Source organism: Tamandua tetradactyla, chromosome 17 (assembly GCF_023851605.1).
Source record: "Tamandua tetradactyla isolate mTamTet1 chromosome 17, mTamTet1.pri, whole genome shotgun sequence".
Taxonomy (NCBI): domain Eukaryota; kingdom Metazoa; phylum Chordata; class Mammalia; order Pilosa; family Myrmecophagidae; genus Tamandua; species Tamandua tetradactyla.
Window position 1 is genome coordinate 8,928,667 of NC_135343.1, and position 288,358 is coordinate 9,217,024.

The following is a 288,358-nucleotide window of genomic DNA, read 5'->3' on the forward strand; positions in this document are numbered from 1 at the left end:
ATGGTGTACCATTTTGCATTCCCATTCTCTAGCCATTTCATCCTAGAATTTTCAGAGTTAGAAGGCTAATCAGCTAGTTCTGGCACTTTCTAAACTCCTGTTACTAGGAAGCCAGTCCAGGAGCAGGAGCTACAGGGGGCCACATTTCCCCAGCGTACACGGATGGGCACCGTCTGCTCCTAGAGGGTAGATCAGCATTTTGCAGCCTTAGGAGCACAATTTGGGAAACGCTGATCTAGCTCAAACCCCTCACCGAGCTGTTGAAGAAAGAGGAGGGAGCTTCCCCCCAGGTGGCTCTGCTCGCCCAGCCTCCCTCCCTGCCGCTCCTGCTGCTTCTGGGTGCTCCCCAGCCCCTCCCACCAGCCCCCACCCCAGGTGTGGGGTGAGGTGGACCCATGAGCTTAGATGAGATACTCATGTGGGAATCGAAATGGGGTCAAGGTGTGTGTGAGGTGCAGTGTGTGGCGGGCTGGGGTGACTTGGCTTTTTCTCTGGGCATTGAGACCAAGCCGACTCCTGAAATCAGAGCATCCGAGAATCCTTGAAGAAAGGAAGCCTTTCCCCTTCCCTCCCCTCGCTGCCCCCCCCCCCAGCAAGGAATGGCAGATCTTGGGGGACTTGGGAACTAAGAATCCTCCACTTCCAGTCCATCCTGCACCCAGCTTGTGGGACTCTAACCGCCTGGAGCCCGGGAGCTCGCCTCTGGGCCAGGGGCTGTCCTGGCCGAGTCCCTGCTACACCCCTTCCGGGTAGGTGCCCACAGGACAGGGGAAGGTGGCAAAACAAGAGCAGAAGCAAGGGGAAGCTGGCGGGCGGCCTGGCAGAATAAGGCTGCTTTGCTCCCTTCCTGGCCCGGAGTTCCAGCTGCCCTTGATTATTCGGTGTGCCATGGACCAAACGGACCTCCACGCGGTGGTGGCGAGAACTGCACCCTAGGGAAACCTAGCCTGGCGCCTCGTTCCCACCAAGTGTCCAGCTCGTGTCCCCACCGTCCAATAGAGGAAAGCCGTTCTTATGCACGCTCTCCCTGGGAAATCTCCCACTTCTAGGAAGCTAGTTTCTCTGGCAACGGGGAAGGGGGTCCCTGCTGCCCCCCATCTTCCTCAGCTCATCAAAGCCCACCTTGTTCCTAGACCCTCCCCCTCGGCTCCAACCCTTTACTTTCAGGTTCTTGCCCAGAAGTTTCCTGGAACCCTGAATCGCCAGGACCAAATTTTTATAGCAAGAAAAACCATCCAAACCTGCAACTTTTAAGTAGCAAATAAATAAAGTGATCCAGGCTCCAAATAACCCTAGCAGGGCCCCTGCTCCCCACCATAGCCCTGTGAATCTCACAATAAGTAATTGTTTTAGAATGTTTTAACGAGTCTCCAAACATCCTACGTAATATCAGCCTGCATTTCAGTCCTCTTGACAGGCTCTAGTAAATAACGTGAGTTGACAGGAATAAAACAGCTTGCTCCGAAGTAATTGAGTGGAATTAGAAAGAACAGACAAGAAAGAGAAATGGACGCTTGGGGCAGAAGGACGTTTTTTGTTAGGAATGCCCTGGGGGATTTCGTGGGATGTGGTCCCGCTGACTAATCACCAGTATAGAAAGTTTACAGTCTCTCCACCATGCCAACATCTTTAATAACTTGAAAAGCATGTGAAGTGGCTGTTAATTTCAAAGACAGCTATATGAAGCTTTTATTGAGTGTGGCGCAGAGCATGCAGTCGGCAGCCCGCGAGATAATGAACCTTTCAAATGGGGCTTTCAAAAACCAGTTGTATTTTTTGCTTGAGCCCAAAGAACACCTTACTTCTGTTATTTTAAGGCAGAAAAACATGCAGGCAGTAGGAGTAGCATCCTACCCAGAGGAGCCATTCTCTGTATTGAGGGCGTCTTCAGTGCTGCTGCAGAGCCGTGAATATTCAGATTGATCGAGCTTCCCTATTGTCCTGAGACGTCCTGTGCGGGTTAGGAGGGCAGAGTGGCAAGGAAGGGGTTAAACGGGGTGGGCACCATCTAGTGGACCCGCGGGCACTGGTGCCTCCGGGGCCTTCTCTCCCTGCCCTGGGCTGGCAAACCTGAGAAGAGGTAGGGGCTGCTCATACCCCAAAGCCTCGGAGAGCGGCGCTGTGGCCAAACCAGGGATCCATCGGGGTCTTGGGCTTAGAAGACCCGAGAGCAGCTTTCTGGGGGGTGCCTTGGGGGGCAAGGAACACAACAGGCACAGACGGCCTTCGGGTCTACAACCCTCTTGGGATGGCCTCTTCTTACCTGCCGATGCTGCACGGCAGGCGTGGAGCAGGCTGGTGGCCGGCCTGGCAGCTCTGACCCAGTAGGGAACCAGCCCTCAGCCCCAGGCAGCGGCCCAGGATTTGACTTTTAACGTTTTCTTCTCTCTGTCTCTCTCTCTCTGTCTCTCAGAGTGTGTCCATAAATGAGACTGATAGAGAGAGATGTGCCCAACCCACTTTGAAAATCTCCTGTCGCTTACTCACCCCATCATCCTTGTGTTTACCACTTATCAAGTGCTGTGTAAAGAGCTGGGGACACATGTGAGCAGGATAAACTGTCCCCACCCACTCCGAACACAGAGCCCAGCCCACCCCCCACCCCCACCCCACCCCCGCCGACCAGGTGGCCATGGCCTGGGACCCTGTGGGTTGCCCAGGCAGGTGCCATCCCTGCAGGGGACCCACCAGTCGCCAGCCTCTGCTCCCCTCCCCTCCACCCCTGGGGGGCTCTGTGGACACAGCAGTGGCTTCGGCCACGGGGCTGCCAGGACTGAGACTCGAATCCTACTGGCCGAGAAGGACACCTCAAGACAAAACACACAAAGCCACCCCAAGCAGGTCTTCTCTCTGAGCCAGTCCTATGAACAAAGGAAACCATGTAAACAAAGAGATTAAAGGAAAATGAATTATTTCCTGCCTCAGCCCTGGCAACAGGCACCGTCTCTTGCTACCTAATTCAGCCTTGCTGTTAGCAACAGGGTTCTGGCCACACACTGATGATTTTTTCCCCCCTTTTTTACAAGACACGTTTCTGCCCTAAATAGGCTATGGGGCATTCAGCAGTTTCCAGAGCTTTATTCTGCAAAATGCATCAAATGTTAGCTCTCCCTGAAGTGTCACTGCTTGAAGTGCAGGAAAACCCCTTCTAGAAGCTTTTGGAGTCTGGTGAGCCCTGGTGCAAAGCTCACAGCCTGTGGGCTCCGGCAGATATGGCGCTGGGGGCTGCAATGCTGGGGGACGGTGATGTGCAGCCCACGTTGTTTTGGATTCTCGCCTATCCAGGATGGAGAAGGAACCCAGAGAGGACCCTTGTTTTGAGAAAAGAGGGAACTGCTCCTTCTAAAGCTGTCAGGAACCAAGGTGGTCTCTCTGGTGGGGAGGGGGTCACGTGCTTTGCCAAAGAAAGGAAGATTTTAATGCACTTTTGAAATTATTACAGTCTTTAATTTTTAGTGATCCCCATGCCCAGCAGTGTTTTGGAAGCACCTGGGGTACATATTTTTAAAGACAGTTGGTTGTTCTCCATTCCTCAGCCTCCACCCTGGAAATTGTCATGGGTGAGCTCCAGGGATCTGACAACCTTGCTAGTGCTTTGTGTGCAGCCTCTAGAAATGAAGGAACAGTGAAGGCGGTCACCAGAGGCTGCCTGTGGGACGGGGACAGTGGAAGGAGCTGGGACTGGGATGGTGTAGAGAAGCTCTTGTCTTTCCTGGGAAAGGTGACCTTGGGCTTTTCCCTATGGCAGTAGAGCGGGAAGTTCCCAAATCAGAGTCCAAAGCACCAGGTTAAGGAGGCTGGTTTGCTGACTCGCCAGCCCAGGCATGTGGGCCAGTACCCTCCCAGCAGCCCCTGGCGGTGTGGCGGGCAGAAGGTGACTGGGAAGTTCCAGGGTGTGACAAATACTGTCCCCAGAGAGCAGCCGCCACGCTGCCCCCAGAGCCCGGGGGTCACACTGAGCCGGGGCAGAGGTGGGCGAATCTGAGGTTAGCCAGAGTCTCCAAAGAGTCACCTCCATCTGTGCTCATGCCACACCTACCACACTGGTCAGTCTGTCCCTTTCCAGGTGTCCTGTGCTTGCTGCCCACAGCCCCTTGAGCTGGTAGTCAGGGCTCGCCCAAGCCCGGGTGCCAATGAGCCGATCCACAGCCACTCCCTTGGGAGTATAGCGCACCTGGGAGAAGGGCTGATGGTGTTCTGACCAGTTTGGAGTTTCTGACACCTAATTTCCTCTAAAAGCATTTGGATTCGATGGATCGTCTCAGCAAGTAAGAACCTGCGTCCTGATGCACGGCTCCACTTGTCAACAGGGAGAGAAGTAGCTCCGGAGTTAGAGTTCAGGGTTTGCCAATTTAAAGTGTAAAACAGTTCAGTGGCCACTCAGAGTATCTCTTCCACCAACAGGGGCCAAGGATGTGTGCAATGGAGAGGTGGCCACTGTGCCCCACTGCCTGGGTGGGTTAGCTGGGGGCCTGGGGTCTGCACCAACCTCTGGCGGGATCAGATATTCGGGGCAGCCTGGGATTATGCTGTGCCAGGCCCCCAATAAGCATTTACTGAGCCCCTGCCACTGGCAGGAACTCTTCCAGACACTTTGTCTTGCAAGTTGACTCTTTAAAAGGACAGGGACATACGGACGGCCTGCAGCCCTGTGACTGACCCTGCCCCAGCCTCATCCACCTCACCATCTCTGGCATTTATCAGACTCTGTGCAGGAAATGTGGTGACAGTGTTTTCTGGAGGATTCAGATGATGCCCTGTTGGGCACATCTTCCCTCCTACCCTTGCCTCTGGAAAGTTCCATCTTTCCAGCAGATGGCCTAGGATTACTAGTCAGGAGGTCATGTCACTATTGGTCTTACATTTTCACGTTGTGAACACAAGTTAATCCTAGAAGTGAGGGTTAGGTATATGAAAGGCCCTTTTCTTCTTACCCTAAGCTACAGTTGCAGGGACCATTTCATCAGAAGGATCGTCTGACCTTCTGGCCTTCATGAACTGATCATCTGAGCTTCATGGACAACCAGTTTGGAGCCCCGAGTGTCACCACTTACGCTCTTTATGTCCTCAGCATGTCCTAGACCGAGCAAGGCTCTGAAAGGAGAAATGCTGAGGTTGCGTCCACTGAGCCAGTAGAGGAAATGCTTCCACCTTCTTCATCCTGTCAAGTGGGCCTCTCCTTCAACCTGCGGCTGCAGCACTGGAAGGTATCCAGGAGTGAGGCGGCCTCCTCCCAAGTTCTCCCAAGTTCTCAGACTGGAGAGCCTGGCTCAGACCACTTGTCACCCTCTCAGTCTGAGCTGGAAGCCCAGACCCTCCCAGGGAAGCAAAGCTGCAATTTTACACTTCATTCGTTCATCCATTCATTCAGCTAATATGTATTGAGCTGAGCGTAGATGCCAGGCACCCCTTCTGGAGCCCACCTGGTGGTCTGACAGACACTGAGGTACTAAGCACGAAGGGGAAGGCACAATCAAGAAGAGACGGGCAGGTGGGTCAGACCCTGGGACATCAGGTGGCAGGTCAAGGGTGAAGGAAAGCATTTAAGTGGTATCCTGGGAACCCACAGGGTGACAACAGGGCCTGGGGTGGAAGCTGAGACCTCAGAGCTCCTGGGGTCTGTGGTCAGAGCAACCCTGAACACTGGTCCTCAGGCTGCTGAACCCTCAAGCCCAGCGCCACCCCGCTGGCCACCTCTTCTGGACTGGAAGGGCCGAACCCAGACTAGGGACAGACATTTTTCCTGGCAGGAGCTCTAAATGCTTAGAACCTTGTTTTCAGTCTCTGAGGTCAGCAGGGAACCTTAGCGTTAGGGTCCTGCCCTATAGGTTTTCTCTCTGTGAGTTGGGTGAGTGTTCTTCCCATAAGTACGTGGGCGAGCCCAGGAGGAGGGGGAGCGGGGCAGCAGAGGAGCCCCGGAGCCCCCTCCTCTGCAAAACGGCACACAGGATTCCTGCGGGTCGACACCCTGCTTTAAGCACACGGTGAGAAAATGCACCCTACCTTGAGCACCATTTCTTCCTGGGCCTGGCAGAGAGCCTCTCATCAAAAATGCGTGTCTATCGCTGGGTTAAAGGAAGACAAAATGAGAGCCTTCGGATTTCCTAAGCCTTGCGGCCTCCCACTTCATTGATTCTCAGGGAGAGGGCTTTTTTTTTTCTTTTTCCCTTTTTTTTTAAATCAATCACAGGGTTGTTTATAAGGCAGATTAAGCATAGCCTAAATCTTTTAAATCATCTAGCACTCAACAGTCTGGTACCGAATTTGTTGAAGTGAAAAGACCCTGACCTGATTATGACATTCAATTGATGAATCACTCTGATCTGAAAAGGATGCAAGAAAAGCAGCAGAAAAATCAGTCTCCAGGAGCTGCCTGGCTTTGATCTTGGGGAAAGCGGATACGAGCGCAGCAGCTATTCCTAGATCTTGAGTGGCCCATTCAAACCGGTGACTGTGATTTCCCCATAGATACAAACAAAATAATGTGGTGCTGAGCTCTAAACAGCTGTCTTTTCAGAGAAAATCCAGTTGGGAAAGGGGAAGATTGTTGCACCAGCCTAGAGACAGATATCTATAAATATTATATTCTCAAAGGCGGGGAGGCGTCAACAGGAACAAATTACTCTCACCTTAAATCAGAGGGTGGGAAGGGGGCAGCTGCAAATCAGCACAAATTAGGACAAATGCACCTTCACTGAGAGCATTTCCTTATGCTGCCTGAGAAATGTGACCCACCAGGCTGCAGGCAGCTACCTCCTCTGAAGCCAGGGCCTCTACTTGCATGGGTGGTTGAGTCAATTTGCTTGGAGATCCAGCCCCTAAACCAATTCTTTCATTAACCCCCTGGGTACTTGTCTTATATTTCTAGGCAGGCAGTTGAAGCTTGGCTGTGGTTTTATTTTATACCTTTTGGCTACTACATGTAAAGGCAGCAACAGTGAAGTATTGAGTGCACCAGCATTTATGGGAGGGCACGCAGGGACTGGGGGTGACAGAATGAGAGCAGCCACAGCTCCCACTTTCCCCCGGACAATCCTGATTTATGCCTGTCGTTCAAGGGTCCCATCTACTTTGCATTTGCCCCTGTCCAAAGTTTCCCAGTTTGCGTGATGAATTATACAGTCACTCGAAGGGAAAACATTTCCCCAGCCCTGAGCATGATTTGAGCAAATTTATGCGCACAGGGGCCTTTTGTTGGGGCTGAAGGACAAGTCTGTGCTTAGGTGAATGGAAGACAGAGGAGAGAGGCCCAGAAAAGATCTGTACCTTTTCTCCCCCCAGGTACCATGAACTGAGCCCTGGAATGGGTGAATGAGAAGCTGAAGGGGTTCCACTAATGAGGGGCTTTGTGAGATTTGTGGGAGAAGGGCGGTCTCCCCATGTCTGCGCTGAACACAGAAGCAGCATCTGACAGAGACCACGGAGGCTTGGGGTCGAGCAGCTGGGAAGCAGGTTCTCTCATGGGCCCGCGCACCTGCCCTTGCCAGAATCAGCAACAGGACATAAACGCTTATTGTTGAGCACACTCAAGGCAGCCCCATAAGACTCCCGGAGATCCCTGAAGGAGCACTGAGCATAGTGCCAGGGTCTTGCAATCATGCAGGCAAGGGCCAAGAGCCATTGAAATGCAGGCGCTCCTTTACCAGGCTTCATCTATGACATGCAATTGGTGAGAGCTGACAACATTTGGCTTGTAAGTAAGATAAACACTTTGGTAAGATGTGGCTCAAGTGCTGTCGTCACTTTCCAGCTAGAGGCCACCCAGCTTCTGGACAGATAGCACTTTGATACAGGCCCTCCCTTTCTAGAACCTTCTCTGGGGGTACATTTCTCCCCTACCAGACTGCAAGCTATCCTAGGACAGGAAATTCATCTTTGTCCCCCTTACAGAACTTAACCACCTTTTGTTTAGAGGGCGCTCAAACAATATTGGTTGAATTAATGAATGAAGGATAATGAAACACAGTGAACCTAATTCTCCAGCTTGGCAAAAGTCAGAGCAACTTTAAGGCTGAAGGTGCCAAGGAAATGGACTAATTCATAAAACATCCCCCTTCATATCCCCTTGTTTTAGTTTGCTAGCTGCCGGGAATGTGATATAACAGAAACAGAACAACTTTTAAAAGGGGGAATTTATTAAGTTGCACATTTACAGTTCTAAGTCCATGAAATTGTCCAAATTAAGCAAGTCTATAGAAATGTCCAATGTAAGGCATTCAGGGAAAGATACCTTGGTTCAAGAAGGCTGATGATGTTCAGAGTTTTTCTCTCAACTGGAAAGGCACATGGAAAGCACAGCGACGTCTGCTAGCTTTCTCTCCAGGCTTCTTGGTTCATGAAGCTCCCCTAGTGGCATATTCCTTCTTCATCTCCAAAGGTCCCTGGCTGTGTGGGCTCTGGCTCGCATGGATCTCATGGCTCTGTTGTTTCTCTTTTAAAGGATTCCAGTAAACTAATCAAGACCCACCTGGAATGAGTGGAGCCGCATCACCATCTAATCAGAAAGTTAATACCCACAATTGTGTCACAGCTCCATGGAGACAATCTAATCAAAAGATTCCAACCTACATTACTGAATAGGGATTAAAACAAATGGTTTCTCCTCCAGGATCGGATTAGGATTAAACCATGGCTTCTCTAGGGTGCATAATCCTTTCAAACCAGCATACCCCTTAAATCCAGGAAATACTGGTGACCTCAGTAGTTGCCAAGGACTGTGGTCTAAACAAGTAAGTCCCCATACCATGATGTTTTCTGCGGTAGACTCACTTTATTATGAAATGAGGTTCTGAGAACGTAGGATGCCTGGGAGAGTGTCCAACTTGAACAGCTTTTGACTTGGGTTGAAGGACGTTTTTGAGGCTTAGGTCAGCAGCCTGCTCCTCGAGACCTCTTGGGCCAGAGACCAATGACGCTGGTCTTTGTCTTTCCATGTGGGGTCTGCATAGCTTCCGGGGGGATTGAACCCTCACTAATGACACGTTCTTGGCTTTTTAATCACATGTTCTCGGCACAGATGGTGTTTATCTTCCCAGGAGGTGACTCACTTCTTGCCAGGATACTTTCTGGTATTAAATATCCTTATCGAGTTTAAATCCACTGGGGGCCTGGGAGAGTTAGATAGTATTAAAAGAATCTCTTTCCAACTTAGATTGGACATGTCTATATACTTGTTTTAATTTGGACAATTTCAAAGCCTGTAAACTAGCAACTTAGTACATTCCCCTTTTTAAAAGCCAAAAAAAAAAAAAAAAAATTTTCTTTCCCCTTTCTGGGAGCTGTGTAGATTTTGCCCTTTCCTTATATGGGATCCACTTGTCTACAGAGCAAGACTTGGTGGGGCTTCCCCACTTGGCTATGTACAACCACATTCATGCAGGGCTGGATCTGCGCTGTTAGCTAAGTTTAAATCTTAACTCTTCTACTTAACTAGTGATGTTACGATGTTAAGGTCTTGAGCTAAATACTTCTTCACTCTTTGGTCTCAGCTTTATTATAAAAATGAGAGCAAGATTCTCATCTCATGGCATTGCTGAGAAAATGAAATGAGGTCATTGCACTAAGAAAGCATGTAACAAATATTTTTGAATGGATAAATGACCAAAACAACAATAGAAATGTTTTTAAAAATCCATTTTTTTTTTTAATTACATGGGCAGGCACAGGGAATCGAACCTGGGTCCTCTGGCATCACAGGCAACCATTCCTGCCTGCTAAGCCACCGTTGCCCACCCTCCATTTTAAATAGTAAGAATTATTTGCTTACCTCTTCCTGTGTGCCAGGAACTAAGTTCTTTTTTTTAATTATTTATTTATTTATTTTATATACATGGGCAGGCACAGGGAACCGAACCCGGGTCCTCTGGCATTCCAGGCAAGCGTTCTTGCCTGCTGAGCCACTGTGGCCTGCCCTGTTCTAAGTTCTTGAAGACATTTCACCTAGTGGTTAGGTGAAGGGGTTGAGATATCAACCCACATCTTGTGGGCATCCAAGACCATGCTCTTGACTTCTGTTTGCACTGCCTCTTCCATCCTTGTAATGAACACCTTTGCCACTGGAGACTTCCTTGGAAAGAATGCCCAGGTTCATTCACTGTTGCTCTATTTAGTCTATGGTCACTACTGTTTAATGACATAATGAATTTCACAGGAAAAATATTCCTATGACATCTATTAACAGGAGCAAAGATTTTGGTTTCCCTACTGAATAAGCAATGCCAACTCATCTACTACCTGTCATTCTGCACAGAGACTACATTAGGCTCATGCCTTAGAAATAATCTCATTAAGAACCAATTGTTGTTCCACTACCATTTTTTCTGGTTGTGGAACTTATTGACTTGACTCCCTGCCTTGAACAAATAGTGGTCCTCCCTCACCAGTCAATGGAAAGGGTGGACAACTTACAAGGTCTCACTTTGGGCTCGGGCACAGGTTTCTTGGGGTTCTCATGGTTTCTGATGACTTTGGACTCATCCTCTGTTGGTGTAAAAGAGCGCAAAGTGTTTACTCAGAACAAAAGATAGAGGTTGTATCTTGTAATAATCAAGATAGGCGCTGTCATTTATTATGAGGTCACTATGTTCCAGAAACCATGAGACGTGCCACATACATCGTTAGAGTCAGGGTAGGCTAGGTTATACTACTGTAGCAGCCAACCCCTAAGTCTTTGTAGCTAATAATAAGTTTATCTCTTGGTTTTGTTACATGTTCGCTGCAAATCATTTGGGGGCTCTGATCAGTATTTCTTCACAGACTGACCTGGAGTGACAGAGCTCTCCACTATCTATTACATTCTTGGCTGCCATGACAAGATGAAAGAACACAGTAGCGTCTTGTCCGGCCTTTTATATGCTTCTGTATAGAAGCAACTCCAATACCTCTGCACATGTTTCACTGGCCAAAGTAAGTCACATGGCTAAACCCAACCCTAAAGGGCCAGGAAGTGCAATCTCACCATGTGCCCAGAAGGAGGAAGATAAGAATTTTTAGTGACCAGCTGCAGTGACCACTGCACTTATACTAGCTCTGCTAAACCTCACAGCAGCTCAGGTTTGTGACCTTCCCCATTCTGCAGATGGGGAAACTAAGAACAGGAGAGGCTAAGCAACTTCCCCAAGGTCATGTAGCTAACGAGTAGAGGGTCAAGGGTTAGAACTCAGGTGTCTGAAACACAGGAGCGATCTTCTAAAGGACCCTAGACCATAAAGGGCACTGGCCTCCTGGCTTCCTTTTTCTCTACCACTCTGAACTCTCCTGCCTCATGGATTCTCTTTCTCTATTTTCTTAGGCCCAAGTCACAGCTGAAATGAACAACTCCCAGATCCCTTTCCAGTGTCTTGGTACCATTTAAGCTTGTATGACCAGCTCGGCCTTTATGGCAGCGTGCAGTCAGGCCAGCTGTAGTGAGACAGCGCAAGATAAGTGGGTCCCTGAGCTGGGTGGTACCTTGTGGAGGTATCTCAAGCTCCCTCATCCCAATGGACTTGCCCATTGTCTACAAACCCCATGACCTGACGTGCAACCCAGAGTGCCTTGACTGTTGAGACCTTGACCAGATATTTCTATTCGTGTTGTCCTATTTCAAAGAGAAAGAAAGAGTACGGACAGATGAGTTTAAAAATGCATAGATAAAAACAACTAAATAATAGGGGGAGGGTGGTGCAATGGTGGCTTGGTGGCAGAGTTCTCTCCTGCCATACTGGAGACCCAGGTACGATTTCCGGTGCCTGCCCATGCCAAAAGAAAAAAAATAACAACAACAACAATAATCATGATAGGGGGAGAAGGGGTAAAATAAATTGGGTAGATTGAAATACTGGTGGCCAAAGAGAGGGAGGGGTAAGGGGTATGGGATGTATGAGTTTTTTCTTTTTATTTCTTTTCCTGGAATGATGCAGATGTTCTAAAAAATGATCATCGTGATGAATACACAATTACGTGTTGATATTGTGAACCATTGATTGTATACCATGTATGGAATGTATGTGTGTGAAGATTTGTCAATAAAAATATTTTAAAAGAAAGAAAGAAAGGAAAAGAGACAGTGGAGCGCAGGCCTGGCAGGCAGGACAGGATACACTTGAACTTGAATGCAGCTGTAAATGGGGATTAGGCCAAAGTGTGGGTTTAGTATCCCCAGAGTCTGAAATTGCACAGAATCCCACAGTTAGAATTCTGGCATACATTATCACAAAGTCTCCCTGAACTTTCTTAACTTTGCCATCTTGAGCTTTTAAAGAAAACACTAATTGCATGCTTTGAAATCCAGAAAAGGAAAGGGGGTGGGGGAATGCGGAGGCCAGCCACTCCTGCCCGTGCTTAAGCCTCTGCTGGCACTGGCTCTGGGGGCAAGGTCGCCTCTGTGCACTCGCAGCCGGGAAGTACCACCCTGGTTTATTTTCAGAGATGGAAACGCAAGCAACAATTATGTCCTGTCACAGCAAATTAAAGCCCAGGCTCACCCATCTCGGGAGCAGGCAGAGCACAATCAGGGGCAGCAAAGGACTGTAATGAAAGGCCAGGCCAGTGCATTTCCTTTAAAGGCGTGAGCCACTCACGAAGCACACAAAATAAACAGAGACATAAAAGTCCATGGAAAAGGCCCGCAAGTGAGAGCGTGAGTCTGCGCCAAGATCAGAGTGTTTTCATTCTGCAGGGGCTCCAGGCGCACAGCAGCAGAAAGGGCTCAGAGGAAAATGAGTTTGGGTCTGTGTTTAGGGTAATGTGGAAGTGATTGTGTGTGACATGCAGGAGGATGGGGATGAGTGCCCCTCCTGGCACACACACACACACACACACACACACACACTCATCCCTGTAGCTCCAAGAGAATACCCACTTCTCCTCGCACCTGTCAGAATGTCCACCCCAGGCCTGAGCCCTGCCTGCCAACCCCTGGACAGGGCAGCCGGGCCCCAGTGGCTGGGGCTTCTGGTCGACATGCCCTCTTCTCTCTGGTATCATCACCAACAGCCTTGCCAGGGGCTTAACCCAAACTCACCTCTTACAGGAAGTCCCCCAGGACAGGTGCTCCTGCTCCAACACCCTCCCCTCCCAGCTTCTTTTTGTAGTTGTTTCTGCTACTTCGTGTAGGTTGAGATTAGTGGTTGGTTAGGTTTGTTGGGAGTTCATCTGGGCCCTTTTATGGTATAAGATCTGCAGGACAGAGAGATATTTATTTTTCTTTATGTTTTTGCTACACGCTTAACTTTTAAAAACTGTTTTCACATTCACCATCTGATTTTGGCTTTGGTATCACCAGGGGGGTTAGGTGGCCAGGGGAAATCATTCCATATGACAGATGGGAACTTGTCGGCGAGGTGGCTTCGGCTTAGGCCATTTTCTCATCTCTCTAAGCCCCATTTCTCTCGTCTGTAAAGTAGGGCTAAGTATTTATTTGAGTGGGTTAATTTAAGGATTAAATGAAATAAAACAGGTAACGTACTTATCTCACAGAGAGTAAGTGCTCATTGGAATTGTCATTATTTCAGTGAAGAAACCTGGACTTGGTGAGGTTAGTAACAAGGGGCTGCAATGTGCAGAGGGAAAAGCAAAGGGTGTGGAGGCAGCCGATTCTAGTTTTATGAGCTGTGTGACTTTGGACAAATCGCTTTGCCTCTCTGTGCCTTGGTTTCCTCATCTCTTAAGTGGGAATAATAACACTTCATATCACGCATGTCATAGGGGATTGGGAGGTTTAATTTAAAAGGACTCTGAAAGCATAGTGTAAATTGTGATATGCCTTAAGAACGCTAATTCAATTAACTTGTCTGAATTCATTTAGTAGATCTAGGTCTGAGACAATGAAGAAAGAAAGGAGTCCTAGAATCTGTGCTACAGAATCGATCACCCATATTGCAAAATATGTTCCGCAGGTGGCCTTGGGGCCCACATTATTACTCTCACTTTACTCAAGGACCAGCAGCTGAGCGTGGGAGCGATTTACCAACATAGTCCCCTTGGCCGCTGGATTAATTTCCCTGACACCTGTGTCCTTTTCAGTTTGCAAGGAAACTGTGGTCTGATTGCCCTGTGGGAAATCTCCTCGCCTTCTCTGCTGTCCACGGGCAAGTTCAGCCTAGAAACCCCTAAGTGCCCTGAGAATTGTTCTCGGCCTTCCCTCCTCCCAGAGGAGTGGTCTACTTTGGACTTCCCACGTTGGCTGTGACGTTCTCCAGAGACTGTCTCAGCCCCCTCAGCCCCCGGCCCCTCTGAGGAGTTCACATTGACCCAGAGAGGTTTGGGGCTGAGGTAACGGGTCCAGCCCACGCTGAGATATCTGGTGTCCGTCCTCCCTGCTGCGCTCCCCTCTTCTCTAAGCGTTATTTGCTCCCGAATGGTGCCAGGCTCTCTGGGAAGGTGAGGAGACGATGGTGAGGGGCATGGACCCTCTGCACACGGCCCAAGCCAAGGGGAGGCCAGGACTCGGGGGCTGGGTCCCGGGCCTGACTGCGGACTCTCAGCCTGATGCTGGGAATAGCCCCAGGTTCCTGAGTCAGACACAATTGTCTGGCCTGTCACTGATCATAAAACTGAGGTGGAAGTTAACGAGACTCTGAGCCTGGATGAAGACTTCGCCATCTGAATTTATCCAGTGAGTTGCCCATGTCTGAGGACGAGGCTTTAGAGCATCCACGTGGAGACTTCGCCACCGTTAGAGGAGGCGGGTGCCACAAGTTCCCTTCATACCTGGTGTGCCGGGCTGCTGTGACAAGCACCACACAGCGCGTGGCATGCTCTTAACAGGGTTTTGTTGGCTCACGTGTTCGGGAGCTACATGTCCAAAATCAGGGAGACAGCAAAGCGATGCTCCTCCCCAGCGTCCGTAGCACTCTGCAGATGCTGGGCTCCCACAGTCCCTAGGCCCCGTGGCCTGCATCTCTGCCTCCCTCCCATCACGTGGCCGCTTCTCTCTCCTTGGTCTGCCCTTCCCGTTTCTGCTGATCTCCTCCTCTCTAGATGCTTCTGCAGCTCCTCTCTTAATAAGGCTCTAGTTCAGCCTGGCCACACCTTAACTAGACATAACATCTTCAAAAGAGTCCTATTTACATGTGAACTCAACCCACAGGAGTGCTAATTAAGGTTAAGAACATGACTTTGTTGGGTTACCTAATTCACTCTGCCACAATACTCAGTTTCAGGGTCTACATGGCAGGTGAACCCTTTCTGAGTGTCTTACCGTTGTCACCATATCAGTTACCTGTGGCTACACAACAATCCATCCCCAAACTTGGTGGTTTAAGAAACCACCACATCTTTGTCCAGGATTCCGTGACCTGGCCAGACTCAGCCGGGCGGTTCTTCTGTCGGTCTCACCTGGGGTGTGAACGCTGCAGGCTGGGGGTGGCGGAAGGTCCCACTATCCTCATGGAGATGGTGGAGTTACTGGGAGGACTGGGGCTTGCTTTCCACATGGTCACTCGTCCGTAAGGAGCCCGGCCTGGGGTCCCTCTCACGGCAACTCGAGCGCAGCAAGAGGGTGAGAGAAAAGTCTCCAAGGCTGCAAGAGACCAAGAAGAAGATGCTGTGTAATGTCACCTCTCCCACATTCCACTGATCAAACCAAGTCCCAGGGAATTCAAGGGGAAGGAGAACAGACTCCCCCTTTTATGGGAAGGCAGGACAGATTCACGTTGCAAGAAGCATGCACCTCGGAATAGGGGAAATTGCTGGGGCCATCCTTATAATCCATCACAGTCGACGTATAAATTATTTCTCTCCGCCTTTGGAGTAGCTGCCGTCAGTAATAAGGGCAGATGGAGGTCCCCAAATCTGCCTTTCTTTGGCCGAATGAGCCTGGACCAATCACTGAAGTGGGGGTAGAGAATGAATATCTATGAGATGCCAATTGTGTTGAAGCACTGTACACACATAAGCCTATTTAATTCTCAAAATAACTATGTCCTTTAAATGTTCTGTATTTGGTCGAAGAAAAGCACATGTTAAACATTCACTTCAAGAATATGTGTTGTTCATATATTGTAAACAGCACTGAATTTTAAACTTGAATGAGGTTAAAAGGGGAAATTTTAGGTTGTATATTTGATGCTAGAATGCAATTAAAAAAACAACATAGGACTGTACAACACAAACAGTGAACCCTAATGTAAATGATGGACTATAGTAATAGTACAATTAAAACAATATTCTTACATCAATTGTAACAAATGTACCACACTAATACATGGTATTAATAATTGGGGTGTATATGGGGCCTCTGTATTTTCTGCATGATTTTTCTGTAAGCCTACAATTTCTCTAATAAAAAAGAAATAACCCTTTAAAAATAAAAATAAAAAAAAATAACTGTGTCTTACTATCTTCATTTAATTAATATAAAGATGATGTTCCAGGACAGTTACTAACTCAAGTTCACTCAGCTATAAGGGATGGAGCTGCAAGCTTCCTCACCTGTAAAATGGGGCTCATGAAATTTACCACCAGCATAATCAGGAGGATGGAATGAAATACTGTACTTGGAACTGCTTGGGTCACCAAAAGCCCTGCACAAGTGTGAGCTGTAGCTATCATTGAACCAGGCCGACTTTTGTAGAGGGGATTTGTCCAGGCAGCCGCCAGAGCCATCGGAGCCAGGCGCCAACTGCGTGTCTCTCAGCTGCTGTTTACTTTGGCTGCAGACCAAACCCTTCTCCTAGTGTCTTTGGCCGTGATGGGCAAGAAAGAAAACCCTCTGGGCCAGGCTGGCAAGCTGGGACATGCCACAGGTGAGGACGCAAGTCTTCCAAGGCATATCTCCACGAGGGAGGGAGGAACCGAAGCAGGGTCCCAGTGGCCTTGCAGTGTCCCAGACGCCTTGGCATGCAGGTATTGGGGCGGAGGAAAGGCGTGCTTTTAAGTCAACCCAAAGTCGCATACACGTCCTTCAATTGCTCTGTGCTTACTTTTCTCCAACTCTTCTTTTCACTAACTCTTATCCCAATTCTTTCCCAATGATCTCTTTCCCATCTTTAAATCCATGTACCCAGTGTTTTCTCTCCCTCCTTGTCTCTGCCGCAGCCCGCATTCTCCCAGGGGCCAGGAGGCAGGGCTGTCTTCTCCTATCTCCTCCTTGTACATCTACCATCGCTCCCAGGCAAAACCTCTTCCTCTTCTGTGATCACGCTATTTCCCTACACCGCGATTCCTCTGGGTTAGCTTGTCGATGTCATCCACCCATCTCCCATCACTTACCACCAACAGTCATTGAGAACCCTGGCATGTCCCTCGCCAAGTTCTCCTTCCCTGCCTGCCATCACCAAGGACAACTCCAATAGCCATCCGGCACCACAGGCTCAGCATAAAGTTCCCTAACTTCTATAACCTCACCGCCTCCACTCACACACCATTACAGCTGGGTACAAGTAGTTAAAGACAAGACATAGGAAAGAGGAGTTAGAGATGCCGGGTAGCTCTAGGTGGAAGAACCAAACCTGTAGGGAAATGTTAAAGGAGGCAGATTTCAGCTGTTAGTCAGGAGGGGCCTCCTGGCAAGCCATCCATGGATTAGAGGGGCCATCTTGCAAGTTGGTTGGCACCAGTCACTGAAAAAGCCTGATACAGGTGACGAAAGAAGCTGCTTTTTGACGAGGATGCCAAGTCTGCAGAGTAGAGGAAGAATAGTCTCTTCAGCAAATGGCACTGGGAAAACTGGACACCCATTTGCAAAATAATGTCATTGTTCTAGTTTGCTAGCTGCCTGAATGCAATATACCAGAAACAGAACAGTTTTTAAAAAGGGGAATTTAATGAGTTGCTAGTTTACAGTTCTAAGGCAGAGATAATGTCCCAATTGAAACAAGTCCAATCAAAGGTATCCAGGGAAAGATACCTTGGTTCAAGAAGGCCAATGAAGTTCAGGGTCTCTCTCTCATCCGAGAGGGCACATAGTGAACGCAGTCACGGTTTCTCTCTCATCTGGAAGGGCATATGCCAAGCACAGCATCATCTGCTAGCTTTCTCTCCTGGCTTCCTATTTCATGAGGCTCCCCGGGAGGCATCTTCCTTCTTCATCTCCAAAGCACCAGCTGATAGATTCTCTGCTTAATGGTGCTGCAGCATTCTCTGCTCTCTCTGAATCTCCTTCATTCTCCAAAATGTTTCCTCTTTTATAGGACTCCAGAAACTTATCAAGACCCACCCAAATGGGTGGAGACATGTCGTCACCTAATCCACTTTAACAACCACTCTTGATTAAATCACATCAATCAGGGAGATGATCTGATTACAGTTTCAAACATACAGTATTGAATAGGGATTATTCTACCTTTATGAAATGGGATTTTGATTGAAACATGGCTTTTCTAGGGTCCATATATACTTTCAAACCAGCACAGCCATATGCAAAAGTTAACTCAAAACAAATCAAAGACCTAAATCAAAGAACCAAAACTATAAAACCCCTAGAAGCAAACATAGGTGAGCATCTTCAGGATTTTTGTTAGGCAGGGGTTTCTTAGATTTTACACTAAAGCTATGAGCAAAGAAAGAAAAACAGGTAAATGGGACCTCATCAAAATTCATTTTTTTTGTATTATGAAAGTATAAAGACAATTTGCAGAATGGGAGAAAATATTCAGAAACCATGTATCCGATAATCATTTAATATCCAGGCTATATGAAGAAATCCTACAGCTCAAAGACAAACAACCCAATTATAAAATGGGCAAAAGACTTTAATGGACATTTCTCTAAAGAAGATAGGCAAATGGCAGTAAACACAGAAAAAGATGCTCAACGTCATTAGCCATCAAGGAAATGCAAGGCAAAACCATGACATACCATTTCACACCTTCACACCCACTAGAGTGGCACTATATATTTTTTTAATGGAAAATAACAAATACGGAGAGGAAATGGAGAAATAGGAACACTTGGTCACTGTTGGTGGGAATCATAAAATGGTGCAGCCATTTGACAGTGGCGATTCCTCAGAAAGCTAAGTACAGAATTACCACATGACCCAGCAATCCCATATCTGGGCATATACCCAAAAGAATCGAAGGCAGGGACTCGAAGAGATATCTGCACACCAATGTTTATAGCAGCCCATTAGCCCACCCACAGATGAATAGATAAACAAAATGTGATATGGACATAAGGTGGAAGATTTTTCAGCCATCAAAAAGATGAGGTTCTGATACGTGCAAGAACATGGTTGAACCTTGAAGACAACGTGTCGAGTGATAGAAGCCAGACAGAAAAGGACAAATACTGTACGATCCCACCGATATAAAACAATTACTATATGCAAATTCATAGAGTCAGAAACTAGAATACAGATTACCAGGAGCCAGCGTGGGGGGAGGGAATGGGGAGTGAGTGCTGAGCTGGTTCACTGTTTCTGACTGGGTGATGGGAAGGTTTTGGGAATGGATGTGGTGGTAGCACAACAAGGCCAATACAATCAGCACCACTGAGTTGTATATTTGAATGTGGCTAAAAGGGACATTTTAAGTTGTACATATACCACCAGAATAAAAATTAAAATAGAAACCCATAGAACCACACAACACAAACAGCGAACGCTAATGTAAACCAAGGCCCATCAATAGTATAATTGTAATATTGTTTTATCGATTGCATCAAAAGTACCACACTAAATGCAAAATGTTAATAGGGAAAACTGGGGGAGAGGGGAGCATGGGAATTCTGTAATTGCTGAATGATTTTTCTGTAAGCCTACAACTTCTCTAATAAAAAACTAGCAATATATCCATGTTATTTAGAGTTAAATACTGAGTATTAGTCATCTGAATTGAGATCCATTACCTCTGAAAAAGGGAAAAAGAAGGTGAGGGGAACTGATAATTTTCTGAGCAAATCTGGTAGAATAGGTTGACTCAGTAAATTACAGTGTGTATTCACTTTGATAAAAATGCAAACAAAAAATTATTAAATAGTTTAGATGATTCTGCCTGCCATTCCACCTAAAAGGGGCACATCCAGGAGTGAAGTGAGACCAGAGATTCAGTTTTGCTTTCCCTTCCATTCCCACAGGCCTCTCATATTGGGATTTTCAAAGATGATATTGACAATGCTTGATTTCACCCTACATGTTGACTTAGGAACCTAAGTCTGCTTAATATATGTCTATTATATATGAGAAGGGCTTCCTGTCCTCAGTTTAAGGCTGTTCTATATGACAGCCAATTCCTTCCAACTCCAAGGTGCAGCATATACATAACCAAACCAACCGGAGTTACACAAATACATAGCCAAGGACCTGTGGAGATGCTGAGTGATTGGAGTAACTGAAGTCAAAGAGGGGTCCAGGAAGACTTCCTGGAGGAGGCAACCTGCAGTAACGCCATGCTTCATTCTGTGTACCATTAGCCTTATTGCTGCATTAAGTTAAAGGATGCCTGAACTGATGCTTTTTAATGTTTTCCTTTTTTCCATGAAGTTGAGTGGACAAAGCTACAGCTGAAGGAATTGATGCTTTCAACTCTCAGAATAGAGATACTATGTAATAGGAGAAGTATGTGACCCCTGTCTCGCCGAAATACCTCATAATAAAGAAGAATTCCAACAGCATCAGCCAAAATGCCAAATTGCAAGCAGCAAGTGGATAATTAATAGCCCTCAGGTTGTTTGATTTTCTTGGCTACCTCTTTCACTCATTTCTGCCAGTCTCACTGTCCCCAACCAGTGGAACTGCCACCTGGGGGGAGGGGGGTCTTCCTGGCAAGATAGAAGCAAACAGGAGATGAAGGGGAATATGCGACTTGAAGCAGTAGGCAGTTCTTTGGCAAAACAAATGTTTGCGATAACCTCATTCTCAGCTTTAACATATCTTGTGCCAAATTGCAAAATGCCAAGTGGAAGACAAGCACTAGCCTTCTCAAGGGCCTAGTCCAAGACTTCTTGGAAGTCAAGGGCTTCTCCAAGAGTCCTCATAAACTCCACCCAAACACAATTGCTCTCATCATCACCACCAGACTGCTCAGCGCCCCTCCCCAGGCCTGCAGGGGTGCTTGGGTTTCCTGTAGGCTGTGATCCAAGCTTCAAAGGACTCGCCAAAGAGCTGGCGTGCAGGGTGCTGACTTAGAATGCCCCTTCTTTAATTTAGACACCCCCATAAAATGGCAATTTTTGCATGAACAACATGAGAATCCAAAACATGATTTGGACTAAGCTTTGTTATGATGAGTGGCGCTCTTTGGGGAGGAATTTCAACAAGGCTACTGTTGAGGTGGGGAGACACTACGCATTCAAGTTACTAACATCTATCATGTTTTAAGGAAGAAAATATACCCAGTGAGGTATTACATTGGTAAGTTAGTTTGGATCTTCTGGGAAGCAGACACTGAGATGGTCATGGGGGTGTTAAGAGATTTATTGGGGGGTAACTCTCTGTGAAAAATAAAGGGAGAAGCAGCAGCACTGGGCAGAGAAAGTCTTAGATTATGATGCTGATCTGATTGATACTTGAAAGAAAGTGCAGGAGAAGCGAGGAGAGTGTCAGACTGCAGTCCAGATCCGACAAAACCTTAGCCCAACCCAATGAAGCTCTGAAACAAAGATTGCGCATCAGAGGCGCCTTGCATTGGACAGAAATGGCCAGGCCATATGGATCCCACCATGCTCAGTCATTGTCTGGGAGCGATAGAACAGGTTGAAATCAGCTTCAGTCTGGTGAGGGGAATCTGAGGCATAATAGGTGGAGGTTGACAGCTAACTGCATTTCACAGAGCTCAATATCAAATTCTTTCTTAAAGGAAGTTCTGAGCTGTATATCTCCATGACTGTCACAATGTGTACGACCATAAAGTAATAAGATGTAAAGGCACTCTATTCCTGCATTAAGCCAAGATTTAGTTTCTGTGGAGAGAGTATTGCAAAACATTGTCAAGAAGAGAATATCCTGAGCTGATTGAAATTTCACAATTTCACATTATGAACTAATTAATTTTTAATTCATCATCAATAACTGTTTATTGCTTTCTGTCATGCACCAGGCACTGTTCTTGGTATCTACCCAGGAGGAACTCACAAAAATAGAATCGAATACTCAAAACCACATATAATAAGGATAAATGGAAATGGTGTGAATTATTGCAAAAGGTCAGTGGAGGGTGAGACAAAAATAGGAAACAGTTTAGTCATTTGCTTCATCTTTGGAAAGGGGCCCTGCCAATCTACTTCAAACTATGCCATTTTAATATGATGTTGCTCAGGTTGCTTCCCAAATGGATGGGAATAGGGTGGTCACGTGGTTACAAGTAACCAGCTCTAGAGCAGAAAGTTCTCTGTCGAGGAGGAGGTCAAGGTCTCAGTTACTAAATTTAGACCACACTGGGATCCAGACCAATCCATTTTTAGAAGATGAAGCACCTCATCCCACACCAACAATGCAACTCAATTCCAGGGGCTCAGAAAGCCAAGCTTATTTTAGACACAGGCATGGAATGCCCATGGGCTCTTAGACAATTTTGCCACCTCACAAGGCTAGGAGATTATTTTGTCCCATTGGGATCCCTTTGGGACAAAAGAGTTCACAAGTTCAACCACCTTTGATGTGCATTCTTATCGGCACTGTGCATTATGGAAATGGAATGATATAAAAAACATGACCCCTGCTCTCAGGGAGCAGATAGTACTAGATCTGGAAAAAACAAACCACTAGTTCTCATGGAGTCTCCTTGGTTCCAAGACTGTGTCTGGGCTTGTCTGATAGCTTTGATCATGGTGATCTCAGGTGTGAGTCTACTTGTTGCCTGGGCCTTGGCTACCACCTGAACCCTACTGTCTCCAGACCACCTAATGTTCAATCTATGGCTTTGCCATTACACTTATCCCCATAGACTTCACACTGCAGGAACTTGACCCTGCCTGAAGCCATCATACCCACATGACTTGAGATCTGGAACACCCCATTATCCTGACAGGCATAGCCTGGGATCAACAGTTGTCCTTGGGCAATCCATATCAGTGGCCAATTATCTGTAGTAGCTCAAGAATCAGCGACGTTCTCTGAAGACCAGATATGCATGTCTTGACATGTTTCTATAACAAAAGGGAAAAATAGATTAACCCTATGTGAATTAATACAAAATGAACTTCCAACTGCAGAATGACTTGCATCTTAATGCAGAAAAAATACACGAAAACATATGATGTTTTATTCCTGAAGCTTGCCCTTTGTTTCTCTCTGCTTGAGTGGGGTAATTGAAATTCTGTTGTTCTCTTTATTCATTTTCTTTTTAACCAAGGCCTTTATATTTTGGCTACAAACCACCCCGTTGGTAAGAGAGGCTCTATTATGAACCACAGGCTCTGTCAAAAGTCAACCTCACATTCTTTTTCTAATTGTTGCCCCCTGACAGCTTGAGGAAAATAGTTTTGTTTTAATAGTGAAGTCAGAGGCATAAATCTCCAGAGATTAAGGCCCTATCAGCAATCCAGCATGCTCACATCATTGTGAGGACTCCTTCAAGTTCACTTTCTGGGAAGAAGTGGGGGATGGGGAGGGGCGGATTCCTTCCAAGAAATTCCAATTCTGGAGGAGAGCAGTGCCTCCGCCAGCCCCCAGCTCCATGCTGACCAGTGCTCTGGGATCATAATTTACAATCCAAACTGAAGCTTTTTTCCTTTACACTCCCTTTAAATCCCATCGTGTCAATTCCTTCTCCTCCCCTTCCCTGGCTTCTCTGTTTAGTTATTAGTGTGCTTTTAACCTACAGTCCACAGTGATGGGGAGACATAGTGTGGGCTTGAAGTTAGAAAGAGCCAGGCTCAAATCCTTCCTCCGCTGTTTGCTAGCTGGGTCACCTCTGTCTTGTCTCTCAGCCTTTGTTTCTACAGCTGTGACACAAGAATAATAACTTCTCAGGCTATCAAGAGAACCAAATGGCATATATATATATATATATATATATATATATATATATATATACACACACACACATATATAGAAAGTGTGTGGTACACACTATATAGAATCAAAATGATGCTTATGTATTCAATTTGCTTTTTAACAGGTAATGCCTGCACTAAGAAGCATCATATACTGTGTCTCTTCCTCCATCAAATATTTGACACATTTTTGATTTGGTGATGAAGAGTTATTGACTCCTGCTTTCCAGGTTCAGCCTTCCAATCTTGCTTCCCTGCACCCCAGCCCAACTTACACCATCTTAAGATCTGTCAAGAAATTTACCTGTGTCTGCCTATTGACTGTAGGGGATAAGAATCACCCCCTTCTTTTCCTCTCCCCCTCCCCACTTCCTCAAAGAGCACCCCGAATGTGGGCAGTGAGTTCAACGAGTCTTCAAGGAAGGCGCGTGTCTTGTTCTCAGATTTGTACTCATTCAAAGAGAGAAAGTCAAGCAACGTGGGCCAGGTCTGGCTCTCTCTCTCTCCCTTACACTGGACAGAAGGTGAGACCTCACACCCAGACCCTCGGAGTGTGTCCAAGAGGCTGTGCCCTTTCTTCCTAACTGTCCTTGCTTCCTCCTGCCTTCCTCCCAGACTTGGCTTTTCACCTCTTTGAACCCTTGGTGGCTCTACTTTCCGCATTTCCTCCAGGGAGTTCCTTCCATCCGACGGGAATGACTCGGCTCCAGGCTCTAAGGCCCCTCCGGTGACGGGCAGCATTGGCTGTGCCATGCATTCTCAGAAGCATTTGGCTCTGGCTTTCCTCCCCAGCCAGGGTCCTGCAGGCTCCTAGGAAGGAAGGGAGAAGTGTGGTTCTGGTCTCATGGGTGAGGAAAAGGTGAGGGGGCTTCCACTCTGTGTCAAGATTTATTCCCCTAAATTTCTGAAATTCATCACACCTCGCTAATGGGATTAGTTTTCCTGCAAAGACTCACAGCTGGGCTCCATGACCCTTCTAGTAACATAACATGACTCCTCTACGCGAGAACCTAAAGCCCTGAACTGATTGTGCTGTCATAGAGGTTTCCCTTATTAGGTGAATATACATAGTGCCGTGTTCAGATGGTTTCTCCTTAAATACTAGATTTTCCCCACAGCTTCAGAGGTACAGGGAGGTATCAAGGGATTAAAAAAAAAAAAGAAAGCCTCAGTTTACCCTGCTATACTTATGCTCAACAAACCTAACTGACTACATTGTCTAAGGCAGCTAAATCGCAGCCCTGCCAGAAAGGAACATGGAGGTGAAGTTTCACGTTAGAGGACAGGGAAGAATGCTGCTAATTAATATTCTATAATTCCATGTGTCTAACAAAGAATTTCATGTATCTAACAAGAGTGCTTTATTACAATGGGATACCGGGCTGTTGAATGCAGTATTGTCTTGTCACTAATGGTTCCATATGGCGCTGTAGTTTTTCGTTTTTTACTCCTTGGCAACAGTCTTTATGGGCAGGGACTGTGTCTTCTTTCTTTTGTACCCCTTTGGGTCACTTCCCTTCAAAATACATTTTTTTAATTAAAAAAAATTTTATTAGAGAAGTTATGGGTTTACAGAACAATCATGCATAAAATAAAGGATTCCCCTACCCCACCCCACCACCAACACTTGCGCTGCTGCAGAAAATTTGTTACAACTGATAGCTCTTTTTCGTAATTCTACTGTTTTTTAACAGTAGGTATAGTTGTTACAATTGACGAAAGATTATTAAAGTAATATTATTAACTATTGTTCATGGTTTACATAGGGGTATGTTTTCCCTATATTCCCAATCTATTATTTTTTTCATGCATATCTTTATTTTATTACTTATCTACCCATACACTGAATAAAGGGGGTTTTAGTCACAAGGTTTTTACAGCACATGGTCACAAGATAAAAGCTATATAGTTATACAATCATTATCAAAGACCAAGGCTAGTAGATTACAGTTCAACAAAACAGTTCAATAGGTATTTCCTTCTGACTATCCTAATACACTAGAAACCACAATATCTAAATAACGAGTTAGCAGTCATAATGATCAAAAAGGCGTTTTTTGAGAGCCTCCTACGCACCAGTGGATTGGAGCAGCATCTCTGAGGGCCACGTGACTGCCAAGCCCAAGGCCACTTTGTGCACAACACCTATAGCTTACCTGTCTTAGGTACACACAGCTCCACCACCCTGACTGCAGCTGCTTGGACCAGGACTCAGCACTAACCCCAAAGACTATAGGTTGGTCAGTGCCATATAAGTTGGTTTAGTGAGAGCGTTTTGCACCAAAAATGAATTCCACACAGGGTGGTGATGAACCAAAAGACCAGCTTCTTTCTTTAGGGGGATTTGAACAGCAGTTATAGAATCAGGTAATTGGTGGCAACTGGGTAAAGGGAAGTTGAGTCACTAAAATGGACTCAGATTTCTCAGGGAACAGCACTGCTGCTACTATTGAACCACTGACACTGCAGCCTGGTGACCCAAACCAGGACGCTTGCTAAAGGAGTCACCACGAGGCCTAGCAGGGCAGCTGTGGGTCCGGTTTGCCTTTTTCCTTCCTTTCCCAAGTATCGGTAGGACAAATACTCTTTAAAGGAGTTAATTGGAAGGTGTTTCTGTTTCTCGCATCCTGAAAGAAGCGAACTGACCCTATATACTCAGTGCTGGGAGATAAGGGTGAGCTCACAGCCTCTATTCAGAGAGATGGACTCCCAGGTAAAAATATCAGTAAGTGGAATGTATGAGTTTTCTATCGCTGCTGTAACAAATTTCTACAGACTTGATGTCTTAAACCAACCCCAATTTCTTCTCTTACAATTCTGAAGGCCAGAAGTCCCAAATCAGCTTCACTGGGAAAAAATCAAGGTGGCAACAGGCCAGCTCCTTCTGGAGTCTCTAGGGAAGAATCTGTTTTCATACTTTCTCTAGTTTCTGGAGGCCACCTGCATTCCTTGGCTTGTGAGCTCTTCCTCCCATCACGCCAAATTCCCTTCCATCATCACGTCTACTTCCAGCTGACTCTGACTACATGTGCCTCTCTCTCTTATTAGGCCCCTTGGGATTATGCACCTGGATAATCCAGTCAACTTCTCATCTCAAAGTCTTTCACTGGATCCCGTAAGTGAGTCCCTTTTTGCCCTATAAAGCAACACTCAGGGGCATTAGGACATGGACATCTTGGGTGGACTGTGGTTCTGTCTACCACACGGAACAAGTACAGGGAAGGATGCAATGTGGGAGGTGGGGGGCTGTGAGGGGCCATGTAAGGGGCAGCAGGACCAGGGCGGGGGAGGTCAAAGATACAGTAAGGCTCTCAACAAGTTCCCCATCTCTCTAGTTCATTCACCCACTCAGGATTTCAGGAGAGAAATGAGTGTCAAGACCCTGTCAAACCTGTAACTCAGGCTGCCAAAGCCCTGCTCCCCCATCCCCTCCCCTGCCCCCCCCCCCCATTCCATCCAGGCACATTGAGTTTACAACTTTCCCAAAAGGATGCTTAGAAATGGCCTCCCAGTCCCACTTCCTCCAAACAAGGGAGTGCGAGGCTACACGTTAGCAGTTGTGAAGGGAAGTAGGACTGCTGGTTGCTCAGAAATGATAGAGGTTGAGACAGGCAGAGGCACAGGTGCTATAGATTTGCAAACACCCAGGTGTGGGGCCCCTGTCTAGGGGTGAAGGGCTGTGGGTTTGATTTGAGTTATGTCAGAGGAAAACTATGTGACATTTATTTCCCAGATTTAGAAGAGATATTTGGAATAGAATAACTAGATAGTCATTAAAATTATTCCAGACACTGCGAAAGAATGGACACAGATGGTTCTGTTGGGAAGAGAGGCTTCATTCGCAGCAGGATGGGGAGGTTAACTAATAAGTAAGGGTGTTTGTAAACAAGATGCTCGGAAGAGGTGTGTAGTCCTTATTATCAGATATTGTCCTGATACAAAAATATTCTCTCGGTGCTTATGGAGAAAGTTTATTTTCCTTGTTATGCATCACTTATTCATTGAAAAATAAAAGTGTGTGTGTGTGTTCCCAACCAAAAATCAGAAGCAGGGACTCTGTTACCCAGGCTTCAGGGCTTAGGTACAGGGTTTCAGTGCCATGATGAATGGATGGCTGCATGGAGGCGTGGAAGACTCTGTCCTGCCTGCAGCTGCTAGCTCTGAACCTGAAGCCAGACAGAAGAAGCACTGAATTCACCGGAGTGGGAGAAGCCCCATTAAAAACCTCTGCAGTTCTGTTTTTTTTTTCTGCAGCCACTTTTTTTTTTGGCATGGCCAGTCTCTGGGAATCGAACCCGGGTGTCTGGCATGGCAGGTGAGGATTCTGCCGCTGAGCCACCGGTGCACCGCCCTGCAGCTACTTTTGATTTCTCTCTGCTGGTGTATTTGTTTTCTCCTGAGCCCTATTGCGGCAAGGCCATCTGTGACTTCTGCTTGGGGTGTTGGGAAGGTGGTTATCTTTCCCTTTCACACAGTAACTGAGTGTCATGCTGCCCTTCAGTGGCCTTCTCTATCTCTCTGCATCAATGTTAAGTGTATCTTGAAACTCACTGTGGAAGTCACATGGGCTGGTTTCACTGCGTTGCCCCACAAGACAGTACCTGGATTCTATTAGAAAAAGGTAGCTGACTTGAATGACTCAAAAGAAGCTGGTTCCTGAATAATGTTTAGCAATTTTTATTTATTTTGTACTTATTTTTTAAGCAGGCAGAAGACGTATTAGGTACACATCTGAGAGAACAGGTGGGCGCTCCTGTAACGGTAGAGGTGAACAAGGCAAGAGGCCGACAGTCTTTTATTTTGATAGCAATTCCTGCCTGAAGGGTATGTGGTAACAAAGTTGGCCTGTACAGTCCTCTCTTGGTTCTCCTCATTTTCTCTGGCTCAGCCCACCTGTCCAGCTTTTTGCCTCTGGCCTCACTTCCCATCGCAGTCTGTCCCAAAGCCAAATCCCGCGTCTCGTGGCTGCCCTCTTGCTCCAGGCAGGGTCACATCTCCTGTGACTTCGCTCACATCGCCCTCTCTCCGTATCTCCCCTTTATCCTCCTTCTTCCCCGTCAATCCTTGGAGGCTCATCTCCAAGAGATCCTCCCCTGGGAAGCTGTCACCAGCCATCCTCCCCACTCACCACCCTTAGCTGAGAAGTCCCTCCTGACATACTTCCACGATGATACTTCAGTGCCCCGACTGATTCGCGTCTGCTCTCCCGTCCAGGCTGTGAGCTCCTTGGAGGCAGGATCTTACCTTCTTTTCCCCAGGCACAGTGTCTGGAATGCAGCAGTGCCGGTTTGTTGAATGAAGTTCTCTCTGGCCCCTTTCTCCCCGCCTCCAAGTCATCTTCAGCTCCAATCCCTCCTTCTTCAGGTCTGGCTCTCTAGTCACCTCTGGCTCTCTAGTCACAGAGCGCCTCCCTCACTAGGGCACGTGTAGGGATCTGTTTAGATTAGAGAATTGATGGGGAAGCGCCTATGCAGTTTCAAGCTGAAATGAGAGAATTTGGCAACCCGGTCACTGCTGCTCCCTCCTCCTTAACTCACCTCAGCAAATAAAGTTAGCATGGCTGTTAACGGGCAGCCAACAGGGGTGCACGTCGCCTCATCTTCCATGTTCTTGATTAAGGAAAGTTCAGTAGAAAAGAACATGGTCTGCTTTTAAGCACATTTCTTTATCTTTTTTTAAGGGTAGAGAGCTCTTTTTGCAGGCTTAGCGTCATTGGAGGTGCAGTATAATTAACCCGAAAGTCCATAATCAGACATTGTATCTTCAAATAAATTCACACGGAGAAAGAAGGGTCTCTTGCCAAGGGATGAGTCTGAAGAAGTTCCACAGGGGAGATGAAAAGTAGAAAGCTCTGCCATGAACAAGGGCCAAACAGGGGCTGTGTGGCAATACTATAAAAAGGCCAAGCACATGAGTAGAGCGGCTCTATTGAATCTTACAGAAGCATCTTTCTAAGTTAACCATTTTGAAATACATTCAAATGTGAAGTAAAATATTCCAGGGTGGAAACTCTTATCTCTGAGAAGATTCTCCTTCTCTACAGTATACAGATTCTGGGCAGGCGCCTGGAGCTTTGGGTCCAAGGCAATGGACACGTACCACAGCAGCCACATGTATTCTGGACATCAAAGGGACATCAGTAGTCGCAGCCTGTTCCCCTCATTTCCAAAGACTTCAGAAGGACACTGGCACAGTGGAAAAAGGGCAGTCACACGGTGCTTCTGGCAGGCATACCAAGTAGATTTAGATGAGAAGCCACAGCAGTCTGACCTATAAAGACCTGAATTGTTATTTCCTGGCTCACTCTTATGTTCTCAGCTTAGGGTAGCAGTCACAGCCTGGAATAGGCATTCACCATTTGTGGAATCTCTCGAACCCCCCTCATTATCTTCTTTTTAAAAAAAAAACCGTTTTTATTGAGTTATAGTTCACCATGCATTTGACCTCTTTAAAGAATACAATTCAATGGGTTTTAATATTGTCATAGAGTTGTGCAACTTTCATCACAATTGATTTTAGAACATTTTCACCTTAAAAGGAGACCCCACTCATCTTAGCGCTTCCCTGTGGCCTCCACCCCAGCAAAAACAAAAATACAAACCATTCCTCTCAGCCTAGGCAATCATCAATCTTTTTGCCTGTATAGATTTTCCAATTCTGGACATTTCTCATAAATGGAATCATGCAATAGTTGTCCCTTTGTATCTGGCTTTTTTTCATTTAGCATCATGTTTGCAAGTTTCATCCATAATATAGCATCTATCAGAGCTTCAATCCCTTTTATGGCTGGGTAAGATTCCATTGTATGGATAGATCACACTTTATTTACCCATTCATTTGAATTGCTTCCACTTTTGGCTGTTGTGAATAATACTGCTATGAATATTCATGTACAAATTTTTGTGTGGATCCATGCTGTCATTTCTCTTGGGTATACACTTAAGAATGGACTTGCTGGGTCATACGGTAACTTTATGCCTAATCTTTTGAGGAACTGACAGACTTTTTTCCAAAGTGGCTACATCATATTACATTCCTACCAACAATGTATGACCATTCCAGTCTCTCCACATTCTCTCCGACACTTGATATTATTTGTCTTTTTAAAATTATAGCCATACTAGTGGGTAAGAAGTAGTATCTTACTGTGGTTTTGATTTGCATTTCCCTGATGGCTAACGATGTTAAGCATCTTTTCATGCATTCGTTGACCATCCGTATATCTTCTTTGGAATATTATCTATTCAGGACTTTTGCTTATTTTCAATTTTGTGGTTTGTCTTGTTGTTGTTCTTTGTGTATTCTATGTACAAGTCTCCTGTGATTTGTAAATATGATTTTTGATTATATGATTTGAAAATTGTTCTCCCTCTCTGTGGGTTGTCTTTTCACTTTCTAGATGCTATCCTTTGAAGCATAAAAATTTTTGTTTGATGATGACCACCTGTTTTAGTTGGTTAAAAGCTGCCAGAATGCAATATGGCAATGGCTTTTTGAAAAGGAAATTTATTCTTACAAGTTTATAGTTCTAAGACTATAGACAAATGTCCAAACTAAGGCATCCAGACAAAGATACCTTGATTCAAGAAAGGCCAAGGTCTGTCACATGGGGAGGCACATGGCTGGCACCTGCTGGTCTTTATTCCTGTTTCCATTGCTATCCGCTTCTCATGCCAGCTCTCTAAGCATCAGCGGGCCTTCACTCAGCTCTTCCAAGACATAACTCTGGGCTCTGGCTTGCTGAGCGTCTCTTGGGAAGGCACATGGTGACATCTGCTGGACTCTGCATCTCCAAATGTCTGTGTCTAGCCGTCTGCTCTCTCTGTCGGCACTCCAAGCATCTCCAGATGTCTGTGTCTATGTTGCTTCTGAAGTAAGTGTGTCATCTCCAAAATATCTCCCCTTTCAAAGGACTCCAGTAAATTAATCAAGACATACCTTGAATGGGCGGAATAACCACCCCCGGTTACCTTTTGGGAATATTCCTTATTATGAGTTGCACCTTCCCAAGGTAAAAGCTGGAAATCTGGTGCAACCAGACTCCCTTGCAATTCGGGTGGCCTGGATTCCACTGGTCAAAAGCTGGAAATCTGGCGCAACCAGACTCCCTTGCAATTCGGGCGGCCTGGATTCCACTGGTCAGACCCATCTACCTAAGCGATGGATTTGGAAATGAACACCTGGGAGACCTGGCTGCATACAGAGGAACTGAAATGGTGGAGAAAGCATATGAATCTTCAGGATTAGCACTTACAGGGATGCTGGGATCCAACCCAATTTTGTCACTTATGAAAGTAGCGGCAGCAAAGACTATTTGCCCAAGAAGCCCCCACGGTAGGATCAGGCATTGTTCCTGCATACCTCAGAGCCCATGCCTTGACCCTCCTGGAGTTTCTGTGATATACCTGACAACATTTCTCTTTCCTGCTTACACTAGCAGAGTAGATTCTGCTATTGGTCACTGAGAACCCTGACCAATAGACAGCCAGGTCTATGAGAAGAAAGGAATTCAGAGATTTCAGAAACTACAGGCCTAACTCCTTTAGCAAGAGCAAGCTGCTTTTAACTTTATAAAATGACAAAACACTTCCCCATAATTTACAGGTCATTAAACAATCCCTGATTTCTTATAATTCTCAAGAAAAACTCAAAATAGCCTGGTAAATACTTCTGACCAGCATGCTTTTCCCTGATAGTAGGTTTACACAAGTGGGATGGGTGTGACCAGTTTACCCACACACCTGGCTCGCTCTTTTTGTGGTCAGGGGCTGAGTTTGCAGGGTGGATGAGCTCATGGGCTGGAACAGAACAAGGCGCTGGCCACACGGGGACCAGTCATGAGCTCTGGTCTTATTGGTTTTGTGCTTAAGATGCCCTACGATAATCAGAAAATGCAAAGAAAAGTGGGAAGAAAGGAAGCAAACAAAACACAGAGAGGAAATTCTTCCCTACCTCTGCAGGAGAACGAACAACAGACCAGGGAAAAGGAAAGGCTAAAACCTAAAGCAGACAATGATGGTGATTAAATGCACAAATACAAGAAAGTTTATACATGAGGGAGAACAAATGAATGCCAACATCACAAGGTGTATGGAAAAAATACAATCAATCCAAACTCGAGTCTATAGTGAGCTGTAACATTGTAATATGCTTCCATTAATTGTAACAAAGGCAATATACCAAAGTTGAATGTCAATAATAGGGGGAGATAAGGGAGGGGTATGGGATTCTTGCTGTTTCTCCTTTTTATTCTTTTATTCCTCATTTTTCCTCCTTCTTTCTTTGTGGAAGAAATGGAAATATTCTCATATAGGTTGTAGTGGTGAATGCATAACTATGTGATTATACCAGGAGCCATTCATTGTTTACTTAGGATGGATTGCATGGTTTGTAAATAAAGCTGTTTAAAAATAAACAGAAAGCTACAAGTGATAGAGAAAATGTGGAGAGAGAGAGAGAGGTACCTATTCACTGTTGCTAGGGAAGTAGATGGTGCAGCCCCTCTGGAGGGCAGTGTGGTGGTTCCACAGAAGGCTAAGTATAAGTATATGATGTTGCAACCCCATTATTAGGTATAGAATTAGAAGAACTGAAAGCAGGACACAAAGGGACATTTGCACACTGGTGTTTATGGTGGCAGTTTTCATGATTTGTTATGGATGGAAGTGGCCTATATGTACAATTGACTGATGAACGGAAGGACGAACTATGCTGCAAACATACAGTGGAAGATTGAGTAGCTGTAAGAAGGAATGAAATTGTGAGGAATGCAACTAGGCGAATGAACCCTTAGGACATTATGTTGAGTGAAATAAGCCAGAAATGAAAAGACAAATATTTTAAGGCCTCACTAATAAAGACTAACTATAATGTGCAAACTCCGAGAATTGAATTTAAAAGCATAGGTTATCGGGCAGGCCACAGTGGCTCAGCAGGCAAGAATACTCGCCTGCCATGCCAGAGGACCCGGGTTCGATTCCCGGTGCCTGCCCATGTAAAAAAAAGTAAAAAAAAAAAAAAAGAAATGATCATGACAATGGATATACAACTATGTAATGAAATAAAAGAATGTTCATATTAAAAGCATAGGTTATCAAGGGATAGAATATGGGCAGAGATTGGGCAATCAATAATTAAGGAGTACAGAAGGTTCAATAAGACTTGTTGAAAAGGTTCCTAGACAGTAAGCTCTTAAAACAGCCACATCTATTCCTGAGTTTTAACATTTCTAATTATGAGAAGCTGAGCTTTTTGTGTATAACCTGGTCATTCCCTGGAACTTCAGGTATTTGTGTGATACTTGAGACTCAGAGATAGAGTTCTGCAGCTCTGAAAGTCAGCATTACCCCATACAGCAACTGTTAAAGAAGGTGAAAAAGTGACCAGACCTCAATTAGAGATATGAATGAAGCTGATCTCATTAAGACTAAGGTAAATCAGAATACGGGGTAAAGGATGATATTACCTGTATTTTAAAACTTCAACTCCTGTGTGAGTCCAAAAGAGATATCTATTTGGTACAAAATTTATATTTTCTGTAGCACACTATCTAATTTAACCTGTAGGGCCAGTTTATTCAAACAACATAACTACATACGATCTTGAATAAGGAATAAGATTTTGTTATTTTGTACAGGTTAATGCAATAATCCAATACATACCAGAGTAATTTGGGCAGAAAACTAAAAAAAAAATTTGCAAAGTCCCCTTGAGGGATTGGGGGAAAATGTGGAAATATTAAACTTCCCCACCTGGGGCAGATCTGATATCCTCTAAAAGGGATTCTGTTTAATAAGCCAAGCCCTTGATGTTAGGACTTTCCTTTATGAGATGTATTCCTGAAGTTCTAAGAAGCAGCTAAGCCTTCTGATAATCATGGCTAAGATTTACCCCCCAGAAAACTGCTTTTGTTGCTCAGATGTGGTCTCTCTCTCTCTAAGCCAACTCTGCATATAAACTCACTGCACTCCCCCCTCCATGGGACATGACTCCCAGGGGTGTAAATCTCCCTGGCACTGTGGGACAGAAATCCTGGGGACGAACATCACCCTGGCATCATGGGACTGAGAAAGCCTTCTTGACAAAAGGGGGGGGAAATGTAACAGAATAAAGTTTCAGTGGCTAAGAGATTTCAAATAGAGTTGAAAAGATCATTCTGGAGGTTATTCTTATGCAATATAGAGATATTTCTTTTTAGTTCCTAGTGTAATAGAATAGCTAGAAGGAAATACCTGAAACTGTTGAACTGTAATCCAGAGGCCTTGATTCTTGATGATGATTGTGTCACTACGTAACTTTTATGGTGTGACTGTGTGATTGTGAAAACCTTGTGTCTGACACTACCTTTATATAAGCAAATAAGTAAAAAAAAATAAAGACAAATAAATAATAAGGGGATGTTTCAGGTGTTCCTTTTCATTTTTTATTTTTGGGGTAATGAAAAAGTTAAAAAATTCATTGTGGTGATGAATGCACAATTATATGAGATGCTGTAGGCCATTGATTCTATTGTTTGGATGATTGTATGGTGTATGAATATATCTAAATGCATGAAAGAAAAGAAAACGATATATAAACTTGACCCAAAAGATTGTCTTCCTAAAAATTTCTTTTTAATTTAAATTAAAAAATTTAATTTTTTAATTAAAATTTTTTTTGAATGAATAGCTATAATGGTTCCTTAAGAAGTTGCTAGAGGGCGGGCCACGGTGGCTCTGCAGGCAGAGTTCTCGCCTGCCACACCGGAGACCCGGGTTCGATTCCCAGTGCCTGTCCATGCAAAAAAAAAAAAAAAAAAAAGAAGTTGCTAGGCCAATACCAAGTAGAATCGAGGATGAGAGTCTCTGTCTCCCTGGTTTAAGGCCCCTTCTGGATCCTTCAGCTGGGTCTCATGAAGTGCTAAGCAGAGCTCTGAGAGCCATGTCTCAGCCTTGCTCCGCTCCTCCAAATTCACCAATAATTGCCAAACACTCCTTTGATTCAATTAATTGGATCTTAAGGGAAGACACACTAATGTATGATAAAAAGTTAAAAAAGCAGGACTGGAAGGAAATTAAGAAAGTTGGTCTTTATTTTTCCAAACTCAAGGTCACCAATCTTACTCCAAACTTTAAATCTTTACAAGATCAAAGTCCTGCCAGTGGATGGAGCATATCAAACCATAGAGAAACGTTAGTTTTGGCAAAATGAGCAAAGCGAAGTGGGAAGAAAAGAAGCAAACAAAATACAGAAAGGAAATTCCACCTTGACTCTACTCACAGAAGTGTCGTTAAAAAACAACAATAACCCAGCGGTCTTGTTACATCATCAAAAAAATAATTAAAAGAAAAATATTCAGAATGGGCGACCTCTGCAACCTCTGCTCTTTTCAACACTCATTCTGAGGCTGAAAAGTTTTAGGAAATTTAATCTCTTTGGGAATTTATCAGAAGAGCCAAAGCCGTGCTCACAGTATCTGGGATTGCCATGGCTGGTTGTCTCTTTTAAGTTAAGAAAAACACTCCCTCTGCATAAGTGTGGATAATGCCAGTTGGACAAACCCCATTCCTGAAACACAGCAATTCATTACTATGGCCTTTTAACAAGGGAACCAGTTCCAACACTCCAGCAAAAGAGTAAATAAGTCATTCACCTGTATTAACCTAACAAAAACAACAAAAAATGTACGTCGAATCCTTCCCAACAGTTGTTGATTCCAAAGGCTTTAGAAATAAAACCACATAGGGGACTAAACAATAACATCTTTGCCACTTGCAAAGTTGAATGGAGTTTAAGAGCTCTTCTTTCCTTCATGCACGTGTGCCCGGCAATTTTTTTTTTAAATTTTCATTGATAAAACCAAACGACATACAAACATGAACATTCTTAGTATATGAACATTCCATACTTGGTGTGCAATCAATGGCTCACGACATCCCCACACGGTTATATATTCATCACCATGAATACCTCTTAGAATATTTGCATCACTCCAGAAAAAGAAAAAAGAAGAAACTCACACATACCGCATCCCCCACCCCTCCCTCCCATCCATCACTAGCAGTTCCCTCTACCCAATTGATTTTAACATTTGTCCCCCCTATTATTTATTCATCTCTAATCCATACTTCTCACTCATCTGTTCACACTGTAGATGAAAGGAGCATCAGACACAAGGTTTTCACAATCACACAGTCACATTGTGAAAGCCCTATCTTTATACAATCATCTTAAAGAAACATGCATACCTGGCAATTTTAAACATATGGGCATAGAGTAGAAAACCTCTACCTTCTCCCAGCTCAAATATATGTGGCCTCAAGAAGCTAGAATGCCAGGTAACGTGGGTTGTATAGTTCTTTCTGTTGGTGGAACTGATGTGAATAGGATGAATAATGGAAATTATGTTTCATGGTAAAAGCTCCAAAAATCTGCCCTCTGCAGCCAGTTTAAACCCAACTGCAGCATTTGGCCTGCACACAAAGAAAGAATTAAATCCAACTGCAACCTTTATTTAGGTACACCTGAATTTATGGCCCATTTCTCCACTTGTGCCATGCTCCATGGAACAGATCTGAGTATGCTTCCTTTTCATTGAGAGCAACTCAACTGCAGGCCACAAAATCAATAGGAGCCCTGTATTCAGCGAGGCTGCCAAGCGAGAGAACAAGGTGAGAAATGGTTCCTAAGTTATTAAAGGGAAATAGAGTAACACACACATACCCACCCATATGCAAGCGATGGAACCCACTTCCAGATAGGCTGCCAGAGAAGCTTATTATTAGCCAAAATAGCACAGAAACTGATTAGTTGTCATGAACATGATAAAGATGACTCCTGCAAATGGTGAGGGATGAGCAAGATGAGCGAGGTCTGAGGGTATCATTGTGGACAGCCATTCCCATCCCTGGCTGAGATTTGAGTGACTCGGCGAGCCATTCATGAATACAGACATTGACATATCTTTTTGTCCTCTGAGGAGGGGTAAGGAAAGAGTTGAAAATCAAACCTGCAAGAGGGGAAAGAAAGATTCCTGTGCCACGGGCACTGTGTCCTCAGCCATCAGTACTTCCCTGTCGTGACAAGTGTTCTGCAGCAGCCCTGGACTGAGCTGGGCTCGTGCAGGCGTTTGGGTTCCTGGACCCCTAATGGGAAGAGCTGGTATCTCTTGAAGAAGCTTAAGCTGGACTGATACTGGACTTCTGGTTACTACCAGAAAGGGGGTTTTCTGGCATTTCACTCTAAGGACTGAGGAAAACAAGCTACTTCAGTGAAAAACCTGTCTCATAATGTGTTCCAAAACTGGAAATCAACTGAATGTTAGCAGGCAAATGGATAGACTAATTGTAGTGAATCCATGCCATGGAATATTACTCAGCAATATAAAAGGAATGAATGATAATGATAAATGCAACAGCATGAATAAATCTCAAAATAATTATACTGAGTAAAAGAAGCCAGCCCCAAAGAGATTGCACTGTACGATTCCATTCATATAAGACTCTAGAAAATGCAAACCAACCTCTAATGGCAGAAAGGCAGGTCAGTGGCTGGCTAGGGATGGAGCTGTGGGGCAGGGATGGGTAAGAGAAAGAGTTAACAGAAGAAAATTTTGGAGGTGATGGATATTGATCATGGAGATAATTTCATGGGTTTATACATATGTCAAAACTTAACAAATTGTACATGTTGAATATGCATAGTCCAATGTACATCAACACTGCAATAAAGCTGCAAAAAATAGATAATACAGACAAGGTACTTTGCACTGTGGTTGGCACAGTTCTGTGATCAGTAAACAGGAGATATTTTATCATTTTCACACTTGGCCCCACTCTCACTGTATTAGTTAGGGTTCTCTAGAGAAACAGAATCCACAGGAAACACTTGAAATACAAAGTTTATAAAAGTGTCTCATGTAACCGTGGGGATGCAGAGTCCAAAATCTGCAGGGCAGGCTGTGAAGGCGACAATTCCGATGGAGGGTCTGGACGAACTCCACAGGAGAGGCTTGCTGGCCAAAGCAGGAAGAGAGCCTGTCTCTTCTGAATCCTCCTTAAAAGGCTTCCCGTGATTAGATTAAGCATTGCTCAGAGAAGACACTCCCTTTTGGCTGATTACAAATGGAATCAGCTGAGGAAGCAGCTGACGTGATCATGATTTAATTCTATGAAATGTCCTCATCACAACAGACAGGCCAGCACTTGCCCAACCAGACAAACAGGTACCACCACCTGGCCAAGTTGACACATGAACCTGACCATGACACTCACCCACTTTAATAATAACAGAAGCTACAAACATGGAAATTCTGTGATGTATCCAAATGGACTCCTTCTAAAGGCTGAGGGAAACTCATTGGGCAACAGAATGAGAGCCAGTAGGGAAGGAGACTCAGAAATTCATTTGGGATCCCCTTCCACACAACAGACACTTCCTGGAAAGCCTGTTGTAATGTCAGTATTATTGAAAAAGAATCTGTGAACTATATTTCTGATAATGCCTGTGAGTCTGAGAGCATGTGTGGGCTTGTTCTCTTGCCTTGTCTAGACTGAAGAATTGGTTCAGACCAGTCGTGTCTGCTCCTCTCACCAGAAAGAGCCTCTTGGTCTCCTGGAGGTTGTGGATGCCCAGCCCTCCCAGAGGGGCCTCCTGCTGTGTCCCTGCCCTGGGCTCTGGGCTGGGTTAGGACTGGGATTAGCCCGCGGGTCCACCCTCGCCCACAGCCTCAGGTCATCTCTGCTGAGTTCCACAAGCGTTTCTTTCAGCGGAATCGCCCTCCTCACCCTCAAATGTTCAAACCTTCACTCTCCCCTGGCCATCCTGTCCTTCCTCAACTGTGAAGCAGGTGTCCACCCTGGGGTGAGTTTGAGGGGCCCCAGGGAGACAGGCCTCCTTGACCTGACCGATTTCCCCACTGCATCCCCAAATCTTGAGCCATGATCTTTATTAAAAATCATTATTTTTTTAAAGACACAAACATGCCTTGGAGGGCTAAATCATGAGTAAATTCTTTTCGTTCTTTTTTCTTTTTTCAGAGAGGAGAGAAAAGAGAAGAATGATGCTCGAGATCAGATGGTGAAGATAAAACACGGAGAAGGAGAGATCCTTCTGGGAGATAAATCTCACTCACTTCCCGCTGCCTTTGTGTCCCCCTCAAGGGGCCAGTATTAATAGTCTTTGCCTTTGTGTCAGCAAAACGCAGGGAAGATGTCTCAGCCTGCTCTGCTCTCACACTTTTTAAATAAATCGTGAATGGCCTGGCTAAAAAGGGAAATTCGAGCTGCTGTTTTAATCAGGTGAAAGCTAATTTGACACATCACTGATTTGGCATTTTCTGATTTGCTTGGCCTCTGAATTCAGCCTCTCGATTACCGGGCAAACAAAGTTTGGTTTTTCTGTTTTTCTTTGTTTTCTAAATCTGCGTCTGCCTTGCAATCACCCAGGAGCTGTCATGTTTGAGTTGTCTCCTACAGAAGAGTCACACAACTGATAAGCGGGGGTTGGCTGTCCACACAGGAGCCCAAAGGGTCCCAGAGCCCTGGGCTGAGCTCGGAGGGTCAGGGCAGCCCCGGCATGGCCCCCCACTGGCCCCACGCCCCTGCAGGCCGGGCTGCCGTGGTGGGGCCCCTGCCCGCCCCCCTCCTAGGCGACCCGGCCATCCGTGCACCCTCAGGACCCTCGGTATGGGGCATCTGCTGCCCTCGGGGAGTAACGCACCCTGGAAATGTCAGAAGAGGCCAAAGGCCAGGGAAGGAAGAGTGTCCAGGGGAGTTGACCCCAGGCTGATCTGGGCCCAGCGGGAAAGTCTGCAAACCCTGGGTTTATTCCACACTCCTTGAGCAGCTATTGTGTGAGGAACACTGTCATACACCCTGGGGAAACGGCAAGGGACAAGAAAGAAGGGCTTCGAGGGTGGTGGGAGATAGAGACGTGACCAACCCGACGATCAGATGCCCACCAGGCGGTCTCCCCACCGTGGCACCCCCTCTCCCCCCAGAGGCAGCCCCGCACCCCCCACCCCAGCCTGCGGCTTCGCTTTCTGACCCGGCGTGGGATCTCATCTCTGTTCTTTGAGAGCCAAGTCCATGTGCCGGCCAAAGCCCTTTCTTTCTCCCACCCTCATTCCTTCAGTGACTTAAAACCACTTGTTGACAGAAGAAGAGAAATCTGCTGACTGGGCACTCACAGATTCTGTGATCTTTTGGCAAGGATGTTTGCTTTTAAAAGAGGGCACTAGAAAACCTTGGGTCTGATGCTCCTTTTATCCAGGATATGGACAGATAAGTTAAAAAAAAAAAATCAGGAGAATAAATAAATAAATAATGGGGAGGGGGTAAAGGGTAAAAAGTTGGGTAGATGGAAATGCTAGTGATCAATGAGAGGGAGGGGTAAGAGGTACGGGATGTATGGATGTTTTCTTTTTTCTCTCTTTCTCTGGAGTGATGCAAATGTTCTAAAAATGATCATGGTGATGAACACACAACTACGTGATACTGTGAGCCATTGATTGTGCCCCAGGTGTGGATTGTACGTGTGTGAAGATTTCTCAATAAAAATATATTTAGGGCAGTACGACAGTGACTCAGTGGTAGAATTCTCACATGCTGTGCCAGAGACCTGGGTTCGATTCTTGGAACCTGTCCATGCCAAATATATATATATCTATATTTAAAAATATATTTAAAAAGAAACAACATAAAACAGGGCACCAGGAGAACAATACCTTATGCCAAGGTGCCAATGGCAGAATTTCTGCCACAGGGACAGAATGGTAAAGGAGACAGTTCAATCTCCTTTTAATATTTTAATATTCCCTTCTAGGTATATTATCTTAATGTCACAAGAACCAGATGTAACAGTTATTAACATGGTATAGAGAGCATATAAAACTCAGAGAGCTCGAGTGTTTTGTACAAGATCACATAGCCAGGAAATAAGCAAAAGTGAAACACAGACCCAGGCTGTCTGACCCCAAAACAGTGTCTCTCCACTGTACCACCAGCACTTCCCTTAGCAATTCCTTTGTGTCAGTCTCCAGGCCATCAGCTGGTTTGAATTAGGGCTGGCCATGGTCTCTAATGGGATAACAACGTTTATGGGGTTTCCCATAACTCAAACAGGTATCTTGGGAATTGCTTTTAGTTTTCCTAGATGATGTGTTGAAAGCATTTGCCTCTGAACCTAGCTATGTAGGTTACTGAGGTGGTGGGAATGGGACAGGCTAGTGGCTTATGGAATCACACCAACGTCCTGAGTCCTTGGGCATTTGCTAAGGGGGTGGCCCGTCCTTCCAGCCCCTTCCGGGAGCAGAGAGATCAGCCTCGGTGGCTGTGACTTGCTCCTACTGGTCCAGCAGCACGGGGAAAATGCTGCCTGTCTGGGGGCCTTGGCCCAGCCCTGGCAATTAAAAGGGATTTCATATCATTAGTGACTTCCTTTTACAGTGCGTCAGCCTGAAATGGCTTGGCAGCTGAGATGGCAACGGGGACTCCCCCCTTAACAGTGATTTCACGGGGAGAGACGGAAAACACCCCATCCTAAAATCAGCCGTGGAACGGCTGTATTTGCTGCTTGAATTTGTGGCTCTGACTCAACCAACAGCAAGCTGAGATGGTGGAAAACACCCATCGCGGCAGTCAGCTGGCAACCAGATGGCAAGTTGGATTTAACTTTTCATGCTAGATCTGATGGATAAACTGGTTGAATCTGGATGCCTAACTTGGTCCACATTACCAGAAGGCTCTGTTATGGAGGCTGAGCCAGAGATAGTGGGACAAGCTAAATAAGTCCTAAATGGTCCCAGTGAAAAATGTGTGTGTGTGTGTGTGTGTGCGCGCACATGTCTATGTGTTATACATATAGCGTATAACAAATACTTATTTTTTACTCAATGTTTGTTGTCTTGCAAAGAGGAGGGAAAATATAATTATATTAGCCTTTAGGAAGTTGCATCTTGAGACCAGGACATGAAGTTCAGATGCTGTTTCTAGGAGAATTGAGCATTGCTTCATAAGAATTAAGGCCAGAAAATATATGAGTTGAAAACAATTGCTCTTGCGGTGGAAGGGTAGCTCTGTGGTAGAATTCCTGCCTGCAATGCGGGAGACCCGGGTTCAATTCATGGACCTTGCATGAATACCACCCCCACCCCACCCCGCCAAATAAAAAGCCTCCTTTTTATCTGTCTATTGAAGTATGTATACTGAAAAGCAAAAAGTATGAACTAATGGAAAAGGTTCAGTCCTCTCAATTAGGGCACAAACCCCTTCCCCCTCTGGCTTTTAGCATCATTATCTGAAATATAAGGGACTGGATTAAATGACTTTTAACATCCTTTCCAGCTGTGGCAGTCTATGATTTTATAAATATCTACAAATAAAATAATATTTCAAATGTTATAAAAAAGAAGAAAACAATAGTTTCCAAGGCCATTTTAATGCTGCATTCCTTTAAGAGACAAGAAGAGAGCGAGTGGTCCTGTGACTGACAATATCTCCCCGTTGATAACTAAGGTGCTGTCCACAGCTTATGCTGCATGTGTCAAAATTCAGACATTGCCATACACTGAATTCATAAGTTCTGCTTCAGACTTACTGCTTGAATTCATTTCAGTAGGCAGAGTTCACTCCATCTCTACCCACCTCTGCTTTCTTATCAGGTAGAAATTGAAGGATAGAAGGGAAAGTGGTTTGGCATAGTATTTTTTCCTTGCTGTGCCTGGAGCCAGTGTGCCAAGCAGCCTCTAAGACACCCCAATGACCCCTCACCCCCTGCTCCTGGAATTCACACCCTTGGGTAGTTTCCTCTTCTTGAGTGTTGGCTGAACTTATGGACTTACTTCTAATGAATAGAATATGGAAAAGAGATGGGAGGCCCCTCCTGAGATTAGATCATGAAAAGACTGTGGCTCCCACCACCTCGGGCATGTGCTGTCTCTCCCCCCATCTGGGGGAGACCAGCTGCCACGTCCTGATGCAGGCCCGTGGGGAGGGGCTGAGGTCTGCCAATAACTACATACATGAGCCTGGAAGTGGATTCCCTCCTCCTTCCTTCCCCTCTCTAGACTTCAGATTAGACCGCAGCTCTGCTGGTTAAGACTCAGCCTATGAGAAACCTAGAGCCAGGGACACCCTGTTAAGCCATGTCCAGAGTCCCAGTTGCCACAGTGTGAGATAAGTGTCTGATATTTTAAACAGCTGAGTTTGGAGGGCAATTTGTTACATACTCCTGACAGTAATGGATAACGAGGTGGTTCTCCCAGTAACCACTGATGACCCAGGTGGTTGCAGGGCTCCGTAGCCAGCATGCTCAAGCCATAAATGAATCCTGATTTTGAGGAGGGGATTTTCTAACTTTAACTGGTGTAATCACCATCCATGGTTCACTGTGCATACAGGGGACCCCATTGGAAGATGCATTTCTACCACTGGCTGGGATGGTTTAGAGACAGTCCTGCCCCTGCCCGATGTGCTTTCAAACGCACTTAGGCCAGGGCTCCTCCCCAGACTTACAGAAATAAAACCTCTAGGGCTGGGACCTGGATCCTTATTTTTAGAATGTTTCCCTGGTAATTTGCTGGGCAGTTCAGTGTGGACACTGCTGGAATAAATGACCTTTCCAGACCACCTTCCAGTTTGAGTTTTCCTCATTCTCTGGGTTAAGAGTGCTGCCCAACTAGAGCAAGTGACACAGTTTGGAAACTTGGTCCCAGCAATGAGGTTAGCGTGGAGAGGATTGTAACTGTGGGGCCAGCAACTGCAGGACAGAGAGTTGAGCAATAGCCCAAGGCTTACTTGCATTCTTTAGTCTAATCAAAGTAGTAATGGACTCTAGCCTAATATCATGACGGTTTATTTGATAATAATTTAAATGCTCAATAATATGCTGCAGAAAGCACGGTGAGGAGAGGGGGACGTTGGGATGAGAGTGAGAAGGACCGGATCCAGATGCTGGCTCCTCCAGGAGCTGTGTGACCATGGGCAAGTTAACTAATTTCTCTGAACAGTTGTATTTGAATGGGTTTACAGGCATGTTTTTACATAACTTGAATCAGATTATAATAGAAGGTTTTTATCCTGCTTTTTCTCTTAACGTTACACTCTGAACACTTTGAAACCGTTCTTCAAAACGTCATTCTTAGGGGCTCCATAATATTCAATTATGTAGTTGTATCATAACCATTTCCCTGTAGTTAACTATTTAGGTTATATCCATGTTTTTGCCATTCTAAAGGAAATTGAGAGAAACATTTTTACATATGAAATTTGTCCACATTCCTTATTACTTCCTTAGAAAGGAACACCAGAAATGAAATTTCTTGGTCCAGATGTCTGACTACTTTTAAAGGTCTTGATATATATTGCAAATTGCTTTTCAGAAAGACTTAAGCAATGTAAATTTCCACCAGCAGCAAGATAATACCCATTTCAATGCAACCTCGCCGGTGTAAGGCATACTCTTATTTTTAATCTTACTAATTTATTTAATAATCCATATATATCTATTAGTTTGGTAGTCAAAATATGCCTTCTTGTGATTGTAGCGTGTCATTCTTATAATACTAGCAAGAACTAGCACTGAGACTCTCTCTTCACTGGTAGTACGAGAATAATAATCCCTGCCCACATCATAGGGTTTTTAGGAATAGCTATGAAATGAAGGTTTGAATACCTTTTTTAAATTCAATTACGCGGCATCTTTATATAACTCTCATGGTCTTAATTTGGTTGATACTTCTTTTACATGTAGAAAAGTCAGTCTCATGGGAGTGTGGGGTTAAAGGCAAATTCCCTTAGTTCTTCATTCCGTAATTTCCACATGATGAAATCAATGCTCAGTAGCATTAAGAGCTGTAATGAAAGAATATTAAAAAATGACAGATGGACCCAGGCAGTCTGCATGGCTGTCTCCGTGGAAGGGAGGGTAAGGGGCTCTCAACCTGCCTTGGCAATGGTAAGTGTTGAAGGTAGGTTGACTTGGCCAGTTGTATGCCTGTTTGGGACCCCCACTATTCAAGAGTAGCTTTCCATAGCCCCTTCCCTGTCCTTTGCAAGCCATGTTCCTGGATCACTGCTCAACTGCAGGTCACAGCAGCAGTGTCAACGCTCATAAAGGGAAGACCAAGATACTGCCCCTTTTGACATACCCCAGAATTGCTCTGCCCACGTGTGGAAGCTGTTTGATTTCAACACACATAAACGATGGTAGGCAACGAGAGGAAAACAGAACTTCTAGAGTTTCTACATTAAATAGATGACTTATATGTTATTAATCATTCAACTTGATTCTCTCACTTACTTGGAGGAAAAAATTCAAGAATTAAAAATTATCATGATAAAGGCCTAAAAACATTGGGAGAATTGTTCAGCAAATTCAATATGAGCATTCAAGATGACAAATAACATATGGATTTCAAAGGAAAAATTTGGTGGATTTAAAATATGATCAACGTTCAGTCAGACTACAGCTTTACCGTCTGAACCTTCTCTTTTTCCACGAACTCTGTCCTTTGTGTCTGGAGACTGCAGTGGAGCGGAAGTAGTGAGGGTAGAGACTGTTCTTTCTTATTTATAATAAAAAAATAAAAAAGGTACTTGGGGACCACTTGTACTAGTGCCTATAAACCCAGAGCAAAAAAAAAAAAAAAAAAAAACTGCCTTCGTAGCTCTAAACAGATGATTCTTTTTTCTCCAAATTTATAAAAAGAACTTTAAAGGCATTTTGTGTACATAATTACGCAGTCTATGCTTTAATTCAATGGGGGTTTTGGCTGAGTTTGGACTGCAAAATTAGACTTTTTGGGTTCAATTTTCTTTGGTATACGTTTCCCAGATATTACTTCATTTTATTTACACAATCTCATGGTCTCTCTATAAACTCCCTTCTTTATAATCGTCTTCTGAAACTCCACACAATAAATTGTGGTCACAGACATTAGATCAGCTTTCTAATCTCTTTCAATGACAGAGCCGCCATCTTGTCCTAAAGGGGAGCTCAGTTATTAGAGCCTTCTTCCTCGTGACCAGAGCTGTATATGCAGCCCCTTGGAGGTGGGTGTCTCTCCAATACTTAGCAAGTGCTTGCCAGGGGCATCTGTATCAGTACTCCCCCCACTCCCCTACCCGGAGTCTGTAGAATAGGAGAAACTTTCACGGTTTACCTGAGAGCAAAGTTTCCCCAACTCAGGTTTGGTTTGGGATGGTCATGACCATAGCAAACAGAGAGCACAATCAGAAGAATCTTGCCACAGAGAAAAAGTCCCTAAGGAATTCACCAGTTTGGACCTTTCCAAAGGTCCATTTCTGACCTTCATGCTCCACATATGTTCTGCTGGTTCGAAAGGATAATGCACCCTAGAAAAGCCATGGTTTAATCCTGATCCCATCATGTGGAGGCAACTATTGCTCTTAATCCCTATCCAATAAAGTAGGTTGGAAACTTGATTAGGTTATCTCCACGGAGATGTGATTCACCCAATTGTGGGTAAGAAACTTTGAATAGAGGGAGATGTGACTCCACCCATTCTAGCTGGGTCTCGATTAGTTTACTGGAATCCTTTAAAAGAGGAAGCATTTTGGAAAAGACTTGAGATTCCGAGAGAACAGAATGACGAAGGAGCTACGAGAACCACAGAGCCCACGTAGCCAGAGACCTTTGGAGAGGAAGAAGGAAAATGTCTCCGGGGGAGCTTCATGAACCAAGAAGCCTGGAGAGAAAGCTAGCATACGTCACCATGTTTGCCACATGCCTTTCCAGTTGAGAGAGAATCCCTGAACATCATGGGCCTTTCATGAGTGAAGCTAACCTCTTATTGGTGCCTTAACTTGGACATTTTTATAGACTTGAGTATTTGGGACATTTTCATGGCCTTAGAACTGTAAACTAGCAACTTAATAAATTCCCCCTTTTAAGAGCCCTTGCATTTATGGTGTATTGCATTCTAGCAGCTAGCAAACTAGAACATCTGGCAATGCCAAATTACTAGAGGAGGATGAACACAAGGAAGGGCCCATGTGCAGCACCTGGCACCCTCCTTTCTGCAAGTTCTCTGGCCAGTACAGGGCTTGTAACATTGCTTTCTCTCACTTTGTTATTAGAAATATTGCTATCATATTAAGTAACAATAATAACTAATATTAACGGGACCTCACAAAATACCAGACACTGAGCAAAGTACTTTATATGTGTTATCATATTTAATCCTCCCAATCATAGCTAGATGCCATCATTATCCCACTTCACTATCCCACATCATAGGCTAGGAGTCTGGGTCAGAGAGGTTATATTTAGGTACAGCCAAAATTCAAATGCAGACCGTCAGACCTCAGAATTCATGCCCTCTGCACCGTGAATGCTACAATTGGTAGAAACTAAGTGTTCCGGGCAAAGGTGTTAAGTGGTCACAAGATCTAAGCTCAGTTTTTCTCACTTCCTGTCAGAGAGTGAAGAAAAAAGGCATGTGACCTGAAGGGAGCTGTGCCGCAGACAGTTGGGTCAGTGCTTTTTGTCTAACCTTTCAGAGCAACATCAAGCATCAAAAGTTTTCCATTTCTAAGGCTGTGACTGGGCTGGGCAGACAAAATAGAAAGAAGTAAAACTACAATATTTCTTTTCCTCCTTCTCCCAGAGAAAGCGTTGCATGGAAAACTGAGATACAGATCATCCAAGGTGAGAATCAACAAGCTTGATGCCCAAGATTAAAGATCAGAGGGCACGGAACAATCGCTGGAAGTCTCTAGAGAGGTTTCACAGAAATCGCCCAAAGGCCCATCTTTTTTCCATGAAGGCAGATAGGACTTAGTCGCTCAGCCCCTTGCAGCCAGATTCTTCATCTGCTGCTATGATCGTTCAGAGTGCTCCCTGCTAAGACTACATCCTGAGCTCAAATTAAGCACCCTGGGAAGCACAAACAATGTTTAGACCATCAGAAATAAAGGCAGGAGCAGAAAATTCTATCATCTCATGGCTTCAGTGGATTTAATTGCTTTATAGAGTTGACTGATCAGCAAGGCTCCTCCAGGCACTAGCCTCTCCCTCTGACTTTCACAGCTTATAATTCAGTTCACTTCTCCTTCTGACAATTTATCTCACACACTCATAATGACTCTTCAGAAAGCCATCTCTCATTTGCAATGTCTTTCTCACTCTACCCCATCTAAGAGTGGATCCGATTACTTCACAGATCCTATTACTTCAATAATTCAAAGTCGGGGGCTCTCACACGTTACTTGGGAAGAGCAGGGATGGACCTAAATCCCGTGGCTTTGAATGTCATTAGGACCCTCCCCATGTGCTCCTCTTTTTTCTGAACACCAGTTTCATTCTCTCCTACTGCAGGCTTGTGGCAAACTTGGCTGTTGATGGTTCCCCACCGCACGTGGCATAGCAATGCCAGCAGAGATGGAGCAACCCTATTTCCCCAGGTCCTGCTTGAAGAATCCTGGAGATTGGGTTGACGATTACTACAGAGCTGACCAACCTGGCCAGGGGGCAGCACCCATGACACACATGGCCACTGGGGAGCAAACCCTGTGCACTGGGCCCACTCCCAGTCCCAGAGACTGAACAACTCTTCCACTCAGTGGATGTGTCTCCAGAGTCTAGTGGAGTGTGTCTGGTATCGCCTGAAACTCTTTGCCCTTTTTTGGGTAGAAGTCCCCCCTAAAAAGTCTCTTGGAAGAGCAAAAAGGCAGCCTACGTCTTGGGAGAAAATATTTGGAAACCACATATCTGAGATATATTCAGAATATATGAAGAAATCTTACAGCTCAACAATAAAAAGGCAACTCAATTTAAAAATGGGCAAAAGAGTTGAACAGACATTTTTTCAAAGAGGAAATACAAATGGCTAAAAGCACATGAAAAGATGCTCAACATCACTAGCTATTAGGGAAATGCAAATCCAAACCATAACGAGATATCATTTCACACCTACTAGAATGGCCGCTATTAACAAATAGGAATCTACACATGTTGGAGAAGGTGTGGGAAATAGGAGCACTCATCCACTGCTGGTGGGAATGTAAAATGATGCAGCTGCTGTGGAAGAGAGTTTGGCGGTTCCTCGAGAAGCTTCCCTGACCATCATGTCTTTCCCACCCAGTTCTACTCACTACACCCAACATCCCAAGAGCGAGGAACTTACGATAGAGCTGACTGGGCACTTGGCTCAGCTGCTGTGGCCATTGGAGCCTTGCTTTCCTTTTTAAGAAACGGAAATGTCAGTCAGACTTATAGAGGGCCTCTGAGCTCTAAAACTTCAGAGTCTTCAAAAGACATGAGGTATTTATATTGATGGCTTCTTAGAGGACACTCCCATTTTGGAATTGTGCTTTACAGGGATTCGCAGCAAAATAGAACCATTGCTCCTGAGAGTAGGAAGGGAGATTGGAGACCAGGAAGTGCAGCATCCTCTCCACAGTTCCTTTAAGGGGTCCCCTCTGTACAGACCCCCTGGGATGGCCATCCCCCTCCCCCCTTCCATCTAGGAAGGCTGGCAGATGGCGGCTCATGGAGAACATGGCTTTGGAGAAAACATTTGAGTGGCTTTCCATTTGTATTGTTTAAGGTCCCAGCACATAAACCTCCAACAGTCACACGTTTCCAAAACCAGTCCAATTTAGAGGCATTTCAAAGCGGCTCCTGCAGGGACCCCCTCTCCTGACTCCTGCTCTTCAGTTTTTCAGGAAGCTTCGCTGGGAGGCTGAGCCCCGCTGAGACCGAGTCTCCCGGGCGTGCTGCGTTCCGCTGGCGGTGACGTGTGTCCCCAGCCTTCGCCCACTGCCAGGATGGAGGTGGCACATGTTGGGTTCCTAGGCATGGTCTGAGCTGGTCACCCATGTTAAGGAATTTTATTTCCCACTACAACCCTGGGAAGATGGCCTTCCTCTGAGCAAAGGGACTGACGCATGGAGGCTAAGCAGCTGGCGCAAGGTAAGCTCACAGCTTAGCTTCCTCAGGCCACAGTGACCAAGTGCCACCGAGGCGGGGGCATAAAATAACAGGAGCGGATTCCCTGGCAGTTCTGGAGGCCAGAAGGGTGGCATTCCCTCCGAGGGCTGGGGGGAGACTCAGTGCTTTCCCTCCTCCAGCGGCAGGCCTCGGGTGATGGCTGTGCTACCACCCTCTCTGCCTCCTTCTCTCTGAATCTGGGTCTTGTCTTCTTCCATCTCCTTCAGGGACTCTGGTCATTGGATTTCAGGGCCTCCTTAAATCTGGGATGGTCTCATCTCAGGAACCTTAAAGCAATCGCTTCTGCAAAGACCCCTTTTCCCAAATGAGGTCACACTCACGGGTCCCAGGGGTTAAGGTGTGGACACAACTTTTGAGCGGCCACCAGGGAGCCTGAGCAGCTGGATTCCGCCAGGTCAGCCCGAGGGCCCGGCCTGGTCACCACAACCCTGCACTCCCCACACGCTTAGTTGTCACTGGGTTCAGGAAAATGCCTGCTGAATGCCCCGGACTTCCCACAGCTCCTCCCAGCGCTGAAGTGCTCATTCCTCTGTGCTGAGAACCCAGCGTCCACACCACCCAGTGCGGGGGAAGGAAGACAGCAGGTTGGATTACTTTGTAATAAGGACTGACTTCAACTTGAATATTAAAAATATATATATATAAGTGCAAGTCTAAAACCTCATTGCTTCAAAACCACAGTTGACAAAACCACTACTGGTGAAGAATGACTCTACATGCAGTGAAAAATCTGACATAACAAGGTAATCATCCCAAATAAAGGGGTCAGGGTGCAGGGTGGAGGTGGGCGAGTTCCACCACGGCTCCTTTCCGATGAGGGAAAACAGATTTTTAAATGAAGTCTGCAACTGAAGTGCAGAAAACGTAAAGCTGTGAACAATCAATATTGCCATTTAAAGGCTGCACTTTATTTCTTCAGAGGTAAAGTGATGAGTCCAGGCAAAGCGCTCACTCTTTCAGATACGATTTGAAAACAGCCACAAAATAAACCTCTGACGAGATTTGAGGACAGACACACTGCCAGTGCCTGGAGTGCCCATTCAGAATAATAAAAAGAAAGTAAACAATGCCAAAGGCCAGACTAACAAAAGGAAAATGCTCACTTTGTTTGTTCTTGTCAAATAGGAAATAGGTTATCTTCCTGTCAAATAGATTATTTTTCATAGAAGAAAAATTGGGCATTTTTTCTGTAGTCCAAATTGCCGCTGCGCGCTCATCTCTTCTCTCTGGTGAAGCTCGGTGCCTCGCAGGGCAGTTATGAAATCACTTACATTGGTGAACGTCCCAAGATGGTTTTCAACTTCAAGCCAACGAGAGCCTCCAGGCGGCTTCTGAAAGCCTCTTCCCCTCTGAGTCTGTCCCCTCGGGCTCCTCCTCACACGGGGTGACAGTGCCTTGGAGCGTCTTCATGGGAGAGCTGAGCCCTCTAGAAGAATCTTCTGGCCTTCAGCTCTTCAAATAGCCAAGAGTGTGGCATGCAGCAGAGGGATAATAGAAGACGATGCATAATGTCATCTATTACGACAATGCATCATGAGAAAATCCTTTGGATGGGGCATTTCGTACAAGAGGTGCTCATTTGGTCAGACACCCAGCATTGCCCATGGACGAGCAAGAAGCTCAACCAGTCGATGAAGGAACAAGGAATGGGCAAGTGGCAAGCTGGATGTTAGTTCTTACGTAAGGGAGACTTGACTGTGTTAATAAGCATGTAGTGATTAACAGACTAGCCCCGGAACGTTACCAGCTGTGCTGTAGCCTGCTGATTAACGCTGTCCCTGGGGCTCCTGCTATAAGGAGGACCTTCTGATAACTTACTTCTTTGGATGGAGTCCAAGAGGCACACGTGCCCTGTGGAATTCCACCCTGTAACCGGACATGCTTCAGAGAGATTCCAGAGCAGTGATGAAATTACTTATTTAGGCAGAAGGTTATCTGCTCATCCTCCTCCAGACCTCTTCCAGCCTAGGGAAGAACACCTTATTAACATCAGATGACAAGTCTGGTTCCCCTTATTAGAATGAGCTTTTCATGTCATACGTACTCCAGAGGACCTAAAATGCCATTTCTCTTGGCCTCCACTTAGGAAAGAAGGCACCATAACCTGGCACGGATGTTGGGATAGCTGAAGCCTGTTGCTATTCATGGAAGCTCTCTGGGAAACATCCAAAAAGCTAGCTCTTGCAATAAATTCTGAAATTCTGGTGGCCACTCCTGGGTAGAAACATATGGACTACAAACGGTTTGATTATTATGATTTCAAAAAAAGGCTAATGTATTATAATGGGGGTGGTAAATAGGTGGGACAGTGTGGGCAGGGAGAGAATTTGCAGTACTTTCTTTATGTGAAGAAGCAGCTAGGGAAATATGACATTTTAAAGGGAACTGATGGGATTTATTTAAGGTCAACAGAATTCTCTTTCTCCCCTCCATGTTCTCAGCTAGTTAAGAAATGATTAAGGCAAAGGGAAATAAAAATTTCATCTCTGTTTCTGAGAATGGCTAAGAGGTGCTACAGCTTTAGGTCCGTAAGCCACGTGAGCTAGCCCTGTGCCCTAGAATCAGGAAGGATTACACACACACACGTGTGGGCACGTCCAGAAAACCTAAGCCTCCCCAGTGAGGGACCCGACAGGACGTCATAGGGCAGAGCAGAAGGAAAGCTTTCCGGGGGGGAGGTGGCTCCTAACAGAAGTGGGGGGCCAGGGGTGGGGGTGGCAAGCCTTGGCTGCACAGATCCAATTCCCTCCCCTTAAGTCACCATCAGGTAACTCACTGGGCCTCCACGGGCACTTTGGGGTGAGGTAAGAAGTCGAGGGGAGTTGGGGAAAATCCATGCTCTTGGAAACCAGAGGCGAGGCAGAAAGTGTTCACATTCCATGGTTAAATGTATCTTTTTGAAAGATAAACTCCCATCCATGTAAGTATATGTGGCCAGAATGAGTTCCTAATTCTGTTCCTTTTGGTATCTGTCCAATGGAGACTTGTGGTGTGCGGAGAATTGTCACCAAGGCGGGAGTTCTCGTAGGTCCAGAGCTTCATCTACTCTTAGAGGCGTCTATGATTTGTACCAATTGCCATAAGCTACTATCCAAACAATCAGCTCGAATCTGCTATTGATTCCTATAATGAAGGCAGCCCCAGATCCGAGTTTGATTTATTTGGAATCTGACATTTTTCATCATGCTTTGTACCCTGTCAGCACATGCAAAATCACCTGGGAGAGCTTTTAAAAACTGCTGATGCCCAGGCCCCTCCTCAGACCAAGTAGATTCCAAACCCTGGGAGTGAGCCTGGGCATGGAGAGTTTTAAAAAGTTTTCCAGATGACTCATATATGCAGCCAGGATCGGGAGTCACTGACGCCGATGATTTCCTGTTGTCAGTATTGATAAACCACTGCTGCTGGGGTTGGCAGAATTCTGAAGCAGGCAGTGTAGAATGGTGGTTGAAGCTATTTCCTCTGGAGTCAAACTTTCTGGGCTTGAATCCTGAAGCCCCTCCTCAATAAGTGGTGATTAAGTTACCTAACTTTTTTTCAGTCTCACCAGGACTAATGCCATCCACACCAAGACCTCTAATCAGATGCACATCCCTGTGCTGTCTTGGTCTCCAGCATTTATGACAGCCACCCCAGAAGGATTCCCTTTGTTTGGCCCATCTCCCCCTTTATTTTGGTCCCAAATGGCAATGGCACCTAGCTTTGCCCCACTGACATTTGGGATATACCCTCCTACCAGGGGGTCCCCAGGTGCTCCAACTCTTGAGCAATCGAAATAGAAGGTGCCATCCTAAAGTCAGGGAGCTGCTTTTCCCCTGGGCTGATCTTGTTGAAAAAATGCAGCTCCACAGATCCCTTTCACTCAGTGCCCCATGATATAAACTTTTCTTTTGGCTTGTTCATAATGCTCACGTGATGAATTAGTTGGATTTTTAGACTCTTACATGCTTAGTTGTTGGTCCATGTCACAGCTATCTAGCCTGCAAGAACCATGTCTTCCTGCCCTTATCTTCAGAAAGTTGCACACTGGTACTTAATTATAAACAGTTCTTGATAATGGGAATGATTATGGTCTTGGAAGAATTCTGTTTCGATAACCCAGAACTCTTAATCTCAGTCTTACAGCTGAAAGGGACTGTAGAAAGCCAACTTCCTCTCTTCAGCTGAGCAGTCCAGGTCTCCGAGCTGATAGGCAACGTGCCGAGGGCCACACAAGTGCAGAAGTGAGGCCCCAGCCTGCTGCTTCTCACGCCAGGTCCCCGTTCCTTTCCACATCATCGTAGCACCTTTCTGAATGACTCTAGACTAACTCTCTCTCTTTTCTAAATGAACATCATTCCATTTTCTCTATCTGCCCCTAATTCTCCCAAATCCATGGAGAATGGACATGGAAGAAAGATCTGAATATAAATTTTTGGCTTCTGTGTTTGGATGACTTTAAAGGATTAGTCGTATTGCTCTCCGGCTTGTTCTTTTGTCATCTTGAAGAGGAAAACAATCACGAACCTTTGAACCAGCAGCAAGTTGGTACTTTCTGCCACACTCCTACATGGCAGGGACACCAACTGCAGCCCATGGGCAGCGATTCCACCTCCCTCCTGCCTGGAATGGAGCCCAAGCCAAGGCAAGCAGACCTGCAAAGGGGGTGACCCGTCAGCTCAGGCAGCCAAGGCACGACCTGTCGTCACTGTCATTGGCTTTTAAACCCAGAGTCCTTCACTGTCTGCCTCGAGGGTTTCAGCTGTTAACATTCTCCTCACAAAGGAGGTCCTCACAGACTCCAGCCACGGAAGCCCTCCTGTCAGGGTTCCAGGAAACCAGGCTGAAAATGGGCAGAACAAGAGTCTGTCCAAAGACCAAACAGGATGGAGGTTCCCACTGGTTGGAAATCTATCTGTGTGTTCCACAGACTTGCAGAACAAAGACCTACACATGGTTATTTTGGCAAGCACAGGAAGGTTTAGATTATCCTTTCCACCCCGTGAAAGTGGCCACCTAAGATGTGAGTGCTGAAGGAACATCTGTTTTAGCACTAACGGAGCGTTGGCAGGGGCCTCACCGTGGTCTTCACTGCACAGACACAGGCATAGCCATGGAGGGCTGCAGCTGTCAGATGCACACATAGTTAGAGGTTTTGCCTCTCTTTTCATCTTGGGCTTCCAAAGTGGCACCAGGCATCGAGTGTGCTCTGATGGGCTCCGTGGTCTTCAGCTCCCACCAGCAGCTCTGAAGTATTCTACAAGGCCACATCTTGCCTTCCCAAGGCATTATTTTTTCTAAGATGGAATTTGGGGGAATGTCAAAATCAAAATATCCAGCAATGGCCTTTGCAAGTCTTTCACGCATTGGGTGCCTGAAGCGCTGGAATTGGATCAGGGGATGTGTGCTGTGTGCAGGACAACTTTCCACATCTGGAGCACAGGTGTGGGGGTTGACTCTTACATACCAGATGTAGATAGAGGTAAGCACTAAGAGGAAGGTAAATCCAGCACATTCACCATTGTTCCGCGGAAATGAGGCTAGCCTTCAATGTACAGGTCAATGTCCAACCTTATTTGGAGATCGACTTTAGCTACAATCAAACAGTTGAACACATGAAGAAAGATGAGATTTTGTAATTCATTGTTGAGAGGCAATATGTCATAATGCTTTGGAGCTTAGATTCAGGAATCAGAGACACCTGAGGTCAAATGACAGTTCTGTTTCTTGTTGCCTCTGAGACTTTGGGAAAGTAGCACAATTTGCCCAACCTTCAGTTTCTTCACTGACAAAATAGAGATAATTATAGTTCCTACCTCAGGACACTGTTGTGTCTGAGTAAGAAGGAGAACACTTGTGAAAAAAAATTAAATGTCCCAGGACCAGTCACATGGTAGCAGCACAATTCACAGGTTACTCTCAAACCTATCAACAGTTAGAAGCACAGACTCATCTCTGCAAGACCCCTTCCTAAACAGCTCCAGCAACAGAGAACTTACTCAATCTAGAGCCACCCGTTCTGTCTTTGCCCATTTCCCACTCTTAGAATATCCTTATCTTGAACCAAAATCTCACTCCCCTATATTCCAGTCATTGATTTTTATCTGCCTTTTGAAGCCATAATGGGAAAACTGAATCTCTTTCCATAATGGTAGTTTTGGCCACATTGCACAGCTCTAAGGGGCCCCCTTCACACTGTAATCTGTACAAATGGTACCCCGTGGTGACAGCCCTGACAGGAGAAACAAACAGGCAGGTGGAGGTAGGGGGAAGGTTGTAGAGACCCAGCCATATTCCTTTCCATGAAAATCCTCAGTGAACTGAGGATCACACTTTTGCCCTACCCTCTCAAGGCAAAGCCATCACAACTCTATCATGGTTTCTTCCTAGGACATGACTTCACATCCATTACCCTTGGACCATGCTCCTCTTAAAATGAGGTCCAGAACCAAACCAACCTTCCAGGTGTGTAGATCAGAACTTGACATCCTTTGTTTTCCTGAACACCATTCTTGGGTGGCCACTTTGATACCAGGCCATTTCAGTCCTGAACCCCTATAGTAATCACATCCTGGACAATGGCTTAGGCCTTTAATAAACTATTGTCCCGCAGCACCTTTTCACTTGTCTTGACTTACTACTTACACTTTGTATTATTTTATTTCATAGATCTTTGTGTCTTTTCATACTGCCTATATCGAGTTTACTGAGATACATCTGTGCTTTGAACATTTTAATGACTCTTGGTAAGTCGAGCTTAGTGTTTAAGTCAATAAAAATGTGTCTGATTTGAATATGTCAGCAGAACCAAAGCAAGGGGACAGTATTTACTAAAATTTAACATGGCCACTGCGGCAATGCAATAAATCTATTCTACATGCACAGCATTCCCAAGGGAAAGTATCCTTGAAGAAGTGGAGGTAAGATATTGTTTGGTTAATGAATCAAAATTCCCTATAGTACATGCATGATGCTTATGAGAGTCCTTGGTAATAATTCTTCACGCATGGTTTTCTCTCTCACATGTTTTATATGCACAGACTGTCCAAGCCGTGCTCTGTGGAGCCCATGGGGTTCCACAGGGATGTCTCAGGGATGTGTGGGAGAAGCAGAAAGAGGGCGGGGCCCCTGTCAGACCTGATTCCACCCAGAGCTGCTGGCTTCAGCTGTTGTTCATTCTGGAATTTCCTTTAATATTTTCTTTGGGGGATAAAGAAAGTTGGAAAACCATTAGCTAAGCCACTCGTGGACAACTCAATGTGGTGGGGAGTATTGTCACTTCCATGCTTCTCATATAATGGATTTCTAGATGAAGTGGATTTGAAAAAAGGTCGAAATCAGGTTTTTAATTCCGAATGTTGGCATTCTGGGTTTAAAACTCTCAACAGCCCTAGTCTAAAGGGAAAGTCAATCACACTCTCCCCATCTGGACAGGGCACCCGCTAAGAAGCCTGGCAGGCCAGCTGGACATGGGAAAGGACACCTGGAGGAACCCTGGATGGGGCATGACAAAGGCCGTCCGAGGGGCAGCTCAGGCTTGTGGTTTGCTTCAGAGGTTTTGGGAAAGTTCCTTGAGAATCCCAATCCTCATCTTCTGTTTTCACGGTGGGAGAGAAGGGTACCTGTTCTACTTTCTGAAAAAGATCCATGGTGTTTTTCTTAGAGATCAAAGTCAGATATCTGAAAATGGATCATCTACCTTCCCGGGTTCCTAGTCTTCTCTGGAAAAATTTGGGAAATGGAAAGAGCAGGGTGAGCAGACATATTTTCTTTCTCTGCCCCTCAGTCAGATTCCTGGAGATCCACAATGGGGGAAACCGAAATAGAGCACTGTGGCATCTACCTTCAGGCCTCTGATGACAGTTTGTGGTGTCAGGTCTCCTCTAAGATTCATATTTTAATAAGCATTTGGGGGGGCTCACCCCAAACTTCGCATCATTTCTGGGTGCTGTACATATTAGGAGTATCGTAACTCTTGCTTTCATGCTACAAATATAGATGACAGAATTTCCTCCACATTTGCTTAAAACATGAGCATTTCTGCTCCTGATTTGAAAATGAAAATCTGTTGGGAGTGCACTGGTTTTGCATGACTTCCAGAACAAAAAGACCACTGTCTCGGTGGCTTAAAACAGTTTAATGTCCCACAGTCCTTGGAGCTTGAGGCCCAAATTCAAGGTGTCACTAGGGCCAGACTGCCTCTAAAACCTACAGGGGTGAAGCCCTCCTCGCCTCTTCTGGCTTCTGGTGTTCTCCAGTGATTCTTGGTATTCCTTTGCTTGTTCCACATGGGATTAAGACCCCACCCTACTTCAGTGTGTCCTCACCTGAACTCATTCCACCTGTCACTACCCTGTTTCCAAATAAGATGACATTCTGAGGTCCTGAGGGTTAGTGTGTCAACATATATTTTTGGAGGTCACAGTTCAGCCCAAAAAATTATCAGAGATAATATTAAGTAAATAATAAAAAAAAAGTAAGCGTGTTTTTCATAAGAGGCAAAATAAAAGCATTTAATTTTTAGCACTAGTTACTCTGTTATTTCATTCTGCTGGTCCATCTGCAAAATGGAGAGAATAATATTTTTTGCAGATGGTATTTGGGTGGATTAAATGAACACGGATAAAATAATTAGGAGGAATCTGGAATAAAAATGGAAAAGATAATAGCAATAATCACTAGCATTTGGAAAAGATGGACAAGTCAAAGCCTGGCATGTTATGAAAAGTGGAGTGAGGAGCGCCCCAAGAGGTGAAAGTGTCTGTGCACTAGAAAGGGGCATCTCTTCGTGACTTTCCTCCATCGCGCTTGCGGAGTGGCAGGGGAGAATCTGGAAAATAAGTTCAATGTAAAAAAAAGAAAATTACTAAAATGTGCCATAGAAATGTACAACACAGTGAAACCTAGTGTGAACTTTGGCTACAGTTGATAGTATGGTTATAGTAATAGTGTTTCATCAATTGTAAAAAAAAAAGGCCCCACATTAATGCAAAGTGTTAGTAACAGTGAAAACTGCATGAATTCTATGCAGGATTTTTCTATAAACCTGTATCTTTTCTAATAAACAAAAAATTACATAAATGCAGCAAAAAAAGAAAATCATTGAAATATTATGAAATAAATTCATTTTTCTTTTCTTCCAGTGTTACCAATAAAATCGTCTTGTGACCAATATCAATGTACAAACTTTCTTCCTAATCTATATTAGCAACAATTTATGTATCAGGAAGAAGGAACTGTTTTTTTTAAAGGAACTTCTTTGAAAGTAACTTCAGTTAAGAAATTTATCACCGACTTCCGGAAAAGATGGCGGCTTAGTAAGACGCGCGGGTCTTAGTTCCTCCTCCAGAAAAGCAACTAAAGAAACAGAAACAACACGAAACAGCTCCCGGAGTCACGACAGAGACCAAAAAGACAGCGTACCCCATTCTGGAACGGCTGAACGGGCAGGGAGAATCTGCTGCGGTGAGATACCCGAGGGGCGCACGTTTTCCTGGCCGGGGCGGCTGGCGACTGGGGTCCCCTCCACGCACGTGGCTCCCCAGTCTGACTGGGAACGTTGGATAGCGGGGCCCTCCCGTCATGCTTGGCGTCTCGGGCCAGCTGGGCAATTTGGACCGGCACTCCCCCAAGCCGCGGCGGCCAGCGACCCCCGCCTCCATGCACGGTATCCCGGGCCGACTGCCCCGCAGACAAACGACTGCCACGAGCGCCACCTACTGGGCAGGAAAAGAAAAACAGAGCCCAGAGATTCCACAGGAAAACCTTTCAACCAGCTGGGTCCCACACCCAGGGAAATCTGATCAAATGCCCAGACACCAGCAGAAAATAATGGATGACGCTCGGAAAATTGAAGATATGGCCCAGTCAAAGGAACAAACCAATTCAAATGAGATACAGGAGCTGAGACAACTAATGCTGAATATACGAACAGAAATGGAAAACCTCTTCAAAAACCAAATCAATAAATTGAGGGAGGACATGAAGAAGACATGGGCTGAACAAAAAGAAGAAATAGAAAATCTGAAAAAACAAATCACAGAACTTAAGGGAGTGAAGGACAAAGAAGAAAAAATGGAAAAAACAATGGATACCTACAATGGTAGATCTAAAGAGACAGAAGCTACAATTAGTGAACTGGAGGATGGAACATCTGAATTCCAAAAAGAAACAGAAACTCTAGGGAAAAGAATGGAAAAACTTGAGCAGGGAATCAGGGAACTGAATGACAATATGAAGCGCACAAATATACGTGTTGTGGGTGTCCCAGAAGGAGAAGAGAAGGGAAAAGGAGGAGAAAAACTAATGGAAGAAATTATCACTGAAAATTTCCCAACTCTTATGAAAGACCTAAATATACAGATCCAAGAAGTGCAGCGCACCCCAAAGAGATTAGACCCAAATAGGCATTCTCCAAGACACTTACTAGTTAGAATGTCAGAGGTCAAAGAGAAAGAGAGGATCTTGAAAGCAGCAAGAGAAAAACAATCTGTCACATACAAGGGAAACCCAATAAGACTATGTGTAGATTTCTCAGCAGAAACCATGGAAGCTAGAAGACAGTGGGATGATATATTTAAATTACTAAAAGAGAAAAACTGCCAACCAAGACTCCTATATCCAGCAAAATTGTCCTTCAAAAATGAAGGAGAAATTAAAACATTTATAGACAAAAAGTCACTGAGAGAATTTGTGACCAAGAGACCAGCTCTGCAAGAAATACTAAAGGGAGCACTAGAGTCAGATATGAAAAGACAGAAGAGAGAGGTATGGAGTAAAGTGTAGAAAGAAGGAAAATCAGATATGATATATATAATACAAAAGCCAAAATGGTAGAGGAAAATATTATCCAAATAGCAATAACACTAAAAGTTAATGGACTGAATTTCCCAATCAAAAGACATAGAATGGCAGAATGGATTACGACCCAGCAATACCACTGCTAGGTATCTACTCAAAGGACTTAAGGGCAAAGACACAAACGGACATTTGCACACCAATGTTTATAGCAGCATTATCTACAATTGCAAAGAGATGGAAACAGCCAAAATGTCCATCAACAGACGAGTGGCTAAACAAACTGTGGCGTATACCTACGATGGAATACTGTGCAGCTTTAAGACAGACTAAACTTATGAAGCATGTAATAACATGGATGGACCTAGAGAACATTATGCTGAGTGAGTCTAGCCCAAAACTAAAGGACAAATACTGTATAGTCCCACTGATGTGAACCAACATTCGAGAATCAGCTTGGAATATATCATTGGTAACAGAGACCAGCAGGAGTTAGAAACAGGGTAAGATAATGGGTAATTGGAGCTGAAGGAATACAGACTGTGCAACAGGACTAGATACAAAAACTCAAAAATGGACAACACAATAATACCTAAGTGTAATGTAACTAGGTTGGAACACTGAATGAAGCTGCACCTGAAATATGGTTTTTTGTTTGTTTGTTTGTGTGTTTGTATCTTTTGTTTTTGTTTTTTTCTTTTTCCTTTTTATATATATATATTTTTATTAGTATTATTATTTTAATTCTCTTCTCTATATTAACATTCTATATCTTTTTCTGCTGTTTTGCTAGTTCTTTTCCTAAATCGATGCAAATGTACTAAGAAATGATGATCATACATCTATGTGATGATACTAAGAATTACTGAGTGCATGTGTAGAATGGAATGATTTCTAAATGTTGTGTTAATTTCTTTTCTTTTTTTTGATTAATAAAAAAATTAAAAAAAAAAGAAATTTATCACCTTGTTCTGAAGTATTTCACCCAATTTGATATTTTTAATTACATTTAAGAGAACTCACAAGCACTGAGTGCTTGCCATCTGCAGTGCCATGACACATAAAAATAGGGTTAACATACAATAGTTTTCAGTTCAATTGACCTCTTTATTTCTCTGCTAATAATCTCTGCTAAGTGCCCCGCCTACAGGGCTGGCAGGCAAGGACAAAAACTTTGCATTCATAGGAATCTTTAGATGCAAAATAGTCTCTTGAAGTTTGAAAAGATTCTCTATGGCAACCTAAGTATTTCTGGGGAACATGGTTAATCTTTCAGGCTCTCCACCTGTCCCCAGCAAGACAGCATTTAGCTATAGGAGGAAACGCCTGTGTCCTCACGGTGATGGGGAAAGGGGCTCACAGGTGCGTTTCTGACCCAATGTGATTGGCTAGGTCTGTACCATGGACACCTGGTCGACGTCCACAGCTAATGCCCAGGGCTGATGACACCCGTGGTCTGTTCTCTGCTGGCTCCAGCCCCTGGTTCCATCAGATGGCCTGGTCTGGGGAACTGGCTTAGGACCCTCTAACTGCTGCTTCTCTCCTGCAGCGCGTTCACTGGTCTGTGGACAACTAATTAGGTATCCTCAGCTTCCTGGCCCCATGGGGCCATGGCCTTCCCCTCTGATCCCACACCTGGAAGTGGTCCACTCCGTAGTCATTGTGTGGGGGCCTCTCTCTCCATGGGGCAGCTTCACTGGGACTGGCACAATCTCCTCTAGACCCCGAGAAACCTAGGAACTCCCACATGACCTTTCTTTTTGGAGAAAATTTTTATGCCCTATCCCAGATCATTGGGCCACCACTTTGCCTTTTCCAATCCACACCCAAGAGATGCCATGACTGATGTAGTTACTTTTTAGGAGGGCTTGGCATTTTCTCAGTCTCTGCGCAGGGAAAGCTCTCTGCTCTGGGATTTGCTCAAAGTTATTTTACTTCTTAGAACCCTTCTTGGAGTTTCAGTTTCCCTTCCTGCCATGGGGATTCTCCCGCAGAATCCCCTTCTCCTTCCTGGAGCAGCATCCACTCTTTTCCTTCCCCAGGGTCATAACGATGGCAAGAAATGCATCAAAGGAAAACACATCAGGGGTTGTTCTTTAAAAAAATTATTCTTCTGCTCTTCACACTTACTTATTTAATCCCTGCAGCAGTTCCAAAGGGTACTTATTTGTATCCCCGTTTGTAAATAATAAAACTGAGGTTCAGGGGGATTATATCGCTTTTCCAGGTGACTGAACCAGGATCGACTCCAAATCCTGCTCCATCTCACCACGTGTAATACCACATGTCACACCACGTGTCACACCAAGTGTCACAGTGTCTACCAAGTGTGACCAAGGGGCACACACTGCTGAGCGGGCTTTCTCTGGCAAGAAGTTGCTGTCCCTCCTGCATACAATGGGTACTTCCCTCCGATTCCCACCCTCGAGGGCAACTGGGGGGACAGCTCGATGCAGGAGAGAAGAGTTCAGGGCTTTTTGAGGTGCCTGATCAAGAAGTCACTTACTACAGAATGAACACATCAGCACTCCAAAGTAGCTTCTCCATGGAAACAAGCGAGATGCTCATTCATTGTCACCCGCTCCACTCCCTTCTGTCAAGCCAGGGACTGCGGGGCAGTTGCGCATTTAGGACAAATAGAAGGTGGCTGAAGAGCCTTTTTAGGGCACCTCCAAACATCTGGCTGGAGCCCAGAAGACATTCTTCTTCGTTCATGAGGATTCTCTCCCACACGGTTCTGCAGAGGAGAACGAAATTCTTCGCATCCTGCGATAGATATTTATCTTCTAAATCACGCCCCTAACAGCAGGATGGAGGTCAGGGGCTAAGTCACCCACCCACTGACGGCTCCGCGAGGGGTTCCGGGACACGTGGCTCAGCCTGGCGCCCGCCACCAAACCTGGCGGGCTCCAGGACACGTGGTTCCAGGACACGTGGTTCAGCCTGGCGCCCGCCACCAAACGCTCAGGTGTGCGGTGGAAGGAAAACATCTCCACCAGCTGATTCCCGATTCCCGGGGTTTGTCAGGGTCTCGGAGCCAGATGGCAATAAGTGGGTGCAGGGATGGGAGGGAGCGCTCAGAGGGGCTGGGAGGAAGTTGTGCGTGGGGTGAGGAGCGTGCAGCGGTTTGCTTGACCTGGGTGCAGGTAGATGCGGCCCAGGAGCGATCCACCGCTCATCCAGAGGCAGGAAGGAAGGCGCCTTTCCCCTTCCCCCAGGCCTGCAGGCCCCTTCTAGATGCTCCCAAATCTTCCCCATCTCGCAGGCTACTCCTTTAACTTTGCACTCCCTTCTTCCCACACTGAAAGGAAGAAGCAGGCAGCACAAGGAGATAGGATCTTCCTCTCTTTCTAACTCAGACCTTTCCTCTCCAGCCAGATAAATCCTTTCTTTCTTCCTCTTAACCAGCCAGGTAATGAGCAGATGGGGTCCCCGCCCTACATGTGCTGCACCCAGGCAGGAAGCGCTCCAGGTACCCCCACTGCGAGCTGACTGCGCTCCCTCCCCCTGGCCGCTTAATCCAAGCACCACACCCTGGAGGGCCTCTTGGGGGAGGCATCTGCAGGCCGAGGTGGAAAATGCTGCTGCCCTGAGTTAGCTGAGTAGTTGTCAAAATGATGGCGATAACTGCAGCTCGGTGGCCTTCTGCTCAGTAGACCCCATGCACTTGGAGGTATCATCCTAGGAAACTCACTGCCGTTCTCTTAAAATTTTCTATTAACTGGAAGATTTGGTATTTCACCAACCTCTTATTTTTCCACATGATTATTACACTTGAAAAAAAAATGAAAGGTGTCCCTGATTCTCAAGTTAGGGAGAGAGAGAGAGAGAGAGAGAGAGAGAGTGTGTGTGTGTGTGTGCGTGTGTGTGTGTGTGTGTGTGTGAGGGTTTTGTGGCCTTTCCTTCAGGGGAACCCAGGTGGGAAAGCTGGGGGTGGCACTGGAAGCAGGCAGGCGGGTTCATGTCAGGGGGCGGCAGGAAGGAAGCAGGATGCCGCTCTGAGGGGCACGTGTCCATGCCTTGGGCAATGCCCGCTCACCCCGGCGTGGCTGAGCAATGACAGAGGGCTGCGCTGGGGTCTCAGGCCTGGGACTCATTCCCCGGGGGCCTTCCGCAAGCTTCGGCCCCACTTTGTAAGGCCGGGAATGGCCCGTCCCCAACGTCAAAAGGAACCAGACATCTCCCCAGCAGAGTGTGTGGCCTTGGGCAAATCATTTAACATCTTCTGACTCAGGTTCTCAACTAAAATGGAAATACTGAGGCCTACCCAGCCTCACAGGGCATCGTGAGGATCCAAAGTGATGGATGGGGCGGTCCAGGGTGGAACTCAGCAGGCAGAGTGGTCGCCTGCCGTGCCGGAGACCTGGGCTCAATTCCCAGGGTCTGCTCATGCAAAACAAAAAGATAAAGAAAAAAGTGATGAATGGGGGGCGGTGCTTTTTAAATTCAAAGGCATATTTATAAAGTGAAGGGGTTGGACAGGTGGTGGCAGAGGTTGTTTCTGGTGAAGATGCATTCAGGTTTTACGATGCTGCAGCTGTATTTATGGGAGAGCAGAGCCCACTTCCTCGCAAGCCAGCAGCAGTCCCCACCACCCCATGTGCCTACTCTGGGTTTCCTGCAGCTTTAGGTTGAGGGGCAGCGCCCCAGGGATCCTACCTCAACAGGCATCATTATCTTATTTCTCTTCTGATCGGAATCTGGCCAGAGAACACAAGATTTCTCTTTCAATCTGGCAGTCGTTTTCTACTTCAGTCTGAAGTCACTAATACAAAGTCAAGTTCAGGGGACTGAAATCCTAAGAAAAAGATTCCCTGATTGTCTGGGAGAAATAGGTTCATAGTTAGGGTGGGTGTGTCAAGACCCCTGTGGCTTTCTCTTTTTTTAAGATAAGTTAAACCAAAGGTGGGTCATGTTGATCTAAGAATTAACTACAACTGTACTTTATGGGCGGTTTCAGGTGCCCTGTGTGAATTTGGTAATTCCCCCACTCCTGTTTCTTTAGGGTTAGGTGGAGTGGGGGTGGGCTGTGTTTTCCAGTTATTGCTTTAAATTAATCATAGCTCATCCTGTCCAAATACAGGACTGTGTGCACAGGTGGACAGGCTATTCATCTTCAGGCATTTAAATCCTGGACTGCTTTTGCAAATTGGTATAGATAGGCTACCAAGCTGCAAAAATATAAGGATCACCTCCCATGAGCCCTTTCATTCAGCTTCTAAAAGGTTATAAAAATAGCAGGAAAAAAAGGCATTCGGTGTTGAAACTACATTCTGTCTTTTTTTTTTAAGTGGCTCATTTGGGGGATGTGAATATATAAGTTTAATATTGAATTTAATTCATAACGTGACTCAAACTTGTTGACATTTTAGAAAGCCCTAATTCCATTGCTTTTTAACTCTGTTTTTCCTGAATAAGTCACTTCACTTCTCTGAACTGCAGCTCAGGTTCCTCATCTAAAAATGTGGGTGGGATACAAGCCTATACTATATAACTTTTTTAAAAGATTTATTTTAAGGTGCCAAAGTTTTCTCTCTTACTCTATCTTATGAGCTATCTGAGGACAAGGAGTCCCTTTTATTTCTTGTGGTCACTAGTATAAAACCTTGCAGGTGGTAGATGTTTGGCATGTATTTATTGGATATAATGGAATAGAACAAAGTTCATTGTAAGTGGTACTAACTTAGAACAGTTCCTACCGGGTTGATTTCTCAGCAGAAGCATTAACAATCATCCTTATTCCACAGAGGAAGGAATAGAAGCTCCGGGAGGGAAGCCTTGTGTGCTCAGCAGTGGGTGGTGGAGCTGAAACTAGAATCCAGCCTCCCAATTCTCAGCCCAGTTTCCATCACATACAACAGCCTTTCTTGTTTATTTTGGGGAAAAATTTAAAAAAAGAAAAAGATCGCATGATATATAAACGGATATATACATATGTAAATGCATATGTGTGTATGTGTGTAATTTTAACTTCGCTCTGAATTATCAGAGTCCCGAACCAGTGAAGCCAGAATTGCATTTAAATTTTCAATTAATTGGGAGTAAGCATCATCTCGACATGCAGAGAATGAAGTCTCTGCATCCTCAGTACATTTGAACACAGTGAATCAAGCACTGGGGAGTGACGAGGAATCTTGCTGTTCGGTGGGGGGTGGTCTGGGGAGGCCTCTTTGCTAGGGTGACATTTAAGTAGAGAGACCTGAAGGCGGGAGGAGGAAGCCTTGTGGGTGTCTGGAGGCAGCGCGATGAAGGGCACCGGAGGCCAAGGCCCACAGGGGGCTGCGCTCAGGCCTGCGTGGCTGCAGCGGAGGGAGGGATCCGGAGGGAGGGATCCGAAAGTAGGAAGCGATAAGCTCAGACACGTCCGCGTTACATGTCTGGGCATGTGGCACCTCGGCAAGGACTTATTATTTTACCTAAATGCGGTGAAAATCCTCGGAGAACTGGAAAAAGAGGACAGTGATCTGATATACGTTCTAGAATGATCGCTGATGCCTCCATGGAGAATCAGCTGCGGGGGAGCAAGTCTGTGGGGAGCAGCCCTTCCAAGACCACGTGAAGGATGACGGTGATTTGAGCTGGTTCAGGGGAACTGGAGGTGGCAAGATGTTGTCAGATGTAGGGTGGCTTAAGAAGGCAAAAACTAATGGAATTTGCTGACAGATTGGAAGCGGGTTGAGAGCTGAGAGAGAGTCAAGGACTACTCCAAGGTTTTTGGTCTAAGCAACGAATAGAAAGGAGCCCCCCGTAAGTGAAATGGGGAGCATCGAAGGAAAAACATATTAGGATGGGGGTGGGAATGGAGAGTGTGTGTTTGGAAATGTGACGGAGATCTGCATCAGATATGCAAGTGGAGATGTCAAGTGGACCACCGGATGAAAAGTTCAGGAGAAAAGTCAGGCCACCTGAATGTGGAAATTGTCAATGGAGAGATGGTATTTAAAAACCACAGGACTGAGCAGTCTGAGCTGCCGCTGTCAGCCCGGACCCGGGCCTATGTCTGTGCTCCTGCCCCACCTGGGTCAGGTCCTAAAGGCAAGGGGGCTCCACAGGAACCTGAATTTACCTGCAGCTGCCAGGAAGCTTTACCTCACAGGCTGCAAGATGGTTTGCAGAGGCTGCGCGTGTTCCAAGAACTGCACGCACGTCCGCAACCTGCTCGACACAGGTCAGCTCGTGGAAGCTGGGTGGAACAGTATGGCAAGCGCTCAGAATGACATCCAGAGAGATGTAAACTGCTGTGGGTTTCAAGTTTTAACCCAAACGACACCTGTATGGCTGGCTGTGCTGAAAGGGGTCACTCATGCTTAAACGCTGGGCTCTGATGCTAGAATATGCTGGAGAGGTTTGGGGATGTGTTGGCAGCATTGGCCTCTTCTTCACTTTTGCAGAGCTCCTGGGCATTTGGCTGAGCTACAAATAGAGGACCCAGAAAGGTCCTTGCACTAATCCTAATGCATTCCTTTGCAAAAACAAGGGAAATCCTTCATATTCTGAACTTGTTCAGTTTCTCTAACTGCAAGTTAAGCTACTTTGCCCATTTAAGGAAATAGTATCAGGGAAATTACATTATTGACAGTAGAATTATATATTTCTACTTCTATTTTTCTCTGTTTTTGCTTTTCCATTGCTAATGTTGGGACTTGTGGTCTCTTCTGAACGTCAGCAGTGCCTGTAACCTCTCGTGGACCCAGGGTCTGCTCTGCATAGCACTACTGCCTGGCTCACAACGTGAATCTAAATATGCATCTCACTGAAATAATTGTATATACAACTCACTGGAATAATTGTATATAGCACTGTCCTGTGTTGATAGTTCCTGCTGGGAAGAGTTGAGGTTTATTAAAGCCAGAGTATATGGGATTCTACTATGTTCAAGTCAGTATGGGAAATCCAAGCTCCCATTTTCTGTTTTTGTTTTTTTGTCTTTTTTATGAAAGATTTTTTGCAGGGAAAATTGTCGCTGTCAAGTGCTAATTTAGCTCTAGTACTCTTTTAGGGTTAGATTAATGCATTCTAGAAACAGCTAGATCTTAGGACAGTGTTAGTTCAGTTTTGAACTTTTACAGGCGAGTGCAAAGGACAAGTGGTCACATGAAATGTTTTAATGCATAAACATTTACCTTAAGTGTTCAAACTTGAGTGAATTTGAATAAGAATAATTCAGTGAGTATATCTATACCATCTATCCATTTATGATCATTTGAAGTCTGAAAGACTTCATTTTTAAACAAGTTACTATTAATGTGTTGGCCAGTGTAGCAAAAGGATATTTGTCTGAAATATCTTTTTCATGAAATTTCTCAGTATTGTAACAGCAACTTGTCAAATCCAAACATATTTGAAATTGAAAGTAGTATAATTTAAAATTGAAATAGTATTCTAGTTCTGTATATTATATTTTAAAACTTAGAGGATGGGAAAATTAAATAAATTGAAATTTAAAAAAGGCAACCCATGGGACTGTGTGAGATTAACTAGGAAGAGGTGTGGATAGAGAAGAGTTCCCAGGACTGAGCCCTGGAGCATTGTAGTTGTTAGAGGTCAGGTAGATGAGGAGGAACCTTATAAAGCAAAGAACACTGAGATCATCAGTAAGCTAGGAAGGAGAACCAAGAGAAACTGGCGAATGGGTTTTAAGTGAAGAAATTGTTTTTCAAAAAAGAAGGAGTGATCAACATGTCAAATGCTGAGGAATGAGATAAAGGCATTGGACTCGGCAGCCTGAGGGTTCTCAGTAAATTTGGGAAAAGCTGTTTTGGCAAAGTGGTGGGGATGAGAGCCTGATGGGAAGGTTTTAAGACAGAGCAGGAAGAGGGGAAGAGGTGATAACTCTTGGTTGGAGGCTCTTTTTTTTAGTTCAAAGAAGAGCCACAAAATGGCTGAAAGCTGGAGGTGCACGTGGAATCAAGGGCAGTGTCTGACTGATGGTGGGAAGGACACCAAGACGGAGAAAGTGATGCAGGAGAAAGAGAAGAATGGCTGGAGCCATGTCCTTGAGTCAGTGAGCAGGAATCCACTGAACCTGTGGTGGGTTTGCCCCCAGACAGTTCATTTCATTGTAACCACGGGGCAGACCAAGTGTGGATGTATAGCTATGATTGAGCTAAATTTCTGTTAGCTCCTATTTTCTCAATGTGATAAGGAGACCAGTCATCAGCTGTGAGGGAGGGTGGGGTGAACTGTTGAGGAGAGAAGAGAATTATGAAATAATTGCCAAGGAGAATAATGGCCAAGAGAAATGAAGTAAGACCACTGGCCACCTTGCACACTGCCTGGCAAAGTCAGGCTCCATAAATTTTCCCTGGATGAGCAACACCGAAGAACATAAGGAAGGAGCCAACTGAGGATTCAAATCCCAATGAAGTGCATAATTCAGCCCATCATATTTGGATCCATATTCAATCAGGCATGTTTGGCCATTTTCCTGCAGTTTCACTGAAAGAAACTATAAAAAGTGTGATTTAAGCATCTTTCCTGGCAACCCAGAAGAGGGCTCCAACCTTTGCCAAATGATAGAATTACAGACTTTCTCCTTGAAAAGCTCCTTTCCCAAATAGAAATTTTTATTGTCACATTTCATTTCCCAGTATAGTACTGTTCTCCTTTTTTGATGCCTTTATAGTACCTTTGTATTCCTTACAGGTTTTAAAACATCAGTTTCCCAGCATCCATCATTTGTATGGCTCCTTTTCCTATTTTCCATGCAATTTTTCCCTCTTACATTTCTCCTAGGAATTGCTCATTAATTTCATAAATTTACAAACTTTTACTATTCCATAAAGACTTTTGCTCTATTCCCAAGAAGTATCTAGTCAGAGAAATAAAATATATGAACCAAAAGGCTTAGCGTTCTTTTCAGCTCATTCATCTACATTAGGCAAGGTCTCCTGAGGCTTTTGCTGCATTCTAAATTGATGAATCACCTGATTGTAGAGAATTTCAATGATTTTTTTTTTGGTAATGTTTTTGATTTTCGGCCAAGAGGGCCTTTTTCTAAAGCTTCAGGACTCACAACTTTGACCCAAGAATAATCTTCTAGGGACCTATTCCCAGGTTCTGCTTTTCCTTATTCTTCTTTAAAGAACATATCTCAATTTACAATTAAATTTCTTAATTGTAAAATAAGAAAACCATCTTGGAATGAATCCAAACCTAGGACTTAATACTTTGGCAAAGATCTATGATATAGGCAGCAGCCAGAATCTGTACTTCTTTGGATAGCTATAGATAGATAGTGATTTTTATCTTTTTTGAAACTTATCAGTAAAACAGAGAAGGACAGAAAATAATAAAATACACACCATTGCTTCTTTTGCCTCACTCTTTCTTTCTGGGTTCAATTTCCTTCTTCCTAAAATATATCCCTTAGTAGTTCTTTCAGCAATACTCTATGAATAGTAAATTCTCAGTTTTTTTTCAAATAATCTATATATTTTTACTTTCTATTTAGGTAAAATAGATGTCTCCTAAGATATCTTATTTTTTCCCTCCATGGTTTTAATGTTTATTTTATTTTTGTCTATTTATTTCTCTGTTAATTCTGAATAATTTCCTCAGGCAGATCTTCTAGTTTGTTGATTCCCTCTTTATCTGAATCTATTCTGCTGTAATATTTGTTCATTAAGATTTTAATATTAACGGTTTTCTTTTACTTCAGTGTTGTGCTTTTCTTATCCTTCTGATTCTTCTTTTATATCCTCAATTATTTGAATATATTAATTTAGAGTCTCTATCCAACTGTTCTCTAATCTGAAGGATTTGGACTTCAAATTCTCCAATTAACTGGCTTTTGTGGCTGTCACTTATGATAGTTTTTATGTTTTTACCTCCTGTGCTTTGGAGCTTTTTGCTTCATCCTTAATGGGGCCATCCTTAGTGGGGACTGTTTTCTGTGAGGATCCCTGCAGTCTTGATTGTGGGAACACTCCTCTAGAGCAGCTTTTCATTGGCTTCTGCAGGTGCACCATTCTTATGTCTAGCTCTGGTTTTTAGTCCCTGGACCATGGGAAAGGTACATATTTGGACCTCAAATTTGCCTGGAGTTTGGGCCTAGAGTTTCCATTTTCCAAGGTATTTTTATTCACTCAGAGCCCAGGCAGAGTTAGATGAACTTCCTTATGCTTTCCCTAGGCCTCTAGGCAGAATATTTTCACTGGAGTCATTTGAAAGCCAGGCTTTATGCATGGCTTCTTGTGCAGGCTCAAGACAGTACCTGATCAACTTCTGCCCCTCTCCTCAGTGGAAGCAGTATCAACACATAAGTTTGCTTTCCTAGTTTGACTGTTCTCTTGAGTTGAAACAGACATTAGAGAACTTCCACAAACTTCCATTGCACATCTTGCATCTACCCACCTATCAGCAACTGTCCCCTGCTTTCCTTCCTATTACTATGGATGAATTGCCCGTGCTCTTAAAAACAATCCCTCCACTTGTGCACTAACTCCCTATCCATTTCATGTGTTCAAAGAAATCACTCCAGTAATTCTCCTCTCTCTTCCACTAATTTTCTTCTTTTTCCTGGACTACTCCTATCAACATGTGTTTTAGTTTGAATGCGATATGCAGAAATGGGATGGCTTTTAAAAGGGGGAAATTATTAAGTTGCAAGTTTACAGCTTTAAGGCTGGGAAAATGTCCAAATTAAGACAAGGTTATGAAAATATCTATACTAAGACATCCAGAGAAAGATAACTTGATTCAAGAAGGCTGATGATGTTCAAGGTTTCTCTCTCAGCTGGAAAGGCACATGGTTATGTCCAATACTTTCCTCTCCAGAAGTTGTCAACTGCTTCCCCAGGTCTCTGTCCATTCTGTTGGCTCTGTCAGTTCTGGTGACTCTAAAGCTTTTTCCAAAAGGGTTCCCTCTTAAAGGACTCCAGTAAGCAGCCCCACCTAGAACGGGTGGAGACACATCTCCATGGAAAATATCTAATCAAAAGTTACCACCCACAATTGGGTGGATCACATCTCCATGGAAATGATCAAAAAGCTCCCACCCAGCAATACTGAATGAGGATTAAAGGACATGGCTTTTCTGAAGTGTACAATAGCTTCAAATAAGCACAACATGTAAAATTGCTGTTATTTCTCCTATCTTAAAAAATTCTACCTTCTCATCCAGCTTGTGTCCCACTTCTGTTTTCTGCTTTACAGAAAAGCCTCAGTTTCAACTTCCAATTCCTCTCTTCCATTTTTTCTTAAATTCATTTCAATCAAGCCTTTGTCCTCACCACTGCACCATATCTGCTCTTTTCAAGGTCCCTGATAACGTCCACATTGTTAATTCAATTCTTAATCATCATCTTACTTGATCTAGTAACATAACTTGATATCTGTGCTTGTTTGAAAGGATGTATGGACCCTAGAAAAGCCATGTTTCAATCAAAATCCCATTTCATAAAGGTAGAATAATTCCTATTCAATACTGTATGTTTAAAACTGTAATCAGGTCATCTCCCTGGATGATGTGATTTAGTCAAGAGTGGTTGTTAAACTGGATTAGGTGATGACATGTCTCCACCCATTTGGGTGGGTCTTGATTGGTTTAGTGGAGTCCTATAACAGAGGAAACATTTTGGAGAATGGGAGATTCAGAGACAGCAGAGAAGAACAACACAGCCATGAGAAGCAAAGAGCCCACAAGCCATGACCCTTGGAGATAAAGAAGGAAAGTGCCTCCCAGGGAGCTTCATGAAACAGGAAGCCAGGAGAGAAAGCTAGCAGATGATGCCTTGCTCGCCATGTGCCCTTCCAGCCGAGAGAGAAACTGTGACTGCATTCGCCATATGCCTTCTCACTTGAGAGAGAAACCCTGAACTTCTTCAGCGTTCTTGAACCAAGACATCATTCCCTGGATACCTTTGACTGGACATTTCTATAGACTTGCTTTAATTGGAACCTTAGCTTGGCCTTAGAACTGTAAACTAGCAACTTATTAAATTCCCCTTTTTAAAATCTATTCTGTTTCTAGTATATTGCATTCTGGCAGCTAGCAAACTAGAACAATATAGGAGATCATTCCTTTCTCCTGGAAACTCTTTCATCACTTGGCTTTCAAGACTCTACATTCTCCTTGTTTTCCTTCTTCCTCTTCAGCCAGTTCTGTCTCTTTTGCTGGTTTCTCCTTTTCTCCCAAGACTCTTAACATTAGTGTACCCTAGAGTTCAGTCCTTGGATATTTTCCCTTTTCTGTCTATACTCAGTTCATCAGTGATCCCCTCCAGTCTCAAGACTGCTGATGCCATAGAGAGGTTGATGGCTCCCACATGTCTACCTCTAGCATGTGCCTTTCTCCTGAATTCCAAATTCAAATGTAAAACTGTCTAAATGCTATCTAAATATGATAAAGCTGGTTGTCTACGAAACATGTCAAGCCTATTTTGTCCCACGCTGGCCTCCTCATCTTTCCTGCCAGTCATACTCTACCTTCAATCTTCTCATCTCAGTTAATGGCGGCTCAGTCCATCTGGTTGTTTAGACAAAAGCCTTGGAGTCAACGTTTACTTAATTCTCTCCCCTTTGGATAAGAAGGCAAAGCTCTGGAATCACCTTTTGTAGAAAGCATTCTGTTCCACTAAAATGAACAGAAGTGTATGAGCACAGAGACTAAGAGAGCATATATTCTGTTGGGGGAGGGGAGGGCAAGAGAAGCAATAAGTATAATAAAATGGAATGTGCCATATGAGAGGTTGAAATGTTTTACGAGTTGAAAGGAGCGAAAGCAAATACTCAGAGATAGATAATCTGGGTAAGCATCTAGGCAGAAGAGGCTTTTAAGATGTTCCTGAAGGATGGCAATGATTTGAATAGTTAAGGTGAGAGTGAGTGGGAATTCCAAGCAGAGGAAGCAGGTGAGCAAAATTCATTACAGTTTTGTCTTTCACTTGACTGGGACTCTTTCTGCCTTCCTTGGCAATACATATTCTGGGGGGCTTTGTTAATGCTTTGGCTCCTCCACCCTACCTCAACCCCAACAGAGATCAAATCAAGTTGCTGTGTTTTACCAACATAACTTCCAAAGAGTCTCTCACAGGCTTCCGCTCGCAATTACGCTGTCCCTGTTCATGCTTCCTTCTCCGTATTCTGTCTCAGTGCTGGACTCCTTGACTTTGGGCTGCCTCCTTCTCTGTCCATTCTTTTCACTGCAGCTAGGTTTGCTCAAGGCAATGGTGGCTCCTTCACGAACATATAAGAGCTTAATCTCACATGCTGCTCTCAAGGAGACTTACAGTCAAGCAAAAGATCACATTTGGAAACAGATAAGGATAAAAAAAAAAAAAGTGCCACAGATGCTTCCATAAAACTGTAGAAAGTACAGGGGTCACAAAGGAAGAAGTTGCAAGTTCTACCAAGGATGGAGGCAGCAATTATGGAAGTCGTTCAAAATGCACCCATAGGTCCTCATTGCCCGCAGAATAAAGATAATTCACAACATGCTCCTAGTTTCCGTCCATTCTCATTACCCCCAATGCCCTCCACACACCCTACATTCTAGCCATGCTGCTCTATCTGAAAATGTAACCTTAGCCTCCCCTTGGCTGTGCCTTTGCTCTTTTTTTTTCTTTTACATGGGCAGGCACCGGAAATTGAACCCGGGTCCTCTGGCATGGCAGGCAAGCACTCTTACCTGCTGAGCCACCGTGGCCCACCCTGCCTTTGCTCTTTTGATCCTTCTCTTAGACCTCCATTGCCCCTATCTTGCACATTTAAATCCTACTTGGCATATAAGACTAAAAGTTAGCCCCATGCCCTGAACATAGCAAACACTATTATCAACATCGTTGCTATCCCAGAAAGCTTAACTGGTGCCACCTATAAACTTCTAAATTCTCACAACCTTGAATTTTTTTCTTAAATCACTTTCAGTCTTACTTATGTTACACATTGTCTCAATTTCCTAAGGCTTCCATAACAAAACATCACAAACGTGGTGACTTAAAACAACAGAAATGTATTGTCCACAGTTCTGGATGCTCGAGTCCAAAATCAAGGTGGCGACAGGGCCTTGCTCCCTCTGATCCTTAAGAAAGAGTCCTTCCTTGCCTCTTCTCAGCTTCAGGAGATTTGCCAGCAACATTAGCATTCCTTGGTTTTCAGGTACATTACTCCAGTCTCTGCCTCTGACTTCACATGGCTTTGTCTTCTGTGTCTCTTGTCCTCTTCTGATAAGAATACCAGTTGCATCAGATTAGAACCCACCCCAACGCAGTATGAGCTCATAAATTTGGGTACATCTGCAAAACGCTATTTCCAATACACTCACACTCACAGGAACTGGAGGTTAAAATTTCAACACATCTTTTGAGGGGCCAAAATTCAACCTATATTGGGCGGGTCACAGTGGCTCAGTGGCAGAGTTTTTGCCTGCCATGCCAGAGACCCGGGTTCGATTACTGGTGCCTGCCCATGCGAAAAACAAAAAGAAAAATTCAACTTATAACCCATATATACAACCTTATTTTCTTGATTTCCCAAGGCCATGGAGCACGTCATAAAATTTTGTTTTCTATTGGTGATAGTAAAGTGCCTAGCTAGCACATTGTCATCACTGAGCAGTCATTGGAAACAAAGAGGAAATTAATTGAAATAAGACAAAACAAATAAAACACCTGGAAAGGACTCTTTTAGCTAACCTGAATGGTTATAGGTTAAAGGTCAAATCTGATTCAACAGGGATGGAGTGTCTTTGGCACTTCCTGGTAATGTGTACCCAGGATGCCTCTAAAACAGGCCAACATGACATGGCAGGTGGACTCACTGACCGCCCACCCCAACCCCCACTACATGGGACATGCCTCCTAGGGGTGTAAATCTCCCTGGCAACGTGGGGCAGAAATCCCGGGTTGAGATGGGACCCGGCATCAAGGGGGTGAGAAAATCTTCTTGACCAAAAGGGGGAAGAGAGAAATGAGAAAAAATGAAGTTTCAGTGCCTGAGAGATTTCAAACCGAGTCAAGTGGTTATCCTGGAGGTTGTTCTTACATAATACATAGATAATCTCCTTTATAGTTTATGGTGTATTGGAGCGGCTGAACAGAAGTAACTGAAATTGTTGAGCTGCGTTCCACCAGCTTTGATTCTTGAAGATGATTGTATAATGATACAGCTTTTACCATGTGACCGCGTGATTGTGAAAACCTTGTACCTGATGCTCCTTTTATCTAGAGTATGGACAGATGAGTAAAAAAGATGGATAAAAATAAACAAATAATATGGGTCAAAGATTAAAATGAATTGGGTAGATGGAAATACTAGTGGTCAATGAGAGGGAGGGGTAAGGAATATGGTATGTATGAGCTTTTTCTTCTTTTATTTCTTTTTCTGGAGTGATGCAAATGTTAAAAAAAAATGGTCATGGTGATGAATATATAACTATATGATGATATTGTGAGCCCTTGATTGTACACCATGTATGAAATGTTTGGTTATTAAGAATGTTTGTATGCTGTTTCATCAATAAAAATATCTAATAAATAAATAAATAAAAATTAAAAAAAAAAAATCCAAAATGAGTCAGGTTTGGTGGTTTGATTTCTATGCCTTGGATCCTTTCAGCCCAGCCCAGCCTCAAGTCCCTATGGCTTCTGTTCTAGTTTGCTAGCTGCCAGAATGCAACACACCAGAGACAGATCAGCTTACAATAAAAGGGGATTTATTTAGTTAATGCATAGTTCTTCAGAGGAAAGGCAGCTAACTCTCAACTGAGGTTCTTTCTTACGTGGGAAGGCACAGGGTGATCTCTGTTGGCCTTCTCTCCAGGCCTCTGGGTTCCAACAACTTTCCCCAGGGTGATTCCTTTCTGCATCTCCGAAGGCCTGAGCTGAGATGAGGCATGCTGAACTGCTTGGGCTGTGCTACATTGAGCTCTCTCATTTAAGCACCAGCCAATTAAAGCAAACGTCGTTCATTGCAGCAGGCATGCCTCCTAGCCGACTGCAGATGTAATCAGCAACAGATGAGGTTTTGGCTCATGTCCACAGCAATAGAACTAGGCAACTTCACCTAGCCAAGTTGACACCTGAATCTAACTACCACAGCTTCATTACTTCCACAACCTTGTACAGATATAAGCTCTCTAGCTGCAAGTCCACAGTTTAATAGGCAGACTTGTTCAAGAAGAAAATATATACCGGAGCCACGTACCAGGGAAGTGAGGCCAAGCTAAGCAAGCCTGGGCCAGAGCCTATACTCCCTGAAGGAGGTGGTTAGGGTTAGGCCTCTTGGCCGAAGCACATGGTGTTAGTTTCAACAATGCAGATATTTTAACTTCATCTCCTTCAAACCCACCCCATTTGGTTTCTTCTACCTAGACTTTGTGCAGGGCCTTAAAAAAATATTCACCCACTCTTCCACTCCCCAACACATGCACTTTTATTCTCTCTCATGGCTTGGGAATTTTTTTTTTTTTTAGTATGCTCCAACTCTAAAATATGGCTTGCAGAAGAGGTAGCACTATGTGGAGGAAAACAAAACAAAAAAATCATAAACTTTGGAGTCAGATTGCCTTGGTTTGAATCCTGGCTTTGTCGTCCACTTTCTGGAACATAAGAATATAAAGTACAGTTATGGACCATCTCCCACCTCCATGCCCAACTCAATGCAAGACTGAACAGACAGGTCTTGGCTAAGAACAGAACAGAACAAGAAGAGGTTTTACACCTTGCCATAGGGGTTTTAAGAGGCAAAGAGCCAACAGGACTTTTATGATAACTTCCCACCCATCTTTATTAAGGAAGCCAGAGGAAAAACCAGAGCGTTCATTTTGAAGGGCCTTTTTTCTCCTTCCCATGAAATTAAGGTTTCCTGACCTGTCCCCCTCCATGCTACCATCTGAGTCAGAGACTGGACTGCCTTACTGTTGAGCCACTGAACTGGCAGATGTGCCTGATGATGCAAGAGTCAGGGAGAAAGTGGAGCAGAAAGGTGGCGACACTGAAAGAGGGTGAACAATTTTCTACCACTTGGTTTGGTAACAAAGTAAGTTCCCAGCACGGGTCAGGCAAGGAAATACTGTAGAAGGTAGCTGTGGCTTAGGCCATTGTGCTGGTTTGATACTGTTGTGTACCCCAGAAATGCCATGTTCTTCTAATCTAAACTTGTAGGGGCAAACCAATTATTTAGATGGAAGTTTTTGATTAGGCTGTTTCCATGGAGATGTTTTCCTGCCCGTTCGAGGCGGGTCTTAATCCCTTTACTGGGGTCCCCTGTGAAGAGAATAAAAGGCAGAAAACATAGAGAAAGCTCAGCGCTGACACAGAGGGCAGAGGGATGAAACCAAGACACAGACGTTTGGAGATGCTAAGCTAAGAGATGAAATCCAGAGTTTGTCCCAGAGAAGTTAACCCACAGAAGCTATGAGAGAAAGCCACTGGAATCAGAAGCTGAAAGCAATAAAGCGGGAGCAAGGACCAAGGACCAGCAGATACCAGCCACGTGCCTTCCCAGCTGACAGAGGTGCTTCAGATGCCAGCGGCCTTTCTTCAGAGTCAAAGTATCTTTCTCTGGATGCTCTAATTTGGACATTTTCATGGCCTTAGAACTGTAAACTTATAATTTATAAATTCGCTTTTAGAAGAGCCAATCAGTTTCTGGTATACAGCTTTAGCGAACCGAAACAGCCATCTTCACACGGCCACCCCAAGGTCCACCCATTGTGATGGCGATGGACCGAGAGGCGGCTTCACTCTGTGCGGGGAGAGGGGAGAGAGGCCTTCCTTCACTGTCCCCTCCCCCTCCCCCACCACCAGCCAAAGAATCAAACCATGAACGCAGAGCAGAGCCCACCTCTGGAACCAGCGGGCAACCTGCCTTCCATGGGTCAACCAACAGAGGAGGGAACTGATGCCAAGAAAAACTGTCTGCTACAGATAAGTGGGCCAGCACACCCTTAAGGTCATGCCTTCCTCCGCCCTGCCCTGGTCACCAGCCTCAGGGCTGCGGGGGCTGGGAACAGAGAGGATGGAGGAAGACGAGAGCAAACTTTTACAAATCAGATCAGGCTACAGATTGCTGAGCCAAACTCTATGCATTTGGAAGGATTTCCCCTTTGAAACTGTCGTACATTTTTTCCCCCAAGTAGCGTGTGTGAGGTAGACATTAGGCAAAAAATTTTATTATTGGCTATTTGGAAAAACAAAAGCAGTCAGCGCTTGTATACTCCTGGCATGGCACTCCTCAATTGAGTTTGTCACACTTTTTGGCCAAGTTTATGAACTTCCTGAACTTCTTTCCTCTTCTAAAGGTGGGGCCGCCCCACCTCCCAGGCTTTGGGGTTAAGAAAGCTCCTGCACAAAGTCTGTAAATGTTATTTTCCTGGCACCGAGAGGTAGGTGGGAAGTTGGCTTGGCCGAGGAGGTGGTGAGTTATCTAGTCCACCCCTTTCACTCACATGAAATTATGTGGTTCCTTTGTGTCCTACAGGTCTCAGCTTAAATGTCACCTTCTTGAGAAGATCTGTCTTAGCCACCCTAACCCAAGGTGGGTGGTGCCCTGTTATTCTTTGGCACATTTCCTGTTATTTCCATCATAGTCCAATCAGGATGTGAAGTTCCTTAACTAACTTACTAGTTGAGTAGCTCCTTATCTGTGTCCTGCCCCCAACTGGATTCTCTGAGGTCAGAGCCCCTTCCTGCCTTTTCGCTCTTGTATGTCCAGTGCCCCCTAACTTTGTCTTTGCTTCTTAAATTGGTTAAATCTCACCTTTTAAGGTTCTGGCCCGTGACCATGAATCCTCTTTAAACGACCTTCTTGGTTTGGTCCTCTGCTGCTGTTTGCTTTCTTCGGCAGAAGGAAAGCGAAATATACTTTAATTTTTTTCCTTTTTTTAAAGTATAGCAGCCATTACTAGAAATTGCAGAAATAGTGAATTTCAATACTTGAAGTTCTGAGAATAATTATTGGGTGACGCTCTTCTCAAAAGGGAATTTTCTACTTTCCCCATTATATAAAACCCACAAAATGTGCTCCCATAGCAGCCTACTTTTCAAGTGAGACAAAAGTAGAAGCAACACATGAATTAGCATCAACCACTTTCCTGTCTCTTGCAGCTTCCCAGAAATTAGCTTCAATGTGCTGGAGACACACCAAATGTTAGGTTAGTGGCATGTTTGACACCTACACATGTGAATAAAAGCGTGCACACACACACACTATAATTTAGCAGCCTCATAGAACTGGGGGACAAAGCCCCAAAGAAACACATTTCACACATTGTGCATTTAAACACAATGCTGGGTAGTCACACCAACTGCATCAAGATGGAGCTGCACGCAACTTGGGCAATTCCCTTATTTCCCTATTGACCTTGGTCTGGCAAAGCGACGGATTCCCTTGGGATGCTCTCTGATTCCAATCCTGCTGTTTGGAGACAAATTCAGTAGTCAGCTCATGGTCCAGTTGCTGGCCATGCTAAGGATTCACAGGAACAAGGATGGTTTTCTAGAACTACGTTTCTCTCAGACAGGAGACCAGCAGCCATGTCTCCTGGCAGTCAGAGCAGAAGGGCAGATATGCGACACCCTCGGACAAACTCCAGGAGCCCCCTCCTCGCCCTGGCTGGGATCCCGAGGGGCCCCATGCGGTCCCAGGGGCTTCTCGGAGACGCTGGCAGAAAGAGCTATGCATGACACCTTGTCGTTTCAGAGGTGCTGGTCCCTTCAGAGACATTCTCCAGAGCTAGGGCCAGGTTTATCGAGGACATTTCTCTGTTACGGAACCACTGAGGTGGCTCCAGTTCTCCAGTGAATCCAGGCCAGTCTTTAGCTGTGGACAGACCTGTCAGCTCAGAATCTACATCCACGGGCAGCCAAAAAACGATGGGTATTTTATTAAGCTTAAGAATGTGTGGGCTGGGGGGGCCACGGTGGCTCAGCAGGCAAGAATGCTCACCTGCCATGCCAGAGGACCCGGGTTCGATTCCCGGTGCCTGCCCATATTAAAAAAAAAAAAAAAAGAATGTGTGGGCTCAGGTGTACAGGTGGTTCAGTGGTAGAAAGTTCACCTTCCATGCAAGAGACCCGGGTTCGATTCCCAGACCATGCACCTCCCCCCAAAAAGAAATGTACAGGCTCAGCAATACTAGGGGTCAATAATAGGGATATGGGGTGTTTTGGGTGTTCATTTTCTTTGTCCTTGTTATTTTTCTTTTTGGAGTATTGAAAATGTTCTACAAGTGATTACGATGATTGCACAACTAGGTGATGATGCAGTGAGACATTGGTTGTCTACTTCAGATGGATTATATGGTGTATGAATATGTCAATAAAATTTGCAGTTAAAGAAATCTATGGGTTGCTTACTAGGTACGGGGGACCATGTTAAACATTATATCTGCATTTGCACATTTGCTGGTATAAGGGGATCATTCTCACCTCACGGATGGAAAACTGAAGGTGAGCAAGCCTAAGTGAATCACCCGAATTCCACGCACAAGGCAAAGCCAGGGTCAACCGTAAGTCTGCGTGCCACCAAAGCGGTGCTCCTGGCCGCGGAGCCGCACCAGGTGGCCGAGCACCCCTCTGGGCTGCTGCAGGGACGTGAAGCTTGAGCCAGGAGGAGGGTATCCAGAGAGACGACCGAAGGAGGCCAAAGTAAAACTGCTCCTGAAGCACAGACCTCGTGTTCTAGTTTGCTAGCTGCTGGAATGCAATATACCAAAACGGAATGGCTTTTAAAAAGGGGAATTTAATGAGTTGCTAGTTCACAGTTCTAAGGCCGAGAAAATGTCCCAATTAAAACAAGTCTAAAGAAATGTCCAATCGAAGGCATCAAGGGAAAGATACCTTGGTTCAAGAAGGCCGATGAAGTTCAGGGTTTTTCTCTCAAGTGAGATGGCACATGGCGAACACAGTCAGGGCTTCTCTCTCAGCTGGAAGGGCACATGGCAAATACGGTGTCATCTGCTAGCTTTCTCTCCTGGCTTCCTATTTCATGAAGCTCCTCGGGAGGCGTTTTCCTTCATTCCAAAGGTCACTGACTGGTGGATTCTCTGCTTCGTGGTGCTGCAACATTCTCTGCTCTCTCTCTCCCTCTCCAAAATGTTTCCTCTTTTATAGGATTTCAGAAACTAATCAAGACCCACTCAGATGGGTGGAGACATGTCATCCCCTAATCCAGTTTAACAACAATTCTTGACTAAATCACATCAACCAGGGAAATGATCTCATTACAGTTTCAAATATACAATATTGAATAGGGATTATTCTACCTTTAGGAAATGGGATTTATATTAAAACATGGCTTTTCTTAGGGGGCATATATCCGTTCAAACCAGCACACCTCGCTAGTCCAAGCGCCCAGGGCTGGTGACGTCACTTCACCTGGTCCAAACAAACTCCCAGATCCACCCCAGCCCCACTGGCTCAGAACCTGCATTTCCATGAGATTCCCAGGAGCTCACGGAAGTTTAAGGAACCTTCACTGGTTTGGGAGAGTCTCTAAAGAAACTTAGGAAAAATAAATCTCTGACTGTAACAGAGGAGGGAAAATGTGAGCTCACAGAGCACAGGGCAAGGACTTATTCGTGTCTAATCACCAGTGCCTGTCACAAGGGAAGCAGGCGGCACATGGGTTGAGCAAATGGATGGATAAAACAAGCTTTGGGAACTTCGTGGATGGCCCCATTCCAGGGCAGTCAAATCCCCCGTCACTCCATCCCCCCAACTTCCCCGTCCCACTCGCCACCGCAGCATGTGACGCAGGAGGTTAAGAGGCCTCGGCGTGAGTCCTCTCTTTACCTCTTCCAAGCTTGGGCAGGTCACCACGGCTCGGTGCCTCAGTTTCCCCAACTAGAGAAAGTATATAAGAAAAGCAAAACAAAACAACAGATGCTTGCAGGATCCCTGTGCAGGGCCAGGCCAGTTCAGGGCTGGGTGGTCTGCTGGGCGACAGTGGGCCAGCATCGCAGCCCAGCTTCTCCCACTCCTGCTTCCTTCCATTCCCTTCAACAAGCGTTTCCAAAAACAACCCCTCAATAAAGACCCTGCTTTGCTTCGCTCCATCTCAGAACTTGCTTCCCTGGGAACCCAGGCTGCGACACTTGTCAGGGAAAGCCGGTCATCATCCAAGCATGTAAGTGGGTCCTTGTGGATTTATCGAGCAGCTGCCAGATCCAGGCAAATCGGAAGCTGATTTCTTATATGGCTTAGAACTGAACACTAGAATTTGATGATCTTGTGGTTCTCCCATATTGTGATGCTATTATCATGTCATACCTTACGGTTATAGTATTTCTTTTTAGTTCTGATGTTGTGGGTTTTTCGTTGCCATATTTGATCTCCAGTTAGGAAACTGAGGCACGGGGCAGAGATGGTCTGCCCAAGACTGGACGAAGCAGATCAGGACCCAAGCCTAGGCCTCCTGATTCCTGTGTCCCAGGACATGGTGGCGAGTGGGAGGTGGCAATGGGGGTGAGGTGGCTTCCTTACTCCTTCCACTTGGAAAAGGCTTTGGAAGAACCTTGCTGCCATCTGACCATAAGAAGACTCACAGCTGTCTTCCAGTTCCATCGGGAGCCCTTGCTCTCTGTGCAGAAGACGACCGGAAAGTTCCATGGGGTCCACCCTGGTCACGAGATAGGTGGCCTGGGGCCCTGCACTGGGCACACCATGGTCCTCAGCCTCTCCAGCTTCAAGGGCAGCTCCCGACGGCAGGCACTTTACCCTTCTCCCTTGTCTGCCTCCAGTCTCTGGCCACGGCAGAGCACAGATTAATGTCCAATAAATGTCTGCAGCCACCAAGTGGACGTGCAGTGAATGCTGTCCGCCTTAGAGCCCTGTTAGTGAGGATACAAAAGAGGCAAGAGAATTGCATACTGCCTCAGACCTGCATCCTGCCTCAGACCTAAGAAGACCACCAGGGCCCTCCAGATCCATGTGGACGGGGCCACCCCAACCCACGTCACCGTCCCTTCCCAGCGCCCTCTGCCCATTGTGGCCTGTTTCACACCATCTACGACAGGATCCGAGAGCCTCTGATTCTACTTGAGTCAGGGGGCAAGCCCCAGGGTAGGGCAGACTCCCCGAACTCCGAGATCAGTGGGCTGCCTGGGAGTGGATGGCGTGGAGCTGAGAACCAGGAAGCTGCCTCCTGCCTCTGTGCCAGACTGCAGCCGGGCCAGGCCATTGCGGGGGTCTGGCCAGCTGTCAAGGTGGGGGCAGCTCATCTGAGGGTGGGAGCCACCGAGGGGAAGACAGTGGGCTGGAGGCCAGGGGGCCACGAGGGAGCCAGAATGAGCAAAAGTGTTTTCCTTCTTCCGAGCAGGAAAACAAGCCTCCCTGCTCTCTTCTCTCTGCTTCCAGCAGAGCAATTCTGAAGGTGGGTCAGGGGCTGCTGCCAGGCGGAGGGCAGGGCGGTGCATCAGGCCCCCCCTTCCCCACCCCCCCGCAGAGCTGGCCACCTCCTTCTCGGGCCCCCTCCCCGCCCGTCGGGCCACTCCGTGGGTGATTTACTGACAAGCCTCTCCTGTCCCCGGAGGGAGAAAGGGGTCCACAAGCCAATGCTAGGGAGTGCCTGAATCCCGTGGGAGACCCCGGGCGACCTCAGCCCCCAGGATCGGAGCCCAGTGCTTTCAGACAGGGCGAGGGCCCTTCTGTCACCCGGGCAGGCAGTGTCTGCTCAATTTCCAACCCATTTCCTGAGATAAGAGTGACATTTATTAGGGCAGCCAGAAAATTACAAATAAGTGGCAAAAGCCTCCCGCCCACTGGCCCAGAGGTCGGTCTGCCAAAGCCGGGGGGACCCGCAGACCCCAGACGGGGTCAGAGCTCCGCTTTCTTTCTCTCTCCACTCGGAGACACCCAAGCGTCTGGGCCCAGGGCGGCGGTCAAGGAGTATTTGACCAGCATCCGGGCGATGGGAGCCACAGCATGGAGCAGCCGGGGGGCGGGGGGGCAAGGGGCGGCAGGGAGCTGGGGAGCCGTGGGCCGCTGCCCGGACCCCGGTCTCCCAGCCCTCCGGCTCCGTCTGGCCTGCCGCACCCCTACAGCCGCTCCGCCTGCAGCCGGAGCGCAACCTGCGAGGGCCCCCCACAGCCTCGGACTCAGCCCGACCCTTGACGTCCGGTCCGCGGGAGCCGGCCCCTGGCTTCCCTTCCTCGCCTGGCCCCTGTGACCCCACCCCCCACCCACCCCCGCCAGGCATCAGCGCTCCCGCCCGGCTCCAGCCTGCCCCCCCCTCCACCCCCATCCCCTCCCCCCCCTCCACCCCCATCCCCTCCCCTTCCCCCCCCCCCCCCCCCCCCCCCCCCCCCCCCCGCAGCTGCTGCGCCCGGGGGTGTCACTGCCACGCCCTCCCGCAGCGGCTTCACCTCCCCGCACCTGGTTTCCTGATGCGGGTGCCTGACCCCACCCGGGCAGGAAACCCCGCAAGGCATAGTGTAGGAAGCTTTCACCCTCAGCCTGGCACTTAAGGCCTGTTCAACCAACACGTGCTAGGAAAAGAGGTTTTGGATTAATGAATGAACAGAAAATCCACCTAGCAATTTGGACAAATGCTGGAGAACAGGCCTGCCAAGGCCTGCCAGCCCTTCACTCACGGCAAGGGATGGGGTGGGGTGGGATGGGGTGAGGGAGGTGATGCTCCGGAATCGACCCGCAGCCAGATTCAAGTCTGGCTTGGCCACCGGCAGTCCCTGTGACACTGCGATTCTCCAGCCACACAGCCCCAGAAGTAAAGCTACCACTTGGTCAACTCCATTTTAACATGGGCAGGTGAGAGCTGGGCTGTTGTCTACTCCCTGCCTTGGTGTGTGTCACCTGGGTCTGTCTGTCTGTCTGAGCAGCTGCATCACAGAAGCAGGAGCCTGGAGGGTCTGGTGGGTGGGAGAAAGGGTGGGCTGGAAAACAGCCTGGCCAGGCTCAGACAGCAGGGTGGGCCCCGGGGGTCCAGGGAAGGGTCCCCAGATTCTGCGGAGAGGTTGCACGTCTTATCTCAAGGGAACAAACAAACATTTCCCAGGGACCCGAGGATGTAGTGTGCCAAGCCCTGATGCTCTCTGCCTCACCGCCCTTGGGGGCCCCTGCAGGAGCTGCCCCAGGGCCCACAGAGTGACGAGGAGGTGGTGGGAGCCACGAACAGAGAGTCCTGAGGAATTTTACCTGGTGGCTGTGATGGAACAAAATGCATGTTTTCTCATCTGGCTCCAGGACAGAGGGCAGGCTGGCTGCCACCCACTGGCTCCTCACCCCGCCCCCCCCCCCACTAGTCACCACGAAACTTCAACCAAGACACCAGCGCCTGGTTGCCTTTGGTCTCCTGGTAGTGAATGTTTTAAGACCATACTAGCCACTAATTGATTCATGACCCAAGGTTCTATTTTAAATTCGACCAGAAATGATTACTCTCACCCAGTGTTGCCTGAGTCCGGATCCCTGGCACTGAAAGGAAACCAAGTATGTTATAACATGCTGGCCGGCAGCAGGGTTCCCCGGCCTCATCGCCCATCGCCTGTAGGCTGGGGACGGATTAGAACCCATCACACTGCAGATGTTCCCTCCTGACGCTTTTAGTGCCAATAAATGCATTCATTCATCATCAGAAGTTCACCCCAATGAAATTTAGGGAATGAAAGTCTTCTTTGCCTTTGAAGAGGGGGGTGATCAGAATGCCGGGCAGACAGCAAGCCTTGTGACCCTCCCTTCCCAGGCTGTGGGGCAAGATTAGCTCAGACTGCTCTTCGGAAAATGCCTCATCCTCCCCCTGCATTCCCGGGCTTCCAGACTAGCCCGGATTCCTAATTTGGAAGTCGCCACTGAGCAAACCCAGCAGAAGTGAGTGTCCTGCTGTGAACTCCTTGGGCAGCCTCCCCTCCCCACACCCCCCACACCCCACAGCTGTGGTTATGCAAACAGGCACCTGGGTTAATCCCTCCCTGCTCCCAAGCCCTCCTGAGCAGAGTGGCAGCCCCGGGCTGGGTGCATCCAGCTCCCCTTTCACAGAGGCTGTGCTGTCCGGGTGGGGCCTGGGGCTAAGGGCTCCCCCCAGCCTCTGGGAAGTGCTGACAACAGGCAGCCGGGGATTTGATGGCTCTGTCCCAGGTTGTTGATACCTGCTCAAATGCAGAACAGTTTCCAGAAAGAGATAGAGTTTCCTGGTCACCCACAGCCCTGACCCATTGGACAGCAAGAGGCAGGCTTCAGCATTTGCTGTTCTTACTGGGAATGAGATGCAATCCAGAGAAGAAACACAGCAAAGGACATTTCTCTGCTAACCCTGTCCTCTGCCGGCCCTTTCCACCGCCCCCCCTACACCCCCCCCCCCCCTCGCAGCAGAAACCATGACTGAGCTCTACCGATGAGGCAGCCTGGGAAGCAGGGACTCAGCTTCCTTTCCACCTGCCCTGGGACCCAACACAGCTGGGCTTTACTGAACCACCATGCACTGGGTGAGCTGCAGAGGCTCAGAGTTAGCAAAGGAGGGACGGAGGGAGGTAGAGGCCAAAAGAACCCAACTCATCATTCGCTCCTTTTTGACCCTTCCCCCCTTCTTGCAGTTGAGTTCAGATAGGTCAGGGTCCCCCCTGAGGGGTGGGGGCTTTGGGCGCAGCTCCTACTTGGGGTTCCAAGACCACCCTTTGGCCTCACTTCAGGAGTCAAACATCCCCACCAGACAAGGCGGTGGAAAGTGGGGTTGCCAGTCACGGTGGACCTTATCCAGAATTCACGTTTGCACGTAAATTGCAATATTTACACAGTGAAAATATTGTTTTCTCACTCAGGGAAGCTTTAAACAAGAAGAGAATTCACTCTTAACCCCTGAAACACAATGGATTTTACTTCTGACTATGCCTTTTGAATGACTTGAGGAATTTTACTTTGGGATGGGGCTGAAGGCAGCAAATCCCTCTTCACATCAGCAGGAATTCCCGTGGGCTCGTGTGTTATAATTGCACGACTGTCCCCACGCCTGCTGAGAGCTCCCTGAGGGCAGAACCGGTGACTTGTGCTTGGTCTGTCTGCATGTAGCACAGGAGGGGCTCAGGATATGGTTGTCACATGGACCAACGACTCACCCTAAACCAGGGCCTTGGCACAAGGGTACGTTTAAATCAAGTGTAGGGAAACGTATTACTATTTTTAAACTGAATAAGTAAATGTTCTCATGGAAATAGAAAGCCCGGCCAGAGCAGGGCGTTGGCATGTCATCGAGCTACCCCAAGGTCAAAGCCGGAAGGGACATTGCCGATGGAACCGAGACAGGAAGGACAGAAGAGAGAGAAAGAAGCTGGTGACCTGCACACTCAAAGTGAGTCGGGAGAGGCGGAAGCAGGGGGTTGAGGCAGGCGGTCGAGAAAAGGGGTCTGTGAATTGAGAGGGTCCTCCAGAGCCTGCCACAAGTGGGGGCAGTGTGATGGGTTGAAAGGAGGCCTGACAGGTGGGCTATTAACCACTGCTCGTGGGTCTTTAACTGCTTTGTATTCTTAATGTAGAAATTCTGGTTGTATTGATAAGGCTATCGCTGCTAGTTTGGAAATTATTCTCTGGGTCAAAGCAGAAGTGACCATATGACCACAGGATCACTACTCTACTTATTTCACAGAAAAAAACGTTTTATCAGGAATATCTTATACAGGCATATGCCCTACACTCTTCACAAATTTTTGTAAGCCCTGCATCTGTAGGGCTAATTAAAAAGTTTGGCAATAAAAAAAAATGTTTTTTTAATATTTTGTCAAAGGCCAGTGAATTTTTGTTTCTTTGCACAGATTGGATCAAACTATGGTTCTATTCCATTATCACTTATATTGCCTATTTTCCAATTCATTCTTACATTGATACATACAGTATGGTCCATTGAATTCAGGCATAGAATCTAATACACCTTGATTTGTCCATCTATTGGACCTCAAGGGAAATTTCTAGAAAGGGTTTTATTTACCCCAACCTAAGTGCAAAGTGAGCATTTCTTCAGTGTCAGGAGGCCTTCTTTTCCGAGGGACAAGACTGTCCTGGCAATACAGGGACAATGTGCCCTGGAGTAATTCCTGGTAAGGGCCCGGCTTGGAGCAGTCACTGAGCCCGAGTGGGCCCTTGGAGCCGTGCGGCCTGCCTCCCTGTGGGGTAAACTGAGTCAGTGCTTAACCACCAGTCCACGCTTCTCTAGTAATTCTTCATCAAGCCTGCACCTGGGAGCTCTGAGATTCTTTACGCCTTGGTTTAAAAGTTAATTGCATGTTATTGTGCTATAAAGACTGTTTTGGAGGGATAGGCTAAGTTACCTCCGAAGACACACTGAGTGGTAGTGAAGCCTGTGTGATGGATAAAGTGGATGTGAGTTTCCAGATTGTAAGCTAAGTAATAACACCGCAGAAGTCATAAATATCTGGGAATAAGCAATAAAGAGCGCATTTTGGAAGTACTTTCAACAAACCAACCTTGCCTGAAATCTCATCCATCTCTTCTAACCCAACTATCTGATCAGCATAATCCCATGGAACAGTCCCTTTTAATATCCTCACATCCTTTATTTTCTTGGTCCCCTGCCACTGTTCTAGTCCAAGCCCTCGTCACATCACGCCTGGATTACTACAGCAGCCTCCTCACTGATCTTCCTGTCTCCAGTTTCTCTCTGCCTCTGATCTATTCTTCACGCTGCCGCCATGCTCAAATTTTCCTAAAATACTTTTTAATACGCTCTAGCTCGGCTCAGAAATCTCTGACTGCTTCCCATTTTCTTCTGAGTGAGTCCTGCAGGCTCCAGCTCCTCCATTCCACCCTCTCTCCCTCCTTTGCTCAAAGCTCCAGCCAGGGGCAGCTGCCCACCGTCTGTTCCCAGAAGCCGGCGCCCCTCTGTTCCCCATGGCACCTGCCACCAGCTCTGTCCTGGAAGGCTCTCCCCCTTCTCTCTTCCTATTCAGACCCAGACTCTCTGTTAGGGCTCCATCTCCCAAGCCTCCCCCAACCTTGCCAGCCCATCCTGATCTAAGACAGAGACTTGCTTCTATTAGCTATTCTATGCATACCATTTCTAGAGGAGTTTTATAGAGATGCGAGTAATTTGAATTCAATAGAGAGCCAAAAAAGAACACAATTAAAGGAATTGCAGGTACCGAGCCCCAAGGGCCCTGTGTCCCCACTGTCTCCCCACCTCAGAAAGGTGGCAAGGAAGCTTGTGCTAGCTCCTACAGGTAAGGTTCTCGGCCCCACTCAGCAGAGGGAATCGGTTCACAGGTTATTCGATTAGTGCATAGAGAAGCCCCTGCTGGGATGGGGAGGTAGTGGGAGGTGGTGTTGCCAGAGTCCAGCAGCCAAGGCCACCAGGCCAGCGCAGCTCAGTGAAGCTGGGACCGCAGAGGGAGGGAGGCGAGGGGAAGATGCAACCACTGCTTAAGTAGGGAGAACTCCTCCCTAATAGCAGCCCCTTCCTAATGACAGCTCCTTCCCCACTTCCTACCCACCCCTCCCAGAGGTAACTCCTGGCCTAAATTTTTGCATTTACAATTTGCTTGCTTTTCTTTATAGTTTTTATCGCAGACAATTGTGTTTTTAAAAATATATATTTATATATGCATATGCATGCCAGCCTCCATCCCATTTCTCACAGAATGCTGACTCACGTAATTTCCCCAACTCTTGATTTCTCCTGTTACCAACTGTGGCAGTTAGGTTCAGGTGTCAACTTGGCCAGGTGAAGGTGCCTAGTTCTCATGCTGTGGACATGAGCCATTGGCATGTGAAGCTCATCTGTCGCTGATTGCATCTGCAGTCTGCTTGGAGCCGTGCCTGCTACAATGAATGATGTCTGACTTAATTGGCTGGTGCTTAAATGAGAGAGCTCAACGTAGCACAGCCCAAGCAGCTCAGCATTCCTCATCTCAGCACTCACAGCTCAGCCCAGGCGTTTGGAGATGTAGAAAGAAATCACCTCCTAGAAAGCTGTGGGAACTCAGAAGCCTGGAGAGAAGGCCGGCAGAGATTGCCCTGTGCCTTCTGTAAGAGAGAACCTCAGATGAAAGCTAGCTGCCTTTCCTCTGAAGAATTATATGTTTTTAACTAAATAAACCCCCCTTTATTAAAAGCCAGTCCATCTCTGGAGCAGGTTGCATTCTGGCAGCTTTAGCAAACTACAATACCAACCCATACTTCTCTGGTCTCTGCTCAGGACACTTCACAGCTCAAGGACTTGCAGAAATTTCCTCTCATCACTGAACCACAACCCTGATGGCCCCAGTTTCACTGAGTCCCCTAATTCCTCTGAGCCTCGGTTTCTTAGTCTATTATAAATAACAGGTATTTATAACATAATAAATATCTTTGGGGCTGTTATTGTTATTCTTATTATCATTATTTTCACTCCTCTTGGAGCTCTTCCATTTTTGTGATTATTATTACTTCTCTCTGAACTTCCCCGAGGCCCAGCACGGGGCTGGGCACAGAGTGAGTGCTCGGGAAATGTTGCTTGAATGTGAAATAAATCAGTTTATCTCAAGTACTTACCAAGTCAGTATGCCCAGGGTGGTTGCTCCTGGGTCTCAGTCTTTGCAAAACCCCCAAAGCGAGGTCGATGTTACCTATTTGAAACGGAGGGAGGAGGACAGTGATATTTTCTCGTGCTAAGAAGAGTAAATAAGATGTTCTGCTGTCTTTCAAAAATGAGAAAGAGATTAAGACATTCCTAGATTTCAAAAAAAAATTTTTTAAAGCTCTGAGGGACTCCATCAGCACTAGACCTGCCGTACACAAAATGCTAAAGGAGGGTCCGCAGGTTGAAGGGAAAGGACACTGGACAATTGAATGAAGCCACGTGAAGAGGTAAAGATCTTTAGTAAAGATGTTGACATGGGTAAATATAAGTACCAGTGCTCTTGTATTTTTTATTTGTAAAAAATACACTTTTTGACTTTTTACTTCTTACAGGATCTAAAAGGAAAATGCATACGATATAATGATAAAAAGACTGTCATGGGGGCTTTGACACATCTTCAGTAGCAGAGGGTGGGTATGGGCTTGGACTGGGCTGCACCCCAGGCTGGCCTTTCTCAAGCCTTAGTTGGCTGCCCTGGAAGCAGCCCTGCGGGCTCAGGGAGACAGCGGGAGGGGCTGGGGCAGGGAGGGAGCCCCTTGCTCTGATCTGCACGGTTGCCTTGGGGCCTGAAACCCTTTCCTTGCTCAGTTGCCAAGGGACTCTTTTAGACCCTATAGAGTTGATGGAGTCCCTGGCACACCCATCTCTGCGTGTGAACTGCGTGTCACTTGCCTCTACCCCTGGCTGTTTCAAAGGGGGTGTGTGTGTGGAATTAATGGCTATGGGTGATTGAGGCCCCTCTGTTTGTGGTTTTATTTATAATAACTTTGACAGGTTGCCTCCTTATTGAGAAATGGCATGTTTCTTATCTTTTGAGAAAGCCCTTTCTCACTAATCTGGGAAGTGGTGCTGTGCATGGACAATGTGCAATCAGTCTTAGCAAAAGTTCACCCTTGAGGGCTGTCTGTGGTCCCCACAGAACCACTTTGTCTTATCTTGGTTTTCCCTGGTGGGTCCCCTTTCCTGCCTTTCCATTATCACTGCTTGACCTGCAGACTTGCCAAGGAAATTCGCCATTCATTCTTTAGGGGTATCATGTTTTAAAAATGATGCACATACTAAAAAAATAGAAAATCTTGCACATACATGCAATTATTTTAACTTAACTGCACATGCATATGAGTACGTTTCCAAACACCAAATCATCAAATTGGAATAGTGTCCTGTGATAATAAATATATGTTAGCTATTCAGTGATGAAAGTTGATCTGTCTTCTGTCTTGAGTATTGCAGGGTATTTACCAAATGGCAACGGTTACGCTAACATTTACTATAGTGAAGAGATAATTACAGGGGTTGAAAAGCCTGCTGAACCCATCCAGTTGTCCACACATCAGCTGGTTTTTGTCCCAACTATTTTATAATCTAAAGCAGGAAAGTCTCTACTTTGGGTGCAACCAAGGTTATTACGTTGTGTTGCTTCTTCCTGCACCCAACTCAGTCTCACATCACCCCCAGACTTCTGAGTGAAGCTCTGCTGTTCAAATCAATAGGGCCAGGGTGGGAGTTGACCAGCAGTCCAGGTTGAATTTCCACCTATGGAAAATGTTTCTATGGACACAGAGATAGCCTTTCATCAGAGCAGGATCAAATGAATGTAAATTGCATCTTGTATAGCCAATTCTTAAGGTTCTGAAGGAACAAGAGGCAGGCTAGCTCCATTTTTGTGTATTTGGATTGAAAGTCCAGATAACTTAGAAAAAAACCTTTTCTAGGAGATTTGACATTGAAAATGAAGAGATGAGATGGTTTGAAACATTTTGCTGACTTTTGTTGAAAAAAATCCAACCAGATTACTCAGAAGTGCTTCATTGTATGCAAAATAGGTAAATGGTTGCACCCAGAGCTGATTTTTATTTTCCCACTGACATTTATTTCTGGCTTGTTTGGTCTTCACTTCAGATAGAACTTCACGTCAGCAGTGATCTCTAACACTGAGGCTTTGCTTTGCCTACACTTGAACATTTTTCTTTATTAATTTCCTCTTTAAATAAAATTTCTTTGGTCAGACAATCCTTTTTGTGTGCCTAAAAATATTTTGTGGGATAATTACTGTACTCACCTATGATGTAATCTTCACCTTTCTTTAAGTAGTTTTCCTTAAAGCCTACCTAGATCATCTAGAACATTCTAGAACATCTACATAGGTTTACGATTCGATTATTATAGTTTCAGGTTTGAACTGTGGTTCTTTCCATAGAATCTTACTTTCCAGAAACAGTAGTTGGCATTTCCACCCTTCTCCCTCTCCACGTTACTTCATTCACGTATTCCTCTGGCATTTATTGTGGAGCTCCTGTTGTCTGGGCCCCGTGCCGAACTTTGTAGACCTTCCATCGGAGGAGGTGGCTTTGTAAACAAACCTTTGCAGCGGGTGGAATAATCGACACTGGAGAGGCATCCAGGAGAGGGACTGACCCGCCTTGTTTGAGGGAGGCAGCAAAATCTCCACAGGTGATGCCATTTGGGCTCAAACTTGTAAGAGTTTTCCAGGCAGAAGACATGGAGGGAAAGGCTTTCAGGTTTAAAAAAAAAAATACCCCAAACTCTCAGCCTAAGCAGAGGCATGAAAATGCAGGGTTTCTATGGGGGTGGGGTGGGGTGGATATTTGGTTGTGCAAGGTGGCGAGTGGCAGTGCATGAAACACACACGCATATAAAATTAAACGCCTACTATCTGCCAAGCATGGGGAGGGGGGTTATTAATTACTTCATTTGATTTTTGTGATGGTGCTGCGAGGTGAAACTATGTAGGTGGTATTACTGTCACTGCTTTACAGACGGGGCTCCATCAGGTTAAGTCCTAGAGCCCATCAGGGGTCTCTAACACCAGAGCCTTTGCTCTCAGTGGCCATGTAAATGTGTTCAGGCAAGGAGGCCAGGGTCCTTCATGCCTGGTAAGCACTTTGGACTTTACCCTGTAGACTGTGGAAACCATCAGTGTGTGTTCAATAAGGTGATGACGTCCTGTGATTAAGTTTCCCAAAAAAAGGAAGGATTGGAACGGGAAGAGACCAGAGGCAGGGAACCCAGCTAGTGGGCCATTAAAATAGTGTGAGCAGAGAAGGGTGAGAACTTGAAATAAGGCAGGGCAGCAAGATGGGTGTGAGCGACAATTCAGGAGTAAAATAGAAAGGATGTAGGTACCGATTACATAGCAAGGTGGGTGGGGCAGGGGTCATCCAGGTTCTTTGTGGCAAGCCATGGGACCTATCTGTACAACTAGCTTAAAACTTGCGCAATGACGTGAAAGCTCGCAAAGTCTCTGGTAGGGCTAGCGAAGCAGGTTTGGAAGAGCCGCCGCTCAGAGATGTGCCTGAGCTGCATGCAGTGACTCCGGGGAGACCCTGCCGCTACCATCCCTGTGAAAAATTACCGCAAACTTGGTGTTTTTAAACAGTACAGATGTATTCTTTTACAGTTCTGGAGGTTAGAAGTTCAAAACAGGTCTCACTGAACCAAAATCAAGGTGTTGGCAGGTTTGCGTTCCTTTCTGGAAGTTCTAGGGAAGAGTGCATTTCCTTGCCTTTTCTGGCTTCTAGAAGCCACTTCCATTCCTTGGCTCATGGGCCCTTCTTTCATCTTCAAAACTAGCAAGAAGTATAGCATCTTCAAACTTCTCCTTCTCCCTCTCTGCAGTGTCACATTGCCTTCTCTGATACTCTTCTGCCTACCTCTTACAAGCACTCTTATGATTCTACTGGGCCCAGCTAGGTCATCAAATCATCTCCCCATCTCAAGATCTTTACCTTAATTACACTGCAAAGTCCCTTTTGCCATGGGAGGTATATATCCACAGGGTTCAGCAATTAGGGTGTGCAAAGCTTTAGGAGGCCCTTACTCTGCTTACTCTTATCCTGTAGCTTTGCCATCAAACTCTGGCCTCAGGACTCTCCTGTAAGACCTCACAGCCACTGTCTCTGAAACACTAAAACCGCATCCACACTAACCAGAAGAGCTTCAGGGCAGGCCCTGACTCTTTATGTCAATAGCTGCCAAATCACGATCTCACAGAGTTGAATGAAATTGGTGGGGCCCAGATCACATGCCCAAACCTAGCTGCAAGGGAGGCCTGGCAAACAAGTTCTAACTTCTTCCTTCAGGACAAGCAGGCTCACAAGAGGGTACAGGTGGTCAAAAGAAGGATGGACATCTACTAGATCTTTTCAATCCACAGGTTGTGGCAGGTATTTTGTTGCCAGTTCCACAGGTTAAGAGGAACATTTGCAAACTGGAACAAGGACAGAAGATGGCAGCAGGGATGGTGAGAGAGTCTTAATCCATGAATCAGAAGACGTGATCATATGTTTAGGGACGTAAAGTCTAGTCTTAAAGGCACATGCTGGAGGCTTCCTAAGAGGTGAAGGGCTTACACATGGAAGAAGGATTAGACTTGCCCTTTAAGCCTCCAGAGGCCAATGCCAGGGCTCTATGGTGGGTGTTAGCTGGGTGTGCTGCCTTGCAATTAGCTTGCTCTAGAGACAGAGGGGTCACCCCAGCAGGCCACGGGGCTCTTGCGACTCAAAGTTCTGACATGGGGGCAGGATGATGTTTGGGTACAGAGAGAGGATTCTGTCGGAATGTCGGATGAGGGTTGTTCCAGATGGCTTCTAAAGTTTTCATTATTTTGTTCTTACCCAATAACCAGGTTTTTGGGGGTTACTAAGGGCCAAATGACAATTTTACATGAAAGTAATAATTTTTTTTGCATGGGCAGGCACCGGGAATTGAACCCAGGTCCCCGGCATGACAGGCAGGAACTCTGCCACTGACTCACCGTAGCCTGCCCTGAAAGTACTGTTTTTAAGCAGAGAATGCGTTATATTTTTTTTCTACCTTGCCCTTATATTTTATTTTCTGATTCCTTACTTTTATTTTTTAAACTGTAAACAAGCAACATTTTAAAACAGCATAACTCATTCCCGTTCTGACTCCAATGCCTGAATTTTACCTGGGGCTGCTGCTGTGTGGGAGGATTTGAGGAGCCTTTTGTGTTCCGTAATGTCTTCATCTGAACAACAGACCTATAAAAATGATTCTCCATGACAATGCCAAATGCTGATGCATAAAAGTTGATGAATTTATATAGGAACTCAGTGACCCAATTCTTTTTTTTTTTTTTCTTTTCTAGGTACGCATTTTGCTGTCCGCATTCCAGCTCTTGGCAGGAAAGGCCCTGAGAGATGCCCCAGCTCCTGAGGCAGGCGTCAAGGCCAGAGTCTCTGCCATGCTGACCTGCTTCTTTCCAGACTGCTCCAAGGCCCGCATATTTACATGCCCCCACAGAATTTGTTTTGGGAATTTATGTTTTAAAAACATGAATCCAGTGCAGAGACCTACACACCTTCTTAAGCTTTATAAAGAGATAAAAAAAAAAAAAAAAAAGAGTCAAGATGCTTTTTCCTTGGATTTAACCTAACCTTCTTTTGTTCTAATCCAAACCCCAGATTGTTTGATATGTCATAGATTTCCTGAATGACCCAGGCACCATTTAATAACAGGGGCATTTAGGCTTTTAATCCTTTCTGGTAAAATAGGAAAAACTTGCTTTTCGTCTGCAAAGCACCCTAAAAGCTAGGATTGCAGAACAGAAGTGCCAGTGTCTGCAACTGCCATGAATCTCATGCTCAAATCCAAGGAGCCAGTTCTAAACTGACCTTTCCTTAAAGTAAGAAGCTTGCACATGCGTGTGTATATATGTGTTCTAGTTTGCCAGCTGCCGGAATGCAATATACCAGAAACGGAATGGCTTTTCAAAAGGGGAATTTAATAAGTTGCTAGTTTACAGTTCTAAGGCTGAGAAAATGTCCCAATTAAAGCAAGTCTATAGGAATGTCCAGTCAAAGGCATCCAGGGAAAGATACCTTGGTTCAAGAAGGCCGATGAAGTTCAGGGTTTCTCTCTGAAGTGAGAAGTCACATGGCAAACACAGTCACAATTTCTCTCTTGGGTAGAAGGACATGTGATGAACACGGCATCATCTGCTAGCTTACTCTCCTGGCTTCCTGTTTCATAAAGCTCCCCAGGAGGCGTTTTCCTTCTTCATCTCCAAAGGTCGCTGGCTGGTGGACTCTCTGCTTCTCATGGCTACAACATTCTGCTCTCTAACAATCTCCTCCTTTCTCCAAAATGTTTCCTCCTTTATAGGATTCCAGTGAAGTAATCAAGACCAACCTGGAATGGGTGGAGATAATTCTCCACCTAATCCATTTTAACAATCACTCTTGATTGAGTCACATCTCCAGGGAGATGATCTGATAACAGTTTCAAACATACAGTACTGAATAAGGATGAGAAGACCTGGCTGCCTTTACAGAATGGGACTAGGATTAAAACATGGCTTTTCTAGGGGACACACATCCTTTCAAACCGACACAGTGAGTTGTAAGAGATGCCAATGATGAGATGCCAATGAGATGCCATGATGAGGACAGGGACTGGGGTGCAGGAAGTTGCAAAAAAAAAAAAAAAAAAAAAAATCTTGGTACTTTGTTGACCTCCTTCTACCAATCCTCACTCCAAATAATCAAAAGTCATTCCATGGTATATTTATAGGCATTTGCACCTCCCACCCCCTTTCTTCTTAGAAAGCATTGCTTCTCGGTTGTTTTGTTTTCATCCTGAGTAGGTAACTATGCTACCTGAGATTACAGTGAAACTTCATGGGCAGGTGGTTGCAGTGAAATAAAATTTACAACAAAAGATGCTCTGACAGACCGTCATTAATGGATAATACAACTTGCACAATGATTAGCTAGAAATGCTAAGCAATGAGTCCCAAAAATGACTGTAATTAGTGATCTTTCAATTGAACTAAACCAATTCAGTTTCTCTTCTTAGTTCCCTAGAATCTACAATTAGAATATATGCTAAACATTTCCCTGACATTATGTTCAGTTTAAAATTCTCCCCTCAAAGTGGCCCCTTCCCTTGCTTTCTTTCCCCCCCTGCCAACTTCCTTTTTCTCTCCTTCCTTCATCCATCTCTCCCCTGCAGGCAATCCAGCCCAGACACTGTCTGCGCTCTCAATTCTCCTCTTTTCTATTAGAAAGGAAAAATTTTGCCTCTCAACCCCCAGCACAGACTTCGCGCAAGTGAGTTCCTCTTATGCCCCGCGCCTGCCCCAGACCTGCCTTATCTCTATGCCCGGAGGGCGCCACAGCTGTCCCTGCTCCCCAGCCTGCTGCACCCCAGGCAGTGCACAGCCCGAGGGGTCAGAGCTGGGGGTGGGGAGTGAAGAGGAGCCACTCTAGATGCTTCTTCACCGTGGCGCCTGCACGCCAGGGAGAAAGGAGACTGAGCAAGGGAGAGGAGAACAGGCGGCCGGGACCAGCTGGCCAGGAGATCTGCGACCCTGGAGGCATTAGCCCTGTGGCGGGGCAAGCGGTCTGCATTCCCCTCACGCACCTGCTCCACCCGAGCTCTCCCAGAGCTGCAGCTGTGCACCCGAGCAGCTGTGTGCCCGCCCACCCACACACGGGGGCAAAATGTCTAAGGGCGAACGTCAGAGCCAAGAGAGGGAGACGCCACTGAGCATTTGGAGTACAGTTCACAGAGGGCGGTGGCCGCCACTGCACCCCACAAACCCCCACCCCCACCCCCCGTGGCAGTGCAAGTTTCCCCTCCCATCCATGCAGCCTGGGGGGCTTCTTGACCTGCTCCTCCCACCTGTTCTCTCCCCTACCCCAGCCACTCACACTCACACACACATACATGCACACTTTCAGACACACACACCGTTGTGCGTACACACACACATAGTTCTACGCAGTCACAAGCCAGAAGCAACCAGGGGCTTGGAAAACAATAGGAGGCATCACAAACGCAGGGAGGTGGAATGAGGACTTTTTCAACACTTCTGTTTTCTGCTCTTGGCTCTCCTGTCACTGCCCCCCACCCCACCCCAGGCTCCCCACATCTGAAGGCACAGGAGAAAGGAGCCCTAATTCCTGGAACTCTGGCCTCCTGGCTTCAGGTTCAGGAAGCTGCTGGCAGGAAGGCGCGTTCTCTTTGTCTCAGCCAATTGCTTATGCTCTGGCCCGACAGCCCTGAGCAGCCACACCCTCCCGCCCTGGGGAGCCTGGGACTCTCCCTTGTGGCTCCTGACTTCCCACCCCTGGGGCAGTGCACCTGGCCTGGAACACCTGTCTGCTTCCCTGCACCTGGCCTGACTCACCTGTCTGCTTCCCTGCACCTGGCCTGGTCTGTCTGCTACTTCCTGGCAGGTGCCACAGGCTGGACTGCTTGCTTTTGCCTGAGGGGTGAGGGGAGGTCAGGGGAAGGGCCAGAGGCAACAACCACCAGAAAGAAGGGATGATAACAACTCGGCTGTTTATTTTTTAAATTACCAGTGTTTTCAATGCAGTGTCTGTTACTTATTCTGCAAATATTTCTCAAGGGCCACCTCTGTGTGGTCGCTGTTCTGGACTCTGGGATCCCAGGAAGAAAAAGACAAAGTCCCTGAGCGAATGAATATAGAACTAGATTCTAGTGAGCAAGAAGGTAGCAAACACGCACGCATAGGAAGGCACCTAGGATGGCCACCCTTTATCATTCTTTTTGGCTGCCCAGGATCTGAACCTCCACCCTGTGTTTGGAGACTCTGTATCTCGTGGTGTCTTGTGGGGGTGCAGAGCCCACAGTCCACTACAAAGAAATTGAAAATCCAGATGCAGATGTCATCAGCTTTCCTTAGAGAATGAGCCAGGACGTGTGGCCAGCGAGGTCCACCACTCACACACTCCCAGCCCACGCTCTGCACCAGGAGCCAGCGGGTGCAGGACACGCGACCTGGCAGCATGCCCACAGGTGGAGGCAGCACCTGATACGAGCTGGACACTCCAGGGCACCAGCAGCAGTGGGGTGCAGCAGAGCTGGGGTCCAGGACAGCTGTGTTGGGGACGTGACCGGAGGCAGCAGAGACAGCGGAATTCTACCAGCTGGTGTGATACGCAGCCTCACTCTACATGCTGGGCCTTCCTGAGCCGTCTGTAAACAAACTCCACTTCTATTTAAACCGGATGGGGTTTCTCATGCGTTCACCTAAGGACCCTGGCCGGCAGGATCGTCACTGGTGCTGTGAAAGAAACAAATCCAGGGTAGGACGTTTAAGACTCTCAGGAAAGAGAAAGACCTCGTGAAGGTCTGCGGATGGCACTGCAGAGAGAGAGGACACGGCGGGTGCAGACGGGAGGCAGGACAAGCTTACAGGTCTGAGAAATGGCAGGAAGGCCAGTGTGGCTGGAGCAGAGTTATAAGTGGAATTCAAAGAGAGAAGCAGGGGCCAGAGCTGGTAAAGGCTGCTGAGCTCTAGCCTCACACCCACCCCCCATCTTACCTTGTCTCCCCACCCCACCCCAAGTGCCCCAGGTCTGCATCCCATAGCTTCTCTCTGGACCACTGCAAGTCTTGCCATTTATCTCTCCTTCCCACTGTTGTCCCTCTACAGCCATCCTGTGGGTGAAGGTAGTCCCCGGATGCACTGAGTCTGGGGTCACATGACCTGACTCTTAAAAGATCACTTGAGTGATGTCCCGATACATCCCAGAGTAATCTGGGCAGAAAATAAAAAGGTATTTTTATTATTTTAAGGAACTGGGGGGAAAGGTAGAAATATTAAATTTCCCCACCTGGGGAAATTCTGACAAGCAGTGGGGACTACCAATTTAATAGGCTGAGCCCTCGATCTTGGGGTTCACCCCTATGAAGCTACTGCTGCAAAGGAGAAGCTACAACTACTTATAATGAATGCCTAAGAGTCATCCCGAGAGAACCTCTTTTGTTGCTCGGATGTGGCCTCTCTCTCTAAACTGACAAGGCAGGTGAACTCACTGCCCTCCCCCCTACGTGGGACATGACTCCCAGGGGTGTAAATCTCCCTGGTAATGTGGGACTTGACTCCCAGGGTTGAGCCTGGCCCTGGCATGTGGGATTGAGAAAGACTTCTTGACCAAAAGTGGAAAGAGAAATGAAACAAAGTAAAGTTTCAGTGGCTGAGAGATTTCAAATAGTCAACCAGGCTTCTGGAGATGATTTTTATGCATTATATAGATAATCCTTTTCAGTTTTAGTGTGTTAGAACAGCTAGAAGGAAATACCTGAAACTGTTGAGCTGTGTTCCAGTAGCCTTGATTCTTGAAGACGATTGTACAACTATACAGCTTAAAGTGTGACGGTGTGATTGTGAAAACCTTGTGGTCGACACTCACTTTATCCAGTGTATGGACAGATGAGCAAAAGAGTAAGGACAGTAAATAAATAATAGGGGGCAGACAAGGGGTATGTTTTGGGTGTTCTTTTTCATTTACATTTTTATTTTTATTCTTATATGTATTTGTTGAAATAATGAGATGCACAACTCTATGATAACACGGTGAACCACTGACTATACATTCTGGATGATCATATGGTATATGAATATACCTTAATAAAATTGCATTAGAAAAAAAGATCACTGTGGTAGCCTGGAGCATCTTTTAGTGTCAGAAAATAATGAAGTGCTAAAACACACACACACACACACACTGACAATGGGACACAGCAGCCAACCGAAAGAACTCTTAATGGCCCTTTCTTTCAAATTAAGCAAGAAAATAAAGTGGTATTGATTCTACCCCAATGTATAAACATCCATGAGCTCACACCGATGTAAATAAGTGAATGAATAAATCAATAAATGGGCAAGAAGAGACAAATCTCCTGTGCAGAAGAATTCCACGCACTTACTCAGCTACTCCGCCCTGAAGAGGGGGAGCACGACTCCCCACGCTGTAATGCGGGCTGCAGACAGACTTCCTTCCGAAAAGCACAGCAGGGAAAGGGGGGAAAGAGCAAGTTCGAAGTGGAGAAAGCTGACGTCCCCCCCCCCCCCGCCCCCGCGCGGTGGCCAAGGTCAGAGCCGACAGTGCTAAGTCACAGGGACAGTCTGTACCTCTGATATGCTGCGACCTTCCTCCCTGAACTACAGCCGCAGTCTCATCATGAGGGAAAACCCAGCAGGTCAGCTCCAAAAGTGGGGCATCCTATGGACTTCCTGACTAGGAGTCCTCAAAATCCATCAAAATTAAGGAAGGTCTGAGGAGCAGCCTGGGCCAAGGGGGCCTGAAGACATGACAACAGAACACAGTGCCGCGTCCTCGCTGGGACTGTGGAGAGGAAGGACGGGAAGCAAGGATGAAGGAAATCCAAGTGAAGTACAGGCTTCTGCTCACACAGATGCCTCAGCATTGGTTTGTTAATTATGACAAATGTAGCATGCTGATATGAAATGTTAATAATAGGGAAAAGCAGATGCTGAATAAGATGGAATTCTCTGTGCCATCTTTGCCATTTTTCTGAGAACCTAAAATTTTTCAAAGAAAATAATGTCGAGTAAAAAGAAAATCACTCTGGCTGCTGTATAGGAGACAAAGGTGGGAAGGGGAGAGAAATGGCGAGACTTGCAGTGGTCCAGGGGGAGAAGCTGTGGGATGCAGACCTGGGGCGTTTTGGGGCCAGGGTGGAGGGTAGGGTGGGGGGAAGAAGAGGTAAGATGGGGGGGGTGTGAGGATAGAGCCAACAGGCCTTGCTGGGGAGTCCGGGGGGTGGGGGGTGGGGGGTGAAGGAAAGCAGGGCCGAAACAGGACACCAAGGTTTGGGGACGGAGCCCCTGATAGGCGGGGAGCACGCAGGGAAGGGCAAGCCCGAGAGTGTGCGGGCCGGACGAGTGCTGCCTTAACCCGAGTTAACCCGCCTTCCTTAACCCGGGCTGCCTTAACCCTCCTTCCTTCCACGTGGAGACGCGGGTGATGGAGCATCTGGGCTCAGGGGAGAAGCCGGCGCCGGGCGTCTGGGCAGCTGCAGGGCACCTGGAGCGGAGTTCAAGCCCCTGACACCGGATGCTGCCGGGCAGGGGCGCGGGCAAAGGAGCGGACGTTAGCGCACAGCACCCGCGGGACCCAGAGATGGGAAAGGGGGGGCGCTTGGACATTTCCCCCCGGGGAGCGAGGGGTGGAAAGAAGCCAGCAGGCTGCTGCGGCCGGGGGCCAAGGGAGGCCCGCCCGTCTTCACGGTGCCCCAGGGGGCTGCTGAGGTGCTCCTAAAGCCGGCGAGGGGACCGCGGCCCCGAGAGGCTGTCACCCACTCAGCGCGGGGCAGCCTGGCTACACAGCACCCCCGGGCCCCTTGCTCTCTAAAAAGAGCTCTTTGTAACTTCTTCAAGAAGGAAACACCTCCATCAGGGGAGGGACGTTATTTGCTTCCTGTTAGAACAGACTTTTCTTTAGGATCAAGTTCCAGGCCAGCCCCATCCCCACCGGCGGCCACCGGGGAAAGAGGCGGGACCCCTTGGCGGCTGCGGGAAGGGACAGTTCCGGCCGCAGCCCCACGGACCCAGCCCCTCTCCATCCAAAACGCTCCTGTCATTGCCCAAAGCCTGTCCCCTCCCGGCTGGAAAGGCCTGGGAAATGGCCTAAAGGCCAGTTGGTCCGGGTGCCTGGTCTGTAGGTTGGTTTAACCCTTTGATATCTGCCAGCTGTTTCCAAAGGAAGCTAAACCCGATCGTTTTTTTAATTCATTCAACAGCCCTTTGCTTGAGGGCTGCTGTGCCAAGCCCTGAGCCCGCCTGAGGACACAGCAGTAAAGAAGACAGGCATGTTGTAACATCCCATCTGAACTTACAGCCCAGCGGGAAAGCAGAGGAGAGGGCATGCGGACAGCCAGGAGAGGACATGAGGACAGCCAGGAGAGGACATGAGGACAGGAAGGCTAGGTACTCAATTAGCTTACATCCTTCGGATTCAATGGCCCTCCTCTAAATTCTGGATGCGAATATTAAGCCAAACGCTCCTTGTAGGATTGAAAATACCTTAATCCCTTTACTTACGTGAACCCAATACACCAAAGTTGATTACATTGTTCTTGGGCAATTGAGGAAGTCAGAGTCTGAAGAGTTTCCCTCTGAATTTCAGTTCTCATCGCACTCTGGTTGTAGCCATAGGAGGCTGGGCTGATGGCACCGCAAAGATGAGGAAAGACTGATCTGTGTAGGACATTACAAACCTCCTGGGGTTTATTCCAGATTATTGCAATTGATCCTTGCAACAAGCCCACGAATTAGGCAAGGAATATTTCCGTTTTTCAGATGAGGAAACATGTCCTGAGACATTGAGTAAATTACTCAAAGGTCATGTCATTATTTTATTTTATTTTCCTTTGGTTTTCACATCTGCTACCCTGTCCCTCTATTCTACCTCAGGATTCTAGAAGTCATATATATATACATAAATAATAAAGTCATAGTAGTCTTTTCATCGCTTCCTAAAATTATGGTGCAGAAAATAAAATCTGTCCAACAAAATACTCTAAATTTATCGCTTTATTGAGTAATTAAATTTTACTGTATTTTGTTTAAATCCTAGTAAAGAAATTTTGCAAATACCCCATATTTTCCATACAGTCAAAACAAATACAAAAGGCACGTAGATTGTATACAAATCCAGCTCAATTACATAGCAATTCCAAACCTTTCATTTCAACCCTTCATCAGAATGAAAATCTTGACTTCCTTTTCATTAAGTTAAAAAAAAAAAGAATAGGCGAGGTACTGGAGCCGTTGCCTCTTTTAGCAATCAGCAGCGCCATCTACTGACAAGAAGGAAAATCGCGAAGCATTTTCACAATTTAATGAAAATTAGGATTTAGTGAGGGAAAGACAATTTTATAGCCCAGGACTTCGTTGATAACTATAGACCCATGTATACATATTTTAATTTTATATCATAAGATCCTTCAGCAACTTACAGAAGGAATCAGGTGAAATCGATAGAAAATTATTTAACTATGCATACTGTAATATATAAAGTAAGAGTATCAACTTTGGCAAAGGATAAAAATGGGTTGTATCGAGGCTAAACTGCTTAGTGGCTATTTGACTTCTCTCCTCCTTGGGCCTCCCGTCTGTCAATGAGAATAATAATACTACACTACACGATTAACAAGAATTTATTTTGTGGATTAAATAATCTATGTGACGTTTAGCCAGGTGCTAGCAGAACAAAGTAGCTAATGTCCAAGGGCATTTTTAGGACGCCTACTACTTGCAGCCTGTGCCAGCTACTTTCTCCAACCTGCAAAATGGAGGGGCTGCCCGGTACGGGTACCGCACCCAAGATTACTCGGTTGGGTGAGAGCTGTGTTTGAGTCCAGGTGCTCATCTGGTTATATCATTTCTGCTACATCACAGAACGCTGCAACATCGCTCAGGGTTCCCACCAGATGCTGTCTTCGTGGTCACGCTGGGGTCCCAGTGTGACTTTGCTCTTCCCGTGGCTGCGGGATCCCCATCCTTGGAGATTCTGATGCCTGCACTTCATTATACAGAGGCACCGAGTTTGCCTAACTAATATATATATATTTAAGGATGTGGTTCCAGGAAGATCCTTAGACTGTTTGATATGCAGCTTTGATCATATCCAAGGATGGAAAGAGTTATAAACCTACAGTCCCACACATCCTCACCGCGCCTTAGCCAGCCTCTCTGTTATTCTCATCTCACTTTTGCTAGCCACCGTTTCCTACAAACCAGCCTCTATCTCAAGAATAGAATTCCTCAAGGGCAGAATTGTGCTTATTAAATGAATGAATGAATGAATCAGAGACAATTACATATTACTTTTTCCCAAAATGAAGAGATGACGTCTCAGTAAGGAACTGGAGGGCAGGGACCCTCAATTCTGCCCCACACCAGCATATGCTGATACTTCATCTGAGATTTGTTGACCTGAATTGAATCTGTTCAGCTGAAAGTTGTCCTTGAGGTATTTCCTTACAAACCTTTCCCTTTTTTAAATAACTACATTCAAAGAGAATTTCTTTTCATTCAGATTTCTTCTTTTGAGAATGTAAGGTTTCACTGAGGTTCCAATGTATTGACAATTAGAAGCTGATAGAATGCATATAGAAATCACAAAATTGTATTGCTAAAGTTGCTTTTAAAACTAAGTGCAAAAAGAAAAAAGAGCAATTTTTGCTTACTCAGCTCCTAAAAATAAAAGAAAATAAAGCTATCTCAAAGAGGTTTTTGAATACTAGATAAAATAGCACAGTGTTCACTTCATTCTTTCACTTGAAAATGTGCTTCGCAAGCTCCTATTCTGTGAGGGACAGTGTTCAGACGCTGAAGGGACGGCAGTAAACAAGGGAGACAGAATCTTCCATTCATGAAGCTGACGTGGGCAGTGGGGGCAAGGAACCCAACAAATAGGCAAATGAAAAGTGCTAGAGAGAAAAAAAGTGCCCGGAGACGCTGGTTGATGGGACTGTCATCAAAGACCTCTCTGGGTGGGGACAGCTGAGCCAAGGGCTCTTGAAGTGAGAGAGGGAGCCGGGGGGATATTTGGGTAAAAGCATTTCAGACAGAGAGAACAGGAAATATAAGGGTTCTCCAGTTTTGGAAGGATGCCTGACTCAATAAGCGCCGAGGTTCCCCCTCCCACCGCCACTCCCACAGCTAAACCCTTGGTTTTCCCCAAAGTTGCCCCCATAATCATACTGATTTAAGGCACATATGCATTGGCCATGTCTATGCATGCAGATTTAGGGACGTCATCGGCAGAGACCTGATGCTGGCAGCGTACCTCAAAGGACATAAATAAAAGTTAGCCAAAGGGGAAGTGCTCTGTGGGGAGGCCATTCCCGTCTGACGACTGTTTGATCTACAATGTTTTAAAGGGTGACTCAGTTTCCAGACTAGACCACAGGATTCTACTTAACATTTGATACAGGCGGAAGGTGGGGCATCTGCAATGGAATACAGTGGAAAACAGCTCTGCTGCCAGTGCACAGCCCAGCGTTCCCAAATCCATTTTGGCTCTGACATTCCATAATTCCATGATATATAGAAGGAGCAAAGGGAAAATTCATTTACCTGTACTGGGGGTTGAATGGGCCTTTGTGGGCTGACCTGGAGACCCAACAAGCACTTATAATATTGTCTGTAGAAAAATGAGTTCTGAGTTTCAAATGCTACACATGCAGACTGTCAGAACACAGGCCATTCATGAATCAGAGACTTCCTGCAGTGGGTAAGAAGGTCCCTCGGTGCCAATGGACAGGAAAAGATTAAAGAGCAGAGCCCAGAATTTCCGTGGCCGGGAGCCTTAGTGGGGAAACACTGACCATGACAGGGGACCCTGGCGTAGAGCCGTCTGAGAGCAGCGAGCTGCCCCGTTGCTCAGCTGGTGCAGTCAAAACGTAAGGCAGGCTTTGTAGAGCGTATGGCACAGCCTCTGCAGAAGTCAATTGATGAAAGAGAGAGTCTGAAAAAATGTCAATGTGCTTATCTACTTACATGCTGGGGACACAGGCCCTTCTCCTTAGCCTGAGGCACCATCTGACTCTAGGATTGAGATTGTTACAGCTGGAAAGCAAAGTGGGAAAAAAAAGGTGGCTGTTTGTGAATAAAAGCTTTCCTTATTCCCGGTAAGGTTTTATAGCAAGACGCTAAGCTTGAAATCTCAGCATTATTCAGAGACAGATTTTTATAAATTCCTCTATTTCCCTCTTTAACATATGAAAATCCAAACAGGTCCATAAAAGTCTGTATGGGAAATTACACACACACACACAAAAAGAAGTAAGAGGAAGTCTTTCCCTCCTAGCTTCAGGAAAGTATAAGAAAAAGAAGGGAGAAAGAAGCTGATGGAAGAGGTTAGACAACAAGCTTCTCCACTAAGCCTTGTTTGCATGAGCTTGTGTGTGATGAGGGGGAAGAGAAGGTGCCTTTCAGAAATCTACAGCTGATAAAGCACATCTGATAGTGATATGCTGGTCCCAGAAAAGGGGAATCTGAAACCCTGTCCGGCAGCATTGCTCAAAGTCTGGCCTGTGGAACTCTGCCCGTCCGCTTCCTGAGTGACGAGCTAAGTACAGAAATTGAGTGGGACAGGTTATGTCAATTTGGCCTTGCTGGGACCTCGCAGCCAGTGGTTTGTGGAATCTTCTCGTTGAACAGGGGGGAGGCTGTTCAAGCGTTGTCAGGTGTTGTCACGTGATGTGTCAGAGGCGGCACGAGCACGTAGCGACAGGTGGACATCGAAAAGCCAAGAATGGGTCAAGTTTTGAGAAAATGTAAGCATCAGATATTTTAACTTGCTATTTGTGGTAGTTAGATTCAGTTGTCAACTTGGCCAGGTGAAAGCACCTAGTTCTGTTGCTGTGGACATGAGCCAATGGTAGGTGAATCTCATCTGTTGCTAATTACATCCGCAGTCGGCTAGGAGGCGTGTCTGCTGCAATGAGTGACGTTTAACTTAATTGGCTTGTGCTTAAATGAGAGAACGCAATGTAGCACAGTCTAGCAGCTTGGCATTCCTCATCTCAGCACTTGTAGCTCAGCCCAGGCCTTTGGAGATACAGAAAGAAGTCACCCCGGGGAAAGTTGTTGGAACCCAGGGGCCTGGAGAGAAGACCAGCAGAGACCATCCTGTGCCTTCCACGTAAGAAAGAACCTCAGTGGAAAGTTAGCTGCCTTTCCTCTGAAGAACCAACAAAATAAATCCCCTTTTATTAAAAGCCAATCCGTCTCTGGTGTGTTGCATTCCGGCAGCTAGCAAACTAGAACACTATTTTTATGACCATTTTGCTTTTAAATCAAGCTGATTTTTAAATTTATTGTTTAATGTTATTCCCCAGATCAGGCAAGTCAAATTTGTACTAGTTGTGCTTAACCATAATTGCTATATGGTGAAATAAGCTTCCCTGGACTTCCTTTCTAAGAAGTAAAGTTGATTTTCTGATACAAGAAATACATACTCCAGAGGATGCTCAGCTATAATAGAATCAAGGAGAGAGAGGACTTTTATTGGGAAAGTTGAGCTCTTTTCTTTTTGCTTTCCCAAATTTTCTGATTTTGTGTAAAAAACATAGAGTTAGAGAAATAATGAGGATGCCTAGTCGCTGGACTACAAATGATAAGTAAAATCAGGGTCTTACAAAGAAGCCAAAGGTAAAAGACGACATATTGTATTGTTCCATTTATACGAAATGTCCAGAGAAGGCAAATCTATAAAGTCAGAAAATAGGTTAGGGTTGCCTAGAACTGGAGGTGGGCGTGAGCATTGGCTTTAAAGGGGCCTTTGAGGAAGAAATCCTTATGGGATGATGGAATATTCTAAAGGTAGATGATGGTAAGAGTTGCACAACCCTATAAAAAAAAAAGAAAAGAAAAACACTGTAGCAAATTTGGAAAATATAGACAATGGAAATTTCCCAGATTCTGACAATATATAGACGCTACCTTAGCCATTTGCTGTTTTCTAGATATATGTATATATGATCTATGTCTTTTTCTTGTCAAGAAAACACACTTTGTTGAATGTGGTGGTGTTCATAAACCAGTGGATGACGATGGAAGTGATTCTGAGGAAATGAAAACCAAAGACGCTCATACGATGGAAGTGATTCTGAGGAAATGAAAACCAAAGACGCTCATACAGTTTCACTGGTTTTACTCTAAAATATAATCCCTATGGGTTTTGTAGCCATATTGAAGATAAAATGCTAAAACCAGAGCATGATTTGCAGAGAACTAAGGAAACAATGAAACCACCCAAATTTAAGTGGCATTTACATACATATTAAAAATCATTTCAAAATCAAAAATTTTCAAAGCAAATGTTCAGTATTTCTCATTGAAATATGCATGCTTATAAATTAGTGCTTCACATTGTTGAGACTAAAACTGGGTGTAATTGCTAAGACAGCTGTGAAAACTTGCATCAGCAATGTTTGCTTGAAAATGCTAGATGAATTTGCAGCTAAGAAGGTAACTCAAGGCCACTCTCTGACATCATAGCGCAATATGTTCAAGAGCTGCCTACTGATGTGAAAGACCAGCTTTAAGAACATATGAAACTGGCAAAGTACTTTTCCACCTGATGAATACACGGATATTGCTAACATGGTAATTCCTTCAATATATATGATACTTGAACATGATGCCATATAGGAAAGATTATGTTTATCATCTTCGTTGCTGAGAAACCCAACTAGCCACAAACCGTAAAAAACTATGAAAAATTACATTGTTAACAAACGTGACGAGGAGTTTGAGTTTCAGGTAGGAATATGCCCTGATGACATAAGTCCAGTGAAAGGAAAGGTTTCTGGAGCAGTTACTAAGATTAAGGAGTTCGCACTGAAAATCAATTCACCGCTTTGTTTATGAAGAAAGTTTTGTTAAAAAAAAAAAGTCAGCTGAATTAAACAGTGTGTGATACAGCAAATCACACTGTGTCATACTGTGGAATGACAACAAGAGCAATATAATACGTTCAAGTTGAGGGCATTCCCTTTATTATGTGTTAATATGGAGACTGATCAGAAGCACTCATTATTTCCTGATAAAGTATGATAGTGCTAAGGGGAAAAGCCTGTCAGCACATTTGAACTATAAATGAACTAAGTGTTTTTGCAAAGGTAAAATCAGAGTAGTCCCAACGCTTTGTAGATGTAATAAAGACAGTCAGGTTGCTTATTTGCTGTCTTTGGTGTTTTTAATGATCACAATCCTTCTGCACAAAGAAAGGAGCATTTTTTTTTCAATGACAGATGTGATCAAAAGGTAAACATGAAAGTTAAAAGCATGGAATCACAGACTTTCCACAGACTGCAAAGACAATAGTTATCAGTGAGGTAGAGGATGATAGTCCAACAAAAAAAGTTATCACTGAAAACCGTACACATTTGGTAGAATGTTTTGAATTTTATTTTCCTTCAAAGAAGAGCCACACATAGGAAACGTATGCACACGGAATCCATTTCTTTCATGGAAAGGTGATTTAAATACCCTGCTGTATCGAGGGAAGAAAACACTACAACATCTATTTTCATTTCTTTTAATTAAATTTTATCAATGTTTAATATTCAAAATATCAATAGAAAGTGTACGTAATTATAAATAAATGTACATATATTGGGGAGGTAATCTCCAACATTTTTTCTCTGATTGGAATATACAATTAACAAAGTTTGAAGGCCACCCATTTAGAAGATAAAAATATCAGGATGTTTTAGCCTGATGCAATTAAAGATTTGATTCCTTTAATTCCCCCTTGTACTGATTCCATGCATTTCAACCAAACTTCTGATTAAATCCTCACATACATGGGTATGTGATGGTCAGGTCCATGTGTCCGCTTGGCCAGGTGATGGTGCCCAATTGTCTGGTCAGGCGAGCACTGGCCTATCTGTTGCTGCGAAGATATTTCATGAACTTAAATCATCAGTACATTGATTGCATCTATGTTTGATTACGTCTGTAGAGGCCAAGGGGAGTGTTTTCTGCAAGGAGAGATGTTTAATATAATCAGTTGAAGGCTCATGAGGGGGAGGTTATAGCTTCAGCTGTCAGGAGAGAGAATTTTCATCTCTACTTCAGCCAGCCAACTGCTCCTGGAGAGTTTATCAAAGACCTTCATCAGAGTGCCAGCTTGCGGCCTGCCCTACAGAATTTGGACTTATGCATTCCCAAGTTGGGTGAGACACTTTTATAAAATCTCACACTATTTACGGATCTCTCCTGTTGGTTCTGTTTCCCTAGAGAACCCTGACTGACACAGTGTGTCTACAGGGAATGCTGATAATACAGACATTGAATATTTCCAGATCTGTGGACATGATTTCTCACTCTAAATTAATAAAGTAGTTTCTGATTATGATTTGGTTTGACATGTAGCTTAACTACAGGGAAGGTATGTGTGCTGGTTTGAAACTATTATGTACCCCAGAAGAGCCATGTTCTTCTAATCCAATCTTGTAGAGACAGACCTATGCTGGGTGGGACCTTTTGATTAGGTTGTTTCCATGAAGGTGTGGCCCGCCCATTCAGGTGGGTCTCAATCAGCTTACTGGCATTCATTAAAAGAGCTGATGCAGAGAGCTCTTTTATGAGAGCTGATGCCAAAAGAGTCCAGATTCTTGGAGACAGACAGAAGAAGTTCAGAGAGGAGGCCACGGGAACCAGGAGCTGAAAGCAATGAAACCCAGGAGCAAAGGACCAGCAGACATCGTCATGGGCTTTCCCACGTGACACAGAAATCCCAGACATGATGGACCTTTCTTGAGTGAAGGTCTTCTCTTATTGATGCCTGAATTTGGACATTTTCATGGCCTTAGAACTGTAAATTTGGAACGTAATGAATCCCTTTTGAAAAAGCCAGTCCATTTCTTGTGTATTGCAAACCGGCAGCATTAGCAAACCAAAGCAGTATGCAAATAGTCAAGTCCTTTTTCTCACTGAGGACCAAGTAATTGACACTTTGGTGTCTGTCTGCCTCAATCTAGTCTCTCAGGGCCTGACCTTCGGGCTATACAGGTGTGAGCTTGAGATGTTTCCAGTGAGGATCAGGAGTTAGGTGAGGAGTGTAGGAACCACCAAGCAAGGATCTGCCAGCCTCTGTGGGCCTTCCTTTTAACCCCTCATTCCCAAATCTTGTTCCTGTCACCCTCCCCTTCTATGGTATTCTGTGTCCCACCTCACCACCACCCCCCACATTGATTAGCGTTCTACTTCTATCTGATTTATATTTTGGGCATTGATATAAGATCTTCTAATAAGAAAAGTGGGAAACCCCTGCCTTACTTGATTGCTACCATTTGCACCTGCTCTCAGTATGAAGTTCTGATATCATCTATCCCTACCTGTAAATCTACGATGAGGTGGCTTTTCTCCATGAGGATGTCTTCATTTGCTTAAAACTCACATCAGCCTGGAGAGCTTCCTGCTGTGGGAAACCCTCCTTGGCCAGCTCTTCAGGAATTCCTAGGATCCTTTAAGTAATATCTTTGGTTTATGACTGTAGCCTTCTTAAAGAAAGAGGCCCTCTGGTTCTCTGTAGCACCTGTAGCATCTAGCACAGCTCCTTGTACACAATATCTGCTTGATAAAGTGTTGTTGATGTGAATTACCAATTAGCAACAGGAGAAAAAGTTAGGAAATCAAGTTCGAGATGCCAGTAACAAAATTTTGACTGATGAAATAAAGCATTGTCCCTTATAGCATCTCCTGGTTGCGTTGTGGGGCACACTGACAGAGAGACCCCACAATTCAAAACTGCAAGCCAATTGGGAGTCGTTGTTAGCCAGCCAGTAACTGTCTCAGAAACCTCCAAGAAGGAAGATTCAGAGAGCAGCCCCCAGAGATTTTCACGGTGAGGTTATAAAGGCTAAAATCATGTTGTGGTTTTGCAGTTGCTAGCAAGCAAGTGTAATCATAGAAGCAGAAAAATGCCGTTAGCTGTTGCCAAAACACATCCTGTTCCCTCAGTTTCCTAACATTGGTTATTGTTTAACTCTCGGGGATAGTCTGCCCCAGTGTTGTGGGGACTTTCCCTGCTTGGGCCTGATTTATTGCTCCTGGCCCTCCACAGTTGCTGGGGAAATCAGGCTGATCTTCAGGACGCATACTTGGAAGCCCAAATGGCTGAGGACAATGGCCCAAGAGAATGCAGAGAAGAGGCCACTCCTGGTAGAGAATGATCTTGGCCCAAATATTACTGAACTTCAATGTTTTCATCTGTAAATCCAGGAGAGCAGGCTATGTGATTTGACCCCTGTGTCTTGTTATAGAATTCTAGTTGTTAGTATACTGAAATACTTTCCTACTGGTTGGTGAATAGCTCTTTGCCCTGTCCCCTAAAGGCTCCCCTCATTTCACACTATAATGGCAACTATTAATAAAAAAAAAAACAAAACAGAAAACTACAAGTGTTGGAGAGGAAGTGGAGAAATAGGAATTCTCATTCATTACTGGTGGGAACTTAAAATAGTGCAGCCGCTGTAGAGGACAGTTTGGTGGTTCCTCAGGAAACTAAGTATAGAATTGCCACATGATCTGGCACTCCTGCTACTAGATATATGCCCAGAAGAACTCAAAGCAGGGTCTCAAACAGATATTTGCACACCAGCATTCACAGTAACAGCATTCACAATTTCCGAAAGATGAAAACAACTCAAGTGTCCATCACCAGATTAATAAATGAGCAAAATGTGGTATATACGTATGATGGAATATCATTCGACTGTAAAAAGGAATGAAGTCCTGATGCATGTGACAACATGGACGAAGCTTGAGGGCATTAAGTTGAGCGAAATAAGCCAGACACAAAAGGACGAATATTGTACGATTTCACTGTTATGAACTAACAAACTCACAGAGTTAGAATCTAGAATATAGGCTACCAGGAGATGGATTGGGGTTAGAGAATGGGCAGTTGATGCTTAACTTGTACAGAATTTCATCTTCAGGCTGATGATAAAGGTTTAGAAATGGATGGTGGTGACGGCGGCACATTATTGTGTGTTAACGGCACTAAATTGTACAGGTGAATGTGGTTAAAATAGGAAATTTTAGGATGTTTGTATTACTAGAATAAAAATTAAAAGACTGAAAAAAAGAAAAAAAGTAGTCCATTCATGGATGGGCATTGCGTGAAAGACATAAAATTCAGGTGGCACAACTGCTTGCTGTATCCCCTATGTGAAGGGGTTTAGAAATGCTCAGTTATCCTCACCTGTGTGACGTTTTCTAGGTGGATCTTCTTCTGTGAAGGGATAGACCTGATAAGTCTTTATGCAGTCTCAGGAGTTTGTGATCTTTGTGCCGGGCCTATTTGTAAGGAAATGAAGACATTTTTATTCTTTTAGCAGCTGGTGGGAGACTCCCTCTTCATAGAGGTTCCATCCTTTGTTTAGGAAATACCCAATAGAATTACTCTGAGCAGGAGCCCTTGGGTTGGTGGATGGCGGTGTTGGCTGGGGCCAAGGCTGCATGGGAAGGGTATGCAGTGCAGGGGAAGGGTGTGCAGTGCGTGGGGAGGGTGTGCAGTGCAGGGGAAGGGTGTGCAGTGTGTGGGGAGGGTGTGCAGTGCAGGGGAAGGGTGTGCAGTGCGTGGGGAGGGTGTGCAGTGTGTGGGAAGGTGGATCATCTGCTCTGTAGTGGAGGGTGAGGGTGGGGTGAGGAAGTGAGGCAGACTGTGGAATGTGGCATCACATCACCCCCCGCAGCCATTAACTTCATGAGATGCAGTGACCAGTTACAGAAACCTCTAAAGGAGGTTGAGAGGAGGGAAAACAGAGGTAACATTTGTGAACCCAAGCACTAAGCAGACAGTTCTGTTGGGAACGGATTTTCCTAAGTCCCCAAAGGGCAGGGAGGGCTCCACTAACAACTGGGTTACATCATTAATTACTTGAAGAGTTTTTCATATCTGAACAAATACAAATGGATTGATTTGATAATTTCTAAATTAATGGGGGAGGTTGTAGCAGATGTGATCTTTCTGGTCCTCCTCAATTAGGGTCTCCTGATTCCTTTATGCTCTAAATTGCAATTTCCAAAAAGCTGGTCTTTGAAGACCCCCCAGGTGGTCTCTGGTCGCCCAAATGCAATGGGTAAGTTTCGTTGAAGAGTATTTTCTGCAAGAGACTTGACTGCTCCATAAAAGAGTTCAGAAAGAAATACTTGAAAATTATAGCCACAAAGATAGTCACATGTGAGGCAAACAGTTTAAAGTTGTGTGTATGTGTGTACACGTGTGTGTGTACACGTGTGTGTGGGTTACAAGCAGAAGTTTTGAGGTAGGTTGTCCCAGAAATTCCTTCAGTGTGGTTCACAGCCTGAGATCCCCTTTGGGATTTCATTAAGAAATCAAACTCTTTTTTGAGAATTTTAAAAGAGGTATTTGTAATGGATAGTTTAGCTGAGAAAATATGTTGATCCAAACCTTAGCAACTTCATTTCTGACCATAATGGAGGGATGTCTTGGCCATATTACCCTCATAACTAATTTTAGTTCTAGTTGTATAAATAGTTACTCAGTTTTGAAGTTTACCACTGGGTTATATTTTAGGGGATGGTTTAGAAAGAGATTGGCTAAGGTATCCTTTCTCCGAAAGGGTCTCTTGAAAACCTTCATTACTCCTTATCATGCTATCTATTTTCTAACTTCAATATAAAAATGCTCTTCTATCCATTGGTTCAAAATCATGAACCATGATTGAAGGTCATACAGACAGCAAAAGTGTGGTAGCAGCTGAGCTGTTTTACCTAATCTCCTGAAATAATAAAAACCAGACGTAGCAACTAGGACCATGAAAGAAAACATTGATGACATCTTCAACAAAACTAGGTAAGAAGGAATTCCCACCACCACAGAATATGGGTGGATGCGCCCAAGACATGAGACAGTAGAGACCCGGGGAGAAAAAATGAAGTCCAGAAAGAACTTACGAGAAAGAGAACCCATCAATTATCAATAAAACCCACTCCTGAAAGGAGAGAGCCATGCACTTTATGAGAACCTAGGTGATCCAGCTGAGAGGCATCCAGTGAAAATGTCTCTAATGTGGTGGAAAGTGGCTGGATGGTGCTATTGTTGACTTGATCATGTGGGTGTTGTAGGCAGAATAACAGCCTCACAAAGATGTTCATGACCTAATCCCTAGACCCTGTGCCTGGTACCTTTCATAGCAATAGGGCCTTAGCAGATGTGGTCAAGGTAAGGACCTTGCAATGGGAAGACTATCCTGGAATATCTGGGTGGTCCAAGTGTCCTCACAAGGATCCTTGTAAGAGGGAGGCTGGAGGGTCAGAGCCAGAGAGGACAACATGAGTATGGATGCAGAGACCAGTGATGCTCTTTAAAGATGGATTGACCACAAGCCAAGGAATCCACACAACCTACAGAAGCTGGAAAAGGCAAGGAAACAGATTTTTCCATAGAGTTTCTGAAAGTGACGTGGTACCGCCAATAGCTGGACTTTAGCCTAGTGATATCCTTTTCAGACTTCTGACCTCCAGAACTATAAGGTCATACATTTGCATTGCTCTAAGTTCTAGTTTGCTAGCTACTGGAATGCAATATACCAGAAATGGAATAGCTTTTAAAAAGGGGAACTTAATAAGTTGCAAGTTTACAGTTCTAAGGCCAAGAAAATGTCCTAATTAAAACAAGTCCATAGAAATGTCCAATCTAAGGCATCCAGGGAAAGATGTCTTGGTTCAAGAAGGCCAGTGAAGTTCAGAGTTTCTGTCTCAAGTGGTAAAACACATGGCGAACACGGTCAGGGTTTCTCTCTCATCTGGAAAGGCACATGGCTAACACAATGTCATTTGCTAGCTTTCTCTCCTGGCTCCCTGTTTCATGAAGCTCCCCGGGGGGCATTTTCCTTCTTCATCTCCAAACATCACTGGCTGGTGGACACTCTGCTTCTCGTGGTTATAATTGTTCTGCTCTCTCAGAACCTCTCAGCTTTCTCTCTTGCTGTTCTCTCTGAATCTCTTATAGGAGTCCAGTGAAGTAATCAAGACCCACCTAGAATGGGTGGAGACATGTCTCTACCTAATCCACCTAATCCATTTTAACAACCACTCTTGATTGAGTCACATCTCCAGGGAGATGATCTAATCAAAGTTTCAAACATACAGTACTGAACAGGGATTTGAAGAAACGGCTGTCTATACAAATTGGGATTAGGATTAAAACATGGCTTTTCTAGAGTACATACATCATTTCAAACCATCACATAAGCCTCTAAATTTTTGGTAATATGTAACAGTAGCAATACAAAACTAATACAGAGAGAAAATATGTTCCTAGAATCCCCCTCTCCTGTATGCCCAGATTAGAGTTGTCTGAAAGAGGAATTTGGGTGAGATTTGGGAAGCAGAAGTGAAGCAGTAGCCATTAGTCTCTAAACGTCTTTGAGATGGGATAAAGCGACTGCAGGTTCCAGGTTGGCCTCACTTTCCTCTGCTCCTGTCCATGAGCTGATCATGCTCACCATGAGTAATCCCAGGCCCTCCCCACCCTCCCCACCACAGGATGCCTCGATGAGAACCCACAGAGGCCACAGCTGCACTGAGCAACAGCTTCACTTCCACAAGCTCCCATTCATAGTCTCACATCAGGCAGAGCCTTTATCTTCTCGGAGTTCTCTGCATTCTTCAACCATCCCCACCCCTACCCTCGACAGCTTCAAGAGGAGTGCTTAGGTAATAGCAAAGTGTTTCCCAAAGTGGTTATACCAATTTACTTTGCAGTGAATGAGAGTTCTGTTGTCCCATAATCTTACCAACACTTGGTATAGGCAGATTCTTGAATTCTAGCCAACCTGGAAGCCATATGATGGCATCTCCTTGTGGTTTTAATTTGCATTTTCCTGATAACAAATGAGGTTGCCCATCTTTTAATATTTTTTAGTGGTCTTCTGAATTTCCTTTGTTTCTAAAGTGCCTGTGACTATTACCCATCTTTCTACTAGGTTGCCTGTCTTTTTCTTATTGAGTCAAACTTCTTTGTATATTCTAGATATTACTTCTTTGTCAGTTATATGTATTGCAAATGTCTTATCCCAGTGTGTGGCAAACCTTTCCACTATCATTAAAAAGTTCTTAATTTTGGTGTGATCAAATGTATCAGTCATTTCTTCTTCTTTTTAATGGTGAGTGCTTATTGTGCAGGCCCCAAGACCCAGCAGCTCTGCTCCTGAGTACATACCTTAGAAGAAAATTTTCAAAATTCTCCATGTGAAACAATATTTTTAGCAGTATTGTTCCTAACAGAAAAAAAAAAATAAGCAACAACAAACAAATAAAAACCTGAAAGCTCCTGGTGTCCCTCAACTGAAGAGTTAAATAAATGTGTGCTCATATAAGGTAACAGACCACAAACATATGCATGCATGCACTGCATGGATGAGTCTCACAAACATAACTGTTAACTGAAAGAATTAATTCTGTTCATTAAAAATTCAAAATCAACCCAAGTTATTAAAACACTGCTTCGGGATAAAAGCAGATGGACTAAACTCTCAAGAGAAGGAGGGGGCTGATTCACACAAACGTCAGGATTAAGCTTTCCTCTGAGGAGCGGGAGAAAAGGGAGATGAGACGGACACACTAGTGGCTTCCAGGGTGTTGGTGATGCTCTAGTTTCCAACTCCAGGCATTTTAGAGCTAGTTGCTGCATTTTCATTCTTTGAAATGCTTGTATGTTTATGAACTCATTATTGCGTGATCTCTTTTCCCAAATAAACATTTTAGCAGATCATGTTCTCCTCACATTTGCATTTGCCATCCTGGTTTCGGGAGCTGATTAGAAGATGCTGAATACTTTTAGAGGAGCAGTTCCCAAACTCCAGCCATGGGCCTACTGTATCACGTGGGCCAGTGAGAGGACCAGGCTGGATGTCTAAGGGGCCCTTGACCAGCTCTGGTGGGCCCGTGGTCAGCCACAGAGAGTCAGGCCTGCTCCTTCTGTGACCCTGCCCCGCGGAGAAGTTCCCGTCACTCGGACACGTCTCTGCTTTATTACTTGATACAACTTCAAGGGTACGTCCTGACACAGATCCAACAGTGAGATTTGCTCCCCAACCCAAAGTAAATCCATTTCAGAAGCCAAAACAGCAATTCACGTCTTTCCACCAGGTTCTGCATTTATTCCAACAAGACAGCCTGAGACCAAAACAAGACCATCCCCAGATCCCACCCCTTCAGAAATCCTTGACTGGTTTGTATCCATACAAGGCCTCTTTCAACTTACATTTCAATTTTCACCTGATGTTAGAAATCTAGATTGTCAGCATACAGAACTCTTCTATTTATGCGCATGAAGGACATCTGGGGATTGTAGTGAAGCCCTTATTTATCAGCATCTTCTCTCTATTTTGTCATAAAGTGTTAACTTTGGTTTAAATACACCGGACGCGGTGAGGTCACGGGGAGGGGGTGAGTATTCGGCAGCCTTCATTTCCAGAGCTACAGGTGTCATACCCAAAGCTCACTGGACCAGAAGCACATCACTCAACCCAGGCCCGACCAGAGTGTTAAACCCCAGAGGCCAGCCGGACTCCCTGCAGGGAAAACCACTGACGCAAACGACTTTTTTTCCCCCAAGGCAACACTATCTTATCTCTGACTCTGTCCCCTTATCTAAGAAGAGGGGATCAAATTCTCCCCACTTTCCCAGAGCAGTTCCTCGAGCTATTGGAAGCAAGGCAGGGGTCTTATTTTCTTGTCCCTTAATCATGACTTTGACGCAACTATGCAAAAACAAATTAGGGATTTTGAAGGATCTCATGGTTAGGAAGTCTCATGTTCGATATTGATGTTTACTTGCTTTTACAGATGGGCCTGTTTGCTCAGAAAGTCCTACCCTCGCTGGGGCAGGAAGGTTGGCAAGAGCGCCTGAACTCCCTAGGGTGGGGGTGGGAGGGCAGGGCAGGGAGAAGCAGAAGTGCCCAGATGGCCAGAGACCAGCACAGCCTGCTGTTGGGCCAAAGAAAAAAAAAAAAGACAAAGCAAAATGCTGGGCCTTGAAAGTGAAGGCCTCGGAAATGACTACAGAGAAAGCAGCTGGTGCCAGAGTATAAAACCCAAAGGCGGAGTGATAGGGGTGGGGAAAGGAGAGCCCAGCTCCCCGTCTTCAGAAAGGAATGGGAACGGAGCACAGCAGCACCGAGCAGGATGCCAGCATGAGCCTCCCCAGAACTTAGTTCACCGCTAAGGGGAAGGAGAAGAGGTGAGTGGAGAGGGGAAAAATCCTGATTGGACCCAATAGAAATAGAGGTTTTGTCTGTTTGTTTGTATGCTGTAGGGCGGGGTCACATTTCATTCTTTTTTTTCCCCCGTGTGAGTATCCTGTTATTGCAGCACCACTGGTTGAATTGTTTGTTGGTTGGTTTTGTTGTTGGTTTCTCTGTTTGGGAAGTGCATGGGGTGGGAATTGAACTAGGGTCTCCCGCATGGCAGGTGAGAATTCTACCACTGACCTACCCCACACCTCCAGAAATAGAGTTTTAAATCTGGAAGTGACCACGTTACCGTGAATTGGCCATTTTAGCTTTATCTATTGCATTGCTGGTCAGAATATAGGTTTCTACCACTCCTTTTGGTTACAGATTAGTAAAATGACGTTTCTACAGATCTGAATCTTGTGCCTGTGAAAAGCTTATCTTCTACAGTGCCATAGTTTGCTTCACTGGGGGACATTTTAGATCTCTGTGCCGGTTTAAACTTATTATGTACCCCAGGAAAGCCATGTCCTTGAATCCTCGTTCAATATTGCTGGGTGGAATCTTTTCTGATTGTTCCCATGGAGATGTGATCCACCCAGTTGGGGGTGGTAACTTTTGATTAGATGGTTTCCATGGAGATGTGTCTCCACCCATTCAAGGTCAGGTTGCTTACTGGGATCCTCTGAGAGGGAACCATTTTGGAAAAAGCTATAGAGCCAGCACAGCCAGAGACCTTTGGAGAGGAAGAAGGAAAGCGCCCCTGGGGGAGCTTTATGAAACAATAAGCTGGGAGGGAAAGCTAGCAGACTTTGCCCTGTGCCTTCCAGCTGAGAGAAAAAACTGAACTTCATCAGCCTTTCTTGAATTAAGGCACCAAAAATTTGGACATTTTCATAGCCTTTCCTTAATTTGGACATTTTCACAGCCTTAGAACTGTAAACCTGCAACTTAATAAATTGCCCTTTTTAAAGGCCATTCCGTTTCCGGTATATCACATTCCATATTGTATTAACTAGAACAATCTCTATAAATATTTTTAACCCAAAAGGCTAGACATTTGCCAATATGCCTTATTGCAAATTGAATTTAGAAGCATAATAGGGTAGCTGCGATTTATTACAAAATAAAAGGGTCAAGGTTTTGCTTTCCTGGGCTGCTTAAGCAAACACCATGAAATAGGTCAGGCTAAACAATGGAGACTTATTCACTTACAATTTCAGGCTGAGAAAAAGTCCAAATCAAGGCATCCTCAAGGCAATGCTTTCTTCCCAAAGGAGACTGTGGCATTCTGGGGCTGGGTACTGGCAATCCTTGTCCTTAGCTTGTCACATGGCAAGGCACAGGGCAGCGTCTCCTGGTCGCTCCCTTCTCTTCTAGGTTCCACTGATGATCGGCTTCTCGCTTCACGTGCGTTTTTCTTTCTCTGAGCTTCCCAACACTTATCAAGAACTCCTGTGATCGGATTAAGAGCCATACTAATTGGACTGGGCCACACCTTAACAGAAGTTCTTATACAAGTCCTACTTATAAACTTATAGGGGTTCTACTTTTAATGGGTCCACCCTCACAGGCATGGACTAGGTTTAAGGACATGTTTTTCTGGCGTGCCTACACAGTCAACATGCCTAATATGTAGTGCTCTAGACAGCATTTCTCAGACTTAAGTAAAATATGAAGATTTTTAAAGTAGAAAGAAAAACTCTTGCAGAATCCCTACTTTGACTTATTTCTATTATAAATTTCCTTAAATAGTTGCAACATAAAACTAGGTATAGGGCGGGCCATGGTGGCTCAGCAGGTAAGAGTGCTTGCCTGCCATGCCCAAGGACCCGGGTTCGATTCCCAGTGCCTGCCCATGTAAAAAAAAAAAAAAAAAACTAGGTATAAAATCTTATGTTCAATGTCCCTTTACTATTGCAAGTTAAATGCAAACGAAAGTACTCGAATTCAAGTTAACCATATGAATTTAATGGTGGTTGATGCTGTTTTGTTATGCACGGCGCCCCCCACACTGAGTTACGCACACTATCCTAGCAGAAATCCTGACCCTTCTGCTCCTTAACTTGTTAACCCATCGATAACCCACGTTTCCCTCAAGACTCCCCAAACCGTGAGTATAGTAACATCACATTAACACCAGGACTCATGAATGATGATACTTTGTCCCCAGTTGTTAGTAGAGGATTTCAGTTCCCTAAAAATTAGGATACCCCAAGCATTTTTGGGAGTCCCCATGAGGGATCTTACATGCGCTTACAAACACATGACTTCTGCTTCTAGAAAACACCACCCTGCAAGGCCTCCTCTCAGTATGGCCATCTCCCTCTGGACATCAGTCACCCCAGGGCTCTCCCCTGGACACCTCCAGGCTTCCCCAGTGACACATTAGAGTCTTCAGTGGTGGCCAAGTGACATTCAGTGGGCTTCATCCTCTATCCCACTAATCACCCAAGGGTTGAAGGAACTCCGCTTAGACCTCTGTCACAGAGCCCTTCGTGAAGACAGTAGCCCGCGAGAGAGATCAAAATGGGCTGGGAATGAGACACCAGGATTTCCTCTTCACCTCATTATCTTCCTCTTCAGGCTCCCAGGTCCCCATCCTCCTCCTCCTTCTCCATATGGACAGAGTGTTATTTCTAGCAAACTCTTTCAGACCTGCTCCCCTAGTCCAGCAAAAATCCCCAGCCCCGCCTAAATCCCAACACACTTCTTTCCATCTCCACTCCTATCTCCCCAGCCGAAGCCACCATCACCTCTCCCCTCCTAGCTGGACTCTCAGCTTCTACTTTTGTCCCCTACCTCATTTTCAGAGGGCATTTAGATGATCCTTTATAAATGACGATCAGATCCTTGTAGTCTCCTGCTTTCCACTGCTTGTGGAATGAAACCCAAACTCCTTGCAGGGTCTCCATTATCTGGCCCTCCCAGCCCCTCCAGCCCCATCCTGAACCACCATCCCTCGGGCATGGTGAAGCTACACGAGGCTTCTTGTCTTCTCACATGACAAATTCATCCCACCCTCAGTCTCACCCTGGCTGCTCCCTCAGCCTGTATCATCCTTCACTTAGATCGTCCCATGTTGCTCAGATCTCAGAGTTAAGGTTTCCTTGCCATGAGATTTTCCTTGACCATCTGCTCAGAACTCGCTTTTCAGGCACTTTCCCTGTTTTATTTCACCAGAGCCCTTAGCTCTATCAGCATGTCATGAGGTCACTGATTTGTTTATGATCTCTCCTCCATCATTGCTCTGAGAGCAGAGACTTTGCATGTCCTGTTCACTGATGTGTTCCCAGACCCCAGAACAATGCCTGGCCCCTGGTAGGTGGCTCCTGGTAGGGGGTTACAGCCTAGTTTATTAACATATGGCTCCAGAGCAGAGACCGTGCAGCAAAATCTTTTAAGAGACACACACCTACTCTTTACTTTTCACTCATTTGAACTTCCAAAATGTATACTATGGGATAGGTGTGCATGAAGTCTTCATAAAAAAAAACAAAAACAGGGAGGTGTTTCCATAAAAAGTGTCCAGTAAGATGTGAGTGTAGACGTAAAGATGGCTTTAAAAATAAGCGACTGTCTATAGGGGATGACACACGGGAATGAATAACAGGGGACTCTGTTGTGGATGACAGAGATGGTAAAAGTGCAAAATGAGAATGTTCTCCCATGGACTATAGCAAATGTATGGCACTATTACAAGGGGTTAATAGTAGGGTGGTGTTTTGGCTTGGTAAAGCTGCCAGAAGGCAATATACCAGAAATGGATTGGTTTTTACAAAGGGGATTTATTAGGTCACACACAAGAATGGATCTGAAGAAGAACACGGCTTTTCTGGGGACACCTCACAGTTTCAAACCAACCCAGGTGGTATATGGGGGAAAAAAATACATCTAATGCAGACTAAGGCTATAGTTAACAGTGATATTTTAATATTGTTCCACCAACTGTAACAGAGGTACAGACCGATGCTGAATGTCAGTAATGGGGGCATAAGGGGCACGGGGCTTTTCTTTTCGGAGCTGTTGAAAGTGTTGTAAAATTGGTTGCAGTGACGTAAGCAGAACTTTGCGGCTATCCTGAGGGCCACTGATCGTACATAATGGATGGACTGCAGGTGTGCGAATAAAACTGCTTTAAAAATAAAAAGTGCCTAAATGATGTGATTTCGGGGATTGTGGTACAGCCTCCTCATCCTAAAATTCCTCTAGGACAGGGTTTCTCAACCTCAGCCCTGCTGACAGCTGGAGCCAAATAATTCCTGGCTGTGGGGACTGTCCTGTGTGTGGCGTTTGGCAGCCTCCCTGGCCTCCACTGCGTGCATTCGAGGTGTTAGGCACCCCTTCCCTGATGTGACAATCCAAAATGTCTCCAGAAATTGCCAAATATCTCTTTGGGGGCAAAATCATTCCTGGCTGAGAACCACTAGAGTCTCTTGAGGTTAAAAGCTCATAGTCAGTGCAATTAACAAGCAGATTCCTCTAGAAGTGGCTGTGCTTAACTCATACTTCATGATTTCATTTATTCAACAATTTATTATTCAATATTGGCCATGATCCAGATATTATTCTTCTGTAATAATGCCAGGGATATGCCATGGGAGTCAGATGGAGAAACAGACAAGGGCTACATGGCAAGATGGCGGGCCAGGATGGAGATGGCCAAACTGCCCCCATAGGAGGGCAGAGGAGGGCTAGAGAGGATTTGTCAAATCTTTCCTGGAGGGCAGATTTACAGTGGGTTGGAGTACTAGAGGCAGGAAAAGCATGCAGGAAAGGGAGACCGGTGGGCTCTAAAGACAAATCTCACTTCCTTGGCAAGTTGGAAAAAGTTTGGTAGTGCTTTTATAAGGTGGATTTTTGATAATACCAAATGTGTGAAGTCTTTGGTATGTGACCTTTGCATTGCATTCCTAGGTGTTATTATTTAGAATTCATCTTGCTGGAGTGCCAAATGTAATGTTGCAAAAAAAAAGCATATATACATACACACAAATCCATATAATTAGTGATTCAAAGAATTGCCACCACCCTATGAAGACCATAAGGGAAATAAAGTCAGAGTTTTTAGGTCTGTGGCTCAGGACAAATGGAGTCCCTGCAGCTCACATGGATGTGGTCAGGTCCAGCTCGCGGTCAGAGGCAGGGGTTGGAGCTTTGGCCCTAAAAGTTCCAGGTGTGCATTTACCTGGAGAGTCCTGGAGGCATCATTTCATTGGTATTCTTTGGAGGAGGGGGCAGGGTGAGGATTTGGAGATAGCAAAAAACACTCACAGTTTCAAAAATGATTTTGGGTATAAAACATTGATAATGACTTACTTTCACCTCCATCTAGGGTTTTTTCTCACTAAACTTGCCATAATTTCTTTTTCCTTTCTACAATACATGGAACCAAAAGAAAACTGTACAATTAAACTTCTGACAGTCGAGACATGAGACAAGCAATGTTGAGTTTCAAACTACGACGTGTGAAGTAATTAAAGACGTTCCAAAAGAAATAGGAGTGGAGCGCTTTAAATTTTAGAGTTCAGAAAATTACCCACAGAACTTTATTGACTCTTGCTCCACTTTATGGTCTTTCCAAAATCTCACTTTTCTGTTCTTAACCATATTCAAGCTCAAAAAAACAAATATTAAAGATCAAATTATTGTGAAGCAGAGAGTGATAATGTTTAATCCAGACTAAAACATCACCTGGAGAATGAGAACAGGCATGAGCGAGAATGTTTGTGCATCCACAAGTCCTACAGATTTCTCTTTAGTATCATTACATAGTAAAGGTAAATTAATTTAATTTGGCCATTCCTCCAGGGACCCATTTGACTCAGGTTAACAGTCTCAGAGAAATCCCACAGGGAAGTAATCTTTTCCATCTTTCCCTGGTGTGAAATATTGGCATTTGAGTTACCAAAAATCATTAAGTTAACTGGTTTTTGCTGGATTATACTAAATTCAGAAAAGTGCCCAAACCATTCCTACTTTGTAGTAAACAGAAGACAGTATTTCCATACAGTGGAAACCTACACATCTAGAACAGAAAGCTGAAGTGGGACTGGGATGAGTAAACTCTGGTGGCATGCTCCAAACATCTTAGATGTAGGTTCCTCTAGTGTCAGCTCATCTGGTTATCAACACAGAATGAACTCATTTCTCCAAACTGCTGTTAATTATGCTCCATTAGAGTCTCCTTTCCCCACTACCCAGTGGATTCCTTCAACCATAGTGTAGTATGACTCCAAAATGCTTCAGTAGCCAAGTCAATATTTCCCTCTCCACTTCTGAAACTCTCCTCTCACCCCACTGCACGTTAGGCTTCCTCCCCTCACTCCCTCTCACGCCCTAGTCTTCCTGCCTCTTCTCTTCCCTGCTCCTCTGCCAGCAGTGCAAGTAGACAGACCAGGAAATCCCTATGTGGCTTCCTTATATGGCTGTCTGGTTGGTTGCCATGCTCCCCTAAAACTGTACAGCCCCCACCGGGGGTGTTTCATTACCTGTAGCTTGAGTATGGACAGGTGAAGGGCACTAAATGCCCCTGCTGGTGTGGACACAATCCAAAATAGCTCCCCAAGGCAATGCTAATGTCTTTTGAGACCTGAGTGCATATTCTGGCTCATTCTAGCTAAAGGTAAAATGCCCCCTTTTAGTGGCACACATGCCCTTCTCCCCATCCCTGTCCAAGTCTCCAGTGTGCCCACAACCCCCAATCTCATCTACTCTCTCTGGACAGTGATGGGGACTGGAAGAGTCCATCTTCACCATTTCTTGGAAACATCTCCTTCTCTCCACCTGGCCATGCTACTTTGCCATCTCTCTCCATGGGTCTCTCCAGACTCTGGAAGTGGTGGGGGTAGGCTGGCAAGCCCTGCCTCGGGAGGAGACGTCCAACCGGAGACAAGGAAGGCAGTTTCCCTTCTTGCATCACAAGCAGTTTTTATGGCCCCCACCCCCACCATGTCACAAGCCCCATAGGTATATGAGAAGTCTCTAGCCTCTGTGAACAAATGCTGCATCTCCCAGGGATCATGTTGGTGGCGATGGGGTGGTTGTTGCCAGTTGCTAAGATGGCCCCACTTCACACTAGGGGACAGGCTGTGATTCTCTCACTTTAGAATGTTGGTTACTGTTCTAGTTTGTTAGCTGCCAGAATGCAATAATCCATAAACAGAATAGCTTCTAAAAAGGGGGATTTAATAAATTGCTAGTTTTCAGTTCTAAGGCCAAGAAAATGTCCCAATTAAAACAAGTCTATAGAAATGTCCAATCTAAGGCATCCAGATAAAGATACCTTGGTTCAAGAAGGCTGATAGAGGTCAGGGCCTCTCTCTCAAGTGAGAAGGCACATCTGCTAGCTTTCTCTCCTGGTTTCCTGTTTCATGAAGCTCCCCGAGAGGCATTTTCCTTCTTCATCTCCAAAGGTTGCTGGCTGGTGGACTCTGCTTCTCATGGCTAGGTCATTCTCTGTTCTCTCAGAAATCTCTCTCATTCTCCAAAATGTTTCCTCTTTTTTAGGACCCCAGAAACTTCTCAAAACCTACCCAAATGGGTGGAGACATGTTGTCATCTAATACAGTTTTAACAACCACAGGGAGATGATCTGACTACAGTTTCAAATATACAGTATTGAATAGGGATTATTCTACCTTTACAAAATGGGATTTTGATTAAAAGATGGCTTTTCTAGGATCCATACATCCTTTCAAACCAGCACAGTTACCTAGCATGCTTGTTTTCAAGCATCTAAGGGCACCAACCATCAATCCCAGCAAAATGAGGGTGAGCCCACTTTCCATGTCTGCTCTTTCTGGAGGTTCACACGCCCTACCCCTTATCCTCCCAGCCTCTCATCGTCTTGCCTCCAGTTCTAGCTCTGCTCGGGTTACGGACTTCTCTACTGCCCCATTCACTTGAGCTTGCAGATGGCCTTTGGAACTATCAAGCAAAACATTCTCATGGGCATTTAGACATACGGACAGGATCAGTGTCTGTATGTCTATTCTGTTTTTTATGACCCCACCTCTGTTTAGATTTTCTTTCTCTTCACTTTTCCTCCTCCTGCCACATTCCTTAAGGAATTATTCCATGTGTAATTACTTCAGTGATCTAATTGTGATCTCAGAAAGGGCAGTCTAAGTACTTAAACCATTTTCTAGTGTTCAGGATAAACCCAGAGTACAAAGAGGCATATTTGCTTTCAGTCGAAATCTTGAGAATGGTTTCTCAGTGATTCACTTGAGGAAAAGTGGACCTTCTCTATGTTTGCTGCTCATGGTATAAATTCAAAGGCTGCCCAGGTATATCACTTAGCTTATTCTTGAGATATGCTTTTAATTTTTGTAAGAACAATTGTTAGAAATTGGGGCAATAGTTTGAAAAGTAAATTTCCAATTGCTCAAGTGTTTTGAACCTGCAAACTTAAGTTTTCCTTGTCAGTTATTCCAAGCTTCCTCTCAAAAGTGTAAATTGCTTGCTCAATCTGGGTAGAGTGTAGCAGATTTCCCCCAAAATCATTCTAACAGAGATCACAAGCACAACTCTCCACCCCACCCCAAAGTCCCTGACTTTACTTGCAGAATTATGAGAGTAAAAATCTCACCTGAAGGTACTTGAAAATCTAAGTGACCTCTCTAGGTCTCTTCTAATTTATAAACACACTATAAAACCTCATAGTAAAGATATAAACAAATTGCATTTGCAGACCAGAAAAGCACAGGGCTGGAAATAATCTGAAGATAAATTGAAACCCATGTCAGATGAAGAAAATGAGAGTGTTTTAAATCAGTCTCTAAGATCTCATCTTTGAAGACATTTCATTAAAAAAAAAATTGGCATCTCTGCAGGTGACGATCATTTTGCTAGTCACTTATTAATAGAGGGTAGCATTTTTATTCTTTAATATTTTGAAGTTTTCTTCTCTCAGTAAGTACAATAAATAAGGAACAAGGGGGAAAACTTAAAGTGAACTTCTTTGTTTTGAATATTAAAAATTAATTAGCGCTACATTATCTTTTGTTTACTCTTTGTCTGAGCCTAAGTTTGGCTTACATTGCTCCACCAACTTGCACCAAACATTTTCACTGGCAAATAGACCTGAGCAGAAAAGAACAGAAAAAGAGCCCTCAGTCATAAGGGAAGAGCTCTGAGCTTTTGTTTACTGTGACCAATTTCACTTAATGTCTGAGACTTTTTCCTCATCTGCAAAATGGGAGTGGAAATGTCTGTTCTACTGACCTCTAGAGGTTTGGGTGAAGATCAAGCACAAATATGTGAAACTACTTTGAAACTCAGAAGTGCCCCATGAATGCAAAATGTTATGTGGCTGATAAAAGAGGCAGAACGCATATTCATACCTCTTGCATAAAATTTTTTGTTGGGTCCACTTGATACTGGACAGGACCTGGAGTTCTCAGAGAAACCAATACCTCAACCAAGGCTGGTGCTGTGAGGGTTTCTTGACTTAGCCACAGGAGAGAACTCACAGAACAGTTAGTGTGCACAGCCAGAGAATCCAAGGACTAGCTAGTGTCTACAGCTCAAAAGTTGAATGTGTAGCAAAAGTACATGCTGGAGGAAGATGAGTGCAGGTGTTCTCCAAAGGAGGAGAAGGTGGGGATCCTTGCATTATGAGGACCCGCAGGGCCTCTTCCCCCTCTGGCTATGCTAATAAGGGATTGATGAGCTGCACTGTTCATTGGTTCTTTTCAGGGGTCAACCTCGATGAGGGCTGGGTGAGGGGGGGCTGGGTATCTGTGTGCACGCTAAAAGGAACTTTTAAAATGGGTCTTAGGGTCATTTTCCACCCCCCCTCCTCTGTGTAACCTGCCTCACACCAGGTATTCACCTCCTGAGAATTAACTCCTAGCAGAAAAGGAACTTGGCAAACAGAGATCAATTGTGACACAAATGATTATGCCAGATGATTACAATAAGCTTGTTGGCCACGCCCTAAAGTAGAGGTGATGCTCGTATGGTGTCCCTCTCACTTCCGGCCATGGAGGCTGACCAGAGCCCCTGGGCTCTGAGGGTCGCCCAATACCCGGGGTGCACCTAACAGAAGTAACCCACTTTGAGCAAAGCCTGGAGTTGTTTTCTCATTCCTCCTGCTCATTGACGGAGAAACTGCAAGGCAAGCCTTTAATAAAGCACTCAATTTCCAAAATCTGGATTTCACTTGGTTTCTTTTAATGTGGTCTTCAAGTCCCCTTTGGACATTTAAAAATAAAAGACCAAGGGGCGGGCCGCGGTGGCTCAGCGGGCAAGAGTGCTTGCCTGCTATGCCGGAGGACCTCGGTTCGATTCCCGGCCCCAGCCCATGTAAAAAACAAACAAACAAACAAAATATAATAAAACAAGAAAATGTTTAAAGATGTTTCCCTTTCTTCCTCCTTTCCTTCCTTCTATCCTTCCTTCCTTCTCTGTCTTTCCTTCCCTTCCTCCCTCTCAAAAAATAAAATAAAATAAAATAAAATAAAATAAAAGACCAAAACAATGAATGAATAAAAAGAACAGAATCAACAGTGGTTCCTCAAGGAGGAAGCTGACTGATCTCATTTTCACTTAAGAAATTTAGCAGTAGATTATCACCCATATCACAACAGGCCGTTTCTCAAATTTGGTACACGCAACATCAAGTTGGGATAATCTTTTGAGATGCCAATTCCTGGGTCTCATCTCAGAATGAGGAACCTGAGGACTTGGGGGAGGTCAAAGAATCTACACAGCTAGTACCTCAGGTGATTTATATGCACATAAATACTTTAGTCTCTCAGTTTTGCCTTCTTAGCTTCAAATGCTGCTTAACTGATTTAGTGGGCTTTGCAAAGAAGAAACCAGCAGCACTAAAACATTTTCAAGTATACTTATATTTTAAAGAATTCCAAACACTAGAAAGGTAAAATTCTGATGAGATTAGTTTAATAAACAGGGCTGGCTTTGGGCAAAATGTAAGTCTCCAATGTGCAGTAAGATGTTCCCATTTGTTTTGAAAACTTCTTCTCTTCTTTCTAAGCTTCTCCACAATTTCATGTTCCATTCCCAGTGGGACTTTCTCCTTTGTAAGCTGTCTTAGTTGGCATTAGCCAAACTTAAAAACAACAACAATGAGAAGCTTAGGGTTTCATCCCTCTTAATCCATTCCAGGGGAAGGTACCCTTGAGAATTAGCATTGCGGAACAAGAGTTGCCTTAGAAAGGGAAGGTGTTTTAAATATCAAAAGGGCATCTTCAAAAACACTGCTAATCATTATCCCCCACCCCGGAAGAGCTCCTTTTCCGGGAGCCACTTCTACCTCATTTTCTGCTGGGGTTACCAGTCAAAGGCTGTATTTCTTTTGCCCAACAGGCTCAATAACCAATTCCTGAGACACTGGGGTTTCAAAGACAGAAAGAGTTTATTACCAGGCACGTAGTAGGAGAGCAGATGGCCTAGCAGCAGATGGCCTAGCAGCCCAAAATCTGTCTCCCCAAAGTAATTCAGAGAGTTTTATTAGAGAAAAGGTGGGCAGAGTTTAGGATAATGAGCACAGTGGCTCCAGATGATGTAATCAGAGGTGATCTGACTATTGAGCATGTGCAGATTGATTACATGCTTAGTTGCAGGATGTGTGTGAAAAAATGGTGGAGAGGTACAGGAGACTTGTAGGTTAAAGTCTAAACTACTGCACATGTCAGGCGGACCCACTTTGGACAGATCCAGTCTTGGGCATCAAGACAACTCTGGACTTTGTGTGGGTTAGCTCTGGGCTGACCCAAGACCCTTCATTAATAAACATTCGGGGCTGTCTCTACTGATCACAAGACTCTATAGTTGAAAAACTGAATAACTGGGCACAAATGAAGGTTAGTCACAAGGTTTTTAGACTCACAGGAGCAGAAGATAAGGGCTATACAATCTTTTATCAGAGATCAAGGCTGCTGGGTTGCAATTTAGAGATTTCAGGAGTTTCCCTGTCTACTCTAATATGTCAGAAAGCAAAAAGGAATGTCTGTGTAATGATTCAGTCATCAAAATCATCCCGGTCACATTGGGATGACTTAGTATCAGACCAACTCTTTGGCTGATAAGCGTCCCTGATCCTGGGTAACCTCAGAGCCCAGGTCCTGTCAGCCTTCCACTTGCTCACTCGTCCTGTAGCCCCAGGTTTAAGCATTTGGGTAATGAGCATTTTAGAAGAAGACTGTTGAAAACCTCAAGGTATGTTGATCTTGTTGCCCAAGGCACTGCTCTCAGTCCTGACTCTTCATCAGAGTCCAGTTCTGAGCTTTAAAATTGCTGAGGCCTGGGTCCCACAGCAATTCTAATTTAATTGCTCTGGGGTAGGGTCTGGCCCTGGGAATTTTGTGACACTCCCTGGGTAATTCGAATGTCATTTCTGGGTGCAGCCAAGTTTGGCAACCAGTGCTTTAATGTATGCTGAGGCTGAAGAGCAACTTCCAGGCAAAGTGGAATAAACTGGGGTTGGACAGAGTTGGGCATGCCCTGGGGGAAGGGAGACTGTACAGAGGCCACGTCCCAGTGCTCAGAGGTGGAGCAAACTCAGACAAGCCTGGCTGAGATGGACATCCAGGAGGTCTACATGTGGAGATGCAGGCATGATAATAAGGGTCTATGAAGCATAGAAGCTTTCACAGGCCAGGGACAGAATGCAACCAGGGTTCCTAATTGAAGGAACACCAGTAGCTAGAAAAAAAGGACATGGTTTAATCCATCCAGAAAAAGAACTGGCAAGAGCTAGCTTGGTTGTAAATGCTCATGTAAGCAGGCTGGAGTTCAAAGCAGGGCTAGAGCTCGCTCTGGGAAGTTGGAGCACAAACCGGGCAGTGGAGCAGAAAGTTGCCACACTGGCTGGTCGTGTGTGGATTTTCCAAACCTTCTGGTGGAAACATGAAGAATTCAGATACTTAAATATTTTAATTTATCTATCAATCCATCCTTCCTTTCATTCAAGAAATATATTACCAATTGTCAAGTACTGGGGTTAGAAAAAATGAGTAAGACATGGTTCATGCTTTTAAGAAAAATTATCCAAAAGCTTAGAAATTAAGAAAGTATAGTATATTCTTTCAATATTCAGACATTACTAAACAAGCCTACCTATGCATAATTTAAATCTCCAGGAGAAGGTACTAGCATTTAACTTTGCTATTTATTATTAATTAGGGACTCAGATTCTGTGAAGTTACATTTTTTTTTTTTACATGGGCAGGTACCAGGAATCAAGCCCGGGTCCTCTGGCATCGCAGGCAAGCATCCTGCCTGCTGAGCCACCGTGGCCCACCCTGAAGTTACATATTAACTTATAAATCTTGTCTGGTGCATATGAAAATAATTTCTATCTGGGAGGAAAGATAAGCCCAAAGGTTACAGTTTTATTGTCCTGTAGGATGCTATTGGTTTTATCGCTAACTCAGCAACTTAATTCAGAATAGCCTTCCTGGTGAGCTATGAAACTTGTTCACTGGTTTCTTTATTAACAAGGTGAATAAAACATTTGACATAACCATTCTATGTCTCCATGACAGTCATAATTTTAACTTTTTGAAAATCATATTTTGACATTATTCTTGAGTAGATCATAGTTTAATGGGAAAGGTGGACTAAAGAAAAGAAATCACAATACTACTCTCTGTGTGCTATCATGACATTTTAAAATTACTTGGGAAGCACAGAGAGGGAAGGCTCTAAGAGCTGGGTATTATAGTAGAGAGTCACCAAGTGATGAAGTGGGACAGTTTCAGCCATGGAAACAGAGCATGAGTTTGCATAGATGTTTGAAAGAGCACAATATATTTAGGACACAGCAAGGAAGTGTCTAGAGCAGAAGTGTTTGAGGGGTTTCTCAAATAACCGCGCTGGAAAGTAGAACCTGGAGGGAATAAAAAGCATGGAGAAGGGATTTTTGAAAAGGAGTGAATAACCAAAGTTATCGACTGCTCTAAGGCAACGGTTCTCAAGCCAGAGTGATTTTGTCCCCAGGAAACATTTGGCCATAAGTGGAGATATTTTTGTTTGCCACAACTGGTTGAGGTGCTACTGGCATCTGGGGGAATGCTTTTACTGCATCAGCACAACACAACTTCCCAGCAAAACAATAATAATAATCTGGCCACAAATATCAATGGTGCCAAGGCTGAGAAACCTCGTTTTAAAGAGATCAAAAGCCACTGGTTCGGGAAGTCAGGAGGTCTTGATCGTCCCCAGTGAGAGCAGTTTTAGTGCAGTGGTTTCTGCAGTGGCCCAAGAAGTGGGTGGGAAGTCAGGGAGAAAAGGCTGTGCGTGGGGACTTTTCTCTTAAAGTATTTTTGGTTGTAAAGGGCTGGAGATAAGGAAGTAACATTGGAGAGGGCAGAGTTGACTGAAAGTTTTTAAGAAGGATAACCAGCGGTAATGAAGTATTTTAAAAGATTCGTATCATGAACTTAAATTTTCATTTTTCATTTAAGTGTTTGTTGTCTGGTATTAATATAAGCCATAATAAACTAAGCCACTGGAGAAACGGATTATTTTGGTGAAAGATCTTTTCTTTAAATTTTAAAGATCTTCTACATCCAAAAAAGAGGAGAAAATAGTGCTACCCATTTATGGCCGTGTCTCCATAATCACCAACATTTAGTAAAGGAAAATAATGAAAATGCCTTAATGCCTAAAATTGGATTCTAACAAGGAAGTATTGTATGAGAAGATTTTAAGTTATTGTACTGTCACTCTGTAAGGTCACATTGTGCATATATATTTTAATATGGAATGCTTCATGAATTTGTGTGTCATCCTTGTGCAAGGGTCATGCTAATCTTCTCTGCATCATTCCAATTTTTAGTATTTGTGCTGCCGAAGCAAGGCCATATTGTATTTTTGGTATAGGCATATTTACATTATTCAAGTTATCTTATTAACTGCCTCTCACTTATTACATACAGATGTCCCTGATTACCTGTAACTTTATGCTCCTGTATTTATGAGTGGCCCTGTAATGCCCAGAGCTAAGGTCTCTCTCAGAACCCTTCTGTTTGAGAAATGGGAGGTTTTCCTTCCTGAAAAGGTGTAAATGCAATGTCATTACTATCAGAATTGTCCTTTCTTTCTCTTTTTTTTTTTTCTTTTTTCTTTTTTGTTTTAAGGAGGGCTGAAGGATCGTTCTGCTTCATGTGAGAGAGTGTAAGAGCCCTGTGGCTAAATGGAAACCTGTCCGAGTCTCTGGCTGGTGGAAGGAGGAAACCTGCTTTTCATTAGCTGGGGAGCAGATGCCACCACGGGAGGACAGGGGGTTCTTTTCCTAGGATGGCTATCAGCTGGACAGACAGCAGGAGCAAGCCCATCTTTATTTTTATTTCTTAAGGATAAGAACTAAGGCCAAGACAACAGACATCGGGAGTTCTGAGTTAGAATTCAACCGCAAACCATATTGTATGTTATCACATGGATGAGAAAGGATTCTAAGGGCTTACTTAGGAAACCAACCACAGTTATTGCATAATTTTTCTTGTAAAAGATGCTCCCAGTTCCAAACAATCAAACTCCAGTTACTCTGGATCACAAGATATGGGGGTTGGTGGCTTGTTTTATGAGACAGCTTTTCCCCTAAAATCATTAGTGGTGAATTACAGTTTTCACTTTTTTTCTAGATTCAGTTCTCTGAATGACCATCCAAATATGTCTGGATTATAAGGCTAGGAATGCGATTTCTACACAATGGAAGAAGTTTTACAGCCTGGGCTGAAGATGTGAGGGGGGCGGGGCGGGGGCAGGGCGGTGTGGGTGGAGCCAGCGGGTGCGGCGCCCGGGGGCCCTTCTGAGTGGTCTCAGCCTCATGGCTCCTTCCCTGCAGGAGGGAGAGTGTCCTACTGTGATTTTCCCGATGATGCCTGGAAAGGTTGCAAAGGGCGCATCCAAATGGCGGTGTGTGAAATTCTAGCTCATTCTGTAGTAATACAAGCATGGATCTGCTAATCCCCAGGGAACAGCATTTCTACCTGAAGGCCAGAAATGTGGCAGAGAGACAACCGTGGCTGGTGGCTCTGGGCCAGCCAAGGCCTGCCTGGCTGACAGCAGGACCCAGAAGGAGAAAGTGTTTGCACTGGAAACCTGGAAACCAAAATGTCAGAACTAAGACTCCACTGCGTCCTTCTTGTTCAGCAAGTAGATAAAACAAAAGAAGTTTTATCTTCTTCTAACTGGGGCATCCACCTCCAAGGAGGGAACTGCTGTGGGAACTCTGCTGAAATCAACCTGCCATCCTTTCCTGAGGATCTTGGATGACGGCTCGCAGATTGCAAATGCAGCCTTCGCCTCTGTTCTAGTTTGCTAGCGGCCGGAGTGCAACACACCAGAGACGGATTGGCTTTTAATAAAAGGGGATTTATTTTGTTAGTCCTTCAGAGGAAAGGCAGCTAACTTTCCACTGAGGTTCTTTCTTACGTGGGAAGGCACAGGGTTATCTCTACTGGCCTTCTCTCCAGGCCTCTGGGTTCCAACAACTTTCCCCGGGGTGATTTCTTTCTGCATCTCCAAAGGCCTGGGCTGAGCTGCAAGGGCTGAGATGAGGAGTGCTGAGCTGCTTGGGCTGTGCTATGTTGAGTCTCTCATTTAAGCACCAGCCAATTAAATCAAATGCCATTCATTGCAGCAGGCACACCTCCTAGCCGACTGCAGATGTAATCAGCAGCAGATGAGGTTCACGTACCATTGGGTCATGTCCACAGCAACAGAACTAGGCACCTTCACCTAGCCAAGGTGACACCTGAATCTACCACAGCCTCCGGGCTGCACTGTAGTACTCCCCCCCGGCTCGCCACAGAGAGGAAACATCCTACCGTACCCAATTCATAATTCACTGGAAAGCCAAACAGAGCTGAACAATTGTGAAAATGGATTTTTAAATATGGAGGTAAATGTTGATGAAGAAATCCTAACAAAAAGCCTAAAAATCCTTATTTTTGAAATCTACAGAGAGAGGCTATCGCATTTCAAGTGAAGAAATTATAGATGATAATATAACAGTCCCAGGAACCATAATGAAGGAAGATGAAGAAGGAAACCTGGAAAATCATAATGGAAACTTGGCACAGTTTATCAACTCAAGAACTTGAGTTCTTACAGAGAACACAAGTTGCTCTCCAGAATGTCACTGGGAAGACAGCAAAGAAGTTATCCCAACTTTCCCCAGTACTGTGAACAACAGCTCTAGTGGCACTGAACTTCTGGGAGACGGTTTGCCTTCCCGCCAAAGCATTCCTGGCATCATGTTGTACTGTGTTTCCAGTTTTAGACAGACTTGGCCCTACAGTGTTTGCTCCTATTAAAATGGATCTGGTTGGGAATATTAAGAAAGTAAATCAGGAATATATAACCAACACGGGAGACTTTACCCCCCTGCAGAAGACACTGCTGCGGGAAGTTGAGGTGGAAGAAGCACAGGTCAGGAACTCGGCTACAGGGGCCCTCTTGTGTGCAGAAGAGATGTCTCAAATTGTTGAATGGATTTTTGACAGAAGTGAAAAATGGAGAAAAGGTTATCCAGACTGCCCTGAGTAACGCATATGATAAAACATTACAGTATCACCACAGCTGGGTAGTTCATGGGTTTTGGTGTTGGCTCTGTGGGCAGCTCCACCCTATTACGATTTTGTGGCCACGTTAACCATAAAAGAAGCTTTCAGTATTGGGATGTAGAGGGACCTCAGCCTTTACCTCCCAGCCATGGAAAGGCAGTTGGTAATCCTGGATTCTTTAGACAAGGTGCACATACCGGAGTGTTTTGAGGTTGTACGACAGCTGCAGGGCAGCACCTCCTCCCAACTTCAGGGAATAAAGCTTGCTAAAGTGAAAGAAAAAAAATGGTTGGTTAACCAGCATGTCCTACTGCAGCACAGAATGACTTCTCTGTAGATTTCCTTATCAAGAGGCTCTTTCTATCTACCAAGTACTTTCTTAAAAGAGACCAGTCTGTTTTTGTTTTTGTTTTTAAAGGGGGGGAATTTATTAAGTTGTAAGTTTATAGTTCTAAGGCTGTGAAAAATGTCCCAGTTAAAGCAAGTCTATAAAAATGTCCAAATTAAGGCACCAACAAGAGGTTACCTTCACTCAAGTAAGGCTGAAGAAGTTCAGGGTTTCTCTCTCAACTGAGACCAGCTTTGAAGGGAAGAGTAACTATTCCTTGTATTGTCTGTTGGGTAATCAGTCTGGAAAACTGCTAACCTAGTTTGGTTTTTACCAGCAGAGTATCATGTAAAATCAACTTTCCACCCAAGTCCAAAATTGAATCTTTCATTCTAGTTATTATATACAATTTAAGCTATCTAATTATTTTAACTACTCTTTTTTTTACATACATTTTGTCTAACTAGTGGATGTTCAACTTTCTTTTTGATCTGTCTCAAGTATTGAAACTAACCTCGGCTTGTGAAGTTGATGTATGTTCTGTTGAAGATGTCTCTGGGTGTTTTCTCTCCAATGAAGAAAGAATGCGGGAGAGAGAGGCAAAATGACTCTCTGCTCTGAATTTGTTGCGTTTCATCTGAGAGTGTCTCCAAGGCTGTACTTTGAAAAGGCTTATTACCAAAAATCCATGTAAGAATGTGACTTATACCATCTTTTGTAACTTCTGAATCTCTGTAAACTCCTCCCTATCTTGAAACATCACAGAAGGCCTGTAGATAGCTTCTGAGCAGGATTAGTATCAATCTGGCAAAATATACGACTTTCTGAAAATGTCCGTTTCTTCATTAAATAAAAACTTAACTTTTCTAACAAAGTAGAAAGTCTCTAATAAGAATGCAACATCTTAACAAAGTAGGTCACTTTTTAATAAATTGATTCAACATTGAATTAGTAGTTGGGTTCAAATATTGCTAATTTTTCTTTAATAGCATTTTTGATCCATTTAGTTCAATATGATGAGTCAACTATTTTATTGTATTTAAGTGATTAATAATTTACTGCACTGATTACTTAGTCCTATGAAAATGTTTAATAAACGTATCCTCATGCTTTCTCCAAAGAAAGCCTTTTTCCTTTGGAAGATCCAGTTTAATTATGGTTGTCTTTTCAGGCATTTTTTTGTAACTTTGTTGTGTTCTGGAGCCCCCGAATTTTAAAACACTGTTTATTTTAGACATAATATTTTCCTCCTTTCTCCCCAACTATAGAGCTAACTTGAAGATGGTAGACACCCCAAAATTTTATACCCGTGGCTTAGGGGTAGTGGGAAACACTTTTGGGGATCCCTCTGTGGGGGAAGAGTTCAGGTCATATTACTTACCTCTGTTTTAGATGGCTCAAGCTGCTGAAATGCAGAATACCAGAATTGAATTGGCTTTTATGATGGGGGTTTATTAACTTACAAGCTTATAGTCCTGAGGCGATGAAAATGGCCAAATCAAGGAATCACCCAGATAATACCTGCACTCCTGCGTCAGATGGCAAGGCACAAGGTGGCGTCCGCTGGTCTCTCCCTTGTCTTCTAGGCTTCGTTGCTTTCAGCTTCTGGCTGCTCCATCTGCGGCTTTTGCCTTGAGCTTTCATTTTATTTTTTTCCTTTCAAATGCAATTCTTTTCCAACATGGCCTGCAATGAGCTTTGGTGCAGAGATATGGGGGTGGGGGAGGTATGTGACAAAAAAGAAAAGAAAAAACCCAATTTTTTTGGCCAATTGCTCCAAGCCTTTCCCTGGAAAAGCCCAGTCCCTGCGGTGGGCAGGGCACAGGCCACCTCCCCCTGCCCGGAGCCCAGGCTTTGGTGGTCGAGGCACAGATGGGAATTCATTCCATTCCCCATGTAAAAGTGCTGTCTTGGAGAGGGAGGATGGCTGTAGTATATATATATGTGTGTGCGGAGACATGTATAAACGTATGTAATTTCTCTCTTTCTCATCTTCTGTGTGCTTCTCTCTGTTTCTTTCTCTGAATTTCATCCTCTTATAAAGGACTCCAGTAAGAGGATTCGGACCCACATGGGGCAGGAGTCAGCTGCAAGCAACTAATCCAAAGGTCCCACCCACAACAGATCTACACCCACGTTCTTAGCTTTAGGGTCCTTAAAACCTCCAAACCATCAGACCTCACAACCTTAGGAAGATAGGCTAAGATAATTCATGCAAAGAACAATACCTGACTGGCTAACAGCAGCTCCCCACGGCTCCATGACTGCCCTGCCTGTACAGCCAGGCTGCGGAGTTCAACTCTCTCTTTTTATCTCGCTCTCTCTCTCTCTTTCCTTTGCTCTTAATTAAAAAAAAAAATTCTCCAGCTGTTTAAGTATAGAATATTTTCTTAACCACAGCCTGAAAAGTCAATTTTGCTGTTTTGAGATGGGAGCTGAGAATTACAAGGTGGCACTAATTATATTTAGGGCCCAATCCTCATTTTATAAATGAAGAAATAGAGATTGCTAATAAGAACATTTGAAGGGCAAAAATAAAGCATCCTTGGAATGTAACATCTAACCAGGATCACTACCTAAGCTTTAAAGTAAATCCAGATCAAATTTCTAATAAAAAGAAGAGTATACCTTTTCAAAGAGATGGGGACAGATATATAGTGTATTGGAACTGTTAAAGGGTTAAAACTAACTGCCATTCAGTTGCTTTCTGGAAATAAAACCACTTAGATAAATCCTAAGGGAAAAACCAACAATCTAACAAACTAAAACAAAATATCTTGACACACTTCTCACACAGTTACTCTATGAGGGACTACAAATTTCCTGCTTTCCCGTGAGCATAATATTCCTTTCCAAGAAAGTCTTGCAAATATTTACTTAATACAGAAAACGAGCACTGCAGAATAACTTCTAAAAGGAAGTAGATTAAACTAGACGAGCTGGTGTTGACAGGTGGCAAAGGGCAGGGCATTCCAGACATGGACAGCATGGAAAGGACAGAGAGCCTGGCAAATGCGTGGCTGGTGGGAAGACTTACCCGACAGTTTGGCTATAGTTAAAGAATAGCATGACGCTGGTGGAAGGGATGGGAAAAGCTGGAAAAGGAGGTGGAGACAATTGCAAAGAACCTGTGTTCCTGCTTGATTGTAACGCTGTGCTAGTTATGATGAATAACAGCAACTTTAAGATGTGTAGGGTTTCCTCTTTCCAGAATTTTCTTTTAGATGGTAGACCTCGAGTTGGAGGGGAAGGGAATGGAGAGGAGGCAGAATCATTTCTTTTCCATGTCATCCCTGTAACAGTGAATGGCAAAGACAGAACACCTCTTTAGTTTTAGCTTTACCAAAGGTCAATGGCTCCCGTGTCTCTGAGTTTCTAGCCCTCAGCTTTTATTGATGAAGGAACAAAACGAAAGGTCCTGGAGGGGCGGGAGAGGAGCATATTCCACTGGACTATAGAAAGAGGCCAGCTACTTTATCCTACCTCCTGACCTCAAAGAATTAATCACTACCAGCTGTCGGTTCTCTGCGGAGCTGAGAGTTGGTAAGGTCTTGTCCTCGGCCCATACTCCTCATTTTTATTGAAGGCCGTGTGTGTTGTGTGCTGGGAATGCAGAAGTGAGCTCCGTTGATAAACCCTGAAGCTCTAACCACAAGGTGCTCTAGGCTTCCTTCAAATATTATTGCAGAGACAAAGTTCCTTTTGTATCCAAATCTTGTTGAGAGAGTAACCTGCTATCACCCTGTATGACAGGTTTACATATTAGATTATAGTTAAATAAAGCAAATATTGACGTTATACTGTAATCTTTGCAAACCATGATTAAATGGAAATGGAAGTGTTGGTGAAGAAAGGAATGCTTTACTAGTCTCAGATCTGTGGGAACTAAGAGGTTATTAGTCAGCACTTTCCCAAGATTTATCTGGATACAGTATACCTTTTCATTAATAAAATGATCTTTAGATTTACGTAATCTTGAATGCAGTTTACTTAAAGCGCGCACACACACACACGGCTTATATTCTTAGATTCTATAGAGTCTGAACGCCCGTCGGTAAATAATGTTGCATGGATTGTAAAGTTAGCTTCATTTTTTTTTAAAAGTAGATTTTTTTTTTTTGATTAACAGGAGCGTACCCGTTTTTCATTCTGCCCCCTACATTGGTGGGGAATTTAGTAATTAAATTCTACGCTAGTCTTAGCAATATTGGCCAAGGTGAGGGCGACACAGGAAGGGGTGTGTTGTAAGAATCTACTTTGGAGAACTTCATTTTATTTCCATTAATTCAAGTCTCAGAAAGTGCGGCTGGCTACGGCGCGGAGTGCTGGCGCGGGCCCAGGGCAGTGACTTGAGCCCGAGCGACTCGGCGCTGCGGAGCGGACGGAGGGGTTTGAGTGTTCTGCTCCTTAAAAAGGAACGTGAACGGCAGCGAGGCTAGAAAACGCGGCCGTCAAAGTAGAGGGGACTAGGTGACGCCAGACGTCGGCGTTCGAAGTTATATTTAAAAGGGGGTGCAAAACAAGGCTTATGGGGGGGGAGGTCAGGCGGGAGGCGGGGGGCGGGGGGCGGGACTGGAGAGCAGGACGGCCCGGGACGCGGGCGGCGCGGGGAGGTGCGAAGCGGGCGGGGCCCGGGAGGGGGCGGGGCCCGGGAGGGGCGGGGCCCGGGGGGCGGGGCCCGGGAGGGGGCGGGGCCCGGGGCGGGGCGGGGCGGCGGGGGGGCCGGGAGGAGCAGGCCCCGCGCGGGCCAGGGCGCCCAGGGCGGCGCGGGTGTCCTCTAGGGAAGCGGGGGCCGCTCGCCCCGCGTGGGCCGGGCCCCTGGCGGATAGAGGCGGGAGCGGCGGGCGCCGGGGCCGCGGCTCCTCCCCCGCGCCTCCCCATCCGGGTCAGGCCGCGGCGGCCGCGCGCGGGGCGCTGTCCACCCCGCACCCCACCCGCTACCGCAGCCCAGCGCGGACGGCGGGTCCCCGGGCCCCGACGGCAGAGAGGCCCGGGCGGCGGGCTCAGGTGCGTGCGGCGCGGGGCGGGGGTGGCTCCGCGGTGTGAGGGCCTCGGCGGCGGCGGCGGCGGCGACTCCCGGGGCGCGCGGGCCGGTCCCCGCGGGGCCCGGGGCTCCCTCCCCGGCGCGGCCCCAGCCCCCGGGGCCCTGCGGGGCCGCCCGCCTGCCCCGCGCGCGGGCCCTCCCTGCCCTGCTTTTCCGCCGCGGCTCCGGGCCACCGCTCGGCTTGGCTTGTGCTCACACTCGGAGTCTCTCCGTGTTTTGCACCAAAACGAAAGCCAGATTTCCGGCGCGACCGCTGTTTACAAATAAGCCAAACGTCAGGGAGCCCTGAATTGAAATTGTGAACCAAGATAATGAAAACCTGATGCAATATGAGCATTCGCATTTACTCCCGGAGGCTCAGGTTAAGCAGGCCACTGTGGGGAATCTGATCACTTACTCAGGGTCTGGAGGATTCTCTTTGGAAGCTTAAACCTTAAACTAGTCTGTGAACCCGTTATGCTGCTTTATCTTGCAGAAGTTTTCATACACACTCTTGAGTTTATCAGAGTGTAGTTTATATTTTTCCCCCTAAGAGTGCGGATGGATTTCATTAAATATATGCTAAAATCATTATCATAATTACTTTTCTAAAGCATAATTTCCATATCTAAAAATTAAAGCCAGTACATGAAATAAAAATGCTTTTGAAGTTAACTTTTCTTGAGAATTTCTATAGAGGAATTTTAAGGTAGAAGTATTTTTAAAATCTTAAATATTTTGATCATTTACTGTTTCAGTAGAATTCTTGGTTCTCTTCTCTGCTCTTTAATTACATATTACATTAATTTTAGATGCCAGTGATTTGTCTAGAAATAATATCTGCTTCCATTGTTTTTACTAGCACCTTACCAATTGAGACTTGTAACAGGAATAATACTTAGCATCTGATTATTAAATTAAATTATTAGAGTTCTAACACCTAGTCAATATTTTTAATTACTGTATTGGATACTAAAGTCCACTATAAGCTACTAATTTGATGATTGAAAGTCTAGTAGGTATAAAGTGACATAATACAACCTGTGACACCTCTAATTGTGGTTATTTAAAACAAGGACCTATTCCATTGAGTCTAGTTTTTTCCCCAATTAATTTTTATAGTTCTGAAGTCATGTCTCAGCTCCCATCAGCTCAGCCCAGTCAGCCTCCGCCTTCTCTCCTCCTGAATTGTCACCACGTGGCCGTGAATCTGGGAATTAGGAACAAAGGCTGTCGAGGGTGACAGCTCTCACTTCCTGGGTGGGTGACCCCTGGGCAAATGACTTGACAGTTCTATGCCTCAGTTTCCTTACCGCAAAATACAGTTAATAATAAGACTTGCTGCAAAGAGATAATTTAGAATTGCGGTAGTTCCTCAAGGAAGGTCAAACAGAAGATACTCTTTCCCACCTGTTGAAACATCCCTGACCGAAGGATAGAATCTCCCTGTTATTTGTTTATTAAATGAAAAAAAAAAAATTCAAACTAGGCCATGTTTCTTAATAAAGTTCAAACAAGGCCCAGCAGGTCTCCGCAAAAAATAAAAAAAGCAATCAGAATATTAAGATTCCTTTGAATAGACTTCTATGAAAAGCCTTAATGAACCGCCTCCATTAATCTTTTTACTGACACAAAAAGCCACGATCGAGCTTGATGTGTGATTATTAGGTGTGATGCATAGGTAAGTCATAAGCATATAGTGACTTTTCTTAACAGCTATTGTCCTTTTTCACTCATCTTTCACGATAATTTACCTTGTGATATTATTTTCTTGTGGACATAAAATTGAACAGTTGTTAATTACCTGCAGCATCTGCTGAAGTTACAAAGTGATCCAAATTTGCTGTCATGTCTCTTGGTTGGAATGGAAGTGGGCAGATGGTTAGATTTCCCAATTACACCAATTAGGTAAAAAATAATTTTTGCTTAAAAAAAAAAAAAACCTGGACAAATAGTACCCTGAGGTCAGGCAGGCCAGTTAAGTGCCCAGGTCTCCTACTGGAGCCCTTGGATTTAGGGGAAGAGGTTTTTTTTTTTTTTTTTAAACATGGGCAGGAACCAGGAATTGAACCTGAGTCCTCAGGAATGGCAGGCAAGCATTCTTACCTGCTGAGCCACCATGGCCCACCCTAGGGGAAGAGGTTCTTAACTGGATATTATATGACAACAGCTGAGGTAATTTCTCCACAATTTATTATTGCAGTATCCTTCACGTTATAACGTAGCAGGGTGTCCACATAGGTCATTCCCTGAACTCAGCATAGGTAGGCCGGGAGAGCGTGAAGGGAATTTAAAGGGAGATATTTTTCTTTTAGGCAGAGTTCTTGGAAATAGACTCTTGCTCCTTGTTCCTTCGGTCCTTCTTCCATAGGGCATCATTTAAAATGTCATGTCTAGTGTTGCTAGATTATGCAATCATAGGATATAATCCATAGGAAGCCAAATATCAGATGTACAGTCCTTAGAATTTGCCTCTTTCCGGATGAGGACCACATTCTCACACTCAGCTGTTTGTTTTCCTTCCTGGTTCACTTAGAACAATGAGATAATTAAAGAGAACTTTCTTCTCTACCCACTTAGAAATCTCTGCTCACAAAGCTGCCATTTCTTCCATTTCTAATGATGCGTGTTTGTCCCCATCGAAGGTCAACCCACTACTGGTAGGGTTTACAGTATGCATCTTTAACTTTATATTATAACGTTTCATTTTAACCTTAGAACTTTATGACATTATATTTCCATTTGTCCTGTCCCATCTTTTGTGCTTTTGTCGTCTTACTTTTCATACATTATAAACCCCACGATACATTATTACCATTTTGCATTAATAAGCCAATATTTTTTAAAGAAATTTTAAAATGAGAAAAAAGTATTTTTATATTTACCCGCATATTTACTGGTGCTCGTCATTCCATTGTGTAGATCCATGTTTTTATCTTCTGTTATTTTTTCTGCCTTGAGAACTTCCTTTAGCATCTTTTGAAGTACATGCCTACTGCCAATGAATTCTCTTAGCTTTTCTAAGAGAAAAATGTGTGAAAAGCTCGATCGTGGCTTTTTGTGTCAGTAAAAAGATTAATGGAGGCGGTTCATTAAGGCTTTTCATAGAAGTCTATTCAAAGGAATCTTAATATTCTGATTGCTTTTTTTATTTTTTGCGGAGACCTGCTGGGCCTTGTTTGAACTTTATTAAGAAACATGGCCTAGTTTGAATTTTTTTTTTTTCATTTAATAAACAAATAACAGGGAGATTCTATCCTTCGGTCAGGGATGTTTCAACACACATTTTTCTAAGTGTGAAAAATGTTTTTATTTCACCTTCACTTTTGAAAGATCTTCTGAGTATAGAATTTAACTTGATGGTTCCTTTCAGCACGTTAAAGATGCCACTTCATTGTTTTCTTGCTTGCATAGTTTCTAAAGAGACATCATTGGCTTCTAAAGAGGCCAAATCATTGGTTTGGTTCCCTTTACTTATTTTGCTTGGATTATATTGACCTTGATCTGGGGTTCATAGGTTTTGCCAAATTGGGAAATTGTTTTGGTCATTTTCCTTCAAATATTTTCCCTCTACCCTCCCTTTTTCCCCTGGAACTTTAACCACGTGTGTTTTAGACTGTTTGACATTGCCCCATAGGTTAATGAGCTTAGCCATTGCTTGTCTCCCACCCACCCCCAGCCTCTTCTTTCTCTTTGTGTTCCATTTTGGATGGTTTTTATTGCTGTCTTTTCAGGCCCACTGATTTTTTGTTCCGTGGTGTTTTTCAAGCTTTTAATCCCATCCAGTAAACTTTTTTTTTTTTTTTTTTTTTTTTGAGGGAGGAAAGGAAGGAAAGACAGAGAGAAGGAAGGAAGGATGGAAGGAAGGAAGGGAGGAAGAAAGGGAAACATCTTTAAACATTTTCTTGTTTTATTGTATTTTGTTTGTTTGTTTGTTTTTTACATGGGCTGGGGCCGGGAATCGAACCGAGGTCCTCCGGCATGGCAGGCAAGCACTTTGCCCGCTGAGCCACCGCGGCCCACCCAGTAAACTTTTTTTTTACCTATTTTATTTTCACCTCTAGAATTTCCATTTCGTTCTTAATACCTTTTATTTTTTCTTCTAATGTTTTTATTTTCATTTAAATCCTTGAATATATTTGTCTGATAATTACATCATCTCTGTCATTTTGGGTTCTGTTTCTATTGACTGATTTTTTTGTTCAGTGAAAGGCCTGCTTCTTTAGAAATTTTTTATTGTATGCTGGACATTGCATATTTTGTGTTGATGAGTTCTGGATATTCTATTCCTTTATAAAGTGTTGGACTTTAAGAAGGCAGTTAAATTACTTGTACTTTGGTTTGATCCTTGGGAGGCTTGTTTTTCATCTGTATTAGGGCAAACCTAGAATAGCCTTAACTCTAGGGCTACTTTGGCCCCACTGAGGCATTATCCTTTAAGGGTCTCTACTGAAAGTCTCAAGCATTCCCTGAACTCTCTCCGTTCTTCCTGGTGGGAAATCGAAAACTTCTTGATTCTCTATCAGCTCAATAATTGTTCACCTTGCTTTCTTTCCCTGGAAGTTGTTCTTACCTGGCCTGATGAGCTACTCATCAAGATACTTATGCGTGTGCAGAAGATTCGAGGAGACCCCTGTGCAGATTTCCAGAGCTCTTTCTCTGCATAGCTTCCTCATCTTCAGCATTTTGCTACACAAATTCTAGATGCTGTAGTCTGATCTCTGTCTCTTCCACTCACTGAGACTTAAATCTCTGGTTTTCCCTTTCCATTGCCATAGTCCAAAGATTGCCTCCACTGGGAAAACAGGGAGATCATAGGACTTACCTCATTTATTTCCTTTCACCCAGAATCACGATCCTGTGCCATTGGTTTCCAGTTTCTGTAAACACTTGTTTCATGTATTTTGTACAGTTTTGTAGTTGTTTACGGTGGAAAGCTGAGTCCAAACCTTGTTACTCTCTAGTGGCCTGCAGCAGAAGGCTTTAAGTACTTTAAGTACTGTAAAAATACATTTGATTCTCTATAATAAAATAAACTGTTAGAGAATTTTTGGTGAAATACATACTTTAATAACCACTCGATTTATGTCATTGGTATTTCTAGAATATTTGTTCTCTGAATTTTTTATAATACCATGATGATAATAGCTAATATTTATTGAGTGCTTATTATGTGCAGTGATGTGATTAGTTAGCACATATAAAGCCCTTTACACAGTGCTCAAACCTTAATGCTGTAAGTAGGAAGTAAGAATTTTCTTTATTGTTGTTAAGAATTACTTTGAAAAGAATCCAGGATACTCTTTACTATGAAGACTAGAAGTAAGAAAGAGCCTTAGAATCATGGCTCTGGGGACATATTTTATGTTTGCCTCAGATTTCAAGGTCCCTAGTCAAATTCAGGTTCTTAGAATGGATTTATTCCTCTAATGATTTTTTTTTACCCACCCCCCTTTTCTTTTTCTTTGGTTATCTTTATTGTGCCTCTAGAAATGCAGTCAAAACTTAGCAGCTTCACTTAAAATTGATCATTAGCATACTGAAAATTTCATAGAACCCAAGAAAAAGCATTGCCATCTCAAAATTAAGTTTACGTATTTTGAATTCCTAGGAACATCCCCCCAAATATGCCATGCATTATAATAGTTCACACTCATGCTTCCTGCCTCACATTTTTTTCTGACAACTTTATAAAAACTGTTTACGTTCTTAACTAAGTGCTGTGTGTTACGATTATTGCCCTGGCCACTGTGCCTGGTGCTGGGCACACCATGGTGAGCAAGTGGGCGGTAAAATCACAGCTCTTACGGCTTGTACGTCTATGTAGAGGACTTTGCTGGACACGGGCATAAAGTTAGAGTGCAGGAAATCAGCAGCAGCAGCAGCATAACATTTAAGCCTTTGTTATGTGCCACGTACTGCTAATTTCTTCATGAGGATGAGCTCATTTACGCCTCATGGTAGCCCTGTCATGGCAGGACTGTCATTATCCCCATTTCACAGTTGAGAAATGTGAAACAAGTCCAAGGTCACACAGCAAAGAAATGGAAGGCAGGTGCTCTAACACAGACCCTGCGTTGACCCTACGCTGTGCTGAAAGTTTCCTTTCACCTTCCAAGGTTCTCTTTGTCAGTCTTGTTAAAGCTGTTTTTCCGTTAAACTTAAAGAAGGCAAGAAAGCCAGTTAGCATCCGCCGTGGTTTTGGTATAAGTCATGCTGTAGAGCTCATGCATTCTACTTGGGGAGAGTTTCAGACCCACCAACACTCTGTTATTTTAAATATGTTTCTTAACAAACCTGTCTGTCTATCTGACTTCATAGCTCACAGTACCCTGATAGGAACTGGATAATGACTTAAGAAAAGAATTACTAGAAGCAGGCAGAATTATAGCCCAAACCAAAAGAGTAAAAGTTTATCATTGAAGGAGAAAAAAAACTAACTAGGATTTAAAAGCAAACAAAAACATAGCAGTTGGAGGCAATTTCTTTTCTTGGAAGGACCCAAAGTTCATTGTATAAAATGTTTCTACATTTATTAAGAATAAGTTAAAAGTTAAATAAGAAAAATAAGTTAAATATCTAATATGCGTTCTTAGAAAATACATATGTATTAGAAAATTGAATGACAAAATAATACTAAAAATAAACTTTATCTGGAAAAATATCATTACATATGGAAAAACATTCTGATGTTTATCTTTTAACCACTGTATATCCAGCAGCTAATACAATACCTGCTATGTAGCTATTTGTTGACTAAATGATGAATGAATACTATATAAATGATACATATTGCGTATGTTATTTTGAGGAAAGGAAACAATTTTTTTTTTAAATGTCATGTAACCCAAGATGCTGTATTGAAGTAAAATGTGTACAAGACTTACAATGGGAAAAAAACAAAATCGAACTTCCACTCCCAACTCTGCAGCTGGAAAACTTTGGGCTTTTCCTCACGCATCTAATAAATAAGTTAAACTGTGGATTTCTAAGTGCTTTCCTAGTTTTAAATTCCATGACTTTTGACTAGGCATATGATTCTTTTATATAGATAGAATGTTTTAAGTGTGTGTTTCATAGATGTCAAGTGTTTGGTAAGTGTTTTTGTTTGAAGAATAATTCGCTTACTGAGTAGTGAGTGATTCTGTGATTGTAAGATAGGATTGTATGACTATTGCAGAATGTATGTAAAAAATATGTAAAAAACAAAAACAACAAGAAGAAATTAGGCACTTAAAGAAATAGACTCTAAGAACTGAAAGTTAACTCAAAAGATATTTTAGTAGATTTTTGTGAACTAATTTTTTTTCCTCATTAAATTTCTTCATGGTAGAAATTTGGTAATATACTAAATTTTCAAAGTATGCATTATTTTAAGGTTCTCAAAATCATTTACTGTGGATTAACTTCAAAGATGAATGAAAAGTGTTGTAAAAGCGGATAGAGAATCTTAACTATTATTTTTAGAGCAGTGGAGTTTTATGGGCTTCTATACATTGACTTCCCTATAAAATGTCAAATCATTAATTATTGCATTAATCCCCCCCCCAGTTGATCCAGAGGCACAGTGCTATGATAATTTGGTCCTTGCCAAAGTGTCAGGGTCAGAAGGAGATCAGCAAACAAACAGAAAAACACCTTTACAGATTAACTTCCTGTAATGGACAATTTGTCATTGTTTGTAACATTTCTCCAAAGTTGCACACAAAGTTTGGTACAGGTTTATGGCTTTTTAAACCTATATTACGTATACCTGTTTACGAAAGATGGAAATCGATGAGAAAACAATTCAGGGCACTTCAAAGTCTGTGAACATGTCTCACTGTGTCTTACTCCAGTTCAGGAATTATCCTAGTACTAATATACTTTTTGCCATTTTAAAATCTCAGAAGGAAAGGGGCCTCTGTGTTGGTGTTTTCCTGTATGGTCTTCTGTCTTTAAGAACAGAAACAGGCGATGAAAGTAGTGAAGGTGGGAATTGCTCTAGGAAGATTCTGGAAGCATTTAGTCAAAGTAGCTCAGTTTCTGTGGAATGAGGCGGCCAGACCTTGGGCCTTGAATGTGAAAAGGTGATTGATTGGTCAGAAAGAGATAGGAGTCAAAGAAATGACTTTTTATTATTTTTTTTTTAAAAAGTGAAAGTTTGAAGGAAACCAAAAGACCAAAAACATTGAGACCTCATATATAAACTGAAGAAAGAGAGGAAGAGGAAAAGGGATGATACTGCATATATGTTAGTATTTTTCAAACTTCTATGCCGTGGGGTGGGTGACAGACTTCCTGTCCAGTATATTTTATATTCCAAAGCCTTGGTTTTAAAAAAATTTGTTTCATTGCTCTGCATATAAGTGCTAATGGGAAATTGTGCTAAAAAAGAGCTTCTTGGCCTGCTTTAAAGAGTAGCTAAGATCCAAAATTTGACACAGTAAGTAATTTTATACAAATAAAAGGTTTAGACACCACTAAGAAAATTTGAATTCGTAAGTAGTTTTCTCAGAAATTTATACTTCCGCGTTTAGCACTATTTACCAAATCCTCTTAAATATTCAGTAAAGGGTATATTCCAGATCAGCATTTGGAATACAAATTCTGGATTATAGTAAATATTACTTTATCTTAGGCTTCAGTGATGTCCTTAAGGTAAATATTTCCATTGGTTCACATGCATTATAGAGGTAGTTACTCACAATCTCTGTTTATGATTTATCAAGTGTTTTTTGTTTTTTTTTTGATAACGCAGATATAGACCTGGCTTTGTTGTTTGAAAAAGCACTCATACTTTCATGGTGGACACAGATGGAAAGGACATTCATTTGTATTTGCACTTTTAATTTTTAGAAACAAAAGCCAAGACATGCCCCATTCCACAAACAGAGAACTGCTGCTTGGTATCATGGTGGGAACTGCTGGAATCAGCTTGCTTTTGTGGTACCACAAGGTCCGGAAACCCAGGAGAGAATTGATATTTCCTAAATTTTTTTCTCTGGGTGACACGTTTCATCCATTGCCTTTGCGAGACGACATGCCTGAGGACCATGGAACCGTAACAGTCATCCAAGGGAGGCAACTTCAGATCCTGGAGAAGTTGAACGAATTACTAACCAACGTGGAAGAACTCCGAGAGGAAATCAGATTTCTAAAAGAAACCGTCGCGGAGCTGGAGGAATGTGTGCAAGATGAACTTGGAGGGAAGATAACTGTTCATAAGAGGAGTCCTCAGCACAGAGCTAGAAAAAAACGGCTCGCTGCAGTGCGAAGTTCAGCCACAAGTTACAGTTCAGAAGAAGCTGAAAGTGAAGGAGGGTAAGTTTCCTGAAGAACGTTTCCCATGTTGAACTGATTACTTATTACATTGTTGCTATTATTTAGGTATTTTCATTATGTATTTCCAGTTATATATTCTTCTATGAACAAATGATGGGAAGGATTAATTCTGATTATTTTGACTTTAGATTATAATTAAATGATATTTATATTCGGTAGGAGTCAGGATTTAAGGTAGTTTAGACCTCAGTAGCCACATGGGGCTGGTTCTGAACTGGGCAGCATGGTGCTAGAAAGACTGGAGACCATGTAAGTCTCATCCTCCCACGGGGTAGGTAGTCTGCTAAAATCTAACCCCAAAAACAGAAATAATGTCCTTTTTGGGAGAAAAACAAAACAGTTTACCAGTGATGTAATTGTGCCTAACTGGTGTTTTTGAGGAGTGAAATCAGCAGATAAACCAAAAAGCACAAATGGATATGCCGTAGCATGGAATTCTTGAGGACAGGGGACCTGTGTTTCCATCATTGTATTGGTAACACTCTGTTCTTGTGCCTAGCATGGAGGCGATGCCATGTTTCTGAATGTTTCTGAAATGAATGGATTTGTAAAAAGGGATTTTATAAAGCTTAACAGTAGCTAATTTTTCCTGCTTAATTCGCTATTTACATATATTTTAGCTTCTGAAATATCCAGCAAAAGCATTTGTGTCATTTTATATTCATGGCTATGCATTTGGTGTGAGTTAAGAATTATAAAGAAAAGAATTATGGGCCCCATCAGGTTGAAAATAAACAATCCGAGCCTTTCCTAGGGCGGTTATCTGTTTCTCGCCCTTCCCCCCCATGACTCCTTGCGCCTGAATCACTTGTTGTAAAACTGCGGCTATCTGCAATAGCCACTCCCATGACTCATGCTCAAGAAATGCTCGCTGTGAAACTGTTAAAAGTGCTTGTTGTAAAACTGCTCTTATCTGCTTTTTGCAAAACAGCACCTGTGACCCATGCTCGACCCCCACCCCCCCCCTCATCTTACCCCTTTTAAAAAACTTTTACAAGCTCAGGCGGGGGGCTCTCTGTTCCTGCGTGTTCAGCGAGCCCCACGCATGTGTGGAAAATAAACCCCTTGCATGTTGCATGAGAGAACGTCTCTTGGAGTCCTCCTTTGCGTGGCAAAATTCTCAAATTCTTACATTTGGAGGTTTCACCGAGATCGGTTCTTCGTAGGGGAGGCTCCAACAGCCTTCTCTCTCGGGGTAAGTGAGGCCTTTTTGTCTGAGGTGTGATCGCTTAGTCTGTCAGACTGGCAGTGACTGTCGGGGAGTCGCTTGAGCACTCCCCGACTGCAACCGGCAGACGTGTCCAGGGGTTGCAGGTCACTCTCCTGAGGGACGCTTCGGGATTGGGGGACCTCCAGGGACGCCTGGAGGCTTCCTACAGGGCCGACTCTGATTCTGTTTCCCTTCTGACGGGGGAAACTCGATCACAGTCATCAGGCCAGTCTGAGCTGTGTCTCTGAAACCGTGTAAACGTGGTGTGCCGGCTCTGTGTGTGTCTGTCTGTATTTGTGTGTTGGGAATTGTTTTTGTTTTAACAAAGATGGGTCAGGGAGTGTCGACTCCACTTTCTCTGACCTTAAGACACTGGTCTGAGGTCAGGGAAAGAGGTCAGAATCTATCTTTTATTGTAAAGAAAGGCAAATGGCAGACCTTCTGCTTGGCCAAGTGACCCTCTTTTAACGTGGAATGGCCTCGGGAAGGAGCTTTTCATCTACCCTTGATTCGGGCCGTCAAGTCAGTCATCTTCCGCCCTGACCCGTATGGCCACCCGGACCAGCAGCCCTACATCACGGTTTGGCAGGACCTGTGTGAAAACCCACCTCCATGGGTAAAGCCGTTTCTCACTCCTCTTGGTCAACATGACTCTCCCTCTGTACTTCTAATCAAGGTGCCAGGTCCTTCTCAAGCTCCGAAACTCTATCCTTCCTTACCTCCTGCAGTCCTACCGGAATCCCAATCGGATCTACTCCTCTTCGACGCAGGTCCTTCTTCCCCTCCTCCCTACCCTTCAGCTCCGGTACAGGACCCCCCTTCTCTTAGCTCACCTTCTCCCTCCTCTAGTTCCCTCTCTCCGCCCTCTTCCATTCCCTCTCCGCAGGTTCACCAACAGACGATCCCAGATGAACCAGGACCAGCACATAGTACACGAAGCAGACGAGCACTAAGCCCATCTGATGTAGCGGTCACTCTCCCCCTCAGACCGTACGGGCCTCCAGTGGATGATGGACACGGGGGAGAAATGCCCGCTCTACAATACTGGCCCTTTTCCTCCTCTGACTTATATAACTGGAAAAATAATAACCCTTCTTTTTCCGAGGCTCCCACTAGGCTGACTGGATTGGTGGAGTCCCTTATGTTCTCTCACCAGCCCACTTGGGATGATTGTCAACAACTCCTGGGGACTCTCTTCACCACGGAGGAGCGAGATCGGATCCTACTGGAAGCCAGGAAGCAAGTTCCTGGACAAGACGGGAGACCCACCCAACTCCAGCATATCATCGATGATCGGTTCCCGCTGCGCCGCCCTAATTGGGACCCAAACACCTCTGAAGGTAGGGAGCATCTGTCCATCTATCGCCAGACTCTAGTAGCGGGTCTCCGAGCAGCCGCACGCCGGCCCACCAATTTGGCCAAGGTAAGAGAGGTTATTCAGGGAGCGGACGAATCGCCCTCAGTCTTTTTAGGAAAACTAATGGAAGCATACCGTAGGTATACTCCCTTTGACCCTCAATCGGAGGATCAAAGAGCCTCAGTGGCCATGGCCTTTATCGGCCAATCAGCTCCAGATATGAGATGCAAGCTGCAGCGCTTAGAGGGGTTGCAGGACCTAGCCTTGCGAGATTTAGTCAAAGAAGCTGAAAAAGTGTTCTATAAGAGAGAAACAGAAGAGGAAAAAGAACAAAGGAACGAGAGAGAGAGAGGAAAAAGAGTTGGTGAGAGAGAAAAGGAGAACGAAAGAATTAACAAAGATCCTGGCCACAGTAGTTGAAAGAAACACTGAAGGTAGAGGATGAGCTGGAGAAAATCCCTTGGGCCGGCGTTATCGTACCCCTCTTAGTCCAGACCAGTGCGCCTACTGCAAAGAAACTGGGCACTGGGCCAAAAACTGTCCGAAAAAACGGAGGGGTACTAGGCCCCCAAATTGGCAACAACCGGCCACGTTGGCTCTAGAAAGTGAAGACTAGGGGAGTCAGGGCTCGGCACCCCTCCCCGAGCTCAGGGTAAAATTTAATGTGGAGGGGGTACCAATTAATTTTGAAGTCGACACAGGAGCAGTAGTGTCGGCCCTCCAAGAACCTATAGGCCCGCTCTCTACAAAAAGGTCCTTGGTGCGGGGAGCAAATGGCAGTCGCTACCGCGCCTGGACTACTAAAAGAACCATGGACCTGGGGAAGGGGAGGGTTCAACACTCCTTCCTAGTCATTCCTGAGTGCCCTGCCCCACTTATGGGAAGAGATTTGTTAACTAAACTAAGGGCGAGAATCACCTTCAATCCTAAGGGGCCAAAGGTGGAATTTTTAAACCCGCTAGTAAGCCAACCTGTAATAACTGCCCTCACCTTGCCAGTCGAAGAAGAATATCAGCTGTATGTAAAATCAGAACAGCTCCACAGTTCTATTCCTCAGGCCTGGCTTGAAGAATTCCCTAATTCCTGGGCAGAAGTTGCTGGGTTAGGGTTGGCAGTCAATCAGCCCCCAGTAGTGGTGACCCTAAAGCCCACCGCCTCTCCAATTCGGGTAAAACAATACTACTTAAGCAAGGAAGCCTGGGAAGGAATCAAGCCCCATATAAAGAAATTCCTTGGCTTGGGAGTACTTAAGCCCTGTCAATCAGCCTGGAACACTCCCTTATTGCCGGTCAAAAAGCCAGGGACTAGAGACTGTAGACCGGTGCAAGACTTACGGGAAGTAAATAGCAGAGTGCAGGATATACATTCTGCGGTGCCAAATCCCTATAACCTGCTCAGCACTCTCCATCCTGAAAAGACTTGGTATACTGTGCTTGATCTAAAAGATGCTTTCTTCTGCCTGCCCTTGCATAAGGACAGTCAACCCTTGTTTGCTTTCGAGTGGGTCGATCCTGAGACGGGATCCTCGAACCAACTGACTTGGACACGCTTGCCCCAGGGGTTCAAAAACTCCCCCACCATTTTTGACGAAGCTCTTCATAAAGACTTAAGCTCCTTCAGAATTCAGCATCCCAGAGTCACCTTGCTACAATATGTGGACGACTTACTGTTGGCAGCAGACCCCAAGGAGGACTGTGAGTATGGAACCCGAAAACTGTTAAGTGAGCTAGCCGCACTAGGGTATCGAGCCTCAGCCAAAAAGGCCCAAATCTGTAAAAGGGAAGTAATCTTCCTGGGATATACTCTTAAGAATGGAAAGCGATGGCTCACCGAGGCTAGAAAGAAAACTGTAACACAGATACCCCCGCCCACAACCCGAAAGCAGCTACGAGAGTTCTTAGGGACAGCGGGATTCTGCCAGTTGTGGATCCCAGGGTTTGCAACCCTTGCTGCCCCATTATACCCTGTATTAGTTAGGGTTCTCTAGAGAAACAGAATCAACAGGGAACACTTGCAAATATAAAATTTATGAAAGTGTCTCACGTGACCGTAGGAATGCAGAGTCCAAAATCCACAGGGCAGGCTGCGAAGCCGATGACTCCAATGGATGGCCTGGATGAACTCCACAGGAGAGGCTCACCAGTCAAAGCAGGAATGCAACCTGTCTCCTCTGAGTCCTCCTTAAAAGGCTTCCCATGATTGGATTTAGCATCACGAATTGCAGAAGACACTCCCCTTTGGCTGATTACAAATGGAATCAGCTGTGGATGTAGCTGACGTGATCATGACCTAATCCTATGAAATGTCCTCATTGCAACAGACAGGCCAGCGCTTGCCCAATCAGATGAACAGGTACCACAACTTGGCCAAGTTGACACCTGTCCCTAACCATGACATACCCCTTGCTCAAAGGGAGCGCTGATTTCCAGTGGGGAATAGCACAGCAGGAAGCCTTTGACAGCATTAAGAAAGCGCTCCTGTCAGCTCCAGCTTTAACCCTCCCAGACATGAATAAACCTTTCACGCTTTACATAGAAGAAAGGAGAGGCGTGGCTAAGGGCTCCTAACACAGGCTTTAGGCCCCTGGAGGAGACCGGTGGCCTATCTGTCCAAGCGATTAGATTCAGTTGCCAGCGGATGGCCACGCTGTCTCAAGGCCATCGCGGCAGCTGCCCTCCTGGCAAAAGACGCAGACAAACTCACTCTAGGACAGAAGCGGACCATAATAGCCCCTCACGCCCTGGAGAGCATAATCCGCCAGCCTCCAGATAGATGGATGTCAAATGCCAGAATTACTCACTATCAGAGCATCCTCCTAGACAAAGACAGGGTGACTTTCGGGGCCCCGTCAGCTTTAAACCCGGCTACCCTGCTCCCGGACGAGACTGCGGGACCTGTGCTGCACACTTGCCAAGAGATATTAGCTGAAGAGACCGGAATCCGCAGAGACTTAAAAGATCAACCATTACCTAACTCGGAGGTAACCTGGTTTTCGGACGGAAGCAGCTTTCTCCAACACGGTAAGAGGCGAGCGGGAGCGGCGGTAGTCAGTGGGACAAAAGTTATTTGGTCTTCTAGCCTCCCGGAGGGAACATCTGCCCAAAAGGCTGAACTAATTGCCCTCACAAAAGCTCTAGAATTAGCAAAAAAAAAGCGAGTGACTATCTATACAGATAGCCGTTATGCCTTTGCTACTGCCCACGTACATGGGGCAATTTACCAACAAAGAGGGCTATTAACCTCAGCTGGTAAAGAAATCAAACACAAAGAGGAAATTCTTAAACTCCTGGCAGCAGTCATGCTTCCCAAAGAACTGGCCATTGTCCACTGTGCTAGCCACCAAAGGGGCTCGGACCCAATAACCATGGGTAATAAGCGAGCAGATGAAGAAGCAAAAGCGGCAGCAGTAAGGGACCCTGTAAACTTGGTCCTAGTAACCAAAGAAAACCAGCAACCTCCTGAAACACTATCTGAGGTTACACCCCAAGGAGAATCGGAAGCCCTAGCTTACATACAGCAGGTCCATCAGCTCACTCACCTGGGGACAGGGAAACTACAGCAGCTCCTGCAAGACCAGAGGGAATTGTACCCTCTGACAGCCTCAAAAAGGAAAGAACTGGCAGATCGCGTAGCCAGAGAATGTCAGGCATGTCAAATTGTAAACGCCTACCCCACAAAAACTCCTAACGGAAAAAGACTAAGGGGAACTCGACCTGGGCAGTTCTGGGAAGTCGACTTTACTGAAATTAAACCTGCAAAGTATGGACTTAAATACTTACTAGTTTTTGTAGACACCTTTTCAGGATGGGTTGAAGCCTACCCAACTAAGAGAGAAACGGCCCAGGTCGTAGTCAAGAAGATTATGGAAGAAATTTTTCCCCGGTTCAGTCTACCAAAGGTAATAGGGTCAGATAACGGACCCGCATTTGTAGCCCAGGTAAGTCAGGGGGTGGCCAGGATATTGGGGATTGATTGGAAATTGCATTGTGCATACAGACCCCAAAGCTCAGGACAGGTAGAAAGAATGAACAGGACAATTAAAGAGACCCTAACCAAATTAGCTATAGAGACTGGCTTGAAAGATTGGACCATGCTCCTGCCTTATGCCCTGTTCAGAGCCAGGAATACCCCCTCTGCTCTCTTGTGTAATCTAACCCCTTATGAAATCCTATATGGAGCGCCACCTCCAGTCAAGGACATGTCCTCCATTCTAGAGATTAATAGTTCCCTTCATACCCCCTTGCTTGACAGGCTGCGAGCCTTGGAAAAAGCCCAGTGGTTCCTGTGGCGGCAGCTCTCCACCTCCTACCAGCCAGGAGACAACAGAACTCCGCATCAATATCAGGTGGGAGACTTCGTCTACGTCCACCGCCACCAGGTACAGACTCTTGAACCTCGCTGGAAAGGACCGTATCAAGTACTCTTGACCACCCCCACCGCAGTCAAGATCGATGGCATCGCATCCTGGATCCATGCGTCTCATCTCAAACCTGCGCCTTCGCCCTCTGAGTCCCAGTGGAAACTGGAAAGGACTGACAATCCTCTCAAGCTGCGGGTTCGTAGGGTTACTACTTCTTCTCCTCCTTCCCCCAGGGGAACCCAATTCCAACCCGCATAAGCCTTGGAAATGGACAATATCCAGATGGGAAAATGGGAAGACTATAAAAACTTGGGAGGGAGCAGGGGGGCCTTCGTTCCTGGTACCCCCTTGTAAACTTACCACTGTGGGGGACGAACCCTGTTGTGACCTGACCCCCATTTATCTATGCCCTGCATCCAATCCGGGTAGAAGTTATTGTAACAGCCTAGGACATTATTATTGTGCCTACTGGGGCTGTGAAACCTTAGCAACAAAATGGACAACCTCAGGCGACCCCTTCCTCAAAATAGGATTCCAATGGAACTGTACTAACTGCGGAGGCTGTGGGTCTGAAAGGTGGCTCAGGGAGCGTCTCAGGGCCCACGCCACAGGTGCTAGTCTTAAAACAGATTACTCATACAACCCTTGTGATAAAATTTGGCTTAATATCACTAACCCTTCAGATGATAGTTGGATAACTGGAAAGACCTGGGGAACCAGATTCTACGAAGCCGGCACAGACGGGGGTACCGATGTTCATTAAGAAGGAAGAGATTCCCCAAAAAGCTATCCGGATAGCCCCCAACCCTGTTCTGACTATGAAAAACTCAGGGCCTCGTACAGAACCTGCGCCCTCATGAAGGCCTAGCCATACTCCCTGGAACCCCACGAGTTCCATAATTCCCACTTCTCCACCCCTTTCGACTCTCCACAATCCAGGAACTCCCGGTAACCGATTATACAACCTAATTCTAGGAGCCTTTTCTGCCCTCAATCACTCCCGAGCTAATCTCACCCAGTCATGCTGGCTTTGCCTGTCGGCTTCGCCGCCCTATTATGAAGGAATAGCTATAAATAAGTCATATACCATCCTCCCTAATGGCACGTCTTGCGACTGGGACAGCGACCATAAACTCACCTTGTCTGAAGTTACGGGACAAGGAACTTGTATAGGTAACCCTCCTCCCCACGTTAAAATCTTATGTGCCACCATTAACCAAACCCAAGATAATAATAAATTCCTCCAACCTCCCCCAGGTTTAAAGTGGGCATGTGACACCGGAATTATCCCTTGTGTATCTACAAAGGTTTTTAACAACTCTGTCAACTATTGTGTATTAGTTTCTATATACCCCCGAATTCTCTATCATTCAGAGACAGAATTAGAAACTACACTAATAAGCCAAATCAGATGCAAAAGAGAACCAATCTCAATAACTCTAGCAGTCCTTATGGGGGTAAGTGTCGCTGCCGGTATAGGCACAGGGACTGTTGCCATTGTACATAGCAATCAACAAAACAGTCAATTACAGGCCACGATAGATCAAGACTTAAAAGAAATAGAAAGATCTGTCTCAGCCCTTCAGAACTCTCTAACCTCCCTTTCAGAAGTAGTTCTGCAGAATAGGTGGGGACTTGACTTACTTTTCCTTAAAGAGGGGGTACTATGTGCAGCTTTAAAAGAACAGTGCTGTTTCTATGCGGATCACTCTGGTGTTGTTAAAGAGTCCATGACAAAACTCAGAGAGCGCCTTCGCCTTCGTGAAAGACAAAAAGAACGAGAGGCGCAACAGGGGTGGTTTGAATCTTGGTTTACTAAGTCCCCCTGGTTGACAACGCTATTATCTGCTCTCGCTGGGCCCTTAACTGTGTTACTTTTAATAATAACTATAGGACCATGTATTCTAAATAAAATTATACAGTTTTTACAGGGGCAGATTGGAAATGTCAAACTAATGCTCATCAGACAACAGTACTCAGTGTTAAATAATCCAGAAAATCTCTAAGATTAGAGATATATACGAAAAGGAGTGGGGAATGTAAAAAGGGATTTTATAAAGCTTAACAGTAGCTAATTTTTCCTGCTTAATTTCGCTATTTACATATATTTTAGCTTCTGAAATATCCAGCAAAAGCATTTGTGTCATTTTATATTCATGGCTATGCATTTGGTGTGAGTTAAGAATTATAAAGAAAAGAATTATGGGCCCCATCAGGTTGAAAATAAACAATCCGAGCCTTTCCTAGGGCGGTTATCTGTTTCTCGCCCTTCCCCCCCATGACTCCTTGCGCCTGAATCACTTGTTGTAAAACTGCGGCTATCTGCAATAGCCACTCCCATGACTCATGCTCAAGAAATGCTCGCTGTGAAACTGTTAAAAGTGCTTGTTGTAAAACTGCTCTTATCTGCTTTTTGCAAAACAGCACCTGTGACCCATGCTCGACCCCCACCCCCCCTCATCTTACCCCTTTTAAAAACTTTTACAAGCTCAGGCGGGGGGCTCTCTGTTCCTGCGTGTTCAGCGAGCCCCACACATGTGTGGAAAATAAACCCCTTGCGTGTTGCATGAGAGAACGTCTCTTGGAGTCCTCCTTCGCGTGGCAAAATTCTCAAATTCTTACAGATTATCTACTGGATTACCATAGAAATGAGTGGTGGGATCTGGAGAGAAGGAATAAAGGATAGGATACAAGGGTGATTTAATAGATAACGAAGTGTAAGTAATTGATCGGGTCTTTGGAGGTCAATACTAGAAGCGGAATTAGTTCTGTGTGTAGGGGCTAGAACAGGTATGTGAGAAATAGGGAGAGCTGAAATGATGGCTCCTGATCATAGGAAGGTCTTAAAAATGCGTCCCTGAATTAAAACAAAACAAAACCCTTCTAGACTAGTGTTAAAATAGGCAAGTGATGTGTTGAAAAGGAATCTAAAATGATTAGAAATAATTCAGAACTGTACACAGAAAAGAGATCCGGTAACTGTAAAGGCTATAGAGGGCATCGGTCTCGTTCTCATGAAGCCGAAAACCCCAGTGTGATATTGACCATCACTGCGGGCTATTGAAAACCAGCCAGATGACTGCCCACCCGCAGGTAAACCACTGTGCTCCCTCTTCAGGAGTCCTGTGTGCAGTTCTGGCAGCCGAGAAGGAATGCAATGAACTAGGGACCAGCCAGAGAAGACCCGCTGGACCGATGGGGAAAGGGGGTAGCCCTGGGGGAGGATGGGTGGCCGCAATCTGAAAAGGTTCTAGTTAAATTGAGCATAGTCATGTTGGAGAAATTCTAAAAATCTTAAATATTGACAACCTCTGAAATCAAGATGAGTTTAAGACAAATAGAAACGAGGTAATTATGGGACTTAATCTCGAGTAATAATATTGGCATAATTTTTTTTATGTGGAGTCAATCAAAGAGGATTTGAGAAATGTGTGATTGACTGTCGTAGGCGGTGTTATGGGTTGAATTGCGTTCCCCCAAAAGACATGTTCAAGTCCTAATACCCGGTCCTCTGTATGTGACCTTATTTGAAAATAGGCTCTTTGAAGATGTCTATTTTAAAACGAGGTCAAGCTGAATTAGGGTGCGTCTTAATTCAGTGTGATTGATGTCCTTATAAGAAGGGGAGAGGAGACGGGTGGAAGCCAGCTGAAGATGGACACAAAGAAAGCAGGCTGCATGGAGGTGGAGGCAGAGATGCGTCCACAAGTGAAGGAATGTCAGGGATTGCAGGCAAACTCGAGAAGCTAGAAGAGGCTGCAGGTTTCAGATGGAGCCTGGCTCTGCTGGTCTTTGGTTTGGGACTGCTACTCTCCAGCACGGTGAGACAATAAATTCCTATTATTTTAAGCCACCTGCTTTGTGGTACTCTTTTTTTGGCAGCTCTAGAAAACTAAGACATGTGGTTGGTAAAAAAAACTGGATCCATCTAAACTTTAAGATCCATGTCAAGTAAGGCATTCCCTCCTCTTGCTTAATCTTAATCCCGGTGCCTTTGTTGGCAAAGAAGTGCTGGAGTAGACGTAATCCAGCTCTAATGATCGAGAATAGATTACAGTGAATGGTGCTTAAGGAAGAGGGAGAGAATTTTTTTCCTATTTAGTCCCACTTTAAGAAAGTCGATGAAACAAGCAAACAGAGAAAAGCCAAAAACTTGGTTTGAATGAAATAAAATACAGAAATATTTAGCACATCCTTGATAGCAAAATTAACCACAATGACATGTTCTGAATTTACCTTTTGGTAAAATGTATCTTTTGGGAGAGCTGCCTTGCAGTTTTCACGTGACATCTTTCAGTAAAATAAGGTATCAGGCACAACCGACCAATGCTATTAATTTTCCACACACAAGAAAAAAAAGGTGGAAAATCTCTAATTATATCCTGTCTATCCTTGGTTATTGACAAAAGCATGGCAGTTTGAGAAGATGAGTAGAATGCATTTTCTGTAAACATGACCAAATTTCCTGTGTGCCTTCCCTTAGCATGTGAGCGTCATCATGGACTTGTGAATTGGTGACTTTTCCAGATTCTACTCGCTTCATCTAATTAGTGATGAAGGTGATGGCAGCTGACGCTCAGGTTCTCAGACCCCGGCGTTCAGAAGGCCTTTTGAGGTTGTTTCCTTGTCTTTTTCAGCCCCACTGGGAACATCTGGGAAGGCGTCCTTTGCCTCTTGGTAATAATATGTTTTGACTGCTCTTGGTTTTTGTCTCTGCTCCAAGACGTGGGACCAACCACTGCCTCGGAAGCCTTGGTTCCTTTCTGTGAGCAATGTATTAGACACCAGCGACTGAGGGTATGAAGAAGACCTGTGTTTAGGAAGGGTGAGACCCTTTAAGGGCAGGGTAGAGAAAAATATTTTTAAGGTCACTACTTCCCATTGATGTTTTCAATTTGAATTTAAGTCCTTTATTTTGGAAAACTTTTTAGTTTATTTTCCTTTTTCATGCTGCCCACATCTCTTCTCTGTCATATTCAGCCTCTATTGTCCTATCAAACTATGTGTTTAAAAGTGTTATTTAAATTACAGTTCTCTTTAAAGCTTTAGAACCTCATTTAAAAAAAATTAAATCTTATTCCAGTTTAAAGTAATATCCCATTTCACTGTGAGCTTTAGGAAGAATAAATCTGTCTCAGAATTAGAAAAATCTATTAGGTGGAGCATTTTATCTTTTGATTCTTGATCCTAGTTATTTTCATTTGATGTTAGGGTCATATAATACCCCCTCAGGTAATATCCACAGAACACCATACTGATTATATGAAAAGAACCAGAAATCCTACTAATATACTCTCAAAAGAACACCAGCATAATAAAAGGAATCTAATGCTTGGTAGTTTAGATGATGGTAGAAAAGTACAAATACAAACTTTAGAGGTTTTGGTTAAACCTCTTTAGCTTTCATTTTCATAAGTCAAAGTACAGATCTTGCTTTTTGTTCATTTGTATTTTTACTATTACCATTATTTACTCTTGACAAGGCTTGCAAATCAGTACAGATTCAGATATTCATTATGTGGTGACTCTGTATTCCTTAATGTTATGGTAGTCAAATTTCAAAAACAATTGTTTTTGTTTCAGAGCATTCTTTTAGATAAAATATTATACATATAATTGAAATCCCTTTAGACTCTTTTCTCTGAGTGGTAACCATTATCCTGAAGTTGGTGTGCATTCTTTCCTTGTGTATTAGTCAGAATGCTACAGAGAAACAGAACTCACAGGAGGAAGAGGGAGAGGAAGAGAGAGAGAGGGAGAGAAGTTGGGAAATCCAATGAAGGTGACAGATTCCCCAGGAGAAGCTGGCTGGCCCAAGAAGAGAGAGAAATTCTCCTTTCTGACTGCTGAAATCATCAGTTGTCCCTTCAAGGCCTTCATCTGATTGGATGAAACTTTTCTCACTGCTGAAGGCATTCTCCTTTTCTCCTTTGTTGATTGTAGATGCAATCAGCCATAGATGGAATCAATTGATTAATAAGTCAAATCCACAAAATACCTTCACAGTGACAATCAGGTTAGTGCTTCTTCACCAAACAGGACACCATAACCTGGTCAAGTTGACACATGAAATTAACTGTCACACCTTGAAAGTTCTGATGTTTTTCTTACATATGCATGTTTACATAAACAATACATAAATGACCTTTTGTTCTTAAAATTTACATAAGCTTCACTATGTGCTATGTAATATTTTGCAACTTGTTTTTGCATTAAATGTTTTTTTTAGATTTTTCCATATGATACATAGAAACATTTAATTGTTTTCCATTGCTGTTCCATTGTATGAATATTCCACACTTTATTTCCCTATTGCTCATATAAACATCTCTGAGGAAGACCATACAATTATCTTCATTTTAGAGATAAGGAAATGGAGTCTGGGAACAGCTTGGTAACTCATAGTAAGAGGCAGTGTCTACACGTTTACCCACTGTGTTAAACTGCCTCTTCCTTCCTCAGCCACATTTAAGGAAGTGTGGAGTGTCAGAGTGATCGAAAAACAGCATCTTGGGAGATAAAAGGAGAGGGATAGGTGTGTGTGAAGCACCTGCTGACTTAACCTTTCAAGGTGGGCACCCCCTTTTAAACCCACCCTAACTAAGCAGACTCAGGTGGGTGTGGACACACTGTATGTCATTGATTCTAGATGAACATTTTTCACATTAATATATCCTGAATCGAGATGCATCTTACCACCAATTAGCGACATCATGGCACTTCCTCATAGTTTAACTGGCAGTGCTATTTTTTTTCCTTTCTTACAATTGAAGGCATTTTAGATTCTATTAAATACAGGGTAGACACCCGTACGGGAGTAAGGGCCAGAGTGGAAGGAGTTCCTGCCACGTGACCCTAATTTCCTTAGGGAAGCGGAACTGTAGGTTGCCTACTAAACTGGGGGGATGGCTAGCCAAGGGCATTGGAGAAAGAGGGTTGTGACCCTCGGGTCCTCCCCTGCCTGCACCTCTCCTCCCTGTCCTCCCTCGGTGTCCCGCTCATGGGGCTCTGACCTCCTCGAGGGCTGGGGCCGCTGCGTTTGGTGTGGTCCCCGGTACGCAGCTCAGTTCCTGGCACGCGACTGCATTCATGAATGAATGACGAGATGAAGAAAATTTGAGAGAGCCGTTGTGGGGGACAGAAGAGGAAGTTCTCTGGGAACATAAGTAAGGATCGCCCTTCAGATTCTAGTCCCAGTTGGCACCTAAGGCTGTGTACAAGTCTGTGCTGTTGGGAGTTTGTTTTCAGCAGGACTTGGCATTTCATGTATGGGAGTGGAGAAGTCGGAGGGTTGAATTGATCCAACTGGGATTTGCAGGGGGTGTTGATAGAGAGGCAAAGGCTGAGGATGCTGAGAGCGCAGGTGAGAAAATAAGCCGCCTGATGTTGCTAGGACACATCTGTACATGTTGAACTAAAACATGTATTTTTTGTTTCTATTGTTTTTTTTCCAAGACTGCTCCTGACTTGTTATTGGATCAGTTCAAACAATCCGTTGACACTGTATTGTTTCTATGTCTTTACTGAATACTTATACAACATTTAGTAACTACTATTGGTGAATTTTATTAGTTTCCTTTTAAAGGGATTAATGTGTGGATCAGGGATTCTAAAAATAGCCTATCAAATTGTTTGGCAATCCCCAACCAATATTTCTTCTGAATTCAGACTAGCTCTGTTTTGGCTAATGTGGGAGACCTTGAGCTTGCCCATTTAAACCGATTCAGTCATTTCTAATGTAGAGCTCGAATCTTCACACTCAAGATTCGGTCACATTCTGGGTTCTCCCCACTTCCTCCTCCTTCCCCTCGGGTCAGTCTAGGTTCCTGAAGGGACTTATCATCTAGGCACCAAGAGGAGGGACACTTTGTCCTGAGGTCCTTCGCATCAGCTAGGACGCTGCTGTGCAGCAACTGCGCAGGTCCTGCAACCTTGACTCCGTTGGCTGTTCTTGTCTCAGATGCTCTAAAACTGAGCTGCTCAAAATGTGGTCCATGGGCCAGCGGCATCGACATCCCATCTTGCCTGGGAGTTTATTGGAAATGCACATTTTCTAGCCTTACGCAAGACCTACTGCATTGGAATCTCTGGGGATGGTGCCCAGGAATCTGCTTTTTAACAGGCTGTCCGGGTGACTCTGGTGCACTCGAAAGTTTGAGAAGCTCTGAGATTTCCTAACATCTAGCTGAGAAATGGTGAAATGGTAGATTTAATGATGTTGCAGGTAACTAGGTGTTTCTGGAGCACAATAAGGCATCATGATGGAGCATTGATTTTGGTCGGAATAGAGAGGACAATAATGGGGAAAGAGGAGGTTCATGTGACTATAGGGCCGGTTGAGAGCAGAAGGCACCAGGGGTTGTGGAACTGATAGAATGGAGAGAATTGGGAATGGACAAGGAGCAGTGTTTAGGTGCTTACTATTATAAACCTTTTTGGGGCTCAGTCTAGGTCTGATTTCTGTGCCCTTAAAAGGTAGGCAATGGGGAGACAGTTTAGGGACATGTAGCGATTTAGGTATGTTCTCAACCCAGAACAATATAGAACAACCTCCAGATACCACCCACGCTAGCATGAGATTTCTTTTCCTTCAAATGTCTGGCCTCTTCCCCCATCACACACGCACGGAAGCCCCTGTTGTTTGGGTGGATAATCACTTATTTGCTTCAGTGAGGGAAATAGCCTGGCCTCTTACCTCTGTTGGGCAGAACTGATTGGTGGTGTTGAGATCTCGTCAGAACCTCGTCGTCTCCTTGGGGTGTCTCAGTGGGCAGCTGCTTCTCTGAAAGGCCTTTGGTGACAACGTTAGACAGCAAACTGACCCAGATTTGAAAAGGGAAATTTCTTATAGGAGCCTTACAAGTGTTATATTTACTATGGCTACAATTTATAAGAGCTGTCCTTTTGGGAAACGCAGTCATAGATCTTAGGGTGCCTGAGGGGCAGCAGACCACAGTCTCACAAGAAAGGGGAAAAAATGATTGATTTCTGTAGAGAGAGAGAGTGTCTGGTCTTATATGCTCCTACACGCGTCACTGTGTGTGCCGAGATATGAGGCCCTGACCCCTCTTTCCCTGGGCTAATTCTCAGGTTTTGGCAAGAACCTTGAAGAGTGAGGTTATGCTTCATTCCAAGACAAAGAGAATTGAGGAGATTTGCTTCTGCTTGCTCTAAAAGTGGTAGATTCTCAAGCTCAGGGTTCTTTTCTTATAACGCAGCCCATGGCACATGTGCCTTCTGGGTCGTCCCCTTTTCCACCCTGAGACCTGGGGCCAGGGGGAGTGCATAGATGCTGGGGCTCGAGCTGTTTGCTCTGCCGGGAAGTCCTTTGTCTCAGAGCCGGGGATCTCATGTCTTCTGCCAGCATCCACAAAAACAGTAACAGTCTAACTTATTATGAGCAGGGTAAAATTAACTCACAAATCTGACAGTTGCACGGTGAGAATTAGAGAGCCTTAAAGCTCTGCAAAGGAGCAGCATTAGGAAGAAAGAAAGGCATGAGGTGATAGTAGGATATAGAGTCAGAGTTTGGAGAAGTAAATACAAGTATTTGAAGGGGGTGTTTTATGCCATAAATAACTACACCCACAGGCACCTGCTGTGGAGACATAACCACAAATTGGGTTGGAAAGGAGAGGACATTGCTTCCTGTCTAATAACTCTTTTAAGTCTGTACATACTGAGCACCCCAAGGGGTGCTGAGAAGTGGCACTGCGCATCTGTGCATGGGAGCCAGCAATCAGATGTCATACTTCACTGCCACAGCAGACGAAGGCTGTTCCATGGGGGGCAATGACATTTGCTAGCTGTCTTTTTTCCCTTCTCAATATATCTTCAGCCAAAGTCTGTAACAGTCACTTCTCCATATCCCCAAAAGGGGTAAAAACCTGGTGTAAAGAGTATTCAGATGAAAGAAAAGTCATCTAAGCCAGAAGTGTAGAGGGCAGCCGGCAAGAGAGAACGTTCCCTTGAACAGTTGTGCAGATTTCATGTATGTTCGTGTCCTCATCTGCTGTTTTCTCGCTCCCTGATTTGTTGGCCCATTCCTTGACAGTAATTAAGTCAGAATATACAATCCACAGTCACTTAGATTGCGACTTTTCAGAAGAGTGAGCCACAGAACAGTTTTATTCTAAACTGATGTCGTTACATTCTAGAGTCTGCTGCCATCACATTGTGTCATTGCCGTGTTGAGTCCACATACAGCTTAAGCATTCAGTCTCCTGCCTTGTTCCACCTATACAGGACATTTACAGTTTAAGGATGATGACCTAGAAGGGAAGGGAGAGATCTACTTTGGATTAAATTCATTATGGGAAAATGCTTAAGGTAGGCTTTAAAAAAAAGCTCTCCATATTTCTTTTGCTAAGGAACATTGAACATATTCATAAACCAAGCTTTAATGCTCCCATTGATTTCCCACAATAATTGGATATCTGGAAGGTCTGGATATTTAACTGAAAGATTCTTTCCAGAGAGGTACTGCTTCCTCCATGGTTAATACTTTAAAATGTAAATAGTCAGCAGGGTATAAATGTATTCCACTTAACCCCTTTAAATACAGTAGTTTAATAATCTCAAACAGAGATTTTATTTTTAAAAAAGAAAGTTCTGCCTTTTCATTTGGGGGGATCCTTTAGTTGTAATTCTCTTGCATATGTTTCCCTTGCTGTTTCTTTTGTTTTTTTTGGCAGGGGCAGGCACCGGGAATCGAACCCGGCATGGCAGGCAAGGACTCTGCCTGCTGAGCCACTGTGACCTTCCCCCTTGCTGTTTATTTCTGCCTGCCTCCTTGAGTCTTTCAATTTATCTCCCCAAAGTTTAATGAACTGGGCAGGTACTATGTAAATAGGTAGAGATAACAAGCTTTTAGTCTCAGGCATCCTTTTGGGTACATTTTTGTGACCATCAACTTCAGTTGTCATTATTTTTTTTTTATCCTTTGTTGTTTCCCTGTTGGTAAAGTGTATATTATTTTTCAGGAGCTTGGCAGGTCTTCATCTCTCCTCCCTATTTTTTTTCCTCATTTGACACTTTTCTCACTCCAGCTGCTGCAAAGAGGACCAGAGCTTCCAATCCAATTTTTCTGAAGATCAAACTACTTCAGAACCCCTGCACAATGGAGACTCTATTTCCCTTGGCCTTAAGACACCTCATCTTGCAGTGCATAAAAGTTCATCTGGAGGAAGTAAAAGTTTTTTTTTCCGCTCGATCAAGTACATCTGTTTACTTGCCTTTCTCTGGAAAAAAACGATCTATATTCCCTAAAGTTCAAAAAAGCAATTTTTTTCCTTCTCAGCATCAAAGTAGAGCTAACTTTGATTCTCAAGAGAAAAGGCACTTGGGTGACTTAAACACTTCTACAGGGGCGTCCCTTTTTGTCCCTAGATTCCGAGCATTTTTCTCTTCCCCTAAGCTTAATATAATTTCCTGTTATGACAGTGATACTTTTTTTGATGCTCAAACAAGTTTTCAAAACATTTGTGCTCTGAATGGAGTACAGATCTTCTCTGAAGACGCAAGTCCTGCAGATGCTCAAAAATATAGAAGATTTTCTTCTCCTGAATATTACAGTAAACATTTTATAAATCTTGGAACAAAAGATACTTCTTCAACTCGTAGAAAAACTGTTGACGTGGCCACCATTTGCCGACCTACAGCAGCATTCATTTCTCATCCAATTGTTGTTTCCTCTTCCTCACAAAAAATTGGAATTGCTGCTGATATTCGTGGAAGAGACCAATTAAAGAAAGATTCCTTTTCTCCTGGTTCTCAAAGTCCAAATCACCAGCACCCCTGTCAAGGTGTAACTTTCAGTTGTCTTCCTAATGCTGAATTTTCTTCATCTTGTAAAATTGCTGCTCGCTTTATCCCATCTCAAAGTGAAGTCACCTCAGGCCCTTTTGATGATGAAAACATTTCTGTCAGGTGTCAAGATGGAAACAACTCTTCAGCTATTGAAATTCCTGACATAAGGTCACCTCAGACTTTATCCTGTCTTCAAAGGGCTGCTCAAATCGCCAGGCACTCAATAGCGTGCAGCAATCACTGGGAAAGTTCTTACAGAAGCCCCTCCCCTCACTTGAGTGAGAATAAATTGTATACCACGTGGCCTTCCCTCAGCACCACAGTTTAACGCTCATCCTTGTGGTAACATGTATCAGTACTTGATTCCTTTTTATTATCGAATAATGTTCCATTGTATGGATTTACCTTATTTTGGTGACCCATTCATTTGATGGACTCTGGGGTGGATTCCACTTTTTGGTTTTAATGAATAATGCTGCTATGATCTCTGTTTTTATTTCTTTGGGACATACACTTAGGGATGAATTACCGAGTCATATGATAATTCTATGTTTAATATTTCTGAGGACCCGCTAATGTATTTTCTAAATGGCTGGTACCATTTTTACAAGCCCAGCAGCAATAGATGATGGTTCTAATTTCTTCACATCTCTGTCAACACTTACTGTTATCGTCTTTTGTTTCTAGCCATCCTGGTAGGTGTGAAGTTATCTCACTGTGGTTTTGATTTACATTTCTCTAATGACTGATGATATTGAGCATCTTTTCATGGGCTTAATGGCCATTTTTATAACATCTTTGGAGAATTGTCTATTCAGAATTTTTGCCCATTTTTTAAATTGGGTTGTAGTTTTGTTGTCAAATTGTTTCTGTATTCTGTATATAAACAGTCCCTTTTCAGATACGTGATTTGGAAATATTTTCTCTCATTCTGTGGGTTGTCCTTTGAAGTGCAAACGTTTTTAATTTTGATGAAATCTAATTCACCTACTTCTTTTGTCACTTGTGCTTTTAGTGCCATATCTAAGAATCCATTGTCTAATCTAAGATTATGAAGATTTACTCCTATGTCTTCTCTTAAGAGTTTTATAGTTTTAGCACTTCCATTTAGATTTTGACACATTTTGAGTGAGTTTTATGGATAGTCCCAGGTAGAGGGTCCAAATTTATTCTTTTGCAGGTGACTATCCAGTGTTCCCCTCACCATTGTCTCCTTCACCAAATTGTCTTGGCATCCTGTTGGAACTCAGTTAACTATAAATGTAAGGGTTTATCTGGATCCTTAATTCTGTTCCAATGATCTATATGTCTGTCCTATTCCAGTACCACACTGTCTTGATTATTGTAATAAAATTTGAAATTCAGAAGAGTGTGTCTTTCCAAAATTGCCTAGATTGATTTGGTAATTTTTGGGTCCCTTGCATTCCCAGATGAATTTTAAAATCAACTTACCTATTTCTGAAAAAAAGAAAGCTAACTGGAATTTTGATAGGGATTGCATTGAATCTGTAGATCAATTTAACAATACTAAGTCTTCCAATCCACAAATATGGGGATATATTTCATTTATTATCAGTGTTTTGTAGTTTACAGTATACAAGTCTTGCACTTCTTTTGTTAAAAGTATTCCTAAATATTTTATTTTTTGATGCTATTGTAACTCAAACTTTCTTCATTTCATTTTCAGATTGCTTGCTGCTAATGTTACAGAAATACCATTGAGTTTTATGTTAACCTCATACTCTCTAACCTTGATGAGCTTATTCATTAGTTCTGATAGTTTTTGTATATGGATTCATTAGGATTTTCTACATACAAGATCAAGTTATCTGCCAATTGAGATAGCTGTACTTCTTTTTTTCCATTTTGGGCACCTTTTCTTTTATTTTTTGCCTAATTGCTTGATTTTGTCTTGAGCAGTTTTATTCAGTTATATTTCTCTAGGTGTCTATTCATTAAATTTTCAAATATATTTGCATAAACTTTGTTCATGAGAATCTGTCATTTAAAAGCTGTGCCTTCTCTATAGTAATAATGGCTTTGTTTCATACCCAGTGTGGTTTATCAATGACTTCTTACTTTCTTCTCTTACTTTTCTCTTACCTGTGATTATGTGGGTGTATGTTTTTAAAATTAGTTTTAGACTTTTTGAAATATAGTGCACGTGCAAAGATGTAATGAATGTTTACAAGCTGAATTCAACTGTGAAACCAGCACCCAGGTAAGAGGCAGAATATTATCAACACCTCAGCTGATTCCCAACATTCGCTTTTCCATCACCTCTCACCTCTGGCACCAATGATGATAACCCATCTTGAGTTCTAAAAGTATAGATGAGTCCCTCTTGCTTTTCTACTTTATACAAATGAAAGCACACATTTATATAAAACCTTTTCATGAAATAATTTGTATCTGGCTTCTGTCATCTAATAGGTTGTGACATTCATCCATTTTGTTGTGTGTAGTTACAGATCATTCATTCTTATTGCCAAATAGTCTTCTGTTGTGTAAATATACCACAATCTTTAAGTGCTCTGCTCTTGATAAGCATTTGGATAGTCTCCAGTCTAGGGCTTTTATGATTGGGTGAACATGTGCACCCATTTCTCTTGGGTGGATAGCTAGGAGTGAAATTGCTGGATCGTAGAGCATGAAAATATCTGCTTTAGAATGTGTAGCTCAACTTATTTCCAAAGTAGTTGTCTAATTTATATCAGCCATACATGAGAGCGCCACTGTCTACGCACCCTCATCGACACTTGGTGGTTGTTGTCTTTTCCATTTTAGTCATTCTCGTGGGTATATAGTTGGAAATGTGTTTTTAAATTCTATTTTTAAGTAGTGGTTCTTTTTCTGTTTTTTAGTGGTGAGTTGTAATTTAGTTACGTTGTGATTAGGGAACATGGTCTGTATAATAGAAATTGTTATCTTTTGAGGTTTGCTCTGAGGACTTGCATACATGGCAGTTTTGTAAAGGTTTCATATGTGCTGGAGAAGATAGTGTTTTCCAGATATTCAGTGTCTAATCCTAGGTATGTTGGTTGGATTTGAGCTTGTTAATTTTAATGTTTAACTTTTCTTTATTTTTTTGCTATTTTCATATATTTTGAATATTATATATATTAAAAATTATATTAAAAATATAATATTAAAAATATTATATTTTATATATTAAAATCTCCCATTCTGATACAGATTTGTTCATTTCTCTTTTTTCTCTGTCAATTTGTGTTTTTAATATATTTCAGGCTTTTATTTTTAGATGCATACAAATCTATAACCACTCTGACGTCCTCATGGATTGAACCACTTGGCATTATTATATGTCCTGCTTTAGATTTAATGCTTTTTTCCATAAAGAATATTGTGATCTAATATTAATCTAGTTACTTTCTTTTGGTTATATTATATCTCAGGTACATAGAATTAGATTAAAAACCATCTTTAACTCATGGTAAACTGGTGATTGGTCCATGCATATGCCACTTTTATTCACTTGTTTATTTCGTTATTCTTCATAATGTTATAAACATCCATGAGTCACCTCTTAAAACAAAAGATAGGACATAGTCAATAATCCACATCAAACCATTTGCCTCCCTTGCTTCCCCCATCCTTTAGTAACTATCCTTCCTCCAGATTCTTCATTCCTTGCTTTCTTTTTTTATATAGTTTGTCATGAAAAACCTTTATTCACACCTGTCTCCTTTTGTACAAATGCAGGTGACTGGGATTATGGGTCCTAGGGTTTGTAAAAGTTCAGTATCAGGAGGTAATGTCAAAGCACTTTCTTGGTTGGTTTCACCAATTTACTTTAACATCATGTCTTGTGTATTGACATCTTATGCAGCATTTGACATTGTCAGATTTTTAAATTTTGCAAATCAGACAGATGTAAAACAACATTCCTTTGAATCTTCATTTTTATTTCCTGAATCACTAGTGAATGGTGGACATCTTTTATGTGTTCATTTGCTATACGTATTTTCTCATTTTGGAAATGCCAATTTGCATATCATGAGCATATTTCTGTTGATTTTCTTGTGCTTTTCTAATTTAATTTTAGGAACTATTTATTCTTGGGATTAATCTTTGTCAGTTGTTTTACAAAATATCTATTCCCAGTTTTTAATTTGTCTGTTTTCATTTTTGAAGGTATCTTTTGGTTAATAGAAGTTTATCAATTTAATGTAGTCAGATTTATTGATCTTTTATTTTATGGCTAGTGCCTTTGTGTTTTGATTAAGAAAATTTTCCCTATCCCAAGCATTAAAAATTATTAACTTTTCTAATAAGAGTTAAAAGCATTTTTAAAACTTAAGACCTTGCATCATCTGGAGTTGTGCTTTGTTTTAATATGATTATAAGCTAGCATTTCGATTTAATCTTTTTTTTTCATAGGAATAGCCAATTTTTTTCTCTGCTCAACACCTTAACTTCCAACTGATCTGACATGCCAGCACTTTTATAACCCACATCTCCATATGCGTATGGATCTGTTTCTGAGCTCTGTCGTGTTTCACCACTCATTTATCCTTGTGCCAGTATCACACTGTCTTGTTCTAGCTTCCTGATAGGTCCGACGTCTGGTTGGGTAAGTGTCCTCTCCTTGCTCTCTTTATTCAAGCATGCCCTGGCTATTCTAGGATCTTTTCTCTTCCATTTAACTTTTAGACCATCTTAATAAATTTATTCATGAAAATTCTTGATTTTTTTTTTTTTTTTTACTGGAGTTGCACTGAATCTATGGACTAATCTGGAGAAAATTCATGTCTTTATTTTACTGGGTCTTCCTAGTCATGAGCCTGATATATTTTTCTATGTATTTAGGTCTTTTTAAAACATCTTTTAATGCAACTTTTATCATTTCCTCCATGGAATTTTCACATACGTTTTGTTAGATTTATTCCTAGGTGTTTCCTGTTCTCTGAGATTATAAATGGAATATTTTCTTTAATTATGCTTTTTAGTTTTTCCTGCAGCTGATCTACAGCAACAAAACTGACTTTCTTATGTTATTCTTATGCCCAGCCAACTTGCTACACTCTCCTATTATTCTCCCCGTTTGTAGTGTCTGGTAGGTTTTCTATATAAAGAATGAGAAGGCGGCGTTGACGAAGGACGTGAAATGGATGAGGGAAGAATGTGCTGGGCAGAAGGAACAGCAGGTGCAGAGGTCTTTGGGCAGGGGGGTGAAGGATGTGTGCAAGAAGGGCAGGGAAGCCTGTGGGCCTGGGGTGCTGGGCGCAAACCAGGGAGTGGCAGGCACAGGGCCAGAGGTGAGGGCAGGTCCTGTGGGCCCTTGTGAGCCACTGTGAGGACTTGAGTTTTCACTCTCATTTGGGCGCCCATTGGAGGGGTTTGGACAAAGGAAGAACGTGACCTGACTCAAATTTGTCACGGATCATTCTGGCCGCTGTGTTGAAACTAGACTCTAACTAAGGGTCATGGATGAAAGCAGGGAGACATGATGGGAAGACAAGGCAGAGGTGGTGAGAAGTGGCTAAATATGGACATATTTTTAAGGTGGTACCAACAGGATTTACTAACAGACTTGTTATTGCTCAAAAGAAAAAAGAGTCAAGGATGTTTCTAAGGTTCTTGATTTAAGAAACGGGAAGAAAGGAGTTTCCATTTGTAGAGAAGGTTGTTGAAGAATTTGGTAATTATCTCACATAATGTTTTCTTTATAGTAGCTTTGAAAGAAATTTTTTTGGGGTCTTTGTGTTGGAAATAGTTGTACTCCTGAAAACTTTCTTTCTCCAACAGGGAACCATTGAATTATGTGACTGACTGTGTTGGCTCCTAGGAGATGTGCAGCCCATTTGTGTCCCTTTTAGCAAATGTATAGATTTCTAAAACATGTATTTTTTAGTGGCCTCATTCATGTTTGGCCTTGCTTTTTTCCCTCACTACCTGTATGTTAAATCTAATTTGTTCTCTTCTATGTTATGTATCCCTACATAAGTCCTTAAAATATTTTTAGGACAGGGTAGTGTTTAACTAGATAAAAATAGTTTGTGTTGCATGCCACGAAGAATGAAATGGTAGAGGGTATATTAATTTTTAAAAACTAAGTTAAACATTGGAACGTTATTTTGAGCCATTTAAAAAATGGATGTTTGAGTAATGACTAAGTCCCTAGAACTCTGTATTGTCCTCTCAGCAATATTCATTGAGTATCCACTATGTGCCAGCTGCTGTTCTAGGCTTTCGATGCATCACCTAATAAAACCAAGGACCCGCCATCAGGGAGCGTGTATGGTGGCAGGGTAGGCAGTTACCGACAAAAAAAAAACAGCACATGTAGTTGACTAGTAAATTACATAATAGGTTAGAAGTTGATACCTGCTATGGAAGAAAAGTCAAACATGGTAAAGGAGATTGAAGGTGAAGGGAGTGTGTCTGGGATGGAGTAGGGAGGGTATAGCATTACAGCGGAGCGGTCTGGGTGGACCACAGTGAGAAGATAGCATAGAGCAGAGACATGCAGGAGATGCGGTGAGTTATGTCCCTGTCTGAGAGAAGAGCATGTGTAAAGGTCCTGAGGTAGAAGAGTGCTTGGCATGTTTAAGAAACAGGTAGGAGGCCAGTGTGGAGATGAATGAGGAGCGAGTGGCAGTAAATGAGGTCAGAGAGGTAAAGGGAGTGGAGGACAAACCCCCCATGGCCTTGCAGACTACATTAGGATTTGGGCTTTTCTCTCAGGCGTCATGGCAAGGCTTCATGGGGAATTGTGCCATGATCTGACTTGCATTTTAAAAGGAGCACTCTGACTATTAGAGTCTAACTTTCAAAGGAGTTGATGATTATTTCTACAATTTTAGGTATATCACAGCTAATACTGACACAGAAGAACAAGACTTTCCTGTCCCTCAGGAATTTAATGTATATATAGAGGAATTAAATCTAGACACCCTTCTCAAGAAAGCAGATCATTTACGTGAGAGTGACTCTGGCAAGATGGAGAGTTTTGAACTACTGTGTGACCACAAAGAAAAGGTATGAGTGACAAAAATATGTTTGGTACAGTTTTAATTTTTGATTTCCTAACCCATTCACATTATGACTATAACAATTGTTTCACAGTTTGCACAGCCTGTTTTATACATTTTTGGCTTTTTTATTTTACAATTAAGCAATACAACAGCCATTAGTATTTAAAGCTATTTGTAATGGTAATCATTTTTAAGTGTTTAATGTTTGGCCCTGAACTGGGAAACCCATTCCTTTATTTGCCATAACCAAAGAAACGGGGGGGGGGGGGGGGGGGGGGGGGCAAGGACAAGTTACGACATCCCAAGGAGAAATAAATTCCATTATTTTCCTTGTACAATTTAAGTCTAACCATTGCCTAAAAGTTGTATAAAGTCGTCAGGATTATATTATTAATTTAGGTAAAAAATTTGGCTGCTTTTTTGAATATGTATCATCTAATTTACAGATATTATTTGAAATGCTCATTGTATTAGGGTTCTCTAGAAAAGTAGAAGCAACAGGATAAGAGAGAGATTAATAATATACATATACATATATATATATATAAAGAGATTTATTAAAGGAATTGGCTTATATGACGCTAGGGGCTGGCAAGTCCAAATTCCATAGGGCAGACCTTAAGCTGGAAACTCCAATAGTGTTGATTCTAAAGTCCAGTAAGTCCAAACTCCATAGGACAAGCCACAAGATGGAAACTCTGATAAAGGTGAAGTGGAATTCCCTAGGAGAAGATGGCTCAAGTTGTGACAGAAATTCTTCTTTCTGACTTCTGAAAACATCAGTTCTAGCTTTAAAGACCAACTGGACAAGGATACTCCCTGCATTACTGATGGCAAGCTCCTTTGCCGATTGTAGATGCAGTCAGCCATAGATGCAGTCAATTAACTATAGATGCCAATCCATCTACAAAATACCTTTACAGTAACAATCAGGCCAGGGTCTGCTTGATTAAACAACTGGACACCATAATCCAGCCAAGTTTGTTACTGTCAAAAGCGGGCTCATCTGCACAATGTGCGCAGAAGCCAATGCTGAGTCAACAGGATTTCAAGAAGAGAGTTTATTGCATAGTCAACCAGGAGGGAGACCAGAGGGAAAAGCCTCAGATCAGTCTTTGAAGAAAATGGAGCCTGGACTTTTATATTATATGGAAAAGGTGGGCTAAAGGGAGTGGCTAAGGATGGGGTGAGGTGGGGGAAGGCAGATTAAAGTGACTGGTTTAGTAGGGAATGCTCTGTTGCAAATCACGCTTGGTCTTAAAATGGAGGCTCAGCATGCTGAGACCAGTCAGAGTTGGCCTTAGCAGCTGCTGCAAAAGAAAAGAAACAGTAATTTTTCTTGCAGTGTAGCAAGCTTCTTATGAATAAACATGAGGATGGGGGAGTTCAAACCAAAGAAATGGAAACTTTTTCGAGCCAGTAGGGAAGGGGCTACTTCAGTGGAAAGGGTGTTGGTAAGTGGCAATTTCACGCTGACCCATGAAATTAACTGTCACACCCACTGAAGTATCATAGCAATATTTAGAAAGGAAAATAAGAAGAGGTTACTGCAGCCAAAGACAAGAATTATATAGTGGGGATTTTGTAGATTCTGGCATCTATCAATTTCCCCTTCTATGTAGGTAGAGATAGTGTCTAGATAATATTAATTGGTTTTAAGATCAAATGTCACACTATATTAGATCTCACTTCTTAACTATAGATATTTGAATTTAAAATGTTATATATTTATACATGCTTTTACATTGATTTATTCATCTATAAATACCCATTTACCTGCCTAATTTTTAAAAGTTGTGCCAGAAAACATTTATAGTATGGTCAAGTTAATAAGATAAACTAATGTGGTACAATACTATTTTTTGTTTTCAGTTTAGAGATGAAATAGAGTTTATTTGGCGGTTTGCTCGTGCTCATGGAGACATGTATGAGCTATCTACAAATACACAGGAAAAGAAACATTATGCTAATCTTGGTAAGTACTTTTTAAACATTAATTATCCTCAAGTGGCAATAAACCATGAACTTGAATTAAAGCTAAATCTATTTTAATATATCCTGGTACAAAAAATTACATACAGACTCAAGACAGAAAGAGGTTTTTTTTAGAATTAAATTATATGTTCTTTAAAAAACAGTTGAGTTTTAACAACTTCTGGAAAGATAGTGGAATAAGGAGAGCAGAACTCATTCCTCCACCAAAACCCCTAGAGAAGAGATGAAAAGTGTCCAGGACAGTGGTTCTGGGGCCTAGGAGACCAGGGAAGGACCATTGTCAGAAGAGCTGGATGAAGAAACGGAGAAACTGTGATGGAGAAACTGCGGTAAGTGACTGAACTTGGCCATGGCTCCTGGTGCACACCCCTCGCCATCGAGACTGACAGCTCCGGTCAGCCTGGTTCTCACTCGGCTGGCTGCTGCGGACTGGGAGAGTCAGGGAAGCCCTCCCCTCGGGAACAGAGGGGGTCACAGCACAGTTCTGATCCAATTGTTGGCCAGCGAAACTGATCCTCTAGGTCCTGCAGCCCTGGTCCTTTCCAGACAAGCACCCGCAAGCACTATGGTGCCATTATTTCCACCCACCACAGAAACCAAGGGGAGAGAGGGCTAAAAATAACTTCCTTTTGTAGAGCCGTGGAGAAAAGGTTGCCAAAGAATGCCGTCTGCTAGAAAGGCTTGGAAAGTGCGGTCTTGGGAAGCTGCTTTCCTGATCCTTTCCCCAGAGCCCTTTGGAACTGGTCTGCACCCCCTGTGTAAGACTCTGGCTTGTTTTGGCTGGAAAATACAGATGAACCAAGAGCCAGAGAAGACCTTTAACACCAGCCCAGTCAACAGCAAAATCTTAGACAAGAGAGGGAAACCAATTTTCAAAATAATCTTATCAAGATAATCAGATACCCAGATACCAGCAAGAAAATTAAAAGACACACTAAGAAATGAGAAGATATGGCCAAGCCAAATGATCAACTTAAAAATTTAGAGGAGATATAGAGTTTGGAACAACTAATCAAAGATGTTCAAACAGATCTCCTAAATAATTTCTTACGAGGTGGCTAAAGAGATAAAAGATATTAAGAAGACACCAGGAGAGCATAAAGAACTTGAAAGAATACATGAAAAAATAACATCTTATGGAAATGAAATACACTAGATGAAAACAGAAATATACTAGAGACACACAACAGCAGATTTGAAGAGGCGGCAACCAAGTATGAACAGATGAAACAACAAATGGGGAAAAATGGAAAAACTTAAGCAAGGTTCTGGGGAAATTATTGGCAGCACAAAGCACATAAATATATGCATAACAGGTGTCCAGAAGGAGAAGAGAAGGGGCAAGAACCAGGAAGAATATTTGAGGAAATAGTGGCTGAAAACTTCCCAACCCTTTAAAAGACATAAATATGAAAATCTAATAAGCCCTCTGTACTCCAAATAGAAAAAATCTGAATAGACCCACTCCAAGACACATATTAATCAGACTGTCAAATACCAGAGACAAGGAGAGTATCCTGAAAGCAGCAAGAGAAAAAGTGATTCTACACATACAAGGCAAAGCCACATGAGGTTAAGTGTGGATTTCTCCTTAGACACCATGGGGGAGAAGGCAGTGGTACAATACATTTAAGATACTGAAAGAGAAAAATTGCCAACCAAGAATTCTTTATCCAGCAAAGCTGTCCTTCAAAATGAGGGAGAGTTTAAAATATTTACAAACAGAAGCTGAGAGAGTTTTTTAGGGAGAGACTTTCCCTACAAAGAAATATTAAAAAGGGTTCTGCTGGCTGGAAAAAAAAGAAAGAGAGACCTGGAGGAGGGTACAGAAGTGAAGATTATCAGTAGAGGTTACTAAAAGGATAAAAAGAGAGAGACAAGATAGATTTGACAAATAATAGCCAAAGGATAAAATGGTTGAAGTAAGGACTGCTTTTGTAGTAATAACATTGACCGTTAATGGACTAAACTCCCCACTCAAAAGACACAGCTTGGCAGAATAGAGAAAAAAGTATGATCCAATTATATGCTGTTTACAATTAAATGCTTAGACCCAAAGACACAAATAGATTAAAGTGAAATTTTAGAAGAAGATATTCCATCCAAACAGTAACAAAAAAAGAGCTGAAGTAGCTATACTATTATCAGACAAAACAGACTTCAAATGTAAACTGAGGCAAAGAATTGCCCTTTTTAATAAAAGGGGCAATTGACCCAGAAGAAAGAGCAATCGTAAATATTTATGCACCTAATCAAAGTGCCCCAAAGTACATGAGGTAAACACTGGTAAAACTGAAAGGAGTAATCAATGTCTGGATTATAGTAGTGGGAGACTTCGACATACCACTCTCTTCAGCAGATAGAACATCTAAATAGAGGATCAATATGGAAACAGCATAAATGAATGATAAATGAACTAGACCTAACAAACATATATAGAACATTGGACCCCCCCCCAAAAAAAAAAAAACAAAACAGGATATACATTCTTCTCAGGTGCTCATCACAGGGTATTCCAGGATAGACCACAAGCTAGGGCACAAACAAGTCTTAATAAATTTTAAAAGACTGAAACTGTTCCAAACACTTTCTGTGATGATAGTGGAATGAAGTTGGAAATCAATAGCAGCTGGAGAACTGGAAAATTCATAAATGTACAGAAGTTAAACAACATGCTCTTAAACAATTAATGGGTCACAGAAGAAATTCCAAGAGAAATCAGTAAATATCTCAGATGAATAAAAACAAGGACACATATTATCAAAACATATGGGATGCAGTGAAGGCAGTGCTGAGAGGGAAATTTATAGCCCTGAACACCTACATCATAAGGGAAGAAATAGCTCAAATCAAAGACCTAACTGGTCATCTGGAGAAACTAGAAAAAGAACAGCGAACTAATTCCAAAGCAAGCAGAAGGAAAGAAATGACAGAGATCAGAGCAGAAATAAGTGAAACACAGAGCAAAAAACAATAGAATCAATAAAACCAAAAGTTGGTTCTTTGAGATGATCAATAAAATTGACAAACCCTTAGATAGACTGACAAAGACAAAAAAGAGAGAAGATACAAATAAAATGAGAAATGAGAGGGGAGGCATTATCGCAGTCCCCAAAGAAATAAACATCATAAGAGGTTACTATGAACAACTGTATGCCAATAAACTACACAATTTAGATGAAATGGACAACTTTCTAGAAACACATGAGCAGCCTACACTGACTCGAGACGAAATAGAAGACCTCAATAAACCAATCACAAATAAAGAGATTGAATCAGTGATCAAAAACCTCCCAACAAAGAAAAGCTCAGGACCAGATGGCTGCACAGGTGAATTCTGCCATCATTCAAGGAAGAATTAATACCAATTCTGCTCAAACTCTTCCAAAAAAATTGAAGCAGAGGGAACATTACCTGAATTATTCTGTGAAGTCAACATCACCTTAATACCAAAGCCTGCTAAGGAGGAGGAAACTGCCGACCAATCTCTTCAACGAATGTAGATGCAAAAATCCTTAACAAATACTTGCAAATCAAATCCAATACCACATTAAAAGAATTATACACCATGACCAAATGAGTTTTATTCCAGGTATGCATGGGTGGTTCAACAAAAGAAAATCAATTAATGTAATGTACCACATTAACAAATCTAAAGGGAAAGACCACATGATCATCTCAATTGACACAGAAAAGGCATTTGACAAAATCCAACATCCATCCTTGATAAAAATACTTCAGAAGTATCAAAGGAAACGTCCTCAATATGAAAAACGGCATATATGAAAAGCCCACAGCTAACATCCTACTCTACAGTGAGAGACTGAAAATTTTTCCTCTAAGATCTATAACAAGGCAAAGATGCCCACTGTCACCACTATTATTAAACATTGTGCTAGAAATTCTAGCTAGAGCTATTAGGCATCAAAAAGAAATAAAAGGCATCCAAATCAGAACGGAAGACGTAAAAATGTTCACTAATTGCAGACAAATAATACTATATTTAGAAAGCTCTGGAAAAAAATACTACAAAACTACTAGAGCTAATAAACAAGTTAAGCAAAGTGGGGGATACAAGATCAACACACAAAAATAAGTAGTGTACCTATGCACTACTAATGAGCTATCCAAGGAGGTAATCAAGGAAAAAAAATACATTCTCAATAGCAACTATAAGAATCAAATATCTACAAATAAACCTAATTAAGGATTTAATGACCTGTATACAAAAACTACAAAATATTGCTAAAGGAAATCAATGAAGACCAAAGTAAATGGAAAGATATCCTATATTCATGAATTGAAAAGCTCAATGTTAAGATGTCAATTCTGCAAAAAAAAAAAAAAAAAAAAATCTACAGACTCAATGCAATACCAATAAAAATTCAAACAGCCTACCTTGCAAACTTGGAAAAGTTATCAAATTTATTTGGGAAGGAAAGGGGCCTAAAATAGCTGAAAACATCTTGAAAAAGAAGAATGCAGTGGGAGGACTCATGCTTCCTGACTTTTAAAGCGTATTATAAAGCCACAATGGACAAAACAGCAAGGCACTGACACAAAGATAGACATATTGATCAGTGGAATTGAATTGAGGGTTCATAAATAGACTCTCAGATCTATGGGCAGTTGATTTTTTTTTTTTTTTTAGTCAATTGATTTTTGACAAGACTCCCAAGTCTACTCAACAGGGACAGAACAGTCTCTTCAGTAAACAGTGCTGGAAGAACTGGACATCCATTTCCAAAAGAATGAAATAGGACCCCTGTCTCAGTCCCTTATACAAAAATTAACTCAAAATGGATCAAAGACCTAAATACAAGAACCAGTACCATAAAACTCATAGAAAAAAATGTGGGGAAACATCTTCAAGCTCTAGTGATAGATAGGCAATAATTTCGTAGACCTTACACCCAGAGCACAAGCAGTGAAAGAAAAAATAGATAAATGAGTCCTCCTCAACTCAAAACTGAATATTTCTGTGCTTCAAATTTTGTCAAAAGGGTGAAAGGGCAGCCAAGTCAATGGAAGAAAGTATTTGGAAAGAACATATCTATGATAAACGTTTGATATCCAGAATATACAAAACAGTCCTACACTCAACAATAAAAAGACAAGTGTGCCGGGTTGAATCTGTGGTGGACCCCAGAAAAGCCATGTCCTTTAATCCTCATTCAGTATTGCTGGGTGGGAGCATTTTGATTATTCCCATGGAGATGTGACCTACCCAATTGTGTGTGGTAACTTTTGATTAGATGATTTCCATGGAGATGTGTCTCCACCCATTGAAGGTGGAGTAGCTTACTGGAATCCTTTAAAAGAGGAAACATTTTGGAAAGAGTACCTTTTTGTAGAACCACGAGAAAGCCAGCAGACATGTGCCCTTCCAGCTGAGAGAGAAACGTTGAACATCATCGGCTTTCTTGAACCAAGGTATCTTTCCCTGGATGCCTTAAATTGCACATTTCTACAGACTTTTTGTAATGGGGACATTTTCTCGGCCTTAGAACTGTAAACTAGCAACTTTTAAATTCTTCTTTATAAAAGGCATTCTGTTTCTGGTATATTGCATTCCAGCAGCTACCAAACTAGAACAAGCAACCCAATTAAAGCATGGGCAAAAGACATGAATAGACTTTTTCCAAAGAGGCAATACAAATGGCTAAAAAGCACATGAAAAGATGCTCATTTTCACTAGCTATTAGGACAACACAAGTCAAAACCACAATGAGATATCATTTCACACCTATTAAAGTGGCCACTGTTAAGCAAACTGGAAAATAAAAGTGTTGGAGAGGATGTGGAGAAATAGGAACACTTACCTCGGCTGGAAATATAAAATGGTACAACCTCTGTGAAAGACAGTTTGGTGGTTCTTCAGAAAGCTGAGTATAGAGTTGCCCTATGATCCAGCAATCCTACTATTCAGTGTATACCCAGAAGACCTAACAAGAGTGACACGAACAAATATTTGCACACCAATGTTCATAGAGGCATAATTTACACTATCCAAAAGATAGAAACAACCCAAGTATCCATCCACCGATGACAGGACAAACAAAGTGTGGTATATCCATACGATGGAATATCATCCAGCAGTGTGAAGACACGTCCTGAAGCGCGCCACAATGCGGATGAACCTTGAGGACATTATGTTGAGTTAAATAAGTCAGTCACAAAAGGACACATGGTGTACAATATCTCTAATATGAATTCATTGTAATATGTAAATTCACTGACATAGAATCTAGAGTTTAGAATCTAGGATAGGCTGGGGCTAGAGAATGGGAGTGATGGCTTAAGATGTGCAGAATTTCTAACGAAGTTGAATTTAAATGCTTGGAAATGGATAGCGGTGATGGTGGCCCATTAGTGTGTGTAATTCACAGTGCTGAGTTGTGTGTGAATGTGGTTGTTGGGGGAAGTTTAGAGTCATCATGTTGCCATAAGGAAAGTGGAGGTTAAAACATGGGGCTGTATGCATGGTGGATGATGATTGATTAACAGTGCAAATATAGAGCATTTATTCCATGCACTAGAACAAATGTATGAAATTGTTACAAGGAGTTAATAATCAGAGCATTTATTCCATGCACTAGAACAAATGTATGAAATTGTTACAAGGAGTTAATAATCGAGTGGTAAATGGGGAAAAACATACCTATTGGATACTATGGACTATAGTTAACAGTAACATCTTGATGTTCTTTCATCAGCAGTGACAAATGTGCTACCCCAATGCTAGGGGTCAGTGATGGGGAGAAGCATAAGGAGTGTGGGATGTTTGGGGTTTTCTCACTCTTTTTTTTTTGGAATAATCAACATGCTCTAAAAGAGATTGTAGTAATGTATGCACAACTATATGATGATACTGTTAAGCCATTGATTGTATACTTGGGTGGAGTGTATGGTGTGGGAATACATCCCAACAAAATTGCATTAAAAATTGGGCGTGTTAGAATAGGCAACTTAGAAAACTCCATTTTCAGCTTTTAGAATTTCTATTACATAACATGTATTCCGCATAATAAAAATCTTATGTTTAAAGGAACGTTATTATCATTTTCATCATTAAATGATTGACACGAACACTTCAAATAGATCATAAAATAGGATTCTGTGAGAGAACTAGCCTTCCTTTCCGGCCACAGCTGTATAAGTGAGGCTGTGAAATCAAGAGACACTACTGAGCCTCCCTTAATTCTCAGTGAAGGAATCTCTTCTCTCTTAGGCTTGTGGTACTGAGCTAAGAGCTACTGTTCATTTGACAGTGTAGCTAAAATGTTACTTTGATTTTTGTTTGTACATTTAAAAAATTCATGTTTTTTAACCACTCATTAAGAAATTACCAGCTCCTATAAATACATGTCTCCAGGGAATTATCAGTTATCATTAAAGTGCTGTACTTTTGATGTGTTCTGGTTTTATGTACATATACACTGGGTAGTTTCCTTAATGGATAGATCAATATATAGTGCCACCTTAACAAATTTAACAAATAGAATAATGACTTAAGAATGAAAAATCCTTGTTTATAAAGATAAGCTCAACCACTTATTTGGAGGAGCATTTTTCTGATCATTGGCTATTTCTAGTCAAGGCAAAAAAATTGGGTCAAAGAATAAAGGATGAAGAAATCAGATAAAGTGGCCTCTTTTGGGAAAGATTATCTGAATGTGATTTCAGAATGCTTTCATTGCAAGCATTTATATTTTTTAAACTATTAGACAAACCTCTACCCAAAGTAGTTATTATGTTGTTAAAATTATTCTAAAACTAAGTAAATGATTTTGAGGAATTATTTATGTCACTGAGTCTGTTCATTATTTGAATAATTAGATGAGGACTTCTCTGCGAAGCCTTCCCTTCCCTCTTCAAGTAGAATTACTCCTCTGAGCTCTTCTTGTTATTTTTCACATGTAATTTATTTATGTAGCTGCTGACTACTCTGAGCCATTGGAGGACAACGACTGTGTCTCATTTGACTGTTTTCCCAGAATATGGTACTTATAGTAGGTACTCAGTAAATGTTGATTGAATTGATTGCAAAATAATTTTGATTATACTTTTAAATAGTGGTTGAATGACTTTTCTTTGTACTTGGTTAACTCACAGTCCACTTGTTCTCCAACTTGAGCATGCATCAGATTCCCTGGAGGCTCACTGTAAAACCCAGCTTTCTGGGTCCAAACCCCAGGATTCCTGATCAAGTAGCTCTTCTGTGTGGCTGAAAAATTGCTTTTCTAACCAGTGTCCAGGTGATGTTGGTGCTTCTGGACCTTGGACCATACTTCGAGAACCACTGACTTAATTCAATAATCCACCCCACCACCATCATTACCAGCTCACGTAAAGGTACTAAGTATAGGTACGTTTATTTTTCAGGGAAAACTTTAGGGGAAAGAGCTATTAATAGAGCACCCACGAATGGATATTGTCATCTATGGTAAGTATATATATGATTTACGCAGTCTTACAATTTTAATATGCTCCTTTATATATTACAATGAAATTTTAAAATGTTGTTTACCCTTTTATCCTGTCAGTCACATTCATTGAAAAATATATTTAGGTATAATTGTTTATTCTCTTGTAGTCTTATGTACTTTTCATTATATATATTGTAAACTATTTAAGCTAAACTTTCATTGAAGATTTCATAAGTGAATCTATCAAGTTAAATGGTTTTGAACAGGGTACCTGTTAATGAAATCTTGTTTAATACATTTGTTTGAATGCTAAAGTGATGCCATGTTTCTAAGTGAAATGCAGAAAGAATGCTTCCTTAAATTACATATCTTAAAATATGCATATGTTTAAGGTGTTCAAATAGACGATGTTAATTCATTAAAAATTTCAGTTATTTTCATATTTTAGGCTAAATATAATTTTAGTAATATTGATAACTATTCCATTTATATAAATAGTTTAATTTTGTATAGCAGTGTTTTGTTTTTGGAGTACAAGTTGAACTTCTTTTGTTAAATTTATTCCTAAGTATTTTATTCTTTTTTCATTCTTTTGTGAATGGAATTGTATTAATAATTACATTTTCAGATTGTTGCTAATATATATAGATGTACAGTTGATTTTATTACATGTATATTGACTTTTTTATCCTATGCCATTGCTAAACATATCTATTACTTCTAGTAGTTTTTCTGTGTATTCCTTAGGATATTTTAAATATATAATGATGCCATTTGAGAATAGAGATAGTTTTACATCTTTCTTGCCAATCTGGATAAAATTTATTTATTTTTCTTGCCTGATTGCACTGGCTAGAGCCTCCAGAACAATGTTGAGTGGAAGCAGTGAGAGCAAACATCCTTGCATTGTTCTTGATTTTAGGGAAAACGCATTCAGTTTTTCAGGATTAAGTATAATATCAGCCGTAGGTTATTTGTAGATGCCCTTGATCAGGTTGCAGAAGTTTCCTTCTGTTCCTGTTTTGCTAAGAGTTTTTTTACAGATGGGTGTAGAATTTTGTCAGATTTTTTTTCTCATCTATTGTGATGATTATGAGTTTTTACCCTTTATTCAATTTATAAATAAGGTGTATCATGTTAATTAAATTTTGGATACTAAGTTGATCTGGCATTCCCAGCATAAATCTGACTTGGTGATGGTATAATTATTTGTATAAATTTCTGGATTTGGGGGGCTAATATCTTGATAAATACTTTTATATCTCTATTCATGGGGGATTCTGTGTTCATTTTAATAGTTTTCTTTTCTTCGGATGTCTTTCTCTAGCTTTGGTAACCAAATGAGTTGGGAAGTGATCCCTCTTCCTCTATTTTCCAAAAGAGTTTGTGAAAGATTGATGTCGTTTCTTCTTTAAATTTGGGGTAGAATTCACCACTTAAACCTTGTGGGCCTGGGCTTTATTTGGGGGGAAGTTTTAAAATGACTATAAATTACTATTCAGTTTCTTCATTTATTATAAGTATATCCAGATTTTCTATTTCTTCTTGAGTCATTCTTGGTGATTTGTGTCAGTCTGGCTGAAGGTTTGTCAATTTTGTTATTTTCAAAGAACCAATTTCGATTTCATTGATTTTCTTTATTGTTTTCTCTTTTCTATTTCATTGATTTCTGTTCTAACCTTTATTTCCTATGTTCTATTTGCTTTCAGTTCCATTTGCTCTCTTTTTCTCTAGTTTCTTAATGTGGAGGTTTATGTTATTGATTTGAGACCTCTCTTCTTTTCTGATGTAGGCATTCGCAGCTTTTAATTTCCCTGTAAGCATGGCTTTAGCTGCATCCCATGAATTTTGATGTATTGTGTTTTTATTTTCATTTAGCTCAAAATATTTTTTAATTTCCTTTTTGATTTCCTCTTTTATCATGGGTTATTTAGAGGTACACTTTTTAATTTCCTAATATCTATGAATTTCCCAAATTTCCGTCTGGTGTTAATTGATAACTTAATTTCATGGTGGTCAGAAAACATACTTCATTTGATTTTGATCCTTAAAAAACATTTTAGAGAAGATGTGGGTTTACAGAGAAATCACACATAAAACACAGGATTTCCAAATACCATTTGTTCTGCCCGATACCTAGTTTGTGCAGAGTGTGGGCTGGGACTGCCATGAGACCAAAAAACAGACGTGGGTTTATTGGGATTTGTGAGCAGGAGAAGTTCTCCCGTCTGCACGTTTAATACTCCACAGGGGGTGGGGGAGAACAAAGACATCCCATATAGTATGAGGACATCAGGTCTTTAGTATAATCATTAAGTGGGTCTAAAACCTGATGTCTTACTAAGATTAGTGTTTAAGACCATTATAATCAGGGCCGTCTTATATTCATGGTTATAGACTTCCCCTCCGGGGATATTGTTTGCTTTCTTGACCTTTGTCCTTGGCTAAAGCAGGTTTATTATTTATACCCTGCATTGGTTATAATTGATGAAAGATCATTTTTATACTTGTGTTATTAACTGTAGCCGTGGTTTTGATTCGACCCTAGCATATGGTATGTCCTGGAGTATGTTTCATATGTACTTGAGAAAAACATCAAGTTGGTTGATTGTGTTCTTAAGTCTTCTGTATAATTGCTGATTTTCTGTTTTGCTGTTCTAGCAGCTTGTGGTAGTTAGATTCAGTTGTCAACTTGGCCAGGTGAGCGTACCTAGTTTTGTTGCTGCAAACATGAGCCAATGGTACGTGAATCTCACCTGTTGCTGATTTACATCTGCAGTCAGCTAGGAGGCGGGCCTGCTGCAATGAAGGATGTTTGACTTAATTGGCTGGTGCTTAAATGAGAGGGCGCAATGTAGCACAGTCTAAGCAGCTCGGCATACCTCATCTCGGCACTCGCAGCTCAGCCCAGGCCTTTGGAGATGCAGAAAGAAGTCACCCCGGGGAAAGTTGTTGGAACCCAGGGGCCTGGAGAGAAGGCCAGCAGAGACCATACTGTGCCTTCCCGTGTAAGAGAGAACCTCAGTGGAAAGTTAGCTGCCTTTCCTCTGAAGAACTAACAACATAAATCCCCTTTTATTAAAAGCCAATCCGTCTCTGGTGTGTTACATTCCGGCAGCTAGCAAACTAGAACACCGCTATTGAGAGTACCATGTTGAAGTCTTTAAGTCTTATTATGAATCATCGATTTGAAGATAGCATATAGTTGGGATCTTATTTTTTTTTAATCCAGACTGATGATGTCTGCCCTTTTCTTACAGTTTCTAATCCACTCACATTTAATGTATTATTGGTATAGTAGGATTTATATATGCCATTTTGCTATATGTTTTCAAAATGTCTCATGTCTTGTGCTCCTTTGCCATATTATATTAAATACATATTTATAATATACTACTTTAATTTCTTTGCTAGTTTTGAACTACAGTTTTTTATTTCTTTTTTTTACATTTTTTTATTAATTAAAAAAATTAACTAACACAACATTTAGAAATCATTCCATTCTACATATGCAATCAGTAATTCTTAATATCACATATATGTATGATCATCATTTCTTAATACATATGCATCGATTTAGAAAAAGAAATAGCAAGACAACAGAAAAAGAAATAAAATGATAATATAGAGAAAAAATAAAAAAAAATACAAAAATATATAAGAAAAAAACTATAGCTCAGATGCAGCTTCATTCAGTGTTTTAAAATAATTACATTACAATTAGGTAGTATTGTGCTGTCCATTTTTTTTTTTTTTTAGAAATCATACCATTCTACATATGCAATCAGTAATTCTTAACATCATCGCATAGATGCATGATTATCGTTTCTTAGTACATTTGCATCGGTTTAGAAGAACTAGCAATACAACCGAAAAAGATATAGAATGTTAATATAGAGGGAAAAAAAAAGTAATAATAGTAAGAACAAAACAAAACAAAACAAAAACCTATAGCTCGGATGCAGCTTCATTCAGTGTTTTAACATGATTACTTTACAATTAGGTATTATTGTGCTGTCCATTTTTGAGCTTTTGTATCTAGTCCTATTGCACAGTCTGTATCCCATCAGCTCCAATTACCCATTATCTTACCCTGTTTCTAACTCCTGCTGAACTCTGTTACCAATGACATATTCCAAGTTTATTCTCGAGTGTCGATTCACATCATTGGGACCATACAGTATTTGTCTTTTAGTTTTTGGCTAGACTCACTCAGCATAATGTTCTCTAGATCCATCCATGTTATTACATGCTTCATAAGTTTATCCTGCCTTAAAGCTGCATAATATTCCATCGTATGTATATACCACAGTTTGTTTAGCCACTCGTCTGTTGATGGACATTTTGGCTGTTTCCATCTCTTTGCAATTGTAAATAACGCTGCTATAAACAATGGTGTGCAAATGTCCGTTTGAGTTTTTGCCCTTAATTCCTTTGAGTATATTCCCAGCAATGGTATTGCTGGGTCGTATGGCAATTCTATATTCAACTTTTTGAGGAACCGTCAAACTGCCTTCCACAGTGGTTGCACCATTTGACATTCCCACCAACAGTGGATAAGTGTGCCTCTTTCACCGCATCCTCTCCAGCACTTGTCATTTTCTGTTTTGTTGATAATGGCCATTCTGGTGGGTGTGAGATGATATCTCATTGTGGTTTTGATTTGCATTTCTCTAATGGCCAGGGACATTGAGCATCTCTTCATGTGCCTTTTGGCCATTTGTATTTCCTCCTCTGAGAAGTGTCTATTCAAGTCTTTTTCCCATTTTGTAATTGGGTTGGCTGTCTTTTTGTTGTTGAGTTGGACAATCTCTTTATAAATTCTGGATATTAGACCTTTATCTGATATGTCATTTCCAAATATTGTTTCCCATTGTGTAGGCTGTCTTTCTACTTTCTTTATGAAGTTCTTTGATGCACAAAAGTGTTTAATTTTGAGGAGTTCCCATTTATTTATTTCCTTCTTCAGTGCTCTTGCTTTAGGTTTAAGGTCCATAAAACTGCCTCCAATTGTAAGATTCATAAGATATCTCCCTACATTTTCCTCTAACTGTTTTATGGTCTTAGACCTAATGTTTAGATCTTTGATCCATTTTGAGTTAACTTTTGTGTAGGGTGTGAGATATGGGTCTTCTTTCATTCTTTTGCATATGGATATCCAGTTCTCTAGGCACCATTTATTGAAGAGACTGTTCTGTCCCAGGTGAGTTGACTTGACTGCCTTATCAAAGATCAAATGTCCGTAGATGAGAGGGTCTATATCTGAGCACTCTATTCGATTCCATTCGTCGATATATCTATCTTTATGCCAATACCATGCTGTTTTGACCACTGTGGCTTCATAATATGCCTTAAAGTCAGGCAGTGCAAGACCTCCAGCTTCGTTTTTTTTCCTCAAGATGTTTTTAGCAATTCGGGGCACCCTGCCCTTCCAGATAAATTTGCTTATTGGTTTTCTATTTCTGAAAAATAAGTTGTTGGGATTTTGATTGGTATTGCATTGAATCTATAAATCAATTTAGGTAGGATTGACATCTTAACTATATTTAGTCTTCCAATCCATGAACACGGTATGCCCTTCCATCTATTTAGGTCTTCTGTGATTTCTTTTAGCAGTTTTTTGTAGTTTTCTTTATATAGGTTTTTTGTTTCTTTAGTTAAATTTATTCCTAGGTATTTTATTCTTTTAGTTGCAACTGTAAATGGGATTCGTTTCTTGATTTCCCCCTCCGCTTGTTCATTGCTAGTGTATAGAAATGCTACAGATTTTTGAATGTTGATCTTGTAACCTGCTACTTTGCTGTACTCATTTATTAGCTCTAGTAGTTTTGTTGTGGATTTTTCCGGGTTTTTGACGTATAGTATCATATCGTCTGCAAACAGTGATAGTTTTACTTCTTCCTTTCCAATTTTGATGCCTTGTATTTCTTTTTCTTGTCTAATTGCTCTGGCTAGAACCTCCAACACAATGTTGAGTAATAGTGGTGATAGTGGACATCCTTGTCTTGTTCCTGATCTTAGGGGGACAGTTTTCAATTTTTCCCCATTGAGGATGATATTAGCTGTGGGTTTTTCATATATTCCCTCTATCATTTTAAGGAAGTTCCCTTGTATTCCTATCTTTTGAAGTGTTTTCAACAGGAAAGGATGTTGAATCTTGTCAGATGCCTTCTCTGCATCAATTGAGATGATCATGTGATTTTTCTGCTTTGATTTGTTGATGTGGTGTATTACATTAATTGATTTTCTTATGTTGAACCATCCTTGCATACCTGGGATGAATCCTACTTGGTCATGATGTATAATTCTTTTAATGTGTTGTTGGATACGATTTGCTAGAATTTTATTGAGGATTTTTGCATCTGTATTCATGAGAGAGATTGGTCTGTAGTTTTCTTTTTTTGTAATATCTTTGCCTGGTTTTGGTATGAGGGTGATGTTGGCTTCATAGAATGAATTAGGTAGTTTTCCCTCCACTTCGATTATTTTGAAGAGTTTGAGGAGAGTTGGTACTAATTCCTTCTGGAATGTTTGATAGAATTCACATGTGAAGCCGTCTGGTCCTGGACTTTTCTTTTTAGGGAGCTTCTGAATGACTAATTCAATCTCTTTACTTGTGATTGGTTTGTTGAGGTCATCTATGTCTTCTTGAGTCAAAGTTGGTTGTCCATGTCTTTCCAGGAACCCGTCCATTTCCTCTAAATTGTTGTATTTATTAGCGTAAAGTTGTTCATAGTATCCTGTTATTACCTCCTTTATTTCTGTGATGTCAGTAGTTATGTCTCCTCTTCCATTTCTGATCTTATTTATTTGCATCCTCTCTCTTCTTCTTCTTGTCAATCTTGCTAAGGGCCCATCAATCTTATTGATTTTCTCATAGAACCAACTTCTGGCCTTATTGATTTTCTCTATTGTTTTCATGTTTTCAATTTCATTTATTTCTGCTCTAATATTTGTTATTTCTTTCCTTTTGCTTGCTTTGGGATTAGTTTGCTGTTCTTTCTCCAGTTCTTCCAAGTGGACAGTTAATTCCTGCACTTTTGCCTTTTCTTCTTTTCTGACATAGGCATTTAGGGCAATAAATTTCCCTCTTAGCACTGCCTTTGCTGCGTCCCATAAGTTTTGATATGTTGTGTTTTCATTTTCATTCGCCTCGAGGTATTTGCTAATTTCCATAGCAATTTCTTCTTTGACCCAGTCGTTGTTTAGGAGTGTGTTGTTGAGCCTCCACATATTTGTGAATTTTCTGGCACTCCGCCTATTATTGATTTCCAACTTCATTCCTTTATGGTCCGAGAAAGTGTTGTGTATGATTTCAATCTTTTTAAATTTGTTAAGACTTGCTTTGTGACCCAGCATATGGTCTATCTTTGAGAATGATCCATGAGCACTTGAAAAAAAGGTGTATCCTGCTGTTGTGGGATGTAATGTCCTATAAATGTCTGTTAAGTCTAGCTCATTTATAGTAATATTCAGATTCTCTATTTCTTTATTGATCCTCTGTCTAGATGTTCTGTCCATTGATGAGAGTGGTGAATTGAAGTCTCCAACTATTATGCTATATGAGTCTATTTCCCTTTTCAGTGTTTGCAGTGTATTCCTCACGTATTTTGGGGCATTCTGGTTCGGTGCATAAATATTTATGATTGTTATGTCTTCTTGTTTAATTGTTCCTTTTATTAGTATATAGTGTCCTTCTTTGTCTCTTTTAACTGTTTTACATTTGAAGTCTAATTTGTTGGATATTAGTATAGCCACTCCTGCTCTTTTCTGGTTGTTATTTGCATGAAATATCTTTTCCCAACCTTTCACTTTCAACCTATATTTATCTTTGGGTCTAAGATGTGTTTCCTGTAGACAGCATATAGAAGGATCCTGTTTTTTAATCCATTCTGCCAATCTATGTCTTTTGATTGGGGAATTCAGTCCATTGACATTTAGTGTTATTACTGTTTGGATAATATTTTCCTCTACCATTTTGCCTTTTGTATTATATATATCATATCTGATTTTCTTTCTTTCTACACTCTTCTCCATACCTCTCTCTTCTGTCTTTTCGTATCTGACTCTAGTGCTCCCTTTAGTATTTCTTGCAGAGCTGGTCTCTTGGTCACAAATTCTCTCAGTGACTTTTTGTCTGAGAATGTTTTAATTTCTCCCTCATTTTTGAAGGACAATTTTGCTGGATATAGGAGTCTTGGTTGGCAGTTTTTCTCTTTTAGTAATTTAAATATATCATCCCACTGTCTTCTAGCTTCCATGGTTTCTGCTGAGAAATCTACACATAGTCTTATTGGGTTTCCCTTGTATGTGATGGATTGTTTTTCTCTTGCTGCTTTCAAGATCCTCTCTTTCTCTTTGACCTCTGACATTCTAACTAGTAAGTGTCTTGGAGAACGCCTATTTGGGTCTAATCTCTTTGGGGTGCGCTGCACTTCTTGGATCTGTAATTTTAGGTCTTTCATAAGAGTTGGGAAATTTTCAGTGAAAATTTCTTCCATTAGTTTTTCTCCTCCTTTTCCCTTCTCTTCTCCTTCTGGGACACCCACAACACGTATATTTGTGCGGTCAATATTGTCCTTGAGTTCCCTGATACCCTGTTCAAATTTTTCCATTCTTTTCCCGATAGTTTCTGTTTCTTTTTGGAATTCAGATGTTCCATCCTCCAAATCACTAATTCTATCTTCTGTCTCTTTAAATCTATCCATTGTAGGTATCCATTGTTTTTTCCATCTTTTCTACTTTATCCTTCACTTCCATAAGCTCTGTGATTTGTTTTTTCAGTTTTTCTATTTCTTCTTTATGTTCAGCCCATGTCCTCTTCATGTCCTTCCTCGATTTATCGATTTCATTTTTGAAGAGGTTTTCCATTTCTGTTCGTATATTCAGAATTAGTTGTCTCAGCTCTTGTATCTCATTTGAACTATTGGTTTGTTCCTGTGACTGGGCCATATTCTCAGTCTTCTGAGCGTGGACTGTTATCTTCTGCTGCTGGCGTCTGGGCATTTAGTCAGATTTCCCTGGGTGTCAGACCCAACAAGATTGTAAGATTTTTCTGTGAAATCTCTGGGTTCTGTTTTTCTTATCCTGCCCAGTAGGTGGCGCTCGTGGCACACGTTTGTCTCACGTGTTTGGAATGGATCCCCCCGGTCACCGATCTCCGCGGCCTGGGGATTTCCGATCCAATTCTCTCCGTTGGTTCAGGGGCCGCGCGTGGTGGGGGCATCAGCTGCCGCGGCTTGAGGGGACCCTGTGGCTGGTCGTCGGCCGCAGCGGGCCCGAGGAATTTGCCACCGGACCAGGAAGTCACCCGCGGGGGAGGGGCGTCGGTCACTGGCTGCCCTGGCCTGGGGAATTCCCCACCAGACCAGGAAGCCGCCCGCGGGGGGGCCACCGCGGCTTGGATAGCCCTCTGATCCGAGACTCGTAGCCGCGGACTCGAAGCCGAGACTCGAAGCCGCCCGCAAAAGAGGGGCGCCGGCCGCCTCCGCTTGGGAAACTTGCCTCTCCGAGACTCTCAGCCGTCCCGGGAAGTGAACTACAGTTTTTGAGACTTTTTTTTTTAGTGGTTCTAGAGAGTCCAGTATGCCTCTTAACTTATCACAGAAAATATAGTAAAATTTGGAAATTCTACTCTAATATCGCTCTATCTCCTCCCCACTCCTTGGTGCTATTATGGTCATGTATATTATGTCTGTATAGGTTATACACCCAACAATAAAGTGTCATGATTATTGCTTTATACAATCTTATGTCTTCTAAAGAGTTTAAGAGGAAAAAATAACACATAATAGAGTCATTTTTACCATTTCTGGTACTCTTCATTCCTTTCAGTGGATTCAAGTACTATGGTATCATTTCTTTGTTCCATTAGTGCTCCATTTTCTCTCCCTCCTTTGTGCTATTATTATCATTTATATTACATCTCTGTATGTTCTCGGCCCAAGAATACAATTTTGTAATTACTGTTTTATGCCATTGTCTTTTTAATTCATTAAGAAAAGAGAAAAATTGTACTGTCACTTATGATTACATAAGCAATTACCTTCACTGCTGCTCTTTATTTCTTCATGGAGAGTCAGGTTATCATTTGGTGTCACTTCTATTCAGTCTGAAGAACTTCCATTAGTATTTCTTGTTAAGTGGATCTGCTAACAACAAATTCTCTCAGTCTTTCGGTCTTTGTTTACCAAGGATTGGCTATTTCACCATTTTTTTTCACCTTCGTTTTTGAAGGATAGTTTTGTTGTATGTAATTTTTTTTGACAGTTTTTTTTCTTTCAGAAGTTGGGAAATGTCATCCCATCACCTTCTGGCCTCCATAGTTCTGAATGAGATGCCATCTGTTATTCTTATTGTCCTTAAATGTGATGAGTCATTTCCCCCTTGCTTCTCTTTCTCTGTCTTTCAACATTTTTACCTCTGGGTATGGATCTCCTTGCTTTTATCCTACTGGGAGTCTGTTGAGCTTCTTGTATGTGAAAATTAATGTTACTCTATCAAATTGCCTTAACCATTATGTAGGCTTCAGACTAGTTATATAAGCGCAGCCTTCCTTGATATTTCTGCAACTGACACCACTATTGTTTCAATAAAGTCTTTGGGCATGGGATTTTCTGCCTGCTGCTCCACCAAATATAATCTGCCTCCTCTGACAACAGACTGCTCATCCCTGCTGTCTGCCCTGTCCTGGTAGAACTGCCCCGTGGACCACAGGACAGGAGCAGAGTCCAGCTAAAGCCCCACAGGCTCCTGCTGTTCTTACCAAGTGCCACTAGATTTTCTTGAATGAACACTTCTCAACTTGTCGTAGTCCTTTGGTCAATTTCCTGAGTCTTTGAATGATTGTTTTTGACAATTTTGTGCAGTTTAATCATTGAATTTGAGGAGATTTGCTGACATCCTCCCTCAACCATTCCAGACACATTTATCTCATTTCCATATTTTTTAAACACTCATGAAATATGACAATTATTTTTAAAATGCATGAAAATTACCATGAAATCAAGAAATAAATCTATGTAAGAGAATAAGGATGAAAACATTGAAATAAGCAGGAGTAGGAATCCAAGAATCATTTTTAAAATTATTAAAATATATAATTAATAATAATGTAAAATTATATTATTTTATATATATATATTTTTTTTTTTTTTTTTTTTTTTTAAAGGAAAGACAGAGAGAAGGAAGGAAGGATAGAAGGAAGAAAGGGAAACATTTTTAAACATTTTCTTGTTTTTATTGTATTCTGTTTCTCCGTTTTTGTTACATGGGCTGGGGCCGGGAATCGAACCGAGGTCCTCCGGCATAGCAGGCAAGCACTTTGCCCGCTGAGCCACCGCGGCCCGCCCTATATTATTTTATATTAATAAAATATAATAAAATTTTTATATTATTATTGTTAATATAATAATAATAGTATAAAAATTATTATTAAAACCCTGGAAATTTTTTTTTTTTTTTTTGCATGGGTGGGCTCTGGGAATTGAACTTAGGTCTCCAGCTTGGCAAGCAAGAATTCTTTCCACTGAGCCACTGTTGTACTGCCCTACGCTGTCATTTTAAAGTCAGTTATTTTATATTTATGCTGTATTATCATTCCCTTCGGATTTGGTATAAGTAAAGTATTTTCTTAGTTGCATTCTTGTTTTTGTAACACTCAAAAAGAGAACCATCTGAGCAGGTTAGTTATTCCCTATATGTACTTAAAAGTTAGTTCCTTCTAAGGACTTTAGGGAGGTAAGGAAACGGGACAAAAAATAATCTAGGGCAGAAGTGGTAGCCCCAGAGAGGAGGTGACAACTCCACATGAAGCTCAAATGGAATCGTTTGGGGATGGAGTTGCGCATCTGTTATAGAACAAGTTCTTATCCAAAGACAGTGACGGAGAGGACCAAGCCTCAGAAACAAATCTAGCAAGATTACATACGTCCGGAAAGCCGATCCCAGCGTCCTAGAGAGACGCTGGGTCACCAAGACTCCAGTGGGAAGATGAGCTTCCCCAGAAGTTATATCCAGGAATTATTTCATTCAGCTCTCTCATTTTCTGATGAGGGCACATCAGCCATTTTTTAATGCCATGATCAGTCAAGGCATAAAAACTCCACAAGGCAAATAAAAGCCATTTGTAATATAAGAAAGCTCAGAAAGGGGGGGGGGTATTAGTTGGGTGGATATAGGTGAGAAAAATTGTTCTCAAATATGCTCCGTTGTGGACTGTTAGTGTGCTTAAAATTATCTTTAAAACAAATACAAATAAACATTGTTTTTAAGTATTACACTTCTCTTTATTTCTAGTTGCATTTTTATATCTTTTGTTCCATTTAACCCCACCTCCAACCCCCCAAACAAAGGTATAACTTAGGAGTTACAAAGATAAAGTCATAAATTATTTATGGTCCTCCCCCAGCCTTAGGTTTCCAGAAATTCACTCCTTTTCTGAGGCTGCTTTATCCCTCTAGGTGGCACTCTAAAGCAAAGTCTCAAAACAGCTCTCTTTTCTCAGGTCCACGTGTGTTCCATAGGAAACTCATTTTTGCTCCACTGAACACAGAAGTCAGACCATTTTCCCAAAGCAGACCTGTCTCTTTTCTCTGCCACCAGCAGGGGACGCTCTAGTCACAAAATATCATCTTCAAACCTCCGAGGCAGGAATTAGGGAACATTTTCTATGCCCCCAAAGTTCAGGGAGCATATGCCAAAATACGAATAATTCTTTTGAAACTCCCAACTCTTGGCTTAAGAGGAAATGCAAGGCAACCCCCTGCCCTCTCCCATCAGAAGGTGGGAGGTGGAGCCCCAGCACCCTGACAGTTCTTCACCGGGAAATCCTCATTCTTCAGTGCATTATTTGCCTTCTCATCTATGGCCTGGAATGGGCGAGGGGCTGAGGCTGGCAGAATCATACAATCATTTTTTTAAACATGTCGTGCACGAGTATTGTAGGGCATCTTGCTTTGGGAACTGGAGGACTTAATACATAAAGTATTGCTCTGAGCCCTTGAATGGTTCTGCCAGGATCCCAGGATTCCAGGAAAGGGTGCAATTAACATCCTGGTACCTATCTTTTAGCTCACTTCTTCAGTCTATAGAGGTCTCAGCTGTTACTTCTATAGCCGGGTTTACCTACATAGGCTAATTTACATAATAATAAGTTAATGTATGTGTGCCGTTAAGGTACTTCTACTCTGTCACTTCTAGTAGGGACTGTGAATGAATTTGTGCTGATCAGCCATGCTCTCGTGATCTTCCTTACTATTAGGGATATTTGAGAGCTGCTCAGTCAGGTTAAGATGCAGAAAGAACACCCAAGTGCCACTCTGAGCTCTGAGCTTCTCCTTTTCCTGGTTGCTTTTCCTCTTCTGTCCTCTTCTGCCTCCCATATATTATCTGCACCCACAAAGAATCGCATTAAAATGCACATTTGATGTTAATCCTCCATTTGAGGACTTTTCCCAGTGTAAGTTTCCATCCTTTTGTAGGCAAATTGAATCTTCTCCAAGGTCTTCGCAAAGAGCTCCCCGTCCCTCTACATGCATCTTGTGGGGATAGGTTATGCTTAACTCTTCCCAGTCTGTCTGATACTAATCCTGCTACCTTTCCTTTTTTCACCCTTTTTCACTTTTTGTTGTGAAGTAATTACTTTGTTTATAATCTTGAGCTTTAACCTCAAGATTAAATCTTATAACACACACAGAGCAATGATCCAACTTTGTTTCACATGATTTCTTAATCTGTATTGGTTTTTAATCTTGTAAATATTGCAATCGATTCAGTCAATAAAAATCTAATAAATGTGTATCAATTATATCATAATCCCTAGAATATATTATAATATAGCTACGGAATGCAAACATTCTCATTCAGTTAGGTAATTGTAATCACGTCTGGGGTGATAAAAAAAGGAAAAATCAAAATTTTGACTTAAGAAACATTGTGTGTAATTTAAGTAAACTGTTTCTGTAATTAATTGTAGTAAAATGTTGAGAAAAGATCTTACTCTGCTGGAATCTTTTTCAGATTATTACAGTATTAATAAAAGCATTTTCTCATTCATTCAGCATTAATGACAAACTAAAAATCGGTCTTTCTGTTTTTGAAAATAAGGTTTTATTGAAATGCTCAGGCATTTGAGCCCAGTAACAGTGTTGAGTATCTGCAGCAGAATCCATCTGATCCTAAAGCCTAAAAGTTTGCAGACCCTTGGTTTACAGTGTTATTTGATGGTTTATAAGCCTTCAGTTTGAAACAAAAGATGTAATCTTTAGGGATAATCACCATAAAATTTAATATTTAGGGAATTAATGTAAAGCAAGTATAATTTAAGACTTGGTTTTTAACCTTCATCTTTTCTAAAATGAAATAACTTTATTGCTTTAAGGTTGTGTAAGTTTTCTTTAAGATTCCATTGTTTCCACTGTACCAGCCTAAAATACTACTCTAGAATGGAGAAAGTAAAATCGCCAATGGATTTTCAGTTTGTTGGCCAAAGAAGCCTGACCTTAATTATAAATAATGTCTTTAATATTTGTTGTTTTCTACTGTTCACAAATTATATCCACATGCCTTACAGCATGTGGTCCACAGACCTGCCTGTTTCCCTTTTATAGATGGGGTAAACAAGGCGCAGCTTGTGTATGTTGTGTGTGTGTGTTTGTGTATGTGTGCATGTGTGTTGATTCATAATCAGGGTTGCACACTAAGTAGAAAAACAGAAAGAAACTAGAATTCAGGACCTGTGTCCTCTATACTCGGTATTTCTTGGATGCTGTCTCTGCTTGCTCACAGGATAGATAGCATTGATTAGTGCTGAATCAGGAGTGCTTTGTGGTATCTCTTGGAGTTGTTTTAGTAGTTGTTGATACAGTCAAGTTTATCATTTATTAAAGATAATTCAATATTGATTCAAGGAAATAGATCATTCTTGTCAAAGCATATATAGCTAGAATGACCTCTCAATGGAGGAAACAGACCATTTTTTGAATAAACTTTCTTCAGAGTTCCCATGAACCCTAGATGTTTGTGAAATACAACTTAAAATTACATTTTTTTTTAAATGAACAGCATTAAACACACGCACATACTCATAGGTGGAAATGAAAAAAGTTGATGACCCTTTGGGAGAAAGGGGCCAGGTCACCTTTGAATTTACGATATGTAGGAAGATAAGTAATAATTTATATTTTAAGGAAATAGATTTCAAAAAGATTATGAAAGAAAATAACACTCTAGTAACAGATTATTCGAAAGGGAACCCTACATATTTCATATGATGGTATTTATAAATCATGGTTTTTCTTTTCCGTTTCCTTTTTTTCTCTTTACTCAGAGTAACTTGGAGAGAGTGTGCTGAGAGAGCAAAATAGACACCTAGAGATGTGCGAGAGTAGTTCTGATTTTCAGAAGATAGACAATGGATTCTACCACTACAGATCAGTAAACACTACATCTGTTCCTTTGATTCCAGCCAAAATCATTAGTTGGGTTGTTTTGTGAGGCAGCGATTTCAAGTAGATCCAACATGGATTTTTTTCTAAAAATGTGACATGGTATATTTCTTTCCTAGTAGACAGAGTAGGGAACTTGGCCTTGAATATCCAGATGTAAGCCAGGCGTTGAGACAGATTCACTCATAACATCCTTGTGAACAAGATGGAGAAATGGTGGGCAGGCCGCTGGGGTACCCGTGCTGGTTGACTGGTTTGAGCCTTCGTGTGTTGAAAAGAGAGCATTGTCAATTGGAGATGATTCTAGAATCCCAATCCATACCTTAGACCCTGATGTGTGCAGTCATTTTGTCAGTGGATGAAGATACAGGAGATGTACTTTAAGAAGTTGCAAATAACACTAAATTAGGAGGGACGGGGTTTAGGCTCATTATATGATGGATGGCAGTACCTCACAGAGATTTAGCATGTTGGAAAAAATACCTAACAAGATTGAGAGTTAATAGGGATAAATGGGAGGAGAGAGAAAGGAGAGAAAGGTGTCAAAAGTTACTATGGACAAAAGGAAAAAACAAATGGAAACCTGAGTAAAATATGGAGTTTTGGTAATAATAATGTATTAATATGGTGCAGTATAACAATTGTGTGGCAATATTTGTACAGTCGATACAACATGTTACAAAAGGGAAAACTGGGTATAAGGGAATGTGGATTATATGGAAACTCTGTCCTTTCTTTGAAACTTTTATTTAAATCTGCTAATATTCTAAAATAAAAAGATTATTTAAATTTTTTAAAGGGGACCTAAGACTCCACATCTGAGTAAGCTAAAAAATGATTAATGCCCATAACAAAAACAGGGAATTTGAGAGAACAGTTATGTGGAATTTTAGGATTGCAGCTGCTCCACACTCTGGAAGACTCTGAGAGAAATGATAATAAAACAGAAAGGCAGAGGACATTGTAAAAAAACGTGGTGAGGCCTGAAGTGACAGCGACACACTAAAAAGAATGGGTTTTATTAGACTTCACTTTTTAGAGCAGTTTTAGACTAACAGAAAAATTAAGCAGCTAGTACAGAGATTCCCATATTCCCCACAGTGCGCACACACACACACGCACGCACACGTGCACACGCACGCACACGTGCACACGCACACACACACACAGTTTCTCCTGCTATTAATATCCTGCATTAGTGTGGTACGTTTGTTACAATCGATGAACCAATACTGGTGTATTATTAACTGAAGTCCGCAGTTTACCTTAGCACTCCCTCAGTGTGCGTTGCACGGTTCTGTTGATTTAGGCAAATGCTCGGTGCCGTGTACCCAGTACTGCAGTGTCATACAGCGTGGTTTCGTGCCACCCCACCCCTGCCCTGTGCCCCACCTGCTCACCCTGTCCCTCCCGCCCCCTAAAACCATGGCAACCGTGCATCATCATACTGTCTCCATAGTTTTGCTTTTTCCAGAATGTCATGTAGTTGGAATCGTATCATCTGTAATCTTTTCAGATTGACTTCTCTCGCTTAACAAAATGCATTTAAGGTTCCTCCATGTCATCTCGTGGGTTGACAGCTCATCTTTCTTTATCACTGAATAACATGCCATTGTTTGGCTATGCCACAGTTTGTTCATTCACCCAATGGAGGACATCTTGGTTGCTTCCAGTTTGGGGAGATTATGAATAAAGCTGCTATAAGTATCTGTGAGCCGGTTTTTGCGTGGACATTAGTTTTCAAACTATTTGGGTAGACACTTAGATGTGCGACTGCTGAGTCGTATGGCAAGACTGTGTTTAGCTATGTAAGTAGTATTTCCTAATGTACTTAAGTTCTGACATTGCTTTTAATATAGACTGATTTATTGCTACTACTGCAGCTGATTCAGTTGCTTACAGAGAAACTGAAACTTCGATGGTCAAGAAAATCATCACTTGAAAATGGCCATGTTATTGACTGTGCATAGATGCTGGAAATTATGTGATCTATTGTGTCTAGGAATGGTTTTATTTCTCCAAATTAATAAAATTATTCACATAATTTCTGTGCTTAAAAGTTAGGCTTAGCCACTGTTCTAGTTTGCTAGCTTACGGAATGCAATATACCAGAAACAGAATGGCTTTTTTTTTTTTTTTTTATTAATTAAAAAAAGAATTAACAAAACAATTAGAAATCATTCCAATCTACATGTACAATCAGTAATTCTTAATAACATCACATAGTTGCATATTCATCATTTCTTAGTACATTTGCATCGATTTAGAAAAAGAAATAAAAAGACAACAGAATAAGAATTAAAACAATAAAATAGAAAGAAAAAAAACAAAAACAAAAAACCTATACCTCACATGCAGCTTCATTCAGTGTTTTAACATAATTGCATTACAATTGGGTAGTATTGTGCTGTCCATTTCTGAGTTTTTATATCCAGTCCCGTTGTACAGTCTGTATCCCTTCATCTCCAATTATCCCTTCTCTTTTTTTTTTTTTTTTTTAATTAACGGAAAAAAAGAAATTAACCCAACATTTAGAGATCGTACCATTCTACACATGCAATCATTAATTCTTAACATCATCACATAGATGCATGATCATCATTTCTTAGTACATTTGCATTGGTTTAGAACAACTAGCAACATAACCAAAAAAGATATAGAATGTTAATATAGAGAAAAAAATAAAAGTAATAATAGTAAAATCAAAACAAAACAACACAAAACAAAACAAAAACCTATAGCTCAGATGCAGCTTCATTCAGTGTTTTAACATGATTACTTTACAATTAGGTATTATTGTGCTGTCCATTTTTGAGTTTTTGTATCTAGTCCTGTTGCACAGTCTGTATCCCTTCAGCTTCAATTACCCATTGTCTTACCCTGTTTCTAACTCCTGCTGAACTCTGTTACCAATGACATATTCCAAGTTTATTCTCGAATGTCCGTTCACATCAGTGGGACCATACAGTATTTGTCCTTTAGTTTTTGGCTGGATTCACTCAGCATAATATTCTCTAGGTCCATCCATGTTATTACATGGTTCATAAGTTTATCTTGTCTTAAAGCTGCATAATATTCCATCGTATGTATATACCACAGTTTGTTTAGCCACTCTTCTGTTGATGGAGATTTTGGCTGTTTCCATCTCTTTGCAATTGTAAATAATGCTGCTATAAACATTGGTGTGCAAATGTCCGTTTGTGTCTTTGCCCTTAAGTCCTTTGAGTAGATACCTAGCAATGGTATTGCTGGGTCGTATGGCAGTTCTATATTCAGCTTTTTGAGGAACCGCCAAACTGCCTTCCACAGTGGTTGCACCCTTTGACATTCCCACCAACAGTGGATAAGTGTGCCTCTTTCTCCGCATCCTCTCCAGCACTTGTCATTTTCTGTTTTGTTGATAATGGCCATTCTGGTGGGTGTGAGATGATATCTCATTGTGGTTTTGATTTGCATTTCTCTAATGGCCAGGGACATTGAGCATCTCTTCATGTGCCTCTTGGCCATCCGTATTTCCTCTTCTGAGAGGTGTCTGTTCAAGTCTTTTCCCCATTTTGTAATTGGGTTGGCTGTCTTTTTGTTGTTGAGATAAACAATCTCTTTATAAATTCTGGATACTAGACCTTTATCTGATATATCATTTCCAAATATTGTCTCCCATTGTGAAGGCTGTCTTTCTACTTTCTTGATGAAGTTCTTTGATGCACAAAAGTGTTTAATTTTGAGGAGTTCCCATTTATTTATTTCCTTCTTCAGTGCTCTTGCTTTAGGTTTAAGGTCCATAAAACCGCCTCCAGTTGTAAGATCCATAAGATATCTCCCAACATTTTCCTCTAACTGTTTTATGGTCTTAGACCTAATGTTTAGATCTTTGATCCATTTAGAGTTAACTTTTGTATAGGGTGTGAGAGATGGGTCTTCTTTCATTCTTTTGCATATGGATATCCAGTTCTCTAGGCACCATTTATTGAAGAGACTGCTCTGTCCCAGGTGAGTTGGCTTGACTGCCTTATCAAAGATCAAATGTCCATAGATGAGAGGGTCTATATCTGAGCACTCTATTCGATTCCATTCGTCGATATATCTATCTTTATGCCAATACCATGCTGTTTTGACCACTGTGGCTTCATAATATGCCTTAAAGTCAGGCAGCGCGAGACCTCCAGCTTCGTTTTTTTTCCTCAAGATGTTTTTAGCAATTCGGGGCACCCTGCCCTTCCAGATAAATTTGCTTATTGGTTTTTCTATTTCTGAAAAATAAGTTGTTAGGATTTTGATTGGTATTGCATTGAATCTGTAAATCAATTTAGGTAGGATTGACATCTTAACTATATTTAGTCTTCCAATCCATGAACACGGTATGCCCTTCCATCTATTTAGGTCTTCTGTGATTTCTTTTAGCAGTTTTTTGTAGTTTTCTTTATATAGGTTTTTTGTCTCTTTAGTTAAATTTATTCCTAGGTATTTTATTCTTTTAGTTGCAATTGTAAATGGGATTCGTTTCTTGATTTCCCCCTCAGCTTGTTCATTACTAGTGTATAGAAATGCTACAGATTTTTGAATGTTGATCTTGTAACCTGCTACTTTGCTGTACTCATTTATTAGCTCTAGTAGTTTTGTTGTGGATTTTTCCGGGTTTTCGACGTATAGTATCATATCGTCTGCAAACAGTGATAGTTTTACTTCTTCCTTTCCAATTTTGATGCCTTGTATTTCTTTTTCTTGTCTAATTGCTCTGGCTAGAACCTCCAACACAATGTTGAATAATAGTGGTGATAGTGGACATCCTTGTCTTGTTCCTGATCTTAGGGGGAAAGTTTTCAATTTTTCCCCATTGAGGATGATATTAGCTGTGGGTTTTTCATATATTCCCTCTATCATTTTAAGGAAGTTCCCTTGTATTCCTATCTTTTGAAGTGTTTTCAACAGGAAAGGATGTTGGATCTTGTCGAATGCCTTCTCTGCATCAATTGAGATGATCATGTGATTTTTCTGCTTTGATTTGTTGATGTGGTGTATTACATTAATTGATTTTCTTATGTTGAACCATCCTTGCATACCTGGGATGAATCCTACTTGGTCATGATGTATAATTCTTTTAATGTGTTGTTGGATACGATTTGCTAGAATTTTATTGAGGATTTTTGCATCTGTATTCATTAGAGAGATTGGTCTGTAGTTTTCTTTTTTTGTAATATCTTTGCCTGGTTTTGGTATGAGGGTGATGTTGGCTTCATAGAATGAATTAGGTAGTTTTCCCTCCACTTCGATTTTTTTGAAGAGTTTGAAGAGAATTGGTACTAATTCTTTCTGGAACGTTTGGTAGAATTCACATGTGAAGCCATCTGGTCCTGGACTTTTCTTTTTAGGAAGCTTTTGAATGACTAATTCAATTTCTTCACTTGTGATTGGTTTGTTGAGGTCATCTATGTCTTCTTGAGTCAAAGTTGGTTGTTCATGTCTTTCCAGGAACCCGTCCATTTCCTCTAAATTGTTGTATTTATTAGCGTAAAGTTGTTCATAGTATCCTGTTATTACCTCCTTTATTTCTGTGAGGTCAGTAGTTATGTCTCCTCTTCCATTTCTGATCTTATTTATTTGCATCCTCTCTCTTCTTCTTTTTGTCAATCTTGCTAAGGGCCCATCAATCTTATTGATTTTCTCATAGAACCAACTTCTGGCCTTATTGATTTTCTCTATTGTTTTCATGTTTTCAATTTCATTTATTTGTGCTCTAATCTTTGTTATTTCTTTCCTTTTGCTTGCTTTGGGGTTAGCTTGCTGTTCTTTCTCCAGTTCTTCCAAATGGATAGTTAATTCCTGAATTTTTGCCTTTTCTTCTTTTCTGATATAGGCATTTAGAGCAATAAATTTCCCTCTTAGCACTGCCTCTGCTGCGTCCCATAAGTTTTGATATGTTGTGTTTTCATTTTCATTCGCCTCGAGGTATTTGCTAATTTCCCTTGCAATTTCTTCTTTGACCCAGTCGTTGTTTAGGAGTGTGTTGTTGAGCCTCCACGTATTTGTGAATTTTCTGGCACTCTGCCTATTATTGATTTCCAACATCATTCCTTTATGGTCCGAGAAAGTGTTGTGTAAGATTTCAATCTTTTTAAATTTGTTAAGACTTGCTTTGTGACCCAGCATATGGTCTATTTTTGAGAATGATCCATGAGCACTTGAGAAAAAGGTGTATCCTGCTGTTGTGGGATGTAATGTCCTATAAATGTCTATTAAGTCTAGTTCATTTATAGTAATATTCAGATTCTCTATTTCTTTGTTGATCCTCTGTCTAGATGTTCTGTCCCTTGATGAGAGTGGTGAGTTGAAGTCTCCAACTATTATGGTATATGAGTCTATTTCCCTTTTCAATGTTTGCAGTATATTCCTCACGTATTTTGGGGCATTCTGATTCGGTGCGTAAATATTTATGATTGTTATGTCTTCTTGTTTAATTGTTCCTTTTATTAGTATATAGTGTCCTTCTTTGTCTCTTTTAACTGTTTTACATTTGAAGTCTAATTTGTTGGATATTAGTATAGCCACTCCTGCTCTTTTCTGGTTGTTATTTGCATGAAATATCTTTTCCCAACCTTTCACTTTCAACCTATGTTTATCTTTGGGTCTAAGATGTGTTTCCTGTAGACAGCATATAGAAGGATCCTGTTTTTTAATCCATTCTGCCAATCTATGTCTTTTGATTGGGGAATTCAGTCCATTGACATTTAGTGTTATTACTGTTTGGATAATATTTTCCTCTAACATTTTGCCTTTTGTATTATATATATCATATCTGATTTTCCTTCTTTCTACAATCTTTTCCATATCTCTCTCTTCTGTCTTTTTGTATCTGACTCTAGTGCTCCCTTTAGTATTTCTTGCAGAGCTGGTCTCTTGGTCACAAATTCTTTCAGTGACTTTTTGTCTGAGAATGTTTTAATTTCTCCCTCATTTTTGAAGGATAATTTTGCTGGATATAGGAGTCTTGGTTGGCAGTTTTTCTCTTTTAGTATTTTAAATATATCATCCCACTGTCTTCTAGCTTCCATGGTTTCTGCTGAGAAATCTACACAAAATCTTATTGGGTTTCCCTTGTATGTAATGGATTGTTTTTCTCTTGCTGCTTTCAAGATCTTCTCTTTCTCTTTGACCTCTGACATTCTAACTAGTAAGTGTCTTGGAGAACGCCTATTTGGGTCTAATCTCTTTGGGGTGCGCTGCACTTCTTGGATCTGTAATTTTAGGTCTTTCATAAGAGTTGGGAAATTTTCAGTGAAAATTTCTTCCATTAGTTTTTCTCCTCCTTTTCCCTTCTCTTCTCCTTCTGGGACACCCACAACACGTATATTTGTGCGGTTCATATTGTCCTTGAGTTCCCTGATACCCTGTTCAAATTTTTCCATTCTTTTCCCTATAGTTTCTGTTTCTTTTTGGAATTCAGATGTTCCATCCTCCAAATCACTAATTCTATCTTCTGTCTCTTTAAATCTATCATTGTAGCTATCCATTATTTTTTCTATGTTTGCTACTTTATCCTTCACTTCCATAAGTTCTGCGATTTGTTTTTTCAGTTTTTCTATTTCTTCTTTATGTTCAGCCCATGTCCTCTTCATGTCCTCCCTCAATTTATCGATTTCATTTTTGAAGAGGTTTTCCATTTCTGTTCGTATATTCAGCATTAGTTGTCTCAGCTCTTGTGTCTCATTTGAGCTATTGGTTTGTTCCTTTGACTGAGCCATATTCTCAATCTTTTGAGCGTGGACAGTTATCTTCTGCTGCTGGCGTCTGGGCATTTATTCAGATTTCTCTTGGTGTTGGACCCAGCAAGGTTGTAATATTTTTCTGTGAAATCTCTGGGTTCTGTTTTTCTTATCCTGCCCAGTAGGTGGTGCTCGTGGCACCCGTTTGTCTGCGGGTCCCACCAGTAAAAGGTGCTGTGGGACCTTAAACTTTGGAAAACTCTCGCCGTCCTGGGGGTTCGCTAGCCGAAACGGCTTGAGCCGGCCCGGGGTCCGAACGCAGGGAGGGTTGCTGGTCGCCGCAGCCAGGGAAAGAGCCCGTCCGAATTTCCTAGTCGGCCCTGGGCAACAAGCGTGGCGGGAGGGCGCCAGCGGCAGCGGCCCGCCCGAGAGAGTGCACGTTCCCCGGGAGTCACGGGTTTGGAAGGGGCCTCCCCCACCCGTCACCGTTCTCCGCGGCCTGGGGGTTTCCGATCCAATTGTCTCAGTTGGTCCGGGGGCTGCGCGTGGTGTGGGCGCCAGTCGCCTTGGTTTCAGGGGACCGCCTCTCCAATTCTCCCAGCCGGCCCGGGAAGGGGGAAGGGAGTAACTCCGGCCGCTTGCCACCCCGCCCGGTAAGGCCCGCGCGCCTCGGCGATCTCACCCGAGCTGCTTCTCTCAGCCAGCCAGCCGTTCCAGGATGGGGTACGCTGTCTTTTTTTATCTCTGTTGTGGCTTTGGGCGCTTTCTGTATCGTTTCTACTCCCCTAGTAGGTGTCCTGGAGAAGAAACTAAGATCCGCGCGTCTTACTAAGCCGCCATCTTCGGGTGAAGGCCCAGAATGGCTTTTAAAAAGGAGAATTTAATGAGTTGCTGGTTTGCAGTTCTAAGGCTGAGAAAATGTCCCAATTATAACAAGTCTATAGAAATATCCAATCAAAGGCATCCAGGGAAAGATACCTTGGTTCAAGAAGGCCGATGAAGTTCAGGGTTTCTCTGTCAAGTCAGAAGGCACATGGCGAACACAGTCACAGTTTCTCTCTCGGCTGGAAGGGCACATGGCAAGCAAGGCATCATCTGCTAACTTTCTCTCCTGGCTTCCTGTCTCATGAAGCTCCCCGGGAGGCACTTTCCTTCTTCATCCCCAAAGGTCACTGGCTTGTGGGCTCTCTGCTTCTCTTGGCTATGTTGTTCTTCTCTGCTCTCTCTGAATCTCTCTCTCCAAAATGTTTCCTCTTTTATAGGACTTCAGAAACTAATCAAGACCCACTCAAATGGGTGGAGACATGTCATCCCCTAATCCAGTTTAACAGCCATTCTTGACTAAATCACATCACCTAGGGAGATGATCTCATTACAGTTTCAAACATACAGTATTGAATAGAGATTATTCTACCTTTATGAAATGGGATTTATATTAAAACATGGCTTTTCTTAGGGGGCATACTTCCTTTCAAACCAGCACAACCACTGAAGTGATGGAGATAAGTAACACGTGGAATTGTATTTTCATCTCAGTTATGACAATGCAGTAAAAATTAACACCTACATTCAAAATTCTTACATAAATGGATATTTTGCCTCAGACAAACAGAAATACCCTGAATACTTTTGGACAAACATAAACACTCTGAACGTGAAAAGTAACACATTCCCAATGTTTAGAGTAAATAAGCAAATTGAACAGATATTGCCAATTTAAGTAAAATAATTATGTATGTGAATTTTGGGTTCTCTATGGAAAAAGTAAATAATCCATGATTGCATTATTCAAATACTGCAATTTTTCTTCAGAGGGTTGAGGGAGATGTGGAGTATTTTGAAAAGCCATATTGTAAAATTACTTTTATTTTATTCATTTTTAAGCATACTTATCTTCATTTTCAACTGACATTAACGGAGTGCATGAATATTTTATTTTTATTAATGAGAGAACAGGTTTTAAAAGGTTGAAAAACTTTTAATAATGGTTTTTAAACTTTTTATTTTGAAATATCTCAAACCTACAGGACAGTTACGAAAGTAACGCAAAACCCATGCAGAAAACTCCAGCATACTCCCGACTCATATTCAGATCCACCAACATTTAACATTTTGCTCCATTTGCCATATCACTCTGTCTACCCATCTGTCTATCCATCGATTGCTCATCCATCCATCCATTCTTCCATCCATCCACCCACCCATCCATCCACCCATCCAGCTAGCCAGCCAGCCAGCCAATCATCCATTCACCCACCTCTACTTCCATCTATCCATCCATCTACCTCCCCCTATCAATTTTCTAGACATTTGAATTGGTTGCAAACATCATGCTCCTGGAATACTTAATACTTCCACGAACATTTCCTAAGAACAAGGATATCCAATTTTGTAACCACCTTAAGTATAGTTATCAAGTTCAAAAAATTTAGCATTGATATAAAGCACAGTCTGTAGTTCAGTTTTTCCATATGTCTCAATAATATCCTTCTGGGTATTTTTCCTTCCATTATTAGATCCAGTCCAGGATCATGCATTATGTTTAATTGTCATTGTCTCTTTAGTTTTTCTTTGTTTTCAAATTGTGGAAACATATATACAACATAAACTTTCCCATCTCAATACTCCTAAGAATACAATTCATTATAATTAATTGCATTCATAATATTGGGCAAACCTCACGACCATCCATTACCAGAACTTTCCCATCAGACCATACAGAAACACTGTACCCATTATCTGTCAACTCCTGATTCCCCCTTGCTCCTCCCACTCCTGGTTAGCTATACTCCACTTTCTGTCTCTGTGAATTTGCATATTCTAGCTATTCATACAAGCGGAATCATACAACATTTGCCCCTTTGTGGCTGACTTATTCCATTTGAAGTTGTCATCAGGGTTCATCTATGCAGCAGCATGTATCAGAACTTTGTTCTTTTTTACAGTTGAATAATATTCCATTGTATGTATATACCACATTTTGTTTATCCTTTCCTCTGTTGGTGGACGCTTGGGTTGCTTCCTCTTTTGGGCTTTTGTAAATAATGTGTACTGGTGTACAAGTCTCTGTCCAAGTCCCTGCTTTCAGTTCTTTAGGGTATATATCTAGAAGTGGCATTGCCAAGTCATATGATGGTTCTAGGCTTAACTTGTTGGGGAACTGCTAAACTGTTTTACATTCCCACCAGCAATGTATACTACATCCTCAGCAACACCTGCTGTTTTCCATTTTTTTTAATAATAGCTGTTGTAATGGTTGTGGCATGGTATCTCGTTGTGGGTTTGATTTACATTTCTCTGATGGCTTATCTTGAACATTGTTTCATCTGCTGATTGGCCACTGGAATGTCTTCTTTGGAGAAATGTCTGAGTCCTTTGCTGATTTTTAAATTGGGCTGTTTGTCTTTTTGTTGTGGAGTTGTAGGCATTATTTTAATCTATTCTGGATATTAAACCCACTGGTAGATATAAGTACCAAATATTTCCTCCCATTCTGATGGTTACCTTTTCACTTTCTTGATAATGTCCTTTGATGCACAGAAATGTTTAATTTTGACAAAGTCCAATTTATCATTTTTTTTCTTTTTTTTACATCATGCTTTTGTTGTAGTCTAAGAACCTGTTGCCTAACACAAGATCCTGAAGATATTTTCTTCTATTAGTTTTATCATTTAGCTCTTATATTTAAACTGTTTATCAATTTTGCATCATTTTTTTTATACAGCAGGAGGTAGGAGTCCACTTTCATTCTTTTGTGTGTAGATATCCAGTTTTCTCTTCAACCATTTGTTGAAGAGACTGTTTTTTCTCCATTGAGTGGACTTAGCACCCTTGTTGAAAATCACTTGACCAATTGTGTGGGTTTATTTCTGCAATCTCAATTCTATTCCATTGATCTCTATGTCTGTCCTTGTGTCCTATACTTAAAAGCTTTGCTATAAGTTTTGCAGTCTGAAAGTATGAGTCCTCCAAATTTGTTCTTTTTCCAGATGGCTTTGGCTATGGTGAAACGCCTTGCCCTTCCATATGAATTGCATTTCTGTGAAGAAGGCTGTTGGAATTTTAATTGTGAGTGAGTTCATTCTGTAAATCACTTTAGGTAGTATTGGCATCTTAACAACATTAAGCCTTTCAATCCATAAGCATGGACTATCTTTCCATTTATTTAAGGTATTTTTAATTTATTTCAGTAATGATTTGTGGTTTCCGTGCACATGTCTACATACTTGGACAAATTTATTCCTAGATATTTTATTCTGTTAGTTGTTATAGTAAAAAGATTTTTGTTTTCTTGAATTCCTTTTCAGATTGTTCCTTACTGGTATATAGAAACATCACTAATTTTTGTGTATTCATCTTATATCCTGCTATTATGCTTAGTTTGCTTATTAGCTCCAGTAGCTTTCTTGTAGAGTCTTTGGAATTTTGTATATATAGAATCATGTCAGCTGTGAATAGGGCAAGTTTTACTTCTTCCTTTCAAATCTGGATGTGTTTTATTTCTTTTTTTTTGCCTAATCACTGTGGCCAGCATTTCTATTACGTGTTGAATGGCAGTGGTGATATAACACTGGTATCCTTCTCATGTCCTTGATCTTCAGAGGAAAGCTTTCTGTCTTTCACCTTGACTATGATGTTGACTATGGGTTTGTCATATGCCCTTCCTCATGTTAAGGAAGTTTCCTTCTATTACCAGTTTTCCAAGTGTTTTTATGAAGAAGGGGTGCTGGAATTTGTTCAATGCCTTTCTGCGTCAATTAAGATGGTCATGTGATTTTTTTTCTTTCATTCTCTTAATGTGGTGTATTATATTGATTGATTTTCTTATATTGCACCATCTTTGAATTCCTGGAATAACTCCTACTTGATCATGGTACGTAATTCTCTTAATGTGCAGTTGGATTCAGTGTGCTAGTATTTTATTGAGAATTTTTGCATCTATATTCATAGGGGATATTGGTCTATAATTTTATTTTCTTATGGTTTTTCTATCTGGGTTTGGTGTTAGGGTAATGCTGGCTTCATAGAATGAATTAGAAAGTCTGCCTGCCTCTTCAATTTTTAGAAGTGTTTGAAAAGAATTGGTGTTAATTCTATGAATGTTTGGTAAAATTCATCAGTGAAACCATGTGGTTCTGGACTCTTCTTTTGGTAGGTTTTTTGATTACTGATTCAGTCTCTTTACTTGAGATATTCTATTTATTCTTGAACCAGCTTGGTAATTTATGTGTTTCTAGGAATTTGTCCTTTTTCATCTAGGCTGTCTAATTTGTTGGTGTACAATTGTTCATAATATCCTCCTATAATCCCTTTTTATATTTGTTAAGTCTATAATAAGGTCCTCCCTTTCATTTTTTATTTTTATTATTTCATCCTTTCTCTTTTTTGTCAGTCGAGCTAAGGGTTTGTCAATTTTGTTGGTCTTTTCAAGGAATACGTTTTTCGCATTTCATTGATTCTCTCTTTGGTTTTCTAGTCTCTATTTTATTGATCTCTGCTCTAATCCTTACTATTTCTTCCCTTGCTCACTTAGGGTTCTGTTTGCTTTTCTCTTTCTAGTTCCTCTAGGTGTGAAGTTAGACTACTGATTTGAGATCTTTCCCTTTTTTAATGTAAGCATTTTGAGCTATGAGTTTCCCTCTGAGCACTACCTTTGTGGCACACCATAAATTTTAGTGTATTGTGTTGTCATTTTCATTCATCTTAAGATTTTTCCTAATTTCCCTTTGAATTTCTTCTCTGACCCATTGGTGTTATGTAAGACTATATTGTTTACTGACCACATATTTGTGTCTTTTCCAGTTCTCCCTCTGTCATTGATTTCTAACTTCATTCATTGTAGTCACAGAGGATATCTTGTATGATTTCAGTCTTTTTTATTTTCTTGAAACTTGTTTTGTGCCCTAACACAGACCCTAGAGAATAATCCACATGCACTTGAGAAGAAAATGTGTTCTGCTGTTGTTGGATAAAGTGTTCTCTGTGTGTTTGCTGGTTGTGGTTGTTTTATGGTATTAATATTTTTAAGTTCATAAATCTGTTGATACAAGATGTTTTCCAATTTAATATCTATGTGACTACACTTTTTCTGAAAGTTCCTCTGTGACTTTGATGTTGATGATGATGACAATAGTGGCAACTAATGTTTATTTAAACTCACGACGTGCAGGCACTGTTCTAAGCACATTGCACATTTATCTCATCTTTCCCTCACAAAATACATGTGAGATTGGCAGTGGCCCTGTTAGAAATGTGGAAGCTGTCCTCATACTAATGCAAGTATTTTTTTGCCTTACATTGTTTTATTCATAATAGTATATATATGCAGATACATTTTATGTACAATAATTGGTTCTATCAAATAGTCATACTAAGGCAATCTATTCTTCCCCAAATAGACTTAGGTAAAATTAGATGTTTGTACACTACAAAAGCTACCAAGCACTTAAGACTCCATTATTGAGTCCAGTTTTGAGGCCATACCCACAATTCAAAATACGCATTATTATGGGTTAAGGCAATAAAAGTGGACTGAAAGAAACCACAGGATTCAGAATAATTAAACGGTGTATTTCACTTGCGCTATAGCCACACAGCAGGTGAGGAACAGCCGATGGGACCTGCTGGAGGCTTCCACAAGGGCCTCACTGCTTCCCCTTCTCTCCTTTCTTGGGTTCTTGTTTCAGTCTGCAGACAGCCAGGGCAGCCTTGATTGCATCTTCTCCAGTGTGGAGCAGCACAGTTTCACAGGAGGAAGCCAGAGAGCCTTGGCCATATCTGTGTTTTTGATAATCAAGGTTTCTTCCCCCGATGTCCCTTTCACCCATTCAGTGGCTACTTGAGAGCTGGAGGCAATTGCAGAATCACAGCCAAAGGTTTTCAACCTTCCCGCTTACATCCGTGTGAATCTGTAATGCCATTCCATCACCACGAGCCAGAGCCCCCTAATTCAGTCCCAACATTTTTAGATGTCATGTCAGAGGACCCCACACATTTCTAGAATTTTCATAACGATCCACAGCCTTTGCGTGGTAGAGCCGGGTGGAGGCCGATGCAGCCTCCCTCAAACACCTGCTCTCCCACTATCCTGCCCGGTGCCCTAGGCCAGCCCTGCTGAAGTCGAGCGTCATTATGTCCAGGCCATGCGTATCTGTATGAATACTTGTTAAAAATATTAATGAATGCCTTACATATTTTTAATGTTATATTTGATGGTATGTGATTAAAAGTTCACACCATTTCCACTGCTCTTATCCTTTCCAGGTACGCGGTTTTGTGTGGCCATGTATCTGAGTTTGAGGGCTTGCAAAACAAAATCAACTATGGACATTGCTTCAAGGTATTTCTTGATAATAAAAATGTTTTCTGGTGGCCATATGGTCCACCAACAGGTATATTATCAGATTGTTCAACAAATCAAGTTCTAAAAATTCCCCCTTTATTTAAACAGCGGGAAAATGAATTTGCAGCTTTTAAATAGTAGCACCGTGACAAAAAGCATCAAACTATTTGTGTGACTAAAGACCGTTATTATTCCAGATCCTGAAAGAAGTCACATGGTAGATGAGTGTTATGTTTGGGAAAATAGAGAATTAGAACTTGAGCCAACATCATAACATAACTGGGACTGATTGGCCGGCATTCTCTGCACATTTACTTGGTGTGGGACGTGGAGTGGACTGCAGTCGAGGGTGTACATTTCCAAAGATAAATGGACAAATAAATAATCCGAATGTATATGATTTATTATTTGCCACTAATTATAATAGCGCAATACATAACCCCTTAGGGTCAGTAGTTACAGGGGTGGGTGAAGAGTACGTCCTTGTTTTCCAGTTCCCTGTAGCCATTTTTTCAATGTCAGGGGAATAGGTTCCTCTCCTACCTGGTGTCCTTTCCGCCATGCGGTCCGAGACCTGTAAGCTCTCCTCTGAGTTTCCCGAGGAAATTTAGCTCAATAGGTCCTGGGCAGGCAAGCATTTTGACCTGGATGTTTTCCATTTTTCTAATGACATTTTTGGCTTTGCATTATAGGTAGCTTTATTAAATCATAGTCACAACTGTGATTGTGTTTGTTAGCAATCATTGTTGATAACTGAATTATTGGTAAGAGCTAACTGTAGCGATGAAATGGGCATAGGTCCACACTGAAAGCTACTTTAGAGTTCAGTAGACTTCGGTACAGTTCTCTTCAGCAATATCTGAGACATGAGAGATAACGTTTCCTTTGGGGGTTTGTTTCAGGAACATCTGGATAAAGCACTAGAACTTTTACCTCAAGAACCTTTTTTGTATTACCTCAAGGGAAGATACTGTTATACTGTAAGTTGAATGCCTTTATCTGTCAATCTTATTTGAATATACTATCATTATGTGATATATTTTCAGTGACTTCTTCATTCTTCTATTTGCCTACTGTAGGGATAATTATAAAACCAACATCTGTTTGACACCTTTACAGAAATTTGTATCTTTTATGATTTATAAACTGTTTATTATAATGTATAAATTTATGATTTATGTTATTTAAATTATAGTACAGGTATATACTGTAGACTGTGTAATATATCATTTTTATATTATCTATATGTTGTTTTCTCTCCTGCCTATATCTATGTCCCCTGGTAGCCGTCGTCCTGTCTCCTTGCTTTGCTCTCTCAGGAGCTGACCAGCTGTTGACACACATGCACTCCATAGACCTTTTTCATTCAGCAGAGTTCATCGAGCATCTTGAGCATAAATTTATGAGCATAAACGATCTCCAAAGGCCAAAAGATGAATAAAGCACTGTTGTCTCCAAGGAACTTAATTTAGAAGGGGACATGAGACATGCATGGAAAACCTCAAATAAAGACTGCTGGTCATGCCAATGACAATATTAGCTTATTAAAGATTAACAGAATGTGAAAATATCTTAATAGATGCATGAAAAAAAATTACTTTTATATGCCAGATGTACATATTATAGATTGTGCTTCTTGTTGTATTCAACCCTTATAACAACCCTGGGAAGCAGTTAAATTAGGTCAGTTTTAAAGATTAAGAACCTTCCTGAAGTGCCATTTTAACTAGTCAATGATAGAGCCACATGTAAATTCAAATTTATTTAACTCCAAAATTCATGCGCTTTTTTTTGTAATATTACATAGGGAAGGAGCTTAAACTTACATTTTGATTTTTATAAAAAGGAGAAAAGCTATATGATCTGTAGGTCCCATTTTGTCTTAGTCGTGAGACTAGAAAGCTAAATAATAGAATGATCAGAGGGCTTTGATTTTTTTTTCCATATTTAATACTGTAAAATACAATGTGATGTCTCCATGCTCTGAAATATTGTACTGTTGACTGTGCTACCATTTGCTAAGTTTGTACTACCTTCCAACAACTCACATTTTTTACTTACTATTTATTTTATGATCATTACAAATTATCTGAAAGCTCCTTGAGGAAAGGGTCTACATGTTACACTTCTTTGTATGATTTTCTGCGTTGAGCACCTCCACAAGTATTTGTTGATTGAAAAATTGATTGATTGACACTAGAAAAAAAATTAAGGAACACCAGAAACCAAGACTATAAAAAAAAGGGTCATAATGGCTGATATGTAAGCATTTCGCATGGTTGTCAGCATTTTCTGTGTTGAATCTCACCTAATTTTTATACAACCCTACAATGCCTAGGAGGCTTAGCTAGGGATTGGCAGAGCACAATTCACATGCAGGCAGTTTGTTCCCAAATTCTGTGTTTTTAACTAGGATGCCCTATTGCCTACACAATATAAATATAAGTGATGAATATCGATTGTGCAAGAGGAAGCTGAAACATTCCAGCAGGCGAGATGAGCCTTTGCAAAGGTATTAAATCTAGACCGAACAAATGTGGAAAGAATGTTTTTGGCATTATGCAGACTAGTGATCTCAAAACCATCTGGCTTAAAGTATCTTCAAGCATGTCTGTATATGGTGCGTGTTTTTTTCCAATCAAATCAGTGGGAGAGCCCACAGAAGAAATAAGGGGAGCAACCTGAGGTCAGAAACAAGGCCTCAGTTCTAAGGTCCAGTGAGCCATCACGGAAACCGCTGATAACCAGAGGGCAGATGTGGAGCCTGGCGACTGCTGCTGAGCATATAGACTTCTGCTGGGGTGGGGGCTGTGGACCTGAGCCAGGCAAGTCCTACCACCCTTTATCTAGGACTCAAAATATGCCAGGCCTAGGAAGAAAGAGCAAGCTCAATCAAAGCAGTAGAGGCTGATGGCAATAAAATAGGACAGGACCTGTACTAGTGGTAGCATTTTGTCCAATACTGACTGTTGGCATAAAATTAAATTTAAAAGGAGTAAATTTTTTTAAAAAAAGCAAAAAACAAAAAAGTTTAAGAAACGAAAATAAGAAGGAGTAAATTACTGTTTCCATGTGTTTTTTACTGTTTTCCAGATCAAATTATACTAAATTCAATTAAATCATTTCACAAAAGAAGATCTATGAGTGGCAAATAAGCACATGAAAAGATGTTCTACATCATTAGTCAACAGAAAAAAATGCAAATTAAAGTCACAGCAAGAGGCCACTACACACTCACTAGAAGGACTAAAATTGAAAGACTGGCAATACCTGGTCTTGACAAGGTTGTGGAATAATTGGAACTTTCCTACATTCTGATGGAAATGCAAAATGGTAGAGCCATTCTTAGGTATTATACAAGAGAAATTAAAATATCTGTCCACATGAAGACTGTGCATGAATGTCTATAACTGCTTTAGCAGCATAACAACATGGTTGACTCTCCCAATTATTATACTAACAAGCTTCACAAAGACAACACAAGGCATAATTCCATTGATAGGACATTCTAGAAAAGACAAACTTTAGTGGTAGATCAGTGGTTGCCTGGGGTGAGGAAATTGACTGCAAAGTTCTCATGAGAGAACTTTTTTGGGGTGATGTAAATGTACTATGGATTGAGTTTTAGTATAGGATTGTGGATATTTATCAAAACTCATTGAACTGTACACCTAAAATGTATGAGATTTTATTTTGTGTATATAATACCTCCATAAAACTGATTTTAAAAATATCATAAAGACCAAGAAACATAGAAAGCAAACAGAAAAATTATTTCGCAAGAAATAGTAACCAAAGTAAAGTTGGTGTGTGTGTGTGTGTATGACTATTAGGGAAAATAGATTTTAAGGCAAAAGCATTTCTAGAGATACAGAGGGAAACTATAATAATACTACTTTCACCAGAAAGTTATAACATTTCTAAACTAGTGTTTTCATAATAATAGCCTCAAAAATATAAAATGAAAGTTGACTGAATTATAAGAATAAATACACAAATCCACCAGAGTGGTAGATTTTCATCCACCTTTTTTGATATTTAATGGTTAATAGAATAAGCAAAAAACAAAAAACAAAAAAACAAAACCAGAGTTAATAAATACTTAAGATGTAAAATTTTGGAGCCTCACATTTAATAACCTTGATCTAATAAATATATGTGAAAACTTTTACCTAACGATTGAGGATATACATTTTACAAGCACATGCACAGTGTTTACTAAAATCAACCATATATTAACCCATGAACAAGTCTTAGTAAATGTCAAAGAACTGTTATCATATAGACCATGTCTTCTGATCACAGTACAATTAAATTAGAATTTTAAAAAACATAAATGTTGAAGTTAGAAAATGATCATTAAAACCAGAGGAAGATGCCAGCTTACTTCTACTCATTTGATATAATGTAGAAATACCAGTATGAGGCATTGCAAGGATATGTGGCAACAGGAATTCTTACGTAGTTGGTGAGAGCAGAAATTGGCACATTTACCTTGGAAACAATAGGGTATTATCTTTTAAATTTAATTATTTGCCTACCTTCAGGCCCTCTGCTGCTAGAGAAACTGTTGCTAATGTTCTCAGATAGCATGTCCAGGAATGCCTCTCTAACTGCCATGTTCAAATAAAGGGAAAAAAGCGGAAAAGACCCAGTTGTCCACTAACAAAATAGTGGATACAAATTGCTGATATATATTGAAATGATGGAATATGTCACCGTTATTTAAATACTAAACTTCAGTTACACTCATCAACCTGGATGAAATTTTAAGAACATAATGCTAAGTGAAAAAAAAGTCATAAAAGAAAATGGAACAGTATGCTATTATTTTTACAAAGTCCAAAAAGAAGCAAAAATAAACATACTGATAAATAAAAGCATATAGAAAAGCAAGAGAATAACTGAGAGAAAAATAGAGGATAACAGCTACTCAGAAGCAGCTATTTGATGGGATTGTGGAGCCACACTGCATCATATATTCATTTCTGAACTAGTATAATCTTTTATAATAATCGAATCTTTTTGCAATCTAACTAATATCCATATTTGGAAAAAATGAAACATTATAGGAAATTTAGTTTGGGTGGTTACTGGTAAGAAAATAATGTATTCCTGTGCTGTAAATATGTATATTCCCCTACCCCACCCTTCTTCTCTTATTGGACACAACTGGAGCTCATGGTTGGTTGTTTTTTCAAATTAATTGAGAAAATGGAATGCAAAGTATTAACACTATAAAGGTATCTTTTCATATGTATTTATATATATACATACATATTTATTTATTTGTATGCATTTATATATACACATACATATATCCATATAGACACGTTTAACTGCAGAGAGATTATTAAGTCAAAAAGCAAACAGCTTTCTGGGAGTGATATTGCTGTATGTTTGCAGATCTCAAAACTGAGCTGGATTGAGAAAAAAATGGCTGCCACTCTTTTTGGGAAAATACCATCCTCAACTGTAGAAGAAGCTTTATACAATTTCCTTAAGGTATGTTTTGTCTATCCATTATTTTAGTGCCAAACTGGTTTCCATCCACACCAGCCCCTGCTACCCTCATTGTCAAGGAAATCTATCTCTTCTCCACGTGTAAACCTCTGACCAAAGCCCCGGTTTGTACACTAGATACGCCCTGTTCTGTTTTAAGCCTCTCATGAGACATGTTTTCAATCTAAACTACTTCTTAGAGCGGTATGCCTAAAGTCCCACACATAACAAACCACTTTTAAAAAGTAACTCAGCAGCCTAAGTGAAGGTTCGGGGTGCCATAGCCCTCACCTCCAGACCTCAGGTTGTGTGACTATGTGCAGAAGCATTCATGCCCTGTTATTAAATTTGGTTCCAAATACTCCTGATCAGCCTAATATAGAACCAATTTTACCTTCAAGAATTAAAAGATGCAAGAGAAAGACTTATTTTAAAAGTCACGCCCCAAATTACAGACAGTTCTATGGAAGATTCTTGGAGTATCAGACCAAACCGATATTTTTATTCCTGTATTCAAATCTGAAATTGCTGTGCTTATAAAACTCAGAACAGAAATATATGTGTGTGCTCACACAACAATGTGTAATATTCCCAACCATATAATCAACTTCCTATTGGGCTAATTTCTTCATCTTTCTCTGGGGCCATTTATAGAATCTTATAAATGGTACTAAATGATTTTTCTCCCCTCACCCACCTATTTCAGGTTTGTCACAAGAGATAAACTCAGCCTCTGAAATGTATCATCAACATCTTGGATATGCTAAAATTTTGTGGTGTATTAGGGATTGATTCTGTAGAGCTGAGAGGGAATTTGGAGATCAGACAGTCTAAGATAGCAAACAGGTTTTATCTCGCTTTCCGTTTCTGAGCAATGGCCAGTGACTGCTAAGAAGAACTTGGGGAAAATAAATGTTCTGAGATCAAGCACAAACCAAACAAAAAAGACTGCAGGGAATAAAAGCTCATGGAACATACATTTCTAAGTTCTGATTTAAAATGATTTTTGGGGTTTTATAAAGCAGGAAATTAAGACCTCAGGAACTTAAGTAACTTGTCTGGTGTCACCCAGTGGCAAATCAAGATCTCCAAAGTCTTTTTTCTATCACTGAGAATTAGTTCTCCCATTTAAAAAAATTTACGAGAATATGGATGATGATATACTTAAGGTACATGATATATGTAAAAGATACTAAGTTAAACAAGAAAAATGTCTTTCGAACTTGAAACTAATTTCCTCATAGAATCAGTTATAATTTGGGATGATTGTTTTCCATACGCTGCACAAGAGTTCTTCAGACACTAATGTACATGAAATTTACAGAGATAAAATTAAAAGTAGTAAAAGGCACAAGAAGTAGAAGTAAAGAGTGCAAATTCTGAAACCAGATCACCTCGTTAAAGCCCAGCTCTACCACTTACCAGCTGATTAGCAATGAGGAAGTTACTTAACCTTGCTCCCTCCATTTAACCAATAAAATGGAACCAATAATAGTACCTGCCTCATAGTTGCTTTGAGGATTAAATGAGTTAATACAGATAAACTGCTTAGGGAGTGTGTGGCATGCAGTAAGTGTCCAATAAAAGCTTACAGAATTACGACTTCATGATGAGCTTTTAAGCACCTGTTTTAGTTTGTTTTAAGGCTCCCAGAATACAACACACCAGAGATGGATCAGCTTTTATAAAGGGGATTTATTTAGTTGCAGATTTACTAATTGGGGAAGGCACGTGGCAGCCTTTCTGGTCCTGTTACCTGGATTCTGGTTTCAAACTGCTTTCCCTGGGACGTGTCCTTTCCGTGTCTCCAGATGTCTGGGTCTAAGCTAGCTTTGAGCTCCTCTCTTCTGACTCATCCTTTTAAGCCTCAATCATTGCAGAAGGCTCTCCCCTTAGCTGACCCAGCTGTAATCAGCCATATAAAATTCACTTGCTGATGATTTAAATCTGCAGCAACAGAACTGGGTGTCATCACCTGGCTAAGTTGACACCTGAACCTAATTACTAGAGCACCGTTGCTAACCATCTTGTTAACCTGTTTCAGTTTGCTAAAGCTGCTGGAATGCAATATACCAGAAATGGATTGGATTTTTTAACAAAAGGGATTTATTAGGATACAGATTGGCAGCGCTAAGACCATGAAAATGTCCAAATTAAGTCATCAAGAGGAAGATACCTTCTCTGCAGAAAGCTGCTGGCATCCGGTGTTCTTCTGTCATATAGGAAGGCACATGGCGATGTCTGCTGGTTCCTCACCCCAAAATGTCTCTGGGCTTCTGTGGATCCTAACTTGTTTCTCCCAGGGTGTTTCTGTTTCTGAGTGCTCTCCACACACTGGGGTGAGGGGTTTAACTTTTCCAAGCACTGGGGAGACCACCTCATTCTCAGCCCCATCCTCCTGAAGCGTCTAGGTGGCATACAACCTCCCTGCCATCTCTGGGCACACACATTCAGCCCCTTCAGAACAGTGGGTGGTGGTCAGGCTCTCCCCAATCCCCCGGGAATGTGCTCCACCCTCTCTGAGGCCTGGGGCATCAGCATCTTCCTGTAAAAAAAAAAAAACAGAGTGAAAGGCCCACCCTCTGCAAACTCCATGGAAGACTTACACTCTCCAAGTGCATGGGTGGGTCTGCTCCTCTGGCCCATGGTTTCTTTGCTCCAGACCTCAGTTTCCAAGGTTTGCTTTTAAAGTAATTTTTCCTTCAATTGGTCCTTTTCTCTCCCCTTTAGTCCAGACTGGTAGTGGTTATGTACATATAGATCTTGCAAAAAACTGTTGGTTTAACATGCAATCCAGGGGTCCCAACCATTAGACAATAGGACTTTCCACAAATCCTTTCTGGATAGCTCAATTTCCAATCCTGGCATCTCCTAGCATGACTGACTGGCTAAATCCTCACATGGGGCTTTATTCTCTGGGAACTCATCTTCCAGAAACTCAGAATTTTCCAAGCCAGCAATTTCTGGTTTCTTTGCACCCAAGAGTTCAATCCTCAGCTTATCCTTTTCCTGTCACATTTTACTATAAGCTGCAAGGGGAAGCCGGGCTGCATTTTTTTTCACATTTAGTTTGGAAATTTCCTCAGCTAGATATCCCAGCTCACTTTCAAATTCTCCCTTCCAACTGACACCAGTACTCAATTTTGCTAGATTCATCAGCCACTTTAAATAAAGAGTCCCCTTCCTTCTAGTTTGCAGTGACACAGTCATCATTTCTGAGGCCTCATTGGATATATCTTTAGAGTCCACATTTCTACTAACAGTCTCTGCAAAGCAATCCAGGCTTCTCCTATCAAGCATCTCACAATTCTTCCAGAATCTTCCCCTTATCCATTTATAAAGCCATTTCAGCATTTTTGGCATTTGTGCATCTCACCACCCGACTCTTCTGGTGCCAAAATCTCTTTTGGTTTGCTAAAGCTTCCAGAATGCAATATACCAGACATGGGTTGGCTTTTTCAAAGGGGATTTATAAGGTTACAAATTTATAGTTCTAAGGCCATGACAAGAAGCAACATAAGACTTCAAGAGGGAGATAACCTTGATTCTGAAGAAAGGCTGATGGCATCTGGGGTTCCGCTGTTACATGAGAAAGCATGTGGCTGGCATCTGCTGGTCCTTCATTCCTGGATTGCGTTGCTTTCAGTTTTGATTCCAGTGGCTTTCTCTCTGAGCTCCTGTGGGTCCTTGCTTGCTTCTCAGTGAACATCTCTCTGAGCTCTCTATGTCCTGAAAGTCCACTCTTAGTGTCTCTGGGGCATTTCTCTCACTCTCTGGGCTCTGTATTGGCTCTCCCCAAAAATGTCTCTGGGTGTTTCTTTTCTTTCTCTGAATGTCTCTGGACTCTCAACTTCTACTATCTTTTCATCCTCTCACAAGGACTCCAGTGAAGAGGATTAAGACCCACCTTGAATGAAGTGGGTCACATCTCCATGGAAGCAATGTAATCAAACAGTCCCACCCAGAACAGGTCTGCCCCAACGAGAACAGAGTAGAAAAACATGGTCTTTCTTAGGGTGCACAACAGATTCAGACCAGCACAGAACCATCGGGTCATGATTTAGTTTCTGCCTGAAAATGTGTTCCATGGTGTTTGTCAAAAGGGATTGAGGAGGCATAGGGAACACATCTCCCCTACTCAGTGCACCCAGTGAGGGCATGAGGAGCCTAGATTGCTGAGGGTCAAGGCCATGGGCGTACTTAGAAGTCTGGGAGGTGGGTGGGAGGAAAAGGTGTCCCACACCTTAGGAGAGCCTGTAATTCCCTGGATTCCACAAGAGGTCATGTTCTTAGAACTCAGACTGTAGGACTCCTATCCCTCGACTCCCTCACTTCAAAGAGAGTTTATAGTGTCCAGGAATGTATCTCCAGGGCCATCCAGTGGGGTCCTGTAGAGGTCAAGAGCACTGGCTTTAGGGTCAGACAGATGAGGCTCAAGACTTGAGCCTTTTCCTATCTGTATGACCTGGACAGGTTTCTTAATTCTCCCAATCTCAAATTTTTCGTCTGTGAAGTAGGCATAATATTACCAACCTTAATAGGTCTTCTGTGAATAATACATAAAATTATATATATATATATATTTGCTTGGCCCAGGGTCTAGCACACTAAGTGTTCTAGCTAAAAATAAATGTGAGCTGTTATTACTTTCCTCCTCCAACAGGTAGAATCTGTCAAAATTAGCAGCTAGGAAACTGGCTTTAGGCCAGAGGCTATCTGGGAATTTTTTTTCAAACTAAAGTATGCTTTCCACATCATCCAAAATTCTGGCACAGATCTCTAAGGGAGTGATTCTCAACTTGACTGTACATTTGAGGGACTTTTAAAAAGCCAGCTCAGGCCCCTACCCAGACTGTTTCAGAATCTCAGGGTAGGACCCCAGGCACCCCTTGAGGTTTGACAAATGTATATGTCCATTTAATTACCACATTTCAAGATACAGAGCATTTTTATCATCCCAGAGTTGTGTTATGCTCCTTTGCTGTCAGTTCCCTGTAGCCCCATTTCTCTGTCGCTATAAATTAGTTTTCCCTACTCAAAGTTTTCATATAAAGTAAATCACACAGCTTGTACTTTTTGTGTGTATCTGGCCATTTTTGTTCAGCATACTGTTTTGAGACACATTCATTATAAATTTATCAGTAGTTCCTTCCTTTTTATTCCATTTTATGGGTATACCACAGTTCGGTTATCCATTCAGCTATTGATGGGCATTTGAGTTGTTTCCAGTTTGGAGCTATTATGCATAAAGTTTCTGAGAACATCCATATACAAGCTTTTATGTGGATATGTTTTTATTTCTCTTGGGTCAGTACCTAGGAGTGGGATTGTTGGGTCCTATAAAGTGTTTTTAAGGCTTTGAGGGCATTTGCCAGGTGCAGCCCATGGCGCAGTTGAGTGCAAGGGCCAGAGGTTGTGCGTGTGCAGTAGGTGGCAGGTGTGGCACTGCTGGGGACAGGCTGCCCTGTTCTCACCCACACTCTGCGCTCACATGAGCCCTGGGTCTCTGCTGAGCCTCATGTGGGAGAAGGCTGCTGCCTGGAGTTATGAAATGCTCTCGAAGTTAATTTATTCCACAATATTTACTAAGCACACAGCTAGGACCAAACACAGTGTCAAATGTGGGGAACACAGAAATGACCAAGGCAGCTCCGGCTTTCAAGGACCTTGGATAGCTAAGACCAAGTAAACAAGAACAATATTCTTTGCTAAGTATTAGTACAAAGGGTATTCTAAGATGCTATCTGGGAACTTCCCCCTAATAAAAGACTGTACCAAGTAATGCCTCCTTGTTGTTACTCAACTGAGACCTTTGGTAAAAGGTTCAAATTCTCAGTTTAATGAGTTGAGTGCTATTGGAAGCCTATGTCCCTGTACTATGACAACAAAAAGAGGTATTCTGCTTTATAATCACTTTGGTTAACTATTATCCTAGTATTAAGACATAAATGAAGAATTGAAATAGATTAAAGAAATCAGAAGTTGCTTATAAGTTATCCAACTTGAACTGAGCTAGGGCAACTACTAAGCATAAAAGAAAGTAATTGAACAAAGTTCAGTCCAAGTCCCTCTTCTTAGAACAGCTCAGGAAACAAACTGAGTAAATCCCTAGAAGAGTTGAAATGGAAATGACTAGACAAGAGGCAGGGCAGCCAGAATCCACCAGTACCAAGGAGGACTCTGGAGGACATGCATGGCTGTCTCGGGCTGACCGTGGCATGTCCCTTGGTCAGTCTGCAGCCTGGCTGACCTGCTAGAAGGTCTTCACCAGGCCCACACTCTGCTCTCCTTGGTCTTAGAGAACCATTCAGTTATACCCAGGAGTCCAAAATCTCTTCCAAGGACCCTTCCAAGTTGGGTAGGGAGTCAAATGTCCTTCACCAGGAATGGGCTCCCATGAGGTGTTATGGCACGCCTTGGTATCCTAGGGCTTGCATTTTCCTTTATTAGAATTCGTCTTTAAAATATATGTATGTATCCTTGAGTTTAGCAGTTCAACTTTGAAGACTCTCCCCTACAGATACAGATGCACATGAGCACATGAATATGGAAACAAGTATGCTCATTGATTATTATTTAAAATAGTGAGAAAGGAGAGTGAGTCTAAATGTCCAGTGGGGTGTGCTTTTCAGTTATAGTCTATCCATAGTTTCATTGCTCTTATGAGCAATGACATAGATCTCTGTATGCAGTCACAAAAATGTGTCTGTGATAAGTGCCAAAAAAAAGTGTGGGACACCCCCCTGGAAATGAGGTTGAAGTTGGGAATAAAATTGGAAAGGAGAAACTTTCATTTTTTAATTTTGGAAATTTCTTGATTGTGCCTTATAAAGCAAGTATATTTAATTTTTTTTTATAAGTTTCCCCTTTCCTTTGGTTCCTCATCCCTCTCACTGGGGACTGGGGTTTGTTTAGGAACCTAGTGCCTGGGTCTTCACAATGGCAAAAGTCAGCTGCAGAGCAAAGCTTGGCTAAGGTTTGAAGAAGATCTTTCTCCTGTAGCAATACCACATATCTGAAATAATTCTTATTTGCCAGAGAAAAAGAAAAGAAACTGGCCCATAAAAGATTGGTAGAAGAGGCGTTAAGTACCTTCATAATATTCACTTACTAAAATCTGCAAGAAAGTCTACTACTTGGACTAAATTTCCATATCACCCTTAGCTCTAAATTTTTAAGAAAGATTTAAAGTTGTTTCATGCATCTGTCTTTCCTTTAAAAGTACTTGAGGTGATGGACTTCAGCTATCAGTCAATTCACATGAAATGTGTCAAAGTTATAAGAAATCAATATTAACCTAGTGGAAGATGCCTGCTGTGAGATACCAGTCACGCTCTACTCTTGTTTCCTAAATAGACCGTGAAATGTATGGCATTTGTCCTTGGGAGAGTGTATTACTGATTATTTTTGTTCTTTAAAGGAGAAAAAAGAGAGAGAAAAGAATAGAGAAGAAGGGGTGAGGAAACCAATTATATAAAGGAATCCTACAACCTTAAAATATCTCATTTCTTTGCAAGCTTTATGACCATAATAATCAATTTCATTTTCATGGATAAATTCAAAAGCTCTCTAGGTTTCCTCCCAAACGATAGTTGAACTGATAAAATGACAGGAAACTATATTCCTGGGGCAATTGGATTCACTAATATTTGATTTATTGAAATGTATCCTTCACGTGTTGCTGTTCTTTTAATGTTGCCATGTTATTCTCTTTTCTGTTTTCTTTTAAAATCAGGCTGAAGAATTGCACCCTGGTTATTCCAAGTCTAATTACATGTACTTGGCAAAGGTAACACAGACCACTTCTTTAAGGTCACTTTGAATCTGTTGCGTGAAAATGTAATCACTTTTAACTTTGATTATCTTTCGTTCCTAGTGTTACATCGATCTTGAGCAAAAACAAGATGCTTTGAATGCGTGTAACCTGGCACTGTTGCTCAATTCTGTTACCAAAGAGGTAAGTCAGACGGCGACAATGGATGCCGTAACTTACCAGTGCTATTCCACGCTTAAAATATAGCCATCTGGTTTCAATACATCTGGAGTTTTATTTGCTCCTAAATCATTTGACATGGAGTTTTCACGTACTGTGAAAGATAGAGATGATTCTTCAATTTGCTCTCTCTCTTTAGGATAACCTGTCACCAGGGGCCCACATGAACCTGTAAGGGGCAAGCACATCACAGACTAGCAGTGAAAGCATTGTAATACCTGGGAGGAGGCGGCAGCAGGCCTGCCCAGCCACACCAGGAAGGAGGGATAAGGGCGCCATGCTGGGGAACTGGTGAATAAACTGCAAAAGGAAATGAACCTCTAGACCGGCTGCCTGGATTAGAGCAGGGGGTTGTCCCCTTGTTTGCAGCCATCAGTCCCCAGTTCACATCTGGTTGTGACTATCCAGGGCCAACTTGACAATTAGAAATATATATATTAACATTTTCTTGGTCCTTGGATACCTGCCACAAACAAAAAGGGCATTTGTGTTGCTTCTTGCCCCCTTAGGAAGTAACAGCTCCATTCACTCAGCTGGGAAAACTGGCATCATCCTTGTCGCCTCCTTCTCCCTCAGTGCCCCCAGCCTACACAGCCACCCGGTGGCCTAGTTTTCTGAACTCATCTCCTAAAACATGCCTTGAAACCACCCCACTTCTCTCTCTCTGCTGGCCCCTGCGGCAGGCCCCTGCCCTGTTCCACCAGGACCCCACGCTGTGCAGCTCCTCACTGGTCTCCCAGCTCCCCTGCCCCCACCAGATCAGTCCCGGCTCCCAATAGCTGCCAAAGCAGCAGATTAAACTTAAGCCTCAACATGGCACTTCCCGGCTTCACAGCCTTTGCTTTCAGGAGGAAGGTCAGAATTTTCAGCCTGTCCTTCAAGGCTCTCATCCAGTTTCTACCCATCTCTCAAGCTCCCTGCATTCCCCACTTTCCTTCCCTCCCTGTGTTCGAGGAAGATGGCCCCACCGTGCCTCCTCTTCCTGGCTGTGCCCCCTTTCTACGCATCAGCCCCTCCTCCTGAAACACGCCCCGCTCCACTCCTTTCGCCAGCCTTATGCCTATTCATCTTTCAAGCTCCAGCCTGAATGTTACTTCTTCAGGAGCACATTCCTGATGCCCCCAGGCAAGAGAACATCTTGTGCTTTTCCTTCATATCGTTTTAGCACAGTTGTGGTTGTGTCGTTATTTGTGTGACTTTTATTTAGTGGCCATCTCTCCCACTAGCAGCCGCATCTGTTGTGTTCCCCACTCCACCCCCAGGGTTGGGTGCAGTGCCTGGCACATAAAGGGTTTTCAATAAGTGGAAAGAATCTAGACTAACACCGTAAAAATACAAAGAATAGCAATAATAATAGGACAGGTAACACCTATAACTGAAAAAGTTGGACACTGTGGAAGTATTTCTGTAACAAGCAAAATAATATTACAGCAGCTATTTCCCATATTACCTTTTTTTTCAGTGATAGTTGGTAAACCACACTCTGGAGCTCAGAGCGCTCTCTCTCTCTCTCTCTCTCTCTCTCTCTCTCAATCTCAAAGGGCCAGGAACCTGTGGATTTTACAATTACACTTCCACACACCTCCTCAGAAAGTCTTAAAGATTTAAACCTTGGGATTTAAATCTTAATTTCCTCAGCATTCCAGGTTACACACGCCCATGTCAGGAAAGGCCTCTTTAGCCTCTGGCCCAGGCTGCAGTGCCTGGTTTTAGTTTCACTGCACTGAGGTCTTGACAGTTCAACCACATGGAACAATGGCCTTTGAAGATATGCTGTGGGCTTCACCCCGGACGAGTGGGCCTTGGGGGCACATCTCAGAGGAAGCTGTGCCGGAAGGGGATGCTGGAGAACCTCGGTCATTGTGTGCCTTGAAAATCGGATGTGACTTCCTAAGTGGGACAAGGAGATGAGCTGTGGAGAGAAGAAAGAGGATTGCCCCGAGACCAGAGTCCAGGCAGGAAAGGTGGACTTAAAAATCAAGATGTCATTTATTTTTATTTCTTTTAAATCAGTAAGTGATTAGATATGTAATGTAGAAATGATTCCAAAGCCAGAATACGGACTGGATCACCCACAGAAGTTAAATAAGAAGATATGTGAGAAGCAGACAGCTGAGGATCAACCCCTGAGAAATCCCTCCGTAATGAGATGGGTGGAGGAAGGGGGATCTGCAGTTGAGACTGGAGATAGTACCTCAGGAGCCAAGTGGTGATGGGGTTGGTCAAATCTGTCAGATACTGTTCAAAAATCAAGGAAGCAAAGTACTAATGAATCTGATGAATTTTTAAAAATATGTATTTTTTATTGATATATCTTCATGCACCATTCAGTCTATCCAAAGTATACAATCAGTGGCTCGAAATAACATCACCTGGTTGTATATTCATCACCCTGATCATTTTTAGAACATTTGTATCACTCCAGAAAAATAAAGAAAAAAGACATTTATCCCATACTCCTTAACATCCCCACTTACTGACCACTAGTATTGCAATCTACCCAATTATTTTAACCCATATCGCCCCCTATTTTTTATTTTATTTTTTTTGTCTTTATGTTTTACTCATCTGTCCATAGCCTGGATAAAGGGAACCTCAGCCACTTTTTCCACAATCACCTGGTCACATTTGTAAAAGCTATATAGTTATACAATCATCTTCAAGAATCAAGGCTACTGAATACAGTTCAACAGTTTCAGGTACTTCCCTCTAACCACTCCAATACACCATAAACTAATATCTATATACTGCATAAGAATAGTCTCCAAAAGAGCCTCTCAACCATTTGAAATCTCTTAGCCACTGAAACTTTATTTTGTCTCATTTCTCTCTTCTCTCTTTTGATCAAGAAGGCTTTCTCAATCCCTTGATGCCAGATCTTGGCTCACCCCCAGGAGTCATGTCCCACATTGCCGGGAGATATATGTACACCCCTGGGATTCATGTCCCACATAGGGAGAAGGGCTGTGAATTCACCGGCCAAGTTGGCTTCGAAAGAAAGGCCACATCTGAGCAACAAAAGAGGTCCTCTGGCCGTGACTCCTAGGCATAATTATAAGTAGGCTTAGCTTCTCCTTTCCAGGAATATGTTTCATAGGGGTGAACCCCAAGATCAAGGGTACAGCCTACTAAATTGGTTGTCCCTACTATTTGCGAGAATATCACAAATTCCCCAAATGGGGAGAGTCTGTTGAATTTAATAGTGTGTATGTCGTTATTAATCTTCACCAATCTGTTTAAATGGAGCAATAGAGATGGAGATCAGAGTACAGAGAAACCAGAAGGTGAGAAAATGCAGTCATTATCTATAGACACCCTTCCAACAGATTTGATGGGGAAGGGAAGAGAGATGTAGGGTGAAAGTTAAGAGGGTGCTTGAGTTAATAAATAGCTTACTTTGTATGGGAACTATCAGGGCATATTTTTTAAACTTTTTTATTGTTAAATATATGCATTAAAATTATAAATTTCAAAGTACAGCTTAACAAGTAGTTATAGAGCAAATTTCAAAGTATGGTATGGGTTACAGTTCCACAATTTCAGGTATTTCCTTCTAGCTGTTTTAATATAGTAGAGACTAAAAAGAAATATCTATATAATGATTCAGTAGTCATAATCATTTGTTAAATCCTATTTCTGTGTTACAACTCCTCCCTCTCATTTGAGTCTTCTCTCAGTCTTCATGATTGGGCAATGACCATTTGTTTTAGTTTGCTAATTGTGATGGAATGCAATATACCAGAAATGGGTTGGCTTTTATAAAGGGAATTTACTAAGTTACAATTTACAGTTCTAAGGTCATAAAAATCTCCAAAGTAAGGCATCCAGAGAAAGATGACCTTGACTCAAGAAGGGCCAATGGCGTCAGGACCACCTCTGTCCACTGGAAAGGCACATGGTCCTTTGGCTTCTAGTTTCAAACGACTTCCCTGGGGGCATTTTCTTTCTGCATCTCCAGAAGTCTCTATCTGTGTTGGCTCTCAGCTTTCTCCAAAATGGTTCCCTCTTAAGGATTCCAGTAAGCAGATTAATACCCACCTTGAAAGGGAGGAAATACATCTCCATGGAAACCAACCAATCTAAGTTACCACCCATAATTGGGTAGGTCAAATCTTTATGGAAAGAACCTAATCGAAAAGGTCCCATCTTTACCTCCATCCCAAGCCTTCCATACAAGTCTTATTTTTTTTCTTTTTATGTGTAGAGGGGACCCGTATTGGAAGTTGGGAAATTCTGCTTTGTGCAGTTATGACTAAGCCATGCTCTTAATCTGAAATCGTTGACTATAGTTTGTGAGTATTCATTTCTTTAGACAGCTAATTGAAATAATATGCTCATCTTAGCTGTTCTTCAGAAAGAAATAGATTCCTAGACATGAAGTGTGGTTGCTGTGTTCCACCATCTCATTACCTGTTTAGCAGCATTTATTACAGACTCTCTAGGTTCCCGGCACTGAGCCTGCTCTAAGATGACGAAGATAAACACGAATCTCAATACCTACAACTGGATTTTGTAAAAGTCTTTTAAATGATACATTATTATTCCAGATATCATTAATCTCATTTTTTCACAAGCTTCAGTAAATACTTAAGTAATAGAAGTCTTCTCGTTGATCAGACTCTTGCATTATATATCTAGTTGATATATAATACAATGTAATCAGTGTATTAATGTTTATGATTAAAACTATTAGAGAACTTCTGGTATAAAAAAAGACATGTAGCCAACAGCTACTTCCAGATATCTACTTTGTCTTGTTTTCCTCATCTGCTTATTTTAAATGGCACATTCCTCAAATCCTTCCTGCTAGGTGTTCAGTAAATGTGAAATACATAGGAATTGTCCAACCATCTGAATTTATTGCCATTCTTTTTAACTTCCACGTTTGTTATAAAGAAATAGCAATACATGTGATGTCCTATAAAACAGATTACATGATTTTTAATCTTAATATCTGCTACCTGATAGCATCAATTATGAAATATGCTTGTCCAGCTCTTACAGTGGAATCTCAGCTTTCTTCGGACCCTCTGCGCGGGCTAGCACTTCCTCACATCCCACAGTTGAAGAAGAAAACAGTGATATTGTTAACACGCTGGTGGGATCCAGTGTGTCCATTTATATGGAAGGCTCTCTGTTTTCTGTGTCGTATCACCCCAGACCTGGTAAAGGAAGGGCCTGGAAATAGTTCAGTAGTTCTCACATTATCCACATTTCCCTTTGGTCTGGATCATAGCTGGTCCTTAGAAATCCAGTTTCTTTGTAATGAATGGTCTTTCAAAAAATATGCTCTCACTCAAAAAAAAAAAATCTATTCCAAAGTAACTAGAATATCAAGATGAACATGTGAAATTTCATTGTGTATTTATATTTTCTTTATAGGATAAAGAGGCACAGAAACAGGTGGAAAGAATGATCACTTCCTTGAAGAGATAAATAAAAGAACTTGCTCTTCAACAAATCAGATGTGGTCTACTAAAATTTAAGCTAATCAAATTTCTGTTTTTATTATCCTTTTTTCTCCTTGATGTAAGGGTAATGTGCTCAAATTTGAAGGTAAAACCACGTTTCTGCCACGTGCATTCCACAAGCGGTGCTACAAAACTAATCCTGTTATTTGGAGAATCTATTTACTATAACATCAGTCAAAATGATCTATGAGCATGTATGCTTTATATTTTTTCCACTCAATAAACTATGGACCTCAGAAGATTTCTTTAAATAAAATATTTTAATCAATCTAGTAGAATGAACTTAAGTGAGTGCTTTGTTGCTTCAGTGGAACTTTACAAAACAAAATAATTTCATTAATGTGAGTGAAAGAATAGAAGAAGGGGCATCTGGAGATAAGAGGAAAAAACAAAAGGATAATATTGTATCTTATAATCAGAGAATGCAAATAAAATAACCATCAAGTTAGCATGGATTTTTTTCCCAGGAAACAGTGGTGCCATGAGATGAAATATTCTCATGCCACATGACTGGGAGGGTATTTTGGTACATATGTTGTGTAAAATGCAACCAGAACCTTCAAAATGTATTCACTTTTTAATCTTGTAATTATATTCATTGGAAATAATTCTAACAAAAAGTATAATAATTTATGCACAAATATTCATAACAGTATTATTTATTAGAGCAAAACACTATATTCAACCATAAGACAGCAGTTAAGCCTATTAGACTATAGCTACAATAAAATATTACTTTGACATTTAAAATACTTTCAAAAATCATTGAGGGAAATGTAGAGAACATTTTAAGAGCAAGTGCAAGACAAAATTATAATATCATAATATACATTATGATCTCAACTACATGAAAATGTATAGAAAGTCTTCCAGTAGGAAATTCACTAAAATGGTAGTACATATTTCTATAGGGCTGTTTTATTTCCTGAATTTTAAAATAATAAACAGAAACTTAAAACAAATGCTATTTTTGAAAGAGAGAAAACCACAAAACTAGAATTTAGCTGGCAGTGATCTGTAAGATTCCCCATACATAGTTACCCTTTAACCAGCCCATCCTGGGAATCAGGTGAAACCTTGAATTTCCTGTCTGCTATCCCAAATACCTGAATATACAAACAAACATTTTCACACTCAAAAAGTCAAGTTCTGACATAGTGTTCCATAAGTAGGCCAGTGATAGCACTTATGCATTGGCCCCTGTTGTTTTCTTCTTCCCAGCAGGCAAGGACCATTAACTCAAAGCCCACAGCCCACCAGCACCAAACTCAAACTCTTATACAGCCCACTGTTTGTATTTTGTTTTGTTTTGTTTTGTTTTGCGTGGGCAGGCACTGAACCCAGGTCTCCGGCATAGCAGGAGAGAACTCTGCCTGCTGAGCCACCGTGGCCCACCCCCGTTGTTCTTAAAATAGCTCAAATAGGCATTTTTTTGTCCATTTAAAGACCACATAATTTACATATTCCATAAAACTACCCACTATCTGCTAACTGTAGATAAGGCAAACTGTGTCTATAAAATACCCCAAACCACCACTGCTTTTCACATCTCTCAGACCCAGAGACTCTCCACCGGGCTGCTGAGCAGCCTCGCTTGGCCCATCAGCCTTCTCCCTCAGTCTCCTCCCACCAAGGGGTTCCCTTGCCCTACACCCCTCCTGGGTGAGGACTTGTGGCACTGCCTCTGCAGTTTCTCCTGCTGAGAAAGAGTCCCCACCGCACACAACCTTATCCAACCACTGCCCAAATAGAGCTTATTGTGCGCTAATACCATTTCTTAGTCCTGTCTTTTCCTTGGTCCACTCTGAAACCTTCAAACTCTCTACACCTAATGACCCAGGTTCATTAAATTGAGCTGTTTCTCCTCTCTCATTCTTCACAATGGCCTACAGAGTCACCAGAATCAGTCCTGCTGGCACTGACCCACTTTCCTCTGGAAACTAGTCGAACGCTGAAACTACTTGCTAGAGAAGGCAAGAGCCTTGTGGAGCCCTTCATGGATACCCAGGGTGTCCACAGGGCGATGGGCACCCCAACCTTCCCTGAACGGTTCCCAGCTTGAGGAAGGCGATTCCGGCTAGCATCAGATGACAGAATCTGACGCGTGGCACGCTTTGTGGGGCAGCCCACGCCAGCAGAGAGCAGCATGAAGACGTTCTCCAGCAACTGGGTGGAGAACTGAGAAATGCTCCTGTTGGGTAAAAGTGGGACTTGGGACCCTTATGATTGGAACATGAAATAAGAGCTAATGAATTTTCTTTTCTTTTTTTTAAATTTCTATTTGATCCCTGCAGTCAATATGTTTTCATGTGGACAGATTGGTGTCCATCAATTGGGTGTCAGCGTAGTCATTTTTGGTTAAGGACTTGACCCAATAGAAGCATAACACTCCTAAGAATTATGTGACTCTGTAGAAAGGGCATTTCTGACACATTTCTCAACTTCTCCAGTGGGGTCCTAACAGAGGGAACCCCCTCCCCCTGGTAGTCACTCTTATCCCCTTCCAATTAGCATGAGTGTCCTGCTGTGAACTGGGAGCTGGGTCAGGCCTGGTTGTTTCTCCAGACCCCACCAAAGGAGCCACTGTCATGAGACCAGGAAGGACCCTCTCTGCAATAAGTCTCCCCACCTTCTAAAGGAAGGCTTCTCTTGGATGACGGCACCATGCGTAGAACATCATAACTACGTCAGTGAATTTCACACAAAGAGAGTCATGTGAACCGGAGCCTTCTCTGGTAACCGTGCTCACCACTCCCGCCACTTCACCTGGGATAAGACAGAATGGCTGCAGAGAGTTCCTGAGATGATGGTTTCTCTTTCTGGTTCGCTAAGTCCAAGTTAGTGGTGCATCCTCCACTCACAGAGAGACGTTCAAATGAAAATTTCTCATTAGATTTCTGGGAAGGTGGCCAACTAGAGTGGCTCAAGATCAGCCCTGCTCCATGGAAAAGTTAGAGAGGGGACAGGAGGGAGACTGAGGCGGCGAGTCGGGAGTGCGGCAGCCCTGGTTGCAGAGGCCGAGGGACAGGGAGGCAGAAGGCTGGAGCCTGGCACGGAGGTGCGGAGTGGTAGAGCCACATTCCTGGGCGTGCTACCCTCACCAGGGCAGCCCTGTGACCGGCCACTCACCCCACACCCTACACACCGGAACCCTGTCACCCACTCCCATTCCCCACGCTCCAGGCCCCCCACCCTACCCACCCCCAGTGCACATACCTGCCCCTACCCCCAGCTGAAGTGCAGCCCACCCACCTATCCTTCACCCCTCCCGGACACTACCTCCCCCTCCCTGTTCCCTGCAGGCTGTTGTCAGTGCATAAAGGTTGTGGGCACTAACCTCCATACCCAGGTTACCCCTGCCCCCAGCCACGGTGTCACAAAGCCTCACCCCGCCCCTCCTGAGCTCAGCGCACCTGTTTACGGCACTCCCAGGCCCACGCATGCGCACAGGCCCCCAATCACGTCATTCAGCTCTGGCAACCACACTTTACAGCAGTCCTAGAACTGCACATGCGCACAGCCCTCAGCCTCACTTCCCAGATCTGAGAAGGAGCCGGGCGGCGTCACATCTGCCCGCATCCATGAAGGCATAATGCTGACCGGCTGCCACAGCTCTATGCATGCATACAAAGGGCCCCATGACTTAGACCAGCGCACACCAGGGTTACGCCCCCCAGACTGGGGCACCGGCACAGGTACGTCCTCCCCGCCTGCTTGGCACCCATGTTCACAAGCATCAGCGTTGCATCCCCAACCTGCGCCCATACCTGCCCTGAAACAAATCACCATACTGAGTGCTCCACCCCGTGACCTGTTCCCTGATGTACAAACATCCCACAAACACAAGGCCTTAGACTACTGAAAGAAATCAACTTCCAAAGTAAACCAATCAAGGTATTTACATGCCACAAAGACAGCAGAAGATCACTAAGTGTATCACAATACAGACAGATACAGCCCAGCCTAATGACCAAATTAAAACACCAGAGGAGACACAGATGTTGGAACAACTAATCAAAGATGTTCATAAAACTCTGCTTAATAAAATAAGTGGGACAGCAAATGACATAAAGGAGATCAAGAAGACAACAGAAGAGCATAAAGAGGAATTTCAAAGAATAAATAGAAAAATAGCAGATATCACAGAGATTAAAGAATCTGTTGTCCAAATAAAAAATGCACTAGAGGCGCACAGCGCCAGATTTGAAGAGACAGAAGAAAGTAACAATGATATAGAGGACAGGATAATTGACTTTGAAGACTCAAAACAGCCAATGACAAATTTTTAAAAAAGGAAATAATTGAATTGGAACTCAGGGAAATGGTAAACAAAACAAAGCGCACAAATACAAGAATCACTGGTGTCCCAGAAGAAGAGAGGAGTAAAGGGCTAGGAAGAGTAGTTAAGGATATGATGGGGGAAAACTTCCCAACCCTCATAAAGGACATAAATACACAAGTCAAAGAAGCCCAATGAACTCCAAACAGAGGAAATCCAAATAGGCCTTCCCCAAGGCACATACTAATCAGTCTGCCAAATACTGAAGAGAAGCAGAAAATCCTGAAAGCAGCAAGAGAAAAACAATCTACTACATACAAGGAAAACCAAATAAGACTGAGTTCAGACTACTCAACTAGCACTCTGGAGGCGAGAAGGCAGTGTTATAATATATTCAAGATCCTGAAAGAGAAAGACTTCTAGCCAAGAATTCTGTGCCCAGCCAAATTGTCCTTCAAAAATGAAGGAGAGATTGAAGTTTTCACAGAAAGTGAAAGAAAGTCCTGAAAGAATTTGTTAACAAGAGACCAGCCCTATAAGAAATACTTAAAGGAGTTCTTCCAGCTGAAAAAAAAGACAGGAGAGAGAGGTCTGAAGGAGGACACAGAATTGTCTAGGACAGAGAATTAAATTAAAGGATAATTTAAAGAATACAAAGAGGAAGAGGGAAAAGAATATGTATATCTGACAAATAAAACAATAAAGATAAGATGGTGGAATCAAAAAATGCCTTTTCAGTAATAATTTTGAATGTTAATGGACTAAGCTTATAAGTTAAAAGATACAGATTGGCAGAATGTATTAAGAAACATAACCCAGCTATATGCTGGTTACTACAGACTCATCTTACAAGATAGATGAGGCTTGAGGACATAATACTGAGTGAAATTAGCCAGACACATAAGGATAGATACTGTATGATTTCACTTTTATGACCAGCATAAAGGTATAATCAAAGGCTTATAATACAGAATATAGGGGACTTAGAGATACATAGAAGCTAGAGATGGGTGAAACGTTAGCTAATGAGGTTGAACTCCAATGTAAGGGAACAGACAGGAGAGAAGGTGGTTCTCTAGTGGGTCTATAAGTAATAATACCATATTGAAGATGAACAAGATTGAAAGGGGTTATATAGCTCTATGTGTCCCACAGATTAACACTAGAAATATGAATTCTCGCAAGAGCTACTTCAAAGATATTATTCTTGTATAAAGAGTGTTTAAGTCCAGGGTACAGGGGGGAAATTGCTATTGCGTGCGATGAGCTATGTTCAAAAGGAAACCATCAGCACTACCACTGCAACAGCAGAGGTAAATAATGGGGGAGGGACAAGAGTTAAGAGGAGGTTTAGATTTTCTACTTGGTGAGGGTGTGTTTATTGGTTTTCTTTCTCTGAGGAACAATGAAATTATCTAAAATTGAGAATGCTGATGGACTGTGGACTTCGGGTCCTCTACATGATGGCTGATGAATGCAGGCGGCTGAAGGATGCGCTGATGGAGAGGTAGACAGGTGGAATACTTTACGATGGTGTACACTTATGAACAAAGTTGTGCTGCTACAAAAGGAACAAAGGCGTGAGGCATGCAGCGATGTGAATGAACATGCGGGACATTTGGTGAGACAAAATAAGCCAGAAACAAAAGAACAAAATGGTATGGTCACCTTTAGAAAATGCTTATAAGAAAACAGGGACCTAGACTATAAGCTTTCAGAGCAAAATACATTAAGTCCAGAGTGGTGATTATTATTTCTGGATTTAGAGAGGCTGTTTTATATATTAAACCTGATACTTAGAGATAAGAACGAAGACAAACAGGTTGGGGTGAAAGTAATTCAGAACATAGGGGTAAGGAAGACAGTGTCTGTAGTTTAGAACCACACATACTCTTTGAGACCAATGGAAGAAAGGTTTATTTGACCTGGAACTGAAATTTTCTGTAGTGCATGATCTAATTCAACCGATCTGTATAGCTCATTTGCACAACTGAAATCCAGGGAGCCCGGAATAAGGAAGAGGTCCTTTAATCCTGTATAGAGTATTGTAATGCCCGGATGAGGCATTCTTCATATGTAAGACCATACCATTCTTGTTCTTTTGTTTCTGGCTTAATATGTCTCACCAAATGTCCCAGAGTCCTAGAGTATATTAACATAATATAATTACATTTTAATAATATAATTATTTTTAAAATATCCTAGAATATATTAAGCAGATAATAAAAAAGTATTGGCAAAGTTCCCTGAAGGAGGGGAGAAAGAATATGAAACTACTAAACCTTACCATCAGGGAATCCCCTGATACTGTGTCAAACTTTAGGGACATCCAAGTCAATAGGCCGCACCCTTGATCAGGAGGCTTAGTCTTGTGAAGCTTATGTAGGTAGTGAAGAAGCTTAGACTACCTACAGGCATGCCAAAGAGTTACTTCTGGAGGACCTCTTTTGTTGTTCAGATGTGGCTTCAGTCTCTCTAAGCCCAACTCTGCAAGTGAAATCATTGCCCTCCCCCCTACATGGGACATGACATCCAGGGGTGAAAGTCTCCCTGGCAATGTGGGAGATGACTCCCAGGGATGAATCCAGACCTGGCACCATGGGATCAACAATTCCATTCTGACCAAAAAGAGGGGAAAGAAGTATAATTAATAAAGTATCAGTGGTAGAGAGAGATCAAATAGAGTCGAGAGGTTACTTTGGAGGTTGCTCTTATGCAAGCTTCAGGTAAACCTTGCTACCTATCATAACCTGCCAACCCCCAACCAGGAGCATTCCAGCCAATCCTAAAGAACACCTAGGGCAATACGTAAGATTCCATAAGGGTTCCATGTACTAGAGTAACTTTGCAGAAACTGACAACCTCCAGATGGGTCCCTGGTCCAGATAAGTCCTGAAACCTAGCCCAGCCTCTCCAGAATATCAGATAGTTCCATCTCCCTACCCTATATTAGTACCAGAACCTTCCAATATGAGAAATTTAGAACTGCCATAGCCCAAACACCCCTAAAAAGAGGGATGGAAAGATCAAAGGTGATGGTGGAGTTATAAAGAGAAGACAGGATTTAACAAATGAATATGAATGCTTTAAATTGATATCTCTTTTAGTCTCCAGTATTTTAGAGCAGCTAGAAGTAAAAACCTAAAATTGTGAAATTGTAACCCATGTCAAACTTTGAAATATGTTCTACAACTGATTGTGGTGCTGTGCTTTGAAATTTGTAGCTTTTTTGTATGTACATTATTTTTCACAGAAAAAGGAAGGGGAAAAAGCCAATTGTGATGAGAAAAAAATATTTACGTCCTCTAGCCTCCTATATTCTGGAACAGCTAGAAGGAAAAATACGAGAGGATTGTATGGTAGCCCATGACAAACTCTGGGACATGTCCTGTAACCACTTGTTGAAGAGTGCTTTGAAAACTATTGCTTTTTTATTTCTTTGCTTTGTACATATGTTATACTATGCAATAAAAATTTTTTTTTATTATTTCTCATTAAACATTAAAGAGGTAACTTAATGTTCCACTGAAATGTTAACAAGTGTGATTTCCACGTATTTGCAATGCTATTCTTACTCAATAACAAATGGCCTTCATTGAAATATAAATATCCATGCTACTTCTCAGTTGTGCCTAAAGTTGTCAAAAAGCTTTTCATGTGATAACAAAAATATATTTTTGGATTTTAAAAAAAGCAGTATTAAAATATGGATGGGCCCATTAGATAATCTTCTAAACCAAACTTCTCATTTTACAATAGATAAAAGAGAATTGATTCCTGGATGAGCCAGGACTGGGTTCTAGGACTTAGAATCTCGTGGCTTCTCCACTTTTCTTTGAGCCCAAGGCTTTTTACATTTAACTGATTGGAACCCAACAAACCTGGTGAGGGTAAGGCTTATATGGTGATTAAGTCTTCTAAGCACTTGACCTATATTAACCCATTTAATCTCACAATAACCCTATGAGGAAGGAATTTTTGTTATTATCCCATTCATGGAAAGGGCATCTAAGTCACAGAAACATTAAATACCATCCCAAACATGGCAAGGGTGGGATTTGAACCTGTTAGTCTGCTCCAGAGCCCATGCTGTAGCCTGAGCCACTATGCAATTCTGCCAGAAAGAGGAGGGGCAGAGCGGGTAGAGGAGTAAAAGACAAAGCAGGAAAGAGTGCAGGGAAAGAAGGAAGGAGGCTAAAGAAAAAAATCTTTCCCTCTATTTATTTTTTGAATATTGACATCCATTTTCTGGTTTCACATCATCAATTTCCAACAACTCATTTGGTATCTTGCCTCATATGCCCACCTTCTCCTCACTCCAAAATAAGGAAATTGTTCTCGGTGGCCTGATTTACATAATTGGTATGTGTAGAGAAAGCCTCTTTATGGACTTTATGGCCTCTTGATTAAATAATTAACAAGAGCATTTTATTTCACAAAGTCACATTTTTGAACCAAGTGAAGTCAATATCTGATTTTGTTCTCTGATTTTGGAGCTCCCAAACTTATGTTTTGCCCTCCTTGCCTGGAGCCTTCCAGCAATATTTGTTGAAAAGACTGCCATTCCTCCACTGGGTTGACCATTGCAGCATTGTCAAAAATCAGTTTTCCATTTATTCATGTGTTTATTCCTGGACTCTTTATTTTGTTCCATTCATCTATCTGTCACTCTTAATGCCAATACCATATTGCGCTGATTACTGTGGTTTTCTATTATATCTTGAAATCAAATAGTCTTAATTCTCCAGCTTTGTTATTTTTCAAACATGTTTTGGCTATTCCAGGACCTTTGCATTTCTACATGAATTTTAGAATCAGTTTGTTAAATTTCTACAAGAAAATGTCACTGGAACTTGTATTGGGATTGTACTGATCGATTTGGAGAGAATTGACATCTTAACAATTTTGAGTCTTTCGCCCTCTGAATCTGGTATCCTTCTACATTTATTTAGGTTTTCTTTAATTTTGTTTAGCAATTTTTGTGGTTTTCAACATACAGATCTTTCACATTTTTGTCAGATTTATCCCTAAGTATTTCATATTTTTGTGCTATTGCAAATTATAATTCTTTTCATTTCAGTTGCTCATTCATTTTGTATCGAAATGCAAGTGATTTTCACATATTGGTCTCATGTCCTGCAACCTCTCTAAACTCATTTATTATTTTAGTAGCTGTTTTGTAGATTCCCCTGGATTTTCTGAATAGGCAATCATGTCATTTGTAAGTAAAGATATTTTTATTTCTTTATTTCTAATTCGTGTGCTTATTTTATTGCTTTATCATTCTGGCTAGAACTTCCAGTACACTGTTGAATAAAAGCAGTGAGAGGGAACGTTCTCATCTTTTTCCTGGTCTTGGGATAAAGCACTCAGTGTTTTGCCATCGAGTTTGCTGTTTTGGCACAAACCCTTCCTGACTCACATGCCCAGATGTGCTCTCTCTCTCTCCTCCAACTATCAGGCACTTTTTTGTGTCCTCGTTGAGCCTGAACAACATAAGGTGCAAAGAGGCGAGGAAAGGAGAGGAGAAGGGAGGGAAGGGGTGGGCTGGAGGCAGAGGTGCTCAGAGGGTCAGGGAGTCCACAAGAGACTTAGAGTAAGATTGAGACACCTCCAAGGGGTGGACCTGTGCCCTGTTCTCACCGCTAACAGACTGGAAAATAAAAAGACAACAGGGGCTTTGTATTGCTTTAGAGACCCAAACCCACAACCCATACACAGGAACAAACATAAGAAAATTTTACAGGTTTTATTTCAAATGCCAAAAAAACACCCCACCCTCTTTATGTGTGTATTAATTTTTAATTTTTCAAATGCTTGTCATATCTAATATTTCAAGGAAACCTTTTAACTTGCTGAGGTTGGTTGAGAAAGTGACAGCATCCTCATAGGGCCACCAAGGGAACTGGAACAAAAGTGACGTTTGCTGAAGGTCACAGGCCTGGGTAAGGAGACAGAGGGGGCTAGACCCGGGGCCCCAATTCCAGCCCTGGCCTGGGCAATGTGGCTGGAAAGGAACCACATGCAGGGCCCTAGCCTCTGTCTTAATTTAAGATGCATGAGTGTCCTTAGGGACTAACTTTTTGTTTCCTTTTCCTTTGTTTCCATTTTCTTAAAAAAGGGCTTTAGGCAATGAAAAAAAAAAAGAAAGAAAGAAAAGATAGAATTCTAGAATTTTTGTAATTGCTAACTTAGCCAAGAACATACAAGTATCTCCCAAGGAGTGGGGCGGGAATAGTTCATTGGAAAAGAAAACAGTAATGTAAGACGGGCTTTGCGTAAGGTGTTTGATTTCCATGTAAGATAAATTCATGGGAATGGCTGAGGAAGATGCCTTATTTGGCAGGAAGTGTATGTGTGTGTGTGTTGCACATCTGTGTGCTACAGTGATGAAGAACACATGATGGAGAAAAAGCCTCCTCCCCAGGTAGGCAGCTGTGCGTGTCTGCCCGGAAGCCGTCAGGGTACAGCTGTGCCCGTCTCATGGGGTGGCGGCAGCTCAGAAAGGGAAGTCAGCAGGATCCCGTCCCCAAAACCCGGAACATGGAATGGTCCCTCTCCCCAGGCCATGTGCCTCACAGGACACAGAGGACGGCAGGAAGGAGCCAGAGACGACAGCAGGGATGATGGAGTCACTCTAGGAACAAGTGGTACCAAGCCATTTTATTTAATTTTCTATTGTATTTTTTTATGGAAGAATGATAACAGACTTTTTAAAAAAGGAAAATCCTGCAAATTTTTTTTAAAAAGAGAAATCGTGTCATGGCCATCTTCCATAAAACTTCGATTAAACTCCATTTAAAGGGACTCACCAACAGGAAACCCCTGATACTGTGTCAAACTTTAGGGACCCTCCCCCCCCCCCCCAAATCAATAGGCTAAGCCCTTGCTCTTAAGGCTAGCTCTTGTGAAGCTTATGCAGGTAGTGGAGAAGCTTAGCTTACCTATAGGCATGCTTAAGAGTTACTTCTGGAGGACCTCTTTTGTTGCTCAGATGCGACCTCAGTCTCTCTAAGCCCAACACTGCAAGTGAAATCATTACCCTCCTCGTTACACGGGACATGACATCCAGGGGTGAAAGTCTCCCTGGCGGTGTGGGAGATGACTCCTAGGGGTGAGTCTGGTCTTGGGACAATGGGATCAACAATTCCATCCCGACCACAGGGGGGAAAAGAGATGTAACCAATAAGGCATTAGTGTCTGAGAGAGTTCAAATAGGGTCGAGAAGCTACTCTGGAAGTCACTCTTACACAAAACTCAGTTAGACATTGCTACCTATCGTAACTTGTCAAACTTCAATCAAAACCATTCCAGCCAATTCTAAGAAAATACCTAGGGCATTATATAAGATTCTACAAAGGGTCTGTGCAGTACGGCAACTTTCCAGAAACCTACAACCTCCAGAAGGGTCCCTGAAAAGATAAGTCCTGAAATGCAGAGGCGCCAGCCTCTCCAGAACATCAGCTAGTTCCATCCCCCTATCTCAAATTATTAATAACCCCTTCCCACATGAAAAAGTTAGAATGGGGGCATAGCTCAAATACCCCTACAGAGTAGGAGAAAGATCAAAGGTGATGATAGAGTTATACAGAGAACATAGGGTTTAACAAACGAGTATGATTCCTAAATCATTATATTGATATTTCTTTTAGTGTCCAGTATCCTAGAGCAGCTGAAAGTAAAAACCTAAAATTGTAGAATTGTAACCCATACCAAGCTCTGAAATCTGTTCTACAATTGATTGTTGCAATGTGCTTAAAAATGTATTGCTTTTTTGTATATATGTTATTTTTCACACACAAAAAAAGGAAAAAAAAACATTTCTTTAACCTCCAGTGTTTTGGAGCAGCTGGAAGGAAAAATCTGAAATAGTGGAATAGTAACCCTTAATAAAAACTCTCAAATCTGTTCTGTAACTACTTGTTGAAGCGTACTTTGAAAATCATAGCTTTCTTTTTCATATATATATATATATATATATATATATATGTTATATTTAAAAATTAAAAAGAGAGAGAGAGACACCAAAGCAAGCCAGCTGTGCTTCCGCTGGAGCCACCATGCTGTCGCTTAGTAAGGAAGACAGAGAAGATGGTTAGGGAGTCAGGAAGGGGCACAATTTACTTACCCAGGACAGTGGGAATTTCTTTACAGGATGTTTCACATGGCCATGCTCTGGCTCCCTTTCCATTTTGATTAAAATAGATGGATTTTCGCTGTTAACATTTCTTGATTGAGATATGATGATGTATCGGGTAATTTCAAGTCCCCTAACCCTTGACTGTTGCACTTGGCTCCCTGAGTTGGCTGGGGAAATCTGGGAACTTATCTGATTTTCCCAAGCCCACTCAGTTATGTGCTGTTAGCACCCAGTTTCTTTACAAAGACAGCAACTTGCTGGGGGTGCAGAAGCCATGGCTGCACATTTCCACCTTGGTCTGAAGGCTGGGCACACCATCAGGGCAGTGGCCTGCCTCAGGACCGTCCATGAGGAATGCAGTGATCTTAGTCTCCTGGGCCACAAATCAGCTCCAGCAAAACCTCAACTTATGTTTCTTACGCAAGGGAAGAGCCAGTGAATTGAGTCAGATCTCAAAGAGTCATCCAACCGAGGAGATTGGGCCCCACAATGCCCAGCCTATGAATAAGACGCCATAGTCTCCCGGCACTTTATCAGATTTGAGGATCAGCTCCAAGGCAACCTCTCAGAGTCAAGGGTCACTCTTCACTGGTTTACCTGTTCCTAAAACCCATTCATTAGAAGTGGTGTTACCTTCTTTTCTTTTTACATCAACTTTATTAAGGTGTAATTTACATAAAACAAAATGCACCCATTTTTAAGTGTACAGTTTGACTAATTTTAACAAATGTATATATGCATATAACTCCTACCAAAGTTAAGTGTGCACCCCAAAATTCCTTTGCACCCCAATCAGGCCCCTACCACAGCCCCAGGCAACCATAGATCCACTTTCTGTCGTTCTACATAAGATTATTATTCTTAAATACCAAATAAATAGAATTATATAGTGTGTAGTCTTTTGTATAGGGCTTCTTTCACTCAGCCTGCTTTTCAGATTCATCCATGTTATTGAGTATATCATTAATGCACTCCATTTTATCGTTGGGTAGTATTCTAGAGCTTGAACATTCACCATTGATAGACATTTGGGTTGTTTACAGTTTGGGATTATTTTGAATAAAGCTCCTATGAACGCTCATGTATGTTCTTTTTTAGACATCTTTTTATTTGGGGCAGGGTGGGCAGTATGCAAATACCCTGCAGTGGAATTGCTATGTCACATGGTAAGTATATGTTTAATTTTATTAGAAACTGTCAAACTCTTTTTCAGATGGCTGTGCCATCTTTTTTTTTTTTAAACTTTTTTTATTAATTAAAAAATTAACAAAACATTTAGATATCATTCCATTCTACATATATAATCAGTAATTCTTAATATCATCACATAGTTGCACATTCATCATTTCTTAGTACATTTGCATCGATTTAGAAAAAGAAATTAGAAGACAACAGAAAAAGAAATAAAATGATAATAGAGAAAAAAAAGACTATACATACCATACCCCTTACCCCCTCGCTTTCATTTACCACTAGCATTTCAAACTGAATTTATTTTAACATTTGTTCCCCCTATTATTTATTTTTATTCCATATGTTCTACTCTTCTGTTGATATAGTAGCTAAAAGGAGCATCAGACATAAGGTTTTCACATTCACAGAGTCTCATTGTGAAAGCTATATCATTGTTCAATCATCATCAAGAAACATGGCTACTGGAACACAGCTCTACATTTTCAGGTAATTCCCTCCAGCCTCTCCACTACATCTTGAACAACAAGGTGATATCTACTTAATGCATAAGAAAAACCTCCAGGATAACCTCTCGACTCTGTTTGGAATCTCTCAGCCATTGACACTTTGCCTCATTTTACTCTTCCCCCTTTTGGTCGAGAAGGTTTTCTTAATCCCTTGATGCTGAGTCTCAGCTCATTCTAGGGTTTTTCTCAATCCCTTGATGCCGAGTCTCAGCTCGTTCCAGGATCTCTGTCCCACATTGCCAGGAAGGTCCACACCCCTGGGAGTCATGTCCCATGCAGAGAGGGGGAGGGTGGTGAGACTGCTCGTCGTGTTGGCTGGAGAGAGAGGCCACATCTGAGCAACAAAAGAGGCTTTCTTGGGGGTGACTCTTAGGCCTAACTTTTAAGTAGACTTGACCTATCCTTTGTGCGGTTCAGTTTCATGTAAACAAACCCCAAGGCTGGGGGCTCAGCCTATAGCTTTAGTTGTCCACACTGCTTGTGAGAATATCAAGAATTCAACTTGGTCCAACAACACATTAAAAGAATTATACATCATGACCAAGTAGGATTCATCCCAGGTATGCAAGGATGGTTCAACATAAGAAAATCAATTAATGTAATACACCATATCAACAAATCAAAGCAGAAAAATCACATGATCATCTCAATTGATGCAGAGAAGGCATTCGACAAGACTCAACATCCTTTCCTGTTGAAAACACTTCAAAAGATAGGAATACAAGGGAACTTCCTTAAAATGATAGAGGGAATATATGAAAAACCCACAGCTAATATCATCCTCAATGGGGAAAAATTGAAAACTTTCCCCCTAAGATCAGGAACAAGACAAGGATGTCCACTCTCACCACTATTATTCAACATTGTGTTGGAGGTTCTAGCCAGGGCAATTAGACAAGAAAAAGAAATACAAGGCATCAAAATTGGAAAGGAAGAAGTAAAACTATCACTGTTTGCAGACGATATGATACTATACGTCGAAAACCCGGAAAAATCCACAACAAAACTACTAGAGCTAATAAATGAGTACAGCAAAGTAGCAGGTTACAAGATCAACATTCAAAAATCTGTAGCATTTCTATACACTAGTAATGAACAAGCTGAGGGGGAAATCAAGAAACGAATCCCATTTACAATTGCAACTAAAAGAATAAAATACCTAGGAATAAATTTAACTAAAGAGACAAAAAACCTATATAAAGAAAACTACAAAAAACTGCTAAAAGAAATCACAGAAGACCTAAACAGATGGAAGGGCATACCGTGTTCATGGATTGGAAGACTAAATATAGTTAAGATGTCAATCCTACCTAAATTGATTTACAGATTCAATGCAATACCAATCAAAATCCCAACAACTTATTTTTCAGAAATAGAAAAACCAATAAGCAAATTTATCTGGAAGGGCAGGGTGCCCCGAATTGCTAAAAACATCTTGAGGAAAAAAAACGAAGCTGGAGGTCTCGCGCTGCCTGACTTTAAGGCATATTATGAAGCCACAGTGGTCAAAACAGCATGGTATTGGCATAAAGATAGATATATCGACCAATGGAATCGAATAGAGTGCTCAGATATAGACCCTCTCATCTATGGACATTTGATCTTTGATAAGGCAGTCAAGCCAACTCACCTGGGACAGAACAGTCTCTTCAATAAATGGTGCCTAGAGAACTGGATATCCATATGCAAAAGAATGAAAGAAGACCCATCTCTCACACCCTATACAAAAGTTAACTCAAAATGGATCAAAGATCTAAACATTAGGTCTAAGACCATAAAACAGTTAGAGGAAAATGTTGGGAGATATCTTATGGATCTTACAACTGGAGGCGGTTTTATGGACCTTAAACCTAAAGCAAGAGCACTGAAGAAGGAAATAAATAAATGGGAACTCCTCAAAATTAAACACTTTTGTGCATCAAAGAACTTCATCAAGAAAGTAGAAAGACAGCCTTCACAATGGGAGACAATATTTGGAAATGATATATCAGATAAAGGTCTAGTATCCAGAATTTATAAAGAGATTGTTCATCTCAACAACAAAAAGACAGCCAACCCAATTACAAAATGGGAAAAAGACTTGAACAGACACCTCTCAGAAGAGGAAATACGGATGGCCAAGAGGCACATGAAGAGATGCTCAATGTCCCTGGCCATTAGAGAAATGCAAATCAAAACCACAATGAGATATCATCTCACACCCACCAGAATGGCCATTATCAACAAAACAGAAAATGACAAGTGCTGGAGAGGATGCGGAGAAAGAGGCACACTTATCCACTGTTGGTGGGAATGTCAAAGGGTGCAACCACTGTGGAAGGTAGTTTGGCGGTTCCTCAAAAAGCTGAATATAGAATTGCCATACGACCCAGCAATACCATTGCTAGGTATCTACTCAAAGGACTTAAGGGCAAAGACACAAACAGACATTTGCACACCAATGTTTATAGCAGCATTATTTACAATTGCAAAGAGATGGAAACAGCCAAAATCTCCATCAACAGAAGAGTGGCTAAACAAACTGTGGTATATACATACGATGGAATATTATGCAGCTTTAAGACAAGATAAACTTATGAACCATGTAATAACATGGATGGACCTAGAGAATATTATGCTGAGTGAATCCAGCCAAAAACTAAAGGACAAATACTGTATGGTCCCACTGATGTGAACGGTCATTCGAGAATAAACTTGAAATATGTCATTGGTAACAGAGTTCAGCAGGAGTTAGAAACAGGGTAAGACAATGGGTAATTGAAGCTGAAGGGATACAGACTGTGCAACAGGACTAGATACAAAAACTCAAAAATGGACAGCACAATAATACCTAATTGTAAAGTAATCATGTTAAAACACTGAATGAAGCTGCATCTGAGCTATAGGTTTTTGTTTTGTTTTGTGTTGTTTTGTTTTGATTTTACTATTATTACTTTTATTTTTTTCTCTATATTAACATTCTATATCTTTTTCGGTTATGTTGCTAGTTCTTCTAAACCAATGCAAATGTACTAAGAAATGATGATCATGCATCTATGTGATGATGTTAAGAATTAATGATTGCATGTGTAGAATGGTATGATCTCTAAATGTTGGGTTAATTTCTTTTTTTCCGTTAATTAAAAAAAAAAAAAAGAGACGGGATAATTGGAGATGAAGGGATACAGACTGTACAACGGGACTGGATATAAAAACTCAGAAATGGACAGCACAATACTACCCAATTGTAATGCAATTATGTTAAAACACTGAATGAAGCTGCATGTGAGGTATAGGTTTTTTGTTTTTGTTTTTTTTTCTTTCTATTATTGTTTTAATTCTTATTCTGTTGTCTTTTTATTTCTTTTTCTAAATCGATGCAAATGTACTAAGAAATGATGAATATGCAACTATGTGATGTTATTAAGAATTACTGATTGTACATGTAGATTGGAATGATTTCTAATTGTTTTGTTAATTCTTTTTTTAATTAATAAAAAAAAAAAAAAAAAAAAAAAGAATTCAACTTGGGGAAGTTGAATTTCTCCCCACTCTCACCATTCCCCAAAGGGGGCTTGCAAATACTTTTCCAGTCACTGATCAAATCATTCTGGGATTCATCAGGGGATCACTCTGGACAATCCAACAAAATCTCATGTGCTACCTGAGATTCCAAGTACTTATGACATTCAATCAAACTATCTACATGAGTTATATTAGGAAATGCTCTAGTCAAAATCTAAATTTTGTAACAAATAAACATTTTCTGCTTTAGTCTCACACAGAAGTTGATATTTTAAAATACTAATTACCATCTATTTTCAGTACCCTGCAATAATGACATTCCTTTGTTTTTCCTCGTACAAAAACATTTTTAAAATTGTACCTTGTACATTTCACTATTGTTATACACTCTAGGCATTCCTAGATTATACCATCTCGATCTTTAACATCTATCTTTCTTTCTGATTTCATTTATGTCCCCAGCCCTCCTCCCTCTATCATTCTCACATGCAGCTTCATTCAGTGTTTTAACATAATTACATTATAGTTAGGTAGTATTGTGCTGTCCATTTCTTAGTTTTTGTATCCAGTCCTGTTGCGGCTGTGCCATCTTGCATACCCATCATAAATATATGAGAGTTCCAGTTGCTCCATATGCCCTAACCAACACTTGGTATCATCAGTCTCAGCCTAATTTTAGTCATTCTAAAGGACGTGTGGTGGTGTCTCATTAGGGTTTTAATTTGCATTTTCCTCACTAATGATGTTGAGCATCTTTCCATGTGCTCATTGAGTTTCTCTTTGGACTCAGTGACTCTGACTAGCTCAGCGATATTAAACTGAATAATCTTAGGGGGCAAAAGCATATTAATTAGTGATAGCAGCTTATTACACTGGCAGTGCATGAACAAGTTGACAATGGCTCTCTTTTCCTTCCCATTCTAGGAAATGAAAGGTGAGGTGATCAAAATAGGTCTTCAGAAATTCTCTCTATAGGAAGTTGCACAGGTATATTGCACCTGTGGCATTGGGACATTGTGGGGGGAGGGGATGTAAGTCGCATATCCCTTTCCCTCCCTTGCTTTGCTATACTGATGGGACCCCTATCAAGATAATCCTACTAGCCAGTCGTGGGTTCTCTGACCTCTCACAACACAGTCTGTGCTTCTAGTTTTTTTATTCAATCCTATATTTCTTTTAATTTTTATCTACGCCATATACACACACATTCATTCCCTAAATAGATTAAAACACAACACATCTTATTTTACTTGTGTTCCCATAGTACTCAATAAACACTTTCAAAGTTGAATTGAAGTTATAATTTTCACTATATAGTGAGAGAGAGAGAAGCTGTAGTTGAATTTACTCTAGATTTCAGAGCAGTCATTTTATGTGGTCCCAAACTTTTCATCTCTGGGACTTTATAAGATTCCTATCCCTACCCCCTGCTCTTGTTGACAATTTAAAACAGACCACAGTTAGCCTGGGAATTATATTTTATGGAATAAGTCAGCATATTGTTTTGAGTTTTAATAGTGCATGTATTAATTTTAAAAGAACACATGTCTTGGTTCAATAAAAATTTTCAGAAAGCCAGACATCCCATAAAAAAGAATTTTTTGGTTGAGATGTTTATCCCTCTAGCTATCTTTTCCTTTCTTATGATTACAAAGAATACTGGTGTTTCTTTACTTTTCAGAATCATCTACTCAAGCCTTCTGACAGTGGCTCCAATAGGACATCACCACCGTGTGCTGGAGCAAGGCCATAGGTCCTTATGAAGTTAACTCCTTCCCAACCATGGTCTGTCCATTGACATGTCAATTCTGACACAGCCTCTGCCAGAAAGGGCATCTTTCAACCGGGACATGCTATAGGTGGGAGGTGTGATTTAGAAAAACTGGATCCAGGCCAGACAGGCTCGTCCTCTACTCCTACATTGGCACATCCTAGTGTCCACATGATGGAGGGGTGGGGGGCAGGGGAAGCCCAGGCCTAGCTGCTTTACTGGAATTATCCAGCATAGAGGGCCACAAAAATCAGACTTTTTCAAAGGAGAACTCAGGCCTTCCAATGACTGATTCTCAGTTAACCAACCTTCCATCAAAGGATATACTCAATATCCTTAATGATTATCCCAAAGCATTTGTTCTAGTTTGCTAGCTGCCAGAATGCAATATACCAGAAATGGAATGGCTTTTAAAAAGAGGAATTTAATGAGTTGCAAGTTTACAGTTCTAAGGCCAAGAAGATGTCCCAATTAAAACAAGTCTATAGAAATGGCTAATTTAAGGCATCCAGGAAAAGATACCTTGATTCAAGAAGGCCGATGAAGTTCAGGGTCTCTCTCAAGTGAGAAGGCACATGACAAACAAAGTCAGGGCCCCTCTCTCAGCTGGAAGGGCACATGGCGAACATGGTGTCATGTGCTAGCTTTCTCTCCTGGCTTCCGGTTTCATGAAGCTCCCCGAGAGGCGTTTTCCTTCTTCATCTCCAAAGGTCATTGGCTGGTGGACTCTCTGCTTCATGGTGATGCAGCATCCTCTGCTCTCTCTGAATCTCCTTCATTCTCCAAAATTCCTCTTTTATAGGACTTCAGAAACTTATTAAGACCCACCCAAATGGGTGGAGACATGTCGTCACCTAATTCAGTTTAACAACCACTCTTGATTAAATCACACCATCCAGGGAGATGGCCTGATTACATTTTCAAACATACAATATTGAATAGGGATTATTCTACCTTTATGAAACAGGATTTTGATTAAAACATGGCTTTTCTAGGGGGCATACCCTCTTTCAAACCAACACAGCATTTAAGATCCTGAAGTGTTTTTTCTATGTGGTAATTGTTAATATTTTGATGTAAGTAATTGTATGATAGTCTCCTAAACTCATGGTCCCCAAACATTTTTGACCATGTGCTTGAATCAGTCAAAAAAATGTTATCATCCCTTTTATATCCCCATATACTTATTGATATATTATTCACATTAATCCTTTACTAAAATGTTCATGATAAAAATACAAATATAGAACATTTTAAAGGGTAAGATTGCCTCTTTTCTTGATTAAAAAAATTCTAAACAATGATTGTATAACTACATACTTTTACAATGTGACCGTGTGCTTGTGAAAACCTTGACTGATGCTCCTTTTATCCAGGGTATGGACAGATGAGTCAAAAAATACGGATAAAAATAAATAAATAATGGGGGGGGGGTAAGGGACAAAGTAAAATTGGGTAGATTAAAACACTGTGGTCGGGCAGGCCATGGTGGCTCAGCAGGCAAGATGCTTGCCTGCCATGCCAGAGGACCTGGGTTCGATTCCCAGTGCCTGCCCATGTTAAAAAAAAAAAAAAAAAAAACAAACACTGTGGTCAATGAGAGGGAGGGGTAAGAGGTACGGGATGTATTTTTTTTTTCATTTTTCTCTTTATTTCTTTTTATTGAGTGGTGCAAACGTTCTAAAAATGCTCATGGTGATGAATACACAACTATGTGATGATACTGTGAGCCGCTGATTGTATACTGTGGCTGGACTGCATGTGTGTGAAGATATCTCAATTTAAAAAAAGAAAACATAAAAAAAATTCTAAATAATGTCAAATAAAAGGGTACCTTCTTACCAGGCTAAAGGATATTAAGCTAAACCCACCGTGCTGCTAGGAAAGCGTTCTTACTGAAGTCACGAAACAGGACATACAGTGCTATCACCACCGTTATTTACAATTGTTCTGGAAGTATTAGCTCTAATTAGATAAGATAAGAGAATTAGAGTATGACATTTGAAACAACTATATTAAGGAAGTATAATATATGTCATTATATATGTAGTTAAATAAGCTTGTCTACATGGAAAACTGGAGAAAATTAATTGAAAAATATTTTTAACATTAAGAGACTTTACTAAGGTAGTGTAGTAAAAAAAAAAAAAATCAATGTAACAAATACATGTAATAGCCTGTTAGAAGATATAACGGGCAATAATGCCCCCTTTACTATAACCACAAAAAATCAAATATCAGGGAACACATCTAAGAACCATGCCTGGCAGACAAGCATAAATCCAAGGGACCCCAAAATTTGACAAATAGAAAGATATAACAATATCCTGACTAGGAAGACAACATCCTAAAGTTATCAAATATCCCTCAGTTTGTCTACAAATGTGACATAATTCTAATAAAAATGCCAAATGATCCTGGTGGTTTTCCAAGGTTCAGATTGAGAAATAAACAAGCAATAGTACTCGTGAAAATTCTGAGAACATAGAGTAATAAGGGGTAGCCACACCTACTAGATATGAAAAACGTATTATAAAGCTATAATAATTCAAATAGACTGTGCACAAATAGACAAAGAGTTCAGCAAAACAGAACAAAAAGCTTATAAATACACCCAAACACACATGTAAGCGTAATATGTGACAGAGGCATGTAAAATGGATTATTCAATAATGACATCAAGACAACCAGGAAGCCCTATGGAACAAAAATTAAAGCCAAACCAAAGCAAAAAGCATACATCAAGATGAAATTCCCAAAGAATCAAAAATTTAAATTAAAAGAAAAAAATGAAGCCATACAAGTTCTAGAAAGAAAGTGGGAGAATTTCTTCATAACTCTGAAATGTGAAAGGTCTTTCTAACTGTAACTCAAAATCCAGAAGAAAAAAAATAAAATAAAAAACTTCTACATGGCAAATACATTTATGCAAAGTCAAACTTTTATGCAAAAGATAAAGGCAAACTTCAAAATATGTTTACAATTCTTATCAGAGATAAAGGATTACTCTTTCTATAAGGAGCACACACGAATCAATAGGGAAAAGACCAACACCAAATTTTTAGAAATAGGACAAGGAGATGAATGGGGAGTTCACAAAAAAAGGAAAGAAAAATAGCTCTCAAATGTGCCAGAGAATGCTCGAACTATTACATAATAAAAGAAATTCTAACTTAAATCCCATGGAGATTCTAATGCTTCCTTCTAAGGAATCTCAAATTGGAACAAATGGAAAGAAGAGAGAAAGTGGTGCTGACCTCCCCTGCCCCTTCCCCCCAACAGCCTGGTTCTGGGGTTAAGGTGGGGTAAGCAGGGACCCACCTTCACAACCGCCTGGGGACTCAGCGAGCCTGGCCATTCACCAGAGCCCCCTGGGATGCTTTTCTAAAATACAGATTCCCAGGCCTCTCTTCTGACCTGGATCCAAATTTCTGACGGGATGCCCTAAGTTCTGACCCAAACAGATCAGAACCATATAGAAGCAGGAACTGCAATTCCGTGGGAATCTCCTCAAGAGGTGAAAAACCACGTGCAAGGTCCCTGCAGATTTGCCTCAAGTTGTGAGAGAGTTTAGAGACCAGAGAAGAAAGCACAGCCTTTCCTCAAGGCCGGCGCTGCTGCAGAGCTTTCCTTCAGGTGAGCTGGAAAGAGAGGTGGTGAGGATGGACGGGACAGGCCAGATCCACAGCTGCCCGTCACACTTACCTCCGTGCAAGGGCTGCACACATTTTGCTTAGCAGCCTCTCCCCACTCCCCAGCCAGGGCTGAGATGAGGCAAATAAGTGCCGTGTGCACATTAGCTTATCAAATCCTCATATAGAATCCTCTGAGCCTGGGCCTATGATCAGCCCCATTTCACAGACAGGGAAACTAAGTCACAGAGAGGTTAAGTAACTGGCTTAAAGTCACACAGCTCATAAGGAGCGTAACTGGGAGTCGGACCCAGGCCGCTGTGTGCTGTGTGAGGTCTGTGTACCACTTTCCTCTACTGTCTTTCCGAAAGACATGCCAAAGCAGGTGCCGCTGTATGGACGAGCTGCCCTAATAGGATGAGAGGAGCTGAAACAGGAGGCGGCCCAGCTGGTGGCAGACCCCAGTCTGCCATGCTTGAGTAAAGCAGACAATGAAGTGGCAACACTGGATGGGCCTCGAGGCTTTGTGCTTGGTGGGAGCACAAAGTGGGAGCTGCCGTGGTTTTGGCCAGGTAGACTGGGGTTTAGAAGCACAGAATTCAGACCCAGGCTGCACAGGTTCAAATCCCGGCGCAGACACTGTCAGGCTATTTGCTACAAAGCAAAACACCTTCTGGCCACACTTGCCCAACAAGCGGCCGTAATAATAATAATAGTGTCAGGATTAAAGCAACACACTCCCTGAGATTCCAGGAGAACCTCCTGGTCCTCACACACCCGGGTGGGCCCTGGGACTCTCTGGTTACCCACCTACCTCGCAGTTGGCAGGGGTGGGTCAGTCAGACACCCAAAGAATGTTCCACTAATAAAATTGTTGGAAAGGTAAAAGTCTGGCTATTTGACATACATTCCCAAGTTTCGTTGACCCACAGCCATCTGCCATGGTCCTAGTCCACCCAGGATTTCTGATTTAGAGGCCACGAGCACTGCGCAGAGCCGGGGTCTGCAGGCGTGAGACTCTCAGGCCCCTTCTTCCCTACCGGCTGCTTTGTCCCCTGCAGGCGGACTCTTCACTCCAAAATCAGAGGTAAATTCAGGCCAAAGTGGCCTCCCGTTGTGGACGTGGCTCCAGGTCAGGATTTCTCCCCTCCCCCATTTCTGTCCTGCCTGGGGGAGCCTCAGGGTGAGGGAATGGGGGGGGGGTACTATTCTCCTCTCCCCCCTCCCCCCAGAAGGCTTTCTCCTTTCCTCCCCAGCCTGCGCTGGGGGGCTCGGTCTCCCTGGGGCTCTGAAGACGTGAGTGCAGCCTCAACTGTTCCCGCTACAACGCGCTGCGCGCTGCCCGAGCCAGCTGTGCAAAGCCTGGACGCATCTCCCCCCACCCCAGCCCCCCGCGGGGCACGGCGCCCTCCCACCCCACGTCACGCGGCGGGAGCTGAGCCAGGCCGGCAGGGACCGCGCCCCACGGCCCGGGCTCGCTATCATCTCCAGACTCGGCCCCGGGCTCCTAGTCCAAGGAGGGCTTCGGGGCTCAGAAATGGTCTGGGGGGCCCTCGCCGCCCCTCCCCCAGCTACCCCTCCAGGTCCGGCCTTCCCCTAGAGAGATTCCCTCTGGCTTCTTCTGAGTCCTCATCACTCCCTCCACTGAGATCCTAGATTTATTACCCAAATCCTCAGCTTTGCTCCAGGAGAGCAGGGGGAGATGATGGGGCAGAGGGAGGAGGTGGGGAACTCCACACACGCAGCAGCCCCAGGAAGCCACCCCACGTTTCCTCGTGGGGTCTCTCGGGCCATCTTTCAGCACGCGTTTATCGCATGCTTGCAAGTACACCCAAAGATTCCTTCTTGCACATGGACGGCTGGCCCACAGGCTGCAGGAACCAAATTCATCTCCACGACCAGAGCCTAACTACGTCTGCAGGGTCTCAAGAAACAGGTTCTCTCCCCTGCTTCTCTCAAAGATGTTGACGTTTCCCTCTGCAGAAACGCAGAGTTTCTTGATTTGAATAACACACGGACCCACTGTAGAGGGACAAGAGCCTCACAGGCCCCTGTGATGAGTTAAATTCCTTTGTTATAAAATCATTTTAATGGATCAGATTTTCAAAACACTTCATAGCGGGGCCCGCTCAGGCCCTGAATGACGAGGCAGAACCAGCCACGACACAGAGCAGGCCCCCGCCCCCCAGCCCCTCCCCACGAGCAGGGACCCTCGGCCCCCAGCCCCTCCCCACAAACAGAGCCCCCCGCCCCAGCCCCTCCCCACGAGCAGGGACCCCTGGCCCCCAGCCCCTCCCCACAGAGCCCCCCGCCCCCAGCCCCTCCCCACGAGCAGGGACCCCTGGCCCCCAGCCCCTCCCCACAAACAGAGCCCCCCGCCCCAGCCCCTCCCCACGAGCAGGGACGCCCTCCCCTTCCCCATGAGCAGGGCCCCGCCCCCCAGCCCCTCCCCACAAACAGAGCCCCCCGCCCCCAGCCCCTCCCCACAAGCAGGGACCCCGGCCCCCCCAGCCCCTCCCCACAAACAGAGCCCCCCCGCCCCCAGCCCCTCCCCATGAGCAAGGCCCCGCCCCCACACTCCCGCCCCACGAGCAGGGACCCTCACCCCCAGCCCCCCCCCCCACCCCCGACTACTGGGCTAGGCCTGGCCCCTCTGGGTCTGGGCGGGGGGGCCAGGGTAGCATTCTGGAGGTCCTGGAAGTGTCCTGGGGCAGCCGGAGGAGGTGCGAGCCAAAGAAGTGGAGGACAGGACTCACTCACAGACGAATGCAGAAGCGTTTCCTCATTTTAACAGTAGTCCTGTATGTAAACACACATAACATGAAATCAAGGTTATATCCCTTGTACTTGCAGCTCTCATACAACTATAACCCCAAGCAAAACTACAAAACTGATCAAATTCAAGCTATGAATTGACTAACTTTGTGCTGTTTTGGTGGAACTCAATCACCTCTCCCCTGCTCTAACACGTCTTCCGGGTTTGCCACACCTCTAGTCCGCGTGCCTTGGGATAACCCAGTCCTCCCACCTATTTTCTCTATCCTAGTTACCGCAAAGTCTTTGTTTCATGTGACCCAACATCACCTTCATTTGGTGAATGTGTTCATTTTCGATTATGACTATAACTGATTACCACAAACTTAGCGGTTGAAAACAACACAAATTTATTACCTTATAATTCTGGGTGTCAGAAGCCTCATGAAGAGCTCACACAACCTTTGGACTAAAATCAAATGTTGACAGGTGTTTTGGTTTGCTAAAGCTGCTGGAATGCAATATACAGAAATGGGTTGGTTTTTACAATGGGGATTTAATAGCTTGCAAATTTACAGTTCTAAGCCCGAGCAAATGTCCAAATTAAGGCATCAACAGGAGGATACCTTCTCTGAACAAAGGCTGCCGTCATCTAGGACACCTCTGTCACACGGGAAGGCACATGACCTGTGTCAGCTGGTCCTTCTCTCCCAGTTTCATTGCTTTTGCTTTTGGCCTCAGTGGCTTCCTCTCTGGGGCTTAGCTTCTCCGGGACTTTTCTCTCCAAGCTTTCTCAGTTTCATTAAGACCCACCTTAAATGGACTGGGTCATATTTCAATTGAAATAACTTAACCAAAACACCCCACCCACAATAGGTCTGCACCCACAGGAATGGATTGAAAGAACATGCCTTTCCTGGGGTACAGACAGCTTCAAACCACCACAGAGGCACTGTGTTCCTTTCTGGCAGCTCTAGAGAAGAGTCCATTTCCTCGTCCTTCCAGTTCGCTAGCCGAATTCAGTCCCTTGTGAGTGTGGACTTGAGATCCCTTTGCTTCCTTGCTGGCTGAAGACTGAGTGATGGTCCCGGTTCTAGAGGACACCTGCATTCCTGACTCGCAACCCTCTCACTCCATCTTCAAAGCCACCCACAGCAGCTTGAGTCCCTCTCATGACTGGAATCTCTCCCACCTCTTCTGCTGTCATGGCCTCTTCCGACCTTCTCTTCTGTCTTCTTTTCCTACATTTAAAGACTCATGTGGTTAGATAGGGCGCACCCCCAGGTAATCCAAGGTGATCTCTCCATCTGAAGGTACTTAACCATCTGCGCGGTCCTTTTTGCCATGGAAGGAAACATAGTTACAGCTTCCTCAAGTCCATCATTCTGCCTGCCACAAGGAAAATGCATAATTTTGTTCATCCAATTTTCTTTTCTCTTCATTGGTTTGCACTAATCAATGTAATTTCTATTTGATCCCAGGAAAACATGAAAGCCAGTACTGAAATCCTGTGACCGTATTTGTTTATGAGGAAATCCAACCAGATGAACCAAAACATATTGTTATTATTGTTGTTTTTAGATTTTCATCTTAATGGAAATTAGGTTAACAAATGATCGAGGAGAAATCAGAGATCATAGTACGCAGATCTTCAGATTCTTGGTCCAGGAACTCAGAGAGGCGATGATATAGACAGAGACGGTGCACCCTTCTCTAGTAATGTAAGATACGGACTCACCAACCGCCTGGAGGTCAGGTCACAGCCTTTCCAGGCAGGTAACATTTAAGGTAAATCTTGGATGATTGACTATTTGCTTTTGTGGTGACGGAGAAAGAATATCCAACCAGAGGAGAGAGCTTTTACAGGATATTGAAAAAGGATTTGAGAAAAAAAGCTTGACGCATCCTGGCCAAGGTGTAGAAAAGCAGGTTGAGGACAGGAATTTATACTTTATTTGGGTAGAAAATAGGGACCCAGAGTAACCTTTAAGACAGCATCCAGGACCACACTGTGCAGGGATGGAGTTTAGCTGGACGGGACTGGGAGGGAAGGAAGGGGATTGGAGATTGCAGGCAGCCATGGTCCAGCCCAAGGGTTATGTGTGGTTTTATGGCTGTTTTTTGATTAAATACAGTTTGGTAATTTTCCAACACTCTGCATCAGGTAGAGCCTCTGGAAGATAAGGAGGGTGAAAAAGAGATGAGACAAACCGTAAAATTGTTAATTCACTAGTTTAGATCTAGTTCAACCAGGTAAGAGGCAGAGCCATCTTGAGCTCCGTCGCTTCACAGCACCCCAACACGCACAGTTGATGTTAGGATGCCAACTGCGTCCTCACAGCTGCATTCAGAGCTACACCAGTCACTTCTCGGTAGAGGTGGTAAGCGCACACACCCTTGAGTCCCGAGTGGCACAGCAGGGAAAGGCATGCCAACCAGGAAGGAAATTAAAGCTCAGAAGAAAAGAGGAAACTAGCCTAGAGGTGCACATACCCTTGAGACTCTCTCTCGTGGATGGGATCCAACCTGAAGACAAAGACAGAGATGCTCGTGATGAGGAATCATGGAAATCTCATCACAGAAATCTCCAGAATAGTGAGCTGGAGGACGAGGCACCAGGAAGCCAGAGGCATGGTTGTGTGTGGTCTTGGGCAAGCTGAGTGCTCACTAGGGGAAGACTTCTTCCTGCTGAGCCCAGCACAGAGGGCTCACGGAAGAGTGACATGAAATGACAAGTGTGGGTACACCCTGCCAACGCTGACTGGTGGTACCAAAGCGAAGAACAGTTCACTTTGAGTTGACCCTTGCTTGTAACAAGTGCTCAATTCATCGTTACCACCTTTTAGTTTAGAAGAGCACAGATGATGTGGACTTCATAGACCAAGCAAAAGTCCAGATACCTTCACCCAAGGAATAATGAGCATCTTATTATGTGCAGACGCAGGTCCTGGTGGAAATTTAACCCTGTGAGCCCTCTGCTTCATTTGCCTTCATCTTGGCAGGCAGAAGAGTGCCTTGGAGACCAGGAGAGACAAAGTGCTCAAGCTAAAACTTGGCAGAAGTAAGGGCTTTCTCAGATGGGACCCTGATATGAAGATGACCACAGCTGCCCCAGGAATTGTCTATTCCCAGAGAAGCCGTGGGTAAAAACATGGGAAATTGTGTTGCTTTATCACTGGAGCCCATCTGTTTTCTACAAATTTAGATTTCTAGGTGAAGGCATCATGAAATAAAAGAGAAAAAAAGTACCGGATGGGGGAATCAGGTTCAAATCTAGACCGGACACTTGCTACCTGTATGTATGTATGACTTGGGCAAATGACTGAAACATGCTGCGCCTCAGTTTCCTTGCCTGTAAAATGGGGATTAAAAACTCCTACTGTACAGGGCAGTGCAACGGTGGCTCAGTGGCAGAATTATCGCCTGCCATGCCAGAGACCCCGGTTCAAAAAAAAAAAACAAACCTCCTACTGTACAGAATTTTGTTAAGAAGGTTGTGTAAATGTATATAAAACAATTGGCACAGAGAAATGGAGAACATTTCTCCACTCCCCTCCCTAGGGTCAGACTCCTCTGGCTACTTCTACCCTCCCCAGTCTTTTCCACGCTGCTTTTTTCTCCCTATCCCTGCAGCGCCACAGGCAGCAAGACATGGTGGATGCTTGTGCACTTGAGCTGTTCTCTAGATTCTGCTCATTTACTAAACACCTACAGAGACAGGCTCAACGATGGGCTCCCAGAGCCCCAGAAGAAGCACATGGCTGCAGCAACAGAACTCCAGGGTGCACACCTGTCTTCTCAATCCCGTCCCATGCCGTGTGGCGCCTAGCCCTGTGCTGCACGCACACTAGGTCTTCAATCGGGGCCAGTTTCCTTGACTTAATTTGCTCTCAAAACAGATTCCATGCTCTTCCTGTAAGCAACCCGAGGTGATCTCTGAAAATGGCTCATTATTCACCAGACCCAGAAAACCCTACAAAATCGTGCAAATCAAGAGGTGCAAGTCTTTGTGTTCACTTTAAGAACACCCGAAATACTGCTTAGGCCGTCAAAGAAACACAGATTCGAAAAGCCCCCAAGTATTTGAAAGATGTCACTTTGCAGAAACAACGAGTGCCATTCGGCCGTTGCAGTGGGGGTGTGCCCAGGTGTGCCCAGGCCACATGGTGTGGGGCTGGACGCAGGGTCAGTGGGGGCCCAAAAAACCTGCTGAATTTTTATTGCACATGCTTTAAAATGCAGAGAGTAATGCTGAGCTTAAGGGTTCAAATGTAGATTCCCTGGTCACTGAGCACATCCAGGTAAGCAAAGCCCCCTAACATGCACCACAGGATTTACAGAGCTCAGGGTGGGATTAACCCATGCACGAGCTCCTCTGGTACACTGAAATGAGCCTTACTGAAAAAGAATAAACTGTTCCCAAACTGGAAGCGGAGGCTGCACGGAAGAAAAAGACATCCCAGGAGAAACTGAAGAAACCAAAACTTATGGCTCGGGAATGAATTTATCTTAAAACAAAGGCAAATTACAGTGAAAGCTGAATGTTGGCTGTCTTATTAATTAAATACGTTAAACATTGACACTGTCAGTCTTGGTTCATAAACATGGTGTTTTCAATCTCAAAAAACAACAACAAACAACAAGAACAAAAAAAACATGGTTTATAACCCTGATGATACCTTCCTGAATTCACATTTTCAACTTCTTTTCAGTGTCCCTTTGGCTATTGAGAGCTTGAAAGAAACCAAAGGAAGAAATCAGCGAACTGCCTATAGAAGATACAGTATGAAATGCTGTGCGCACTTTGCCTTTTACTCACTGTTCCCCTTTTTACAGAAGATGAAATGCAAGTTCCCTGAGGGTAAGTAATGCACAGAGTGGCAGGGCTACTGTCTGCCTGAGCTGAGATCAGCTCAGTTCTATCTTGGGCATTCTTTCAGAATGAGATGGTGAGAGAATAAGAATTTTAAGAAAAGGTAAAAACATGATGGTGATTTGTAAGCTGGTGAAGCCTCGGGCGCCTGGAATTCGTTTACTTGACGTGCAAACCTGGCCAGCTCCTCTTCCTCGTCTTTCATCCATTTTTCCCCTGTGCTGACCATAGAAAGGCAATCCCTGGCCCCATTTTAGCAGCAGAAATCATCCTAGCTCATGGGGAGGAATTTGGGGACTTTCCTCTCAAGGGCCTCTGCTTCAGACAGGGAGGCCCTCCAAGGAGGCATGTGCTAAGTCCCCAGGGCCTTGGAGAAGCACGGGGTCAAGTGGGGGCAGCCCTAATTGCCAGCGCTTCCTTGTGCAAGCACTTCGCCCTTCCTTCCCTTGGGGTGTTTTTGGTTTTTCCCAAGAACCGATGTAGCTGAGTTTTGTGTACTAGTTCAGTTATCTTGGTTCAAGAGGGTAAGAGCCAAGGGGACAACTGATACCCTGTGTTGCACAAGCTGTTTCTGGGAAACTCTGTCTGTCCCTTTGTGGAAAGATCTCAGTATTTGCAGGCATGATGTGCAGGCTCCTTTTATCTTCCTGAGGGAAAGTGCAGCCAGGGACCAAGCATCTTAAACCTTTGTATCCCCAGCATCTAGAATAAAACCTGCCACCTAGTGGTCGCCCAGTGAAAGTCCACCAAATCCGTGGGTGGATAAGCGCCTCTTCCGGAATCAGGGTGCGAGGCGGGTGTAGGTTACACTGGGTGTTTCTCAGAAGCCCACACAATCATGGCAGACAGAAATCCCCTCGTGGTTGGAATTTCTGAAGCCACCTGCACAGGTGGCCCCCAAAGGGCAGACAGGAAGGATGAGCTTCCGGCTGGCAGAGGTAGAAGCAACATGGTTTGCAACAGCAGAGAAGACAACTTCTGAAACCCAGGCAAGCTGTCAGAGAGATGGAGCTGCTTATTCTTTCACCACCTGGGAATGACTCCGGGTATGTGATGAAAGGAGAGAAGAGTGGAGTGATGGAGGTGAGAAGTAGTGGCTTTAATTAATAGTCACCATTTATGGACCACACAGTCCAGATCTGGCCCTTTACTTAGCAGCCCCGTGACCTTAACCGAGTCCTCTGTGATCTTACACTTCACCTCGTAGGAGACGTATTATTACTCCCATTTTACTAATGGAGAAGCTGGACTAAGCCACACACAGCGCACCTACCTGGATTATATTCTACGTCCCAGGCTTCGGTGAGCATCTGTTGTGTGCTATCTTATTCCATTTTCCCTGCAGTGAAAGGAATGTTAATAGCGTCATTTTGCTGGGTTAAAAAAATAGCGACTTAGAGATATTAAGTCATCTGCCCAAGACCTCCTGGCAATGGGTAGAAGATTTAAGATGGAGAATTCAAAGACTGTTTATACTGACCTAATTATAATACTAGGGGATAATAAATAATAATGGCACCTAGTATTTACTTGACGTACAAACTGAACCCTGCTCTTTGCATACACTTTCTCATTAAATTCTCACGACAACCCTAACGGACGCATTCTATTATTATCCATTTCACAGATTAGGAAACTGAGGCTCGAGGAGCTCAAGGGTTCAAGATTACATGACTAGGAAATAAGTTGTTCAGCAAGATTTGTATCCAGGCCACTGATTCTGGAAACCACGTTTACTGCCTACGGTAGTTAGATTCAGTTGTCAACTTGGCCAGGTGAAGGCACCTAGTTCTGTTGGTATGGACATGAGCCAATGGTACGTGAACCTCATCTGTTGCTGATTACATCTTCAGTCGGATAGGAGGCGTGCCTGCTGCAATGAATGACGTTTGACTTTACTGGCTGGTGCTTAAATGAGAGAGCTCAACGAAGCACAGCCCAAGCAGCTCAGCATACCTCATCTCAGCACTCGCAGCTCAGCCCAGGCCTTTGGAGATGCAGAAAGGAATCACCCTGGGGAAAGTTGTTGGAACCCAGAGGCCTGGAGAGAAGGCCAGCAGAGGTTACTCTGAACCTTCCCATGTAAGAAAGAACCTCAGATGAAAGTTAGCTGCCTTTCCTCTGAAGAACTAATGAGATAAATCCCCTTTTATTAAAAGTCAATCCGTCTCTGATGTGTTGCATTCTGGCAGCTGGCAAACTAGAACACTGCCCCATCTAGAAAACCAGTCTGGCCACTTCTGGGCAATAACTCCCCGCTGTGCTGACCAGCTGCCAACACAGCGACAGCGACGTATGCTTACGATGAGGAGTATGTGGAACAAGCAGCAGCAAGGACCACTTTTGAATCACGCAGCTTGTATCTAATACCAGCTTGGATGTGTTTTGACCTTAGGCAAGTTACACAAACCCTTTAATCCCCGATTCCCTTGTGTGTAAAATCAGGATCGATCCATCTAAGGAAGCTTCAAGAGCCTTCTGTGATCACAGCAGGGAATGAGGTGGTCTCTTCTTCTCTTGCCTCAAGGTCTCTGACATCAACTGCCAACTGAACATCTCATAAAGTGCAAAATTCATTTTCCTGTTTAAGCTCAGCTGGAAGGGTGATGTACCCCTGAGGAAGACGGGAGCTTGGCGTGCAGAGCTTTCCCAGACATCACCGCATGCGTCTCTTCCTCAGGCTGGTTCTAATTTGTAACCTGCCCTTTATGATTACAAATTGGGATCGTATATACAGTGCTTTCCTGAGTTCTGTGAGTCATTCTAGCAAATTGTCAAACCTGAGGGGGGTCATGGAAACCCCCAAATGTGTAGCCAGCTGGACTGAAGTGAGGGCAGTCTTGAGAGAACTGTTCCTTTTGACTTTGTAAATTTTTTACAGGTAATGTCAGAAGTCTTCGGCAGGCTTGGCAGTCATCCGGGTAGTTCGGTCAGTTCTGGGCATGAAGACGGTGGAATCCCTGCCTAATGCTGCGGTAACGTAGGAGAAACCCAGGTAACGGCGCCATCCTGCTAAAAAAGGTGCTGTTGTGTGAAGCTGTGTTTGGGTTCCTTGATTTGGCAAGTGACATCTCCAAATCTGTAGTAAAAGTTGTTATTAAGCATGGACAGTGAGACTCATTCTAAACGTAGTTTTTTAATTTATTGCATTAAATGGGATAGGCATGAATGAACATTTTCATGGTATCCTTTTTGCCAAAAAGTAGGCTTACATAACTCTATATGCAATTTACTGCCAAAAATAGTTCCTAGTGGACAGCTAATCTAGTTTTAAAGGCAAACCAAGAAAAAAGAATAATTTGAATGGTGTTGGGGTTTAGAATGTAGGTACCCCTGAAAAGTTCTGGGGTTTTTTACCCCTCAATACATGATTTTAAAAAAATATGCTCCCTTTGAGAAAAAAATGAGTAAGTGCTCTCCAATAATTAAGCCAAGTTCTGGATTTCTGTGAGAATCCGATGATACGATGCCTGTAACACAATTGGCACAGGTCTAACAAATAGAATGTGCTGGATAAATGTTAGCTGTATTATATGCGTTATGTCAGCATTTACTAGATTTATAAGTTTATATACATATATTCGATCTTGATGGGTTTCTTCTCACCTTGCCTGATCTCTAAAAAACAGAAGGCTACAGATTTCCAGGAACCCTTTAGAACAGTGGAACAAAGAGTTTGGAAATCCCACCCCACCCCCAAAATGATAAAACTAAACAGAATTGTTAAAACAACCATTTCAGGACTCTGAAAATTGACCAAAGGCATACAAAAATTGAGAAACATTTATTCTCGAAAGCTTAATGAACATCAGCTAAAAACAGTGAGAGTTTGTGGTGATTTGCCTGGAGTTTCATTTCATGAAGAAAATGAAAAGATAACCCACAAAATTGCAAAAAAATATCTTCTAATCCTATATCTTATAAGGGACTTGTATCTAGAATAAAGAACTCTTATAAGTCAATAATAAAAAGACAAATGGCCCAATTAAAAAATGGGCAAAGAATCTGAATAGACATTTCAGATCACATACATATACACATACATACATAAATATATATACATTATACATGCATACATAATACACGTATGTATATACACATTATATGGATACATTATACATGCATACACATACATACATAAATATACATAAAATATACATGCAGACATAAAATACATGCATGCGTGTGTGTGTGTGCATGGAGAGAGAGAGGCAGAGAGGTTTATTTTAAGGAACTGGCTCACTTGATTGTGCAGACTGGCAACTCTGAATTCCATAGGGCAGGGAAGTTCTGGAATGAGTGGTGGTGAAGTCCGGAGTCCAAAATCTGTAGGCTGAAACCTCAGAGAGTAGTAAAGCGTGTAGTCTTTGCTTTGTTTGTTTTTATTTTTATTTATTTATTTTTTATTATTCCTCTATTTTATTAGGGTGTGTAGTCTTGAGGCAGAATTTATTTTTCTCTCTAGACCCCTGAGTTGTTGACTCTTCAAGCCCTGAACTCATTGGATGGGGCCCACCCATATTATCAAAGGCAATCGCCTTTATTTAAGGTCAACTGATTGGAGGTGTCAAGTCCATCTAGAAAATACCTCCACAGTAACATCTAAGTTCATGTTTGATGAAACAACTGGGCACTATAACCTAGCCAAACTGACACATTAAATTAACCATCACTCACACACTTTACACCCACATAGTGCACACAAATACACACACACACGTCCCACCCCACCTGGATGACTGGCACTCACCAACACATCATATGCATTCATTCAACAGGTATTTACTGAGCACATATGAGGTGCCAGCACTGGGCCAGGCACTGGGGATCCATCAGGGAACAAGACAGTTGACCATAGCCCTCCACATCTCAGCGCCTTCTCCAGGTTCCTCTCATCCCCCCTCCCCAGCATTGCATCTTTCTGGTCAACCCAAGCTTCTCTCAAGGTCCAGCAAATACGGCTCTCCTCTGTGGAGTCTTTTCTAACCTTTATGGCCCTACTTCCCTTTGGAGAATGAGGTATTTCCTGATGTTTGTCCCCAGTGCACTTCATACTTGTCTATACCACAGCATCCATGATGCTGCGTAAAGGATGCTGGAGTGTCTCTCCTTAGATAGACAATGAGCACCTCTGAAGCAGGAATACATTTATAAATATTTCTTATTTTATAACAGTATATGACACGTGCTTAACACTGTTTAGAAACATAAATAAGATCTGAATAAATGAGGGGGGTGGCTGATTTTCATGTATATAAAATTTTATTAGACTTGATTTATTGTGCTTGGCATGTAAAAACATAGGTGAATTCTTCAGAACACATTTCAGAGTGTCTCCTATGACTACACAAGAGATAATTTCATTTCATTGGTTGCATTATCTTAGGCTACAGGTAAGCATTATGCAACTAGGACATACACATAAATGATTTAAGAGTACAGAGACTAAATGGATTGGAAAGAAAATAATTGAGCAAGAGCTTCATGTCCTGAAGCCACAGCATTTTTTCAGGTTTGTTTTGGTGATCTTATTACACCACGTGGGTCTGAATTTTGCCTTCCATTTCATCATTGCACTCACTAGTCTACAATTAAACACCTACATTTTGAAACCATCTGAATATTACCTTTGTGAAAAATGCTTTTGCCTTGTTTCTGTTCCCTGATGACCTCATTTGGGATCTTAGTTTTGTGAGTTCAGATTTCCACCGTAAAGCAGCATCAGCCTGGCAGGGACTAGGGCACAGACTAGTGTCGTTCAAGAGAGAGGTTGAAATGCCACCCGTAGGAGTTCTTTGTCAACTGTTCAGTGTTTTCGAAGCATGAAGACATTACCATAGTTATATGTCGGTGTTGTATGAAGTTGATGTTGTAGACCAAGGTTTGATGAACTTTGTCTGTAAAGGGCCCGTTAGTAAATATTTTAGGCTTTGCAGGACATGTGGTTTCTGTCACCAATACCCAATTCTGCCATTATAGCACAAAGGCAATCAGACAATAAGTAAACAGACAAGTGTAGTTGTGTTCCCATGACTTAATTTATGGACGTGGAAACTTGAATTTTATATGGTTTTCATGGGTTACAAAATATTATTTTTCTTTTGATTTGTACCCAACCATTTGAAAACACAAAACCAGGCAGCAGGGAGGATTTGGCCCATGGCCACAGTTTGCTGACCCTGGTGCAGTGTTAGAGCATTCATCTGCCAAGACAGAGAAGGCCAGTGAAGCCAGCTGAAGCTATCTGAACACTATCAGAAGAACCACTCAGGAAAGTTTTCAATTTGTAATAAGAGTATTTGAGAACACATTTGCTCTTAGAAATAATTTTTCCTTTGGAAATAACTGTGCTCCTCTCATGCCTTGTTCTTCTGGCGTTTGAGTTTATCTTCCACCAATGGGTGAAAGCCAAGTCAAATAGTCAGTTTCTGTGAACTCAGGGAAAGGGGTGGTTAAGCCCAGAGTAGAGAACCTCAGGTACCTGCAAATCACATTCAATCACTGGTCAGCCTTTAACATAGCAGTTCCAGTAAAGGCTTCAAGCTTTGCCCTTCAAGGAGAACCAGCATTAGGAGATTCCAGCCCTGGATGGGAAGGGGTGGAGAAGCAAATTTTGTTAGCCTCCGCCTGCTTTTCTGAGCCGTGCACACGCATAGGGCTTGTTGTTTTGCCCTGATTCTAATCTTGAGGACATCAGGCCAGAAGGCTTTGTTTCTGCAAATATGGGGGCTGCTTGTCCTCAGGCAAAGAAAGGTGAGGGAGATGTAAGAGGAGAACTCCAAAACCATGGGAATCAGGACTTTGAATCTCCTAGCTTGGAGTTAATTTTCTGCTAGACTATTATACTACGTGACTTTTCCCTTAATTATCTCATGGTGCTGGGTATCCTGTGCTTCAGAGGCTTTCTGTTTCAGGCACACCTTCTCTCAGAAGCCTTCCCTAATTTCATTACCTTCACCGAAAAATGCAAATCTCTCCTTTCCTTGAATTCCTGAAGCACTTTATTTGTGTCTACCTCAAGGTCCTTGAATATGTATCTTCAAATAATATTTATCTTCAGACCCACCTGAAAGAGTCAGGATTTCTAAACCTTCTTGCACAGCTCATATATCGCTTCATGGTGCCTTACCAAAAATAGATATTAAATAATTAGTTATCAACTGAATAAAAGTAAAACATTCAACAAATTAACTCCTCTATAGCAGCACTGTCCAACAGCACTTTCTGCAATGAGGAAAATGTTCTTTATCTGTGTTGTCCACCGTGGCAGCCACTGGCCACCTATGGCTACTGTGTGCTTGAAATGTGAAGGTTAAGGAACTAAATTTTTAACTTTATTGAAATTTAAATAGCCACTTGTGGCCAGTGGCTACCATATTGGACTGTAGAGGTATAGAGGACAGGAAACGGCCGTTTCAACTAATTTCTTTTAATGAGTAGATTGTTTATTTGGTTATTGACAAGCCAGTCTAAATTTATAATATAATACAAACCAGTTATGAGCTGTTGCGTAGACAATATGGCAGGATGATTGGATAGTCTACTTCTCGAGCAACATAAAGATGAACCTGAGAAACTTACATTCTTTGGAGCAGGGTGGGGTTGGTGGCAGATGATAAACCATAAACAAAATTAAAAGGTCAATCTTGTGCTATATTAACAGAGGTAGGTACTAAGAAGAAAGAAAAACAAAAACACCATCAGAAAAAGTAAAGCAAGCTGAAGGGTGTTGAGAGGGGCCCTGGGGCAGGCTGGGTGATAAATGGCGGTCAAGGTAGGCTTTATCAGGAAGGTCAGACCTGGGCAGAGAAAGTGAGAAAGGCCCTGAATTCCACAGGGCCACGTGGGCAGGGCTGTATGTACCGAACGCCCCAACGCACTGTCCCAAAGGAAACGAGCTCCAGTGGGGCAGTGAGGAAGGAGGACAGGTTTTGTTGGGTTTTGAATGGAGTCTTGAAGAACATCTTCAGAACCATCCCTTGAAGTTGGAAACGAAAACAAGACAGCAGGCAGGCGCCCCCTGCTTTCTACTGTGCTGGGTTCCTGGAAAACGGGCTGGGAAGCACAATAGTAAAAAATTAATCTTATTCTTTTGCCACTTTGTCTGGCGTGTGTTTTCCCATTTTGCCTCAATGTCACCGCCAAGTGCTAGGAAGGCAGGATGCCAACTGGATTTACTTGGGGGTTCTGGAAACTGCAGGAATGGGACCTTAAAATTCAACAGAATGCTCACCTGCCATGCGGGAGACCCGGGTTTGATTCCTGACCCATGCACCCCCCCCCAAAAAAATAAAAATAAAATGGAGATTACTGGAAAGGAGGGCAAGTGACCAAGAGGCACCACTCTGGCCTTACTGGACGGGGGAAGCAGTGAGGTGTAGGAAAGGGCAAGCAGAGGCCCGGTACATCCGATGAAAACAAGCAGCCCCCCCTGAAATGTGGGGACGAACACTCGGTGCCCATGTTCCCAAGGCCTGACGATAGCAAGAGCTGTGGGGAAAGTGAGAGGCAAGGCGAGGGGGGCATTTCTGCACACGCTGTGCGGCTCTGGGGGATAAGAGGATGGCAGCAGCTCAAGGCGAAGCTGCCTGGTCCCCTCGGCAACCTGGAGGCTGAGGAAGGCAAAGTCTTTATAATCTGATGTAACAGAAGTTGAGTCAATGGCCAGAGTTAGAGTCTGTGAAATAACCCACAAGCAGACCCATTAGGTGCTTCAGAGAATCCATTTGGAGGCCTTTGGTGCACAAACAGTTAAGTCATCAATAGGCCTTTTAAATTGTATGTCTGAAGGCAGCATTGTAAAACATGTGAGCTCCCAGAGCTGATTCTTCAGGAACTGTTTCAGTGCTGAGGGGAGCCAGGATAACATGGCTGGAAACGGCTGCGAGTCAGCAGAAGGGAACAGTCTGAGCCACGCCAATGCCATTTGGCAAAACCAGAAGCCAAGGCCGAGGGAGGGCCTGCACACAGCATCTGCCACAGGGCGTGCCGAGACAGTTTTATTCCAGATTGTGGGCCGGGATGCATGAGTGGACATAAAATCAAGTTAGTGAGTTGCAACCAATATTTTAAAATTTTTTTGGTATCTCATTGTCTGGTCACTCAGCCCAGATATTCCTTCCTATGGAGTGAGAGGGGAAGGAAAGCACGTTTGTCCTCACTGTCCACTTCTTAGTGTCACCTCCTTCAGGAAGCCTTCCCTGACTACCTGTTCTTAAAGAGTCACATACACATTCTCTCTTATATGCACACACCACCCTATTTTATTGCCTTTATAGGACTTTATTTATCTCCCCCTGCCCCCTTCCCAATCCACCCTACTGCAATATCAGCTCCAAGAGCTCAGGGCTGGGGTGTCTCATTCATTGTATCCCCAACGCCCAGAACAGTGTCTGCCATCGAGCAGGTACTCAGTATTGCTGGTATCAAGCTGGAATTGCCCTATGTGGCAGGATCTGACCCACAGCTCTAGATGCTGTTGCTAACCCCAAAGACTGGAGGTCCACTGCCCTCACTGGCCTGCGAATCTGGCACCACCCTTTCCCCGATCTGCAAGGACCCAACACAAGCCATGACCCTTGTTCTCACATCTGGGCTTGGCCTTCATTGTTTCCCTTTTGTTTCCCTGTGAGCCAGCAGTTGGCACGTTGTTTGCCAACATGACTTCAGCGTCACTGAAGCTCAGTTGCACCAGATCCCCTTTTAAGACTTATTTTTTCAATTAAACTTGTTTAATTGGCTTTTTGGCCCATAGTTTTATGAATTTTAGCACATGTGTAATGACCAACGTAATTGGGAAAATGGCACACACCCCAAATTCCAATATGCTGTCCCTCTGTAGTCACACCCTCTCTCTACCCTAATCCTTAACAACCACTGATCTGCTCTCCATCACTAAAATTTTGTCTTTTTGAGACTGTTATATAAATGGAATCATACAGTAGATAATTTTCCTCAACATAATCTCCCTTGAGAGTCACCTAAGTTCTTGCATTTATTCATAGTTCATTCCTTTCTATGGCTGAGTGTCAGGCTGTTGTGCGGGTGTGCCAATCATACAGTGAAAGGAGTTGAGTTGTCTCCAGCTTTGGGCGATTGTGAATAGAACTGCTAGAAATATCCATGTAAAGCTGTTTTCATTTCTCTAGGATAAATATCTAGAAGTGTAATTGCTGGGTCATGTGTTAAGGGTATGTTTTGTTTTATCAGAAAATACCTAACTCTTTTCTGGGGTGACTCTACCACATTGCATCGTCACCCCTATAATGCATGCGTCCAGACCTTCACATCCGCCCCAGCACTTGCTCTTGTCAGGGTTTTGGTTTATTTTCCTTTTTAATTGTAGCCATATAGTAGATTGGTGGTGGTATCTCGTGGTGGTACATTTATTTTTAATGAAAAATAGTAGAATAGGTTTGAAAATAAGTTATATCACGGAAAATAATAGTAAATACTGTTTGCCTATAAGCATATATGTACATAAGTACACGCATATATGTACATAAGTACACACATTCAAATGCATAGATATATACTGTTGTAATATGAAATATATTTTTTTCTTTGGGTTCTGGTAAAAAATCATTTGACAGCCACTGTTCATACTAAGGGAAGGAGAAGCAAGGGCTGGTATTTCTACTTGCTGCAATAATTCATTAGAGGAAACCAGAAAACCTGAAATAAACTTGGCATCGCAGTAGGGAGAAGAAACCGAGATTAGACTTCCAGGGACCCAACTGGGAAACCGAGTCAGGGAAAGGTGAAGATATCATAGTGTTGGGAATCAAGTCAGACACGCTGTTTTAGTTTTGTGTTTTTTTTTTCACTCATGCAGGTATCTCTGTTTTCCTAAAAATTCAATTTAACACGTCTTCCAGGAGGACATATTTAATTAAAATTGTGAGGTGGTGCCAAGTGGGTGGTGAGGCTGTGGGGCAGTGCTGATGGGAGGGTGGAGTGGGCCCACATTCTGGAGAACAGGCTTGCGGCACCCACATAAATGACACACCTACCTGCCGACCAGCGACTGGAATCACGGGCATCGTGTATAGTACAAAAGAACAGGTGTGAGGATTATCCTAATAGCATCAGCTGGGTGGGGGTGGGGGGGAAGGAGCTGTGGCTGGAGGCCATCTAAGTGCCCGTTCCCCGCAGAGATGAGAGAGAAGCTGTGGTTGATGAATGCCCTGGCACAGCAGGCGGCAGTCAGACGCTGTAGATGGGACTTAAAAATCTAATGCTAAGAGAAGAAGATTAGCCCACAGGATGAGACAGAGATAGCATTGAGGTAAATTAAAAGCACATGTACACAGAAAATACACATTTTGTTGGAACACTAACAAACAAAAAACACATTAAGCCCACTGCAATGGTTCTCTGCTGGGGTAGGGGGAGAGAATAAAAAGTAAGAAAAGAGAATTTTAAAATAATAATTTATAAAAAAAGAGGGTGGTAGAGAGCTCAGGTTTTGCAAGTGACTCTCGGGCTGCTACGCTTTTGTTGTAATATGGAGTGTTGTTGATTTACTGTCCGCCTAAAGGGCACGACGTGCTCCCCATTCCATCAACGGGCCTGTTGGGGACCGCGGCTTGGCTCTCTCTGGCCAGCTCTCTGTGCCTGTCCTACACGTGGTCTCTGGGAGAAGCAGAGGTCCCGATCGGTTACACACGCCAGTGCCAGCACGGCGCACGCCTGGTGGCACACTGCTCTCACATCAGGCCATCTCCCAGGCAGTGGGCACAGCCTGCAGACGGCCGTTGGCTCAGGCAGGGACCCTTGAGCCCCTAGCTCAGAGGTTTTAAGATTCCAAGACAAAGAATGACATTTTTGAATCAAGAAGAGCTTGAAGAGACTTTTCTAGAAGAGGGCCGTGCTGGGAGTCTTCCCATGTCTGTCACGGTGAACATGCGCTGGACAGAGGAGGCACGATGCTTATGAAACGCCAAGGATGACAGGGATTGGAAAATGTGCTGGCTTAGACTGTCCCCCAAACAGGGCGGGTGGGGGAGGGATGGGGTTGCGTGGGAAGAGAACAGGCTTTAAAGTTACTGCACATCTAGGGAGAATGTGGGTGCTGCCACTTCTAAGTGTAAGATGCTGACATGTTAGATCACTGCTTCCTTCACAAGACTGTTGTGCATAAAGCATTAAAGTGCTTAGCATGGGGACTCAAAAACAGTATTTTAGTTCCATTTTCCCCCTCACATCTGACATAAAGATCACAACATATTTCCAAAGCCTCTATGTAAGTGAACACAGGGGCCGCAAGCATGAACTATTGTTTCCTTATGGTTTGCTTACTTTAAATATTTTTTAAAAAGAATTGCCTCTGACTGCATTTGAATATACTTTTAAAAGATTTTCTTTCTTCTCTTTCCTGCCCGTAGAACTATAACTACTAGGATAAAACGAGAAAGCAGAGACTGTGAGAGATTCACATGAGCCAAAATAAGATAAAAGAGTTAGCCAAAATTTCTGTAGCACTTGAGCAGGAAAACGGACTGGATTTGAGGTTACAGAAAAACCTGAACTTGCAACAACCACACGTGTCTAATGTCCAAAGCTGCATTCATTTCCCACTCTGTCGTTCAGTCATAGAATCCATTGGATTGACTGGGTAGAATCCGACTGGTTTATATTTTTGCAAAAACTTGATCCCAAGTGTGGCTTTTTGTAAATGATATTTTTTTCCCATGAAAAGATTTACCTGACTTGTCCTGAACATTTATGATCATTTCCAAGATCCTATCACAGCACATTTGAGCACTTTCTTAAAGGAACTCAAAGCCGTACCTTTCAGGTGTAATGCTTGCAGGCCAAAGTATCAATGGCATTGGTACAGTTTTACTTTATGATTCTTCTTTCTGTTTCACAGTAAAAAGAGTTAAAGGCTGGAAGGAATAAGGGCCCTTGAACCACCCAGCAGCCCTGTGGGGTGGGGCAGTGGAGAACTGTGCTTTGAAGACGAATCTTTTACCAGGTAAAAATGTCACTAGAAAAATATCTCCACATAGTACATTATAGAATATCGTCACCACTTCTATTCTACGGGACATTAATTGCATTTATTAATTCACATGTACCGTATAAAATGAATGAATGAAAAACTCAGAGAAAGGACTGTGCATTGCTGGGGAGGGAAATATGTCATGCATCTTTTTGATGATGCGGAAATGTAAGGTCAGAAAAAGTCTCAATTTATTCAGTCTTTAAAATTGCAAATTAATTCCATTTTGCTAGGTTGTTTGCCACTGAAATTCAACTTCTAAAATTGTTCTTAAAAATTCAAACATATAGATGGGCTGGCAACCACGGCTCAGTGGCAGAGTTCTCACCTGCCATGCCAGAGACCTGGGTTTGGTTCCTAGTGCCTGCCCATGTAAAAAAATTTTTTTAAATACAGAGGTCAGGAATTTGATGGGAAACCAAATTTTCAGTAGGAAGGCCTACTGGAGAAAAAAAAAAAGCAGCAGCTAGCGCCCTGAAATGTAGAACAGCTGCATACAATGTCTATTTTCATTCAAGCCTTTATACCCAGTAGTTGAAATGAATAGACACATTAGACCACATTTGTTCAAATATAAAGTAAAATTTCATAACAAGATTATGAAAGTGATTTTTATTACTTTGGTAATTGTGTTCCAATATAGGTAATTATAGATACAGAACTTGTTAAGATAGTATATCAAACAGTAAAATCTACTCATTAATGTTGTATCCCCAAAATCTATTTTGGTTACAATTATGTATTGCAGCTGCTATGTACACGTTAAAAGCATGTAGTATACATGATAAAGTACAAAAATAAGAAAAGGTTAAATAGCAAGTTATCCTTGAGTTATAATAAACAACTACTAGAGTGCACCTTTTTATCACAGAGTTGTGTCATAGCTAAAAACATACAAGTTAATATATTTGCTATGCAACTATTTGATCTAATATAGATCTAATACAAAAATAGTAAAGCCGTAATAACATTTCACAGGTAAAGGCTAAGTTCTGGGATATGAAAGCTTTTAGATAATCCACAAAACAAACCTGAGAATCTTCTTTTTGTTTAGGGAATGGGGGAAGCAATTTTCTTATGAAGTCAGAGCTTTGATACATAAATGAGGCATTCCATAAGCAACATTCTTAAACTAATACAATTATCTGGAGTAGTTAATGATAACCAGCAAATAAGCCAGTCATTTGCTTACTGAAGCCCTCAAACTCAGTTATTTTGTTAGTTTGGTTTTGGTTTTGGTTTCCTTCCTTTAACTAGGCTATAAAAAAAAAATGAAATCAGGTAAACTCCAAACATCCACCTTACTTTCTTCTATATGAGCGGCTTCCCCATCCCAGCAGGCACCAGATGATGTCTGAACCTGCATACACAGAGCCCATCAGAATCTGGTTACCTTACTGAGGTATCCAGATTAGTAAGTGATTATTTCGCTGCCATACATCTCTAAATCAGAGCAAACGGGTTAAGGCAGCCCCGAATCACTGTCTCCGCCTTCCCAGAGCAATGGATTTTGGCATAGCCAGTGCCAAAAAAAAGCTAACGTTTTGGGTAAGCCTGATTTCTATAGCTCACTTTAATGCTCTTTAAAAATACTGATTCAAACACTATTTTTTAATATTCTACAAGAACAGCTATGAAATTTTTAGTAATAAAAAATTACATGAAATTTTTATTAATTAAAAAACTCCTAATTATAAAATAGATCTGCTATGTTGTAGTTTAAAGAAAAACAAAGTCTATTTATGATTTAATACTGACACTCCAACATCTTTCTTCTAAATGTCTATGCTTCAATTTCGTGCTTCAAATTAATTAATCCGAAATCCTTTTCATTCTTTCTCTCTTTCCCTTACCAGTTGCACAAAAAAACATCAAACACTACCCCCTTCGTAATTTTCATAAAAATATTCCAAAAAGCTTAATAAAAATGTAACGAGTAGTAGGCTTTTAGGGCACTACAGAACTTTCCTTTGAAGTTTACATGCAATGTATGTCAGAACTTCATACTCCTGCAATATTCCATCACATTAAAAAAATAATTTGGGTTATTTACATTAACTGAACATAAGCATTTTGTTCAAGCCTTCGGTTTTCACAGAGATTGCTCACTGGCTGAGCCATCACACACAGCGCAACTGATCTGATCCATTCACTGTGCCACAAAGGTATTTTCCAACCAGCCTTCCAAGACTATTTTCTGATTGTGATTTCCAAAAACAGACATTTATTGCTATTTTCTTAAGAAACCAGTTTAAAAGAGAAAAATATAACTATAACGAGAGATTTTCTTCCTTGTTACTTAAAAAAGAAAACGAATCATGGATTGCCTTTTTCATGATTTACCTGGCAGACATGGGTTAAATTTCTCTGCCTTCCACAGCACAATGTCAGATTTCCACTAACTTCAACTAGAACTAAATAAACAGAAAATGCATCAAAATTCAATCACATTAAGAATGTGCAATTTTAACATATTAATCAGATCAATTTACAAAATAACGATTCTTTATTGTGAAAACAATTTTCATGAAAATGCTGTAAAATGATAAGCAAAAAATAAGGAACATTTCTTACAGATCCCAACTCTGACACTGCTGTTCATATCCAAGTTTTGGATGAGTAAGACACTTTGCTTCAAACTGGTTTCCATGATGTCAAAATGGGCAGTTGATTTAATCAAGCTCATTTAATGTACTTGAGTCAACACTGATTGAAGTGATTGTACTTTTAATTTGCAAAGACACTACACAAGATATATATTATTCAACCTTTCCCTGACGAAAATAAGTAATACTAACATAATCCTAACATATTATAATGTATACTGAATACTATTTGATGACATGCTTATTTCTACTTGTGAGATTTACTGAAATCAGTGCTTTACAATCACATCATATAAAGCTTAGCTGGGCTGGCAAAAAAAATTTTTTATGCTTACTTGAAATACTGTACTTTGGCAACCAGGAGAGGTATGACTTCATCTTGGAATTTTACAGTTAACGATTTACAACTTAAAATTCATGATAAATCACTATTAATTCTTTTTGAACAACTGATTTTATATGGCTCATTCTGAAAAGTAAGGAAGCACATCAGTGAGAAAAAAGATAAATCCATCCCACAGTTACCAGAGCCTATCTAAGCTATTTTATTGGAAAGGTAAAAAAGGAATCTCTGGTCTTTACCAGTTCTCTTATTATCCCCAATCACATGCCTTACACGAAAATCACTTTTCTTCGTATATTCAACACTATCTTCTGAAACCTTGCTTAGGAGGGGTTTTCTATGGAGCAGACTTCAGCACATGGGAGACCAATCTTGGAACCCACCATGAAGATTTGATTAATGAAATATTTCTTCAATAAGCAGGTGTGTGTGTGTGCGTGTGCACGGCCCATGTGTGTGTGTGTGCAGAACCCACTATAACTCCAAAGAATGCACACACACACACCCCTCAAGAAATCATTAGTACCAGGACCCAGTACATATATAAAGATCCCCGGAACCCTTAGTTCTTTGACTCACAGGAGCTCCTGCTCAGCCCACATGCCCCAGAGGAGCCACTCCGAGCAGGTGCAGGGCACACCTCACCTGCAGTGCAGGTGGCGTATGCCCACCTGAAAGGCTGATTGCCGGAGTGGCACAGAAGAGCTAGGAAGAAAAAAACTGGAATTCTACTTGCCCATGGCCCAAGACATGAGGATTTCTAAAACTCCTGCTTGCCTCTGGTTCCTCACTGGCAGCCTTCCTCGGCCCGCAGCTTCTGGACGGTGCTATCAAGGAGCTCCATGGACTCCCTGAGCGTGACGTTGATTTTAAATGCCTTGGGCTTAATGGTGAGGCCGTAGGTGAACCCCATCTGTGCGGGCGCATCTGGGCTGGCCCTGAAGTGGCACTGGTGAGCCAGGAGGGCGAGGAAGAGAAAGAGCTGCACCTTGGAGAGCTCTTCCCCGATGCAGCGCCGCTTGCCCACGGAGAAGATCATGACGCTGCTGGCCAAGTCCTTGTCGATGTCGCCGGCCGGGTCCAGGAAGCGGGCCGGGTTAAAGGCCTCCGGGTCAGGCCACTTCTCCGGGTCATGATTCACGGACCACTGGTTCACGAAGACCACCGTGTCCTTGGGGATGTGGTAGCCCAGGACCGAGGCGTCGGCTCTGGTAGCGTGAGGAATGGTGACGGGCATGAAGCTGGAGAAGCGCATGGCTTCGTACA

The 288,358-nt window shown here is 42.7% G+C and overlaps 2 protein-coding genes, 3 long non-coding RNA genes, 1 other non-coding gene and 1 pseudogene across 11 annotated transcripts in view; 4 read left to right on the forward strand and 3 right to left on the reverse strand.

The window, feature by feature from the left end:
- Nucleotides 1-2,710: 2,710 nt before the first annotated feature.
- Nucleotides 2,711-129,991, reverse strand: LOC143660701 (uncharacterized). Of its 2 annotated transcripts, none has more exons than XR_013164189.1 (9): nucleotides 129,645-129,991; nucleotides 116,655-116,749; nucleotides 93,018-93,091; nucleotides 22,853-23,007; nucleotides 15,653-15,810; nucleotides 15,319-15,502; nucleotides 13,004-13,158; nucleotides 4,935-5,094; nucleotides 2,711-2,861 (listed from the first exon to the last, which is right to left on the reverse strand). It is a non-coding gene; the product is annotated as an uncharacterized LOC143660701 (long non-coding RNA). The 2 variants fall into 2 exon arrangements; XR_013164188.1 differs by lacking the exon at nucleotides 2,711-2,861 and adding an exon at nucleotides 3,446-3,608.
- Nucleotides 24,093-40,090, forward strand: LOC143661487 (uncharacterized). Its single transcript, XR_013164630.1, has 3 exons — nucleotides 24,093-24,380; nucleotides 26,905-26,971; nucleotides 39,873-40,090. It is a non-coding gene; the product is annotated as an uncharacterized LOC143661487 (long non-coding RNA).
- On the forward strand, nucleotides 89,558-98,468 carry LOC143660700 (uncharacterized). The gene is made up of 3 exons (XR_013164187.1): nucleotides 89,558-89,618; nucleotides 89,693-89,826; nucleotides 98,237-98,468. It is a non-coding gene; the product is annotated as an uncharacterized LOC143660700 (long non-coding RNA).
- RMDN2 (regulator of microtubule dynamics 2) lies at nucleotides 122,525-240,756 on the forward strand. 5 transcript variants are annotated; one of them, XM_077134018.1, is made up of 11 exons: nucleotides 122,525-122,663; nucleotides 154,388-154,852; nucleotides 180,436-180,610; nucleotides 182,479-182,581; nucleotides 190,987-191,047; nucleotides 221,440-221,515; nucleotides 222,421-222,498; nucleotides 226,925-227,023; nucleotides 234,756-234,809; nucleotides 234,897-234,977; nucleotides 240,396-240,756. In XM_077134018.1, the coding sequence occupies exons 2-11, from the start codon at nucleotides 154,404-154,406 to the stop codon at nucleotides 240,447-240,449; spliced, it is 1,230 nt and encodes a 409-aa protein (XP_076990133.1). In that variant the 5' UTR covers nucleotides 122,525-122,663; nucleotides 154,388-154,403; the 3' UTR covers nucleotides 240,450-240,756. The 5 variants fall into 5 exon arrangements, with proteins under 5 accessions (XP_076990133.1, XP_076990131.1, XP_076990132.1 ...); XM_077134016.1 differs by lacking the exon at nucleotides 122,525-122,663 and adding an exon at nucleotides 145,405-145,533; XM_077134017.1 differs by lacking the exon at nucleotides 122,525-122,663 and adding an exon at nucleotides 145,420-145,533 and having other exon boundaries at nucleotides 154,290-154,852.
- On the reverse strand, nucleotides 137,384-137,487 carry LOC143661876 (U6 spliceosomal RNA). Its single transcript, XR_013164911.1, has one exon. It is a non-coding gene; the product is annotated as a U6 spliceosomal RNA (small nuclear RNA).
- On the forward strand, nucleotides 138,570-140,615 carry LOC143660699 (putative protein PLEKHA9; annotated as a pseudogene).
- A 43,949-nt stretch (nucleotides 240,757-284,705) lies between the features above and the next one.
- The window catches only part of CYP1B1 (cytochrome P450 family 1 subfamily B member 1), an 8,476-nt gene continuing 4,823 nt past the window's right edge, over nucleotides 284,706-288,358 (reverse strand). The window contains exon 3 of the mRNA XM_077134020.1: nucleotides 284,706-288,358. This exon is cut by the window's right edge and continues 110 nt beyond it. Coding sequence (XP_076990135.1) covers nucleotides 287,880-288,358 — 479 coding nt within the window. The 3' untranslated portion in view covers nucleotides 284,706-287,879.

Bases quoted from the DNA above. Each gene is read 5' to 3' on its own strand.
- RMDN2 (XM_077134015.1), top strand. From the start codon at position 172,920: ATGGAGACTCTATTTCCCTTGGCCTTAAGACACCTCATCTTGCAGTGC. The intron at 180,611-182,478 runs GTATGAGTGACA...TTTTGTTTTCAG, and splicing joins TGTGTGACCACAAAGAAAAG to TTTAGAGATGAAATAGAGTT. The intron at 182,582-190,986 runs GTAAGTACTTTT...TTTATTTTTCAG, and splicing joins GAAACATTATGCTAATCTTG to GGAAAACTTTAGGGGAAAGA.